The sequence below is a fragment of the Anopheles funestus genome, chromosome 2RL, assembly GCF_943734845.2.
Source record: "Anopheles funestus chromosome 2RL, idAnoFuneDA-416_04, whole genome shotgun sequence".
NCBI classification, from domain to species: Eukaryota; Metazoa; Arthropoda; class Insecta; order Diptera; family Culicidae; genus Anopheles; species Anopheles funestus.
The window spans coordinates 34,753,226-35,039,079 of NC_064598.1; the positions used below are offsets into that span (position 1 = coordinate 34,753,226).

General features: G+C 40.9%; 23 protein-coding genes, 2 long non-coding RNA genes and 1 other non-coding gene across 50 annotated transcripts in view; 17 read left to right on the forward strand and 9 right to left on the reverse strand.

The window, feature by feature from the left end:
* Window positions 1-1,993: 1,993 nt before the first annotated feature.
* On the forward strand, window positions 1,994-3,484 carry LOC125761015 (isopentenyl-diphosphate Delta-isomerase 1). Its single transcript, XM_049421748.1, has 3 exons — window positions 1,994-2,456; window positions 2,725-2,871; window positions 2,935-3,484. Exons 1-3 carry the CDS (start codon window positions 2,178-2,180, stop codon window positions 3,241-3,243), a joined length of 735 nt encoding a protein of 244 aa, XP_049277705.1. The 5' UTR covers window positions 1,994-2,177; the 3' UTR covers window positions 3,244-3,484.
* Window positions 3,485-3,599: 115 nt separating this feature from the next.
* On the forward strand, window positions 3,600-22,077 carry LOC125761009 (uncharacterized). Of its 2 annotated transcripts, none has more exons than XM_049421734.1 (4): window positions 3,600-4,698; window positions 19,872-20,291; window positions 20,365-20,540; window positions 20,612-22,077. In XM_049421734.1, the coding sequence occupies exons 2-4, from the start codon at window positions 19,927-19,929 to the stop codon at window positions 21,232-21,234; spliced, it is 1,164 nt and encodes a 387-aa protein (XP_049277691.1). In that variant the 5' UTR covers window positions 3,600-4,698; window positions 19,872-19,926; the 3' UTR covers window positions 21,235-22,077. The 2 variants fall into 2 exon arrangements, with proteins under 2 accessions (XP_049277691.1, XP_049277692.1); XM_049421735.1 differs by lacking the exon at window positions 3,600-4,698 and adding an exon at window positions 19,585-19,766.
* Window positions 22,078-23,146: 1,069 nt separating this feature from the next.
* Window positions 23,147-28,475, forward strand: LOC125761002 (toll-like receptor 3). Its single transcript, XM_049421722.1, has 2 exons — window positions 23,147-24,000; window positions 26,299-28,475. The coding sequence occupies exons 1-2, from the start codon at window positions 23,984-23,986 to the stop codon at window positions 28,025-28,027; spliced, it is 1,746 nt and encodes a 581-aa protein (XP_049277679.1). The 5' UTR covers window positions 23,147-23,983; the 3' UTR covers window positions 28,028-28,475.
* Window positions 28,476-29,885: 1,410 nt separating this feature from the next.
* On the forward strand, window positions 29,886-34,316 carry LOC125761006 (serine protease gd-like). The gene is made up of 3 exons (XM_049421729.1): window positions 29,886-31,051; window positions 32,611-33,002; window positions 33,171-34,316. The coding sequence occupies exons 1-3, from the start codon at window positions 30,776-30,778 to the stop codon at window positions 33,961-33,963; spliced, it is 1,461 nt and encodes a 486-aa protein (XP_049277686.1). The 5' UTR covers window positions 29,886-30,775; the 3' UTR covers window positions 33,964-34,316.
* Window positions 34,317-37,445: 3,129 nt separating this feature from the next.
* Window positions 37,446-38,769, reverse strand: LOC125761013 (uncharacterized). Its single transcript, XM_049421744.1, has 2 exons — window positions 38,275-38,769; window positions 37,446-38,197 (listed from the first exon to the last, which is right to left on the reverse strand). The coding sequence occupies exons 1-2, from the start codon at window positions 38,515-38,517 to the stop codon at window positions 37,622-37,624; spliced, it is 819 nt and encodes a 272-aa protein (XP_049277701.1). The 5' UTR covers window positions 38,518-38,769; the 3' UTR covers window positions 37,446-37,621.
* Window positions 38,770-40,700: 1,931 nt separating this feature from the next.
* On the reverse strand, window positions 40,701-48,572 carry LOC125760990 (PAX-interacting protein 1). Its single transcript, XM_049421696.1, has 4 exons — window positions 47,941-48,572; window positions 42,792-47,877; window positions 42,313-42,541; window positions 40,701-42,217 (listed from the first exon to the last, which is right to left on the reverse strand). Exons 1-4 carry the CDS (start codon window positions 48,046-48,048, stop codon window positions 41,644-41,646), a joined length of 5,997 nt encoding a protein of 1,998 aa, XP_049277653.1. The 5' UTR covers window positions 48,049-48,572; the 3' UTR covers window positions 40,701-41,643.
* A 288-nt stretch (window positions 48,573-48,860) lies between these two features.
* LOC125761018 (NADH-ubiquinone oxidoreductase subunit 8) lies at window positions 48,861-49,804 on the forward strand. Its single transcript, XM_049421750.1, has 2 exons — window positions 48,861-49,012; window positions 49,087-49,804. Exons 1-2 carry the CDS (start codon window positions 48,976-48,978, stop codon window positions 49,701-49,703), a joined length of 654 nt encoding a protein of 217 aa, XP_049277707.1. The 5' UTR covers window positions 48,861-48,975; the 3' UTR covers window positions 49,704-49,804.
* Window positions 49,805-49,835: 31 nt separating this feature from the next.
* On the reverse strand, window positions 49,836-53,048 carry LOC125761020 (actin-related protein 2/3 complex subunit 3). 2 transcript variants are annotated; one of them, XM_049421753.1, is made up of 2 exons: window positions 52,658-53,048; window positions 49,836-50,476 (listed from the first exon to the last, which is right to left on the reverse strand). In XM_049421753.1, the coding sequence occupies exon 2, from the start codon at window positions 50,429-50,431 to the stop codon at window positions 49,946-49,948; it is 486 nt and encodes a 161-aa protein (XP_049277710.1). In that variant the 5' UTR covers window positions 50,432-50,476; window positions 52,658-53,048; the 3' UTR covers window positions 49,836-49,945. The 2 variants fall into 2 exon arrangements, with proteins under 2 accessions (XP_049277710.1, XP_049277709.1); XM_049421752.1 differs by lacking the exon at window positions 52,658-53,048 and adding an exon at window positions 50,659-50,835.
* Window positions 53,049-53,237: 189 nt separating this feature from the next.
* Window positions 53,238-65,408, forward strand: LOC125761010 (acyl-CoA Delta-9 desaturase-like). Of its 6 annotated transcripts, none has more exons than XM_049421738.1 (5): window positions 53,238-53,384; window positions 62,241-62,523; window positions 62,615-62,951; window positions 63,109-63,294; window positions 63,544-65,408. In XM_049421738.1, exons 2-5 carry the CDS (start codon window positions 62,298-62,300, stop codon window positions 63,860-63,862), a joined length of 1,068 nt encoding a protein of 355 aa, XP_049277695.1. In that variant the 5' UTR covers window positions 53,238-53,384; window positions 62,241-62,297; the 3' UTR covers window positions 63,863-65,408. The 6 variants fall into 6 exon arrangements, with proteins under 6 accessions (XP_049277695.1, XP_049277693.1, XP_049277694.1 ...); XM_049421736.1 differs by lacking the exon at window positions 53,238-53,384 and adding an exon at window positions 53,992-54,450; XM_049421737.1 differs by lacking the exon at window positions 53,238-53,384 and adding an exon at window positions 53,992-54,252.
* A 2,111-nt stretch (window positions 65,409-67,519) lies between these two features.
* Window positions 67,520-67,591, forward strand: Trnad-guc (transfer RNA aspartic acid (anticodon GUC)). The gene has a single exon. It is a non-coding gene; the product is annotated as a tRNA-Asp (tRNA).
* Window positions 67,592-67,618: 27 nt separating this feature from the next.
* On the reverse strand, window positions 67,619-69,172 carry LOC125761012 (short-chain-enoyl-CoA hydratase-like). The gene is made up of 2 exons (XM_049421743.1): window positions 68,787-69,172; window positions 67,619-68,709 (listed from the first exon to the last, which is right to left on the reverse strand). Exons 1-2 carry the CDS (start codon window positions 68,893-68,895, stop codon window positions 67,850-67,852), a joined length of 969 nt encoding a protein of 322 aa, XP_049277700.1. The 5' UTR covers window positions 68,896-69,172; the 3' UTR covers window positions 67,619-67,849.
* A 204-nt stretch (window positions 69,173-69,376) lies between these two features.
* Window positions 69,377-112,367, reverse strand: LOC125760991 (serine-rich adhesin for platelets). Of its 5 annotated transcripts, none has more exons than XM_049421699.1 (10): window positions 112,281-112,367; window positions 105,092-105,373; window positions 78,541-78,705; window positions 77,731-78,474; window positions 77,437-77,661; window positions 77,141-77,369; window positions 76,733-77,073; window positions 73,737-76,661; window positions 73,469-73,663; window positions 69,377-73,043 (listed from the first exon to the last, which is right to left on the reverse strand). In XM_049421699.1, exons 2-10 carry the CDS (start codon window positions 105,185-105,187, stop codon window positions 72,927-72,929), a joined length of 5,037 nt encoding a protein of 1,678 aa, XP_049277656.1. In that variant the 5' UTR covers window positions 105,188-105,373; window positions 112,281-112,367; the 3' UTR covers window positions 69,377-72,926. The 5 variants fall into 5 exon arrangements, with proteins under 5 accessions (XP_049277656.1, XP_049277657.1, XP_049277660.1 ...); XM_049421700.1 differs by having other exon boundaries at window positions 105,092-105,397; XM_049421703.1 differs by lacking the exon at window positions 112,281-112,367 and having other exon boundaries at window positions 76,733-76,869; window positions 76,933-77,070; window positions 105,092-106,449.
* Window positions 112,368-113,420: 1,053 nt separating this feature from the next.
* LOC125761019 (uncharacterized) lies at window positions 113,421-115,032 on the reverse strand. The gene is made up of 3 exons (XM_049421751.1): window positions 114,526-115,032; window positions 114,361-114,457; window positions 113,421-114,228 (listed from the first exon to the last, which is right to left on the reverse strand). The coding sequence occupies exons 1-3, from the start codon at window positions 114,706-114,708 to the stop codon at window positions 113,924-113,926; spliced, it is 585 nt and encodes a 194-aa protein (XP_049277708.1). The 5' UTR covers window positions 114,709-115,032; the 3' UTR covers window positions 113,421-113,923.
* An 867-nt stretch (window positions 115,033-115,899) lies between these two features.
* LOC125765622 (uncharacterized) lies at window positions 115,900-117,206 on the forward strand. Its single transcript, XM_049430956.1, has 3 exons — window positions 115,900-116,107; window positions 116,684-116,780; window positions 116,860-117,206. Exons 1-3 carry the CDS (start codon window positions 115,961-115,963, stop codon window positions 117,204-117,206), a joined length of 591 nt encoding a protein of 196 aa, XP_049286913.1. The 5' UTR covers window positions 115,900-115,960.
* Window positions 117,207-118,113: 907 nt separating this feature from the next.
* LOC125761026 (uncharacterized) lies at window positions 118,114-118,989 on the forward strand. The gene is made up of 3 exons (XR_007418077.1): window positions 118,114-118,139; window positions 118,222-118,529; window positions 118,590-118,989. It is a non-coding gene; the product is annotated as an uncharacterized LOC125761026 (long non-coding RNA).
* A 2,587-nt stretch (window positions 118,990-121,576) lies between these two features.
* Window positions 121,577-123,636, reverse strand: LOC125766176 (dimethyladenosine transferase 2, mitochondrial). The gene is made up of 3 exons (XM_049431895.1): window positions 122,623-123,636; window positions 122,212-122,531; window positions 121,577-122,144 (listed from the first exon to the last, which is right to left on the reverse strand). Exons 1-3 carry the CDS (start codon window positions 123,379-123,381, stop codon window positions 121,763-121,765), a joined length of 1,461 nt encoding a protein of 486 aa, XP_049287852.1. The 5' UTR covers window positions 123,382-123,636; the 3' UTR covers window positions 121,577-121,762.
* A 235-nt stretch (window positions 123,637-123,871) lies between these two features.
* On the forward strand, window positions 123,872-125,872 carry LOC125766177 (translocon-associated protein subunit alpha). Its single transcript, XM_049431896.1, has 3 exons — window positions 123,872-124,143; window positions 124,270-124,986; window positions 125,061-125,872. Exons 1-3 carry the CDS (start codon window positions 124,080-124,082, stop codon window positions 125,138-125,140), a joined length of 861 nt encoding a protein of 286 aa, XP_049287853.1. The 5' UTR covers window positions 123,872-124,079; the 3' UTR covers window positions 125,141-125,872.
* Window positions 125,873-129,235: 3,363 nt separating this feature from the next.
* On the forward strand, window positions 129,236-152,676 carry LOC125766569 (uncharacterized). Of its 3 annotated transcripts, none has more exons than XM_049432636.1 (3): window positions 129,236-129,488; window positions 131,478-131,666; window positions 152,554-152,676. In XM_049432636.1, the coding sequence occupies exons 1-3, from the start codon at window positions 129,249-129,251 to the stop codon at window positions 152,614-152,616; spliced, it is 492 nt and encodes a 163-aa protein (XP_049288593.1). In that variant the 5' UTR covers window positions 129,236-129,248; the 3' UTR covers window positions 152,617-152,676. The 3 variants fall into 3 exon arrangements, with proteins under 3 accessions (XP_049288593.1, XP_049288594.1, XP_049288592.1); XM_049432637.1 differs by lacking the exon at window positions 152,554-152,676 and adding an exon at window positions 136,829-136,965; XM_049432635.1 differs by lacking the exon at window positions 152,554-152,676 and adding an exon at window positions 135,646-135,896.
* Window positions 152,677-156,762: 4,086 nt separating this feature from the next.
* Window positions 156,763-169,672, forward strand: LOC125766570 (uncharacterized). 2 transcript variants are annotated; one of them, XR_007418672.1, is made up of 3 exons: window positions 156,763-156,830; window positions 166,552-166,592; window positions 169,462-169,672. It is a non-coding gene; the product is annotated as an uncharacterized LOC125766570 (long non-coding RNA). The 2 variants fall into 2 exon arrangements; XR_007418673.1 differs by lacking the exon at window positions 156,763-156,830 and adding an exon at window positions 161,926-161,993.
* A 2,141-nt stretch (window positions 169,673-171,813) lies between these two features.
* LOC125774694 (juvenile hormone esterase-like) lies at window positions 171,814-174,549 on the forward strand. 2 transcript variants are annotated; one of them, XM_049444861.1, is made up of 3 exons: window positions 171,814-171,921; window positions 171,997-172,711; window positions 172,795-174,549. In XM_049444861.1, the coding sequence occupies exons 2-3, from the start codon at window positions 172,652-172,654 to the stop codon at window positions 174,421-174,423; spliced, it is 1,689 nt and encodes a 562-aa protein (XP_049300818.1). In that variant the 5' UTR covers window positions 171,814-171,921; window positions 171,997-172,651; the 3' UTR covers window positions 174,424-174,549. The 2 variants fall into 2 exon arrangements, with proteins under 2 accessions (XP_049300818.1, XP_049300817.1); XM_049444860.1 differs by having other exon boundaries at window positions 171,874-172,711.
* An 891-nt stretch (window positions 174,550-175,440) lies between these two features.
* On the forward strand, window positions 175,441-177,259 carry LOC125774691 (bile salt-activated lipase-like). The gene is made up of 2 exons (XM_049444858.1): window positions 175,441-177,004; window positions 177,071-177,259. Exons 1-2 carry the CDS (start codon window positions 175,476-175,478, stop codon window positions 177,255-177,257), a joined length of 1,716 nt encoding a protein of 571 aa, XP_049300815.1. The 5' UTR covers window positions 175,441-175,475; the 3' UTR covers window positions 177,258-177,259.
* A 653-nt stretch (window positions 177,260-177,912) lies between these two features.
* LOC125774698 (sphingosine-1-phosphate lyase) lies at window positions 177,913-180,448 on the reverse strand. The gene is made up of 4 exons (XM_049444866.1): window positions 180,229-180,448; window positions 178,603-180,086; window positions 178,379-178,525; window positions 177,913-178,305 (listed from the first exon to the last, which is right to left on the reverse strand). The coding sequence occupies exons 2-4, from the start codon at window positions 179,841-179,843 to the stop codon at window positions 178,065-178,067; spliced, it is 1,629 nt and encodes a 542-aa protein (XP_049300823.1). The 5' UTR covers window positions 179,844-180,086; window positions 180,229-180,448; the 3' UTR covers window positions 177,913-178,064.
* Window positions 180,449-180,566: 118 nt separating this feature from the next.
* Window positions 180,567-182,146, forward strand: LOC125774710 (uncharacterized). Its single transcript, XM_049444882.1, has 2 exons — window positions 180,567-180,823; window positions 180,892-182,146. The coding sequence occupies exons 1-2, from the start codon at window positions 180,807-180,809 to the stop codon at window positions 182,060-182,062; spliced, it is 1,188 nt and encodes a 395-aa protein (XP_049300839.1). The 5' UTR covers window positions 180,567-180,806; the 3' UTR covers window positions 182,063-182,146.
* A 212-nt stretch (window positions 182,147-182,358) lies between these two features.
* LOC125774671 (uncharacterized) overlaps window positions 182,359-285,854 on the reverse strand; it is a 113,445-nt gene continuing 9,949 nt past the window's right edge. For 2 of the 10 annotated variants that reach the window (XM_049444821.1, XM_049444818.1), the window contains exons 2-15: window positions 267,958-268,934; window positions 244,282-244,463; window positions 243,919-244,141; window positions 243,054-243,425; window positions 242,766-242,986; window positions 196,014-196,199; window positions 195,206-195,376; window positions 190,290-190,514; window positions 189,975-190,181; window positions 188,937-189,147; window positions 188,718-188,850; window positions 187,884-188,090; window positions 187,507-187,793; window positions 182,359-187,433 (exon numbers count right to left, since the gene is read on the reverse strand). In XM_049444821.1, the coding sequence (XP_049300778.1) occupies window positions 185,423-187,433; window positions 187,507-187,793; window positions 187,884-188,090; window positions 188,718-188,850; window positions 188,937-189,147; window positions 189,975-190,181; window positions 190,290-190,514; window positions 195,206-195,376; window positions 196,014-196,199; window positions 242,766-242,986; window positions 243,054-243,425; window positions 243,919-244,141; window positions 244,282-244,463; window positions 267,958-268,070 (4,749 nt within the window). In that variant the 5' untranslated portion in view covers window positions 268,071-268,934 and the 3' untranslated portion in view covers window positions 182,359-185,422. Of the gene's footprint in view, window positions 187,434-187,506; window positions 187,794-187,883; window positions 188,091-188,717; window positions 188,851-188,936; window positions 189,148-189,974; window positions 190,182-190,289; window positions 190,515-195,205; window positions 195,377-196,013; window positions 196,200-197,783; window positions 198,738-202,752; window positions 203,981-222,926; window positions 223,502-224,460; window positions 225,712-239,591; window positions 242,734-242,765; window positions 242,987-243,053; window positions 243,426-243,918; window positions 244,142-244,281; window positions 244,464-267,957; window positions 268,935-278,513; window positions 279,491-285,854 lie in introns of those variants that run through there. The other 8 variants (XM_049444819.1, XM_049444817.1, XM_049444820.1 and 5 more) reach the window with 7 other exon arrangements.
* LOC125774709 (dynein axonemal assembly factor 4-like) lies at window positions 190,674-194,758 on the forward strand. Its single transcript, XM_049444881.1, has 2 exons — window positions 190,674-194,188; window positions 194,335-194,758. The coding sequence occupies exons 1-2, from the start codon at window positions 193,220-193,222 to the stop codon at window positions 194,569-194,571; spliced, it is 1,206 nt and encodes a 401-aa protein (XP_049300838.1). The 5' UTR covers window positions 190,674-193,219; the 3' UTR covers window positions 194,572-194,758.
* Window positions 254,552-255,955, forward strand: LOC125774717 (uncharacterized). Its single transcript, XM_049444889.1, has 2 exons — window positions 254,552-255,719; window positions 255,793-255,955. The coding sequence occupies exon 1, from the start codon at window positions 254,784-254,786 to the stop codon at window positions 255,714-255,716; it is 933 nt and encodes a 310-aa protein (XP_049300846.1). The 5' UTR covers window positions 254,552-254,783; the 3' UTR covers window positions 255,717-255,719; window positions 255,793-255,955.

Sequence of the window (285,854 nt, forward strand, 5' to 3'; positions counted from 1 at the left end):
CAAAGTACTAGTTCGTTATATGCTCACACTGCAGAATTATCCCAACATTTGTATCATGTGTATACGTCGTATCATATGAATGGAAGCATATGCATGGTGATCCCAATGATTCAAACGATATTTTTATCTTAAGGAATGTATGCATGGCATGTCGTTCAGACCCATCGTCAAATGATCAACCGATGAAATAATGCGCAAACTATTTGTGACAAGGCGTTCTGACGAACGTACCACAGCTTCACACGGTTGTGGAATAATAGTCATAATATACTGAACAATAATATTAAAACAACATTGGAAGTCAATGTGAATTGAAATATCTACACACAGCTATGTTGTGTTAATGTAGCTCTTTTTAAATTTCATAACATATTTTGGAACACGTTACAGCTTTCTTCGTGTTGTGAAAGATAAACAGTTCTATCAATTTAATATGAATAACAATTCTGTTTGCAGTTCTCTTAATACAAATCGATTGCGTGGCCTCGAAGCATTCTTCTAATGCTTGTCTTTGCCGGCCAGAGTTGCTAATCACAACATTTCATTTGCCATCGATCCTTTCATTCAATTGCTCATTGCATTGCATTGCATTGCATTGCACCAGCTAAGCCCGTGGCCAAACTGTTTCTGTAGGATGCGACCGTAGCGACACTTCCTGGAAAACTAATATTAAGTGCAAAACATATCACAACACAGCTGAACGTAACACACGGAACATTCTCTAGCGTTCTCTTCTTACCAGCGCAATCGATGCCGTGCGAAAGATGCTCAGGCACTTTAAATAAAAGGCGCATGTAGAAATTCAAACGCAATGAAACATTTAAGTGAAAAAAAACGCAATGAAACATTACAGTGCACTGTACATGAACGTACTTCGCGACATCTGTAATGATCCTATTCAGTATCAAGCAATAGCCAAGAATATGTACGATTGATAATGTTCTGGTATGGCTTTGCATATTAGATGTCACGAAAGCCTACGAAAAAAGGAATGTTTATTTTAACAACAAACCCATACATAATTCAACAAATATCATTGTAACATTGTCAAACTAAAGCTACGTAAAAACGGTCCGTGTGCGAGGATCGCCATTCTATGTTGAAAAATAAAAACACTCGTACAAAAAACACCAACCTAAAAATCATTATCGCTCAGATCAGCGCACAACATTTTGATGCATCGCGCACGAACCATCACCAACAATAGAACCATAACAGAACAACTGATGGTACTTCGTTCGAGGCACTGCACGTAGAACAAAACCTGGTCCGTATCAATCCTTTTGGCGCCAAATTGTTGGTACCATCGGTTCGCGGACGCTTGAAACACCACGGTAAATTGCCTCCAACTGTAAGTCTGGGATCGATTCCCGATATTTCCTACCATTACTATCTTTACAGAAAACACACATGGGCGAGCTGGCAATATCACTCCAGTATATGACTATCATACTTACCCTTGCGCACATCGCGCGAGGATACCCTAACCTTAAAATAATAGTACGGTCTAAATCCTATACCACTAGTCAAAACGAAACAAACCGACAAGCCATAGGCAGAACGAGCGAACGAACGCGATGCAAGACACACCAGCGCAGAACAGAACTCGCGAATCGAACAAATACTAGAATAAGCAGGAGCAAGCAAGAGAAAAAAAAGACGATCGATCGCCACACATAGAAAAAATAATGTGGCAACGGCTGTGACAAGCTTTTTTGCTTTAATTTTGAAATTGAGCTTTTTGCTAGACATCCGCACGATGACAGCAAAAATCCTGCAGTCCTCCTGCTGTTTGGACGAGACTGACTGATTGTCGGAACAAATAGCGGAAAACGTTTCGGTATACGAAAAATAGGACGCAACTTTTGCCGAAACTCATACAAAACGTCCGATTGGGTATGTTGTTAATTAACATTATTATTAACTCCCTATTCGTAATTATCTTGCATAAAACATCTGTGTACGGTTGAAAGCCACTGACGTTTGAATTCAATCAGGAGAAATGTCATAACAATCTGTAGCGCAACGTAAATAACACCGTGATTTCACAGCAGTGCAGAGGAATTTGTGATTTTAGAGAAATCTGTGATTTTTTCGTCGTATCCTACCCAAATAAGCGTTGGGTGCGCGTGTAGTAGCTAGTGGTTCTGCCGTAAGGAAGAAAATTGAAATCAAATATGCTTTCTTCGTGGTTATTACGCTCAGCTAGCAAGCTGAAAATTCCCTCCCATGCCTATTCAAACGTGGCCACGGCTAGCTCAGCCAAATTGCAGGAGCTGGCATTGGAGGAAAAGTGCATTCTGGTGAATGATCGCGATCTGTACACGGGGAGTGCGTCGAAGCGAGACTGCCATCGGGTAGATCCCGAGGGTAATATTCGTCTACATCGAGCATTCAGTGTGTTTCTGTTCAACAGTGCTGGAGACATGCTATTACAACGCAGATCCGTCCACAAGGTATGCTAGGATATGAAACACACAAACATACTCTCCAACACGTTTGAGTGCGCCACTTTCTCCTGCCAATTTCACACCGTGTCCGTTAGTCTCGGGTGTCTCGGACCTATAGCACACCGTCGTTTCCTTTTTTCCTTACGTCACGGACGGCGGTTGCAAGGCACGCATGAATAATTCAAACGCTTCCGAAATGGTCATTCCTAGGCAGTTGTGATAATAGCTTGTTTTGTCGATGCTTCTTACATTTCCATGACAACGCTACGAACAGATAACATTTCCCGATTGTTATACCAACGCTTGCTGCAGCCATCCGTTGTACGACATCGAAGGAGAGCGCGAAGAGCTGAACGCCCTCGGTATACGACGTGCCGCCCAACGGAGATTAAATTATGAGCTCGGCATCCCGATGGCACAGGTAAGGGTTTCTAAAACTGTCGACAGTATTTACACATCTGCTAAACGGGGGTTGGTACACTAGGCACGGCCAGAAAACTTCCACTACGTCACCCGCATACACTACGCCGATCGGGGCGATGGAACGTGGGGAGAACACGAGATCGACTACATTCTGTTCCTGCAGAAGGACGTCGACCTGAAGCCAAATGATAGCGAAGTTAGCGAGGTGCGGTACATCTCGCGAAAAGGACTGACAGATACGATCGCTAATCTCGATGCACCGCTAACGCCCTGGTTCCGGCTTATCTTGCAGCACCGTCTTCAACTATGGTGGGATAATTTGCATCAGTTGGATAGCTACGAAAATCACAAACAGATCGAACGTTTCTAACGAAGGGAACCATGTACCAAAATGGGCATTATTGCAACGTGTACGTAAGTACGTCACAATGTACTTTAATAAGGAAAAAGCAGGGTCAATAATCAATTGATTTCACTAAAGTAATATTTTATTGGTTGAAGGGAATATTTATGGTGATAAGGAGAATATTCGAATGGGAATATTGTGCAATGATTGGTTGTTGCAATGGAATTGAATATGATATGAAGCTATTTTTCTACTGTATAACATAGCGTACGATAAATGTGTTAATTTATCATATCCGAATCCGTATTCACTTAGATTGATTTTTTTACACAAAAATTGCAATCTCATCGCAATGGAATGCTGCCAATTTCCCAAAATATTTACAACCAACTGGTGTTGATTAAAATGGAGTACATTAAAGTTACATTGATTTGCGGTAATTAAAAAAAAGCTCTAAACAGCATACAAAATACAGAAGCATAGCATAAGCGTGAGTATTAACTTTTGCAGAAAATAAAATGAATCACTTGTTTATCACAGTCTAGGAACAAGCAACACAAAAGCATCTCAGTAGCCCATTAATTGAACCGTTCCGCTGTTTACGACAGCAGCAAGCCTAATAACAGCCCGATCGGTCCCCACCACTGAAAATGGAATGGAAAAACGACTCCGGACCGACAGCATACGACGACCGCATGGAGCGGACGGTAAACTTCGTCTTGGGGTCTTAGCTCTTTCGGCTCTTGCGTTTTTTTTTGTTCCTTCCTTTCATCCCGTTGTACGACCCTACGTACGCACACGCACGGCAACAGAAACCGTAGAACCGCGTCAGTTGCCCGCAAACATTTGCTCGAAACGGACGTACGACGCGTAGCAGACGGTTTTGCGGTTCCGTGCGGTTCGTTCACTTCTCCAACGACGCGGTTTGCGTGCAGTTTAAACGCACGGGCTGGCGTGAAATTAAACGTGCTCGACGCCCAGGTCACGCATGTGAGTTTCGTGCTGCCCACAAGGAAAATCACACCATACATGTATTACTCCTAACGTCGCTTCGTGGCTCGTGTGGCTCGGTTTCGCTCGGTAAAGTGCCGCAACAGTGAAGCTGCATGCAGCAGCGTATGATTGCTCGATGTAAATTTGGTTATGCAAACCAAGTGTGCTTGTGATAATAGGAAAAGTAAAACGGTAAACATAGCCCACCTAGTTTTGACAATAGGAACGAGAGAAAACTAGAACCGATCAGCAACCGAGAAGCACCGCAAAAACCGGTTCAAGGTAGTGAACCACAATTTTTCCAAAACCCACAGCAGAAACTGTGCATCGCCAGCGCAAAAGGGGCAAAGTGAAGTGACCGGAGCAAAAGCAACATCGACAGCGTGTGCCGCAAAACGTTCGTGAAAAGGAAAGTTTTGTCAACGGTGCACAACAGCCACCAAGTGCCGTCGCCGGGAACGTTCCCGTATGCATCGCTTTAGTGTGGTAAGTAGAACACGCACGTACAAGTACAATGCGCGTCCAGAATACGCGAGCAAAAGGGTGGCATAAGAAAAGCGTTCAAACTGCCTCTGCTTTACGGTGGTTCGGTTCTTAAGCCAATCGAATATTCGTGTTCGCAAACTGTATCGTAGCAACCGGTTCACAAGCAGAAGCAGTGGTGGGAGAACGCGAAAGAAGCGAACGATTTTTGCAACATGATCGATCGATCTTGCAGTTTGAATGTATTTTTTTTTTCGTTGCATTTCTCCCACATTTATACCAAACCCCCCGACGGGGGTGAATGAAGTGAAGTGGGAAAAGTGGGTGCTGTGGCCGTTGATAGCAACGGACATCGTTCAGTTCAATACGATAGAAAGTGAGCGCGCATGTTGTTCAGTCCGGATGATTTGTATGTTGTTCGCTACTTTTACTTTTGTTATTTCCATTCAGGCCGCGTGAGACACCACCGTGAACCTTGCGTACGGTGGAGATATTACAGTTGTTATTTGTTTTTAACACCTCTCGAATAGTGCATTTGGTAGGATGGGTGGCAAAGAAGTCGGTCAAAACGTTTCGAAGCTTTCCACCAATCATCAATCGATCCAGGAGAAAGGCAATTTTCGCGCAATTTAATGCATCTCACAAAATTAGATCATGGGAATTTGTTGCAAAAGGATTTAACTGAAAGTAATGTATTATTGTTATTTTTTAAACTATATTTTATTTGTAAACTTACAGATAAGCTTGCACGTCTAAATTTACCCTCATTTTAGGGCCGGCCATGGTCGTCTTCCGTGCATTTTCCCTACTACTTGGTATTCATGTTTCATGCTATAACCGCGCTGCACCAGTGTTCGTGAGCTGAAATCGATATCATCTTTTGCAATCAAACTCGGTACACATTTTACGTGGTGTAAAGGAAACAAATCTTTTTTTTTTAAGAAATGTTCAGCTATGCCTACAGTTAGGTGCATTGTGCACGCATTCGCCCTTTTCGCTTTACTTTATTCATCGTCTGTAGTTCCAAGGAGGAGCAAAAAAAAGCGATGGCGACATCATTGAACACCTCTCTAAACATTTGAAGCTGATTGTTTCATGGACAACTGTACAGTAAAAGGGCTTCTTTTTTTTGGAAGGTTCAATTCGACCATCCCTTGTATGCAATGCTCCCAACCCAGCACTAGAGTGGAGCACAAGCTGTCGCAAAGCTAAAGCTTGCTGGCATTTAAGCATCACAATTGCACGTTGTGTATTATTCCACTTTAGCTACTGCACCGCACAGCCGCGTTGGCCAAATTGGTGGCAAGCACAGGAAAACCACCCCCCATCTTGGCTCTCCAGCACACAAACGGATAGCTTTATGCAGCTGTTCTTAGCTCGCACAAATGAGCACCTTCCTGTACACGAACGGGTATTGAAAGCGGAGCATGCTGATATCGTAAAAGCCGTCACCAGCAGCCTGATGTCTGGTTGACTGGTTGGTTAGCTTGAGAAGAAATAGGAAAGGCAGTTGAAGTTGCTACAGAAGAAGGAAAAAAACCGTGAAACCACTTGGCAGGCCAGAATACATAAAGGTTGGGATTGTCAGAAACTTGTTTACGCGCCGGTACAGAACAAGTTCAGCGAGCCGTCTGAATCGGGTGTTGAAAAAATGAAATACTTTTTTTCTTTAAGACAAACACAATCACTAGTTAGTGAGCACTTTTTTGTATGCTTGTTATGAAATTCATTTGCCTCTTGTGTTGCTAGTATCGATTGATAATAATCTAGAATAGTGATCTAACCTTTGCATGAAATTTGAAACACATGCAATTTCTTTAATCGAAGGTCAATATTTAACCTTTTCTATCCTGTAACATTAAGAATTCTAGTGCGTGCGAGACGCAATTAAAATATAAGATTGCATCGTGGTGATAATGTTCTGCTACGTGTTATGCGGTTCGAGGCAATAGAACAGGGCTTCGTAACATCATTTCTTTCAATAAACCCATCAAATAGGTCAAGTACAGTACGTTTTTGTCTGTTTGTGTGTTTTTTCTTAATGTTTGAAGCATTTTTTTAGATTTAGTTTTCATTTTACTTTTTAGGATCTAAATCGTCCAAATAGTTCTATGCTTGAGTTGGTGCTCAGAAAAATCTCGAACCCTTGAGATGGTCATGTAACAAGAATGACACCAAACAACACCGTTAACACAATATTTCTTATTTAAAATTAATATTTAAAAAAACCTCTACATTGTGGAGATATATTAATTCAAGAGTTTAACAGGATAACACCGACCACTGTGAGACACCTTTCTTTTTCGGCAAACTTCAAGACAAAACCAAAAATATCAGCAAAAAAACGGAATAAACATTTTTCTCCCGGTCAATGTTACGGTCATTGAACGTTTCGTTGCCGCTTTCTGGTCTTGCCTTACATGGCGTATCTGCTCAAGACGTACCACCGCTCAATGTGGCCAACGTGTCACTACTAATGCGTAGGTATCGAATCTTCATTCACGCTAAAGAGAAGTGACCACAAACGAAATAGAGGAGAAGATCACCATTATTCGTTAACGTTCATTATGTTCATTTTATTTTTTTCAAAAGCTAAACAAAACAAACAAATCTCACAATTGGACAACCCGTTTTGTACAATTAGGATTAGGTGGGTGTAACAATTTTACATTCCCTGGATGGGTTTTCTTCTTTTAAAAAAGAAAACAAACAAATCATCCAAACATCTCGCCAGTTTCTCCGAGAGTTTTGCTCCACTTCCGAAAAGGAAAGCCAGTTTTGGTGAAATGCCACAATATTTATTTGCAAATAACCGGATAGACGAAACGTCGTGGGGCACATGATATCCTCCAACGAGTGTGTGCGAGATGTTGACCGGTATGGTTGTACTCGTTTGTAGCTCAGTGGGCCACAAACAGTCACGCCACCGTTTCATACTTTCCATAACTGCAGGTCTGGGGAGTGTTTTTCTGTTTCCTACAAAGATAATAAGTCGTCCCCAGACGTACTTCCTGCTGGTTGCAGTCACTGTGCTGTGGGCCCTTCTGGTAAGAGAAAGGCAACCGGTCAAAAAGGAGGTCATTTCTGGATGCACAACAGACTGCATCCATCGGTTGTGAGGCAATATTTTCCTGGACGAGAATTTTCCTATTTCCCTTACATTATCCACCATTCTGTCCACTTGAAGGGGGTGCCTTTTTTATTGCCAGAAAGTGGCACAGTGGTGCATTTCATACCGGTTAAAGTTTGTGTAGTAAAATGAGGTTCATTACCTTGCTGAACAGGTTAGATATTTTTTTCTTCCGATCGCCAATAGTTTAATAAAGAAAGTATACTAATAGTAGCATTGGAAAGAAAACTAAAACCCCAATCGACGATGGTTTAATTTGCATCTCATGTTGCTAAACCTGTCCGATCTCTTCCCTATTAAGCTGGATTGTTTGTGCAGCATAGAAGATGTGACCGTTCACTAATTATCTTCCATTAAATCACGAACTTACCATCACGCCCCGGTGAATCCGGCACACTCGAATTCGAGACAAATGGCGATAGATCATCATTTCTTTCTGCCGGCTTCGTTCCATTATTGCTCCAATTCTTTCCCAATGCGAATGAATATTCATCAACTCTCGGGCACGAGTTGCGCGCCTACACTGGATATACAGGGGGTCGTCTTTAAGCACTAGCTACACCGTCCATTTCGCATAACGTGATAATTAGGTGTCATGGATCAATCGTGATCTTTCTATATTTCTTGCTACTACTGTCCGTCCGTCACGCAATTTGCAACCATGCCGGCGATTGTTACGGGTTTTTTCTTTTCTTCTTTATATTCGAATTGTCAAGATGGATGACTGGTGCGAATGTCCCCATCTTTGGTGAAGAAACTTTTGAGTAGTCTACGACGTAGACGGTCGATGTCCTCAACTTGGGTGAATTAGAAGTTCACGCAAGCTAATGGAAATGTTTTCGGTTTATGCAAGAATGGGATGCTCTTACTTTAAAATACTAATTTGAAACGCTTGCAAACTTGTCAGAAATGTCGATTAGATGTCAAATTTTATGACACTCGTCTGACAGTTAGTAGATCCTTTTCTTCTGTTCTTTTCGAAATTTGGCAAACTTGTCAGAAATGTCGTTTATAGATGTCAAATTTTATGACACTGCCGTTAGTAGATGCTCTTCTTCTTACTTTTCCAAAATCATTCCTATTTAGAAGTAGTATTTTTAACCTCATCTGTTGTGTTATTATCATACAAAATGAAGCTCTATCAAACGCAAACCAAACTGCGTCTAAAGTGTACGCTTTTATGGTCGAAGAGTTTTCGTCATTATCATCTTAAAAATTCACATAACGCATGCTATATCTGAAGATCTTGCCACTTCACACATTGAGAACGAGCATGATTGAAAGTGAACACAATCGGCAAGATTCTTCTTTTCTCTTGCGTAATGGCGAACGTGTTATAAGTGTTGAACCTTTTTTCTTTGTAGGGAAAAGAATAGGATGATTAAGAAACATTCAGACGAATAAGATGGTTTTTGGGAGATGGGAAACTTTGTTTGCCTTTTTAAGTAGATACGCGAACAAATCTTCTGCATAATAGAAAAATCTACAAATTAAATTTAAAAAGATAAGTGTATTCCATACTATTTGAAGTGTTTTTTTTACAATAACCTCCAAATTTCTTTATATGCTGGTATTTTATAATTCTTTGCTATATGCCACACCGTAGCGAATGCAGGAAATAGAAACTTCTTTTATCAAACAGACTTTAATAGAATGGTTTTAAATTCGAACCACGATCATCAACGCTATCAGCATCAATTTATGCGTGGAGTCTGCTGGTACCCAAAAAGTAAACCGTTTCATTGACTTCTCAATGTGATCCCGGCCGCCTTCAAGCGTATACAAGATCACTCAATGGCGAATGGCTAGTTAATGTTAAAATTTGACTTCCCCTCACGCTGTGCGGAACCGATCGATCCGTTCCTATTCTCGTGTACCGAGGGTTGAATGTTAATTAGCAAATTAGATGTACCGTTTTTGGTAGGTAGTATGGTGTACCTAGTATACAGACAGACAGAATCACTTCAAACGGAGCGACCTTTGTGGTTGGTAAAACCAAAATTGAACACAAGAGCATGTTTCCTCCCGCATACACATTAAGTTGGGGGTTTTGGTGGCTGTGGAAATCTTTGGACCACCCAAAACGTGTAGGCAAAAACCAAAACATAGCATTTCAAGTTTGGATGCTGGTAGCTTATCTTCTGTACTATTAAAGCTGAAACGCAATTTTGCTGTGACTGCACGCAACATCGTCAGTAGTGCCGTGCGAGTTCCGTTGAAAGCTACCAAAAACGATGAGAAAGTACTCAGTACTTAGAGTCATCGTAGACATAGTCTAGTCACCGTCAACAACTGGAAGACGTACGCGTCTCATCATCTTCATGGGAACAGATGGGAACTACGCTAAGTGCCGCAGCCCGTATTGTCTGATCGTTTGGGCTCTTTGTCGTCGGTTTGAGGGTTTATGCTTTGAGGCTTTTATTTTGTGGGATGTAAGATAATTTTAAAATCTTTCCACCTTCCCGTGTTTGTGGATACACGGATACATCTGTATGCTCTTACGGTGTTTTGCAAACCCCCGGTGCGAACCCTTACCTTCGGTACCTTCGCCAAGTGTCGCTTTAACCCCGTGTGGAAAGTGTTTCACTTAGCTGTTTACCTTTAATAAAGCGGATGGGAGTTTCCGAGCTAAAATACACACAAGCTAAAACGAAGCTGTTGCGTAAATGTTTTTCCCGTATACTGGCTGAAGTGATCTTCCTTCTTTCGGTGTCTTTTTGGCGAAATTTACTTAATTTGTCTTTTGAGGTGTAACATGCCGCTCTTGGCCGTACGAATGACAACCTTTCGCTGCTTCAGAAAGGTGCTGTTGAAAAGGGAAAGCCTTTCTCGCTCTCATGATCCACTCATCCTCGAGCGGTCAGGTGGGTGTGGACGGGGATCGAGGTAAAGCTATAAAGCGAAAGGTGAAAAATCGATCCCACAACGGCCCCGATCGGTTTGGCGACGTGACTTTGATCGTCAGCTTTGTATGCTTGAGTAAGGTAAAGCAACACTGACAGCTGAAGAACAGCGAAGATAGAGTGGCATGTGATAAAAAATTCAAATTTCACTCACCTTATGCCGCAGTTTATGGTGGCTAAACGACTTTAGGTGGACTTTAGGGATAAATCTTCAGCAGCACAACTGCTAAAAATGATGTTGATTTGGATTCGACCTAACAAACGTTATTTTTGTCACATCGCGTTATATCAAAATAACAAACGAAACATTCAAAAACAAAATGGTTCTGTTTATGTAATATTTAATTACTCGATTTCTGATCTTTTTTTTTAAATAAAAAATATCATCACGTAAGACATTTATTTTTATTAAAACAATTATTTTACAGCTGTCAATTGTATGGTTGTATGGCTTATTAATAATGCAACTCAAGACATGATAAACTACTGCAAACAGGTTTTTTAATGCAAATCTCACCATTCACCTGTCATAGTGGAGCGCTGTAACCGAAAAGATTGTACTTTTAATTTATGGTTCCGATGAACAATTTTCTACAATACATCTCTTTGCCTTTTGCTGCCAAAACATAAGTAACATGAAGTTTTGCAAAAATATTCACAAAATAAAACCAAGCGAATAAAACATATTTTTTCCATGTTAAACTATAATTTTCATTCATTTCACGTCCTCTATCTCCCTCTCTGATCTTTTAATCAGCGGTGTAGGTGAATGGTGATATTTCCGGTTGGTTGAACTGATAGTTCCTTCCAGTTTTTTTGTCCGACTATCAATTCGAAAGGCAAAAGACATACAAGGTCGTGACAAGAAAGGCTTTCAAAAACAAAACAAAAATTAACAACTTCAACAACGTCAAAACGGAAAAAAGGTCAAAACAAAACCACAAAAAGAAAGCGCTGGAAGTGAGCTGGTGGCATAAATGTGTGATTAAATCTTACGACATGAAGGTGAAACTGAACCACCAAAAAGGACTTTTGGGTAACGGAAACACAAAATCAAAGACTTTGGACCAAAACGATCCCGAAGCGTTGTGTAAGAGGTCACGAGGAATTGTTTTGGAAAAAAAAATGTTGCAAAACTTGTTTTTGCTTATCGTGTATGGTGCATTTGAGATGGTTTTTATCGTACCGGATACGTTTGGTGGGCTGATAAATTTAATCTACGTGTTGAATACTTATAAAACACATGTTTTTGCGTTGTAATGCGATACAACTGTCATGTGAAAATGTTTCCGGGAAAGTGAATAATATTTGAAATTCGAGTATATCATAGTTTTCTGCTTGAAATAATTTATTATATGCTTCATTCTCGTAAGTGATGATCGTGTTCGATACACGTGCAAAACATTTTAAAATAAATATTAATAAAGCTACTACTGAGTGAAACTATCCGCTTCCCACATTCACAAGCTCATCTGCTTAAGGAAAAAGTGCATTATACCAGTATTGACTCATCAATGTCTGATCTGATCATTACCAGCCATTCCCATTCTATACTACCTTGCACATAAAAATTATAAACTTACAACGTAAAACGCGCTACGACACATAACACCTTGAACGAATAAAAGGGCGAATTTTCTCCCTTGCACAATAAATTAGCTTAATTTCTGACACTTTGTTTCGATTTCATCCTTCGGCGAACCGGTGAACCGCTGAACCAAACCAGAAATGCACCACAAAACCACTTCCGATTGGCAGCAGGAATCATTTGCGGACTGTTGTGTCGTACAAAAAAAAAACAGAAAACCACAGCATCCGGGAATGGAGCTTTTACCAAGGGAAGAATGGAAATACAACCACCACAGAGTTTCACACCGACAATGCTTTCCAATCAATGCACCCGGAGTCCGAAGCCTTCCTCGCAGCAAACATTTTTCCTCCGCCGCATTTAAGGTTTTATGTGTTAAAAGAATGTCCATAGAAGAGCATATTACGAGAGTGGAACTTTTTTTTATCTACCTACTTACACTCTTCTAGTATAATCCATCGCTATTGTTCCCCTACAATAGCGCAACAGATGCAGCAACAGCGATGCAATTGATGCACCCCATCTGGGTGCGATTGTAAATCATTTGCTACACAACAACAATGCACGTCGGAATTGTTTTTAAATAACTTGATGCGTCTTTTCCGCTCTCAAGTGGTGAGCCCTTACACGTTCGTTTCCTCTTTGTTGCCTACCCGCACCCAAAGGTGCAAATGAGCCCGATGACACCTGGTGAAGAAAGTTGTCTAATTGCTTACCACAACCTGCTCGCCTCCGATCGTTCCCTCTTTTGCTGACGATATGCGGCAGAGTTCAATGTGACCATTAGCCGGTTTCGGTTGCAAGTAAAGATGCAACCTCTTGGGTATGAGTTGGTATGTATCGTCGCCCTGGCGTAAGCATTTTCAAGCCGTAATCATCGGTGACGATAATGATCCGGAGCTCACTTTCAGGTGGTTCAGCTCATTGTCTCCATTGGCCCTGTGTCGCACGGTAGCTGAGCGCAGTGAAAGGTTCCACCATTGCGTGTGTCGATCTACACTGCATCTGGTGACTTATGCAGTGAAACTTGCACCGCTAATAATAGCGGAAGACGGTGTTGATGTAATTGCCCACCCCATATAATCTAGTGCAAAAGTGTACGCGGCTGGGCATTAGGTTGACATTATCCATCTTACGGCCATGAATGCTCTATTTAGTGGGATATTTTTTTTGCAGAAGTTTTTATATAATTTGTTAAAGTGTTATTATTATTAATTGAAATACCATAATGCTGCTTTTATCCCATCAAAGCCCCAATGGATAGAAATGTTACAAATACGAAAGACTTAACAAGCGACGAACCCATCCATCTCATGGCCATGAATACTTTATTTAGTGGAATGTTTTGTTTTTTTTTTTTACGAAAGCTTTTATATAATTTGTTAAAGTGTTCTTATTATTAATTGAAATGCCATAATGCTAGTTTTATCCCATCAAAACCCCAATGGCTAGAAACGTTACAAATACGAAAGACTCAACAAGCGACGAACCCATCCATCTCATGGCCATGAATACTTTATTTAGTGGAATGTTTTGTTTTTTTAAACGAAAGCTTTTATATAATTTGTTAAAGTGTTCTTATTATTAATTGAAATACCATAATGCTGGTTTTATCCCATCAAAACCCCAATGGCTAGAAACGTTACAAATACGAAAGATTCAACAAGCGACGAACCCTAGAACGAAATTTTGACTTCCTTGTTTTATGGTTCAAACGAATTATTTTTTGTTTCATGCTGCTTGAACAATGACGTTGTTTTGAAGTGATTGTTGTTAAACATGAACATGAACAGCTTTATTTAAAAAAATACCTGTAGGAGTATCATCGTTGATGTAAAAACGACCATTGATTCCAAAAGCTCTGCCATGATTCATTGCTCGGTACAGTAAGAACTCTCGATCGAGCGGAAACAGAACGCTATTCTTATGCCGTTCACTACAGTTTATACTCGTTCGTTTTAGTCATCGTGCTATCCTTTTTGGCTGGTATCGGTTCGTGATGTGTTGTCCCACCGACATGGTTGTCGTTCCGGAAAGTGTTTTTCAATGACAAGGCTCAACTGAATTTCAGGCGACTGTTCGATTCGATGACGAAGCATTTAAATGGTTTCGCTCTTACAAAGGTGCAACCATTATCCAGTTCTCCTGCTGGGTGGTTAAGGTCATACGAAAAAAAAGAAGGCAACAACAGCGACACGAAACAATTCCACAGGCTGGTGGTGGACCACACCTTTTATAGCGTGCAGCGTTTGAACTGTAGCTGGATTAAATTCACAGTAAGCTTAAGATTGATTCACTTACACCACTGAGTGCGTAAACGGAGTCACTTGTGTTGATAGTTAATTGTACTCAGGTAATATTAAATTGCAGGAAATGCGTTTGCTCTCTAGACAGCAGGTGTTTTCTATTAGCTAAAAAGGTATAACCCACACTCAAACACTGGTCAAAAGGTGAAGAAAATAATTCATCAACATAAAACAAACAGCATGGACAGACGAGCGCAGACATATGAATTGAATGTTTTACGCAATCTCCTGCTAATGTGCGGGTGTTTCGGGTGTACGCCCCGTTACCAATGTAGTGCACCATTGCAATGTTGCCATCAATCAATCAACAATGGCTGGTCAGCTTTCAGGGTTTGCGTTCCACAGACCTGCTCATCCACAAAACAAAAGAAAAAAAAACACACATCGTGTAGATGGTTTTGGTATTACACATTCCACACAACGCACCGGGTGTCCTCGTTATTTCGTTTCACGTCCACCGGTGTTAGGTTTTGAAGTTTTTAATCGCTAAAAGTACGCCCATTGCATAATGGGGCACTTGCAGTGCCGCGATCACTACCGAAACACGTGCTAAGTGAAAAGTGTGATTAATATTTGAAACTTATGTAGTTTATATTTATTTATAAGGATTATCTAAAATCACCTAAAGAAAAAAAGCAATAAGATTCCTTAATATTCCGGTTTTTTTTATTGCATTCATAATTTCAATCGTCTTACGCACCCAATGAATTGCTAATTGAACAATTTTAAGCCAATTTTAGACACACAAAGATCATGATTTCATTTTCATTTTTCTATCTCCCCATCTCTCATCTGCTGCTTGTAAGATTCATGCCAACTTACGCTAAATGATTCCGTACCTCTTCAATCCGTATCTAAGTTAATGGTGCTTATCGGCATCAAGAGGTCGCTTCACTCTTCGGCTTCCAACGCTATCGGACTGGTTGATCGACTTTCGTACTGGAGAGTTTTGCGAGCTACGAAGCCTCCGGTATTAGCTTTCCATTGGAATTTTTCTTGAAGCACCCCTGGCTTTTAACTGTGATGGAAGCATCTCACACCAACCCGCACGATGATGTATCGCATCGAATTATCATTTAAATCGCACTTGAAAAGCGCACTACAGGTGGGTAGTTAAAACTTTAAAAAACGCTTCTTATACACTCTCCTGTCAAGTGATCATGAAGCTAATTTTAACAATAGCTTCATTGACACGAAGTTAAAAGTGAAATGATCCCATTCCACCGACACTCGCTAAGCAAATGAGGGTTAACGTTTGGTTTACAAATATCCCAAAAATTGGCTCAAGCATCCATGAAAAAGGCGTACCCAAACAAATAAAATGCATTTTATTGTGGGCCGTTTTGATGTGGTCCGATGCCGAAAAAAACCCATGCCTTTATGGTTAATCGCCCATGCATGATCAACGATCGCCGCGGGGGGGGAGCTTCGGATTTTTCTTTCCCAAAACAATCCGTTTGAACGGTCGTCGATTAAATTAGCTTCACTTGGGAGCAAAAGAAAATTGACGAAAATTGCACCTAACTGAAACATTTACCTTTAGTGTTGTTTCGCTTCGTTCGCTTATGCTTCGTTGTAAGTGATTTACATCAATTGTCTGTGATAGATTTGTAACCATAGTCTTCAATTTATCATTTCGTGGTGGAGATTTTTTTTGTTGTAAATGTAGTGATTTATTCTACAATGGATATGTTTCAGTATGGGTTATATATTTTCTTTATCCAATTATCTAAAAATCGGACTAAAACATAAAAACGAATCACGAATTGTGGCTGGAAAGATGTCAAAACTAAGTCTAATCCCGTCGTCTTATTGAAAAACATTGCATCAACTTCCATCACGATTCACGATGCATTATTACCTGAAGATGCATCTCTTTCTCACTAGATCCGTTCTACTTCGTTCCTATAATTTAAATGCTTTTGTCCTCCATTTTCTGCCCTCTAATTTTAATCCGTTGCAAACTCACGAATTCGTTGACTCTAATCATCATCATTCGCACTGGTAAAAAGCTTTACCCGATTTCCCACTGTCAAACATGTCACACTGATCATATACTTAGGTGATCGATTTGACAGCTACGATCACGCACTAGAGGTCGCTTTTTGTTATTGCTCGATTGCTTTACTACCAGCTACGCATATTCTAAGCACATTCGTTCATGCTTATAGTTCCCGCTATCCATGCACGACTCACACATGTACAACCTTTTTTTGTTTTGTTGGCTCTCCAGAAGTAGACGTATGTGAGAACAATGCCCGATAAATATATGCCGATCGGAAACAGCTATTTGTCAACGGGTAGTGGCGATCTGTCTTTGCATGCTGCTCAGTGCAGTCCCTTCTCCTGCTCGCCAGTTTGATGCCATTTTCAATGCCAGAGTTTGTGGTTCTGTGGTAAAGTGTTGTTGCGTGTCAGTAACCAGCTAGCGACTCTCCACCAGTTCTCCAGTTCGTTGCAATTTATAGTTTGTCTGCTGCTGGCTGATGTCCAAGCGTTGGTGGTCAGTGCTCATGGTTGCCATCAAGTGGTTGCATTCGTGTGAAAGGGGTCAAAGCTACCGAGGGAGAAGACGGTAAAGAAGTCGATAAATGCAAACCCCTCGAACACATACAAATGCAAATGGTGAGACTTTTTAGTATGGCCGGCCGGTGATGGTAATGGTCCATATTTTGGATTGGCGCTGTGCTGTTGTGGAGACGGGTATAATTACTTTTATTTTCGGTTAGTCACGATGGGAACGAACGAGGGCTTAAGTTTGATATTTGCTGAAGAATATGACAATCAACGGTGGTGGCCCTTAGTGAATCGAAACATTCTATAGTGTGGCGCTATCTGGTGGATAATTGGTGGAACTCTTTAAAACATAAAGCTAAATTACTAGAAGTTGCTTATAAGTTGTAATTGAATTTTGTTATTATTTTTTTATTATTAATTGATTTTACAACCACGTGACGAATCGTCATGATTTGTTTTTTGTTCGGCTTAGTAGATTTTTGACCATGAACTATTAAAAACCTGAATAACGTGAGAATCCCATATTTGCCTTACAATGCCGGATAAGCCGGAAGGACAATGCCGGATATCACGGATAATAGGCACAAATCTTTTTATTGATAAATATTAGTGTTCAGTGTGTAATGGCTGGACTTTTTTCTAAAGCTAGAAGTTAACTAGATGCTAGATGGTGCACTTTGTAAAATAAATCTGTTCTATTTGGTCGCGCTTGGGCCAATTATATAATTCCTTATTGAGGCTTTTATTTCTTGCCATCACCGGTTTGCTCTTAATATGTCAAATCGCCTTTGGAACGGTAATTTCCGAGCTGCACGGATAATGGGACAGCCGGATAAAAAGTACCCGGATAATCGGCACTCCACTGTATAGAACGTTAAATAAATATTTTCAATTGACAGGCAACGACACATACAATGTTCCTCAATTCGCAGGAAATGGCGATTTAGATTTGACCTCAGCTAACGTGTTCTTGTGGGAATATCAGAATGGAAATGGTTTATGTACAACAAATAGAAAAGGTTTAACTCAAGTACTTTTCAATAATTCACGGCCATCATATGCCGATAAATCAATGCCATTTAAGCCGAAACACTCAAAAAAGTGATAAAAAATGTCGAAATAACGTCTAAAGCAAATCGAGGGTTTCGCCAATTTCAGTTTCAAAAAGATACCAAAAAATTGGGAAGGATACACAATTTAAAATAAAACAACATGGTTAATGAAATCTTGGTTATTGGTTTCCAAGGTATTCAAAACACATTTAATATCACTATGCGGTACACCCTGTATAAAACTCATTTGATTTAAAATGAAGAAAATAACATTACAAAAAAATATACCCAAAAATGATTTCCCACACACATGTGTTCGGGTGAAAATTTACTTTCGCATTCCCACACTAAGGCGATAGTTTATTATCACATCACAATTATAAAAGCGCATCGGGTGACAAAAGTAAATTGCGATTTATATAAAACCCCACGGCACATAACATGCAAGCCGCAGAGAGCTGTTCGTCATAACCCAATAATCGTTCCGTACCATTGTTGTCGCACAATTTGTCGCACGAGTATCCGCGACCGATCAAATGCGTACGAGAACGGTGTTCGGCCCACTAACGTAACCGTGTAATCTGTAAGTCGAACGTACACCGAATGCATCTTGCCGATGTAATGCGCAAGGATATCGTACGTGCAATCTTGCGCTATCGCATTGTAACGTAACGATGCAAACAATGTAACCGACGAGAGGAATCGTTTGTGTAGATCATATCGGATTATTTCTAATCTCAATTACACCGTAAAAGCCGATTGTGTTAAGCACCTTTTAAGCTGTCATATCGTTACAAGATTAACTGCAGCATATTTGAAATTTTCTAAGGAAAAATGCATCCAAACTGACCGGACGTTAAATTCCAAACCCAAAAACATCGCTACAAAATACCGGTAGCAAAACCCATTATCAGGAAGGAAGTGGTCGAAAGGAGTAGTTCGGTATTTGCACATCGTAAAAAGACAACCCACTTCCTCCCCCATTTTTACGTATCGGTTTGCCCTCGGGTCGGTATTGCATCGGTATTTTAACGCTACACATACCTATTGTTCTGTGGTGCACTTGATTTTCGACCAAACAACACCGAAACACTCCTATGGGTTGGGAAGCACATCCGCCACATACGGTGCGGAAGGTACCAAAAGGGTTTGAGCATGTTTATGCTTAACGCACCACGCACTCCTTCACCTCCCAACAACAAACCGAGCATTGAGTTTATGCTTATGCGCCATGCCCCAAGTGCCGCAAGGCACGCGGAAGATGCACTTTTTGCCGCTGCCTTTTTTCCCTTTCCCACCCGTTACCCACCTGCTACGAGGAATCGTATCGGAACGGAACGCTGGTGGACGGATTTGTTTAGCGAGCTATTATCAAATTGTGCACAGGGCTCGAACGATGGCTCACTCCCTGTTTTTTCCTCCCCCGATCCGCGGAGTAGGGGTTGAACAGCACGGGCACCTTAATGTTGGACCACTTTTTGGTACTTCATTTACGCTCGACGGTTCATCGGTGTTGGATCGTGTGGTACAATAGTGACGCGAACTTCATAGAAAACGGCCGAACCTGAACCACCTGTACGTTTTACAAAAAAGTGTGATATAAAGTATTCTAGCGAAAACAGTTCCGTGTATCGTGAAGTGTAATCTTATGTGTTTTTCATTTTCATTTTCTGTATGCAGGGTTCGGACATTTTCCAACACTAACGAGATATCAACCGCAACACACAACAACACCATGATCAATCGACGAAAATCGTCCCTAAGTGCAGTGACAAGTGCGCTGTTCCTTCTGCTAGCAGTTAACTTCCAGCCCTGTTCCGGACATGGACGGTTGATAGAACCACCGAGCCGTGCATCTGCTTGGCGTTATGGGTTTTCCACACCTCCAAACTACAACGATCACGAACTGTACTGTGGCGGGTTTAATCGGCAGTGGGAAAAGAACGAAGGCAAATGCGGCGAGTGTGGTGATCCGTTCGATGCTCCAGCGCCGAGACCACACGAGTTTGGTGGTAAATGGGGCCAGGGTGTGATAGTGCGAAGATACAAACCCGGCACGACGATCACGCTGCGAGTCGAGCTGACGGCAAGCCATATGGGGTAAGTGTCATGGATGGTGCAAAGCATTGAACTTTGTTCTAAAATCGAATCAATTTTGTTTTTTTTTTTGCAGTTACTTCGAGTTCCGCATCTGTGACAATGTGCAAGCGAAGCAAGACTGTCTCGATAAGCATCTGATGAAGATCGTCAGCGGTACACCGAGCATTCCACATCCAAACGATCTGAAGACAAGATTCTATCCTCGCAATGGTAGCCGAATCTATGATATGAAGGCGGAACTTCCAGCAGGTTTGGGACACATCCACAATACTTCTCCATGCCGTACTCGCTTCTAATGATGCGCTTTTTGTTTGACACAGATCTAAACTGCAACAATTGTGTGGTACAGTGGAAGTACGTCGCCGGTAACAACTGGGGCATCTGTCCCGATGGGAACGGTGCTGTTGGCTGTGGTCCACAGGAGGAATTTCGTGCCTGTGCGGACGTGACGGTCAGCGAGAAGGATGGCCAGGACAATCGTACACCGCTCCGGCCGGGACAGAAACCAGCGCCAACCCGTACACCGAACTCCAGCACGGAACCGTCCGAGGGCGAGGAACCGATCGAGGAACCACCGAAGGGTGTCAAGTATATGGGCCCGCTGGTGGCGATTATGTCGCTTTTTCTGGTCCTATGTGGATTTGCTGCACTTTATATTTATCACTATCATGGGGGGCGGATAAAGGCACTGATGCGCTGGAATCGTGAAAAGACGCAAAAGGGTGGCCACGCACCGGCGGACCCGAATGCCGGACATCTTGCCCCAGCAATGCACCACGCAGATGTGGAAGCGAATGCACCGGTACCGCCACCGAGGATGAAGCGAATTTCCAGCCAGATACGCGACATCGATGCGCAGGAATCGAGCGTACTGTCCGGCAGCGCCAAGCGACAATCACCGCTCGATATTAACGTTAGCCGGAAACCGAGTGGGATGGACTGAGGCCAAGTGCAACCCCATGCAGGGGGGGGTTTTTTGGATGAGCATGTTATAAGTTTTATTTATTTGTACCACAATGCGTACCAGTTTTACAGCGTCGGACAGCCGGTTGTCACGTTGAATGAATGCGAACACAAAGTAGAATAATTTGAGTAGTGTTTTCTATTTTCTACAAACAGACAGACACACACACACATTTTTTATTGCATTAGTTGAGTTGGTACAAGAGAAAGAAGGTACCTCCGAAATGTGTTGTTTAAACTTTTCTTACACCCTACTCCTTACCTACGTTTAGCAGCGAATTAATGTTGTAATTAGCAAATGACTAATCGTGGAAGATAACAGTTTTGTTGTTATTTCCATCGGATGCGTTCATTAAATGCACAACACTAAAAGAAAGGTTATTAGAAACAAGCATTAAAAAGTAGTAGTGAAACGTCGAAAATAAAATGATAAATTTCAAACAATTAAATGAAACGGTTTCTTCCTGCGCGCCTAAAGGTATGCAATGTGCAGTTCGCGTTGTGAAATTGAATTTCAACGGGTGTTTAAGCGACAAACAAATGAGCAACGAAAACTAGGGATGAAAACGAATTGTTCGCAACAATTCGTGCGTGATTTGTGTGTGTGTGTGTGTTGAAAGAACGCTCTGAATGTGAAAGGCTATAGTAGTAAATTGCTAAAAATCTATTAAAAACAATACAACAAAAAAGCAGGTATTACAAACACGTGTTGATGGAAATCGCTTTCAGTTATCAACCGGGGTGCTACAATTACATAGCCCAGAACGCTAAAAGAGACATCATCTACATCCACATGCAGGTGAGTCTAGCGACAAACATTTTATCTGATGCGAAAAAACATTATAAATCGCTTAATAAGTTTTAACCACATTAGTTCATCGGACGTACGGATGCTCACGTTCGAGGCAAGATAACAGAAACACGAAATTTACTCGAAGTGACTTATTAGTATTGTAATAATATTTACAATTTTTATACCTATACAATTTTTATACCTTTTTGTTTTAAAGAATGTAGTATAATGTGTCATCATTACACCAACATGTTGCTGAAATGCACTTTGTATTGTGTGCAAAATGTATTTTATTCATATTTAAAAATAACCACAAATAGGCGCTTAAATTTGAAGAAAACATTTCATTAAAAAACACATACAATACTACCACACATTACCACACGGGTACGATTGCCCTTAATATGAAGTCGTACTATCACTGACGGTTTATCAATTTCGCGTGACCCAGCGCGACATCGGGAAAAAATGCCCATCGCATCACGTACTACTCCCGCTGAGGTGGGGTTCGATGTTCCAACGTTCCTAACGTGTGTGGTTCACAGCTCCTGATAAATGATACCCCACCCGTTTGGTCCACCTGTAGTAAAGATATTGTGGGATCAGTTTCCTTTTTTCCAACCTGTTCTACATGAAACAATCTGCACGCGTAGCCGGATGAGGATAAGTTGGCGGCAATTTGCAAAACCCCTATTCAGTCATCAGCGCCGGTGCAGACTGATTCCATATGAAGTTTTTAAAAACTGATTCCCTTAAAATTGTGAAACTATTGTCTCCAGGTTAACTTACTTACACTAGCGCTGGACGCTGGCGTCTCCACACCGCTGGCACATAATTCAAATTCGACTGATGCACCCTTAAATTCCGCCAGTCGGTTGTACTACAAAACGCACTAATGTATACGTGATTCTTAGTAGCTTGAACTAACACCATCAACAGCCCACCAGTGTGTTACACGATACCGTGTATCATCAACAAACCCCGACAACTGTCCCGAACAACGCCACTGCACATCGGACCGGGGAGGTTTGTACCGCAAGTGTCGTGGCCCGTGGTTTCAATGTTCTATTATAACATCCCCACTGCGATCGATCCGTTACGATCAGTACGCGTTCAACCGTTGCCCGCTGCACAGCACACAAGCGGCACATACACCGGACAATATAGTGGACGATAGTTTTTTAAGCAACTTGTGCACATTTTATCGACAGATTATTACATCCATACGCCCGTGCGGTGCATGTGTTTTTTGTTTTTGGTACGACTGTCTTATCACGGACGGGTGTAACACAGTGCCGTACATGTGATTTGAAACATCGCTGATGTTTATCGATTTTTTCCGTGCTAGATAGATGCATCCGACACAACCGGGCACGTACGGTGTGTTGTTCTCACAGCAAAAAAAAAAACTGAAAACAGTCGAACATCACGATCATCACTCGGTGCAAGTGATCCGCAAGCAAAAATGAACAAGCCAGCAACGTTAGCACCAAAGCAATTTTAACCGTCTAGTCACAACGCAACGATCGATTCTAAGGTGCTCATAATAATTAGTGATCAGCAGTAGTAGAACTTATACAGGGACGTACCAGGGTTGCTTCCATATTGTGCTGTGCGTTAAATAGTTTTATTGGTGAGTTGAGAGACGACTAATAAAAAAAAGCAAGGTGACGGTGAAATGATCGGTTCATAATCGTCTGACTATTTGGTGAATACTTTGCGCGGTCCATCATTAAGCGTGGATACACACGACAATCGCATTAAGTTATTAAAGCTACAGACAAAACAGGAAAACGGTGCTTTTCGGTGCTGATAGTTCCATCCATACAGCACGGTGTGCGGATAAGGCAGCAAAGAGAAAGCAGCACAATCGTTCCCTTACGGTGTGACAGTCACATTTCGTCTCTGCCGCTAGACGAGACACAGTGAAGAAAGAATGAAGTCAACAGGAAGGTATGATCGTTTAAAGATAACATTTCAAAATATTTCAAATCGTTAATAAAAAGGTGACTAGTGAAGGGTAACAACTTGTAGATACAGTTACAAACTATCAGCTTATATCAATCCTGAATATCTGCTGCTATCGCATCATAGCACCTAACAGTTCTACTTAGAGCGACTGCATGATCTTGTCGATCTGTCATTGACATTCATCTTCAAGGGGGCGAAGCAAACAAGCGCGATGCAAACAAACACAAACAGTGAGCTTTAACAGCACAAAAAGCGCAACTGGTCTTCCGTTTAGCCCAATGTGACGAACTGTTACTGCTGTTTACACAACATTATACTTTAATAAATTCTTTCTCGTATGTGGCAGAGTATATAAACATAGGCCATAATAGAGGGTATTTTCAATTGGATGTACACGGTTGAGTGGTTGTGATTTATTACGGCAAAATATAATTACGACAAATCACTGTAGATTTGGTATAAAATTAAATGGTGCTTTACAACCACTTTCCCCAAAAATTGAATGGAGTAATTAAAATGGTCGTCTGTTTCGTTCCATATGGGACACATGCACACGCAATGCTAGAACAAAGCAATCAACCTATTGCAAGATTGTCTTTATTTACAAACAGTCAGGTTTATCCTGACCAGCTAAACCATTGTCGAAACCTTCAGCGATCAGCTTTATCATTCGGACGTACAGCTTCAGTAAACATCAGCATCACGTACGAGCGATATACCTATAAACACAGGCCCTGGCCAGGTAAACCTGCGGCAACCACAATGTGTCCAATTTTGTTCTTCCAACCCTAGCGTACGCAAAGAAGGAATGCTTTGCCTTTTTGTCGGTCAGGGTTACTTTATCACTTACCCAATGCCCAACAGCTTTGACCACGGACCAGGGCCCAACTACGAGATGCCTTTTTGATACACCTTTCGCTTTCCGCACCGTATTTCCGATTGATATCGGCTGCACCGGAAACAGCTCAAACGCGGGAAATAAAAACAAACAGTCGCATCATTAGAATTTTTATTCTAGCCACTATGTGTATATATAGGAATCAAGGCCAATACGGCCGGAGCAGGGAGGGAAAACCGTTCTATGGGTATCGCGACCCTTTTTGCTGGTGCGTATTACGGCAGACGTTACAACCGTGTTATAATACCATTAGTATGCGCCACTTGTCCAGTGGATTTAATTGGTGGTAATTTTATTCCTCCGTTGTGCTGATAAAAATAAAATGAATGGGCAGATTCACAGTGGCACAATCTTGCGATCACAGAAATCACTGCAATAGACTTGTACGGAAAAAATGAAACATTGTTTCCATTTTAAGCGCAAAACAAAAGCTACCGAAATGTGTATTTACAAGTGTCCTTCGAATTAAAAAGGACCTAAAAAAGAACAATCAAAAAGGAATTGGTAGAAAGTGAAAGCTTTAAAATTGTATTTCATCTTTGAAAGGTTCGTCGCTTATTGCGAGTCTTTCGTTTTACTGTCGTTCCCTACAGTGAACTGCTCTAGCCGTGCGATAGGTATTAAAGTGTTGCTTGAAAGCTTCTAATGGATGTTTTGATAAATTGATGTAATGATTAATCGATAGAATCAATTCCATAAGCAACGTGATACATTCTATCGAGCGTCGTTTTATTCTGACGTTAGTACACGAATGGCAGCATTAGGCAGATCTCATCTCTATGCATCCCTCATGCAAATGGGGATCACCGTTTGTTTTCTGCTAAATGTAACCTTTGCTGTTGTTTTGTAATGGAGGTAATGGATGTTACAGAAAGTCCTAGACAAACCGACAAGGCGACGATGATGCATTGAGCTGTTGGAATCAAATAAATGTATAATTATTACGTGACGATCGATTGTTGTTAATGCGACGTCATGGAGCGGCGCTTTCAGTGGATTGAAGCGAGAGGAAAAAAATATGTACACAGAACCGTACAAAAACGATAGGGACAAACAGGGCAAAAAACAAACGGTATGTGCATTTGCTATCACAAAAGGGAGTACTGATTCTGTACAAAAGAATAAACAACACACCCGGTAGTTGGCGAGTACGCTTACCGTCACGTTCTGTGCCTGCAGTTGATATCAGCCAGCTACGTTTACCCACTTCATAATGCATAAAAATGCACATCATTCCGACAGTTTTGCTCGCATTGTCGTGTTGTGATAGATTCGCGGTTTCGCTAGGCATACACATTCGTGCAGTGTTCATTACTTAACTGGCTTTTTCCTGTTTTTCTTTCCTGTAAATAAAACCTGTCCTACTCTCTTTTCGTTTGCAGATTCACAATAGCGAGCCTGTGCGTGACTACAATCTGGCTGCTGTCCGTTGTTGATCCATCACACGGCGATGAGTGTGTCAGCATGAAGCGTGATCGACACCGAACGCTCATGGAGGAGTACCGTCACTCACCGAACTGGGACGGTTATCTTACGGAGGATACGCTGAACCTGCGCAACAACGAAACAGAGGTGGATCTCTCGAGGCAAGGCTTCAAAGAGGTCCACTGGCATCTGAGCAGCTTCGTCGGGGAAGGGTACGAGATATTTGAGCTAAATCTAGCATTCAACAACTTCGAGGAGCTGAACGAGCTGACGTTTCTCAAGTTCTACTCGCTGGAAACGCTCAACCTTTCCAACAACCGGTTACAGATGGTCAGCAACCTTACGTTCGGTTCGCTGATACGACTGGTCGAGCTGGATCTGTCCTTTAACCTGATCCACACCCTCGAACGGCAAGCGTTCGATCGATTGTACGCACTGGAGTCATTGAGCTTGCGGGAGAACTGCTTAATTACCCTAGCACCTAACCAGTTCCACTTCAACGATCATCTGTCATCGGTGCTGCTGGATCACAATCAGCTGGCATTCCTACCACCGGTACTGTTCGATCCCATCACGATGGTTGACGAAGTTTACGAGCTCGATCTGTCGGACAACAATTTTCGCCGCATGCCGTACATTGAGACGAAGGAGATCGCGCTGCTAAAGATCGACAACAATCACATCGAGACGCTCACGGTTAACAAATCGTTCAATGTGCGTGCACTGCAGATTCAGCACAACAATATATATGACGCAGATTTGTTCAAGTTTAGCCGGGCGGAACATATCGATCTGTCGCACAACAATCTGGACAATATAGTCGGTCTGCACGAGATGAACCAGCTCGAGTATCTCGACCTCTCGTCGAACAATGTGTCCAAGTTCGATTACAACCTCAAGTACTCGATCCGGAACATACCGAGCCTGGTGACACTGCGGCTGCAGAACTGTAGTCTGAGCGAGCACAACATCCAGGGCCTGCTGGCGTCGGACTCGATCCTTAATCTTGATCTGTCGCAAAACAATTTTGTGCGATTGAATGTTAGCGATCTGTCGCGGATGCGCTCGCTGCAGTATCTTAGCCTGAACTTTAACTATCTCCGTGAGCTGATCAATTACGAACGGTTGGGTCAAGAGTTCCCATACCTAGAGCTGGTCTCACTCTCCTTTAATCGCTGGAACTGCACGTACTACGATCAGCTGAATGCGTACCTTAACCGCACACACATCCGTTCGACGAGTGATTCGCGTGATTGCTACATCAACGGTACGCACGTGACCGATTCCTACGTTACGGATACGTTCGAGCCACAATACACGATGAACCACATCAAGCGGGACATGACCGTACTGCGTAATCTTGGCCGCAATACGATCTACTTTATGTACGCACTATTCTCGACGATCCGGGGACAGGGCAATCAGACCGTTCTGCACCAGCAGCAGCAGGATGAGGAGCTGCGTAGCCTAGAGCGGGACGTGGACCGATTGCTTGGCATGCTAGCGTTTCTGGTAGCGATCTTTGCTAGCGTACTGTGCGTTGCCGTAGCTTATGGTGGCTGGCGGTTGTTCCGAAAGTGGCAACATGACCGTGCGGTGAAAGTGGTGACGTACAATAAGCGTGCGAACGAGTTCAGCAATGGAGTGACGGTCGGCGATGTAATACGGGACAACTCAGCAGCTTAAGGGATATTCCGAAATCGCGATCTACATGAGTTGCGATTGTTTATCGTTCCGTTTCTGCAGGGTCTTTGTACGTAACTAAAAACATCTATATACATAAACACACACAAACACACACTTAATACGAATTGTGATCAAGAACATGAGATCCACTAAGGGAGAACATGAGATCGGTGCGGGATATCTTCATTTAAGATCGTCCACCGATGTATTTTTTGAAACATCTTTCCCTAAGATGATCGCGAGATCTTCCGTGGTTAATATCTATACCAACTGTATTAGGCGACAAAAAGCCAAACACCCACAAAAACATACTATTTCTCATCTCTTACGCTGTGTGGTGCGATGAGATCAACATAAAAAACTTCCCTTTTGTGGATTCAACGAGTTCTAGTTACCAAATAAAAAGATATTGCTAACAGCTCCAATAAACTTAAGAATATAATTTGAACCACTTTTTCGAACTTCATTCTTGCCTTACGGCGGTTCCGAAACCCGAACGATTAATAAAACCGGATCCGTATGTGAGGTTGATCGTTATGTTCAAAAATAAGACAAACGACGAAAAAATTACAAATTAAATTAAATGTTAGGAGTTTTTGTTTTGCTTGTTTAATAGGAACAGGTAGCGTGAGGTTTACTTTAAAGTATGTTCTACCATTATGACACAACCACATGCTCGCTCGTAAGCAGCGTTACTGTACTCAAAAGTGTAAGTAGAGGTTTAGCGCATCATGAACTCATCACATGCGCCATTTGCTGAGGACATGCGCCATTTCCAAAAGCTGCATACAAACACGAAGTGCATCCCATAAATTGCCCGCACCTAACAACAACAAGCAATCCCGCACCCGAGGATTTGGTATGTGAGAATTCAAACGCACCAGAAATTCTCAGGCTCTCGCAGTGATTTCAAACGACGGAGGCGATACTATCGGTATCTCGTGGCTGCTATTAATTGCCCAACTGCACTTGCACTGCTTTGAATTATTAGAGTTTCTTCTGATTTGTCGTTGTTGTGTTCGTTAGATGCATTCGAATACTGTGTAGTTTCACGAATAATTCTAGCACGCTGCTCGGCTCGGTTCGCTTAGGTAATCGATGATCCCAGCCCCTAGGCGATGCTGCATACGGTATTGGTATTGCGGAATCTGGACGATGCTAAAAATTGTTTTCCGTTTTCCATGATCGTTTACTGCACACATGTAAAACACATGTAACAGGTGCACAGATTCTTTTCTGAGGTTTTTACCTTTGATTTCTTTTTGCCACTGTCGGGTACACTTGTTTTTGGCAACTTAAACTCCTCACCTTGAGCACTCTCGAAGGGATACTGGTTTCGAGGGCGGTCTCACACCCTTCGCTTACAACGGAAGCCAATCAAAACAAAAAAGGCAGGTGCTGGAATTCCCCAAAAAAACCCAAGGTAGTTCATTAATGAAAAATGTTATCCTGCTCGTTTTAAAAGGGGCTGTCCAAGCAATATATGTTCCCTTACCCGGAGAGTTCACGTACGACGCGAAGAAATGACGGCGACACTATAGTGGACAGGCCAATTGTGCGGGTAATTCCCCGTACGAGCCGCTTGATCCAAGATAGTTTGGCGGCTTGGCAAGAGTGAAATGCACACAAGAGTGAAAGAAAGAGATCTACCTTGAAGGTAGGGGGCGACACGTACAGATCGTGAAAAGTGCCAGAGAGGAAACCACACAAACGATCGTCCCGCATCCCGAGATGTAATGTGCGTGACAAAAACGCACCCACACACACACACACATACGACGGGATTGATGAAAAGTTCGACCTCGGCTAACCGGTAGTAGCTGCGATGGTATTAGTAACCGAACAATAAAACCGGTGGCGCTCGATGGCACTTGAAAACCCATCCCACACCATTAACCGTGTGCCCTGTACCGCCACTAGCTAGCCGATCATCACCACCAGCGGCACGAGGCCGTCATACCGTCCAATCAGTGTGTATCAACATCTGCAACCGAACGGATCGTCGAATCGTGACGCGCATCTGACTGTGTGCTGTAGTGTTATCAAACGCGGGTGTGTGTACGCGGAGCGTTAGAAGATCTGCTAGTTCCCTGATCTTTCGCTCTCTCTCTCTCTCTCTCGCACACGCATACACGCATTTGTTGGTGTCAGCTTTCAGCATTATCTCCTCGCCACGCAGGAGAGCAGCTTTCGGTAGTCGTGGTTTGGTGAGAGAATCGTCAAACACATCGCAGCATCCGATAAGGAGACGTGCTGGGAAGTACTAAACCAGGGTAGTGCCAAAAACCGGAGCTTGTCGTTTAGCATTTAGCGTACGATCGGACTTTCCTCCTCCCCCCCCCCCCCCGCCCATCCCCTACTTCGGTATATACGCATCAAAATATTACTAGAACGATCGCATTCTATCGCAGCATGGTGTAAAACCTGTTAGGCTGCCAAAGTGATGCTCCTACCCAGCGGTGGCTTCTGGTTCCGTGTGCGATAAAGTGTGCGATCAGACATCGCGCACAGTTGGGTGATAGTGGACGATTGTTTCAAAATCGAAATCGTGCGATCGACCCTTGCAGTGTGCTGTACAGTGAATGGCAGAAATTATAAGTATCCAAGTGTAAGATTGAAGAAAAAAAAAAACAAATCAAATCATACGTGTATTGTGATCATCGCCACCCAAACATCACAGTGCTCTCCCTTCGTAAAGTATACAGTTCCGTTTCCCCGGGGAGACCCTACGAGCACGGTAAACATACCATGTTGACGGTACGAATAAACGCCAACCGATCGGCGCGATCACCCCCGTTCAGTTTGCTGCTCCGAACGTGCGTGTGTTTGCTGGTACTGATCGGTCCGCTAGCACACAGCCCGGTAGAGGGCCAGTATCTGCAGTCACCGTGTCCGGACGTGTTTTCGTACCGGCTCGATCCGGGCACCAACCAGGTGTTTGGCTACGTCGAGCTGGATGGTCTACGAATCGGTCAGTTGGTCAAGCTGAACGTTGATCTTTCAATTGGCGTCGCCGTACCGCAGGTAAGCTTATACGCGACCAAACGAAACACAAAACCAGAAACCTTTACACCACCCCAAACCCCCCGTAACCTGCCACAGGGTGGGGTTGGCAAAATTTTAAGCGAAGACTGACCATCGGAAACAGCATTCAGGGTCGTTTTTGAAGTGAAATTTTTGTATAGTGATAGTTAATTCATTTATTCAACGGGCAAACGTTATCAGTTGCACTGTTTTGGAAGAGTAAAAGCAAGTTGCGCCATTTGACATTTTTTGTGTTTTTTTTTTTTTTGCTCGGTTAGAACGGCCTGGCTGTATCAAAAAGTATTTTTACCACCTAGCAGGATAGTCAGTCCATGCTACGGGGGAGACGGTCCAGATGCGATTTGATGCCCAGTCCTGTCGTGTGGGGCTGGCGCCGTTTATCACATACACTACCGGGCCACCCAGAATCTTTTGACCTTTTATGTCCAACTCTTTTAAACGATGGATCTGGAATAGTCGAATGATCTGCAGTATGAGTATTTCTAAGTTTTTATCAAAATGACATATACATTATCACACTTTAGTTAACACCAAATTCGCTAATAGCAAATAGATAAAGTTCTGCTATAAAAAAAAGTTAAAAAAACCATGGAACTTTACTCATTTCATATTCAAACTATTTTTCGCTCAATGTAAACCGGTTCCACAATCGAGATAAAATTAAAATTTTAAATTTTTCGAATCTCCACTTTAAGCGGTTGCTATCAATCCAATCTTCTGTTTTATTCCCTTCTCCTGCAGCCCAACCGGTCAACCAGGGAAAATTAAATATAGATTTTCGCACACACGACTTTTAACATTTGAAGAATCCACCAAATAGTGATCTCAACACAGATTGTGAGCAGATCGAATTTCAACATTTCTGTGGCCAGAAAAGTCCAGAAAAGATTAGTCACCGGCATAGTTGAATCCCCTGGACAATATATTTTCCAAGCTTTTCAGAAATTTACCTCAGAAGGGAAAGCAATGTAAAAACTTCACGATGAGTACGCAAGCTTGCTGTAATGGTGGCAACCAGCTATTAAAATTCCATCGCTTGTCAGCCACAATCTGGCCCGCTGTTGTATACTCTATCAATCATGAGCTAAATGAACGGAACGCGTTTGTAGATAAGACGGTATTCCCTCCAGGCCATACATTCGAACCAATCGTGGCTTTTGCAGGAACATTGTTTACTGCTACGAAAGACATCGCTTGTCTCAACGCCCGGTAAATCCGTGATCCATGGTTTTACACAGTTTTTGCTCTTGGTTTTATGACACCAGAAGAGAGGGAGAAACCAGTTTTGGAAGGTTTGGTTAGCAAAAGGTTGTCTTTTTTTTTTAATAGGACACGATATTCTTCACCGTTGTGTCTTCATCTGCGTACTAATGACTTTAATGTCAGGGGATTGATGTACCACATGTTTGATTTTTGACGCACCGTTAGCGCTTTAACGTTTTCGATCTGCAAAAAAGAAAAGGAACTGAATCCGATTAATAACTTTGCAGCTCAATAGACACAGTTTCATAAAATATCATTCTTTCGTTCATTTACAGAACAACGTCGGATCGATCACGTTAGTGAAATCGAGAGAACAAACGTTCCGCGACATTTACAACAACGAACCGGCGCAGTATCGCGTTAATTTCCCGTTCAACAATGTCATCCCGAGTGTGCTGGCAATTAGCGTGAACGGTCAAACCATCTGTACCGGTCAGAAAGCGTCCGGCCGGGTAGTGACCACCATCAACTTGGAGCATTCACTCTTCACGCAGATGCAACCGCTGGCCAACGGGAATGGTGGTAACAACGTCAACCAGATACCGTACCAGCCGCCACAAAATGTGGCACCACAAGCACCCATATATCGACCGGTGCAGCGACCACAGGTGATACCAGCGCCACAAAGCCCAACAGTGGACTCCGTGGAGGAGGAGGAGGAGGAAATGTAAGTGAAAGTAGTTTATGTTGTTTGTTTTACTAATTTTTGGACGGTAGAGACAAAACAAATCCTCGTGTGTCCTTGCGACTAGACGTTACGGACATTCAAGGTATCGCTTAATAATCCAAGTTCATGTTTTTTTAATCAACATTTTACACGTCCCTTTCTTTTTAGTGGCTGTGGGCAACCGGCGCAAGTGTTTAACCGGCTCTCGATCAACGGTATCCGTTCGCCCAAGGGACAGTTCCCGTGGGCGGCACCCATCTTCGATACCGGCGTCCCATCGAAACCAAGGTACATCTGCGGCAGTACAATTATTACAGAACGGCACGTGTTGACCGCTGCTCACTGCCTGTACAATCCGGCGGGTGAAGAGCGAACGCCGTCCGATATAACGATCATACCGGGCATGTACAACATCGACGACTTCTTCGATGGCGATCTGCAGGAGCGCATCGTCACGCGCATCGTTATCCACGAAGATTACTATTTTGAGGATTCCGGACTATCAGATTCCGACATTGCCCTGATGAAGGTCGACCAACCGATTGTCTATAACAATCTCGTACGGCCAATCTGTCTGTGGCAGGGAAGTGACAACCTGGAGCAGATTGTCGGCACCAAGGGTTTCGTGTCGGGGTGGGGTGTTACCGAGGATGGAAATGCGAAGTATCCTAGCTATGTTTTGGCTACCGTTGTCGATCGACGAACATGCTCTCGTAACCTGGACAAGTTTATTGCCGGCACGTCACGTTTGTTCTGTGGGGACGGACACGGATCGGTACCGTGCACCGGCGATTCTGGCAGTGGGCTCGTTATCAAACGTGGTACAAAATACTACATACGCGGTATCGTATCTGTCGGACAGCGTGACCCTAATACACTAACATGCGCACGTGACAAATATGTAGTCTACACGGATGTTGCACCATTCCGTTACTGGTTGTCGAAAAGCATAAGGCTCTAGAGGATTAAACACCTTGTCCTGTAGCCTGCACCTTGCCTCAAGCTAGCAAGTAATTCTGTGAATGACACACGTACACACACACACACACACACATAGACGGCCAAATATTGCGTACAACTGAATACTGAAAAATACGCTCCTTAGAGCTATTACTTTATTGCTAGATCTTGGTAAAGGTAAAACAAAAACCAAGAAGACTCATGCCCACCCGGGATCGGTGTGCTGCTCGAAGGGATACCCGGCCAGTGGACAACCGATAAATAGTGTAATGATAAGAACGCGAAAGATGTGCGTTTTTTGTTCGGAGGTAATCCAAGTCAACAAAACTAAGAAAATAAAGGATACATTGCGTAGATGTGTAGATTGTATTTATTTAGCGATCTAAGTGCAAACTGATTAATGTGTCTAATGTGGTTCTGGAACCGATATTGGAACCGTAACAAAACAGAGAAATAGGTGGATAAAATAAATTGAGAATCATCTACCGTAACTGGACGGTCGCGGTAAATATGGGTGTGGACAATCGGGGTAAACGTAAGGACAGCCGCATACACGTAAGTCAAGCTCAGTTTACTCAGATCTTCTTCTTCTTCTTTTCTGGCCTGCTCATGGTCGAGCACTTCGCGTAGACATGGCCTGATCGCCAATCCGTTTCCAGAAGACTCGGTCCAGTGCTGCAGTCCTCCATCCACGGCTGCATCCGATCTCCGACAGGTTTGACTCCACCTGATCCAGCCAACGAGCTCGCTGTGCATCCTCAGCACGTGCCCCAGCCATCGTATCCTTCCGGCTTTGACCACCGTCAGGATATCTGCACCGCCAAACAGCTCAGCTAGCTCGTGGTTCATTCTCCTTCTCCACACGCCCTGCTCGCACACACCGCCAAAGATAGTCCTTAGCACCCGCCGTTCGAAAATAGCGAGTGCATTGGCATCCTCCGTTAGCAGGGTCCAGGACTCGTACCCGTAGAGGACTATCGGACGTATCAGTGTGCGATATATCGTGCATTTCGTGTGTTGCTGGAGCCTTCTGGATCGCAGGAGTTTGTGGAGCCCGTAGTAGGCACGATTTCCCTGAACAATGCACCTTCGGATTTCGCTGCTCATGTTGTTGTCCGAAGTTACGATCGTACCAAGGTAGCAGAACTCCTCTACCACCTCAAGATCGTCGCCGTCAACTGATACTCTGCTCCCGAGTCGGGCTCTATCACGGTCAGAGCCTCCGGCAAGCAGGTACTTTGTCTTCGTCGCATTGATCCTCAATCCAATTCTGTCGGCCTCGCGTTTCAGTCGGGTGTACGCGTCGCACACCGCCGCAGATGTCCGTCCAATGATGTCGATGTCATCCGCGAAGCCGAGAAATTGGAGAGAACGGGTGAAAATCGTGCCCCGGATGTCGAAGCCCGCGCTTCGCATAACACCTTCCAGAGCGATGTTAAACAGCAAGCAGGAGAGTCCGTCCCCTTGCCTCAAACTCCGGTGAGATTCGAACGATTCCGACAGCATGTTCGATACTCTCACCTTGCACTGCACCCCATCCATCGTGGCCTTCAACAGCCGTACCAGCTTCCCAGGGAATCCGTACTGCTGCATGGTGTTCTATAGTTCGGTCCGATCTATGGTATCGTAGGCCGCATTAAAGTCAATGAACAGGTGGTGCGTGGGGATCTGATGCTCTCGGCACTTCTGGAGTATCTGCCGTAGAGTAAAGATTTGGTCGGGGGTCGATTTGCCTCCAACAAATCCAGCTTGGTAGCTTCCGACGAAATCTGTGGCAAGGGGCGCAAGTCTGCAGAAGAGTATTCGGGACAGGATCTTGTAGGCAGCATTCAGGACTGTGATGGCTCGGAAGTTAGCACAGTCCAGTCTGTCGCCCTTTTTGTACACTGGGTGTATGACACCCAGCTTCCACTCGTCCGGTAGTTCTTCCTGGTCCCAAATCCTTACGATCAGCCGATGCATAAGCGCGGCAAGCCTCTCCGGGCCCATCTTGAACAACTCTGCCACCAGCCCATCGCTGCCAGCTGACTTGTTACGTTTCAGCTGTTTGATGGCACTGATGACTTCGTCCAAGGATGGCGGGGGCACTTCGTCATCCTGCTGGCTGTCGCAATACTGCTCCCCTCTGCTTCCTGCAGAGGTCTCTCCTGCATCTGCTCCGTTCTGGAGCCTGTCGAAGTAGCACTTCCACCTGTTGATCACCTCTCGCTCGTCCGACAGGATATCTCCCTCCTCGTTGCGGCACATAGCGGTTATGGGAGTAAAACCCATTTTACTCAGATATTGCTTCTTATTTTTCTTATGATACTAAAACCTCAAAGGAAATCTTGCCATTCCTGGCTTTCCTTGACTTGATTAACCCGTAAGCAGGATAATCAATCCAGCGTACGGTTCGGTTGAAATTTGATAGCCTGGTCCTGTAATTGTGACCCGCATGACCTAATAGATCATTACACGAAGAAGAGCAGCAGAAAGTTAATCAAATAAAATAATTTGGCTACAAATCGTTATGCTATTAGTTGCACAACGTAAATTTTGAGCCAGAGTTGGAAGTTAAGCAAGTACTCTCTTTAGCCCAGTTCTACGTTTCTTTGTCTGTTTTTGTCTGTTTAGCCTTAGAGAGCGGTTCTTTATATCACCCTCTCTCTACCTTTCCATTTTACTTTTCTCTTCTTGTTGTTGTGGGTAGTACATTTCCTTAACGCTTTTTACTTTTACGCTTTCTTGAGCTTTTTCATACTATTTTACTCTATGTCTTTATTTTTCTTCATTTCTTACTTCGGTTATTTATTTTTGTGTTTTTTTTTCTTTCACATCGTCGTTCCTTCCTTCCTATCTCTCTCTCTCTCTCTCTCTTTCTCTTTCTCTCTCTCTCTCTTTGTCTCTGTCTCTTTGTCTCTCTCTTATTCTTTTTTTTACTTTCGTTTTCTGTTCTTTCTTTCTACTCTCATCTATCTTTTCACTCTCACTTAATCTTTTTGTAGTTCTCGATTGTACGGAATCAACATCAACATCAAAAGTCTTCGCGTCCTATAATCTTGCGTTTTTATTGAACCAACTTTATAAGCAAAAAATCTTCATATGGTCGAATCCCAGCACGCAGCAGTAGTGGTTTGCCAAACAGGTGTTTCGTCTAAACCGTCGAATCCTTGACTACCCACCTGAAGCCCGAAATGAAGGCAAAAAAAACGTTCTAACGTCCAAATCGAGTGATGTAGCACCCGCGGTTGTGGGAAACAGGAAGTTCAAAGCGATCAGAAACAAAGCGTGAACACGTATGTCACTGCATGGTTCTTCCCATTCACCGCCGTGACTCATGGATAGGAGCTCGGCTAAGACAAAACTTGTTCTCTGATGCTTCTCAGTTGGAAACAGGTTGATCGGACATACTAATTATGCAAGCCACACACACAACCACACAGCTGCTGACGATAGGATTAAGGCAGGAAGCTCCATATAAGTACATTATCACAGAACGCGGTGCCGTTTTTACTGTGATTACGAAAAAAAAGCTTTATTCAAACCGAATTAAGTGGTAGGCCGCGAATGGCCTTGGTCATAAGTTGTGTATTTTCCCCTGGCACGGTGATGTACTATGATCTATCTAACGTCGTTCGGCGACTTCCGCTGCAGTGGCTTCCCATTCGCCGCGAAGGTGGTTACGTTAGTTTGCCACTCACGAACGAGGGTAGCTGCAGTTCATCGTCTTGCAGGGACGTTGCACCACCCGGTGTGATGACCTGCTTGCGATAGGTGATCTCCTCCCGGATATACTTCACCGATGTACTGTTGTCCAGCGGATTGTTCGTTTCCTCCTTACGCTCGATCGTGCGCTGATACTCGTGCTGAACTCCCGGCGTTTCTCCGGTGAGCTTCTGGGTGGAATCGGGTCCTTCCTTTAGCTTCGGAACCGAAACTGGCGGTGCGATTACTGCAGTCGTAGGCACCGGGGGCTTCAGCTGAAGGTTGAGATTCGTTGGTATCAGCTTGGTTTGGTCACAGTTATCCTTGCACGAGTCGGATCGCAGAAAGTGCCGAAGCGTGACGGCACTGACGAAGGAACCGCGTTCTGCCGGTCCATTGCAAAGTTCCCGCTCGTTAAAGATAATCTTCGTTATTTTTGGAAGTGGCTCCTGAAGCGGGAAGTTCACACGATAGGTCACGCCGCGACCTTTACCGAACTGTTCCAATATCTGGGCACTGTCTTCGATGGCTTCAATCGAGCCGACGTACTTCTGTGATTTCATGCGAGAAAACAGATCGGTAAGATGAGCGAAGTGCGGCCAATAAAACATCACCAGTCGCTACTTACCGAATGCAGCTCGCCTGCAATTGAGAGATGCAGCTCCAGCTTGCCGATCTTGTCCACCTGCTGCTCACGTGTATCCACGAAACCATAAATTTGTTGCTTTACACTGTCGGTGGCGTACCGGAAGATGGCGGGACAGGGAGACACTGCGTTGCCACTGTTTAACGATGCACCGAAAGAACCTTTGAACTGTGCCAGCAGCACTGCAGCCATTATCAGCACTAGAACGGTCACAACTCGTGCCATTATTGATTACAGCTGTGTGTACTCGCCGAGTTGATGTAAAATTTGTACGCTGTGACTTTATCGTCGAAGGAACCACACTAAACAAGCTTCCCTAGCTAGGAAATCAGGGTGTCCGTACGCACTACGTACACGGCGGCGAGTTGGAACGCGAATAATGAACCCGGCCGCACTAGCGCATGCTTAAATGTGAGGCGTTCGATCGCGGGTGTTCGTTCGTAGACGATCGAACCCGTTCGGCGACACCGCGCGTCTTCTGCCGATCGTGCATATCTCGCCGGTGGTAGACGGCAATGTAGGCAGCGGTTGCGTCTGCAGATGGAGCCGCAGCTTTGGGGGTGGTTATTCGCGGTGCCCCGTAGCATCTAAACCTGCCCACATTTCATCGCAGCATCGCGGACGGATTCTACTATACAACGCCTTTTTTTTTTGTTTGTTTGCGTTCGATTTGCATTGATAATGATCCTGAGGGGCTTATGGGGATGTTGGATCGATTTATTTCCCGGGTCATTTTGATGGGCCTTGATTTTGGTTTTTCGTTTTTCTGCGTACGTTCGAATGTGGTGCCAAACCACAAACGATAAGCGTAGTATTGTTTGATCGCGGTTTGCCCATTCTAAAACGCCCCGTTCCACGACACGAAACTGAACGATTGGTTTAAAACTGATCGCGCGTTCGTACGCAAGGTGTGTCCGATACGTTTCGTGCGAATTAGGCGCGTGTACACTATGGTACAATTCCAGACGTCCGGTGCGTTAGGAAACCGAAGATGATCAATACCCCCCCCACGATATCGTGACAGAATATCACCGTTTTTTATTGTGATCCATTTGATCCGATACTATACTTGTTGTATATGTTGGGAAGAAAAGAACTTTGATTTGTATGAATTTATTTTTCACTGCAGGGTTTGGTTTAGTAGAATTATAATCTTACTTTTTGTCTGAGGTGTCTGAGGTGAGGAGGTCGAGCACCTAAAGATATGTTGATATGCCGAAAATAATACCAAAAAGGTAACAAAAAATGTCTTAATATTTAAAATTAATTTGGCTTTCATGACTGCATGCGTTGTCCTGAACGTTTAAAACTTTACAAAAGTATTAAAATTTGATAGAGAATAAAACAAAAGTTGAAGTTGCCTTCCATCCGTACAAATATCCACAGACAAAAGAACTTGGTGCGTTATCTTTAACACGTTGTTTTGAGAAGAAAAAGAATCTCCCCTACATCCTCTAGGGGACGCAGAACGGAAAAAGAAATTCGATCGCTGGCGCCAACGTTAATGCAAAACGTTTTAGCATTATAGTTTTAAATGGCGTCGGAGATCAAATTGACTACATCATAAAACTGTGGATGGAATTGTGGTTTTTACGACTTATTAATGTTTTAACCCTTCACCACGAGGGGTGGTGTGGCCGAACGCTCCAGACAACAGTCTGCAGGTGTGACAACTTCACCTCGCTTCAGAGAGTTGATCCGTAGCATCCCGTTCCCGAGCACTGGTCGCGAGCAAAAGAATACCACCCATAGTGTGGGACTTTTTTTTGTTGTTGTTCCCCTTGTTTCGGGGCAACACATGTGTGAAGCGTGTTACGAGCGATTTATTCAACGATTCTCCATATATCATACTATCTGCCGGCTTAGCGTTCGCCGGTAGCTTCTGTTTTGTGGCGGAATCTGCTTGCGAAACCTTTTGTGGATTTTTGCGGGGGGCAGTCTTCGCTTTGGAAAGCAGGAAACGCGCAGAAAACTAGCATAAAAAATAAGGCGCAAGTAGCCGAGGAACGCAACACTGGAAGCCGCTTACGTTGCACATTAGCGGGTGTTTTTTGGTGTGTCCACCGGGAGGGGGGCAATAATCCTGTCAAATTTGGCGCATCCGACGAGGTACATCCGCATCCGAGCCGCGACAGATCGTTGGCGGCGCCAGTTCTGGACCGCCGGGATCTTAGCCTTCGTTAGCACGCTGACGGTCATTAATTTGTCAAAACCCGAGTGCCAATCCGGGCTACCGGCTGCTTCAGCTATTTGTCCGTCTGGTGGCCCGTTTGCAACATGACACCCGGCGGAACACCCGCCTAGCGTCCTAGCGAATCTGGATGCTCGTTGATCACCGTGGATCGTTTGAATAATTTTGTGCTTTTATCGATTTGCTAATAACATATAAAATTTCTAACGACCTGCCCTGCTGCTCTTTATAAATGTGTTTTTTTTTTGTTTGGTTTTGTTGTTGCTCTTGTCACACTATCCAGTTTCAGTCTTGCTGCTAAGATTGTTTCATCTTGTTAGGTAACTTCAAGGCGCCACCATTTAGTGTCTGGTCAACATGATACATTTCCCACCTCGGACTACTGAGGAGGGAGCTTTGGGTTCGATAGAATTCAACGATTCGTTCTATCGCTCATTTCGACAAGCTGATTAGCATTGGTTAATTTATAAATCAGCATTCGTTCTTGTTTAGTAATTTTGACTCTCGTTTAAACTTCTTATCAATACTAACTACAACCTGCAGCAAAAAAAAACTACGTCTTCATCCCGACTCGGAGGACGCGTGGAGAAGCAGTATAAACATCAAACTTTTAGTGAAGCAGAAATTCTAACAATCAACAGTAAGTAAGCATGGTTGATGTATATAAACTTTCCAGAAGAATCGCTCGAAAACGAGAATCGGTAGAACAAAGAAAGGACACAATCAACATTGATAAGTTAATTTCATTCGCAATCAAATCTATAGTATTTTATTCATCTTCGACCAAATGCTAGAACTCTTTACACGTGTTTACATATACAATATATTATTAACCTTCCATGATTCCATCTGTGGTGAGATTTGATGGTTTTAACTTAAAATATTTACTTTTACACACAAATTTTCTCTCTCTCTCTCTCTCTCTCTCTCTCAGTTGATAGTCACATTGCGCTCATTGCTTTCCCGTTCTGATTTTGTAGCCCTATTGCTCACTTAACACATGGTTACAATAGTGACGCCCGTTCAGCAAAGCATTTATATGTCCTGCTTCCCACATAGATACTCTGTATAGTGTTTCCATTTTTCGCTGATTTACTGCCCTCACGCCATTCACGATTACCGAGCGCGATCGTTCACGATCGTACGCAAATGGGCAGCATCTAAGACCCGAGCTCCCATTTAATAATGTGCGGTTCTATACCCAAACGTTGCTGCATGATGGATTGCATCACGTACTCGGTGGTACAAATTTGACATACCGCGTGTTTGGTCTTCTGTATGAATGGCTGAATGATGACGCGATCCTCCGGGCAGCTAATAATAACATAACTGCCCGGTTTTTCCGCGTTCGCCTCCCGTATCCGTTTGATTGTGCGGGGATTTTTTTCCACCACCCCACCGCCCAACTCAATCATCTGCCGCACATCCTTGCACGCCGGTTTTACCTGCGGCGTCACGAAGAACACTTTGCCCTCGAACAGTTTGTTACGGCCGGTAGCTTCCAGCACTTGGTGAAGATCGCACTTGAACTGCTCGTTTAGTTCGCTTACATCCAACCGGTAATTATCGAGCGGTAGAAATTGGCCCGCTACTGCACTGTCCGATACCCATTTGCTGCTCACTAGATGCCGCGTAGTCGCCAGGGCTAGGATCAGTTTCACCGTGCGAGCGACTCGTGTCATCACCAGATGGGTTGCTTCTGCCGGGCTGTTTGTCACCTTTCCACCGAGTGTTCTGCTTTAGCGGGTGGGGAAGAACAGCCAAGTAAGGAAACGGATTAACATCCAAAATCAATATAATTCAAACAATAACAAAAAAAAAACACTTACGTTACAGCGCGCGTGAGACCCTCACTGTTATCAACCTGCGAAAACAGTACGTGCGGTATGGCATCGGCAGCCGGTTGCCGCTGGCAAACGATCTCCGCCGGAATAGACTCCATCGGTGGTAGAGTGCGTTGCTTCTTCGTCCCAGTGATGGGTGGCTGCAGTTCGCTGAGGGTTCGTTTTACACGTTCATGCGATTCCTGAGTAAGATTTATCGGTGATTTCCACGCAGCTGTTTGTGGTGAAGTTTGGAAAATAATATCGTAAGATTGGAATGCTTTTTTTCCTCAACTCCATGATCACCAAACACCAATTTTAATGAACAAAAATTCACATCAAACAATAATTCTAATTGAGAAACATTAATATAATATCAAAGCAACTATACTATGCATTAACTTAAATAATAATTTCCATATCTTTATAACGAGCGTAACGAATGCTAAGGCCACCCAAACACCAAGTGGTATCCGAGTACTTACTCATTAAATGCATCACCAGATTGTAGTCGACGCGGAAGTGGCAGCTAAGGGTAAACTGTTGATACTTGGGCGCTTCGCACTGCTGCATCGCATTTAAATTCCCCAGCAGTATATCGCTCAACCACACTGTGTTGACCGCTGGTATGTTCCACTCTTTAGCGAACTTATACTTCTGATTTTCGATCTGCCTGCAGATCAGCACGGTGTTCGACTTGGAGAAGTACGGCGTCATGCGTGCCCCGGACTCTTCGATCATTTGCTTAATGCGCATCCGTTCCTCACCCTCGAAGCCGGTGATGGACATGTTGTGCTTGGTAGCAGGTTTTTGATTGCCGAAAATGGCCGGCGTTGGCAGATGCAGTGCCTGCCACGGTGGCAACAACTGTCGTTTCAACACGATATCATTCAACCAGTACGAGGTAATGCAACGCTTAGCATCGCGAATGGCCTGCATCACTACGCCGTGCCGTTGCGTACGGCACAGTACATGCGTTACCTTCGGCCCATAGTACGACTCGATCTCACCACCATGATTCTTGATGATCATCTTCCATTCGTCGATCTCGTCCGCGCTGTGCAGCTCATCGTACTCAATGATATGGAAAGTGCACCCGAGCAAAAACAGTTCCGGATGTAGCTTTAGGTTAGGATTGTGACCGTAGTATTGTGGCCGAGGTAATGGTGTGGGCCGTCCTGGACTGAATTGGGCTGGGCCACCTTTCTGCATCATCACGCCCGGGACACCGGCTCCGGGCGGTATCGGGATGATGCCGGGACCACCTCCAGCCGTTTGAACGACTACAGGACCACCGGATGGACCGACCACCATCGGACCGCCGGCAACCGGCATTCCGCTATTGGTTATGTTACCCAATGTACGGCGAACGATTTGCTGCTGATGAACTTGCTGTTGATGCACCTGTTGCTGAACGTGCTGCTGCTGGACTTGTTGTTGCTGTTGTTGTTGTTGTTGTTGTTGCTGGACTTGCTGTTGTTGTTGCTGCTGCTGCTGTTGCTGCTGAAGTGCAAGCAACTCCTGGGGTGAGCGTCCCATCGTCTGTTGCTGTAATGCGGCATTATGTTGCGCTGTCATCAACCGTAACGTACCGGCCGCGGAAGGTTCTCCACTCGCTCCGCTCTGACCACTCTGACTACCATCAACCAATGTGGTAGTGCTACCTGGCGGTGCCGTTCCACCATTGCCCAACCGGCTAGACAACATATTTGCAAGTGCAGTTTTCGTCTTGTTTTGCATCTGTTGCTGTGCCTGTATCGATCCCACAGAATTGCCCGTACCATCGATCGGTGTTTGCGAAGGAACTGCTGGCTGTGTTCCTGTTTGCGGCCCAACAAGGGGCTGCTGTTGTACCACCATCGTACTTCCATCCGCTCCTACTACCACTTCCGGCGCGAATCCTCCGGCCGTGCGAGGCGACATCATTTGGCCTTGTAGAGGCGATGATCCAGCTTGTGCCTGTGCTGCAACAGCAGCTGCTGCCTGTTGCTGATTTTTCTGCACCTGTTCGCGCTGTAGCTGCATCTGGAGTAGACGATGCTGCTGCAAACGCTGCTGTTGCTGCTGGGCGGGTGTCGCATTCGGATCGATCGGATAGGATGTTCCCATAGCCGGTCCGGGCCCAACAGTTTGCTGCGTGATTGGGCTCAGTCCCGGTGCACCGGGTTGCCGCACAACAACTTGACGAGCGTTTTGTAGTTGCTGTTGCTGCTGCTGCTGCTGTTGTAATTGCTGTTGCTGCTGATGATGCAACCATCGAACTTGTTGCTGCTGGTTCAAGCCGGGTGGCATTGGACTGCGTATGACAATCTGCTGCCGTGCACCGGGATGTGCACCCGGATGTCCCGGCCGTCCCTGGAATGCAGCTTGCTGACGCTGCATCAAACTGTGCTTGGCTTGCAGTCGGCTGATGTACTCCTGCTGCCCGGCAGGATCTAGTTTCATCAGCTCTTCTCTTGCCTGCGGATCAAGCTGGATGAGTTGGCGCTGCATTTGCGGTCTAACGGTGGTGCGAATGAATTGTGGCTGACCGGGTGCTAACCCTTGGGGGGATTGTACTATCGTTTGCTGTACAATTGTCGCTCCAGCAGGTATCATGGATGTTCCTTGCTGCTGTTGCTGCTGCTGCTGCTGGACTGGAGATTGCTGCATTTGTGCCTGTGGTGATTGTGTGTGAAAAGACGTTCCGGGGGGAGTCTGCTGTTGCAAGGGGCTTTGTGGAGTCCACTGAGGTTGGGGTGTACCTGCTGGTTGGGTTGGCGTCTGTGGTTGCTGTACCTGTTGCTGCATCATTTCGTTCCCTCCAAGACCAGCTTGAAGCATCTGTTGCTCACCAGCGTTACCAACAACCATCATCTGTTGTTGTTGCTGCTGCTGCTGCTGCTGTTGTTGGCCTCCATTAGAAGCCAGAATTTGTTGCTGCATAATTGGTTGCTGTATACCTCCTGTTTGAAGTTGCTGTTGCTGCTGCTGCTGCTGTTGCACCATCTGTGGTGTGCCGTTAGGTCCAATAGTTTGTTGTATTATCTGTTGCTGTTGCTGTGGTGGCTGCTGCTGAAGCTGCTGATTAGGCACTACCGTTTGTTGTATGATTTGCTGCTGATTTATAATTAACTGTTGCTGTTGTGGCTGCTGTACCATGGCACCTTGTTGTACGATCGTATTCTGTGACGGTTGTTGTTGCTGCTGCTGCACCACTATTGTCTGCGGTTGTCCACCGGCATTAGTTTGAATGATTTGCTGCTGCATCGGTGCCTGTTGCCCCTGTATCGATACCTGCTGCTGTTGTTGCGGTTGCTGCCCTTGTATCATGGGAGAACTTTGCTGATGTTGTTGCAGTTGTGGCCTTTGTTGCAACATCACGGATTGACCCCCGTTCCCACCATCCTGCGATGTGACAATACTTCGCTGTTGCATTATCTGTTGCTGCTGCTGCTGCTGCTGCTGAGTATTCGAGGTCATAGGACCAGCAGTGCTGACTATTATCTGCTGCTGTTTTTGTTGCTGCTGAATCTGTTGCATGTACTGCAAACGTTGCTGCGGATTCATCTGTTGCATTCCAGCGCCAGATATAATTTGCTGCTGATTAGTCGATTGGTTAATGATAACAATATTTTGTCCACCGGATTGTGAAGATCCTGGCGACCCTTGAAAGACTTGCTGTTGTACGATTCTTTGAACAACCTGCGGTTGTCCCGTTTTCATTTGTTGCTGCTGCATCTGTTGCAACTGATGCTGCTGCTGTTGCTGTTGCTGCTGCTGCTGCTGTTGTGGCTGTTGTTGCATCGATTGTATTTGCACCTGCTGTTGTAACGCAGACTGTCCTTGATGCTGATCCTGCGACTGTTGCTCCAAAACCACCTGTTTCGTTACGGTTTGATAATTCGCTCCCATCGGCTGGTGAATTATCGTCTGCTGTATAAACTTCGGTTGACCAACTGGTTGTCCGCTTGAAGCTTGCGCACCGCTATTTCCCATCATCGTTATCTGTCCTGGCCCTGCAGACGAAGACGAGGTGGCCACTAGATTGCTCTGCTGGAATTGCATTTGCTGTTGCGTTCCCTGTGCATTCAAGCCAGTACGCTGGACCTGTATAATTTGCTGCTGGAGCGGTTGCGCCTGGGACACCTGCATCGTTTGCTGTCCCTGTTGTTGCAGTTGTTGCTGTTGAAGCTGAGATTGATTTATCGTAATTTGCCGTACGATCTGCTTCTGCTGTCCGTCCGGACCAGTCTGCGTAGTGGTAACAGTAGCCTGACTGTATTGTGGTTGCTGCATTTGAGTTTGACCACCTTGCTGTTGCTGCTGCTGCTGCTGCTGATTCAACCCGCTCTTATACAAAACTTGTATGTTTTGCTTTCCTGCTTGGGTTTGCTGTTGCTGACCTTGTTGCAAAGTGTTCTGAACGGGAGTTTGTATTATTTGCTGTATAATTGTTCCGCCAGGCGTCGTTGTTGTTTGAAAATTCATATTCGTTTGCTGCATCGTTTGCGAGTTCTGCTGCGGTTGTTGTAAGGATTGCTGTAATATATTGGTATTTGGAGTATTCATTGTAACCTGTTGTTGCTGTAACTGCTGCTGTTGCTGCATTTGTTGTTGCTGCTGTAGTTGTTGTTGTTGCTGTTGCTGCAATTGCTGTTGCTGTTGTAGCTGTTGCAACTGCTGCTGCTGTTGTTGTTGTTGCTGCTGTTGTTGTAAAGCTTTTTGCAACTGTTGCTGCTGCTGCTGCTGTTGTTGTTGCACGTTCGAACTTTGTGGCCCAGGTCCACGGACGCGAGGAGATTGTTGCTGTTGCAACTGTTGCTGCTGACCCTGTGCCCTAACAAACCGAGGAGGAGTCGATTGGAGATGGCTTATGTTTGCCCCACTGGTCGACTGTTTCTGCACTGGTGACGCCTGTTTCGCAACACTCTCTGTCCCCGAGATCGGCCGGGCTTTGGGATCATCTTTTTTACCATTCGTAGGAACTTCTGTTTTAGCGATTCCTTCCTCAAAATCGAATCCTAAAATGTTGTTTATAGTTTGCTTTTCCGTTGTCCCTTTCGCACCACCCATTGATGCTGTCTGTTTGAAGTACACCTGTTCTCGTAACAGTCTCGGGTGATACACAGCCACCGGTTTTAGACTACTTGTTTTTAAACAGTCCGCCACCCAGTCCGGTGTTACTATTTGCACACTCGTGCCACAGGAAAGTGCTTTAGTGTAGGCCGGACCTCGAGCGCTACCACAGACTAGATGCGTAGCGGTACGATCTAGTCGAGTGCTGAACGTGCCGCCATGAAAGGTTAACACCGAGTATAGTTTACGCAGATCGCGTAAATCTACCTGTGTTACGGCAAACCGAAGACCGCAAAATATTCCCGACTTTAATGGAAAATAAGCCTTCGTCGAGGCCAGCCGACCCAATCGAGCAGATGCCACTACCCAGGCCTCGGTTACTGACGGTATGTCGTACAGCTCCCCGGCTTCAGTTATGTCATTTTCGTCGTAGTTTTCCCCACACACGACATGTGTGCTGAAGTCCATGAATTTCGAAAGAGACACACCACCATCTTCGAGTAGTTTGGTTATCTGAAAGGGAGTTAATATAATTACTACAGATTAAGCTCATCCATTGCCAGTCTAATATCTTACCTTCGGATCAAGCGTTCCCGTAATGAAGCACTTCACGCTTTTAAACAAATCATCCTTTATCTGGAGACTCTCCAAATTAATCGCAACAGACCCCGAGTCGGGATTCATTTTTCATGCAAATTTTTTATCGAATATTTTAGTTTCACACGCGCACAAAAGTGCATAAACTAGTTTTCTGCTGCTTTGAGGCATACAATTTCGCTGACATGTAATATTGCAAGGCGCAAGGAAACAGACCGTTCCGAATTAAGAACTGCACACTATACCATTAGGGTTTTTGTTTGTATATGCTGTGTGGCAGGTATCGAACAGAACAAGAACGGGGAGCGAAATGCTTTCAACCACCCTCAAACCCTCACAGCATCTTATCCATCTTGATGGCATGCAAAACAACACCATAAAACTCACTCGCGACCAGCAAACGTATCATAATTTTGGCCCATTGTAATCCAATGGAAATGGTTTGTTGGGTTTAATATAACTTATGGCGGTATAAAGGAACCTTTCTGCAAGTGATTCTACGGTGAAACGAACACCAAAACTTATCACTTTTCGACGCGCTTGATCTTTTTCTTTTCGGCTTTGAAAATTTCATGACATTTTGGACAGCGGAACATTTGACATGGCGGAACACTCTCTCAAGATATCTACAGTAGAGCTGTTAGAAATCGATCAACAATTTTATTCTGTTTGGTTTTATCGATACTTCATATTGAATTGGATTTGTCTCGAAATTGTCATTGAAATGCGTAAAAAAGTATGAAGTCTACTAGAATCATAATTTTAAAATATCATAAATATAGTTTTCGAAGGATTCGGTGTATTTTTTAGAAACATAATTTCGAGACGATGACTGTACGAACCTTACAAACATTTGTAAACAATCGATGATGGAAATCCTGTTCCAAATTTACGTAACTTCATACCATGTTGTCAAAATTCTGTCGATAGCAAAAGCGAACTGTGAAAAGTTTTGCAATAGTTTGCAACTAGCAAAACTGTTCAATTTCAATCACGAAAGCGACGAAAGCAAAAATGTCGGCCGTAAAAATCTTTTCCTTGGCAAAACAGAGTAAGTACCGGTAGGAAGCTGGCTGGTGAAGCTTGTGTAATATTGTTTTCTTTCCATTGACGCGTATTTTGTAGGCAGCCGATTGGTGCGCCCGTCTTCATTTTCGGCTGCCGCAAGGTGCTACAGTTCTCAACCAAAGCCTGCTGCAATTAAGCCGGAAGAATACTACTACGTGAACAACAAGGAAAAGAGCATGGAGATGAGCGACATTACCGATCGGGCGGCACAAACGATCTTCTGGACGGAACTGTTCCGTGGAGCCGCGGTTACTCTTGCGCACATCTTCAAGGAACCGGCAACCATCAATTATCCGTTCGAGAAGGGTCCGCTCAGCCCGCGATTCCGTGGTGAGCATGCCCTACGTCGCTACCCGAGTGGAGAGGAGCGTTGCATTGCGTGCAAACTGTGCGAAGCCATCTGTCCGGCTCAGGCGATCACTATCGAGGCGGAGGAACGTGCCGATGGTAGCCGACGTACGACTCGTTACGATATTGATATGACCAAGTGCATATATTGCGGCTTCTGCCAGGAAGCTTGTCCGGTCGATGCTATCGTTGAAGGACCCAACTTTGAATTCTCGACCGAAACCCACGAAGAGCTGCTGTACAACAAGGAAAAGCTGTTGAGCAATGGCGATAAATGGGAATCGGAAATCGCCACCAACATCAACGCGGATTACTTGTATCGCTAAACCGAGGCGCAATACCTTTGGGCAGTCCAGTCCCGTGGATAGCAAATATGTATGATAACAATTAATTAACACTGAAAAATAAAGCTATGAAAGCTTCATAACCGTACGCATACTCATTCAAAAGCCAATCCGTAGAGAACTTATGCAGAATTTATTCTATTTTTAAAAGGAAATTGATAGGGACAAAAATGCAAATACGTAATAAAAAGTCCGTCCCTTTTAGCGGATGACGCCGTATCGCCTTACTGACCCGGTCCGGATAGGGATTTGTCCATGAACTTCTTCTTGGCGAAACACAGCCACCATTTGTTCGGCTTACCGTCCTCCCCGGAAAATACACGTTCGCAAACACGGATGCCCACCTCCTGGCGCAACTGCTGCAAATACTGTCTCATCAATTCGCCCTCAGCCGATGAATTCGGTCGTGCGTAAACGGCATTTAGCGGAAAGCCCGCCTCGCCCGGAATGTCAAATCGGGAAATGGCCAGCGTGTACATTTCCTGCAGACCTTGATTTTTGTTCGAACATCGCTGCAGTTTCTTCAAACACTCCGTCACATAGAGGGTAATGTAGATGAGGACCCGATCCACCTCGGACTTGATCTCGTACGTGCGAAAGAATACATTGGCTTTGAAGTAGTACAGCGTTTCATCGATAATGTCTTGCTCCAGGCCAGGGTTCACAGGTGCAGGTCCACGGGCCTGCGTCCGGATGGGGAGAATGGCCATATTTCCCACGGATTGAGAGTAATCCTTTATTTGCGAATGGTATGCCTGCAATGTGGAAGTGAAAACATACCGACATTGTTATCTATTAAAATTATCGCAATATCAACGACACACCCCAACACACATTCTATACACATGATGACTAATGCTATCCAGAAAACACTGTCGAAAAATATCGCACATTGGTCTCATTTATTAGACTGTGTGCAATAGATTGCCAAACTTACCGGCATTGTACTAGCAGTATTTTACACAGCCTTTGCCACTGTTCACTGATTATTATTGACTTGAATTGAACCTACAGCGCAAACTTTTGGGAACGTTGATTGCGTTTTTCTTCAATTGTTTTGCCAGTTCAACACAAACCTACGTCAAAAAGATGAATAAACCAGGTCCGGCCGTTCATTGTATTTTGACATTTTGAAATTTGACATGACAGTTCCCGCCAGTGCTGCCAACAAATCATACTTAGCATAAAACATAACTCTACACAAAACGAAATTTAAAATCTTGATGTAACGTGATGGAAAATATGTTTTATCAACTGAATTGTGATAAATTCGGCACATATGCATTTGCCATTCTGCTTTAAGGGTTTCTGAACACTTCTCATTAACCATTCAGATAGAACAATCTAATTGCACCTAAACATTTATCAGCATTGCTTCAAACAGCACGCCCTGAGCATATGCTTCCGAATGTGGCAACGTAATTGTAGTCAGCCAAAGTGCAGATGACAAATCTATGCGTTCTAACCCTACAGGGGACACGTATTCCAGCGTTAGGGTTATTATGCAATGACCACGCAACTTGCACTCTTTCTTAGCCAACGGCAAAGCTGTATCGCATCATCCTTTACGAAACAAACCGAACGAGGTGGGTCAGACGATAGCGTGAGGCATACAGAAATCAAGGGTTCAAGGAGCATCGGAAATGGCGCGAGCTGTTATGAAGGTCAATAGCAACGCATCGTACCACGTCATACAACACGTGCACGCTTTAACATATGCACCCGGGACGCATCGCCCGTTAGGGCACATACCATCTGCGTGTATTTGTGCGATGATGTCGCGGTTTTATGACTCAACGGCAGCGGCATGAAATCGCGTCCAGCGAAGAATTTAATGGCAATGAATGGCGTGATGTTGTGTTCTTGCCGTCTGTTGGTTTCGCTCTTTCGGTGCGTACCGGTTTCCTTCGCTCGCACGCTTTTCATTCGATCAACAAACAACAGCCGATTTCGATGTACACCACTAGTCGACTCGTTTGCGCACACATCGTTGATGGCAACCGGCAAATCTTCCTACCCTGTCTGCATGCTAATTTGCTGTGTGCAAAAAATATAACAACATCTAAATATCCAACTGCTCTAGCTTTAGCATGACTGTCTCAAAACTTTGCTGGCGCTTTGCTGCAAGGAAACAATGGAAATCGCTCCTGTAAACAATTCGAAAACCCACCACCTTTGGCTCACGTTTTTTACATTAATCATACGCGCAAACTTGGCACCACCAATTGCGCATAATTCGTTCAGTATATTTCCAATGACGACGATTGATAGTAATGTTTAGAGATTGAAATGACGCGATGTAAACAGTGAGGAAAAAGTGTGCGTTATGAATCCGGATCGTGAAACAATTCTACACGCTACACGTGACCCAGCCCTTTCTATGCCGCCAAACGTGCAAACTGTGACGTCCACTTAGTTTGACTTTGAGCTCACGAATAATTCACTACGCGCATTTCTAGCGTCTTATTTTGCGTTATCATGAAATTCTTTCACTTGCCAAGCGCGTGATACACATTGCATGCACATTCAACAATAAATCATAGCACCAATCATCGGGCGTATCGAGCGAAAAGATAAAGCACACCTGCGATGGACAATCGCGTAATAAGCCAGATTGCAGATAGCAAAAGGCGAAAACAAACCCTTATCTCGAGATCCTTTGCCTTTAGCTTCCGGACGGAACGAGCGCACAAAACCAAGTCTCCTTCCATCGGTTTTTCTCTTAAAATTACGCGTGAGAACGTTTTGTTTTGGTTTACGCAGCCATTGGGGCTTACCCTTACTAAATGTTTTTTTAAACACGTGTTTGGTGGATGTTTTGCGGTGATATCATACCCATAATAACAAGCGAACTGATAAAAACGCACCAAGATTTAACGTTAAGCTTGAGCCTAACAAAAGAAGAAAACAAGAAAATTGGCACCAACAAGATTTACCGGATTACAATCTTCAATCGCTATCGGGTTGAGGTATCCGCTTCAGGTCGCTTCGAACGGATTAAAATAGGTTCGACTATCTAGCGCTCAATTGAAGTATTTGTTATTGTCCTCCGCCAAAGCTAATGTAAATGTTTGCTACGTGACAAACTCGATTGAGAACAGCGTTTAATTGCAGATGTTGTATCACTCGATAATCTATCCTACTTCAATGCAGCTAACAGATCAATAGTGCTAAAGTCCATCTCCATGGAAATAGGAAAAGACATTCGGAATTTGGTAGAAAACCCACTTCACATCGTACGCTGCAAGTTACAGTTGGGTCGTACAATTCGCGAATAAAATAAGCTAGTTTATCGTCGGGTGGACAACGATACCAATACTCTCCCATGCACGCGGTTCGGTGTGCGCGTGTGTGCGTGTACAATCGTAGCAACCAAACGGCGGCCGATGTATCGTACGATTTCGCACATTTTCCCCCCGTCGAAACCGGTACATTTTCGTTTAACTCTTTACAGTGCACGGTTGTGAAAAGTACTTGCAGTGCTGGGCAGTGCGAGCGTTTCGGATTTTTCTGGTGCTGCATTCTACTGCGGTGCTTTAGGAAAGTGGGAACAATAGTTTGCTTTTCGCATTCAACGCTGTGGGAGTGAACCTGGATCATCATCGACCGATTTGGCATTTGTTTTGGACCGGTGGTTGCCAAATATTGATAAGCACGATCAAGGTAAGCATGAGGGGGTGATTCTAAAAAAAAAAAGAAAGAAAAATGAGTACGTGCGCACCGTCGTGATTGTCCCGGGGTGAAAGCACAATTGTGGGGTTACCGCTGTGAAAATCCTCCCTTTTTGCTGATAAGAACATGGTCGTGGTCAAGAGGATCTGGCTAATCCTCGGGAAGGAAAGCGCGCAGTATTGGTGCGGAATGGTAGACCAGAGATGGCTGGACCGGTGCCGGTTGGAAAGCCAGTTTTTCGCCTTCACTTTCTTACCGTACGGTTGTTGCTAACGTTTCGCGTCTCGTTCCCGCACACACGGCGGCTGACGTGTGTATGCGCGCGGCGTGGTTTCCTGATTGAAGGAGACTCAGGACTTCGTGCTGATAGCGTAGGATCGTTTGCGCTGACACCCTCCCACCTGTGTGCGCCCCTTCGGTACAATTCGTAGAACAATTCGCAAACGAAACGCAAATGCTGCCGGATGACGTGATGGGGATGATCAGACAGGGCACAGTCACACACAAACACACATAAGCCCTCTTTTGTGGGGCGATGTAGAGGGCTTGTACTCCAACACAACCATGATGCGAATCTAACGCGTGCTTTCATCATATATAACGTTCCGCGCTCCATTCTAACCAGTTCAGTTCGACGAAGTGTCAACCGTCAATAGCAGCAGCATACAGCGCTTCATCCGCAACATCTGTTTTTGGTGCGGCCTGTGCTTTGCAGCCGGTAAACGGAAGCAGTAGAAAAAAAAGACTTCCGAAGGTGTGGAAGTTTTTTGCGGCTGGATCGTCCTTTCGGAAAATCAGTTTTCAGTCCTTAGCAGGCAGTGAAGGAGAAACACTTTCCTTCCAATCTCTACACATTCTGGTAATAACCTAGTCTATTTTTAAAGTGTGTTAGTGGTTTTTCCGTGCTTGTTGTGTTGCTACTTCCATTGTGTGCGGATGGGAAAATAGTGTGATTTGGCGAGAAAAGCGTAGACGCGTCCAGGTGCCAGATTTCGGATAGTGCCAAACAGTAACCGCCATCGGAAAGTGGTTCCTAATCCCGAACGAAGCAGAAGTGGTGAGCTGGTTTTACATCGTTGTTTGTAGCTTTACGACACAAAACATTGCGATTGCCACGAAAATGCGACATCCCTGCTCCGCCACCCCTTGTTCCGGTTGGTCGATTCACGCTCTGTCAATGTGCGTGCGGGACTGAGAGTTGGCCGATTTTGCTGGTTCGCCCAAAACATCGGAGAGAAATCGATTGTTATAACCTTTTTTCCTACAAAGGAGCCACCTTTCCCTGGTACACGGTAATGACGTGGAAGATGTTCTCGATCTTTTCTTTTTTTTGAATACAAAGATGTATTTCCCTGACAAAACTTTACACGTCGTGTTTTCCTGTGTGTTCCGCTTTAGTGTCCGGAGCGTGTTTCCACCTTGATCATCCGAGAGAGGTGAGTTGTAGGTCATATTTCACCGCTAGCCTGAGACAGTGTGAAAAATGATGCGATATTACGTAAAAAAAGAAGCGCTGTTGGCCATGGAAAACAGTGTCCCTCGAAGAGAACACAATGCGGGGAGAGAGCATGAGTTGCAGCACGAACGCACCTTGGCAATGCGCGGGGTGGTGCATGGATTGTCTGTGCAAAAGATAGCATTCTGCCACCTGCTTCTACCGTTTTCGACTGTACGAAGGTGCGAAACAGCTTCCATTATCTCCTCTGGAATGAGAAATCGATAGCGAAAAGCCGGGGTACCACGAGTGTGTCACACTTGACAATAAATGCATTCTGCCATAGATTGGATCACCATTTGGCACAATAAATAAGTATCTGCATCATCAACCCCTGGGGGGGGGGGGAGGGGGGGGAACGGATTAACAGGTATGGAAAAAAACGTATCTCATACTCCAGTTGCCAAGGTTACTTAACCAGAACCAACTCAACGAGAACGCAAGCGTTTCGGTAGGCTTAGTATTTGCAGCATATTGTATGTACGTGATATCAAACACTAAATGTATGTTCCATCGTATCTGAACTCTTTGTAGATAACGGAAGTGTGTATATGTGCTGGCGCGATGGACGGTTGTTTAAATATCTTGCCATTCATTCTCTGTTTGGCAACGGAAGCAACATTCCCCACGTCCGCCCCCGAACGTTGTTTGTATCACGCCTGTGTCCCATGTGCCGACTGGCCACACGGAAAGATCGATCCGTACGGGTTTGCAAAAATAGAGCACCCATTACCGAGCGTTAAAAAAATGCAGATTGCGCTCCTGCTGTTGTATTGGACGGATGTGTGTTGCTTCGGAGAAGCTAAATTGGTTTTATTTTTACACACTGTTTGGCTGATGTATGTCGTTCGCACATCTAACTAAGGCACGGTTATGTGGATTTTTTTTAATGGGATGCTGAACCTACCTACCTTACCTACTTGCTAATGTTGATCGCATCTCGCAGAACGCGTATACTATACGCGAAAGAGATGAGTGATTGGATTGGATTTTGTTTGCAAATTCCATTTCAGCAGCTGGACAGCTGGTTTACTTTGTACGCGTTATAAAATAAAACCCCTTTTTTATACTAAACAAATACGAGTTCCTCTCGATAGAATACTGGAAGCGATCCGGATTACCATCTTTTTGTTCTTTCGCCATCTCTGGCGAATTTTTGATGTATTAAATGGGAAATTGTTGAATTCAACAGTTTTTTTAAACTACACAAGGCAGGAAATGGTACAGCGCACCGGTGTTGTTCCCAAAGTGAAAAACCAGATAAAATAATATGTAAAATGCAGTGCAGCGCGTTGCATAAGCAACAGGTGAGCACTTGCAGCCTCGTTCACAAGCGGAATGTGTGTATGTGTGTTTGTGGCTGTGTAATGTAATGCAGTGTGTGTAGTCTAGCATATTGCATCGCTCCTTCCCTATCCTCGGCAATCGAGGATTGTTAGTTTTGATAGCATTTCTTAGTTTACCTAATCGTGTGAAAGGTAACCTGATGTACCCACTCTCCCATCGAACAAACCCAGTGATGGCGAACGAACACGCTTTCCGTTTCGTTGGCTCGCACTGGAAATGTTTGCACATGTGTGGTTATGTAGGAAGAGCATTAAATTATTGGACTTATTTTAGCGAGGGTTAACTGTGCAGCATAAAAATGTGTTTCCCCTTATTTGGTGTTCTTTGGGCGCTTTCGTAGCTTTTGATCAAAGCATCCAGAGCGAATTGGTGTTGGTTGTGTGCCCTTTTTTTTTGTAGGCCACCATTTGGAACGAAAATGGAAATAGAGGAAGCACCCTGATCCGCTGTGTGTGTTGCCATGGTGAAATGGAAATTGTGCTAATTTTTCGCTTTCGGAGGAGTGCCTGTGCTCCGTGACACGATTGAGCCTGGAGCAAGAAAATCGTGTAGTAATTTCATCAAACCCGTCAATAGTTTGGCACAGTCTGTCGTTATATTTCGTTTACGCTTTGTTCATCGTTTTAGGCAGACGGTGTGTACCGCAGTACAAGCTGAATAACGCTTGCTAACCGAAAACTGACTTTGCTATTTACTGTTGTACCAGTTGGCTTTGGAAGAAAACCTATCGATTGTGAACGTGTGCGAGAAGAAAACCCCAACAAAACAGGGGAGTTAAAAAAGCACACCGGTCACAGACAGACCGGCCATGTCAAAATATTTTGAAGTGCGAAGGGCTTTCAGGTAAGGGGCAAAAGAAAAATGCAACTAGAGCAACTTCCATTTCATTCTGAGTGTGCGATGTAACGTTACACGCGTTATAAATGCCGGCAAAAGTGCAACAAGCTTACGTTTGCTTACGAAGAAACAAGCCGGTCGGCAGATGAAGTATGGTCAGCACGCATATTTGCGTGAGTTGCGCCAACAATCAGCCGCAAGCTGTGTGGAAAGAGGCACGTTTCTGCATGCTACACTGCCCTGCAGACTTTGCAATCGAAGGGTTTCGTTAGATGTGTACGATTGTCCCGCTGTGTAGTTCACCTGTCTTTGTCTGGTGTTTTCTAAGAAGATAAAATTTAACTGATCTTGTTTTGTTTTGTACATCAAAACCATGTACAAAAAACGTCCATAATGTTATGTCCAATGGGACAGTGTACTTTTTTATGTAAAGCACACAACCAACCATCATTTCCAGATCTCTTTTAAAGCCGTCCAGCGAAAAAAGGGAAAAAAGTAGACACATGTTTATTTCGCCTAACAAGCCCATTCTGGTTTGCCATTTGCATTAAACACGAGATAAGCCAAATCTGGCATATACAGTTTGCTGTCTGTATATTGTAAGCCTTTATATTTTTTGTTCGCTAATATAGTGTTTTTTTAAGCTAATATGGTCTCTCTATTTCGTTTTAATGTATTCTCTTTGACAAAAAAATGTATGTTTGAATGTTCTTATCTCTTATTGCGTTTCTATTTAGCTTCATTCTAATTGGTTGCTTCTTTTTGTAGAATCTTGTGTCGAAGTTTTCGTAGCATTTTTATTAGCAAAACAGGCGTCCAATATTCTCGACGATTTGATAAACTGGATAGTTATAAATCTGTCGCGAATTTAATTTATTTATAAAATCCTACCGAGCGAAAGATCATCTTCACTCTTTTTTCAACACCTCCTTCCCCAAAGTTCCCATTGTCTGCTGATTTATATGCCGTTCTGTTGTAGGAATCTGGAAACATGAGGTTAAGCCTAATTTGATTTCGCGTTGATCGTGCATTGAGTTCGCTGGTGATATGTATGCATTGTGCTGGCAACATGAATGCAAACAAAGCTATAGCATATGAAACATTGCTCAGCCGCTCGCAAAAAGCTTTAAGCGCAATCACTGCAGCCGAGCGCGGTAAGAGAACGTTCCGGGAGGAAACTGAAACACGTGACAGTGAGCTGATGCTGACGATCGTTTTGTTCCGCATAATGTTCGAAAGATTGTGTTTCTCTTTCGCATTGTGGCTAGCGAAAAAGTGATTGCGGATTGAATGGGACGTGCGACAAATAGGACGGAATGGATCTGAATTTTCCCAAATTGCTTAACAATCTGCCTCTGAAGATGAACGTGGTCAAGTGCACTATAAAGGGCACTGTAACGATACCCGTCATTCCACTATCAGACACTGATAACCGTTTTTGCTTGCGAAGATGATCAGCTGACGGCAGCTCCTAATTGACCTCACAGGGCGGTGGTGTGCCAGGGAGCGGTGGGTAATTGAGCTGCTTCGATTCGTCAACAGAGGAGCGCATGAACCACACAGTAACAGACACCACTCGACCCGGGGGTAGCGTCACGTTGTTGTGGCAGAAATATCGCGCCAGATCCCCGACAGTGATCACACACCGATCAATGAGGCCGATTTGACGTGATCAGTCGGGATCACTAAGCACTAGAGCCGCGTGCCACGCCAGTGCCTCGCAACGTGCACCTGCAAACGGCACTACACACGAATAACAACAAGAATTTTCGCAACATTATTCTCGTTGTGTGACCCCTCCGGAATGGTGAGGGTCGTCAAAGTTATAGTCCCTGACGTAGACATCATCGGGTCTTATCAGCGTTGGGGATGACTTTCACCTCACGAATAGTGCGAGAATTAGTGCTGACGAGGTTGATTGTGACACAAGAGCCCTGGTTTGCTTAGGACATGGTTTGCTGATGGGCGTTTTAGTATCTGCTTGACTTTGCTAGAGTTTGGAACGGTTAAAGTGGTAGTGAACTGAACGTGTACTTCTGGTTTTCACAGGTTAGGAGTTTAACACATCACACAACGTGGTTTAACACTGTATGGTAGTGGCGCATTCAAGAGGTGTACGACCGTCATTGCCAACAAGTATATATTTTTGGTACTTTGGCAGAGTCAAATTGGCAACGGTACTTTTTTAAAAATAAAAATAGTGATGGTATAGGACCTGATCGTGGTGATAGTGTAGGATTAACTCTTCCAAACATAACACCCAGGAATCGGCAAACCTTCTTCAAATTCACATTTTTTAAATGTAAGTTATTAGAATCTTTCAAGCATTATATATAATTGTTCTTCACGATTTGCGCCAGAACTTTAACTATGGTTGTTGTGTTCCAACAAAACGTAGTTTCAGTTTTTGGACATCTGCAGCCATGAAAGGAAATGTTCTCATTCATATTCAAACGCTGTAAGCGATGATATGGTTTGATGACGTTCGATGTGCCGTAAATGATTAATCATGACTGTTTGTTTAATTGATCATTTGCCCAACGCCAAAGAGGGTTTGTGGGAAATACATTGCAGTTGGTGATTATCGCAATGGTGCGCAAAAGGCGAAGCGTTCGCACGTGGCCATCATACACTGCGACAGTTTCAAAACCGTTTGCGCAGAATGTTAATAAGCTAATCGCTATCAGGAAGAACGCTTAGGTTTTTGACGATGATGGGTGATACTTAAGGAGCAGTGACGTATATCAGTAAACCAATGTGAAACTTCCTGGAACACTTCGGTACTGGTGTCGGTTCTCTCAAATGCGTTAATGAGATAGTTGGACGCTTTAATTAATATTTAAACTTTTAAAATCAGAAAAAAACCACCTGGCTGTAAAGTTTAAAAGTGAAGTGCGTCATAGCATGGAAAGCACTGTTTCCTCGTTGGTTCTTCAGCTGAATTAACGAAGTTGAAAAGAGAAAAAGGAACACTACAGGTGGTCTTTTATGGTCATTAACAGTAGTTAATTAAGAATATGGTTGTAGTTTTTTTTCTATTCTTTTTTATGGACTAACATGAAACGTGCCTAGCTTTATTCGGAGATAGAAAAAATGTCCCATAGAAGTGGGTCTGCAAACTAAAGATAAAGAGATCATCAACAGAAATCTTGCATCTAGCTCACTTTCACGGGAAAATGGAATCAGCTGTGTTTACTATCCTTAGGAACAAACATCGTGTCCCATTCCATCCTAACCAACCCACCCAATTCTTGGACGTGATATCGATTTTCGCACCGTCGCATCGTCCGGCCGAGACGGAGGAGCGTGTGGGTGTAAATGGGACTGGGAAGAGATAGGCGCGACGACATCATGTCGGTCTCCCTTTCCATTTTATCGATCCCTGGCAACGCGCAGCACAGACACACCGAATGGATGACCGATGGGAAGGGTGAGATTTTCTCTGCTGGTTTTCCGCGCGTTCTCTGCTGAATGCTGCTTAGTTTCCAATTTTTCCATATGATGTATCGGGAGAAGTTTTACGCTAGATAGGAGAGTAAGAGAACCTTGTGCAAAATTTCGGAGAGCTAAAAGTATAGCCAGAAAGGTATCTAATTATAATCGCCAATGTATGGACCGGTTCGATCGGAAAACTTTGTTTACATAATTTGTATCATAAAACATTTAACCGATTTTTCTATTTGCTGAACGCATTCCCTACATCGCGCTGCCTCTTAACGTTAACAGTCCGAATTGTCGGTCTGGTCCTCCCATAACCTTGCACGGTAGAGAGTCATCCCTTCTGGCGGTGGTGATTGTGTGTTTTCCCAACGGGTGAGAGCAGAGCGAAACTTCTTGTTTGCACAATTTTGCCATCGTTTTCAGCTTTTCCATCAGTGTGCTGCAGCAGACCAATGCCAGTACCCGGGTTCTACTAAAACTGCTCAGGAACCGAAACAACGAAGTCGTGCTATTTTGGGGTAGTTTTGCCATTAAAGTTTAGTGCAAAGCTGGCGAAACAAAAAAAAGCCTGTGTGGAAAAGTTTATAGTTACCAACATTGTTGTTTTGCGTTTAGTGTAAGTGTTTTACTATAATTCTGCTAATGGTAGCATTTGGAATTGCGTCTCTAATTTCGCTCTTAACGCGATGGGGCGTACAAAATCCACCTTCATTCATTCCGTTTGCGTTTGCGTCTCAACTAGCCTCGCGCGAGTACGTTGCGTGCGTTGTTGGTTGCGTTTGGTTGATAGGTTCTTTGTCTTTTCGAATTGATTGGTGTAAATGGTTTGATTGTTTTTTTTTAAACAAATCACTACTGATTTTATGGACAAACGATAGGATTAACATATGGTGTTTCTATGTGTCGGTATTTATTTAATAATAGATTAAATGATAAAGAATCGCTACATGCGCTACAAGGCAGTGGATCATGTCCTGTAAATTCCCACAGGAAATTGACCACCATTCCGTTTAAATATTGGCTGTGCGTGTAGACTCCCATTCTCCAAACCATCTGTTGCTCCTTAATAATGCACGCGCCGTAAAACCCTGGAGCTGTAGTGCAATGGGTTAGGGTGTGTCTAGAAGAGCGAGGGTGGTTGTGATATGCTTCTAAGTGATTTTTCCTTACCCGTAGCGAGGCTATCGACAGCCAACTCTAAGTGGTAATAGGTGTGTAGTTATGTAGCCTAGGGTGTGATAATAAAATTCACACCCTTTAGGCCGTGGAAAATTAGCGCACGTATCAAAGTAGTTGATCATCTTCATTAGAACGAACCAATCGCAATAATAAGTATGATTGAATATGTATAAACATTTAAAACAAGTTTTTCGTCTATAAAAGGGCTTCTCCACAGCGGTTTTAAATGAAAATCAATATGCAACACGCAGCGAAAATGCGATTTTCAAGTGATGATATTTTTGTCCGTCATATTGCTGTGAATATTATCGATTAGCACGGGTTCTCCGCTGGTTCTATTGCTGCGACTCATCGATGGCCCTGACCTTTTTTTTGCATTGTATGCAGAAAGCAGAAAGCGAAGAAAACTCCTGAATTCACACTATTATACCCCGTGTCAGGGAAAAATATATCCGCAGTGGCAACACAGATAATAACCGGATCAGCGTTGGTAGTGCGTTTAACAAGGTTATCATTAAATTCGATTTCTGATTTTCTCTTCGTTTTAGCTCGCGGCTTGAAGGTCGGTAGAAACTTAAAGGGAGAAAAAAGGTCAAGGGACAAAGATGGCCCCGAACGCAACTGTTGAGGCAACCGGCGTACTGAACGAGCTTGACGCCGAAACGATCGACGGAGGTTTGGCGAAGGATGTGACCCCTCTGAAGCGTGCAGAAAAGCGCAAGATAAAGCTGGTTTGGAGGAACGTAATTGCATTTGGTTACCTTCATCTGGCCGCTATTTACGGTGCCTTTCTTATGTTGACTTCGGCCCGTCTCTATACTATCGCATTCGGTAAGTGTGCTTGATGTCCTCTTTTATCATACGGGCGGGATGTTAAATGTTTCATACTGATGAGCTTCGTTTCGGTTTTGCTTTTCTCCAGCATTTGTACTGTACGTCGTATCCGGGCTGGGAATTACGGCGGGAGCTCACCGATTGTGGGCCCACCGATCATACAAGGCGAAGCTGCCCCTGCGTATCATATTGGCCGTGTTTAACACGATCGCGTTCCAGGACTGTGCGCTGCATTGGGCCCGTGATCATCGGGTGCACCACAAGTACTCGGAAACCGATGCCGATCCGCATAACGCCACCCGTGGATTCTTCTTCTCGCACATCGGTTGGCTGCTGTGTCGTAAGCACCCGGAAGTCATCGCCAAGGGCAAGCAGCTGGACATTGCTGACCTAGAAAGCGACCCTGTGCTGCGCTTCCAACGCAAGTAAGTATTTGAAGAAGATGCAGCAGTGTTGCACTGTATGATGAAATTCATTTGAAATTTGGGTGGGCAAGTTTTTTTTTGTTTGGATTGTGTCCTAAATGGGAAAATCGTTTATGCATTGGATTGGTAACTAATGCTTACTGGCTTTTCTTTACAGACACTATATGATTCTGATGCCGCTGGCCTGCTTTGTTCTGCCTACAATTACTCCGGTGTACTTCTGGAACGAAACCTGGACCAATGCGTGGTTCGTTGCCACGCTGTTCCGTTGGACATTCATTCTGAACGTGACCTGGCTGGTGAACAGTGCTGCCCACAAGTGGGGCGATAAGCCGTACGATAAGTGAGTAATCATTACCAAACGGGCCGACCGGCTAGACACAGCAGCAGACACACTTTCCCATGGGCTGTCAAACATAATACCATAACACATTCAAGTCAACATTCAACAAATCAGTGATCCCACACCCTCCTTCACCGTCCTTCTCCTTTCTCTTTATCCATCACTGCTTGGTGTTTTGTTTGTTTGTTGTTTGGTTATCAGGAGCAATTATAAATTGAGCTTTGTTTTTGTTTTCCTTCTTTACTTTAGGTCTATCTCTCCCTCGGAGAATCGCACAGTGGCTTCGTTCGCTTTTGGCGAAGGATGGCATAACTATCATCACGTGTTCCCGTGGGATTACAAGACGGCCGAGCTGGGCAACTACCGAATGAACCTGACGACGGCATTCATCGATTTCTTTGCCAAGATTGGTTGGGCGTACGATCTGAAGACGGTCTCGCAGGAAATCGTGGAGAAGCGCGTCAAGCGTACCGGGGACGGTACCCACGCGACCTGGGGCTGGGGCGACAAGGATCAGGATCAGTACGAGGTGAAACACGCAACCATAATCAACCAGAAGGAGGATTAAAGTAAACGCAAGCAGGAGGGTAGTGTTACACCGTCCGAGAACAATATGGTGGAGAGTGATGGTACTGAAACATCTTGGGAAGAATTCAGAGAGCTCAAAACTCATTTTCGATGCGAAGCTGAAGGAGAAGAAACCGCAGACGAGAGACTAAAATTGTAATGCTGTGTGATAGAAAAGAGAAATCGAATGAGGAACAACAAATAGTGGGGATGGGAACTCGCAATTCTATTGAGAAGAAGCGAGTGATAAACAAAGGGGAGGGGGGGGGAGGGTAAGGGGAGAAGATGATTTACAAAATAATGCTCGAAGCAATGGTTTAACATCTAAAAGGCTGGTTCACATAAGTTACATACGTTTAAAAACACATCCCCACTCCAAACGCACTACCGATTAGGAAAACATTAACGGAAACTAAAAGCCGTACATTTTGGTCAGATTGTCACTGCACCGGTCGTTACGCACCACTAGGCGTACCACGCAGATAATCGATGCGATATTGAAAAGGAAACAGGGTAATGTTAGTAGGAAGGAGAAACAAAGGTTTGAAGCCTCCATCGTAATGCACGGCATCTATCCATCCATTAATCTAACCCAGTTTGTGACAGAAAGATTAACTGAAGCGATCAACAGTAACTCACCTCCCAACAGCAAGGTTTTGTGAAAGTAACTGCAGATGGCGCAGAAGTCAAAATTTACATCTTTGTCGAGTGGTGGGCATACAGCGAGCGACAACTACTTTGTGATAGAAGGAAATGTTTAGTGTTTTTTCTTATTTTGTTCTTCAAGATGAGCGCGCTGAGAGGAGATAAGCTTCCCATTTTCTGCCACATCCTTCTTTTGGATTAGTAATATGCCCCCACACAAATACGAATGTACACACACACGGTTTAAAACGGAAACTAGTGAATTTTCCAGTATAGTTAGGCGCGTGGGGTGGGCAAGTTTTTTTTTGGTTAAATAGTTTGTAGTCAGAGAGAGAGAGAGAGGAGATTGGGGGCGCAAATTCTGAAACCGAAGCAGGTTGATCGTTGTTTCGGTGGTTCAATATGCGTAGATATAAGTTAGTAATTTATTGTTTAACTCCTCCCTCTGCGAGGGGTCACACATTATGCGGTGTACTACCGCGGCCATGCGAGGACGTTTTCTCTTCGGGATCAGAATTGTTCGTTATGTTCTTTTATCTTGGCGTGTGGCGAGTGGGGAAGACTCCACTATAGCTTTCGAGAATGTGTTTGATTGCAAAAGTTCGTTGTTCCATTGAAGAAGCCAGCATCAGCAGAAATTGTTGCACTGGTGACAAAGCGGGCAAATTACAGTAGTAGATGCAGAGTTGGAGATATAGGCATACAGTTCAATTGATTGAAGAGACGGCTGAATTATCCAAGCATGTTTGTGTGTAGGGTTTGAAATAAAATTGAATCAAAAGCGAATATATAGAATACAGACGTAAGCATTGATTACTGTACCTGAAGTCCGGTTCCCTGGACCAAGGTCATGATAACTCAGGAAGCGTGACTGCAGTACATAGTTACTGTAAACAATTTAATGTTTGCTAGCTTTCGTTTTTTTTCGCATTTTGCCCTTCCGTGATATGCGATTTTCCGAAATTTTGAACTTTGGGCGAATGATATATTATCGAAGGATGTCGCTAGCGTAAATCTTTACCGATCGCAATCTGGGTTAGAGTCCGTGTGATATGATTTGGTGAACGGACATGGTTTGAAAATGCAAGCATTATATACCGAGCAGTAGTATAAAGCTGTTCTTCGCTTTTGTAAAGTGAAATGAACAACGAGGTGAAGATGGCTGAATGACACAGACGCACTTTTATGTACGCGTAAGGACATAACTGATGAATTATCTTGTGGGGCAGAGGGATAAGACCGAGCGCGGTATCGTAAGAACGAGTTGGCTGTATTTTTGTACGAGCTCTTGCACCATTTCCTTAACTTGAACTTCTTTTCGAATATTAAATATGCTAACCATATGATGGTGAAGGTCATCAGGATATAAAGGATTTATATTCTTTATCAGTGTTGAAGGAAATAAAAACATAACACAACGCAACTCCCCGCAACGGCTCATTCTAAAACGCACTCCCCCATCGTCCGTGTGAACCGACCTACATCAAAATAGAGAGATCGTCAACGAAAAGGAGAGAGAGAGAAAGAACGATTGGATGAGAGGGAGAAGAATATTTTATTAAAACAAATGAAAAACAAATGTAAAAAAAAAACACAAACTACACAAAAATATAAATGTTATACATAATTTCACGTTAGCAGTGACAACGTGGATACAATAACGCAAAACAAATAATCCCTTTTTTAAAACTAATTGAATAGTAAAAGAAAAAAACTACTTCGTAATATATACAAACACAGAAACACACACACACACATAATAAACTTAAAACACAGCACAAAACACAAGAAACATACGAAAACTTTTCACAAACAGAGATAATGTGGAAAAAAATGAACAAACTAACCGGTATTCGGGAGTACAGTTTTAATCGATAAATACATGCGAAATCGAACTAAAAAAAAGCATACGCTTAAAGCAGCTGTAAACGAAAAGGAAAGATAGAAAGAGAGAGTGCGTGTGTGTGGAGGGGGAAATTTGCTGGAAAATAAAATCTAGTACCGATTTCCAACGAATTAGCAAGGCCCCCCCGGCCGGCGTCAGATCCATCAGGTTCCTTTTCGATCTTCCTCTCGGCTCGCAAGAATCAATCACTAATCGTACAACCTTTGAAAATCAAGAATCGTGTCCTTACGCTCCGGGACTACACGGGGACTTAGTGGCCTGTGGGAGAAATTTGGTAGTCTTACCGTAACACTTAAATATATTTAGAATAGCTGGAGGAAACACCCCGGACGATGGAATTGTTTTTTTTCTGTTTTTTTTTCTAACCGATAGAAACTTAACCTTAAACCTTCTTATCTATTACTTGTAAGTCGTGGTAAAAAGACATTCGTTTATGCCAATGTTAAGCGCACAAATAGATGTGTAGAGCCATACCTAATGCACTGCGAAGGCAAAGTGATGAATTAAACAATATTTTGATAGTGTTTCACGATTGATTGTACGGAACTGTGGCAAAAGCAAATGGGCGTGAAAGGTTTCGAAAATATGTAGTACTATATGTTTTTATGTTTCCTTCCAATTCTGCACTAACCATCGTGAGCCTCAAACGTGAGCTAATCAATGGACTTAATAATGAATGTTTTCTTATTATAATCAAAGAACTCACGCTAGGCACTTAGTAGCTGTGTCCCTTCTTTGTGTAATGTAAGTTCTATCGACCACCCCAAAACCTTTGTCCTCGCCAGTGAGCAAAGATATGAATGTCAATGTTTCTTCCATTACTTGCAACAAATGCTTGTGGTACGGAAAATGATTTCCGGTCATAATACTGGACAGAAATACAGAAGTTTTAGTAAACCACTTGTTAGATAAAATAGTTGTTTGGTGGCATTTTTGTTTTCTTTTGATGACATATCTCAGTATGTAAACCTATATGAAGAACATGTTTGATTCGTTTCGCTTTTTGGTAAAAACACACATTAACCGATAGAGAAATTAAAAGTATTAGTATCTAAGTAATCGCTAAGTATTACGCATGTCTCAAAATAGTGCGCTCATCTCAACATGTCCTCGATAGTATAGTGGTCAGTATCCCCGCCTGTCACGCGGGAGACCGGGGTTCGATTCCCCGTCGGGGAGAAACTTTTTTCCCATCAATACTTCGTTTTTAAAGGGATTCACTTCTCCTCTCTTAATCAGTGTTTGTTATATAGAACGAACATTATCACCAATTTTTTTTTCTTTCGTTTATCCTTTAATTGTTATTGAAAAAATAACAATATGATTGTATACATATGATTGAAAATGAAGCTTTTTCATAAGTTTAAAAAGTTAAAAATGTGTACTGAAAGTTATACGATTTGAAAACAATTTTATACATACAACATTCTTATTGCGCTATAGTTTAGATTCGTGTGTCATTTCTGCTTTTTCCCAATCTGCCAGTTTGCGCTCCTTGACCCCACTGAAACTTCCACCGCGACCGATGCCCTGCCGGAATTTATCGGCCCCTTCCTTCGCTTCCTGCAGCAACTCGGAAGTAGTGCTCGATGCCTCTCGTTCTAGCGCTTCTTCCAACGATTGGGCTGAGAAGGTACCGTAATACGCTGCATCCCGATCATGGCGGATGCATAGCTGAGGATACTTTGCAATGCTCATCGCTAGATTGTAAGCCTGCCCAAGTCCTGCCCCGACAGCTACTACTCGATTTACGAGTCCAATTTCGAGAGCTTCCTTTGCAGTAACCGTCCGGCCGGTAAGGATTAGATCTAATGCTCGCGAAAGGCCAATCAATGCTGGCAATCGGACCGTTCCACCATCAACCAGTGGCACTCCGAACCGTCGATTATAGAATCCAAGCACGGAATTTTCTTCCATTACGCGCAAATCGCACATTAGTGCCAGTTCCAGCCCTCCGGCCACACAGTACCCGGTGATGGCACAAACAAGCGGTTTACGTATCATTCGTCTCGTGGGACCCATTACTCCTTCCGGGTTGTGGACAATGGATTGTGTCTGCTGTGGGTTTTGTGAAAGCTCACTAAGGTCGTACCCGGAGCAAAAGCTACCACCGATTCCGTGCAGTACTCCTACATCCGCCTTGGGATCGTTTTCGAAGTCAGCAATGGCAGCTGATAATTTTATGCCCGTCATCGAATCGATAGCATTTCGCACCTTCGGACGGTTGATACCAATCAAAGTGATATTGTTTTCCTTCTCTACGACGATAGCTTCTTCACTAGATTGTGCCATTGGTTCTAAAAAAAACAGATGTTCGAGAAGAAAGTTCAGCAGATTAGCATCAGCAGGAAAACAACACATCTTCCGGTTTTACCTTTTGCTGGATCATTTACTTTGGTTGTACACCCGCGGGATAGAAGTTTTAGTGCGTTCCTACTTAAAATTTGTCCACAACGATGGCTGTTCAACACATTCATGACCATTTGTGGGCTGCAACACGTAAATATAATCGCTTAAAGATAAGCCGAACTGCCTTTACACAAATGAGATAAAATCGAACACTGCCGGTGTTTTTGTATGTTTTGACATTTCTCCGCGTAAACAAACAGCAACACAAAGGTGAACCCCACGGTCACCTAGATATTTTTTGTGCAGCAAACTTTTCTCCAAAATATTTCTTTATATACACAGAAAGGCATAATAACACGCTTAAAAACTCGTATTTACTATTTTCGCAAACAATAAAGTTTAAAAATAAGCAGAAAAATACAAAAAAAACTCTGCATTGCTAACGTCTTTTTGGTGGAAAAAGTGCAACATAAAGCGTTACAGTGCGTTACACTATTGCATGACCAGCGTGTCGGAGTTTCAAAATGACAGTTAGACCAGTGTGTTTTGCAAAATAGTAGATAAAGTTGTTAAGGCTTTGATTTAGATAAAGTTTCAAAATGATTCCAGTAAAAGTTTCTAGACACTTTCGCTCTTTCGAACATTGAACGGCATTTCTTTATTATCGCATTTATACATCGTCTCGTAACGGTAGCAATAGAAATGTTGTTGTTACGTTTATTGCCACGGTCCTTTCAGTTCGTATCACTTGCACATCAACGGCCGCCGTACAATTCTGTGTACAATTTTTTCCTAGACATTTAGCTCCTAGCCAATTCCAATGCCTACCCAAAACGTGCGTTCTGCCAGTGCTACAAGCTTTACAGCTTTTATTTTTGTATTCTCCTACCAGCAGCCAAAAACCTTTCCCTATCGTATGTTTTGTATTTTGGGGCGGGGTTTTGTTTTTTTTTTTGTAACATTTTACGCAAAATTTGATGTACATTTGTGTGTGTGTGTTTTATCTAAAAGCGTAATTGAAACGCATTCTATTGCCATCGGGTAGCGCTATAAATGGTTTTGCTTTTCGAAGCCCTTTCTGGAAGCAGCACACTTCCTCCGGTAGCTAAAGCAAAAAAGGTGTTCCACTACGGTACGTACTTAATCTGTCCAGCTGATGCTGGTATTTGATTTTGTGGACATTTTAAAAACATTGTCCAACACTAATCCAAAGACGTCTCCTCAAACTGGATGGATACGTTGCGAAGGAAACATAACTTTTGTTTTTATTTATTTTCAATTCCGCATTTAGTTCTGTTTAGTGTAAAAGTATAATTAAAAAAAAACCATCTATTTGCGATGCGTAACTGTTTGGCAAGAAAATTACTTCTGGCAATCAGGCATCAGAAATTACAAAAGACATGTTAAATTGCACACCCGTTCATAGCGTTAAATGAAAACGGTTTAAGCATCATCATCATCTACGACGGTTGTTTTTAAATTATTCTTTACTGTACGCAAAATCTACACCATTTGCACAACGAGAAGGATGTAAGTATGTACAAAGGGTAAGTAAATGATTATACTGTTTTTCATTATGGTTTTGTTTGTTTCTCCCTTGTGGCAGCTTCCATTTTTGGATTTACTACTTCACTACAACAATATTTTACGGTGAGTTTTGAATGGTGTTAAAACTTTGCCTTTCTGCTTTGCTTACGTTACTGTTTCTATTGGTTTACGGTTTCATTCGGAAGCTGTTCCTTCTTTCCTGGGAAGTACTGGCAGCCATAGGGCGGACGTATGCGGTGTAAAATATTTCTTATGCTGAGTCGTTTTATAGTTTGTTTTCCTGTTTTCACTAATTTTCCAATACGTGTATATATATATATACGGGGCCATTTAGTACAGTTTGTCTGTGTAGAAAAAGAAAGCTAACAAAAAAATGTAAACCAACATACGTAAACGAGCGATATGCAAACGATACCGTTTGGATGGAATTTTATATTTGGCTTTTGTGTCTTTTTTTGTTGTTGTTCATCCTGTCGTAAGCGATAGTTTTACATTCGTGTCTATTGTTACAACTAAAATCGAACGCGTTTTTTGTGTGTTTTTGTAATGGCCTTTTCATTAGCTTGGCGTACTAAAATATGGTTAACGCGTTCACAATATTTGTAAGCAGTGTGAATATGGCGGGCGTTACATTTTTGCCCTTTTTTTTTACTTCCATCTCATCGATTATGTCGCTGTCCTACAATTTTTTTTTGTACCACACTGGTTCGTTTGTTCGGTTTGGTAAAGCTTTGGGACGAATTCCAACTAAACGGCATACACGTACTCTAATTACTTACGTAGCTACAGCGTTTTGACTAGTGACATTTCAACAAAGAGCAAAAAGCGAATAGCTAGAAAATGTACAGCTTGCAGCAAAAAGGGAGTGTAAAATAGTGTAAAACAATTTGCTTAAAACTAAACCACAGCATCGTAACGTAACAGTTGTACAGAAAACAGCAACAGAAATCAACAGACGGAAAGTTTGGGAGGGGGGGAAAACAACGATCGCGATTTACCATAATGGCGGCACCAATAATGAGATCAATTGAGATGATCCTAGCGACCAGGGACATGGAAACTCTCGCGTGGAGCTCTACAAACAGCAAACAATGGTGTCTTAAAAATATACAGAATATATCAGACGCGTTCTTATTAATTATATGTACGGTAATTGGATGATTTCGGTAATGAATTGAACTACGCACAATATTGTTAAGTACACGCTCCGTTGATAACTAGACGAAAGGGGTGACAAACTGCTTTGCTTGCGTGGTAACGTAGGTTTGAGTGTAGTTTTCGTCTTGCTGTCCGTCCCCTGTCGTACGCTTAAGACGGTTTACAAAGGTACAAAAATCGCTAATGCTTCTGCTCATTTCCTCCAATGTACCCCATATTTACATTTGCTACAAAAAAGCCCCTGCTGCTGATTTGTCTCAAAACGTTTCTCATTTTCATACAAAATACTCCTTTTGCGGTTCGAGAGCATACGCATACGGCTCTGGCTGACTAGAAGACACGCGTGGATTATTAGTAGAAAAGAAATGGCTAATCCACAAGCTTTGCAGAGTGATGTAACAAAGGTAATAAAGTGGTTTAGAAATTGCTTCATTATTGAACCATTAGCTAAAGCGATTACAGCGCGCACTGGACGTTTTCCGATCGGTGGTGCGATCGGTGACTTGGTTAAATCGGACGCACGCAAGATTAGAAAAATTAATACCGGCTTCCCCTGTCTTTCTCTCTCTCTCGCACTGGACAGTCGCCGTATAAAACTAGCCCAATACGGAATACGCGTTTTGATACTTGAATTTTAGCTAATTTCATGTTATCTAACAATTTGTTGCCACTTTACAAACTTGGCATATATCGGGCTGTATCAGGTTCGTATTGTTGATTCTATATTTAAAAAAAAATAAATAATGGAATATTACACTTTCCCAATTTCGCTGCACGGCAGCTTCGTCGCTATTTTCTTCCAAACCCCCCGCTTTTTCACAACTTACAAAAGAACTATTCTCAATTTCGTTCATTTAAAATGCGTCCATCCCCTTCCGATTGATAGCGTTAGAAAAGAGCACATTATTTGCATCGCCTTATCCACGTATTACGTACATTTTACGAACATGTGGCTTTCTTACGCCACACTCGGCCGCGTCTTACGATGATTACTAGCTTTACTAATGTTAATGATATGTGTGATACGATGAAAACGATCGACATGGAAATAACAATTTCGGCGATGAGTTGTGCAGATGGTGCATGCAGATGAGAAGAGTTAGCTAGCAGATGATGATAAATGTACGGTTCCACAACAGCAAACGACAACGATAGCATAATTTTTTTTCGGGGCGACGATGGTTAAAGCTCACACCGGAAAGATGACTAAAGCAATAGCGAAACTACCGGATGTATAAAGCGCAATTATTAACAACACGCGAATGCAACAACGCAACGGCCACTTCTTCGCTTCTTCTGCACAGCGACAATCATTGTGATATGTAGAGCCACAGTCTCTGGTGTCGATCGTTTGGCGATCACTGCGCCCATCGGTCACCAGTGATGGTGAGTGAGTCAATGTTTTAAGGCGATTAGTACCGTCGTGAGTCGGCGCGAGTGGAAACGAAGCAAAAGCACACTATTTTAGCCGCTGTGTAACGTTCGCCAGTGCGACAGCAAATGCTTGCAGGGCCGAAAATGGGTACTGGAAGTCGAGCGTGTACGCGTTACCATCGATGCGCCCAAATTGCATAACCTGCAAAGGTAAACAAATAGAAGTTGCGTTAGTTGTGGATGTTGCTGGGTAGTAGGTACGTGTGATGTGTAAAATATGAATTTTTGCCGGAGTTGTATCGGTCCGACTCCGTCGCCAGCTGAAGACTCCGGCAGAAGTTAGCGGTGGTGGATTGATTCCTGTTGAATCTGGTCGAATCCGATCAACTCCGATCGAGTCGATCGTACTCATCTGGACCCATCCGGACACATCCGGAATCGATCGGACCCATTCGGACTCATCCGGACTCGATCGAACCCGAAGTCGACCGAACTTGACCGAACTCGGCCGGACTCAATTGGGATTTTTAGTCGGAGTCGGAACCAATTTTTCAAACGCGGGTTCGCACTGGATCCGCGATTTCACTCCGGATTACACATCACTAGTAGACACATTGACCAGCGTACCTGTTTGCCACGAAATTCGATTTGAAAGTTTTTCGCCGATTCCTGTGTAACGCGCCCACCAAAATCTAGCTGATAAACTTGACTGTTTTCATTCCACATCGGGGCCTTATTGTGCATCACAAACTCGCGACGTACCGGGGCAGGTGATTGCGAAGAGCTGGCCACACCATTCGGTTCGATTTTTCCACGTTTCAGCTACAAAAAGGGGAAGATCATATTTTTTGGATTACATTGTAGTGCAAGAAACTACATACGATATAGTACTAACCTTCTGTCGTAGCTGTGCCTTCTGGAACGTTTCAAGATCACGGTACTGTTTCGCGCTCGTACTACCACTGCTGTCATCCGTATGGTTACTGGGACTGCTGTGGTTGTGGCTACCACCGCCACCATTCTCATCGTCGGAGCTTTCGGTGTGTTGCTTTTTTCGCTGGCGCCGATTTAGCAGGGGAGAGTTCAAAATGTGCCTTATAGGCGAAGCACTTTGGTGCCGTTTGCTTTTCTTGCTTGGTGTGGGCGATGCCGGAGAACTTCGCGCTAGTCGTGCTGGTGAGGCCGGTGGTGTAGACTGACGGCCACCATCTTCCATATCGCGCCATCTACTAATAAGCCCCCCCGGCCCATTATGTCCCGATCCGCTCGGTCGTGGATCTTCCGTTTGCGATGATGCCGAAGCCATTCCAATGGACGATTCTCCACCATCGATGGACGACTCGTTACTCGGTCCCGGGCAGCTACCGTTGCGACGATGCTTCTTCGGTGAATCGACAGAATCCGCTTTACTTTGCTTGTTGTGTCGGTTTGCGTTCCAGCGCAGTAGAATCGGTGTGTTCGATTCGCTCGGCGGTTTAGTGGAGTCTGCTCCACTTTCCATCGCTTTGGCTTGTCGGTTGCGTCGTGAAAATAGAGGACTATCGGTGAAGCTCGTTACGATCCTGGCCACCGAACGGGATGGTGTGCTGTTGGACGGAGCTGGTGCTGCTGGCGGGTCTGAACTTCCTGCCGTACATTCACTACTCGCTACCTGTGACTGTTGTAAGTTCTGCTGCTGATGGGTGGACGAAGACTTGCGATCGAAAAATCCGCCACCTTTCCCAGACGACGTAACGGCACCGTTCGAGTCTTTCCCATTCGAGTGATCGCCGTAGTGATTGCTGCACGCTGACCGGATATACTGTCCAAGAGTGGTACGTTTAGCTTTAGGTGGTGCCTGAGGTGGCTTGCCAGCACTCACCGTATCATGACCGTTGGTAATTACCTGCGAATCATTTGTCGTCGTTGTTCCCGCTGCACCCACCGAGCTTTCTTTTCTACCGTCATCCACCGGCACGTCCTGAACGATGCTAGTTTTGCGACACTTCACACATATTGGTTCGGTGGAGTTAACCGTCGGAGAGATCTGTTTACAAATGGAACAACTTTTTGGCTTTTCTTTACGATTCAGTACTGGAGTTTTTGATCCACCCTGACCGGATACTCCTGGGCCAAACTTCATCGGTGCACCCTTTCGTGCGACCACTCCATTTATCTCCTTTAAGCAACTTTTCCCACCGACAATCAGTTGATCGGACGAAGAATATTCTGTCTCATTTTCGGACAGTTCGTTCACTTTCGGCATCTGGCGGAACAGGTTGATCAGATCACGGTTTAGATTGGGCACGTCTTGTAAAATATCCGAGCAGGAGTCAAGGCTTTTTGATTTCGCGTCCACTCGCAATCTTGTCGCTTGGCGCAATTCGTCTAGGTTGCGTTTGTATTTCTTCTGTCGTTTCTTATCGACCAGTACGAGTCGCTTGTAAGGTGCATCACGCCGCATCATTGAGAGAGCTTCCTCACCCGGCACAATCGTCATGTTATCCAAATATCCCACACTGCAGCTACGCGTAATTGAATCTGGAATGCGGGTACTTGTAGTTCCGGAAGCGCTCGAAGGGATGAAAGGCATCATCGAAGCAACGGTAGGAGTTCGGTGCATACCACATCCCGTTTCCGACATGGGTGTCTCAAGTCCATTCGAATCGGCAGCGGTTGTCGGTGCAGCGGTAGTGGTAGAATTACTAGGCGTAGGAGTTTGTATCGAGGCAGAAACTACAGCAGTAGCCGATGTACTGGGCGTCGATTCTTCGTCGATAAATTTGAGGTTTTGCTTTTTCGGTGTGCACCGGGCATTGGCTAGTTGCGTGTCTTTCCCACTACTACCGTTCGTGCACATCGATCGATTCGCTTCCGTACGATCAAGATTGAGATTTAAGTTTAATGGCATGGTCGTATTCATTGTGCTGCGTCCATGATGGTGATCGGATGATACAAGAGCATTCTTTACCTGGACCAAGCTACCAATATAGTCGTTATTGCTAGAATAGCTCATAAGTGTCGTCTGTCCTGCTGGTGGGCGATCGAAGATAATATCACTCGGCGCTACAGCATTCTTCGGCGATTGAAGCGTTGGCACCGAACCCTCGCAGTAAAGCGGGCTAATGGCAACGCGTGATTGATTGCTAGAGGCGGATGATGGTCGACTAACGAGACTGTACCCAATGCTTTGACGTGGTGGAGTTCGTGCGGCGGCACTATGAAGATCGCTCACGACTACAACGGAAGATTCTGCCCCATCTGTATCGTCCTCGTACGATTCGGCACGTGCTAGTGGACCCAATCCCGGCAAACCATTGCGTGAGAGTCCACCGGTTGCTGATGAACATCCGGCCAATGCCGATGGTTGGTGCTGTTGCCGGCGAGGTCGCGAAGGAAAACGATTCGGACGTGGAGACATCGGTGCGATTGGTGGGGCACTTTCGTTTAGCAACTTTCGACTAATAGCACCCGAACCGGAACTGTCTCTGGAGGACGTTCCTAGCGATTGACTGTGTGTACCGTTGGAATGGTGCTGTGAGTGATGCTGCATTTGATGCGTGTGCTGTTGATGATGCTGATGTTGCTGCTGCAGCTGTTGCTGATGCTGCTGATCTTCTTCGTCCTCGGAAAAAATGTTCGGATTAAAGTTAGGATCCGGGCCGGTGGGGAAATCGTCGCGCAGCTCCGTAATGACTAGTTTCATCTGGCGTGGCTGTAGATGGAGTAGCGACGTTTTATACGTCACTTGTCCGAGATTAGCCGGGAGAGTTTTGGCTAGCCCATGTATCTTAAACTTTGTTCCCCAGATGTTGGACGTTACTTCAACAAGCTTCACGTGCTGAAAGGATATGGTACGAGGAAAACTGTACATTGAAATATGCTGTACAAAGTTAAGTACGGAACGCATACCTCTGGTAATGTGTCGAGATAAGCTAAATCTTCATTATTTTCTGTGGAGTCGGAATTCTGGTTCGGAGATCGATCGTTGCTGCTAGGGTTGCGTTTTTTCGTCCCAGTCTTTCGTTTTCGATCTAGCCGTGGAGACCCTGCAATAAGACAAATATTATCACATTTCGTTCGATTCTTACGATTGGAGCACGTTGGCTTACGGCATTCATCATCGATGTCGCTCTCCGAGCTATCTGAGCGACCGTTTGTGCCAGTTGTGGAGTGACTAGATGTCGAAGAACTTTTCGTCGTGGTTGTGGTGGTGGTCGAATCAGATGAATATGTACAATATGTAGAAACTTCTGTGGAAAAGATATCAAATATAATCAAAACCACACAAAACAAATCAGCGGGATGCATTTTACTCACCATCAACCTGAGGATCGAATATCACAAATTCTGGCCGTATTTTGGAGGTTCGTTTGCCTTTGAGCAGTGGCACCAGACCACCGAGAAACTCCAAATAGAGCGTGTAGCATGTCCCTGAGCTCTGGTTGGAATCGTCATCGTGTCGTATCATCGTACAGTGCAATCGCGTCGAACAGGCTGGCGGACGCGACACAAACTCTCGTAGTGACTTCAAATCGGGAACACAGCACTGGAAGTATGTTTAAAAGTCATTACGCCTATTGCAAGCGTTACAGTCATATAGCATAGGATCATACCCGTATGGTTTGAGCAAACAGATTCCCGATCAGTGCCTTTATCCGACCGGGCAGGGGCAGTCTTGGCAGCAATGCTTCCGAAGCCAACGAAGTTTGCACTTTCAGACGACAGAACAGCTGCAGCGATGCGACGCGTCTTGAAACCCAAGCAATATGTACCTGTGTTCCCGTCGCTATGAAAATTCGCTTATCATTATGACCCCATGTAAGGGCAGAAACTGGATACTGCAAAGTGAAAAGCAAACTTGTTCCGTTAATTTTACATCATTAAAACTTAACCCGACAAACACTTACCGCACTATTTGGAATTTTGGCGGTGTAGAGAAGATTACCGGATTCGGTGTAGAACTTGAGTAGATTGTTGTACACCGTAGCACCATGGATATCAGTCACGTGCGGGTTGCCCAGCTCTGTCCCGGCGACGGCCAACAGTTCCCGCGAGTTACTCCACTCCATCACAATTCCTAGCTCACCGTTCATGCCCGTATGGATTTGGCTTGGGGTAATATCGTCGTACGACTTTAGCAGATAAATGTACCCGTTCTGGAAGCTCACGGCCAACACGAAGCTACGCTTCGATGCGTTGGTAACGCCCGGTTCCGTATCTTCACCTTCCTCCATCTTGAACTTCTCGCACGACCATGCCATCGCCGTAATGCCTACATCCGAGCTGAGCGGTACCTGTGACACCATCGCACCGTGTACATCCATCACAATGATTTGTCCCTGGGTAGTGCCAAAGTACACCTGCTGATCGTCTGGCGTCCAGATACCGCACGTGATGGTTGCGTCCAGATTCAGCATCGACGACCAATATCGCTGCCCAGCGACGGAACCGACCAGCACAAAACCATCCTGGTAGCAGATCAACGCCATCCGCCCATCGTGTGACCAGGAAAAGTGTGTCACCGGTGTGTTACGATCATTGATGAGCTCCACGCTCCATCGACCTTCGTACTTTATCCATACGAAGATAATGCCGGAACTATCACAGCTTGCCAGCTTCTGGTAGGGTTCGTTCCACTTAACCAGGATCACCTAGGCGAGGAAAAGATGTTAGACCATAGCGAACAGGGCTTAAGGAATTTGCTTAGTAATACTTACATCGGACCGATGTCCACGAAGATTGTAGTTTGTCCTTAGCGGGTAATCGACATTTTTCTTGCAGTGTGAGGTCGTGAACGTGACTCCAACAATTCCCCGCACGTTCCCCGTTGCTAACCAACCTTCCTGATAGTAGTTGGTACGGTTTAACTTCCATCCCTCTTCCTGTGAAATAGTTCCAAATGGACAAACAAACAAAACATTCACAATAAGAAGCTATTTCTGTACGCCGTTGGTGCATAAGAAAGAAAAGCGATAAAAGACAAAGGTGAACAAAACGATAGGTTCCGTGCTTTTGCACGAACTTGTCCTTCCATGTCACAAAATGACGATTACAACGAATCATTGAACGAAACCAGGAATCAGGAACACATACCACCCAAGCAAAAATTATCCTTCCTCACAGCAGCGGATCTAACGGTGGGCGGAGTAGGCGGCCGCCTAGGGCCCCGTCGTTTGGAGGGGCCCCGAAAGACAACAGAACATTTCATACATAAACGAACCCGAACAGAAGCACCCTCCCCCCCCCCCCCCCGCTCGATCGAACTCGAACACCAGAGGCCCCTTTAAAATCACGAACGAACGTTTTCCAAAGAATCATATGGATAACAGGTTCGGCGGTGAGGAGGTTGTGAATTTGTGAATTCACAAATGACGAGGGCCCCTGGCAGGGGCCCCTTTAAACCCAGAACGAACGATTTCCAAAGAATCATATGCACAGCCGAGGCCCCAGCGCTATGAATGGGTTGTTCTTCCTTGAAAACCATATGCACAGGTTTGCGAGTGTGTTTTGGCTAACGGTCACTGAGCACCCCCCCCCCCCGGCCATCATCGTTTGCGGAGTTGTAGGGGCCCCGAGCAGGTACAGTAGGGGCCTCCAAAAATGACTCCCCCCCCCGGTCAGCACTTTTAAAAACAGTTAAAATCTCGGTTTTTTTTCTAAATTCAGTTCCACGACTTTTTTGGGCCCCAATTACCATTCCGCCTAGGGCCTCCGACAAGCTTGATCCGCCACTGCTTCCTCAACCCCCGATAAAGGAAAGAAGCAATTTAGAACCAGAAATATGCTGGACAAATAGCAAAAATTTCAGCAGCGCGCATTGCGCTTCACACGCGTACGATAAGCGAATGGATAAACAGTTGCGTGCCATAAACATATTTTGCAACTTTGGCACGATGGCATGTTATTTCTTATGCAGCTGAATGTACTCAGCTCAGGTGTAGTCAGAGGCAGAGCCTCGTACATCAGATTGATCGACGGCGTTCAGAATTACGTGAAACATTCGCAAAGTTGCCACGAAATAGCAACCCCGTTCTTACGGCCAATATTATTGGCCTTTCGCTTCATCAACATGGTTTTATTGTTTTGACACACGACAGTATTGTACTAGAAAGTTAAAAAAAAAATACAACGTTAAAAACGGTTTACAACGCAAGAATAATTTGAAATGAAAAGCACTTTCCACTAAATATAGCCCCAGCACGTTGGGTGTTGCACGAAGGATAAGCGAATTGTTTATATTTCAAAATTAAAGATACTCCCATGTCCCACTGACTCTAGACTCTCCAAGCAAGGACGATTAATTTAGTAACATTCATTAATCATTTAACGACCACCGGACACGCTACGTCTACGTCGCATTGGTACGATGGGCGAACCAATGTTTGTTTAGCTTTTTGGTAGTAGCAGAGATTGCGGAGTTTCCCAGAGGAAACTCACTCTGGGCTTGAGTGTAATCGAAGACTAATAGTAACATGGAATAACATCGGTTTTCACCCCCAAGACGACTAGTTACACTTGAATTGCTTCAGTTGTATCACTAATAAAATTCCCACCCGCAAAAACGCGCGTTGTTTCTGCTGTTCCCAAATCGTCCCCCTATTGTGTTATTATCATTACAGCCATGTTCTACTTCTAACACACTGACCAGTATAAACATTCTCTTGAAGCTGTTGTATTTGCTTTGGGATAATAGTTTACATTGTTGGGTCGCTTTAGCGGCCTAGTTCTTGTATCCTTTTGCTTCAGCTAGTAGGAAGTGTCACCCTACGCTGAAGACTATCTTCGGCACAACTGGCGGCAACTGGTCTGGTGACCTACAAAACCTTATGGTATGGTGTGTAACCCTTACATCTAACCGAACGGGAAGCGCACTAGAATTCCAATCGTCACTAATATTCCGTACTACCCGCGAATGGTTCAGCACGGAATTCAGGGCGCGACACCAGTTTCCCTACCGTGGAAGGGGTTGGAAAATCGATTAAAACAGCCAACATTGGTCGTGGAGGATACTTTTCCGCCAGCGAACGGTTTTGTCGCTAATGCCGTTACAATTCCCCGGGTCCCGGGTGGTAGAAAGTTTTATCACTCGCGAACGTTGCAGGGAACCCAAGCAAAAAGTTTCGACTTGTCAAGAGCAAATGACAGAACGTCTCCCTCTAAAAAATATCCCGTGCCTGCTCGCACTGACACTGAGCGAAAGACGGTCAGAAAGCTCGAGTCGAGTCTGATGAGTTTTCTCATGCTGTTCGCTTCTCTTGGGTTATGCCCTCCTGCTCGTACTCACGCTCGTTCTACCGTCGATACAAAAGTGTACAATCCGCGCGGTTGTCAGACTGCTCCAAACACCAACAACACCAACAAATGCATTGGTTTACAACAACAAATCGAAGCTATCCGAGTTGTTCGCGGGATCGTATACAGAATCGCTGATGAATCGCTGTACGTTTGCTTTCCTAATTTTTATCATTATTATTAACATAATTATTATTTCATATTAAGAGAGGCGAATGCACCAAGACATCATACAAAAATAAAGCAACAGCTCATGCTCATGTGTCGAAGCTGTTGCTGTTTTCTACCACGATTTTGTTATGAGCTAATAGACGTTTTGGGCGTTGGAATCCGATTTGATTATATGACCGTGAAATAAAGAGCCCCCAAAGTACTAGTTCGTCATATGCTCACACTGCAGAATTATCCCAACATTTGTATCATGCGTATACGTCGTATCATATGAATGGAAGCATATGCATGGTGATCCCAATGATTCAAACGATATTTTTATCTTAAGGAATGTATGCATGGCTTGTCGTCAAATGATCAACTGATGAAATAATGCGCAAACTATTTGTGACAAGGCGTTCTGAAGAACGTACCACAGCTTCACACGGTTGTGGAATAATAGTCATAACAGATTGAACAAAACAATTAAAACAACATTGGAATTGATTGTGAATTGGAATATATACACACAGCTATGTTATGTTAATGTAGCTCTGTTTATGTTTTATAACATATTTTTGAACACGTTACAGCTTTCTTTGTGTTGTGAAAGATAAACAGCTGTATCAGTTTAATATGTCTAATAATTCTATTTGCATTTCTCTTAATACAAATCGATTGCGTGGCCAGTGTTCCTCGAAGCATTCTTCTAATGCTTGTCTTTGCCGGCCAGAGTTGCTGATCACAACATTTCATTTGCCATCGATCCTTTCATTCAATTGCTCATTGCATTGCACCAGCTAAGCCCGTGAGCCAAACTGTTTCTGTAGGATGCGACCGTAGCGACACTTCCTGGAAAAATAATATTAAGTACAAAACATATCACAACACAGCTGAACGTAACACACGGAACATTCTCTAGCGTTCTCTTCTTACCAGCGCAATCGATGCCGTGCAAAAGATGCTCAGGCACTTTAAATAAAAGGCGCATGTAGAAATTCAAACGCAATGAAACATTTAACAGTGCACTGTACATGAACGTACTTCGCGACATCTGTAATGATCCTATTCAGTATCAAGCAATAGCCAAGAATATGTACGATTGATAATGTTCTGGTATGGCTTTGCATATTAGATGTCACGAAAGCCTACAAAAAAGGTATGTTTATTTTAACAACAAACCCATACATAATTCAACAAATATCATTGTAAAATCCTCAAAATAAAGCTACGTAAAAACGGTCCGTGTGCGAGGATCGCCATTCTATGTTCAAAAATAAAAACACTCGTACAAAAAACACCAACCTAAAAATCATTATCGTTCAGATCAGTGCTCAACATAACAGAACAGCTGATGGTTTATGACGTCATCGATCGGAACTTCGTTCGAGGCACTGCACGTAGAACAAAACCTGGTCCGTATCAATCCTTTTGGCGCCAAATTGTTGGTACCATCGGTTCGCGGACGCTTGAAACACCACGGTAAATTGCCTCCAAATGTAAGTCTGGGATCGATTCCCGATATTTCCTACCATTACTATCTTTACAGAAAACACACATGGGCGAGCTGGCAATATCACTCCAGTATATGACTATCATACTTACCCTTGCGCACATCGCGCGAGGATACCCTAACCTTAAAATAATAGTACGGTCTAAATCCTATACCACTAGTCAAAACGAAACAAACCGACAAGCCATAGGCAGAACGAACGAACGAACGCGATGCAAGACACACCAGCGCAGAACAGAACTCGCGAATCGAACAAATTGTAGAATAAGCAGGAGCAAGCAAGAGAAAAAAAAGACGATCGACCGCCACACATAGAAAAAAAGTAATATGGCAACGGCTGTGACAAGCTTTTTTGCTTTAATTTTGAAATTGAGCTTTTTGCTAGACATCCGCACGATGACAGCAAAAATCCTGCAGTCCTCCTGCTGTTTGGACGAGACTGACTGATTGTCGGAACAAATAGCGGAAAACGTTTCGGTATACGAAAAATAGGACGCAACTTTTGCCGAAACTCATACAAAACGTCAGATTGGGTTAGTTCGTGTTCGAGGGGCCCAATCTGACGTTTTGTATGAGTTTCGGCAAAAGTTGCGTCCTATTTTTCGTATACCGAAACGTTTTCCGCTATTTGTTCCGACAATCAGTCAGTCTCGTCCAAACAGCAGGAGGACTGCAGGATTTTTGCTGTCATCGTGCGGATGTCTAGCAAAAAGCTCAATTTCAAAATTAAAGCAAAAAAGCTTGTCACAGCCGTTGCCATATTACTTTTTTTCTATGTGTGGCGGTCGATCGTCTTTTTTTTCTCTTGCTTGCTCCTGCTTATTCTACAATTTGTTCGATTCGCGAGTTCTGTTCTGCGCTGGTGTGTCTTGCATCGCGTTCGTTCGTTCGTTCTGCCTATGGCTTGTCGGTTTGTTTCGTTTTGACTAGTGGTATAGGATTTAGACCGTACTATTATTTTAAGGTTAGGGTATCCTCGCGCGATGTGCGCAAGGGTAAGTATGATAGTCATATACTGGAGTGATATTGCCAGCTCGCCCATGTGTGTTTTCTGTAAAGATAGTAATGGTAGGAAATATCGGGAATCGATCCCAGACTTACATTTGGAGGCAATTTACCGTGGTGTTTCAAGCGTCCGCGAACCGATGGTACCAACAATTTGGCGCCAAAAGGATTGATACGGACCAGGTTTTGTTCTACGTGCAGTGCCTCGAACGAAGTTCCGATCGATGACGTCATAAACCATCAGCTGTTCTGTTATGTTGAGCACTGATCTGAACGATAATGATTTTTAGGTTGGTGTTTTTTGTACGAGTGTTTTTATTTTTGAACATAGAATGGCGATCCTCGCACACGGACCGTTTTTACGTAGCTTTATTTTGAGGATTTTACAATGATATTTGTTGAATTATGTATGGGTTTGTTGTTAAAATAAACATACCTTTTTTGTAGGCTTTCGTGACATCTAATATGCAAAGCCATACCAGAACATTATCAATCGTACATATTCTTGGCTATTGCTTGATACTGAATAGGATCATTACAGATGTCGCGAAGTACGTTCATGTACAGTGCACTGTTAAATGTTTCATTGCGTTTGAATTTCTACATGCGCCTTTTATTTAAAGTGCCTGAGCATCTTTTGCACGGCATCGATTGCGCTGGTAAGAAGAGAACGCTAGAGAATGTTCCGTGTGTTACGTTCAGCTGTGTTGTGATATGTTTTGTACTTAATATTATTTTTCCAGGAAGTGTCGCTACGGTCGCATCCTACAGAAACAGTTTGGCTCACGGGCTTAGCTGGTGCAATGCAATGAGCAATTGAATGAAAGGATCGATGGCAAATGAAATGTTGTGATCAGCAACTCTGGCCGGCAAAGACAAGCATTAGAAGAATGCTTCGAGGAACACTGGCCACGCAATCGATTTGTATTAAGAGAAATGCAAATAGAATTATTAGACATATTAAACTGATACAGCTGTTTATCTTTCACAACACAAAGAAAGCTGTAACGTGTTCAAAAATATGTTATAAAACATAAACAGAGCTACATTAACATAACATAGCTGTGTGTATATATTCCAATTCACAATCAATTCCAATGTTGTTTTAATTGTTTTGTTCAATCTGTTATGACTATTATTCCACAACCGTGTGAAGCTGTGGTACGTTCTTCAGAACGCCTTGTCACAAATAGTTTGCGCATTATTTCATCAGTTGATCATTTGACGACAAGCCATGCATACATTCCTTAAGATAAAAATATCGTTTGAATCATTGGGATCACCATGCATATGCTTCCATTCATATGATACGACGTATACGCATGATACAAATGTTGGGATAATTCTGCAGTGTGAGCATATGACGAACTAGTACTTTGGGGGCTCTTTATTTCACGGTCATATAATCAAATCGGATTCCAACGCCCAAAACGTCTATTAGCTCATAACAAAATCGTGGTAGAAAACAGCAACAGCTTCGACACATGAGCATGAGCTGTTGCTTTATTTTTGTATGATGTCTTGGTGCATTCGCCTCTCTTAATATGAAATAATAATTATGTTAATAATAATGATAAAAATTAGGAAAGCAAACGTACAGCGATTCATCAGCGATTCTGTATACGATCCCGCGAACAACTCGGATAGCTTCGATTTGTTGTTGTAAACCAATGCATTTGTTGGTGTTGTTGGTGTTTGGAGCAGTCTGACAACCGCGCGGATTGTACACTTTTGTATCGACGGTAGAACGAGCGTGAGTACGAGCAGGAGGGCATAACCCAAGAGAAGCGAACAGCATGAGAAAACTCATCAGACTCGACTCGAGCTTTCTGACCGTCTTTCGCTCAGTGTCAGTGCGAGCAGGCACGGGATATTTTTTAGAGGGAGACGTTCTGTCATTTGCTCTTGACAAGTCGAAACTTTTTGCTTGGGGGGGTTTCGAGATGGTTTGAGCTAGTGTGGGGAAAGTGTTGTCAGCGCGTTGGGTGAACCGATAACACTTTGAAAGCAATGGAGGAAACTGAACGAGTTTAATGAGATGGTGTAGTTGTGATGATAAAACTTCCCTTTATAGCATGAACATAAAAGTGGGAAGTAACGAACACACATTGCACAAAAACCTTTGGCAGAAAATTGTACTGTAAAAGTGTATTAATCGAACAGGATACGGCGGACACTAGCATTATTTAGAAGACTGGAGTTGGTAATACGTGTTGAGAATTACCTATGATCGATATCCACCTTTCGTGGAAAAGCATGTAAATACAATCCTTTCACTAATAGCGTACAGATAAGTGACCGCACTTTGAAAGTCGTAAAGAAATTCACTTATTTTGTATCAAAGGTACAACACTTACAACATTGACATTAAGATATACGCTAGGGTGCTGGCTGTCAACCAGGTTTTCTATAATTTCTACATTCCGAGGAAACTTCCGCAATCAAAATCTATATGGTTCCAGTACTCGCATATGCCTCTGAGACATGGATTTTACACAAAACTGATGAAATCTTCTTAGTCGCATTTGAGAGGAAGCTGCTCAGCAGAATTTTTGGCCTCGTATGTATGAAAGGACAGAGATTTTTCACGACAGAACTTTGTATCAAATCTCAACAGGGCCGTCCCTTTTGCTAAGAAGAATAAATATCTGGCTCCGTAGTAAAAAATAAGTCTCTACTAAGCCAGAAATGGCCGCCCATGATCTTGCTCACATGATGAGCTCACTATCGTACAGTGAGTCAGACTCGTCAGGCTCTGGTGGGCTGGTCATGTCATTCGAATGACACCGGACGGCCCAACCCACAAAGTCCTTTTAGGTCTTCCACATGGACAGAGGAAGGCGTAGTAAGCCAAAACTGAATTCATGCGTCATTGGCGCTAGACTGTGAACAGTTCAGAGAAACTATTTTCTAATACCTGCTGTAAAGCTTTAGGTTTTCGTAAAACTATCGGAAACAAAATTCAAACATCCCTACACTCATGCCCTAGTTGATGCACTAATAGCTACACACACTATACATATATACTAACCAATTACTTGGAGCTTTCAAAACATATCACATTCGAAGCTTTATTTTTTACGAAGTACGATGTCATTCTAAAAAACCATTATTTCTGCATCAGGTACACATCATGTATCATGAGTCACCAACTCCCTCGTGTGTTGGCTTCACCCTTCCCAGCAGAGATGCCGTCGAACATAGCGTTGCTCTCTGCTACTATTCCGATTTTTCCCCCTCAAGTTGCATTAGCTTCGCCGATTGCTTGACGCTGATTAAATTGAAATTTATTGGCCGCTGTTTGTTTGCCGGGAGAAAATTTATTATCTCCTTTTTCCTACTCCCTATTATGTTGACCCGGGGCAAGGGTATGTGTCTATTGTTGAATCACTCCAGGCCGGTGATGGAGGGGGGGGGGGGGCGTGGAGGTGGATGGTAAACCACCGGCAAACAAGGATCACGTGGCGCCGCTTTCCAACGGAATCATGATGATGCTCGTTCCCGGTCATTCGAGGCTCACGTACCCCGTGTTAGCTCATGTACGGAGAAACGACCGCTCACACTCCGCTCAGGGTACGAGTGTTGTCAAGTGATAACACGCCTTTTTCTCGTTGACAGCATTCGGTTGACCAGCGGCAACCGTCGTAGACCGGCACACCGGAACCAACAGCTACGGGCCGAGAGTGCCGATTAGTGTTGGGTAAAGTAGCACATTTTGGTGTGCTGTGCGCACACGAAAGCACACTGAGGTGTGCTGTGCACACACCTAGCACAGTGCACACCTAGAACACTGCTAGCACAGTGCTAGCACACTACAAGCACAGTGCTAGCACACTCCTAGCACAGTGCTAGCACACTCCTAGCACAGTGCTAGCACACTCCTAGCACAGTGCTAGCACACTCCTAGCAGAGTGCTAGCACACTCCTAGCACAGTGCTAGCACAGTGCTAGCACACTACAAGCACAGTGCTAGCACACCTTTTTTACCAGGAATTTAACCTAGCACGGCGTTAGCTGATAGCTGAACGAAGGAACACTCGTTCTAAGAAATGTTTTGATGAAAGAAACCGAAAGAGGGCGTGGGGGAAGTCGATCAAAATAAAAGGACAAAATTTCAATCGGATAGCGAGAGTGTGATGTGTGTGTATGTGTATGTGTGCACACATTCCCACGAAACAGTATAACCGATCGGAGGAAGTCTAATGATGAAATTGCTGACCGGGGGTGAAGTGATTTCAAAAGTGCTGACCGGGGGGGAGTCATTTTTGGAGGCCCTAACTAAGACACATCAAGGCTGCTCAATTTCTGATTGTGATGCGCTGGCGGCGGGGGGGGGGGTGAACACACAACCGTGTGTTAGCAGAGTATTTGCAGTGTGCTACCAACGTGCTCTGCACTAGGTGTGCACTGTGTTAGCAGTGTGCTAGCACAGTAATAGGTGTGCTGTGCTGTGCGCACACCAAGCTGTGCTGTGCGCACTGTGTGCACAGCAGCACATTACCCAACACTAGTGCCGATCCCCTAATGGGTTAGGGAAGTTTACCGACCGTTTGCTGGATTATATTCCATTATAAAATTTTCCAACTGACCCACTTCCGGACCCGAATGGAGGTAGGGGAAAATTTAACGAAACGCATACTGTGGCGATGTTAAAAAAAGGATAAAAATTTGAAGGAGAACATTGTGGAGGAAAACTTTTCCTTCAGCGAATAGCGATGGAACGATGCAATTTATGTTTCGAAAGCGTTACCAAATTCTGCTAGTCTCGGAGAAGTTATCAATGAAAAATGATCTCACAATTTTTTTTTGTTGCAATTCCTGCAAACAATTACATTTATTAAGCCTCAGATAACTAGTTCCTGCTAGTGTGCGCAGAAAGAATGCTTCCATTGCAATTACTCTTAGATATACAAGAGTTAAATTTAGGTTCCTACAGGATCTACTGTGTAATTTGCATAAATTCCTACCTCAAAAATGATGTTTTCTATATGTCCATTTATGGTACGAATATGTAGTAGGGAAAATCAAAATTCCCTGTGTTTGACTCTCGAGTGCCACTCCATCCTTTAACCGAGCATCACCCAATATCATCAGCAACAGCTCAATCTAGGTTCAATCCTTCCCAGAGGTCAGAATTGGCTGATGAACAATCCACTGAGTAAACCAACACAATCACGTTTCGGACCGAAAGAACCGCGGGCAAAACGTACATCAACCATCAAACAGCAACAACAGTTCACCCTACGGCGTACGAAGTCATGCATCCCTCACGATTCGGTCCTATGGATTCGGGTGTTTGGTCAGCTCTTATATCTTCTGGTATTCTACAAACTATCGTACTATACGAATCGACATAGACGTGGCAATGTGAGTGCTGTTAGCTTGAAGCATGGTAGAATTTTGCATAGCTCCTCACATCATCCACATCGACGGTGTTCGAATTTCTCTGCGCACAGAGACTGGCCGCGCGTAATTGGATTTTCATGTCGATGAGTATCCATTTATTTTTTGCACCTTTTTTATCCCTGACATAGCCACAAGGGTCTTGTGCCAAAGCCAGTGACCGGTTAAATCGGATGACCAGACGGCGACTGCCATCCACATTGGCAGTATGAAGCTTCGGGATATTTTGATGATTCAAGGATGTGGTCTCCACCCCAAACCGGCCAGTGTTGGATGGTTTATTTCGCTCCACCCCACCCAAAAAAAACCCAGATTGTGTTTTTATTTTTTCGTTCCCTTGATTTCGTATTTTTCACGCATCTCGTATCCCGGAAGCATTTCATTGCTTTCGTGTCGAGTGATGATGGAAAATTGTGAGTGGCAAACTGTATTTCCATTTTCCACCTAACACACGCTTCGGGGCAAAGAGGGCACAGGAAAGCTCATATTGAATGCATGAAATAAAAAGGTATATCGGTACCTTCGTTCGGTAACAAAAAAAAAACGGGCCACTAAAGCTAGACTACGTAACTGTCTATTTTTGCTCAACATTTCCTTCAGAAACACTTTCGGAATCTGTTCTTTTAAGAAATGTGAGTGCAAACAAGAAGAAGAAGAAATTTTGGATCAAAAAGGCAGTTACCGTCTTTGAAAAGCGGAACGCGGATACTTTTCTTTTGCAGGTAGGTTACATTTTTTATCGTTATCGATTTTTTGTTTATTTTGTCCCTGTCCCTGACATCTCCAAACATGGTGGTTGATTTTTAGAACGGTTCTATATTGGGCAGCACATTTTTGTCCTTCGTTGACTGTGGGGTGTTTACGTTTGCTGTGGAAAAACAGCAAAAGTTTAGAAATGGTAGACAGAATAGAAACGAAATTTATTTATCATGTTATAGCATTAGGAATAAAATTTCATTACTTGTGATATTATTAACAGCAACACAAATTTTTTAAGCACAAATTTTCATTGTTATCGTTTATCAGACATCAGAAAGTTTTAGCTCAAGTAGAATTTAATTGCACTTTTTAAAGTACCAACGTAAAACATCATTGTCCTTCTCAGGCAAACTGACATAAATTGCACGATACATATTCTACCTTCAACGTCAGTCGTAATCGAAAACGGAACCACATCAACACCCTCAATGAAAACAGATCCTTGCTATAGCCATGTAGAAGAAACCTTCAGCCGGAACGTTTGAAATGGTTGAATGAAAAAAGAAAAAAAACACGTTCCATCTTCTTACGTTCTGCGGTCGACATTTCTTACCGCATCCTTGAAAACGAATGCCAACAGCAGAAACATATCCGTCGCTGGTCCCCTGGAACAGTACATCGTTGGTATATTGTTTTCAATTTTTTTGCTGGTTTTAGTTTGGCATCGTGTCAACGAAAATATGTGCACCGTTGAGGCGAGAATGCCGAGGTCAGCGAAGCGTGTGAAAATTTCGTGATTTACTCCATGCTACACACCGCACCATTGTAAGATACTGCTAAAAACCCGACGGAATAGGTAAATGTGACACTAGAATGTGGCTTCCGAGTAGTAAAAGTGATTCCGAGTTAAGAAACTTTTGTGAAAAAAGACAACAGGCTGAAGTCTGCATGTCCAGCACGAAGGTTAAACAGTGACGTTTGTTTAACCCGCAGGTCATAAAGCGTACTTGTATAACTATCTCACATATCAGCAAAATGTCATATGCCGACAGAAGGACTTCGGGGCTAGTGAGGTACTTCTAGTAGGAGTTTCTTCAACAATCGAAACCACAGTCTGATTGGCCCTCCGTAGACCGTAGGGAACGAATGTTCTATCATAAACTATTGTCAAATAGGTCCCCCACATGAAACTCGGCAAAAAGGCAAAAGGCTGGTCGAAGGTTTCTACGTACAACAGTCTATTTGAACTGCACAAAGAGAGGCCACCTCAGAGCCGTGCAGTTGTTGCCAAGGTCGTGGTTTTTGTCTCGAATGAAGAAAGAATCATTACATCACGCTGAACTCTTTGGTTGTGAAGCACTTTTGAAATTGCTTTTTGAACCATTTTCTTTTACTCTCTGGTTCGTACGTACGTAGTACAACACAACTCGTTCAAGTTCATGCAGATCGCTACAGGAAGTCCTCGAACGCATTTTCCACTATAAAACTAAAATCGAAACTCTGCTCGACACTCGGTACTATTCGCGTGGAACTGACAGAAATTGCGAAAGCAATCATGGCGTTCCGTCGAGAAGAGTTTTGAAAGTCGATTTAAAATTAATGTTTAATCAGTAAAATTGGAACTTGTTCTAGGGAAGAAGTTATGACCATGATGAGGAATTCGAAGTACGATTATTCTACAAAGAACAAACTTTAAACTTTACCTCAACATAAAACCGAAGCGAAAGGGTAAAGTTTTAAAGGGAAAACGGAAATTGTTCTGCATTTCGTAGTGTACATACTGCATTAGAAGTGTTTCGATCTGTTATAGTAGAACCTATCAGTAATTGCAAAAGTTTTCGAAAGCTTTGCAAAGAACTTTGCTTAACATCTATGTGGAAATAAAGGGCGTACAAGATACCAAGATCGACAAGTTCTGTGATTTCTTGTGATTCTTCTACTGCTTTGGTGTACTAACACCTGTGAGGTTTTAGTCTACCATTTCTGACCTAAGTTTTGTGGATGACTTGTGTGACTTTGGCAATGTGGATGACCTAAAGGGACTTTACAGGCTTGGTCGTTCTAATTCTAATGACATGACCAGTGCATCGGAGTCTGGCAAGTGAATAGATCGTACAGCTCAGAGAGCTCGTCATTACATCGACTGCTCCATTGTCCTTCCATACATACGAGACCAAAACTCCTTCTGAGTAACTTCCTCCAACTCCAATCACATATATCCTACTATTAACCTAATTTTTACCTCCAAATTATGTAGTTTCTTCGAGGATTTTTCAAAACCAAGATCATCTATCTTTTAATGACATTCCACCATTGCTGCTATATTAGTTACGGAACATGAACTCTTCAAAAAAACCGTAATAAACGCTAACGCCAAAAAAACACTAAAGAGTGCCAACGAAAACAGGAACGAATTGATGAGGTTATACAGCCTTTACCCTCTGATAAGATAAAAAGATAAACTTCGATTTATGTTATCTCAATAATGTTCGTGTTGACTTACAATTTAGCAGAACTTAACTATTTAACAGCTTTCGGATAAAGTCGCTTGAGCGAGTTTTGTTGTTAATTGTAATTTACTTTATAATTTAATGTGTTTATTAAACACACAAAAAAAAACTTTAAACACTATTGTAAATTACATGTTACTGTAAAATATACGGAAAGCTTTATATTTTTTTAATAGTTTTGCTACATAGTACCTCCCTTACGAAGCCCAATTAATACCGTACACTGTCATTGTAATAACAAATTCTTCTATCGGAATATTGCTGGTCACAGTACTTTCAATACCTTTAGCAACATTAACAGGAATGGAAAACGAGCAGGAAGACGTCGAATCGGTCTGCACTTGGGCGAAGGTAATTTGCTGGTTTAGCAGTGGGTTAGGTTTATAGTCGAGATGTAACTGTAGATTTTCCGGTCCTTGATTGGCACGTTTTGTTACACGAATTGTGTGTAGCACATATTCACCTACGATTAAAATGATACACCAACGTATGATTCACTCGTTCCGATGATTCCGTTCCATAATCTTACCTCTAACACGGGTTCCAAAACCAAAATTACACGATGAACACACGGGTGTCAACCCGATAAGCAAAATGGCTGCCAAAGGCAACAACGATGAAAGTAATTTCATTGTGCGCACCGGTCTAATGATCAACACGTACTGAAAATGGCTTTAATTCTAGCCAAGTAATTATCTATGGATTTTACCCAAAATACTAATGCGAACATATCTTATCGTTTTGTACTATCGTTATCATCCTTTCTGATTATAACAATTGTGAATCGAGTGATTTGTGTTGTTCAAGTTTTGCAATCAAGATTGGCTGTTATCGGTTTTACGATAGAAACTTGTCACAGCATTTGTAGAGCATTAGTCACTTAGAAGAATAAGCTTATGGAAGATAGACAATACTGTCGAATCGACTCATTCTTTTACATTTGGGATAACAGCAGTGCAGTAATAGGATTCGTATTAAGTCTTTTGTTTTTACTTAAATAAGCATTTCGATTCTGAACAAGCTTAACACATTTTTTGTTCTTGTACTTATCCGTTTTAACGCATCACCAATCGTTAGCTTATTCAAGCAGGTTGAATGTATTCCGATTACTTACATAAATATGCTAAGCATATTATGTAGCCGGTAGCATTCGTTGCCAATCTGTGAGAAATATCGCTTCGTGAATAAAGCTCTCTGGTTGATGTTAATCCTTTTTGTGTGGGTTTGGTTCCACAATCGCATACACGGGTTCGGGGGCGGGTTCTCTCGGGATCCTAATTTGGGGTTCGAGAATGATGAACGATTGATGGAAATGAAAACTGGCCGTCCGGTCGTTCGGTACCATAACCATGGGTTCACATTTTTGTGAGGGAGATTTATTCAATTTCGGATTGAATGATAGGTTAGAGGGAAGTTGGCCGTATCGTTAGGAGCTATTTTCGAACTGTGCACTAGTGTTGGAGGGTTTGCATGTTTGCATCGTAATTTTCATGATGATAACTGAATTAGAATGATTTATAAGCAATTTATTTGTGAAGCATAGAGAGAAAAAAGAGAACATAATTTATACCTTTACTAAAGTTGAGCTATATTGTTGTGTTATAAGCTAAATTTTGCCTATGGCAGAAAAGGATAAAACGAGTGAAAATGCACTTACGAAGAACAATAGATATTTAAGTAAAGGAAAATCTTCTCTCAACACAAAAAAGAAAGAATCAACCGCTTTCCGGACAAGGAGACAAGAGGTACGGCACTATTGCAATGCTGTTTTCCGCTGACCGCTAGACATTTAATCTGTCATGCTGCTGGCACATTTTTATTGCAATTCTGTGCAACAAAAGTGCCTCATAAAATGAATCTCTACCGCAACAATCGGCAAGGGATTGTCCTCGGTTGCATCCGTAGCATATGTTTTTGGCGAGACATTGCAACAGACAATGTATCTACAGCAGTGGAATTGTGAAACACATGGAGCCACCACGAGCCACTTTTTGTAAGTGCTGAACAATGTATGCTCTTGGCAAACTTGCGAAGAAGAAATTTTATTATTCGAAGCAGAACATAAACACACACCCTCATGTTACTTCCTGTTTCAACTGATTGCGATTAGAAAAACAAAAGATTTCAGTGTTGCAGAGTGTCCACATTTTTATATTTCGGGTAGTGAAATAATTCATAAAAATCTGTAAATCGTAAAAAAAAGAACTGTAAAAAGCATCTTCACTTAACTATTAGTTCATACTTGCTTATTATTGAGGTTAAATATTATTTATAAAATAATATTAAATTATGAAATTATTGAGATTAAATAATTACATCATGAAAAAGAAATATACTGATTTACTCGTGATCGCAAGCCATTCTAATGTTCTCCAACCATATCCTGTTTCAATTTTAGCTATAAAATATCTCACTATAACGATACGCTATTTCATCACTTCCTCCAAGAAAAAGAGAAACGTTATGATAAATACGATACGGAAGCAGACAGAAAAAAATTATCATTTAACACTGAAGGAAAACGCACCGAAAGTATTTTGCGTATGGAGGAAAAAAGGATGAGCGAAAAAGTCTCAATAAAAAAGTGAAAGTTTCGTACGCGTTAGCTCCTGTTGGCTTTCCTTGCGCCACATCGCCGCTTGGGATAACGGCGATACAGCGTTCAAAAAATGTCCTGAATAATGTGCCCATAGCAGCACAAGTGAAAATAGTGAAAAGTTCATCAGGGCGAAACGATGTTTATGTTTTCATAAGTCAAAACCACTCTCGCCCCCTTTAGTGTAGGAAGTGCAAGGAAAAGCGCGAAAGCAACCGAACCACCGACAGTGAGACGACGCAAGAATCGACCCCCAATAGAAACGATGCCATTTATTTGGCGCACAAAAGTACGGGGCGTATGCAGGCGGACGAATAGTGCAAAAAAAAAAATCCAGCTAAGAACCGACATGCTGGTAGGAAGCATTTCCGAATCACAGAGAACGTCTTTAGATTGAGCACAACGACGATGATTCATCTCACGGCCAGATGGCACATCCAAGGGAAGGAACTAGTTTTCACTCAATGGGTTTTTGGAGCAGTTTGGCCGTATGGAGGGTTGAGAGTGAAATGGGGTAAGAAAAACATACTGCAAGATTGATGATGAATTGTGCTGTAAGGATATGGCAACAAAGGGCACTGTCGGAACCGGGCTTTTGTCAACATGAATTGACCTATTTTGTAGGAACGATGCAATATTAACGAGGGGTTACGAGGCGTCAAGGCGCTATAGCGCACTTCATCCATTTTGGAGCGTAATTTCTAATGCGAGAAAATGCGGCCACCTCGCACGGTGCTGGGAGGAATTCATCAGCTGTTTTTAGACGTCGTTTAACATTTATTCAATTTGTTTGGAATTGATTACAACATGAAACTAAAGAGAGTATAGGGATTCATATATTCGTTTTTGATGGAAATAGTACAATATTTAAAATTATCTAAATTTTGCAATTATAAAACTGTTACGAACTTGTCGATTTTTACCATTATTGGGCGAAGTAGTACAACTCCGTTGTAATGCCGTGGGTTATCAAACGCTCAGTTTCGTAACTAATTTTCAATCCAATCCGACAGGCAAACGGGGGAAACAGGTCCCGCCTCCAGAACGATGTACGGCGGAAGGAAGTGTTCCTCCATTTAATTGAACTCATTTCGCTCAATTTGTTGAATTTATTATCACCTCGTTAACAAGTGCTGCCGATGTGAAATGGAAATTTAATTACTTCTTTTGCTACTGATGGAACAGACAGTTTCAAAAGGAGTATGGAAATGAAAGGAAGTTTTTCCCCTTTCTTTATTTTCGTGCAAGTACCACGAGGACACACCTTTATTGTAAAAACCTTGAGTTGTTCTTAGTGGAATATTTAGGTATTCATGAAGAGCAGGTAGAAAAGGACTTTTTACAGGTAACTTATTGAAATTATTTTGTTTTTATAAATTCATGTAGAGTGAAACCTTATATATTTTAAGGGTTTTAATTTGTAGATGTTCTACGAATAAGCAGGAGTTTCCCGTTTTTGTTTGTGGTAGCCGGCCGGACCGTGCTCTCATAGCAAGGACTAACTATCCCGCTAAAAATAAGTCTTCAGTAGGACAGAAATGGTCTTCGGCATGATCTTAGAGATAGTTTCGCCAAGAAGAAGGAAATGAAGCAAACTTGAGCTTAGTGCAAACTAAGAGATGTTGCATGGATTACGTTAACCGATCAAACAGTATAATCGGAAGAAATCCGGGTTTAGTTCAAGTCACAGCTACAAAGGTTAAATTTCATAAGTAGAAGAAACATCCTACGAGTAAATCGAGTCCCAGAATAACAGACATTACGTAAGATTGACCAAAAAAAGACAAAATAAAAGCAAAGTTTGTGTCACATAAAAGACAAACGAATTATGAAGTCTCAAAAGAAAAATGTGATGAAAAAATTGAGCAACAAAAAGAATTGAACTTACTGTTTTCGTAACTTTAGATTTTAATCTACACATATTGAAAGATGTCATAAAAAATGAATGTAACACTTTATTTTTGTTTGCAGCACAGCACTCAAATCATACGTTACATACCAGCTTCAAAAAGATTTTCAACAAAAGGCCTACCCTTGTTGCACTAAGTGTCTTTCTGTCTCTCTTTCTCCTTCTCGGCACTAGGAGCAATACACCGTGTATCGTGAAAGTACAGTACTTCACATAACCATGTCGAATGCCTGGAGGCGTAAAAACGGCATGCTCAAGTTTCGGAAAGATTGTTTTAGACACAACCCGCGTTCATCCGAGTCACGTTCCGTACCGCCAAATGCCGATGCCGGAAAATTGCCCTACTCAACAAAGGGTGGAAGGCCCGTGTGTGTTCCACCTGTTCCACGGGAGAAACAGAAACCTGTGAGCAAATTTCATTTAAGTGGTGAAACTCCATTTGGTCTCTTTCTCTTATCTGGAATCCGATTGCTGCTACCTACATATAGAAGTTCGTGTTTCTTATCTGCAGCAAGGATGTGGCGGGTTCCTGGTGCGGGATAATATCAGTATGATATAACGGTGAGGTGGTGTTGTTATGTTTTCTGTGTGTGTGTGTATTTTTTTGTTGTTACTCCCACTTCGGGAACTTGATTTTTCAACGGTTCATCAGTGTTTCCGAGCTAAAAAAAAAGGTGGGAAAAAGATACTTTCGAGCAGCGAGTTGGACTGAAGCCAAACAAGCTCCAAATGGGGTGCCAGAGACATCATTTGGTGCTTAAAAATTGTTGCTTGCCTACTGCACGAGAAAATGGTAAATTAATTCATTTTTCATTAACCTACGCCAGAATTTCCCCCACTTGCGAAAGGATGGAGAGGAAGGTTGGAATAAAGGAACAACAAACATATCTGTTCAGTGAGTGCCAAATGTTAATAATGTTCCTGGTGCTTTGATCTTTTTTTTGTAACTAATTTCAGCACAGGATGAATAGCAATTACCAGATGAAACGTAAATGGGACACAAAAGATAGGATTATTCATGTTGTTTCAAAGTTTAATAAAACATGAGAAACGACAAAATATACTAAAAAGATCCAGGGAAACTTTTTTTTCCTAGCCTCATTTTCCAACAACTGACACGAAAGGAGGGCTTTTGAAATGTTTTTTTATGTTTGCAAATTGCATAATAAGCTTATTATACTTTTGTTCTAACTTTGTTTGACATTATTTGTGGAAGACGAAAACCCCGTAGGCCATTGTTTCACACTTGGATCTTGTACAATTCCTTATCGTTTGCATTGAATGATGCTGGCAAAATGGCGACGTTGAAGGTAATTGAATGAATCATGAGTTAATTCTGTTTGTGAATCACTTTTGCGCCGTGTGAAAATCAAATAACTTCTTATCGCATGAATATGTAGCACAACCGTATGGGATTATTTTCTGCGATTCCTCTGTTCTTGCCTTACGTAGCAGCTAGCGTACCATGTCACATGCCGGAACATTTATAGACAAGGACATTTTCGAACAGATGGTTTGGGGCAAAGCGATGATCTCACCTTTCTGCGAAAGAATTGTTCACAATCTCCGTTCGGATACAACTGAATCCCACCTACATGCGGTTTGATTCTTTTCCAAACAGAACGCGAAAAAAAACCTTCGCACCATAAGTGTGGACAAGGAATCGATAAAGGTACAACATCCCGATGCCGGTGCACAGTGGTAAGGCAACCCGTGCGGATAACGATGGAAAGCACAAGTGCTCGATTCGAAGTCATTTGCAGTCGGCACACTCGCTCTGTTCAAGACACAGCCTTCAAGGACTCGAGAACCAAAGCCCCAAGTAGTGGTGATGATGTAATGGATTCTTTTCCTACTGTTCAGCATTTCAGTCCGGAGTTCGATTGCAAACAGCGAAGGCTTCTCGCAACTACGGCAAGGCTATGTCAAGGCGTGACTAGTGACTGGCGACTGGTAACGACTGGTGGACTGTGCATAACTTTCAGCTTCAGCATGACAGCACGTGGCCCGTCGGTAAGGAGCTGCTGAATAACTTATTCCCTCTATCCCCACCCAAAAGAAACACCATACGTGAGTAAAGCGTCCATAAAGTCCAGGGATTACGTAGCGCACAGAGGACAATCAACAGTCGAGCACTTCCTTCGGCAACGATTGTAACGATTCTTTCAGTGACGTTACCGCAAACCTACCACCATTCGGCCATGGTCACACCGAATCCCAAGCAGCTTTGTCTGCCTCATGGCATACACAAATGCCTACCAAAAGCGGGGGGGAGGATTGCTGCCTTCTACACAAGTAATGTTTCTCTTCGTGATGGTGCACGTCTAGGGTAATCCTCTGTGTCACACGTCCGGACGGCTAGACAGGACGCAAGTAAAACCAAGACCCGAGACCTGTCAATGCAGGAATCGGTAATGACTTCGTACCGGGCCGGACGTTTGGTTCTCTGGTTCAGCCAGCGCACACTTTCCGGTGGTAATTCTGAAGGCAAATCGTGTGGAAAATGCTCGCATGTCTTGTTGTTCAGCTAAAGGAAAACGTTGCAACGGAACCAAGCGAAAACTAACCAACCAAGAGGTTGGAAAAAAGCAAATGTTGCGCGGTGGTTTGGTAAATTGAATTGAAATCGGCAAGGCTAGGTAGGACCCAAGGCGCCATTACTGCTGTGGCCACGTGAAAGTGCATGTGGAATGAAATGTTATAGTTGCCTTCCTGGCACCGAGAGAAGGAGAGTACCATTTTAATAATTTATGGCAAGTAATTTACAGCACAGCAGCGGTGTGTACAGCTGGAGGGTTTAAGGCCGTTCGGTTGAGTAGCGAGCAATAGGACGCCTTGAACGACGGATGATCAGTCAAGGGTGTGATGGATAACTTAGTAACACCGGATGCATCCACCATGGGATGTTGGTCAAACGGTGAAGCCTTTCCCTCGTAAAAGCTGCTCATCAGCAGCACTTGGGCACATTATCGTTCAAGGAAGTAACGAGCAGGAAACCATCGGTGGTAGCACTAATGTCAGTCTATGCTGGATAATGCATGAATGCTTAGTTTACTACCGGCAAATGACATCGTGTACTTGGAGGTGGAAAAGGATCTCATTGAAATACTATTGGAACGATTTGAAAAGTCAGCAGTTGCGAATGTTTGTGGTTGGGGGTGGCAAATTTAGTATGTCAATTGTTGCTTTCACTTGTTTTACGATACATTTTTGTTCGTAAATGTTTCATATTCAAAATTCTCCAAATATAGCGGACATTGCATCATTCAAACCTTGCATGAAAACTATCAGAACTGAAATAGCAAATTTACCAAAGGAATTAATAGAGAATCCTAGCTTAAAAAAATACACAAAACAATCATAAATTTGTTAGCCAAACCAAAAATAATGGAAAAGTGTTCATCCATTCAATGGAATAACATTTGAAGGAATCTAAACGAAAAAAAAAACAACAACAACAAAATCAGAAAAGCTATTTGTATAAGAAAGTTAATGAAAGGATTTATACTCAGTAAATTAAAATCATTTTAATATTAAAAACAGGAACTAAATATAAATATGTTATATGAAAATATATGAATAGCACACCATCTTAAATGTGAAATATGTAAAAGAGTAGAAACCATTGAACATAAAATAAAAGATTGCAATGCTAGGAGGGAAACAACGGAAACAGTTTTGTGAAATAGTAGAAGAGCTCCAAATCAAAATGCCATCCCTTTACAACCTAATATTGCCAGAACTTAGATTTATTTGCAGAAGAACAAACGAATAATTCTATTACTGATATTTAGTGATTACTTCCAAAGTATCTACAAGAACGAAATAGATTCGCATTTATGGCAAGCACGCTCTAAAATGAATATTAATTTTAAAAATTCAAGGTAAACTAAAATGGAATTGTAGGCATTCTGACATTAGTATGTAAGAAGAGAAAATAAATAAATAAGCATTGTTGTAATTTAAAAAAAATGATGCTCACGAGATTAACAATTTGAAACAAATTGTAATGGGTGTCACCTGATAAAGCAACATATTCACCATTTATCATAAATACAGCAGAAAACACAACTAAAGAATCAGATAACAAATATACGAAATGATATCACAAACTTAACTTTGCGAATTTACGAGAAGAAGAATTTCATGAATAATATTTGTTTTATATTTGTAAAACTTGTGTCTCTGTACGTAGAAAGAGAACGTAAAATTAGTAACTAAAATATTAAAATAGTTTTAATTAACGTAAAACAGAACTAACATACATTTTATGTTGGCCAAAGACCACATAACATACTTTGAACACACGAATGACTTACCCAGAACCAACAGAACATAATGTCCGCAAAGTCGATTAATGACTCTGATTTTAGCTTGCTCATACCTCATACAACGTGTGGTCTTTTATGTAATGTAAGTTCTTTCAACAAACATCTTACGCAAGTAATTATTCCACTTTGCACATTACTGTGACCATGATGCATTATGCAATCAGGTGTGCAATCCTTCGTAAATTCACAATCATTAAAGCATTTCCAAAAACCACTACACACACATGCTCGTAGCTGGTATAAAGGAATCGCATTCATTACATGTCTAGCCGGTGTCATTGTTTACCGCAACATACCATACGGGTCGCTGTCTGCTGTAGAGCGCCGGGTGGATATGCTCTTAACGCAGGTTGATGAAATGCAAATTTTCCCCCTCAAGCGAAAAGCGGTGCCGTTTCGTAGTACACGTTCGGCACTTCATAACATACCCAATTTAATCAACGTCATCATTCCCGTTATCGTACCCGACCCGAGAAGACGAACGACGTATGACAAACGACATATCTGTTTGCTTAGTAACCGCACCGCCGCTCCGTTAGCCGCACATTCCGGAACACGATTCACTCACGGTTCATTTCCGGATGGTTGGATGTTGGTTGGAACGTTGCCGAATAATTTTCCTAATTTGCACGCCCACGTTTCATTCCCATCTGACCCTGGCAATCTCTGCCATTATCCACGCCCTGGGTGATCAGTTGACGTGGGAGTACATTTGGTGCAAAACTGTCTGAGTGTAAACACAAGTGGTGGCATGACCGTGGGTTGTTGAGGTTTCTGGTTCTTTCAAGTGCATTCGCGCGTATCCGGTGCATGCTCGCGTTAAGAATTACTTCGTTTAAAGCGAGGCAAGAGGTTTGAAGGTACAGGTTTGAACAAAAAATCCCTTCAATCCTGTTCATAACGAGCCGGGGAAGGGGAGTCATTTTTCAAACCTGTCATTAGGCTCGATGGTAAAACGGGTATAAGGGGGCACGGTCATATGGGAAGCGACACACCTGAGAATATACTTTACACTTTATGCAACCCTTTTCAGATTCCACCAAAGAGGAAATTATGATGTACTTCAGCATATCCGCAAATCCCTAATCCTTCCTTCTCTTCCAAAACACCCATTCCGTCTGTTATAAAGCAGACACACTTGAATCCAGAATACTTCAATCACAGGTTGTGGGCAATTGTTTACCTTTCTGATCGCTTGGAAGAGTCAAATTTTTCTCATTACCACCGGATCTGCCGGATCTGTGTTCAAAGAACCACATTTCCTGTCAATGAATGAAAAGTGCAACTCGACGAACTGAAGGGCGTCTCCATTCTCCAAGCCCAGGGAGTTGTTAACTTTACGTGTGTAGTTGTTGCCGTCGCAGGAATAGACGTTGCTCCTGCTGGTGACGAATGTACCATAGGACCAAACGAAAACCAGTGTGTAATAATCCCTCCGAAACATACAAAACATGTGTATGCTGTCGCTCGCTGACGATCCGATTCTCATTTACCACATGATCGTTTAATCCGATTAGTAGCCAGACCGATAGACACTTTTACGACATGTGCTTTGTTACCTTTCCCGTCGGTTTGGCATTACCGAAATAAGGAGCCAATGAGAACATTGCGATTTTTTTTATATGTTAACATTTCTTAACTTTTCCTAAATAAGAATTCAATCGAATTCGAATCAAATTACATTCATATAACTTCTTTTTCTCGTTCTTTTTTTTCTCAGCTACCAATCCTATCAAACATTCAATTGAACAAGCATTTGCGATTTGTTCATTTTTGGGAAACTTTCATAATATAAAAGAAATTTATTACAAAAAGGACACATAAAACGATACAGCTGCAGCACAACTCAATAAACTTTCTTCGTCCCAAAGGCTGTAAGCTTAGCCACAATCCAAATTAATTTCGTCGAATTAAATTCGACATTTCAAGTATAAAAAAGCATCGTATTAGAACGTCATTCATAGAGAGATAGCAAAAACATATTGTTTGTGATGAAAAGAAAAACAAACCCTGTTATGAGCAGATTAAAGTTTAACTTGTCAATAACTGAACTGAAATATTTACGAATCCATCCAACATTATTCCAAAAAAATGCAGAACGAAAGACAGAATAAAGTCTACAACTGTGTTATGCATGATATAAAAGTTATATTAATGTTTTTGTTGCAAACATTAAATTATTGTTTCACACTCGTTTCAATTCAACCAGCAACAGGTCTCGAAAGTTTTCGTTCTTAATTAACTTTCACTGCTTTTCCCTGTCGAAATCCGTAAACCTTCAACGTTGCCGACAGCTCAGTAACATTGCCTATGCTCTGCATTGTCAGAAACACACGACTCCTGTCTTTCGTGTTAGGTATTTCAATCCTACATCGAACCGAGCCTTCGGTTTTGGTGTACGTTATTTGTTCGTTTAGAGACGCATTTGCCTGATAGCGGATTGCAAGCGATAACCGTTTCGGTTTATTTGCTGATGAGTTTGTAAAGCGTAACTCCTCCAGCAAGACGTCACCTAGAGGTTTGAAATAATAGCAAATAAGTAAAATAGTTCACAAAACCGTTTACATTATGCTTTACCAAAACTGCGATCCCCCAAACCGACATTGCAAAACCCGGCGACCAATGAAATGGCAAAAAATCCGATGCAAATTACAAACACTGATCTTTCCATAGCTTCGGTTTGATAGTGACTAAATGATCACTGCTGTCGCTTTCGTCGAGGAAGTGTACAAATCTACAATGTTCTTATCAGCTGGGGTCAACCGTCAAAATACCCTTTCTGGCTGTAATCGTCTTTTTTGTGATTCTTATTTGGAAGAGTGCGTATGCCATTTTTGAACAGCTTTGTCTTCAACCCTGTGGCTAATAACTGAACTGATCGGTGTAGAATGTCTTGTCGTCACACTTGTAGAGTGACTTGTCCAATTAGTGCTCTGCATTCATTGGTGGCTCCATTCAGCTCAACTTTGTGTAGGAAACGGTGGGACTTAGGTATCACACTTTGTCCAGCACTTGAGCACGTTTTGTATCGCTCTAAGACAGCCAAAAGATAGATCGTTTCATGACCGGATGGTGGCACATTATAAAATCCCCGTTTAAATTCTTGTCTACGACTGTTTCACCAAGACACCAATACGAAATGTGAATAAATTTAAAAACATCTATCTGAGCCGTTATAAATATCAAATCGAATATTATTAATAATACAGTAGAACGTCGATTATCCGGGGTGTTCGTCGGGGTGGTCGTCGATTATTCCACGAATAATTATCCCTTAAATATCAGATTCATTTATATATGTAGATAAGGCGTATATAGTATCAATATACTATACTATGGTAGTCCTTTTGATGCAAATTATTATCACATAAAAGTTAAAATTTAGAACGTGAAATAAAATCATTTCAAATATATTCGTTTGGTGCCGTTTTAAGTAATTTTAACAAACCTGACACCGGTACAAATGTTCACCACGGTTGAACAGCTGTCAATTTTTGGCGCACGGTTAATCCGCCCCGGATAATCGATTTTCTACTGTACTGTCATGTGGATTAGCTCGGTAATTTTAGTATTTAGTGAGTATATAAAAAGCACTTCGATTAACTAAATATAATTGGACTGCTTGGGTGGCCGGGTGGTGCATGTGATAAACAGTGCCGGTCCACACGGCAGGACCAGGTTCAAATCCCATCCGGACCGTCTCCCCGTAGCATGGACTGACTATCCCGCTACGTGGTAAAATAAGTCTAGTAATTCAGAAATAATAGTACATAGTAAAACTATCATAATACCCCATTAGACAAACCAAAATGCAATCTTTGTACGTATTAAACATAAATTAATGTTAAACATACACTTACCTCCGGTATGTCATCCGGCACCTTGCCCATCCAGGACAGTGACAGTATTGGGCAGTCGCATCTTGTGTTGGAGTTTTTCTCAAAATGCAAATGCATGATGTCGGCCTAGGGCAGAAGGGTCACGTGCACGCTACTGCACCCTCCCACATGCAACACACTTTGTCACTGGTAGGTGTGTCACGCAATCGATTCACGACATTCACGATTCCTTCACGGCACACAACCAGGATAACACCGTTTTCTGTTACTTCAGCTGCCTTAAACCACGGTACGACCGAAGTTCTGGAGTTAGGAGAGCAAAATTAACTGTTTGAAATGTATTACCGAATGTGTGAAGAGAAAAAACGAAAAAAGGAAAGCACTTGTCACAAGTGGATGAATGTCGATATAATGTTGCCAGATTGTACCGGTATGGTCCTTACGATGCTAGGGAAAGCTGTAACGTCTTTGAGAGCTCGTTTGCACGGATCATTTCAGCACCATCTGTCACCGTTGTCACCGATGGGTTCGATGCTGCGTTAAAATGGTGATGTTCTCTCTCTCTCTCTCTCTCAATAGCCTATAATAAACCGATGCCAACAGTTCCGACAACCGCACGAAGGACATGTGTCTCATCTGTTGATCACCGTACCGTCATTATGTCACGTTTTGTTTATACCCGTCGGTGATCACTTATCCACTTTCACCTGTCACAAATCGGGCACCAAAAACCCCGCCGCGAAGAAAATGCAAATGAACAATCGCAAAGAAAGGAAAAGAAGGGGGGACTCGTGGGGGTATAAGTTAACGAAAACGTTTGTGAACCGTGATTGGCAACATATGTCCTCCTGGCATCCCACGAAACACTTACCCACACACCTTCGAAACCATGCTGTCCGCTATTTTTGGCTAAGCATCATCAAAAGCGTCAATGTCAAGGCATCGCATGATCGTTTCTCTTCCGACTACTTTTGCTCCCCTGCTGGTTGTGTACCATTTGGGCGGAAAATGGATTTTCCACCTTGCCTTGGCTAATGTTTTACATCTCAGCAACGTCGAAACGCATGGTCAAAAAATAAGAAACACGATGTAGATGTTTTGCTTATTTTCGGTATCATTATGGATGATAGGTAATTCATAATTAATCGTCACTGTTCCATAAATTGTGGTGTGCAAATTAGCTATAAAAGGCACCACAAGAACCACGAATGGATGAATGTGGGTGGAAAAATCCGTTTGATTAAACACAGCCAGACCACAAATGACATTTCGTTGGCATCGTAATTAGTATCATGTATTACTAATTGCATACATTCAGGCAAAACCAGACACTATGTGACGATACTAAACATTTATCTTTGTTACCGCTACAATGCGTGCCTAATCGCGATTCAAAACCTTTGCTAGTTTTTCAAACAGTTTTTATTTATCGCTATATTTATCGCTATATAAATTCTACTCGTGCAGTAACGCAGCGTTACTGCAGTGTTGGCATAGCTGCTTTTCCAAGTCATTGTAGTAAAACTTTAATTTGCCCTATATGAAAGCTCAATCAACAAACCCTGTATGTTCACTAGATCGGTATCGTTTTTTGGTTGTTGCACAGGTTCTAAGCCTACTTCAACATATCGAAATTTAAATGTATTATACAAAAGGATATTTTACGGTAGGACGATGTTAAATATTTCATAGTAGGCTGGCTCAATAAATGGTACAAGTGGTACGATTTTCAGAGAGTGTTGGCCAAGTGAAAATAAGCAAAAATTCAAGAAAGCAAAATTAACTACATTTTAACAGCAGAATATTAGTTTGAAGCAATTCAACGAAGATTTGTCATTTTTAATTGCTGAGCGGGAATTGCTGAATGGTAGCAGCGCGGGTTTGTACACCACAAAACGGGCGATCAAATCCCATCCGGGCTAAACTTACGTACGCAGGACAGACTGTCTCGCTACGGGTTAATAAAGCCAAGGAAAGTTAGCAATGACTGGCCAAGACCTCTTCAAGTTGTAGTGAATTTAAAAAAAGAAGGAGAGTAAATGGTGATACCCATCCAGGAGAAAAGGAATAGCTAGTGAAGATGGTGATAATATTGCCCGGGCCACCGTACCGTATATTGACCACTGTAAATTTTGAAAAACAGTGAAAACATCCATTAATATACTGCGCTAAACTAATCTTATTTGCTGTCGGTAAGATTTTTCAATTTACTTAATATAAAAATATTTCTATTCGAAAATATTTCTTTTCCGTGGTCGATCTTACAATGGCACATCATGAAACCAAGACGAAAAAAACCCGAAGTGCGTCTTAAACGGAATTTTCTAAGCCCTCCATCAACATCTTCAATGTTTGGATTTTCCCTATTTTGGCGATTGTAACAGAACTATTGTAAAGAAATTCTGACGGAGCCAAGACAGTAAATTGGAAATTTTAGATGGTTGAAAAGAAGCAATTAAAAGCCACGATGGCCGGGCTGACATTGGCCTTGACCAACTTTGAAATCCTCAAAACGAACGAATTATTCTCATATCGGATATTAGGAGTTCGCGGTGAAGGGTAACGAATCATTCGATTTGATGAAAAATTGTTTTACAGGATATTTTTCCTTTTGGTTGTAACAGATGAAATTCACCTGATGTTCGAAGCAAATTGGCATATTCAGTCTGTTAGGCTGGATTTCACTGTAAGTACCGTAGTATCGCCAACGTAATTGAGAATTGAGAAAATATTGCTTCCCTATGTTGTCCCCGGGAATGTTATTGAAATGGAATTATTTAAAAATATAACAAAAAAACTTGCTGTTTTATGAAAGTTAGTTGAGTTGTATAACTTATTCCTACTGCCTGGTGTGCTATTTCTCAAGTATGTCCAGTTGGGTGACTGGTTGCTTAATTAAATCGGTATGCAAATTGGCAAGAGGACAGAATGGCAACGCTACTATACACTGTCACTGTCAGCTCTACTTATTATTCTGTCCCATTGACAAACACAACAGTTATCGCTCGCTTGTACCAAGTACCATGCGGCTCCATCACTTTAAAGGGTGGAATAAAATTTAAAGAATTTTATTAAATTTTTGAAGTAAAAATTCAAAACCAGGTTAAAAGAATATTCCAATAAATTAAGAAAAAAATACCAACACACTATAAAAAAATCAATCATGTCAAGACTACAGATCGAGTGAAAAAGCTTAATTTTCTAGCCCGTATGTTGGTTGATTTTTTTCCACCGGCATGCAACACGCCCACACTGTAGTAGGAAAAAGCTGGCAGCCTGGCAACGCAAAAACCGAACCGTCTAGGGTTCATCAGCCGTTGAAGAAGCCAACATGGTGTCGTGTGCTTGACTGGTAAAATGGATAGAAACCGGACAGCACGGTTGGGAGCAGGGCAGGAAAATCGACCATCCGGCACAGACGATGGTGTCATCGAATGAATAGCGCACCGGATCTGGTATCATTTTCCGACGCCCACATGTGCAGTCTGTGCGGGTGTAGATAAGAATGGTTGAAAAAAGAAGCAAGAAACATGAAATTCTTTGTAGGATTCCATTCAACCTTAAATAAAGCTGTATTAGATGGGCTTTATACTTGGAATTATGGATATCACTTTTTTGAACTGCAATCAAATTAAATACACAAAAGATACTTTTAATGTTTTTTTTCGTCTGGAAATTTATCCTTTCATGTGTTTCATTTCATTTTTTTTTCTATTTCATATAAACCCGTTTCATTAACCGATCAATCATCGTAACGTCAATTGGAAAGTCGATCCGTTTTGTGAACCGAATCACGGTGTCTTTTTCAAGTCATTCTCTCCATTCCATGTAGGTGTACAAACGACATCGTATCGCATCGCTTATGTTACAGGGTTAAAAGCTGTTACCTATTGTCGTTATCGGAAAATTACATTACTTCGTTTTTTTTTTGGTGGATGAAAAAGCTTTACAAAACTTAATTTGAAACGAGACGCAATGTTACGCTTCGTTTCGATACTGCTTTGCGAAAGAAGATAACACCAAGGTCGCACAACTACAAGCGACGTTCGTTTAGTTAACTTCTTTCATAGATGTTTCATGCACAGATAATATTACTAAAAGCCTTTTTTCTCTTCTTAATATCAACCAACTCATGTGAGTTAACTCAGACTTATTTTTGTTCTATTCGCAAATGTATTTTAACAGTATTTTGAACAATATTTTGAAAATGTCTACACCTAAATTAATTGATGTTTTCCCAATGCTTGTTGATAGCTCCAAGCTTTTGGTGCAATATTGATCCGTTTTAATCGGAATGATTGATCTTTATTTGCCACACATAATAAGGCCATCGATGTTGGCTGGCACAGTTCATAAACGGATTGATATCATGGCTAAACTAGTTGTGAATGACTAGTGAATTTTTAACCATGCAGCGTTTGCCGCATAGATCATTAATGATGAGCTGAATGTGGCTCCCTTTACTTTTGTCGTAAAAAACGTAAGTTTGAAAAACTAATCCAATTTGATTGATCGCTTAATATAATTACATAGATAGATATCTAAGATGTCCGATACGTCTATGATAGAGGGTGGGTATTCTGCTTAGTTCTTACTGGCGTAACGACAGTTAAGTTATAAAAATTATCACTACAAACACCCAAACTATCGGGCCTCTATATTCTATATTTTGCTTACACGAAATGTAAGTTTCAAGAGCAAAAAGCTAGTGGCATAATTTGCTAAAAAAAACATTCATCAACAAAACCCCTTTTAAAGTTGCGCAAACAATCGAAAACACTGCATAACACCCGCCGTTTGTTTTACTTTTCGATTTTTACCACAAACGATCATTTCGCTGATGACACCATATTTTGCCACCCGAATTTGCAAAAGCAATCATCTCTGCTGCTGGGGATCCGTTTTCTCCCTCCGATGTGTTTGATCATGTCAAACAAGCGTTGCTATTGGTTTTGTGTTTACACATGCTTTGCTATAGACACTTATACTTTGCACACCAAAAGGAGGATTACAAATCCACCGCGAGAAGAGCGATGTTGTTGCGCTATTTGGTCGTGTTGACAACCTGTGCACGGTGGGGTCAGCATGATAGCCGAACACGACACACCCGAATGTCCCCAAATGATGAAAAATTCCACCTCCCCCCCTTTCCGTTGCTTCTACACGAGCAAGAAAGTATATTTGGATGAAAGTACAAGCGTGGAATGACACGCTTCTGTGTGGTCGTGTGGCGGTAGAGTAACCTTCAGAAGAAAAAAAATATCTCCCACGACAGAGTGATCGGACGTCATCGAAATGGGACGAACGTATCGGTTGGAGCGTATTTTCATTTGGGAGTGGTGTAGTGTAGACACAAGATCAGATATTTTTAGCATCAAATTTATGGTAATGAACTTACTTGTTCGATCGAATTCTAGGGCGACAATGAAAAACGCGCTTACGAGTTGTTTGCCCTCGAAAAATGATTTTTTTCGCAAATCAATCACATTTTTCTTCTTTCTATTTTTTTAAGGCAGCATTATCACAGAAAACTAGATCTACTCTTATGATCGATTATACTCCGACTCCGAGAGTCCGGCTTTGATTTGACAACTAGAGATAAATTTAGTTTCAATTGCTATCGTTCTTCGCCGGGGTTCTATACGAACGTTATGCAATAGCCATTTTACCATCTACCGGCTGGACAAAATCAAATGCCATACCTCATAACATCTGCCCCCGGAGGAAAACGATGAGTCTTCATTGGATTAGTCTCTATGGAGCGCTCTATCAAAACATAGTGCTGATGGGTCAAAATCAAGAACCGACGACTAGTTTTTGGCACGGTTCCGGAACTCTACTCTCATTATTCATTGCTTGGTGCGACTCCATCGACGGTTCGTCGATGATTTGTGAATCAATCGTTGATGGAAATGAAAATGAGCAATAATGATTTTTGCTGTTGTAAATTTCAACGTTTCCCAGAGATAGCAAAACGTTCAACGCTTTGTCTTTGTCGCAGGCTGTTTTTTTATGTAGATCGTCTTTTTCGATACTACACATCACTTGCTGGCCATAACGAGGCAATAAACATCCTTTCTCATCTTCGAGCTTCACACAACCGTGTGAAGGTTTGTGCCATGCGAAAACAGTATTAAAATGAACGATAAGCAGTGTACAGAATACCGCACAACAATCACCTTACGACCGGCACACAAACGTAACAGCACGCAACGGAACGCAAGCCCCCCCAAACCAGCCGTAAGGTATTTATCGATTTAATAACAATCCTGTAGCTAAAAATAAATTATGCATAAACTTCACTTGCATACATTTTCGGTCGCTTTTGCTCCCTCCCCAAGGGGCTTTCCACCGCCGGCTGGCAAACCTCTGTGTGTGCGTGGTGCTGTCGGTATCCTTCCCGTTCGAAATAAAAGGAGTCACGTTAAGGAGGTCGGCGCCGATTTCCTTTGGGGCGTTTGGTTTCCCCATTTGCTCGCACACTACCAACACACACACACACACACACACACACACACACACACACACACACAATCCGGGGGACTAAACACTTATACACGCGCACACAAACACGTACATACAATCACGTCCGCTGTAATATCGTTGAGTTGTTTTAAACGGGAAAAAGGAAAGGCAGGAGCGCCAAAAAGGAAAATCACACAGCCGCAAATATTATCGGAGAGAGAAAGAGAGATAGTAAGAGCGGAAAGAAAAACATTTCCTCACACTGACAGTTAGTTTGTTACTGGACGAGATTGTCAACGAAGGAAGATTTTTTTTATTTTATTATTTGCTGCTCCTCAGCTTCCTTTGCCGTGTGCGATTCATTCATTTTATGGTCGAGAAAAAAGCTCACAACACACACACACGCGCACCCGTACGCATTGATGATTGGGAGGCATGAAGAGTTGAATAGTTGGGAACATCCTGCAATTCACCTCACCGTGAAAGCTTTTAATTTGTTCTTCTACATATTTGCAATACGGAGGAACACATGTTTAACGGCAAACCCTGGCCGGAATGAAGTGCTGTCCTCATCGAGCCTGTTTTCCACTTAATTCAACTGCCGCGCCAAATGTGGTCACAGTAATGAAAGTAATATAAAGCAACACTGAAAAACACATAGCTGCTCCATTTTACTCCCGAGGGGGAAATAAAGAGCCTTCGCTTTCGAATGGGGAAATAAGTGAAACAGTGAAAAGACACTTACACACACTAAAAATTGCACAATTGCTGATTTTTCTTAAAATTCCACGAGGAAAAACCACTGTTCTACGAACTGCGCGTCACTCCCGGGACGCGGTTTATTGCTACTCCTAGCTTGGCAACGTTAAATCTGCAACTGCGAGCTGTGCAAGATTTTCCACAAGCTCACCTTACCGCGATAGAGAGAGAGAGCGAGCAACTATGGGAGAGAAACGAGAAAATTGTGTGCGGAAAATCTATTTGTGCGAGCATAACCAACACCCATACATATGTACGCTTGGCTTGGGAATTGCTCTTATCTGTGAAAGTGTGTGTGTTTTGAGCGCGATATTGATTTTCCAACCCAACCAATACAATATAGGAGGCGGTGAGAGTGAGAGTGAGAGAGAAAACAAAGACAGAGCGGAAGGAAGATGTTTAGGGAAATTGGTTTTCATGTGACGGAATGATGCTGCTGTTGCTGCTGTAGTGAATGGTGTGTGGGAAACCGTGGGTGCGGCTCTGGGAGAAACAAGTTCCCGCACGTGGAGAGCTATACAACCGCGGCGAGGGCAATCTCTCTCACTGTTGCTCGTCTGCTGCTCCCGGAAGCCGGGAAAACTGGTTATGCGCTTACGGAAGCGAATACCTGTGCCTGCTGGAAGGGTTTCATTATCAGCCGAACGCACACGTGCAGTGGAGACGAGAGCTGTTACTACTTTACGCCTGATGCCACCTGTTTTCTTTGGTACGCTTCTGGTTGTGTTCCGTATATTAATTTGATTTGAAAAATGTCACCATGTGTAAGTTAGGAGTTTGGAAAATCAACCGGGAAGGAAAGAAAGGCGGATTCGCACACGTTAACGTTGCATTGTTTACATAAAGCTATCTATAGAAGGTTTAAAGAATAATAGAAAATATACGAAATAGGCAGTGTATCATCGTGTTTCTTTTTTTAATGAACGTTTATTAATAATTATTTCCTTTATGATTCAATTGCAGTTGAAGAACGACACGCTTCCATCGCATGCTTTGGCAAACGGTATCGGGCAATTTAAGCAAACATTTTAATGTTTATGTTTTTAAGTTTAATTCATGTAGTACTAGGATGCTACATTTAAATTTACTTCAAAGTGCCATAATTTTTGAGCAATTTTTTCAGCAAAAAAAAAATTGATTTGTCTGTTTGAAAATTTCACCCTAACTGTCAAACCGATGGTCCATACAGTATCCCATCGTGCCTTTCTCACTGTACATAGTGAGATGCTAGGTACTATAAGTTGAGGCATGTTTTTGTTATTTACTTTATTCGATCCAATACGAAAAATAACAGTTTAATAGGGTGTTTTTGAACGCATGATTCATTCTACTTAGTTTACCACGGTTATATATTTGCTTATTAAGGCAATTAGTATTAAGGGAACACTCTATTGTAGATATTTTTTTTTGTTTATATATTTTGATTATATTCTTTGACCGAAACATTCACTTTTAAAGCCATAACATTAAATTAAAATGCACTGAACCCTTTTCAGACAACTTTTTTTCGGCTACACATTTAAAATTATGAGCTTATCAAATTCTAAAAACCGTTACAGCACGTCAAGCCACAATATGTACCTATCCGTTACGTACCCTCACTGGAAAAGGTGCATACTTTAGTATCCCCTAGTTCCGTGAGTCGTTGATCCAGGATTGATTAAACTTTACATCGGAAATGTTCACACACTCCAGCTTGTGCGTTGTTTCGTTAATGCCCACCACCATTCTAATGTTGGCATGTTCGCATCGCTTGTGCTCTTCGTTGAGTTTCGCACAAACATCAATGAAAAACACCTCACCGTCCGAACATTCGTTCTGAACGCAGACCGGAGTTTTACCATTCGGTTCGATATAAATTATGTGCCCGGATGGACAGTATCCTTTAGTGTACATCTGGTAGCATTTTTGCTGATGCGGATGATACACGTAAGCTGTGGGAAGTACCAGAAAAAAGGGGAAGTAGAGGGGGATTTTTGAGCTAAGCTTCTATCTGCAATCTTCAACGTTCTCTACGGCAACGTTGAAATGTGCTGATAACGAAATCCCTGCACATGTCTACTTACTTGGCTTACAGTCACAGACCCAATCGTTCTCATGGTCTCCCGGGTAGAGGATCTCATTTTCGGCGCACTGTTTCGGAATGTAGAGGGGTGTACGATTCTGCAAAGTGGATGAAAATTGCTTTAGAAAGTGATCTTGAGCTAATGCATGTACGGTATTTAATTTACCCGAGCGTTTTGCTTCGATTCTATGGCTGACTGTTCGGCCGGGTATGCGAACAGTTCGGTCTTGTTGCTGTTTTCCACTTTCGGTGCAGTATCAGTAGCGGGCAGAGCGTAGCCCTTTGCGATAAGGAACACAAAGCAGATCACCGTGGTGATGGTGTCGAAAATTCGATCCGAACGTGTCATTGTTTGGTCTTACTGGCAACAACTGGTACGAAAACTGTAGATCGCTGCTCGTTTTTACCACACTCCGCTTAAGGTCAAAACGAGTAATCCTTGCCTGGCCGGCTTCACGTAAAAAACTAAGTCGCACAACCGTCCGCGTTCTGCAGCTTCCGAGGTGAGCTTGCACACAGCGGAGCAAGATCGAGATCGTACGCCGACACGAGCACGCGGACCGACACACTAACACACGAGAGACAAAGAGCAGAGAGCGAATGTTGATAGTGCCAAAACAGGCCCCAGGCCGGGAGTTCCTGTTTGAGCCAGTAGCGCACATCTCGGGTGGGAAACCCCTACTGCAATCTAACCTGTCTTCGTTCGCCGAACCGACGGGAGGTGGGAGGGGGGGGGGAAGGATAGAGACAACGCAACTCGTGAGGCTTTATACACAAGGGCGCAAAACCCGCGAACGCGCTCGACGACCTTCGTCGAGACCCGAGATCTTCCATCCGATGGAGTGCGTGGTAGTGGTGGACTCGTTGAACAACTTACGTCACCGATGCCGAAGCCATTTGTGATTCTAAGTCAATGTACGGGATCGATAGCGAACTGACCGAGAAGCGAAACTGGTTTTTATTTCTGCAATGTTTTTAGTTTAGTTAACTTATATCGTGTTTTTGTTTTTTACTTACTATGGTGTTTCAAACATCATGTAATATGTCATATGAATCCCAGTTCCATCTCAACTGGAATTATTCATTGGTCAAGGATAGGATAACGACAAGAAGTTACCTACTATGATCTGCTCAAACCCGATTAGTCTTACCTCAATAAAAGTAGGTAATGGGTTTCCTAGATGAAAAAAGAGCCAAACTTCAAAATGCAAAGAAAAGGGGAAGTTCTAATTGTAAATTATCAGCTACTCTGATCCACAACCCTGAGGGAAGCTTGCATGGAATGGGACAAGTTTACAAACAAGTACCTATAAGCACGAATTGTATAACGCAGTACAATTTGCAGTACATTTTTTATGTTTTCATTTTATGAGTAAACGAAAAAAACCCGACTTTGATGCCAGACAACATTCTTACTCAGAGCGGTGAAGAAATCAAACAAAACATGTTTTTTTTTGCTTGATGCCATGCTTATCATCACGGAGAGCCTGACTGAGTGGAACGCACCCCCTGGTACGATGATGATCCGTGCTTTCGTGCGATGGTTTCATCGCACATTTGCCAGTCGTAAGTTGACCGGCGTCTTTAACGGATCGATTACAATGGCATTATCATACTTCCTGGGTGTTTGTTCGGCTTTGTCGATAGCGATACTGCTGCAACCTTACGGTGGAGGTCAAATTTGGGCCCAGGAACTGTTTGCCTTTCCGGCGGATGAAGTGGTTAACCCGTACTTGGAAAATGCCAATGTAAGTAACGTTTGTTGTGAGTGGAATCGTCACGAAGTTATCAGCACTGCGGTAAAGGTCAAGGGAGAAAATTAAACCATTGCCGCTGCTAGAATGATTAGAAGAAAAAAGATGTTTAGAAAACGTTTGCGTATTCTTCATTTGGCTTAGCGTAAGGTGATGATTTTTAAATTATGACCATTTAACACAGTACGAATGGGGTTAAGAATGAAACTAAACCGGTATTAAAGCGCAGTGCAAAGGCGTTTTACGACACAGTGGAACGAATTAATTCAAATGGCAGGATAGCCTTGAAAAAGTGATCCAATCATTTGTTAGTCTAAAGAGCTAATCAATCGCAGCACGTCGATCAGTTCCTGGAGTTAATTTGCAACAAAGGCACAAAGAGTTTTTTTTAGTTCATCCAACATTCGAAATGGAAGTGAAAGTTATAGATCTGTCGCGTATAAGCGAAAGTTGAAATGTCCAAAATGATCAGCGATAGTCTGCAAGGAATTGACAAAAAAAAAAAAGATCACCATTACTCAAAAGGAGTTTCCTTTCGTACTCATTTTATTTTGATGTCTCTTTTAAAAGAATCGCACACCGGTATACATACCAGGCAAATGTAGCGCAAACGAAATCCTCTATCCTGGTGATCACGCAAACGATTGGGTGTGTGACTGCCGACCGGGTATGTACAATTTCTCCAACATTTTTCTTCTTTTTTAAAAAGTGCTAACAGTTCGTATCATGCTGGATTTCCATTTCAGGATATGTTTATTCCCCGCTGCAGGACAGCTGTTTTCATCTCTACGAGCAAGGTTTCTGTCAGCCGGGAGAGTACGTCGATCTAGAGAGACCGTCGATGATTGTTAAATGTACACGCAACATTTGTACCGGCAAAAAACAAGTACCGTACATGAATCAATGTGTGGAGCTTTACCGTAACAATAGGATATGTAAGAGAGAGAAACACATCAGCTGGGTGATCGCTATAAATGCTACCACGTTGGAGTTGGATTGCGTACAGGGTACCACGGAAATGCTCGAATTGACAGTTCGCACGGACGATAGTGAAGAGAAGCCAGCAAAGGAAATGAAAATGACACCCAAATAACAATTGACAGCTATCTTGTAGGCACGAGGGGTACAAAAATACAGGAGCATGCTGCGGGGGGTTGTGGTGATTTCAAGGCATGCGGTTGATGTGTCGAGAGAAAGAGATGGAAGATGAATAGACAGAGTGAGAATGATGATTATCAAAGTTGACACAGAAAAATTACAGACACCATCAAAAACGCGCCAAAAAATTCAAACGTGCTGCACGCAAATTTTGCTAGAGTCGAAAAATTAAATATCAATTGTCTTCTGAGTTTATCCTACGCGTTTTCAAAACACAACAGTGCTGTGATTCGTAGTTTTTTCGGTGTAAATCATGGAAAACGTGAAAAGAGTGAAGAAATCCGGTATGGTCAACAAGTTGGGCAAAGCATTGTGGGCACATTATGAACGGCAATGTGGTGATGAGCATCAAGGTGAACCAAGCATACAGCAAAATACTCCAGGTATTTGTTATTATGTAACTAATGTAACTAATGATGAAAGTAATTAATGAATATTGTTTCATAGCTTCAGTAACACAGCCCCCTTCTTATGTTGAAGAGTACCTCGAAGATATGCCGGATGAAGGTGAAATGTTTTTAGAGGAAGAACTCTTAAGCAACGTCGATGATGTAGACGAGGATGTGGATTTCCTAGATCTACCACAAATGAATGACGATGAGCAGCATGAGGATGAAAATGAGTTTATCGAAGATGAGTCAAATCTGTTTGTTAGAAAACTGCGAATTTGGGCTCTATCACATAGAGTAACCCATGTGGCTTTAAAGGAATTATTGTTAATATTGTCGGATATTGATGGTCTGCATATCCCACAAGATCCAAGGACATTATTAAAGACGCCAAAGGCGGTAGGAAAAGAGATTACGACAGTTTCGGGAGGAGAGATGTGGTACCAGGGAATTGAAAAATCTTTAAAGCATCATTTTCGGTAAGTATCCCATGTTGTTGGGGGTATTCTTTGCTATTTTTTCCATTATCTACAAATATATAAACGATATGTTTCATTTTAGATCTATTACCCCTTCCGTTGATGTGTTCGTTATTAATCTCTTCGTGGACGGCCTTCCTTTACATAACAGTTCTCCCACCGAATTTTGGCCAATTATGATGCAGCTTTACGAACAGCCGGAAGTTCCTATCTTAACGTTAGGAATATATTGCGGATCGTCGAAACCACACAATGTGGAGGACTACCTACGGCCTCTAATAGTTGATTTGAACCACGCAATAGAAGAAGGAATTGTGATCAACCGAAAGAAGATCAACATATGTTTAAGAGCATTTATTGCTGATACCCCGGCACGAACATTCATAAAAGGTATTTATAAAAGTATATATTTTTTGTGAAATGCTTACAACCGTTTTGTTGATATTTCAGGAGTAGCAGCTCACAACGGTTATCAAGGCTGTACAAAATGCAAAATTGCGGGAAGATATTGCAAAGCAGGACGAAAGATTATTTTCGAAGGAGTAGCTGCCGAGCGGACGGATGCTGAATTTAGAGGTGGAAATTACATCATAGGGCATCAAAAAAAATTGACACCACTTTTAGACGTAAAAGGATTAGATGTAGTTAAACAAATTTTAGTGGCAGACGAATTGCATATAATCCATTTAGGAATAATACGAAAATTATTGAAAGGCTACACAGTAGGAGCTTTATCTCCGTTTGAAAAATGGAATCATGAAGAAATTTCAGAATTTTCAAAAACTTTGGTTAGTATAGAGTTACCAGCTGAAATTCATCGAGTTGTTAGACCGCTGCAACATGTAGCATATTGGAAAGGTACCGAGTACCGCACTTTTTTAAACCATATTGGAATACCGTTTCTTAAAGGACGAATTAATGATGCAGCTTACCATCATTTCAAACTTTTTTATGTAGCTATTACTTTATTTTCAAGTCAACATTTTGCTAGCTACTGGAAACACGCGGGTAAATTATTAGAAAAATTTGTAGTTGATTATAGCGATGTTTACGATAGAAAGTACTTGACTAGCAATGTTCATAATTTATTGCACATTGAAGCAGATGTAACAATGTTCGGGGCCCTTCCAACGATTTCGTCTTATCCTTTTGAAAACAGGTTGCAATTCATAAAAAAATTGATTAGAACGGGGCACAGGACTTTGAGTCAGGTTATTTGCAGGTTAACTGAGCTGAACCAAGTCGAAAATGAAATGAGTAAAGACAGATCAGAATATCCACACTTAAAATACAAAAAAAATGAAGTAATTTTGCAAGTAAAACCAAATTTCGTATTAAGGACAGGAAATAGGAATGGTTTTTTTTTAACAATCGAAAATTATGTCTTTAAATATAGCACAGCATTCATTGAAAACGGTACAATTATTATAGAAGGATACAAATTGCTAATTAAGCAATCGTCATTTTCCTATCCTTTAAGCGCCGATGTTATTTATAATTTTGATTTCAAAATAACAGATGTAGCAGTTGAGACGGAAAAGGTAGCGTTAAACGATGTTAAGTGTAAGTTGGTAGCAGTTTCTTTGGATAGAGGAAAAACGTATCATTTAAGCCCACTCTTACACACACTGATAGTATAGGTGATAGTAAGAGGGAAGGATGTGAATTTATACTAATGTGATCAAATCAAATCGACTAATGTAATAAATCAAATCGAAACGATGGCATTATGGTTAGTTCAATTCTTTATTTAAGTTCATTTAATACAAGTAATCCAAAAATACGGCTTGGCCGTTCCTTATGAAAAAAATAAAGGTAATCAACAATTAGTCTTCATATTCTATGTCTAAATTTTCGCTGTCGCTATCTCTTGATGACACTACCGTGCATTGTACTCCTTTATCTTCGTGTTTTGGCCCACAGTTATACAACTTATTTACAAAAAAATTCTTAACATGTTCGTCCGTTAAATCGAGGAACTTCGTTCCTCCTACAAACTTGAACAAATGTAGCACATATGTGTATTGTGAAAGTTGTACTTTCTTCTGACGAATACCGCGTCCTGTCCAACTACATTTTCTCAAAAAATAGTTGTCAAATAACAAATCTAACACAATTTTTAATCTTTTGTCCACATCAGTTATGCAGCCTACTATTTTCCCTAGTTGTGTTATTGTGTGGCCCATAAACAACGTATCTTTTTCTAATCGACTGTTAAATTCAATAAGAGAAGATTCGTTCCATATTTTTTCAATGTCAAAGTTATGTGGCACAGTATGCTCTTTGGCACCAACGCTATTCATTATTATGCGGATTTCGGGAGTTATTTCTCGTAATGCTTCGCATATTACATCCAGCTTTCGCTCTATTCGATTAGCTTGGAGCGAAGAAATGGTCGCAGTATTGTTTAAGGAATTACTAGTAGGAGAACAAGGATTGGTCACGCATGCAACTTTTTTTTGTGGAGGATCAAAACTAAGCGATGTTGAAGATCTTTTTTGTGACTTCTTTGATGCTATGGATTTTTGGATAAGACGTGGAGAATTAAGTAAAGAGTTTTGATCAAATATAGGAGTAGGGGAGCATGATGATGGTACTGTATGTTTTCCTGATTGCAATTTTGTTGGCGTTACCGTCACTGGCGTGACCGGCAGTGTTCGAGTTGGAAGGGAGTGTGAGGATGATGATGGTCCTGTATGCTTTCCTAACTGCAATTTTGATAGAATCTCTGGCTTTACCGGCAGTGTTCGGGTTGGAAGGGAGTGTGAGGATGATGATGGTCCTGTATGCTTTCCTAACTGCAATTTTGATGGAATCCCTGGCATCACCGGTAATTTTTGAATTGGTCTGGAATCTATCAAGGAAGCTTTTTCACTATTGAACAGCGGAGGAGGAGATGTTGATGCAATAGGTAACCGGTCCGTCGATTTATTTTGCGACTCCCTTATTGTATCTATAATGAAATGAACGAAGATTGTCATCTCTAAATAAAGCGACTTTTACACACGGCAGAGCGTATACCTAGAATAGCCGTGAGCCATGAGCGCTGCTCAAACACAACGAGGTACGTACCCATAAATCTAATAATAATCTTCCACTTTACTCCAGAAATCAGCGTGAAAAAAGAATCACCGAACGCCGAACGAAACCGGATAAGGAACAACGAGAGGCTGAACCCGAACGAACGATAGAAAAAGAAAGACAAAAGAAACAGCGCAAGCAAGAAAAGCACACACATGTTTTTTTTGCGCGCAACAAATCTATAACAAAAAAGGTAGCATCACGAAGGTACCCATGACACTTCTAATTCGTGACGTCACAACATTGTTATGCGACCTGACCAAAACGATATTCTAACCATAGCTGTCCAATTCCCTCCACCAGCTGAAATGGAGGAATGGTGAATTTGATTTTGTGGTGAAAATGTCACTTGGGCACCGGCCGTGTATTTCCAAGGTGCCAAACGCTGCACCATTGGCACAAAAGCTATGCACAATGGTTTGTGCCCTAACGTTCCGTAACTCTATTGGTCACTTTTGCACATTACTGTGTGGTTCTCATGTTTCGGTGTATTATCTCCAATAAAATAGGGTCAGTTCAAAACGAACAAGGGTGACTTAGCGTCATGCATCCGATCGTTTCTTCATTTTAATGTTTTTCTCAGCAATTGTGTGTGGTTCGCTGGACTCTTCTACCGTTTCCTCATCGTCCAGATTTCGGATGAGGCGCTGCTTATGTTTCTGACTCTCCACTGCCTGCATAAATGGTGACTGGTGGAATTCAGACCAGTTGATAAATTCATTGAACAGCGTTAGCACCTGCGTTGGCGTCAGTTCACCGAACTCGGTGTAAATGTTCATATTATTGGCATAATCGTTCGACGACAGAGGCATTGATTTCTGCAGCTGACTGGGTAAAACATGTTCAGCTGGAACCGCATTAGCGGATCTTCGTGTATAGTTGGAGTTTAATATTAATCTTGCTCCACAGTGCGGTATCCAGTGTCTGCAAAATGTACGATACAAAGAAACATTATTTCTACAGCTGCGCGACAAATTTGACTTCTACTCACTCTAACGACGGGATAATCCGATTTCGTCTGCTTACGTAATGTTGCGTTACGAACGAAGCAAACAGCCCCAAATTGTCGGGCAGCAGATGTTCGTGGAGATTTTTTCGCGGCATAATCTTCACCAGATACCACTCGTCGGCTCCATCCTCAATTAGCTTCTGGTGTAGCGTTCGGACCTTCTTTGCACCGCCACCAGTACACCATGGTAGGAAGTGTCTGCGAGGCAACTTGCACAACAATTCGTGCTCGAAGTACACTTGGAAAACAATCGTACTGCCACGGTACAATTTGTATCCGGCGGCTTTGGTTGATGAGATTTGCTGAAAGTATTACATAACATTATTATTCGATGTTAGTAGAAAATTAGCACATGCACCTTTTAAAAAGGTTGCTCAAAATATGCCATCTTACCGCGTAAAGCAAAGGGGACATAACTAGAAACATTTCATAGCGTCCAAGTGAATAGAGCTCGGATTGATGCGTGATCGAGTTCATGAGGTAGCGTAAAAACTTCACTGTACCTATGACAGAGAACAAACGAAAGCTGACTTCATCATTCCACTTTCTCTGTGGTATACCATCCAGCAGCTTTAACACGCGCCGGCCATTGTCGAACCCATCTAGATACGATAATCGCCACAGTGCGTTAAAATCTCCTATACGGAGCATATCTTTGGGCATGTTGAATGATGCACGTAGCTTAATTTCGAAGGCTGTTTCCGTCTCGTAAAGACGCATGTTGGTAACATTATGCTTCATAATTTGCTCGGTTAGTAGTCCGGGACCGGGATTTACTTCCACCAATAAGCGATCGGGCGGTAGATCGTTTGTCACGACGTTTGCAATTTGTTCTGCGGTTGCCCGATTTGCAACGTAGAATCGTTCCGTGTTTATGGAGCTTTTACGCAGTATTGACGGAGGAAAGCGTTTCATTACATCCATTCCTTCGGCGGTTTGAAAGTGTTCGAGTAAATCCTTTGGTACAGCGATGTCGGCACTGGTTGTTGATGTGCTTGTTACTTTTGGTTTTCGGGCACGGGATGCTTTGGGTTTGAGCGAAGCTGCATCTTTTACTATCGTGCGATACAGAGACGTTTGAATGTTTCTCCATCGGGCTAGCATATTTCGAGTAATGTGTAAACTGTTGCCGGTCATATTTAGGCTTAACATATAGATTTCTTGCTAGCACCACGAGGTAATGATGTTCATCTGTGCATCAAGAGTTATTTTTATAACGCCTTTCTTAAACAGATAATGCGCTAGGACCACATTAATCACGATATAAACACTGTAGAAAGCCGAAACCACGAGTTTTGCTCCGTTTATTTACAAACTGTTGCAATAGAACGGCGGTAATGTTTTGTTTCAACAGTCATCTTAATTTTGACAGCGTGATGCTGTCGTGGTTACAACAGCTGGTTAGGCACTTCAAATCCACGGTTCTTATTTATATTTGAATAGTGACCTGGAACAATTTCTGTTTGCTCTTACTCAAATTGGTTACAGAATACTACCTTTTTGCTTTAATAATACAAAAACTTTAAATAAATTCTTCGTTCGTTCCTTATTTTTTCAAATTTTATCGTGCTAGATAATTTTTGACATCGCTAGCAACCTTGATTTCGAGCACCTTAAGTGCCCGAATAAAAACAGTCACAACAACTGCTCGAATTGTTCGTTAGGACGTGGCCGAATTAATACCGATGCAATTCCACGCGTCAACATAACTTCAAAATAACTTCATTAAATGTAACATCGTCCAGCGTACATCGGTTGCTGCGTTTATTCTGCTGCCGCGTCTGGTTGTAAATACTGTTACCGAGTGTAGAGCTACCGGAGGAATCGACGGACCCTGAGAAATCGTAACAATGCAAAAGTTTTTCGTACTGCTGCTGCTGGCATTGCCAGCCGTCCTGCTGACGGTGAATACCGGTAAGTTTACGTGAAAGGCATGTGCGAAAGAACGATTGCGGGATTTTCAACGTGGCACACGCTGCGTGTCCCGTTGTTGTGGAGAAAGTGATACCGTGCACTAACCCATTGGCTCATTACACACAGGATCGAGTCCGTTCGCCTTTGCCGCGGAAGATGAGCTGGACGAAGAGCTGGTCGATGTGGAAACGGAGGATGCCGCTGTCGTGGCAGATGAAACGGAACCAGAGGACGAACCTGAAACGACAAAGTCACCGGATGCGGACACGTACTTGCTCTTCACACGACCCCTACATGCAACCGGTTCGCAGCTTGAACTGCCCGCTGGCTACCCAGTGGAGTTCTTGGTTGGTTTCACGAACAAAGGCGAGTTTGAGGATTTCGTCGTCGAATCGGTCGAAGCGTCGTTCCGGTATGCCATGGATTTCAGTTACTTCATCCAGAACTTCTCGGCCGTCCCGTACAATCGTGAGGTAAAACCGGGCCATGAAGCAACCGTTTCGTACTCGTTCCTACCAACCGAATCGTTTGCCGGTCGTCCGTTTGGACTGAACATTGCTCTCAACTATCGTGACGGACGTGGTAATCAGTTCAGTGAGGCGGTATTCAACGAAACCGTCCAAATTACTGAGGTTGACGAAGGACTGGATGGTGAAACGTTCTTCCTGTACGTGTTCTTGGCCGCCATCGTCATTCTGCTGCTGGTGCTCGGTCAACAGTTCCTGGGATCGTACGGCAAGCGGAAACGTCCGACAGCAGCCCGCAAGGTCGTTGAAACCGGTACCGCCAGCACGAAAGACGTAGACTACGAATGGATCCCGTCGGAAACGTTGAAACAGCTGCGTAAGTACACCACACAGCCAAGAAATGCGATGCAGTTTGTTAAGAAAATCCTTTTCTTTGCTTTCTTCCAACAGAAAACTCCCCCAAGGGTGCTCCCAAGTCTTCGCCAAAACAGAGTCCCCGACAGCGAAAGGCCAAGGCAAGCGTGCAGTAATTGCACCCATGCCGCGTGTAACAGTGAAAGACTCACCAGTACACTCCATTCCGTGCTGGATCTGGATTGTGTGCACTTTATCACCACAACTCATCCCTTCCCGTTTCCTTTCCACCACCGTGTCGTTTCGCAAGCATCGTATCATTTCCTTTAGTGATTTATAACGCAGTGTCGCTATCATCTCCTTTGACACCTGCGCTCAGTAACTTAGAATAATCCCGCTGTACACTCGTGAGACTGCAACCGAATGAGAATGGATGGTTAAAAGCGCAACTAGAAACACGTGCAAGAAAGAGGCAGAGATAGCAACACCTTCGAAAAGAACGTTGCATTAGGCAGCAAGCAAATGATTTGGAGCTTCCATCAGAGATCGTGAGCAGTAGAGCACGTTCACGAAAGCACAAGCACAACAAACGCTAATGAAAAACTCCTAGTTCTGACATTAGGGAACGCATTTAGCGCTTCCAGCGTGGGCTTGTTCGGTTGAAATTACATTACGTTTCTTCATAATTTTGTTTGTCGTTAGACTATCACTTCGATAGCGCAAACGCGCAACATCATCACCTCAGAGAACGCTGCTGCAAAGCATAATGATGGAGGAAACTTTACTCAGCGGAGAGTCCGTTAGAAAATGTGTTTTTCTTTCTTTATCCGTGGTTGAACTGTTTATACTACTAATTTAATGAGAAAGCGTGAATACAGAGAAATAAAAGAGAAGAAAAATATACTTAACTTTGTGAGTTGCATCTACCATGTAGCCATTAAAAGAAAGAAATGGGGTTTATTAAACTAAATCAAGGCATTAAAACAAATCAATTTATAAATTTTGCAAAATTACTCAAAAAAATGTTAGGCTATAGCCTAACGAAATTTTCAAATTTTTATATATCTTTTATTTTTTTCTAATTTTCTATTCTTTTTTTTATTTAAAGCATTACTTGAGTGAAAAGAAACTTATTTCAACCGATTGGCATTAAAATAAATCAATTTAATTTTTTTTGCAAAATTTCTCAAAAAAAACGTAAGGGGTAAGCCTTATGAAATTTTTGAGTTGAAATTTTTTTTTAAATTTTTTTCCGATTTTTTATTCTTTTTTGTGTTTAAAGCATTATTTGAGTGAAAAGAAACTTATTGCAACTAATTCGCATTAAAATACAAATTTTTTTTTAATTTTGGTATATTGCTCAAAAAATGGTATGGAATTTGGTTCCTCGAATAACTTCTGACACAGACATTTGAGGGCATGGCCGTCCAAGAAGAAATTGTAGCCATTGATGCCATCTATCGATCACAGGTTAAAGATTGGCGATCCGTTGGATACCGACCGAGTTATAGACAAAATTTGGTGTAAACATGAGGAAAATTTTACATTTTCTCAAACAGGGTATGGAACTTGGTTCCTCGAATAACTTCTGGCACAGACATATGAGGGCATGGCCGTCCAAGAAGAAAATGTAGCCATTGATGCCATCTATCGACCACAGGTTAAAGATTGGCGTTCCGTTGGATACCGACCGAGTTATAGCTAAAATATGGTGCAAAAATGAGCCCTAGTCAATTTTCATTTTTTTGAAATTTTCGAATTTTTTATTATTTTTCACTCTTTTATTAATTTAAAGCATTACTTGAGTGAAAAGAAACTTATTTCAACCGATTGGCATTAAAATAAATCAATTTAATTTTTTTTGCAAAATTTCTCAAAAAAAACGTAAGGGGTAAGCCTAATGAAATTTTTGAGTTGAAATTTTGTTTTAAATTTTTTCCGATTTTTTATTCTTTTTTGTGTTTAAAGCATTATTTGAGTGAAAAGAAACTTATTGCAACTAATTCGCATTAAAATATATGAATTTTTTTAATTTTGCTATATTGCTCAAAAAATGGTATGGAATTTGGTTCCTCGAATATCTTCTGGCACAGACATATGAGGGCATGGTCGTCCAAGAAGAAAATGTAGCCATTGATGCCATCTATCGACTACAGGTTAAAGATTGGCGATCCGTTGGATACCGACAGAGTTATAGGCAAAACTTGGTGCAAAAATGAGCCCTAGTCAATTTTCATTTTTTTGAAATTTTTGAATTGTTTATAATTTTTCACTCTTTTATTAATTTAAAGCATTACTTGAGTGAAAAGAAACTTATTTCAACCGATTGGCATTAAAATAAATCAATTTAATTTTTTTTGCAAAATTTCTCAAAAAAAAACGTAAGGGGTAAGCCTTATGAAATTTTTGAATTAAATTTTTTTTTTAAATTTTTTTCCGATTTTTTATTCTTTTTTGTGTTTAAAGCATTATTTGAGTGAAAAGAAACTTATTGCAACTAATTCGCATTAAAATATATCAATTTTTTTAATTTTGCTATATTGCTCAAAAAATGGTATGGAATTTGGTTCCTCGAATATATTCTGGCACAGACATCTGAGGGCATGGCCGACCAAGAAGAAAATGTAGCCATTGAAGCCATCTATCGACCACAGGTTAAAGATTGGCGATCCGTTGGATACCGACAGAGTTATAGGCAAAACTTGGTGCAAAAATGAGGAAAATTTTACATTTTCTCAAACAGGGTATGGAACTTGGTTCCTCGAATATCTTCTGGCACAGACATATGAGGGCATGGCCGTCCAAGAAGAAAATGTAGTCATTGATGCCATCTATCGACCACAGGTTAAAGATTGGCGATCCGTTGGATACCGACCGAGTTATAGGTAAAATTTGGTGCAAAAATGAGCCCTAGTCAATTTTCATTTTTTTGAAATTTTCGAATTTTTTATTATTTTTCACTCTTTTATTAATTTAAAGCATTACTTGAGTGAAAAGAAACTTATTTCAACCGATTGGCATTAAAATAAATCAATTTATTTTTTTTGCAAAATTTCTCAAAAAAAAACGTAAGGGGTAAGCCTTATGAAATTTTTGAGTTGAAATTTTTTTTTAAATTTTTTTCCGATTTTGTATTCTTTTTTGTGCTTAAAGCATTATTTGAGTGAAAAGAAACTTATTGCAACTAATTCGCATTAAAATATATCAATTTTTTTAATTTTGCTATATTGCTCAAAAAATGGTATGGAATTTGGTTCCTCGAATATCTTCTGGCACAGACATCTGAGGGCATGGCCGTCCAAGAAGAAAATGTAGCCATTGGTGCCATCTATCGACCACAGGTTAAAGATTGGCGATCCGTTGGATACCGACCGAGTTATAGGCAAAACTTGGTGCAAAAATGAACCCTAGTCAATTTTCAATTTTTTGAAATTTTCGAATTTTTTATTATTTTTCACTCTTTTATTAATTTAAAGCATTACTTGAGTGAAAAGAAACTTATTTCAACCGATTGGCATTAAAATAAATCAATTTAATTTTTTTTGCAAAATTTCTCAAAAAAAACGTAAGGGGTAAGCCTTATGAAATTTTTGAGTTGAAATTTTTTTTAAATTTTTTTCCGATTTTTTATTCTTTTTTGTGTTTAAAGCATTATTTGAGTGAAAAGAAACTTATTGCAACTAATTCCCATTAAAATATATCAATTTTTTTAATTTTGCTATATTGCTCAAAAAATGGTATGGAATTTGGTTCCTCGAATATCTTCTGGCACAGACATCTGAGGGCATGGCCGTCCAAGAAGAAAATGTAGCCATTGATGCCATCTATCGACCACAGGTTAAAGATTGGCGATCCGTTGGATACCGACCGAGTTATAGGTAAAATTTGGTGCAAAAATGAGCAATAGTCAATTTTCATTTTTTTGAAATTTTCGAATTTTTTTATTATTTTTCACTCTTTTATTAATTTAAAGCATTACTTGAGTGAAAAGAAACTTATTTCAACCGATTGGCATTAAAATAAATCAATTTAATTTTTTTTGCAAAATTTCTCAAAAAAAACGTAAGGGGTAAGCCTTATGAAATTTTTGAAGTGAAATTTTTTTTTCAATTTTTTTTCGATTTTGTATTCTTTTTTGTGCTTAAAGCATTATTTGAGTGAAAAGAAACTTATTGCAACTAATTCGCATTAAAATATATCAATTTTTTTAATTTTGCTATATTGCTCAAAAAATGGTATGGAATTTGGTTCCTCGAATATCTTCTGGCTCAGACATCTGAGGGCATGGCCGTCCAAGAAGAAAATGTAGCCATTGATGCCATCTATCGACCACAGGTTAAAGATTGGCGATCCGTTGGATACCGACAGAGTTATAGGAAAACTTGGTGCAAAAATGAGGAAAATTTTACATTTTCTCAAACAGGGTATGGAACTTGGTTCCTCGAATATCTTCTGGCACAGACATCTGAGGGCATGGCCGTCCAAGAAGAAAATGTAGCCATTGATGCCATCTATCGACCACAGGTTAAAGATTGGCGATCCGTTGGATACCGACCGAGTTATAGCTAAAATATGGTGCAAAAATGAGCCCTAGTCAATTTTCATTTTTTTGAAATTTTCGAATTTTTTATTATTTTTCACTCTTTTATTAATTTAAAGCATTACTTGAGTGAAAAGAAACTTATTTCAACCGATTGGCATTAAAATAAATCAATTTAATTTTTTTTGCAAAATTTCTCAAAAAAAAACGTAAGGGGTAAGCCTTATGAAATTTTTGAGTTGAAATTTTTTTTTTAAATTTTTTTTCGATTTTGTATTCTTTTTTGTGCTTAAAGCATTATTTGAGTGAAAAGAAACTTATTGCAACTAATTCGCATTAAAATATATCAATTTTTTTAATTTTGCTATATTGCTCAAAAAATGGTATGGAATTTGGTTCCTCGAATATCTTCTGGCACAGACATCTGAGGGCATGGCCGACCAAGAAGAAAATGTAGCCATTGATGCCATCTATCGACCACAGGTTAAAGATTGGCGATCCGTTGGGTACCGACCGAGTTATAGGTAAAATTTGGTGCAAAAATGAGCCCTAGTCAATTTTCATTTTTTTGAAATTTTCGAATTTTTTATTATTTTTCACTCTTTTATTAATTTAAAGCATTACTTGAGTGAAAAGAAACTTATTTCAACCGATTGGCATTAAAATAAATCAATTTAATTGTTTTTGCAAAATTTCTCAAAAAAAACGTAAGGGGTAAGCCTTATGAAATTTTTGAGTTGAAATTTTTTTTTAAATTTTTTTCCGATTTTGTATTCTTTTTTGTGTTTAAAGCATTATTTGAGTGAAAAGAAACTTATTGCAACTAATTCGCATTAAAATATATCAATTTTTTAAATTTTGCTATATTGCTCAAAAAATGGTATGGAATTTGGTTCCTCGAATATCTTCTGGCACAGACATCTGAGGGCATGGCCGTCCAAGAAGAAAATGTAGCCATTGATGCCATCTACCGACCACAGGTTAAAGATTGGCGATCCGTTGGATACCGACCGAGTTATAGGTAAAATTTGGTGCAAAAGTGAGCCCTAGTCAATTTTCATTTTTTTGAAATTTTTGAATTGTTTATAATTTTTCACTCTTTTATTAATTTAAAGCATTACTTGAGTGAAAAGAAACTTATTTCAACCGATTGGCATTAAAATAAATCAATTTAATTTTTTTTGCAAAATTTCTCAAAAAAAACGTAAGGGGTAAGCCTTATGAAATTTTTGAGTTGAAATTTTTTTTTAAATTTTTTTCCGATTTTGTATTCTTTTTTGTGTTTAAAGCATTATTTGAGTGAAAAGAAACTTATTGCAACTAATTCGCATTAAAATATATCAATTTTTTAAATTTTGCTATATTGCTCAAAAAATGGTATGGAATTTGGTTCCTCGAATATCTTCTGGCACAGACATCTGAGGGCATGGCCGTCCAAGAAGAAAATGTAGCCATTGGTGCCATCTATCGACCACAGGTTAAAGATTGGCGATCCGTTGGATACCGACCGAGTTATAGGCAAAACTTGGTGCAAAAATGAGCCCTAGTCAATTTTCAATTTTTTGAAATTTTCGAATTTTTTATTATTTTTCACTCTTTTATTAATTTAAAGCATTACTTGAGTGAAAAGAAACTTATTTCAACCGATTGGCATTAAAATAAATCAATTTAATTTTTTTTGCAAAATTTCTCAAAAAAAACGTAAGGGGTAAGCCTTATGAAATTTTTGAGTTGAAATTTTTTTTAAATTTTTTTCCGATTTTTTATTCTTTTTTGTGTTTAAAGCATTATTTGAGTGAAAAGAAACTTATTGCAACTAATCCGCATAAAAATATATCAATTTTTTTAATTTTGCTATATTGCTCAAAAAATGGTATGGAATTTGGTTCCTCGAATATCTTCTGGCACAGACATCTGAGGGCATGGCCGTCCAAGAAGAAAATGTAGCCATTGATGCCATCTATCGACCACAGGTTAAAGATTGGCGATCCGTTGGATACCGACAGAGTTATAGGAAAACTTGGTGCAAAAATGAGGAAAATTTTACATTTTCTCAAACAGGGTATGGAACTTGGTTCCTCGAATATCTTCTGGCACAGACATCTGAGGGCATGGCCGTCCAAGAAGAAAATGTAGCCATTGATGCCATCTATCGACCACAGGTTAAAGATTGGCGATCCGTTGGATACCGACCGAGTTATAGGTAAAATTTGGTGCAAAAATGAGCCCTAGTCAATTTTCATTTTTTTGAAATTTTCGAATTTTTTATTATTTTTCACTCTTTTATTAATTTAAAGCATTACTTGAGTGAAAAGAAACTTATTTCAACCGATTGGCATTAAAATAAATCAATTTAATTTTTTTTGCAAAATTTCTCAAAAAAAAACGTAAGGGGTAAGCCTTATGAAATTTTTGAGTTGAAATTTTTTTTTTAAATTTTTTTTCGATTTTGTATTCTTTTTTGTGCTTAAAGCATTATTTGAGTGAAAAGAAACTTATTGCAACTAATTCGCATTAAAATATATCAATTTTTTTAATTTTGCTATATTGCTCAAAAAATGGTATGGAATTTGGTTCCTCGAATATCTTCTGGCTCAGACATCTGAGGGCATGGCCGACCAAGAAGAAAATGTAGCCATTGATGCCATCTATCGACCACAGGTTAAAGATTGGCGATCCGTTGGGTACCGACCGAGTTATAGCTAAAATATGGTGCAAAAATGAGCCCTAGTCAATTTTCATTTTTTTGAAATTTTCGAATTTTTTATTATTTTTCACTCTTTTATTAATTTAAAGCATTACTTGAGTGAAAAGAAACTTATTTCAACCGATTGGCATTAAAATAAATCAATTTAATTTTTTTTGCAAAATTTCTCAAAAAAAAACGTAAGGGGTAAGCCTTATGAAATTTTTGAGTTGAAATTTTTTTTTTAAATTTTTTTTCGATTTTGTATTCTTTTTTGTGCTTAAAGCATTATTTGAGTGAAAAGAAACTTATTGCAACTAATTCGCATTAAAATATATCAATTTTTTTAATTTTGCTATATTGCTCAAAAAATGGTATGGAATTTGGTTCCTCGAATATCTTCTGGCACAGACATCTGAGGGCATGGCCGACCAAGAAGAAAATGTAGCCATTGATGCCATCTATCGACCACAGGTTAAAGATTGGCGATCCGTTGGGTACCGACCGAGTTATAGGAAAAATTTGGTGCAAAAATGAGCCCTAGTCAATTTTCATTTTTTTGAAATTTTCGAATTTTTTATTATTTTTCTCTCTTTTATTAATTTAAAGCATTACTTGAGTGAAAAGAAACTTATTTCAACCGATTGGCATTAAAATAAATCAATTTAATTTTTTTTGCAAAATTTCTCAAAAAAAAACGTAAGGGGTAAGCCTTATGAAATTTTTGAGTTGAAATTTTTTTTTAATTTTTTTTCGATTTTGTATTCTTTTTTGTGCTTAAAGCATTATTTGAGTGAAAAGAAACTTATTGCAACTAATTCGCATTAAAATATATCAATTTTTTTAATTTTGCTATATTGCTCAAAAAATGGTATGGAATTTGGTTCCTCGAATATCTTCTGGCACAGACATCTGAGGGCATGGCCGTCCAAGAAGAAAATGTAGCCATTGATGCCATCTATCGACCACAGGTTAAAGATTGGCGATCCGTTGGGTACCGACCGAGTTATAGGTAAAATTTGGTGCAAAAATGAGCCCTAGTCAATTTTCATTTTTTTGAAATTTTCGAATTGTTTATTATTTTTCACTCTTTTATTAATTTAAAGCATTACTTGAGTGAAAAGAAACTTATTTCAACCGATTGGCATTAAAATAAATCAATTTAATTGTTTTTGCAAAATTTCTCAAAAAAAACGTAAGGGGTAAGCCTTATGAAATTTTTGAGTTGAAATTTTTTTTTAAATTTTTTTCCGATTTTTTATTCTTTTTTGTGTTTAAAGCATTATTTGAGTGAAAAGAAACTTATTGCAACTGATCCGCATTAAAATATATCAATTTTTTTAATTTTGCTATATTGCTCAAAAAATGGTATGGAATTTGGTTCCTCGAATATCTTCTGGCACAGACATCTGAGGGCATGGCCGTCCAAGAAGAAAATGTAGCCATTGATGCCATCTATCGACCACAGGTTAAAGATTGGCGATCCGTTGGATACCGACCGAGTTATAGGTAAAATTTGGTGCAAAAATGAGCCCTAGTCAATTTTTAATTTTTTTGAAATTTTCGAATTTTTTATTATTTTTCACTCTTTTATTAATTTAAAGCATTACTTGAGTGAAAAGAAACTTATTTCAACCGATTGGCATTAAAATAAATCAATTTATTTTTTTTTGCAAAATTTCTCAAAAAAACGTAAGGGGTAAGCCTTATGAAATTTTTGAGTTGAAATTTTTTTTTAAATTTTTTTCCGATTTTTTATTCCTTTTTGTGTTTAAAGCATTATTTGAGTGAAAAGAAACTTATTGCAACTAATTCGCATTAAAATATATCAATTTTTTAAATTTTTCTATATTGCTCAAAAAATGGTATGGAATTTGGTTCCTCGAATATCTTCTGGCACAGACATGTGAGGGCATGGCCGTCCAAGAAGAAAATGTAGCCATTGATGCCATCTATCGACCACAGGTTAAAGATTGGCGATCCGTTGGATACCGACCGAGTTATAGGTAAAATTTGGTGCAAAAGTGAGCCCTAGTCAATTTTCATTTTTTTGAAATTTTCGAATTGTTTATTATTTTTCACTCTTTTATTAATTTAAAGCATTACTTGAGTGAAAAGAAACTTAATTCAACCGATTGGCATTAAAATAAATCAATTTAATTTTTTTTGCAAAATTTCGCAAAAAAAAACGTAAGGGGTATGCCTTATGAAATTTTTGAGTTGAAATTTTTTTAAATTTTTTTCCGATTTTTTATTCTTTTTTGTGCTTAAAGCATTATTTGAGTGAATAGAAACTTATTGCAACTAATTCGCATTAAAATATATCAATTTTTTTATTTTTGCTATATTGCTCAAAAAATAGTATGGAATTTGGTTCCTCGAATATCTTCTGGCACAGACATCTGAGGGCATGGCCGTCCAAGAAGAAAATGTAGCCATTGATGCCATCTATCGACCACAGGTTAACGATTGGCGATCCGTTGGATACCGACCGAGTTATAGGTAAAATTTGGTGCAAAAATGAACCCTAGTCAATTTTCATTTTTTGAAATTTTCGATTTTTTTATTATTTTTCACTCTTTTATTAATTTAAAGCATTACTTGAGTGAAAAGAAACTTATTTCAACCGATTGGCATTAAAATAAATCAATTTAATTTTTTTTGCTAAATTTCTCAAAAACAAACGTAAGGGGTATGCCTTATGAAATTTTTGAGTTGAAATTTTGTTTTAAATTTTTTTCCGATTTTTTATTCTTTTTGTGTTTAAAGCATTATTTGAGTGAAAAGAAACTTATTGCAACTAATTCGCATTAAAATATATCAATTTTTTAAATTTTGCTATATTGCTCAAAAAATGGTATGGAATTTGGTTCCTCGAATATCTTCTGGCACAGACATCTGAGGGCATGGCCGTCCAAGAAGAAAATGTAGCCATTGATGCCATCTATCGACCACAGGTTAAAGATTGGCGATCCGTTGGATACCGACCGAGTTATAGGTAAAATTTGGTGCAAAAATGAGCCCTAGTCAATTTTTAATTTTTTTGAAATTTTCGAATTTTTTATTATTTTTCACTCTTTTATTAATTTAAAGCATTACTTGAGTGAAAAGAAACTTATTTCAACCGATTGGCATTAAAATAAATCAATTTAATTTTTTTTGCAAAATTTCTCAAAAAAAACGTAAGGGGTAAGCCTTATGAAATTTTTGAGTTAAAATTTTTTTTTAAATTTTTTTCCGATTTTTTATTCTTTTTTGTGTTTAAAGCAATATTTGAGTGAAAAGAAACTTATTGCAACAAATTCGCATTAAAATATATCAATTTATTTAATTTTGCTATATTGCTCAAAAAATGGTATGGAATTTGGTTCCTCGAATATCTTCTGGCACAGACATCTAAGGGCATGGCCGTCCAAGAAGAAAATGTAGCCATTGATGCCATCTATCGACCACAGGTTAAAGATTGGCGATCCGTTGGATACCGACAGAGTTATAGGCAAAACTTGGTGCAAAAATGAGGAAAATTTTACATTTTCTCAAACAGGGTAGGGAACTTGGTTCGTCGAATAACTTCTGGCACAGACATCTGAGAGCATGGCCGTCCAAGAAGAAAATGTAGCCATTGGTGCCATCTATCGACCACAGGTTAAAGATTGGCGATCCGTTGGATACCGACCGAGTTATAGGCAAAACTTGGTGCAAAAATGAGCCCTAGTCAATTGTCATTTTTTTGAAATTATCGATTTTTTTATTATTTTTCACTCTTTTATTAATTTAAAGCATTACTTGAGTGAAAAGAAACTTATTTCAACCGATTGGCATTAAAATAAATCAATTTATTTTTTTTTGCAAAATTTCTCAAAAAAACGTAAGGGGTAAGCCTTATGAAATTTTTGAGTTGAAATTTCGTTTTAAATTATTTTCCGATTTTTTATTCTTTTTTATGTTTAAAGCATTATTTGAGTGAAAAGAAACTTATTGCAACTAATTCGCATTAAAATATATCAATTTTTTTAATTTTGCTATATTGCTCAAAAAATGGTATGGAATTTGGTTATTCGAATATCTTCTGGCACAGACATCTGAGGGCATGGCCGTCCAAGAAGAAAATGTAGCCATTGGTGCCATCTATCGACCACAGGTTAAAGATTGGCGATCCGTTGGATACCGACCGAGTTATAGGCAAAACTTGGTGCAAAAATGAGCCCTAGTCAATTTTCATTTTTTTGAAATTTTCGAATTTTTTATTATTTTTCACTCTTTTATTGATTTAAAGCATTACTTGAGTGAAAAGAAACTTATTTCAACCGATTGGCATTAAAATAAATCAATTTAATTTTTTTTTGCAAAATTTCTCAAAAAAAACGTAAGGGGTAAGCCTTATGAAATTTTTGAGTTGAATTTTTTTTTAAATTTTTTCCGACTTTTTATTTATTTTTGTGTTTAAAGCATTATTTGAGTGAAAAGAAACTTATTGCAACTAATTCGCATTAAAATATATCAATTTTTTTAATTTTGCTATATTGCTCAAAAAAATGGTATGGAATTTGGTTCCTCGAATATCTTCTGGCACAGACATATGAGGGCATGGCCGTCCAAGAAGAAAATGTAGCCATTGATGCCATCTATCGACCACAGGTTAAAGATTGGCGATCCGTTGGATACCGACAGAGTTATAGGCAAAACTTGGTGCAAAAATGAGGAAAATTTGACATTTTCTCAAACAGGGTAGGGAACTTGGTTCGTCGAATAACTTCTGGCACAGACATCTGAGAGCATGGCCGACCAAGAAGAAAATGTAGCCATTGGTGCCATCTATCGACCACAGGTTAAAGATTGGCGATCCGTTGGATACCGACAGAGTTATAGGCAAAACTTGGTGCAATAATGAGGAAAATTTGACATTTTCTCAAACAGGGTAGGGAACTTGGTTCGTCGAATAACTTCTGGCACAGACATCTGAGAGCATGGCCGTCCAAGAAGAAAATGTAGCCATTGGTGCCATCTATCGACCACAGATTAAAGATTGGCGATCCGTTGGATACCGAAAGAGTTATAGGTAAAATTTGGTGCAAAAATGAGGATTATTTTACATTTTCTCAAACAGGGTATGGAACTTGGTTCCTCGAATATCTTCTGGCACAGACATCTGAGGGCAAGGCCGTCCAAGAAGAAAATGTAGCCATTGATGCCATCTATCGACCACAGGTTAGACGGAAGATTGGCGATCCGTTGGATACCGACAGAGTTATAGGTAAAATTTGGTGCAAAAATGAGCCCTAGTCAATTTTCATTTTTTTGAAATTTTCGAATTTTTTATTATTTTTCACTCTTTTATTAATTTAAAGCATTACTTGAGTGAAAAGAAACTTATTTCAACCGATTGGCATTAAAATAAATCAATTTAATTTTTTTTGCAAAATTTCTCAAAAAAACGTAAGGGGTAAGTAAGCCTTATGAAATTTTTGAGTTGAAATTTTGTTTTAAATTTTTTTCCGATTTTTTATTCATTTTGGTGTTAAAAGCAATATTTGAGTGAAAAGAAACTTATTACAACTAATTCGCATTAAAATATATCAATTTATTTAATTTTGCTATATTGCTCAAAAAATGGTATGGAATTTGGTTCCTCGAATATCTTCTGGCATAGACATCTGAGGGCATGGCCGTCCAAGAAGAAAATGTAGCCATTGATGCCATCTATCGACCACAGGTTAAAGATTGGCGATCCGTTGGATACCGACAGAGTTATAGGCAAAAATTGGTGCAAAAATGAGGAAAAATTTTACATTTTCTCAAACAGGGTATGGAACTTGGTTTGTCGAATAACTTCTGGCACAGACTTCTGAGGGCAAGGCCGTCCAAGAAGAAAATGTAGCCATTGGTGCCATCTATCGACCACAGGTTAAAGATTGGCGATCCGTTGGATACCGACCGAGTTATAGGCAAAACTTGGTGCAAAAATGAGCCCTAGTCAATTGTCATTTTTTTGAAATTTTCGAATTTTTTATTATTTTTCACTCTTTTATTAATTTAAAGCATTACTTGAGTGAAAAGAAACTTATTTCAACCGATTGGCATTAAAATAAATCAATTTAATTTTTTTTGCAAAATTTCTCAAAAAAAACGTAAGGGGTAAGCCTTATGAAATTTTTGAGTTGAAATTTCGTTTTAAATTTTTTTCCGATTTTTTATTCTTTTTTGTGTTTAAAGCATTATTTGAGTGAAAAGAAACTTATTGCAACTAATTCGCATTAAAATATATCAATTTTTTTAATTTTGCTATATTGCTCAAAAAATGGTATGGAATTTGGTTATTCGAATATCTTCTGGCACAGACATCTGAGGGCATGACCGTCCAAGAAGAAAATGTAGCCATTGATGCCATCTATCGACCACAGGTTAAAGATTGGCGATCCGTTGGATACCGACCGAGTTATAGGCAAAACTTGGTGCAAAAATGAGCCCTAGTAAATTTTCATATTTTTGAAATTTTCGAATTTTTTATTATTTTTCACTCTTTTATTAATTTAAAGCATTACTTGAGTGAAAAGAAACTTATTTCAACCGATTGGCATTAAAATAAATCAATTTAATTTTTTTTTTTTGCAAAATTTCTCAAAAAAACGTAAGGGGTAAGCCTTATGAAATTTTTGAGTTGAAATTTCGTTTTAAATTATTTTCCGATTTTTTATTCTTTTTTGTGTTTAAAGCATTATTTGAGTGAAAAGAAACTTATTGCAACTAATTCGCATTAAAATATATCAATTTTTTTAATTTTGCTATATTGCTCAAAAAATGGTATGGAATTTGGTTATTCGAATATCTTCTGGCACAGACATCTGAGGGCATGGCCGTCCAAGAAGAAAATGTAGCCATTGGTGCCATCTATCGACCACAGGTTAAAGATTGGCGATCCGTTGGATACCGACCGAGTTATAGGCAAAACTTGGTGCAAAAATGAGCCCTAGTCAATTTTCATTTTTTTGAAATTTTCGAATTTTTTATTATTTTTCACTCTTTTATTGATTTAAAGCATTACTTGAGTGAAAAGAAACTTATTTCAACCGATTGGCATTAAAATAAATCAATTTAATTTTTTTTTGCAAAATTTCTCTAAAAAAACGTAAGGGGTAAGCCTTATGAAATTTTTGAGTTGAATTTTTTTTTAAATTTTTTCCGACTTTTTATTTATTTTTGTGTTTAAAGCATTATTTGAGTGAAAAGAAACTTATTGCAACTAATTCGCATTAAAATATATCAATTTTTTTAATTTTGCTATATTGCTCAAAAAATGGTATGGAATTTGGTTCCTCGAATATCTTCTGGTACAGACATCTGAGGGCATGGCCGTCCAAGAAGAAAATGTAGCCATTGATGCCATCTATCGACCACAGGTTAAAGATTGGCGATCCGTTGGATACCGAAAGAGTTATAGGCAAAACTTGGTGCAAAAATGAGGAAAATTTGACATTTTCTCAAACAGGGTAGGGAACTTGGTTCGTCGAATAACTTCTGGCACAGACTTCTGAGAGCATGGCCGTCCAAGAAGAAAATGTAGCCATTGGTGCCATCTATCGACCACAGGTTAAAGATTGGCGATCCGTTGGATACCGACCGAGTTATAGGCAAAACTTGGTGCAAAAATGAGCCCTAGTCAATTTTCATTTTTTTGAAATTTTCGAATTATTTATTATTTTTCACTCTTTTATTAATTTAAAGCATTACTTGAGTGAAAAGAAACTTATTTCAACCGTTTGGCATTAAAATAAATCAATTTAATTTTTTTTTGCAAAATTTCTCTAAAAAAACGTAAGGGGTAAGCCTTATGAAATTTTTGAGTTGAATTTTTTTTTAAATTTTTTCCGATTTTTTATTTATTTTTGTGTTTAAAGCATTATTTGAGTGAAAAGAAACTTATTGCAACTAATTCGCATTAAAATATATCAATTTTTTTAATTTTGCTATATTGCTCAAAAAATGGTATGGAATTTGGTTCCTCGAATATCTTCTGGCACAGACATCTGAGGGCATGGCCGTCCAAGAAGAAAATGTAGCCATTGGTGCCATCTATCGACCACAGGTTAAAGATTGGCGATCCGTTGGATACCGACCGAGTTATAGGCAAAACTTGGTGCAAAAATGAGCCCTAGTCAATTTTCATTTTTTTGAAATTTTCGAATTATTTATTATTTTTCACTCTTTTATTAATTTAAAGCATTACTTGAGTGAAAAGAAACTTATTTCAACCGATTGGCATTAAAATAAATCAATTTAATTTTTTTTTGCAAAATTACTCTAAAAAAACGTAAGGGGTAAGTAAGCCTTATGAAATTTTTGAGTTGAAATTTTTTTTTTAAATTTTTTCCGATTTTTTATTCTTTTTTGTGTTTAAAGCATTATTTGAGTGAAAAGAAACTTATTGCAACAAATTTTCATTAAAATATACCACATTTTTCAATTTTGCTACAATGCTGAAAAATGAGGAAAATTTTACATTTTCTCAAACAGGGTAGGGAGCTTGGTTCCTCGAATAACTTCTGGCACAGACATCTGAGGGCATGGCCGTCCAAGAAGAAAATGTAGCCATTGGTGCCATCTATCGACCACAGGTTAAAGATTGGCGATCCGTTGGATACCGACCGAGTTATAGGCAAAACTTGGTGCAAAAATGAGCCCTAGTCAATTTTCATTTTTTTGAAATTTTCGAATTTTTTATTATTTTTCACTCTTTTATTAATTTAAAGCATTACTTGAGTGAAAAGAAACTTATTTCAACCGATTGGCATTAAAATAAATCAATTTAATTTTTTTTTGCAAAATTTCTCTAAAAAAACGTAAGGGGTAAGCCTTATGAAATTCTTGAGTTGAAATTTTGTTTTAAATTTTTTTCCGATTTTTTATTCTTTTTTGTGTTTAAAGCAATATTTGAGTGAAAAGAAACTTATTGCAACTAATTCGCATTAAAATATATCAATTTTTTTAATTTTGCTATATTGCTCAAAAAATGGTATGGAATTTGGTTCCTCGAATATCTTCTGGCACAGACATCTGAGGGCAAGGCCGTCCAAGAAGAAAATGTAGCCATTGATGCCATCTATCGACCACAGGTTAGACGGAAGATTGGCGATCCGTTGGATACCGACAGAGTTATAGGTAAAATTTGGTGCAAAAATGAGCCCTAGTCAATTTTCATTTTTTTGAAATTTTCGAATTTTTTATTATTTTTCACTCTTTTATTAATTTAAAGCATTACTTGAGTGAAAAGAAACTTATTTCAACCGATTGGCATTAAAATAAATCAATTTAATTTTTTTTTTTTGCAAAATTTCTCAAAAAAACGTAAGGGGTAAGCCTTATGAAATTTTTGAGTTGAAATTTCGTTTTAAATTATTTTCCGATTTTTTATTCTTTTTTGTGTTTAAAGCATTATTTGAGTGAAAAGAAACTTATTGCAACTAATTCGCATTAAAATATATCAATTTTTTTAATTTTGCTATATTGCTCAAAAAATGGTATGGAATTTGGTTATTCGAATATCTTCTGGCACAGACATCTGAGGGCATGGCCGTCCAAGAAGAAAATGTAGCCATTGGTGCCATCTATCGACCACAGGTTAAAGATTGGCGATCCGTTGGATACCGACCGAGTTATAGGCAAAACTTGGTGCAAAAATGAGCCCTAGTCAATTTTCATTTTTTTGAAATTTTCGAATTTTTTATTATTTTTCACTCTTTTATTAATTTAAAGCATTACTTGAGTGAAAAGAAACTTATTTCAACCGATTGGCATTAAAATAAATCAATTTAATTTTTTTTTGCAAAATTTCTCTAAAAAAACGTAAGGGGTAAGCCTTATGAAATTCTTGAGTTGAAATTTTGTTTTAAATTTTTTTCCGATTTTTTATTCTTTTTTGTGTTTAAAGCAATATTTGAGTGAAAAGAAACTTATTGCAACTAATTCGCATTAAAATATATCAATTTTTTTAATTTTGCTATATTGCTCAAAAAATGGTATGGAATTTGGTTCCTCGAATATCTTCTGGCACAGACATCTGAGGGCAAGGCCGTCCAAGAAGAAAATGTAGCCATTGATGCCATCTATCGACCACAGGTTAGACGGAAGATTGGCGATCCGTTGGATACCGACAGAGTTATAGGTAAAATTTGGTGCAAAAATGAGCCCTAGTCAATTTTCATTTTTTTGAAATTTTCGAATTTTTTATTATTTTTCACTCTTTTATTAATTTAAAGCATTACTTGAGTGAAAAGAAACTTATTTCAACCGATTGGCATTAAAATAAATCAATTTAATTTTTTTTTTTTGCAAAATTTCTCAAAAAAACGTAAGGGGTAAGCCTTATGAAATTTTTGAGTTGAAATTTCGTTTTAAATTATTTTCCGATTTTTTATTCTTTTTTGTGTTTAAAGCATTATTTGAGTGAAAAGAAACTTATTGCAACTAATTCGCATTAAAATATATCAATTTTTTTAATTTTGCTATATTGCTCAAAAAATGGTATGGAATTTGGTTATTCGAATATCTTCTGGCACAGACATCTGAGGGCATGGCCGTCCAAGAAGAAAATGTAGCCATTGGTGCCATCTATCGACCACAGGTTAAAGATTGGCGATCCGTTGGATACCGACCGAGTTATAGGCAAAACTTGGTGCAAAAATGAGCCCTAGTCAATTTTCATTTTTTTGAAATTTTCGAATTTTTTATTATTTTTCACTCTTTTATTGATTTAAAGCATTACTTGAGTGAAAAGAAACTTATTTCAACCGATTGGCATTAAAATAAATCAATTTAATTTTTTTTTGCAAAATTTCTCTAAAAAAACGTAAGGGGTAAGCCTTATGAAATTTTTGAGTTGAATTTTTTTTTAAATTTTTTCCGACTTTTTATTTATTTTTGTGTTTAAAGCATTATTTGAGTGAAAAGAAACTTATTGCAACTAATTCGCATTAAAATATATCAATTTTTTTTAATTTTGCTATATTGCTCAAAAAATGGTATGGAATTTGGTTCCTCGAATATCTTCTGGTACAGACATCTGAGGGCATGGCCGTCCAAGAAGAAAATGTAGCCATTGATGCCATCTATCGACCACAGGTTAAAGATTGGCGATCCGTTGGATACCGAAAGAGTTATAGGCAAAACTTGGTGCAAAAATGAGGAAAATTTGACATTTTCTCAAACAGGGTAGGGAACTTGGTTCGTCGAATAACTTCTGGCACAGACTTCTGAGAGCATGGCCGTCCAAGAAGAAAATGTAGCCATTGGTGCCATCTATCGACCACAGGTTAAAGATTGGCGATCCGTTGGATACCGACCGAGTTATAGGCAAAACTTGGTGCAAAAATGAGCCCTAGTCAATTTTCATTTTTTTGAAATTTTCGAATTATTTATTATTTTTCACTCTTTTATTAATTTAAAGCATTACTTGAGTGAAAAGAAACTTATTTCAACCGATTGGCATTAAAATAAATCAATTTAATTTTTTTTTGCAAAATTTCTCTAAAAAAACGTAAGGGGTAAGCCTTATGAAATTCTTGAGTTGAAATTTTGTTTTAAATTTTTTTCCGATTTTTTATTCTTTTTTGTGTTTAAAGCAATATTTGAGTGAAAAGAAACTTATTGCAACTAATTCGCATTAAAATATATCAATTTTTTTAATTTTGCTATATTGCTCAAAAAATGGTATGGAATTTGGTTCCTCGAATATCTTCTGGCACAGACATCTGAGGGCAAGGCCGTCCAAGAAGAAAATGTAGCCATTGATGCCATCTATCGACCACAGGTTAGACGGAAGATTGGCGATCCGTTGGATACCGACAGAGTTATAGGTAAAATTTGGTGCAAAAATGAGCCCTAGTCAATTTTCATTTTTTTGAAATTTTCGAATTTTTTATTATTTTTCACTCTTTTATTAATTTAAAGCATTACTTGAGTGAAAAGAAACTTATTTCAACCGATTGGCATTAAAATAAATCAATTTAATTTTTTTTTGCAAAATTTCTCAAAAAAACGTAAGGGGTAAGTAAGCCTTATGAAATTTTTGAGTTGAAATTTTGTTTTAAATTTTTTTCCGATTTTTTATTCTTTTTTGTGTTTAAAGCATTATTTGAGTGAAAAGAAACTAATTACAACTAATTCGCATTAAAATATATCAATTTATTTAATTTTGCTATATTGCTCAAAAAATGGTATGGAATTTGGTTCCTCGAATATCTTCTGGCATAGACATCTGAGGGCATGGCCGTCCAAGAAGAAAATGTAGCCATTGATGCCATCTATCGACCACAGGTTAAAGATTGGCGATCCGTTGGATACCGACAGAGTTATAGGCAAAAATTGGTGCAAAAATGAGGAAAATTTTTACATTTTCTCAAACAGGGTATGGAACTTGGTTTGTCGAATAACTTCTGGCACAGACTTCTGAGGGCAAGGCCGTCCAAGAAGAAAATGTAGCCATTGGTGCCATCTATCGACCACAGGTTAAAGATTGGCGATCCGTTGGATACCGACCGAGTTATAGGCAAAACTTGGTGCAAAAATGAGCCCTAGTCAATTGTCATTTTTTTGAAATTTTCGAATTTTTTATTATTTTTCACTCTTTTATTAATTTAAAGCATTACTTGAGTGAAAAGAAACTTATTTCAACCGATTGGCATTAAAATAAATCAATTTAATTTTTTTTTTTTGCAAAATTTCTCAAAAAAAACGTAAGGGGTAAGCCTTATGAAATTTTTGAGTTGAAATTTTGTTTTAAATTTTTTCCGATTTTTTATTCTTTTTTGTGTTTAAAGCATTATTTGAGTGAAAAGAAACTTATTGCAACTAATTCGCATTAAAATATATCAATTTTTTTAATTTTGCTATATTGCTCAAAAAATGGTATGGAATTTGGTTCCTCGAATATCTTCTGGTACAGACATCTGAGGGCATGGCCGTCCAAGAAGAAAATGTAGCCATTGATGCCATCTATCGACCACAGGTTAAAGATTGGCGATCCGTTGGATACCGAAAGAGTTATAGGCAAAACTTGGTGCAAAAATGAGGAAAATTTGACATTTTCTCAAACAGGGTAGGGAACTTGGTTCGTCGAATGACTTCTGGCACAGACTTCTGAGGGCAAGGCCGTCCAAGAAGAAAATGTAGCCATTGGTGCCATCTATCGACCACAGGTTAAAGATTGGCGATCCGTTGGATACCGACCGAGTTATAGGCAAAACTTGGTGCAAAAATGAGCCCTAGTCAATTTTCATTTTTTTGAAATTTTCGAATTATTTATTATTTTTCACTCTTTTATTAATTTAAAGCATTACTTGAGTGAAAAGAAACTTATTTCAACCGATTGGCATTAAAATAAATCAATTTAATTTTTTTTTGCAAAATTTCTCTAAAAAAACGTAAGGGGTAAGCCTTATGAAATTTTTGAGTTGAATTTTTTTTTAAATTTTTTCCGATTTTTTATTCTTTTTTGTGTTTAAAGCATTATTTGAGTGAAAAGAAACTTATTGCAACTAATTCGCATTAAAATATATCAATTTTTTTAATTTTGCTATATTGCTCAAAAAATGGTATGGAATTTGGTTCCTCGAATATCTTCTGGCTCAGACATCTGAGGGCATGGCCGTCCAAGAAGAAAATGTAGCCATTGGTGCCATCTATCGACCACAGGTTAAAGATTGGCGATCCGTTGGATACCGACCGAGTTATAGGCAAAACTTGGTGCAAAAATGAGCCCTAGTCAATTTTCATTTTTTTGAAATTTTCGAATTATTTATTATTTTTCACTCTTTTATTAATTTAAAGCATTACTTGAGTGAAAAGAAACTTATTTCAACCGATTGGCATTAAAATAAATCAATTTAATTTTTTTTTGCAAAATTTCTCTAAAAAAACGTAAGGGGTAAGTAAGCCTTATGAAATTTTTGAGTTGAAATTTTTTTTTTAAATTTTTTCCGATTTTTTATTCTTTTTTGTGTTTAAAGCATTATTTCAATTTCAATTTCAATTTCAATTTCAATTTATTATTATGTCTGCCGTAAGGCTACACATAGAATACTTAAAATAATTTGACTTAAACCATAATATATACCTAAAACTAAACTAAAACTAAAACTCAGACACAGGAAATTCATGAAAATAATAGTAGCTTATTGAGTAAGATGAGGAGGTCAAAAGGGAAATCTAAGACGGTTACGAAAGGAGGATAAAGGGACGTGGAAATCAAACAAGTGGGAAGAGGAGTTAAACGATCGCAGAGCAAGCAACAATGGGTCAGAACGACCTGCTGCAGTGCGACGTCTGGGGATAATTAAGGGAGGACGAATACGGAGGGAACGGTTCGGAACATAGAGGGGGATCGAGGAAAGCAACATTGGAGAATCAATGCAATCGAGCAAGAGGGAAGCAACAAATAAGGTTTGGGCCTGATAGCGGCGGTTCTCGAGGGAGTCGATGCCGAGCAGCCGACATCTGGACTCATAATTGGGCAGGGCAGCAGAGGAACTACCCAGAAATTTGCGAACTGCAAACCTGGTGAAGGATCTCTGCACCCGTTCAATGCGCTCAATATGAGTCCGAGCAGTCGGGGCCCATACTACAGAGCAGTACTCCAGCAACGACCTAACCAGCGAGCAGTACAGTGCCTTCAGACACAACGGATCAGAAAAATCACGAGCAATGCGCTTTATGATGCCGAGCGTTCTCCAAGCCCTGCACACCACGGAATCGATATGAGGTCTCATGGTGAGACTAGAGTCAAGCCAAACACCCAAGTCCTTGATTACACCGACACGGGAGACCTGGACCTGATCGAGGACATACGAGTATATTAAAGGAGAGCGGGAACGGGAGAAAGAGATAATTTTACACTTATCAGGACAAAGGGACAGAGAATTACGTGTACACCAAGAGGAAAAACGGTCCAGCATGGTTTGAAGGGAAGCACAATCTACTGCCGACGAGATCGGGAAAAAAATTTTCAAATCGTCGGCATAACATAGAAACGAATCATGGGGAAGAACGGAGATCACGTCGTTCATGAACAGGACAAACAGTAATGGGCTCAACACACTACCTTGGGGTACCCCAGCCCCAGAACAAAAAGACACAGATAAGGTAGATTTTAATTTGACACGGTATACACGATCACAGAGAAAGGACTGTACCCATGAAACAATTGTATCATTGATTCCAAGACTGTACAGTTTCTTAATCAGTGACGCATGCGGAACACGGTCAAATGCGGATTTAAAATCCGTGTAAATAGTGTCCACTTGAGGGGCCAGTTCAAGGTGGGACGTGACAAACGACAGAAAGCACATGAGGTTGGAAGAGGTAGAACGATGAGGGACAAAACCATGCTGCTGAGGGATAATAAATCTACGGGAAAAGCTAAGGATACATTGATGTATGACAGATTCAAACACTTTAGCAATTGCACATAACAATGCAACACCGCGGTAATTTGAAACAACAGACGCATTTCCCTTTTTTAAGATAGGGACAAGCCATGCTTGTTTCCATATCGAGGGAAATGTAGACGAACGAAGGGAAAGACGGAATAATTTTACAAGTAAAGGGACAAACACAGAACTACATTTTTTTAACACTACAGCAGGGATACCATCAGGTCCAGGGGAAAAGGATAATTTTAGCTTGACAATCGCATTGAGAACCGCGACGTCATCAATAAGCGCAGACACAACAAGATCAGACTGATGCGCGATGGGGAAGCTAGGTGTGTAGCGTGAAGGCTGGCCATTCGCTGGAGTAGAGAAATTGCTGGAGAAATGCTCTGCAAATAGGGCACAAACGTCGGTACTGTTATCAGCAGAGACATCCCCGAGAGACATGACAGGAAGAAGGGATGGGGAATTGCGACGATGTTTTATAAACGTCCAAAAGGATTTGGGATCTGAATGGAAGCGGATTTGGAGTCTATTAAGGTAGAGGGAATATCTTGCTCGATTGTAAATGCGATAGGCCGATGCTGCATATTTGAAGACACAGCGGTGGAAGTGGGAGGGCGAACGCCGCAGGCGGCGAAGTGCGCGTCCCCTATCCCTTCGAAGAGCTCGAAGGGTGGAATCGGCCCAAGGTGGAGACGGGGGGGTGAAGGAGGGTGGACAACATAAAGGGAGAGCAGTATTGACAATCCTACCGAATTGCGCAGTGATGGACTCAACAGAATCATTAGAGTCTAAAAAAGACCAGTCAAAGGCAATCAATAGGGTTGTCAATTTTGCAGAGTCCAGTCTGCGGAAATTTAAACCGCGACATCTGTTGGGTGTACGGGAGATGGAATGGAAACAGGAAGGGATGGAGACCATTAACTCAAGAGCAGGGTGGTAGCTATCTAACTTACGGAGATGAAAGGGAGCGCAAGTGACGGGCGATACCGAAGAAAGAGCTGTGTTGTTACAGAAAACTAAATCTAGCTGCCTATCAAGGGAGTTCTTTACTCCTGACAATTGCTTAAGACTAAATTCATGCATTCCGTCAATAAAATAGGACGATGAGGAAGAGAAGGAGGGAACGTAGAATGCATCAGACGCAGACCAGGATATGGTTGGTTGATTGAAGTCACCAAAAAGCAGCAGGATATCGTTAGTTTTTAATCGGCGATGAACCGCATCGATGGAGCTGAACAGCGAGTCGAGTAATATTGTGTTATCCTGTTTTCCTCCCTTATTGCTCATTCCCGGGGGGATGTATACAACACCGATGAAGAGGCGAAGGTCCTTTAGCTGGATACAAATCCAGACAAGTTCCAGCGAAGAGTTACGTACGGGTATGTGTGTTGTGATGAACTTCGACTTGCACGCAATTAGGACGCCACCCCCACGGGTAGCAGCGCTGGTGTCGGTTGAACGATCACATCGAAACACATAAAAATTATCATCCACCAACTCGGAAGCCGCAATGGATTCATCCAACCACGTTTCAGTAATAATGATGACGTCATAGCAGGAATCGATGAGAGCAAGACGAAGATCGGTGAGCTTAGATCTAATGCTGCGCATGTTTTGGTAATAAAATGACATCGATGAGGTAGCGGATGGAGCAGCGGATGAACTGGAGCCGGTTACAGTTGTTGTTATTGCAATAACTGGGGTGGTGTTGGAGACGATGAACTCGAGGTGTCATCACTGGATGGTGCGGTGTGTAATTGGTTAACGCAGCTGACTGTTGTGTTGGTGTTGATATTATGGGTTAATCTGGAACTGAATGTAGTCGTGCTAGGATCGTTAGGCTGAGCCATGCCTTCCAGTTGATCTGCGACCGCGTGTGGTGCACCGGCAATTTTAACGAGGCGATCCTCGGACGGAGAAAGTGTAGTAAAATTATTTGTGCGTCGCTCCGAAAACTCCTTGAACACTATTTGAGTGAAAAGAAACTTATTGCAACAAATTTTCATTAAAATATACCACATTTTTCAATTTTGCTACAATGCTGAAAAATGAGGAAAATTTTACATTTTCTCAAACAGGGTAGGGAGCTTGGTTCCTCGAATAACTTCTGGCACAGACATCTGAGGGCATGGCCGTCCAAGAAGAAAATGTAGCCATTGGTGCCATCTATCGACCACAGGTTAAAGATTGGCGATCCGTTGGATACCGACCGAGTTATAGGCAAAACTTGGTGCAAAAATGAGCCCTAGTCAATTTTCATTTTTTTGAAATTTTCGAATTATTTATTATTTTTCACTCTTTTATTAATTTAAAGCATTACTTGAGGGAAAAGAAACTTATTTCAACCGATTGGCATTAAAATAAATCAATTTAATTTTTTTTTGCAAAATTTCTCTAAAAAAACGTAAGGGGTAAGCCTTATGAAATTCTTGAGTTGAAATTTTGTTTTAAATTTTTTTCCGATTTTTTATTCTTTTTTGTGTTTAAAGCAATATTTGAGTGAAAAGAAACTTATTGCAACTAATTCGCATTAAAATATATCAATTTTTTTAATTTTGCTATATTGCTCAAAAAATGGTATGGAATTTGGTTCCTCGAATATCTTCTGGTACAGACATCTGAGGGCATGGCCGTCCAAGAAGAAAATGTAGCCATTGGTGCCATCTATCGACCACAGGTTAAAGATTGGCGATCCGTTGGATACCGAAAGAGTTATAGGCAAAACTTGGTGCAAAAATGAGGAAAATTTGACATTTTCTCAAACAGGGTAGGGAACTTGGTTCGTCGAATAACTTCTGGCACAGACTTCTGAGAGCATGGCCGTCCAAGAAGAAAATGTAGCCATTGGTGCCATCTATCGACCACAGGTTAAAGATTGGCGATCCGTTGGATACCGACAGAGTTATAGGCAAAACTTGGTGCAATAATGAGGAAAATTTGACATTTTCTCAAACAGGGTAGGAAACTTGGTTCGTCGAATAACTTCTGGCACAGACATCTGAGAGCATGGCCGTCCAAGAAGAAAATGTAGCCATTGGTGCCATCTATCGACCACAGGTTAAAGATTGGCGATCCGTTGGATACCGACCGAGTTATAGGTAAAATTTGGTGCAAAAATGAGGAATATTTTACATTTTCTCAAACAGGGTATGGAATTTGGTTCCTCGAATATCTTCTGGCACAGACATCTGAGGGCAAGGCCGTCCAAGAAGAAAATGTAGCCATTGATGCCATCTATCGACCACAGGTTAGACGGAAGATTGGCGATCCGTTGGATACCGACAGAGTTATAGGTAAAATTTGGTGCAAAAATGAGCCCTAGTCAATTTTCATTTTTTTGAAATTTTCGAATTTTTTATTAATTTTCACTCTTTTATTAATTTAAAGCATTACTTGAGTGAAAAGAAACTTATTTCAACCGATTGGCATTAAAATAAATCAATTTAATTTTTTTTGCAAAATTTCTCAAAAAAACGTAAGGGGTAAGTAAGCCTTATGAAATTTTTGAGTTGAAATTTTGTTTTAAATTTTTTTCCGATTTTTTATTCTTTTTTGTGTTTAAAGCATTATTTGAGTGAAAAGAAACTAATTACAACTAATTCGCATTAAAATATATCAATTTATTTAATTTTGCTATATTGCTCAAAAAATGGTATGGAATTTGGTTCCTCGAATATCTTCTGGCATAGACATCTGAGGGCATGGCCGTCCAAGAAGAAAATGTAGCCATTGATGCCATCTATCGACCACAGGTTAAAGATTGGCGATCCGTTGGATACCGACAGAGTTATAGGCAAAAATTGGTGCAAAAATGAGGAAAATTTTTACATTTTCTCAAACAGGGTATGGAACTTGGTTTGTCGAATAACTTCTGGCACAGACTTCTGAGGGCAAGGCCGTCCAAGAAGAAAATGTAGCCATTGGTGCCATCTATCGACCACAGGTTAAAGATTGGCGATCCGTTGGATACCGACCGAGTTATAGGCAAAACTTGGTGCAAAAATGAGCCCTAGTCAATTTTCATTTTTTTGAAATTTTCGAATTATTTATTATTTTTCACTCTTTTATTAATTTAAAGCATTACTTGAGTGAAAAGAAACTTATTTCAACCGATTGGCATTAAAATAAATCAATTTAATTTTTTTTTGCAAAATTTCTCTAAAAAAACGTAAGGGGTAAGCCTTATGAAATTTTTGAGTTGAATTTTTTTTTAAATTTTTTCCGATTTTTTATTCTTTTTTGTGTTTAAAGCATTATTTGAGTGAAAAGAAACTTATTGCAGCTAATTCGCATTAAAATATATCAATTTTTTTAATTTTGCTATATTGCTCAAAAAATGGTATGGAATTTGGTTCCTCGAATATCTTCTGGCACAGACATCTGAGGGCATGGCCGTCCAAGAAGAAAATGTAGCCATTGGTGCCATCTATCGACCACAGGTTAAAGATTGGCGATCCGTTGGATACCGACCGAGTTATAGGCAAAACTTGGTGCAAAAATGAGCCCTAGTCAATTTTCATTTTTTTGAAATTTTCGAATTATTTATTATTTTTCACTCTTTTATTAATTTAAAGCATTACTTGAGGGAAAAGAAACTTATTTCAACCGATTGGCATTAAAATAAATCAATTTAATTTTTTTTTGCAAAATTTCTCTAAAAAAACGTAAGGGGTAAGCCTTATGAAATTTTTGAGTTGAATTTTTTTTTAAATTTTTTCCGATTTTTTATTTATTTTTGTGTTTAAAGCATTATTTGAGTGAAAAGAAACTTATTGCAACTAATTCGCATTAAAATATATCAATTTTTTTAATTTTGCTATATTGCTCAAAAAATGGTATGGAATTTGGTTCCTCGAATATCTTCTGGCACAGACATCTGAGGGCATGGCCGTCCAAGAAGAAAATGTAGCCATTGATGCCATCTATCGACCACAGGTTAAAGATTGGCGATCCGTTGGATACCGACAGAGTTATAGGCAAAACTTGGTGCAAAAATGAGGAAAATTTGACATTTTCTCAAACAGGGTAGGGAACTTGGTTCGTCGAATAACTTCTGGCACAGACTTCTGAGAGCATGGCCGTCCAAGAAGAAAATGTAGCCATTGGTGTCATCTATCGACCACAGGTTAAAGATTGGCGATCCGTTGGATACCGACAGAGTTATAGGCAAAACTTGGTGCAAAAATGAGCCCTAGTCAATTGTCATTTTTTTGAAATTTTCGAATTTTTTATTATTTTTCACTCTTTTATTAATTTAAAGCATTACTTGAGTGAAAAGAAACTTATTTCAACCGATTGGCATTAAAATAAATCAATTTAATTTTTTTTTGCAAAATTTCTCTAAAAAAACGTAAGGGGTAAGCCTTATGAAATTTTTGAGTTGAATTTTTTTTTAAATTTTTTCCGATTTTTTATTCTTTTTTGTGTTTAAAGCATTATTTGAGTGAAAAGAAACTTATTGCAGCTAATTCGCATTAAAATATATCAATTTTTTTAATTTTGCTATATTGCTCAAAAAATGGTATGGAATTTGGTTCCTCGAATATCTTCTGGCACAGACATCTGAGGGCATGGCCGTCCAAGAAGAAAATGTAGCCATTGGTGCCATCTATCGACCACAGGTTAAAGATTGGCGATCCGTTGGATACCGACCGAGTTATAGGCAAAACTTGGTGCAAAAATGAGCCCTAGTCAATTTTCATTTTTTTGAAATTTTCGAATTATTTATTATTTTTCACTCTTTTATTAATTTAAAGCATTACTTGAGGGAAAAGAAACTTATTTCAACCGATTGGCATTAAAATAAATCAATTTAATTTTTTTTTGCAAAATTTCTCAAAAAAACGTAAGGGGTAAGTAAGCCTTATGAAATTTTTGAGTTGAAATTTTGTTTTAAATTTTTTTCCGATTTTTTATTCTTTTTTGTGTTTAAAGCATTATTTGAGTGAAAAGAAACTAATTACAACTAATTCGCATTAAAATATATCAATTTATTTAATTTTGCTATATTGCTCAAAAAATGGTATGGAATTTGGTTCCTCGAATATCTTCTGGCATAGACATCTGAGGGCATGGCCGTCCAAGAAGAAAATGTAGCCATTGATGCCATCTATCGACCACAGGTTAAAGATTGGCGATCCGTTGGATACCGACAGAGTTATAGGCAAAAATTGGTGCAAAAATGAGGAAAATTTTTACATTTTCTCAAACAGGGTATGGAACTTGGTTTGTCGAATAACTTCTGGCACAGACTTCTGAGGGCAAGGCCGTCCAAGAAGAAAATGTAGCCATTGGTGCCATCTATCGACCACAGGTTAAAGATTGGCGATCCGTTGGATACCGACCGAGTTATAGGCAAAACTTGGTGCAAAAATGAGCCCTAGTCAATTGTCATTTTTTTGAAATTTTCGAATTTTTTATTATTTTTCACTCTTTTATTAATTTAAAGCATTACTTGAGTGAAAAGAAACTTATTTCAACCGATTGGCATTAAAATAAATCAATTTAATTTTTTTTTTTTGCAAAATTTCTCAAAAAAAACGTAAGGGGTAAGCCTTATGAAATTTTTGAGTTGAAATTTTGTTTTAAATTTTTTCCGATTTTTTATTCTTTTTTGTGTTTAAAGCATTATTTGAGTGAAAAGAAACTTATTGCAACTAATTCGCATTAAAATATATCAATTTTTTTAATTTTGCTATATTGCTCAAAAAATGGTATGGAATTTGGTTCCTCGAATATCTTCTGGCACAGACATCTGAGGGCATGGCCGTCCAAGAAGAAAATGTAGCCATTGGTGCCATCTATCGACCACAGGTTAAAGATTGGCGATCCGTTGGATACCGACCGAGTTATAGGCAAAACTTGGTGCAAAAATGAGCCCTAGTCAATTTTCATTTTTTTGAAATTTTCGAATTATTTATTATTTTTCACTCTTTTATTAATTTAAAGCATTACTTGAGGGAAAAGAAACTTATTTCAACCGATTGGCATTAAAATAAATCAATTTAATTTTTTTTTGCAAAATTTCTCTAAAAAAACGTAAGGGGTAAGCCTTATGAAATTTTTGAGTTGAATTTTTTTTTAAATTTTTTCCGATTTTTTATTTATTTTTGTGTTTAAAGCATTATTTGAGTGAAAAGAAACTTATTGCAACTAATTCGCATTAAAATATATCAATTTTTTTAATTTTGCTATATTGCTCAAAAAATGGTATGGAATTTGGTTCCTCGAATATCTTCTGGTACAGACATCTGAGGGCATGGCCGTCCAAGAAGAAAATGTAGCCATTGATGCCATCTATCGACCACAGGTTAAAGATTGGCGATCCGTTGGATACCGAAAGAGTTATAGGCAAAACTTGGTGCAAAAATGAGGAAAATTTGACATTTTCTCAAACAGGGTAGGGAACTTGGTTCGTCGAATGACTTCTGGCACAGACTTCTGAGGGCAAGGCCGTCCAAGAAGAAAATGTAGCCATTGGTGCCATCTATCGACCACAGGTTAAAGATTGGCGATCCGTTGGATACCGACCGAGTTATAGGCAAAACTTGGTGCAAAAATGAGCCCTAGTCAATTTTCATTTTTTTGAAATTTTCGAATTATTTATTATTTTTCACTCTTTTATTAATTTAAAGCATTACTTGAGTGAAAAGAAACTTATTTCAACCGATTGGCATTAAAATAAATCAATTTAATTTTTTTTTGCAAAATTTCTCTAAAAAAACGTAAGGGGTAAGCCTTATGAAATTTTTGAGTTGAATTTTTTTTTAAATTTTTTCCGATTTTTTATTCTTTTTTGTGTTTAAAGCATTATTTGAGTGAAAAGAAACTTATTGCAACTAATTCGCATTAAAATATATCAATTTTTTTAATTTTGCTATATTGCTCAAAAAATGGTATGGAATTTGGTTCCTCGAATATCTTCTGGCACAGACATCTGAGGGCATGGCCGTCCAAGAAGAAAATGTAGCCATTGGTGCCATCTATCGACCACAGGTTAAAGATTGGCGATCCGTTGGATACCGACCGAGTTATAGGCAAAACTTGGTGCAAAAATGAGCCCTAGTCAATTTTCATTTTTTTGAAATTTTCGAATTATTTATTATTTTTCACTCTTTTATTAATTTAAAGCATTACTTGAGGGAAAAGAAACTTATTTCAACCGATTGGCATTAAAATAAATCAATTTAATTTTTTTTTGCAAAATTTCTCTAAAAAAACGTAAGGGGTAAGTAAGCCTTATGAAATTTTTGAGTTGAAATTTTTTTTTTAAATTTTTTCCGATTTTTTATTCTTTTTTGTGTTTAAAGCATTATTTGAGTGAAAAGAAACTTATTGCAACAAATTTTCATTAAAATATACCACATTTTTCAATTTTGCTACAATGCTGAAAAATGAGGAAAATTTTACATTTTCTCAAACAGGGTAGGGAGCTTGGTTCCTCGAATAACTTCTGGCACAGACATCTGAGGGCATGGCCGTCCAAGAAGAAAATGTAGCCATTGGTGCCATCTATCGACCACAGGTTAAAGATTGGCGATCCGTTGGATACCGACCGAGTTATAGGCAAAACTTGGTGCAAAAATGAGCCCTAGTCAATTTTCATTTTTTTGAAATTTTCGAATTTTTTATTATTTTTCACTCTTTTATTAATTTAAAGCATTACTTGAGGGAAAAGAAACTTATTTCAACCGATTGGCATTAAAATAAATCAATTTAATTTTTTTTTGCAAAATTTCTCTAAAAAAACGTAAGGGGTAAGCCTTATGAAATTCTTGAGTTGAAATTTTGTTTTAAATTTTTTTCCGATTTTTTATTCTTTTTTGTGTTTAAAGCAATATTTGAGTGAAAAGAAACTTATTGCAACTAATTCGCATTAAAATATATCAATTTTTTTAATTTTGCTATATTGCTCAAAAAATGGTATGGAATTTGGTTCCTCGAATATCTTCTGGTACAGACATCTGAGGGCATGGCCGTCCAAGAAGAAAATGTAGCCATTGGTGCCATCTATCGACCACAGGTTAAAGATTGGCGATCCGTTGGATACCGAAAAAGTTATAGGCAAAACTTGGTGCAAAAATGAGGAAAATTTGACATTTTCTCAAACAGGGTAGGGAACTTGGTTCGTCGAATAACTTCTGGCACAGACTTCTGAGAGCATGGCCGTCCAAGAAGAAAATGTAGCCATTGGTGCCATCTATCGACCACAGGTTAAAGATTGGCGATCCGTTGGATACCGACAGAGTTATAGGCAAAACTTGGTGCAATAATGAGGAAAATTTGACATTTTCTCAAACAGGGTAGGGAACTTGGTTCGTCGAATAACTTCTGGCACAGACATCTGAGAGCATGGCCGTCCAAGAAGAAAATGTAGCCATTGGTGCCATCTATCGACCACAGATTAAAGATTGGCGATCCGTTGGATACCGACCGAGTTATAGGTAAAATTTGGTGCAAAAATGAGGAATATTTTACATTTTCTCAAACAGGGTATGGAATTTGGTTCCTCGAATATCTTCTGGCACAGACATCTGAGGGCAAGGCCGTCCAAGAAGAAAATGTAGCCATTGATGCCATCTATCGACCACAGGTTAGACGGAAGATTGGCGATCCGTTGGATACCGACAGAGTTATAGGTAAAATTTGGTGCAAAAATGAGCCCTAGTCAATTTTCTTTTTTTTGAAATTTTCGAATTTTTTATTATTTTTCACTCTTTTATTAATTTAAAGCATTACTTGAGTGAAAAGAAACTTATTTCAACCGATTGGCATTAAAATAAATCAATTTAATTTTTTTTGCAAAATTTCTCAAAAAAAACGTAAGGGGTAAGTAAGCCTTATGAAATTTTTGAGTTGAAATTTTGTTTTAAATTTTTTTCCGATTTTTTATTCTTTTTTGTGTTTAAAGCATTATTTGAGTGAAAAGAAACTAATTACAACTAATTCGCATTAAAATATATCAATTTATTTAATTTTGCTATATTGCTCAAAAAATGGTATGGAATTTGGTTCCTCGAATATCTTCTGGCATAGACATCTGAGGGCATGGCCGTCCAAGAAGAAAATGTAGCCATTGATGCCATCTATCGACCACAGGTTAAAGATTGGCGATCCGTTGGATACCGACAGAGTTATAGGCAAAACTTGGTGCAAAAATGAGGAAAATTTGACATTTTCTCAAACAGGGTAGGGAACTTGGTTCGTCGAATAACTTCTGGCACAGACTTCTGAGAGCATGGCCGTCCAAGAAGAAAATGTAGCCATTGGTGTCATCTATCGACCACAGGTTAAAGATTGGCGATCCGTTGGATACCGACAGAGTTATAGGCAAAACTTGGTGCAAAAATGAGCCCTAGTCAATTGTCATTTTTTTGAAATTTTCGAATTTTTTATTATTTTTCACTCTTTTATTAATTTAAAGCATTACTTGAGTGAAAAGAAACTTATTTCAACCGATTGGCATTAAAATAAATCAATTTAATTTTTTTTTGCAAAATTTCTCTAAAAAAACGTAAGGGGTAAGCCTTATGAAATTTTTGAGTTGAATTTTTTTTTAAATTTTTTCCGATTTTTTATTCTTTTTTGTGTTTAAAGCATTATTTGAGTGAAAAGAAACTTATTGCAGCTAATTCGCATTAAAATATATCAATTTTTTTAATTTTGCTATATTGCTCAAAAAATGGTATGGAATTTGGTTCCTCGAATATCTTCTGGCACAGACATCTGAGGGCATGGCCGTCCAAGAAGAAAATGTAGCCATTGGTGCCATCTATCGACCACAGGTTAAAGATTGGCGATCCGTTGGATACCGACCGAGTTATAGGCAAAACTTGGTGCAAAAATGAGCCCTAGTCAATTTTCATTTTTTTGAAATTTTCGAATTATTTATTATTTTTCACTCTTTTATTAATTTAAAGCATTACTTGAGGGAAAAGAAACTTATTTCAACCGATTGGCATTAAAATAAATCAATTTAATTTTTTTTTGCAAAATTTCTCAAAAAAACGTAAGGGGTAAGTAAGCCTTATGAAATTTTTGAGTTGAAATTTTGTTTTAAATTTTTTTCCGATTTTTTATTCTTTTTTGTGTTTAAAGCATTATTTGAGTGAAAAGAAACTAATTACAACTAATTCGCATTAAAATATATCAATTTATTTAATTTTGCTATATTGCTCAAAAAATGGTATGGAATTTGGTTCCTCGAATATCTTCTGGCATAGACATCTGAGGGCATGGCCGTCCAAGAAGAAAATGTAGCCATTGATGCCATCTATCGACCACAGGTTAAAGATTGGCGATCCGTTGGATACCGACAGAGTTATAGGCAAAAATTGGTGCAAAAATGAGGAAAATTTTTACATTTTCTCAAACAGGGTATGGAACTTGGTTTGTCGAATAACTTCTGGCACAGACTTCTGAGGGCAAGGCCGTCCAAGAAGAAAATGTAGCCATTGGTGCCATCTATCGACCACAGGTTAAAGATTGGCGATCCGTTGGATACCGACCGAGTTATAGGCAAAACTTGGTGCAAAAATGAGCCCTAGTCAATTGTCATTTTTTTGAAATTTTCGAATTTTTTATTATTTTTCACTCTTTTATTAATTTAAAGCATTACTTGAGTGAAAAGAAACTTATTTCAACCGATTGGCATTAAAATAAATCAATTTAATTTTTTTTTTTTGCAAAATTTCTCAAAAAAAACGTAAGGGGTAAGCCTTATGAAATTTTTGAGTTGAAATTTTGTTTTAAATTTTTTCCGATTTTTTATTCTTTTTTGTGTTTAAAGCATTATTTGAGTGAAAAGAAACTTATTGCAACTAATTCGCATTAAAATATATCAATTTTTTTAATTTTGCTATATTGCTCAAAAAATGGTATGGAATTTGGTTCCTCGAATATCTTCTGGCACAGACATCTGAGGGCATGGCCGTCCAAGAAGAAAATGTAGCCATTGGTGCCATCTATCGACCACAGGTTAAAGATTGGCGATCCGTTGGATACCGACCGAGTTATAGGCAAAACTTGGTGCAAAAATGAGCCCTAGTCAATTTTCATTTTTTTGAAATTTTCGAATTATTTATTATTTTTCACTCTTTTATTAATTTAAAGCATTACTTGAGGGAAAAGAAACTTATTTCAACCGATTGGCATTAAAATAAATCAATTTAATTTTTTTTTGCAAAATTTCTCTAAAAAAACGTAAGGGGTAAGCCTTATGAAATTTTTGAGTTGAATTTTTTTTTAAATTTTTTCCGATTTTTTATTTATTTTTGTGTTTAAAGCATTATTTGAGTGAAAAGAAACTTATTGCAACTAATTCGCATTAAAATATATCAATTTTTTTAATTTTGCTATATTGCTCAAAAAATGGTATGGAATTTGGTTCCTCGAATATCTTCTGGTACAGACATCTGAGGGCATGGCCGTCCAAGAAGAAAATGTAGCCATTGATGCCATCTATCGACCACAGGTTAAAGATTGGCGATCCGTTGGATACCGAAAGAGTTATAGGCAAAACTTGGTGCAAAAATGAGGAAAATTTGACATTTTCTCAAACAGGGTAGGGAACTTGGTTCGTCGAATGACTTCTGGCACAGACTTCTGAGGGCAAGGCCGTCCAAGAAGAAAATGTAGCCATTGGTGCCATCTATCGACCACAGGTTAAAGATTGGCGATCCGTTGGATACCGACCGAGTTATAGGCAAAACTTGGTGCAAAAATGAGCCCTAGTCAATTTTCATTTTTTTGAAATTTTCGAATTATTTATTATTTTTCACTCTTTTATTAATTTAAAGCATTACTTGAGTGAAAAGAAACTTATTTCAACCGATTGGCATTAAAATAAATCAATTTAATTTTTTTTTGCAAAATTTCTCTAAAAAAACGTAAGGGGTAAGCCTTATGAAATTTTTGAGTTGAATTTTTTTTTAAATTTTTTCCGATTTTTTATTCTTTTTTGTGTTTAAAGCATTATTTGAGTGAAAAGAAACTTATTGCAACTAATTCGCATTAAAATATATCAATTTTTTTAATTTTGCTATATTGCTCAAAAAATGGTATGGAATTTGGTTCCTCGAATATCTTCTGGCACAGACATCTGAGGGCATGGCCGTCCAAGAAGAAAATGTAGCCATTGGTGCCATCTATCGACCACAGGTTAAAGATTGGCGATCCGTTGGATACCGACCGAGTTATAGGCAAAACTTGGTGCAAAAATGAGCCCTAGTCAATTTTCATTTTTTTGAAATTTTCGAATTATTTATTATTTTTCACTCTTTTATTAATTTAAAGCATTACTTGAGGGAAAAGAAACTTATTTCAACCGATTGGCATTAAAATAAATCAATTTAATTTTTTTTTGCAAAATTTCTCTAAAAAAACGTAAGGGGTAAGTAAGCCTTATGAAATTTTTGAGTTGAAATTTTTTTTTTAAATTTTTTCCGATTTTTTATTCTTTTTTGTGTTTAAAGCATTATTTGAGTGAAAAGAAACTTATTGCAACAAATTTTCATTAAAATATACCACATTTTTCAATTTTGCTACAATGCTGAAAAATGAGGAAAATTTTACATTTTCTCAAACAGGGTAGGGAGCTTGGTTCCTCGAATAACTTCTGGCACAGACATCTGAGGGCATGGCCGTCCAAGAAGAAAATGTAGCCATTGGTGCCATCTATCGACCACAGGTTAAAGATTGGCGATCCGTTGGATACCGACCGAGTTATAGGCAAAACTTGGTGCAAAAATGAGCCCTAGTCAATTTTCATTTTTTTGAAATTTTCGAATTTTTTATTATTTTTCACTCTTTTATTAATTTAAAGCATTACTTGAGGGAAAAGAAACTTATTTCAACCGATTGGCATTAAAATAAATCAATTTAATTTTTTTTTGCAAAATTTCTCTAAAAAAACGTAAGGGGTAAGCCTTATGAAATTCTTGAGTTGAAATTTTGTTTTAAATTTTTTTCCGATTTTTTATTCTTTTTTGTGTTTAAAGCAATATTTGAGTGAAAAGAAACTTATTGCAACTAATTCGCATTAAAATATATCAATTTTTTTAATTTTGCTATATTGCTCAAAAAATGGTATGGAATTTGGTTCCTCGAATATCTTCTGGTACAGACATCTGAGGGCATGGCCGTCCAAGAAGAAAATGTAGCCATTGGTGCCATCTATCGACCACAGGTTAAAGATTGGCGATCCGTTGGATACCGAAAAAGTTATAGGCAAAACTTGGTGCAAAAATGAGGAAAATTTGACATTTTCTCAAACAGGGTAGGGAACTTGGTTCGTCGAATAACTTCTGGCACAGACTTCTGAGAGCATGGCCGTCCAAGAAGAAAATGTAGCCATTGGTGCCATCTATCGACCACAGGTTAAAGATTGGCGATCCGTTGGATACCGACAGAGTTATAGGCAAAACTTGGTGCAATAATGAGGAAAATTTGACATTTTCTCAAACAGGGTAGGGAACTTGGTTCGTCGAATAACTTCTGGCACAGACATCTGAGAGCATGGCCGTCCAAGAAGAAAATGTAGCCATTGGTGCCATCTATCGACCACAGATTAAAGATTGGCGATCCGTTGGATACCGACCGAGTTATAGGTAAAATTTGGTGCAAAAATGAGGAATATTTTACATTTTCTCAAACAGGGTATGGAATTTGGTTCCTCGAATATCTTCTGGCACAGACATCTGAGGGCAAGGCCGTCCAAGAAGAAAATGTAGCCATTGATGCCATCTATCGACCACAGGTTAGACGGAAGATTGGCGATCCGTTGGATACCGACAGAGTTATAGGTAAAATTTGGTGCAAAAATGAGCCCTAGTCAATTTTCTTTTTTTTGAAATTTTCGAATTTTTTATTATTTTTCACTCTTTTATTAATTTAAAGCATTACTTGAGTGAAAAGAAACTTATTTCAACCGATTGGCATTAAAATAAATCAATTTAATTTTTTTTGCAAAATTTCTCAAAAAAAACGTAAGGGGTAAGTAAGCCTTATGAAATTTTTGAGTTGAAATTTTGTTTTAAATTTTTTTCCGATTTTTTATTCTTTTTTGTGTTTAAAGCATTATTTGAGTGAAAAGAAACTAATTACAACTAATTCGCATTAAAATATATCAATTTATTTAATTTTGCTATATTGCTCAAAAAATGGTATGGAATTTGGTTCCTCGAATATCTTCTGGCATAGACATCTGAGGGCATGGCCGTCCAAGAAGAAAATGTAGCCATTGATGCCATCTATCGACCACAGGTTAAAGATTGGCGATCCGTTGGATACCGACAGAGTTATAGGCAAAAATTGGTGCAAAAATGAGGAAAATTTTTACATTTTCTCAAACAGGGTATGGAACTTGGTTTGTCGAATAACTTCTGGCACAGACTTCTGAGGGCAAGGCCGTCCAAGAAGAAAATGTAGCCATTGGTGTCATCTATCGACCACAGGTTAAAGATTGGCGATCCGTTGGATACCGACCGAGTTATAGGCAAAACTTGGTGCAAAAATGAGCCCTAGTCAATTTTCATTTTTTTGAAATTTTCGAATTATTTATTATTTTTCACTCTTTTATTAATTTAAAGCATTACTTGAGTGAAAAGAAACTTATTTCAACCGATTGGCATTAAAATAAATCAATTTAATTTTTTTTTGCAAAATTTCTCTAAAAAAACGTAAGGGGTAAGCCTTATGAAATTTTTGAGTTGAATTTTTTTTTAAATTTTTTCCGATTTTTTATTCTTTTTTGTGTTTAAAGCATTATTTGAGTGAAAAGAAACTTATTGCAGCTAATTCGCATTAAAATATATCAATTTTTTTAATTTTGCTATATTGCTCAAAAAATGGTATGGAATTTGGTTCCTCGAATATCTTCTGGCACAGACATCTGAGGGCATGGCCGTCCAAGAAGAAAATGTAGCCATTGGTGCCATCTATCGACCACAGGTTAAAGATTGGCGATCCGTTGGATACCGACCGAGTTATAGGCAAAACTTGGTGCAAAAATGAGCCCTAGTCAATTTTCATTTTTTTGAAATTTTCGAATTATTTATTATTTTTCACTCTTTTATTAATTTAAAGCATTACTTGAGGGAAAAGAAACTTATTTCAACCGATTGGCATTAAAATAAATCAATTTAATTTTTTTTTGCAAAATTTCTCTAAAAAAACGTAAGGGGTAAGCCTTATGAAATTTTTGAGTTGAATTTTTTTTTAAATTTTTTCCGATTTTTTATTTATTTTTGTGTTTAAAGCATTATTTGAGTGAAAAGAAACTTATTGCAACTAATTCGCATTAAAATATATCAATTTTTTTAATTTTGCTATATTGCTCAAAAAATGGTATGGAATTTGGTTCCTCGAATATCTTCTGGCACAGACATCTGAGGGCATGGCCGTCCAAGAAGAAAATGTAGCCATTGATGCCATCTATCGACCACAGGTTAGACGGAAGATTGGCGATCCGTTGGATACCGACAGAGTTATAGGTAAAATTTGGTGCAAAAATGTGCCCTAGTCAATTTTCAATTTTTTTGAAATTTTCGAATTTTTTATTATTTTTCACTCTTTTATTAATTTAAAGCATTACTTGAGTGAAAAGAAACTTATTTCAACCGATTGGCATTAAAATAAATCAATTTAATTTTTTTTGCAAAATTTCTCAAAAAAAACGTAAGGGGTAAGCCTTATGAAATTTTTGAGTTGAAATTTCGTTTTAAATTTTTTTCCGATTTTTTATTCTTTTTTGTGTTTAAAGCATTATTTGAGTGAAAAGAAACTTATTGCAACTAATTCGCATTAAAATATATCAATTTTTTTAATTTTGCTATATTGCTCAAAAAATGGTATGGAATTTGGTTATTCGAATATCTTCTGGCACAGACATCTGAGGGCATGGCCGTCCAAGAAGAAAATGTAGCCATTGATGCCATCTATCGACCACAGGTTAAAGATTGGCGATCCGTTGGATACCGACCGAGTTATAGGCAAAACTTGGTGCAAAAATGAGCCCTAGTCAATTTTCATTTTTTTGAAATTTTCGAATTATTTATTATTTTTCACTCTTTTATTAATTTAAAGCATTACTTGAGTGAAAAGAAACTTATTTCAACCGATTGGCATTAAAATAAATCAATTTAATTTTTTTTTTGCAAAATTTCTCAAAAAAACGTAAGGGGTAAGCCTTATGAAATTCTTGAGTTGAAATTTTGTTTTAAAATTTTTTCCGATTTTTCATTCTTTTTTGTGTTTAAAGCAATATTTGAGTGAAAAGAAACTTATTGCAACTAATTCGCATTAAAATATATCATTTTTTTAATTTTGCTATATTGCTCAAAAAATGGTATGGAATTTGGTTCCTCGAATATCTTCTGGTACAGCCATCTGAGGGCATGGCCGTCCAAGAAGAAAATGTAGCCATTGGTGCCATCTATCGACCACAGGTTAAAGATTGGCGATCCGTTGGATACCGACCGAGTTATAGGCAAAACTTGGTGCAAAAATGAGCCCTAGTTAATTTTCATTTTTTTGAAATTTTCGAATTTTTTATTATTTTTCACTCTTTTATTAATTTAAAGCATTACTTGAGTGAAAAGAAACTTATTTCAACCGATTGGCATTAAAATAAATCAATTTAATTTTTTTTGCAAAATTTCTCAAAAAAAACGTAAGGGGTAAGCCTTATGAAATTTTTGAGTTGAAATTTTTTTTTTAAATTTTTTTTCGATTTTGTATTCTTTTTTGTGCTTAAAGCATTATTTGAGTGAAAAGAAACTTATTGCAACTAATTCGCATTAAAATATATCAATTTTTTTAATTTTGCTATATTGCTCAAAAAATGGTATGGAATTTGGTTCCTCGAATATCTTCTGGCACAGACATCTGAGGGCATGGCCGACCAAGAAGAAAATGTAGCCATTGATGCCATCTATCGACCACAGGTTAAAGATTGGCGATCCGTTGGGTACCGACCGAGTTATAGGAAAAATTTGGTGCAAAAATGAGCCCTAGTCAATTTTCATTTTTTTGAAATTTTTGAATTGTTTATTATTTTTCACTCTTTTATTAATTTAAAGCATTACTTGAGTGAAAAGAAACTTATTTCAACCGATTGGCATTAAAATAAATCAATTTAATTTTTTTTGCAAAATTTCTCAAAAAAAACGTAAGGGGTAAGCCTTATGAAATTTTTGAGTTGAAATTTTTTTTAAATTTTTTTCCGATTTTTTATTCTTTTTTGTGTTTAAAGCATTATTTGAGTGAAAAGAAACTTATTGCAACTAATTCGCATTAAAATATATCAATTTTTTTAATTTTGCTATATTGCTCAAAAAATAGTATGGAATTTGGTTCCTCGAATATCTTCTGGCACAGACATCTGAGGGCATGGCCGTCCAACAAGAAAATGTAGCCATTGATGCCATCTATCGACCACAGGTTAAAGATTGGCGATCCGTTGGATACCGACAGAGTTATAGGTAAAATTTGGTGCAAAAATGAGCCCTAGTCAATTTTCATTTTTTTGAAATTTTCGAATTTTTTATTATTTTTCACTCTTTTATTAATTTAAAGCATTACTTGAGTGAAAAGAAACTTATTTCAACCGATTGACATTAAAATAAATCAATTTAATTTTTTTTGCAAAATTTCTCAAAAACAAACGTAAGGGGTATGCCTTATGAAATTTTTGAGTTGAAATTTTTTTTAAATTTTTTTCCGATTTTTTATTCTTTTTGTGTTTAAAGCATTATTTGAGTGAAAAGAAACTTATTGCAACTAATTCGCATTAAAATATATCAATTTTTTAATTTTGCTATATTGCTCAAAAAATGGTATGGAATTTGGTTCCTCGAATATCTTCTGGCACAGACATCTGAGGGCATGGCCGTCCAAGAAGAAAATGTAGCCATTGATGCCATCTATCGACCACAGGTTAAAGATTGGCGATCCGTTGGGTACCGACCGAGTTATAGGTAAAATTTGGTGCAAAAATGAGCCCTAGTCAATTTTCATTTTTTTGAAATTTTCGAATTGTTTATTATTTTTCACTCTTTTATTAATTTAAAGCATTACTTGAGTGAAAAGAAACTTATTTCAACCGATTGGCATTAAAATAAATCAATTTAATTTTTTTTGCAAAATTTCTCAAAAAAAACGTAAGGGGTAAGCCTTATGAAATTTTTGAGTTAAAATTTTTTTTTAAATTTTTTTCCGATTTTTTATTCCTTTTTGTGTTTAAAGCATTATTTGAGTGAAAAGAAACTTATTGCAACTAATTCGCATTAAAATATATCAATTTTTTAAATTTTGCTATATTGCTCAAAAAATGGTATGGAATTTGGTTCCTCGAATATCTTCTGGCACAGACATGTGAGGGCATGGCCGTCCAAGAAGAAAATGTAGCCATTGATGCCATCTATCGACCACAGGTTAAAGATTGGCGATCCGTTGGATACCGACCGAGTTATAGGTAAAATTTGGTGCAAAAATGAGCCCTAGTCAATTTTCATTTTTTTGAAATTTTCGAATTTTTTAATATTTTTCCCTAATTTATTAATTTAAAGCATTACTTGAGTGAAAAGAAACTTATTTCAACCGATTGGCATTAAAATAAATCAATTTAATTTTTTTTGCAAAATTTCTCAAAAAAAACGTAAGGGGTATGCCTTATGAAATTTTTGAGTTGAAATTTTTTTTAAATTTTTTTTCCGATTTTTTATTCTTTTTTGTGTTTAAAGCATTATTTGAGTGAAAAGAAACTTATTGCAACTAATTCGCATTAAAATATATCAATTTTTTTAATTTTGCTATATTGCTCAAAAAATGGTATGGAATTTGGTTCCTCGAATATCTTCTGGCACAGACATCTGAGGGCATGGCCGTCCAAGAAGAAAATGTAGCCATTGATGCCATCTATCGACCACAGGTTAAAGATTGGCGATCCGTTGGATACCTACAGAGTTATAGGCAAAACTTGGTGCAAAGATGAGCCCTAGTCAATTTTCATTTTTTTGAAATTTTCGAATTGTTTATTATTTTTCACTCTTTTATTAATTTAAAGCATTACTTGAGTGAAAAGAAACTTATTTCAACCGATTGGCATTAAAATAAATCAATTTAATTTTTTTTGCAAAATTTCTCAAAAACAAACGTAAGGGGTATGCCTTATGAAATTTTTGAGTTGAAATTTTTTTTAAATTTTTTTCCGATTTTTTATTCTTTTTTGTGTTTAAAGCATTATTTGAGTTAAAAGAAACTTATTGCAACTAATTCGCATTAAAATATATCAATTTTTTAAATTTTGCTATATTGCTCAAAAAATGGTATGGAATTTGGTTCCTCGAATATCTTCTGGCACAGACATCTGAGGGCATGGCCGTCCAAGAAGAAAATGTAGCCATTGATGCCATCTATCGACCACAGGTTAAAGATTGGCGATCCGTTGGATACCGACCGAGTTATAGGTAAAATTTGGTGCAAAAATGAGCCCTAGTCAATTTTCATTTTTTTGAAATTTTCGAATTTTTTATTATTTTTCACTCTTTTATTAATTTAAAGCATTACTTGAGTGAAAAGAAACTTGTTTCAACCGATTGGCATTAAAATAAATCAATTTAATTTTTTTTGCAAAATTTCTCAAAAAAAACGTAAGGGGTAAGCCTTATGAAATTTTTGAGTTAAAATTTTTTTTTAAATTTTTTTCCGATTTTTTATTCTTTTTTGTGTTTAAAGCATTATTTGAGTGAAAAGAAACTTATTGCAACTAATTCGCATTAAAATATATCAATTTTTTTAATTTTGCTATATTGCTCAAAAAATGGTATGGAATTTGGTTCCTCGAATATCTTCTGGCACAGACATCTGAGGACATGGCCGTCCAAGAAGAAAATGTAGCCATTGATGCCATCTATCGACCACAGGTTAAAGATTGGCGATCCGTTGGATACCGACCGAGTTATAGGTAAAATTTGGTGCAAAAATGAGCCCTAGTCAATTTTCATTTTTTTGAAATTTTCGAATTTTTTTTATTATTTTTCACTCTTATATTAATTTAAAGCATTACTTGAATGAAAAGAAACTTGTTTCAACCGATTGGCATTAAAATAAATCAATTTAATTTTTTTTGCAAAATTTCTCAAAAAAAAACGTAAGGGTTAAGCCTAATGAAATTTTTGAGTTGAAATTTTTTTTTAAATTTTTTTCCGATTTTGTATTCTTTTTTGTGCTTAAAGCATTATTTGAGTGAAAAGAAACTTATTGCAACTAATTCGCATTAAAATATATCAATTTTTTTAATTTTGCTATATTGCTCAAAAAATGGTATGGAACTTGGTTCCTCGAATATCTTCTGGCACAGACATCTGAGGGCATGGCCGTCCAAGAAGAAAATGTAGCCATTGATGCCATCTATCGACCACAGGTTAAAGATTGGCGATCCGTTGGATACCGAAAGAGTTATAGTCAAAACTTGGTGCAAAAATGAGGAAAATTTTACATTTTCTCAAACAGGGTAGGGAACTTGGTTCGTCGAATAACTTCTGGCACAGACATCTGAGAGCATGGCCGTCCAAGAAGAAAATGTAGCCATTGGTGCCATCTATCGACTACAGGTTAAAGATTGGCGATCCGTTGGATACCGACCGAGTTATAGGTAAAATTTGGTGCAAAAATGAGGAAAAATTTTATATTTTCTCAAACGGGGTATGGAACTTGGTTTGTCGAATAACTTCTGGCACAGACATCTGAGGGCATGGCCGTCCAAGAAGAAAATGTAGCCATTGGTGCCATCTATCGACCACAGGTTAAAGATTGGCGATCCGTTGGATACCGACAGAGTTATAGGCAAAACTTGGTGCAAAAATGAGGAAAATTTTACATTTTCTCAAACAGGGTATGGAATTTGGTTCCTCGAATATCTTCTGGCACAGACATCTGAGGGCATGGCCGTCCAAGAAGAAAATGTAGCCATTGGTGCCATCTATCGACCACAGGTTAAAGATTGGCGATCCGTTGGATACCGACCGAGTTATAGGCAAAACTTGGTGCAAAAATGAGCCCTAGTCAATTTTCATTTTTTTGAAATTTTCGATTTTTTTTTTATTTTTCACTCTTTTATTAATTTAAAGCATTACTTGAGTGAAAAGAAACTTATTTCAACCGATTGGCATTAAAATAAATCAATTTAATTTTTTTGCAAAATTTCTCAAAAAAAAACGTAAGCCTTATGAAATTTTTGAGTTGAAATTTTGTTTTAAATTTTTTTCCGATTTTTTATTCTTTTTTGTGTTTAAAGCACTATTTGAGTGAAAAGAAACTTATTGCAACTAATTCGCATTAAAATATATCATTTTTTTTAATTTTGCTATATTGCTCAAAAAATGGTATGGAATTTGGTTCCTCGAATATCTTCTGGCACAGACATCTGAGGGCATGGCCGTCCAAGAAGAAAATGTAGCCATTGATGCCATCTATCGACCACAGGTTAAAGATTGGCGATCCGTTGGATACCGACAGAGTTATAGGTAAAATTTGGTGCAAAAATGAGGAAAATTTGACATTTTCTCAAACAGGGTAGGGAACTTGGTTCCTCGAATAACTTCAGGCACAGACATCTGAGGGCATGTCCGTCCAAGAAGAAAATGTAGCCATTGGTGCCATCTACCGACCACAGGTTAAAGATTGGCGATATGTTGGATACCGACAGAGTTAGAGGCAAAACTTGATGCAAAAATGAACCTTTTGAAATTTTCAAATTTTTATATTTTATTTATTTTTTTCTGATTTTTTATTTTTTTTTTAATTTAACACATTATTCGAGTGAAAATAAACTTATTTGAACCAATTGGCATTAACATAAATCAATTTAATTTTTTTTGCAAAATTTATCAAAAAAAAAGTAAAGCTATAGCCTTATGAAATTTTGTAGTGGAAATTTTGATTGAATTTTTTTCTGATTTTTTGTTCTTTTTTTAATTTAAAGCATTATTTGAGTGAAAAGAAACTTATTTCAACCAATTGGCATAAAAATAAATCAATTTTTAAATTTTGCAAAATTACTTAAAAAAAGAGAAGTCTATAGCCGTATGAAATTTTCAAGTTTTTATATTTTTTTTTTAATGTTTTTCTAATTTTCTATTCTTTTTTTATTTAAAGCATTATTTGAGCGAAAAGAAACTTATTTCAACCAACCATTAACAGCAATCCTTCTGTTTTAAAAACAGCATTAATAATAATTATATACAACACGTACGTATATTCTTTTAAAATTAAAAGAGGCACTCGATTTTTTAAACTTTACAATATTTAATGAAACTCAACCGATCTAATTTTTTAATTTGTAATTTTTTACTTTGTTATTGCCAGCAAAATCGTGCTATTCTAGCCCGGTACCCCCGGCAGAGGTCGCGGTTCGAATAGCGATTTTTTGCTGAAAATACACGTAAGGCGACTATTCGCAATTTTTTGTTGTATATGGAGTTTCGCAAAAAATTTCTGGAGTTGGCAAACGCGACAATTGCTAAGCATTTAGTGACGGGGTTATGGCAAACAAATGAAAGTCGCAAATAAATATGATAATAGTAAAAACCGCTCACCAACCACATCAGCTTGAAATCAGTCGGTATTCCTGTGAACGCAATATGAGCGACATCTGATGGTGGATAGCGAAAGTGATAGAGCTTGCATGCAGGAATACAATACGAAATAACCGTTTCGTAAATAATTTCGTAACAATTTGTACTTAGGAATGCATATAGTTACAATCCAGATGAACGCGACACCAATAGACGCTTCACGGGCGCAGCGAAGACGAATCCTCCGCTGCACCTCTTGCAATGCACGCCACGCGAAGATGAATCGTTGCATCAGCGAATACGACACTTCTGCTATCCGTGGGATGCAACCTGATCGGTTAGGCGCGTTTAGCGATAGATTAGGTTATTCATTCTCTTACTGGAATCCAACACGAGAAGTTGGAAATTAATAAACATTAAAATCCTAACTCCCGTCTTGTAATTATGTATTTTGGTTTTGTGGATCCTTCATTGCCGAAAAAAACTCATGGTAGTAATAAATTTAAAAAGCGTAATAAATATTAACCATGAATCACGATACCATAGGTCGGTCCGAGCTATGGAACATCATACGGATTCCCTAGGAAGTTAGTGAGGCTGTTGAAGACCACAATGAATAAAGTGCATTGCAAGGTGAGAGTCTCGAACATGCTTTCGGAATCATTCGTATCGCACCGATTTCTGAGTCAAAGGGACGAACGCTGCTGCTTGTTCAATTTAGCTCTAGAACGTACCATTCAAAGTGCGGGCTTCAACATCCAAGGACCGATATTCACCCTTTTTTTCTAATTCTTTCGTTTGGCAGATAGTATCGACATCATCAGACGACGGTGTGTGAAGCGTATAGTGTTAGCTTCAGCTGCAACTAACCCTGATATCTACAATAACTGATTGTGGTTTCAGAAACTCCAACATACATTCCAAACCTCAACTGTTTTACACAGAAATCAGGGGGCGAGATTAAGTCTCCCTTCCACCATTATTATCTCGTTACGTTGAACCAATTTTAATCGATTTGTTTTAACATTATCATTCTGCTGATTGCTGCAAGAATGACGAAGGAAGACCACCCAGGGATCTCTGTTATGCGGTGGCCGGCTCCCGAAAGCAACTAGTTTGAAGTTTGTTTTCGCACGTTCGCCAGATAACCTGCTGTTATGTTAAAGGAAAATCCCGGTCACTAAACGGGAACATACGCACGGGCCTGATAAAGGATAAGCGGGATAAGAGTAGAAACGTATGTCCAGTGATTGGAAACCAAACCAATCGTACGCGCCCTTTTCTAATGGACATGTTTATGTACCCCCCCGTCGAGGTTCGATAAAGCTTATCTGGTCGGGTGGATAAGCGAAATATCATCGAATGGGTTAAGTCCCGGCAGCGTATATAAGACGATTGCCATCTGCGGCAGCCACAGCTGATATACCTGGACACGGTGTAGTTTGTTCTGTGTCGGAAGGATGTTTAAGTTTGTGGTAATTTTATCGCTAGTGGCCCTTGCGGTACACGCGCAAGATGCGGTAGGTTTCCGATTCCGTTGTACGTTACGGCGCTTCGCGTTGTTACTAACCGAACGTATCTCTTTCGTTTCATTTGCCCATAGTCTCGGCCAATTATCAATACCAGCGGTGGACAGATCCAAGGTATCACATCTAGCTGTGGGTTGTTCTGCAGCTACTTCGCCTTCAATGGAATCCCGTACGCAGCGCCGCCGGTAGGTGATCTACGGTTCCGCAACCCTCGACCGCACGGTGGCTGGCAGGGTGTGAAGGATGGTAGTGAGCATCGTAATACCTGTCCATCGGGAGGCTTCCTTGGTGGTGTGTCCGGAAGTGAGGACTGTCTGTACCTGAACGTGTACACCCAGAACTTGATCGGACAGCGACCGGTAATGGTTTGGATTCATGGTGGATCGTTTACTGGTGGATCCGGTAACTCGTGGATCTACGGCCCAGACAACCTGATGCCGGAGGATGTGGTAGTCGTAACGATTAACTATCGATTGGGCATTCTTGGATTCTTCAGCACGGACGATGTCCATGCGGCCGGTAACTGGGGCATGAAGGATTGCGTGATGGCCCTCCAATGGGTGCGCCAGAATATTGCCGCCTTCGGTGGTGATCCGAACAATGTCACCATCTTCGGCGAGAGTGCTGGCGGTACTGCCGTGCACTATCTCGTCCTGTCGGACAAGGCTAGTGGTTTGTTCCACAAGGCCATCGCACAGTCCGGTACCGCGCTCGTCCCATGGGGCTTCCAGTATCGTCCGCGAGAGTTAGCCTACCGATTGGCCGATAGACTCGGTTACTCACACGACAGTGCTCAGCTGGTACAGAGTCTGCGTAACACTCCGATCGAGACGCTCATAGACATTCAGGAAGGTTGGCTGGACATTGAGATCCCGCGTGGTTTCAAACCGTTTGACTTTGTGCCAAATGCGGAACCGGTCAACTCGCCCGAGGAAACCTTCCTCACGCAGTTGCCGATCGACATCATGAACGCGGGTACGTTCAACCACGTGCCATTCATTGCCGGGTACATGAGCATGGAGAGTCTGTTCATGGTGTACGAGCACACGATCGACAGCACTGTGTGGGATTCGTTCACGCGCAATCCGGACTACTTCGTGCCACACTTCTGGAACATCCCGCACGGTACGGCGGCTTCGGCTGCGGTCAGCCAGGGCATCCGGAATGCTTACTGGCAGGATCGTACGCTCAACGACAATATCATGGTCGAGTGGTTAACGTTCCATACCGACCAGCAGTTCATCTACGCCATCGACAAGACGATTCGACTCCACGCTCAGCGCTCCAGTGCCCCAACGTACTACTATCAGTTTAGCTTCGATGGTGATCTGAATCTGGTTAAGCGCGTTCTGCTACTCGGTAGCTGGCCTGGTGCGATGCACGCCGACGATATCCCATACCTGTGGTCAGTCACGGACCTTACCATCTCGCCCATCCTGCCGACGAACCACGCACGTACGGTCAGCAATCGGTTCGTCCGTATGTTTACCAACTTTGCCCGGTTCGGCAATCCCACCCCGAATGCGGTCGACACACTGCTCCAGAACCGCCAGTGGCTGCCGGTAACTGCCGCAAGCGTGCCGTACATGGACATTGGACACGATCTTGTGACGGGCGTTAACCCGAACGGACAGCGTACCGCTGTGTGGCGCGATCTTGAAGCTCGCTATGCTAACGAACCTTTCCGCTTCCCACGAAACTAACGCTTGTTCAAGGGGAACATTTTGTATCCGTTTTGGGCAAACCTTCAACTCAACTAATCTGATAGCTGTATAAGCGATAGAGAGCATTAAATGCATTATTAAAAGACTTGATTTTTCATTACACGTGTCTTGTATGGTTTTTTTTTCTTTGAACTGTTTGAAAATATTTAAACCAAGTGATCTATTTGAAACAATTTAAAGCAAAGATCGACGATTAACGACGCGTTTGGTTTTTAAATAACATTACTAGATTTTAATACGCAAAAAATTCAAATCAAATCGACCAGCACCCCCTGGAAACACCATCAGAGGGGTCTAATTTTATCATATTTTTGGCGAGTTTGACGTCAACAGCAATAAATGATATACCTATTGCAGGATTATCTGTAACGAGCGATGCGAATTAACGGGAGATTTGTTCGTACAGGCTTAATTATCCTACTGTTTGGTGGTACTAAAACGCATTTTTTTGGTGGATTTGATAAGAATCGTTCGAAGGTTTCGATAACGGGTTCAATTAGGTGACCAAAATGACGTCTTAGGCGCATCGCAATCTGTAACGAAGGAGAACTCATATACGAAAGCTTCTAACATTGTCTTTAGGCCATCTTACGTCGATCATCTTGAAATGGTTTTTTAAAATTACATTTACAACCTTAAGAACCACAAAAATTGCAAGTCTTTTTTATAGACTTTTTAGACAAAGGAGAAAGCGTTTCCTGTGGTGGTTTTAAAATTAAAATTTTTGTTGTCATTAAAGATCCTCAAATAATGTTTTTATTGCATATCATCAAGAATCAGTTACATCCAAAAGTTGCAAAAATAAACACCCTCTATAATAGAACCATGTTTAAAAACATATTTGCGGAGTTTTGCAAATCACTTAATCACATTCGCCGTCTTATCTTTACACATACACCTTAATCCACAGAGCCATAAGCCCTTCTAGTTATGAACCATTGAAATGATAATCTTATCGATGAAAGGTTTTTGTTCACATCCACATTAATCTTCAAACCCACGGGGAGTTTAGTGCACGAATTTGTCGCAAAATGTCTAGACAAAAAGTTAACTTTGCTCCCCACTTTGTCAGTTTTTTGCTGCTTACATCCGTAGCATCGGTTATACCGCAGAGTGATCCGAACCGACCGATCATCGACTGTCCGGCAGGACAGGTGCAGGGTACTACCGAGTCTTGTGGATTGTTCTGCACGTACTACTCCTTCAAGGGTTTGCCGTATGCGGAACCCCCGGTAGGGTCGCTACGTTTTCGTAATCCGGTCGCACGTACGCGATGGGCTGGCGTTCGAGATGGTACCAACCATGGTCCGGAGTGTCTACAGGTCGCCCTTATCCCGGGACAGGTTCGTGGTAGCGAGGACTGTCTGTATCTGAACATCTACACGCAGCAACTGATCGGAATGCGTCCGGTAATGGTTTGGATTCATGGTGGCGGTTACGCTGTCAATTCGGGCAATAGTGTGGACTTCGGACCCGAAAAATTTGTGCAGGACAATGTACTGCTCGTGACGATTAACTATCGGTTGGGTGTGTTAGGTTTTCTCAGCACCGGTGATCGATATGCCGCTGGTAACTGGGGACTCAAAGATTGCTTGCAGGCACTCCGGTGGATACGCAACAATATCGCTGCTTTTGGTGGCGATCCGGATAATGTAACGATCTTTGGCAATTCTGCCGGTGCTGCATTGGTACATCTGCTGGTGCTGACTGATGCTGGGCAGGGTCTGTTCCATAAAGCGATTGCCCAGAGCAGTACCGCGCTGGTACCGTACGCTTTCCAGACACGGCCACGAATGTACGCAGATCGGATTGCGTTGGCGTTTGGGTTTGGCACTGACAGTACCAGCACGTACGTCGAGCAGTTACGAACCATTCCGGCGGAACAGTTTATTCCCTTGCAGGAGGGTGGATTCACCATTCCAGTGCCCAGATTTCTTCGTCCACTTGATTTTGGACTCGTAGCCGAACCGGCTGATGCACCGGAAGAAACCATCATACGTCAGCGCCCGATAGACCTTATCCGTAACGGACCCGCCCATCGTGTTCCGTTTATCGTTGGGTACACCGATCTGGAGGGTGCTTTTTTCACCGCAGTGGAGAACGCAGTCGATCCGACGGCGAAGGGACAGTTTAATGCCAATCCTCATCTGTTTGTACCATTCTTTTGGAATGTGGGCGAAGGAACCACATCATCAAACCAGATAAGCAGTGCATTTCGTCAGCATTACTGGCAGAGTCAACCGTTGGATGCTAGTTTAGATTACGAGTGGACGGTTTATCAGACCGACCATCAGTTCTTGTTTGCCATCGATCAAACGGTCAGACTTCACGCACAAGCATCTGCTGCACCGCTGTACTACTATCAGTTCGCGTACGACGGTGATTTGAACCTGTACAAAAAGCTGTTTGGTGTGCAACATCCTGGAGCAATACACACGGATGAGCTTCCGTACATGTTCCACATACCGGCGGCCATGCTGGAACCGGTTTCACCCGACAGTCATGCAAACACCGTCAGCAGCCGAGTCGTTCGGATGTGGACAAACTTTGCCAGAACTGGGTAAATAATAGGCGGCATTTAAGAAACCTTTCTTTAGTTGTTAACAAAATGCTTTTCTGTCCACAGTAATCCTACTCCAACGCAGGAACCATTGTTGCAAAACGTTCTATGGCCTACGGTAGGTGCAGCAAGTACAGGGTATCTTTCGATTGGACACGATTTGGTGGCGGTCTCGCAAACTCCTAATCCAACCCGTATGAACCTATGGTACAACCTGCAGCAAACGTATGCAAATGCACCTTTTGAAATATGATATTAACAACTACAGTTTAAACTTCAGGGGAGATATACAGCATGTTCGCAAAAATTGGCTATTTTTTATATATTTCCTCAAAGGTCAGAGTAAATAAATGTACCGAAAATTAACGCAGCAAAAGCTCAACCCCTTGCAAATACGCATGTGTACGAAACTCGAAGGTTTTTATGTGATATCAACAAAATGTTTTTGGATTGACTTGAAATCTTCGTCGGATATTGAAGTGCGTTTTTATAAATTAGTTTTTAAAATTAAATTTTCTTTGTTATACAGTCAAAAAAGTATTTACGTTTTCAACTTCCAACGTCCGGCATTTTGGCATTAATTGAATGTTTCAAAATCCACTAGGACAAATAATAAACTTTAGTATCTGCAATCGAATTTTTTTTTTACTAATTTTGGAAATAAGAATTGGATGCCGATGGTTTTTGGCAAAATGTGGCATGACCAGTAAACTCTAGTTTTTTTACAGGGCTTACGCGCTCTTCTCACGTGCTCACGTGAGCAGTTCTTGAATGCACTTCGTTAGAAATGAAAATACTTCTCATCCAATATGAGGTAGATGTTTTTAACAATCCCAAAAAGGTTGAGGTTCTGAGTGTATAATCTCCCCAGTACAAAAACGTGAAAATAAATTACACCAGTAAGAGCATTCAAATGGAACAATGTTTTTGTTTATACTTTGCTTTACAAAAGACTTAAAGTCATCTTTTAAAAAATTACTCTGAAATCTCTTTTCCCGTCTTTCCTGTATGTGATGCTTGTAGTGCCACGGTTAACGTACTTTTTCGCGTAGGCAGTGTTTTACTTACCGCCGGTCGTCATGTCGACTGGCGTGTAGTACATGGAATCGATAAAGCACTTGGTGAAATCTCCGATCAGTTCACGATCCGGTACGGACTGTGCGACACCGTAAATTGCCATCTTGCCCTCGACGGGTTTGGTGGGATTCTTCATAATCAGTGCCACCTTCGTGCGGATGTCCTGGACGAATTTGTCCGCTACACCAGGCTCCGTATGCATGTACGTCACGCAGATATGTATTCTAAGATAGTCAGACAGATTTACATTGTAAGTAAAGACATAGGAGCGGGGGAAAGGTTTACGTACCCACTTACCCTGAAGGAAACTGAAGCGAGTTCAAATTCCAGCCCAGATTGCTCAATTCGCCACCCAGCAGGAAAATATCAAAATCGCGCGAACCAATGCCAATGACACTTGTAGCAGGCGTACCGAAAATGAAAATATTTTTGATGGCACGAAGTCTGCAATAGAAAAAATGAAATTAGTCGTTTATGAGCGACTTACCACATTTGCTTCTTTCGCTTGTTTGTACACTTACTCCTTCTCGATGTAACGAGTGGTATCGATGATACGCTTCGTCGCCTCAACGTAACCATCCAGTCCAAAGTTCATCATAGTAGCCCATGTGGCTGCAATAATACCGCCCGCACGCGAACCGTTCACAGTGGGTGAACCGTACACTCCACCCGGCCAATCGGTCGTAACGGTGTACTGATAGTGTCGGTAAACTTTTTCCGAGTAAAGTACCACGGATGACCCTTTCGGTGTAAATCCATACTTGTGCGTATCGGCCGATATGCTCGTAACACCAGGAATGCTAAAATCGAACGGACGCACCGGATAACCGGCACGCTTCATAAACACAATCAAAAATCCACCGAGACAAGCGTCTACATGGACCGGGATGTTGTACTTGCGCCCGAGTGCCGCAATCGCTTGGATATCGTCCATCGTGCCGTACGGGAAATTCGGTGCCGATCCGACCAACATTACCGTGTTACGATTGATGGCACGTTCCATCGCTGCGATGTCCACCTCAGTCGTGGCGGCATTTACCGGTACAACCTTTGTAAAGATTCCCAGGTATTTGGCCGCCTTGTCGAACCCTGTATGGGCTGTAACGGGAAGTACCATGTTGGGTTTGGTAATGCCACGGTGATCATTTGCATAATCGCGATACGCTTTGCAGGCCATCATGATCGATTCTGTTCCACCCGTTGTCATGGTACCGCACGCACTTGGACCACCGTGGAACAGGGTTGCCGTCATCCGAACCACCTCGGCTTCCATTTTACACACACCCGGGAATACATCTGGATGCAACGGGTTAGTATAGGACGCCTTCCCGTACACTTCCGTCACGAGCCTTATCAGTTCGGGATTATAATAGTACACGGCACCAGAAATGAATCCTTCCTTCCATCGATAGTGACCCAGGTCCAGGTATTCATCCACTTGCTTGAGTATTTTGTCCTGGCTCATGCCATCGTTCGGCAGTTCGGTATAGTAGTTACCAGCCTGACTGATATCCTTGATGAAACCGTCGTTTATTTTCTTAATTTCCGCATCGACCTTCCTCCGCACGGCCGGTATGAGACGGGCTAGTTTGAACACCTTCTTTTTCGCACGCCGGTAAAGGCTTTCATCCTGGAAAAGTACCTGACAGAGCCACACAGTACCGAGCACCGTAGTCGTGGTTATGGCAACGATCTGCCACGGCTGTCGACCGGTGAAAACTCGATCGATCGTACCGGTAACAAGTCGCAGGTGGGGTTCCATATCTTTACAACGGAACGGTGATGACTGGACTGTTATGCGAAGTGTTCCCTCCGACAAAACGCGTAACTATGGCTGTAAGGAGCGAACAGTGCAATCTCCGATAACGAGTCCGCTACTGATAAGAGCGATTCATGGATGATGATGATGACGATGGCGAGATTAACGCGTGTACACTACAAAGGTTATGCTAGTAAGCACGAAGGTTGTTTTGCTTTCGTCCCGAACACAAGAGTTAAATTCTTGCTGCAAAACAGAGAAAAATAAGGAAATGCACTTAGTCATGGAGGTTGTATGGGGTTGCAACTAGCCTTGATTCTGTTTCTCTATTCGACGCAGCGACCTGCCTTTTCGACATGCTAATTCCTTTACGTTGACCAATGTTTACCTTGTAGCTGTATAATCAGACGTTGTTAGGAAAGGTGTAGTCCAGAGCTGTTCTTAACCTTCGTTTTAATCATCTGTTGGGCCCTAACGTTAAGATGGACACTACTTATCCGCCTTTTTATGGTAATCACAACACAAACCTATTAAAATATCTCCTATTTTGAATGCACGACAGGAGATTTGACTCACTGCCTGGAAACGATTGAACAAATGCATCGATGCAGCGAAAACGCAATGACATTTGGCAAACGTCACATTCAAAACATAAACACGCACAGTATATGCCATATGTTACGCACAATTTTATAAAAAAAGTACAATAAGATGCACAACGATTTTACAAAAGATTTCCAAAAGTTTTGTGATAAATTACTAATGCACACTATATAATTTGTACAATGCTTATGTTGTATTTTGAAAAAGATCTTAAAGTCATGCACACGATGCTGACGTTGATGGTTTGTCAGCACTGTACTTTTGACAAACAGCTTGTAAACACAAACAACAACAAGCCACATAGTTTGAGCGGTGTTCCATTCATCATAAAACTAAGGAAATATTAAAGAAACAAATGTTGAAATGACTACCATAACGCTGTAAGTAAAAGCAACACGAAATTCTACAAGGAAACTGTGGAAAGTAATACCATTTTCCCCTATTCCAGTCCCCGTCAAGATATTACGAAGTTTTGTCGCTTCTGCTTGTCGGAAATCAACCTACTTAACGTAATCGATTCTAGTCCGGCAGATCAACAGGCCCATGGTGAACTGCTGAGGCTGGCGAATACTTATCTGAAGATAGAGTTCCAGCCAGAAAAGGACTTCCCATGCGCTGTCTGTGAGATGTGCATTGCGTTGCTGCATGATTTTGACACACTGTACAAAAACGCACAAGACTACCATTATGCGCTGAAGGTGCTCTCGGAAAGTTCGAGGATAGAGGACGTAGAAGCTGAAATTCCAGCAAGCACGATAAACCCGGGCCTCGGTAATATGTACGAATCTTCGCCATTGGTTTTCATCGATATGGATAACAATGGCTTCGAGGAAGAGCTACTCGTCTCAAACGCACTGGAAGGGCATATCGTTTTGGAGGACGTTCCTTTAAACGAGACTGATGAACAAGAGGCACAAATCGATGTTTATCATGTCGATGGTGAACTTCAGCATATCGTCATGGACGGCGGTACCTGCATCGAAGTTAAAGCTAAGGAAGTTCCGAAACCATCACCACCACAGCCACCACGAGGCAATCTGCTAAACGTTTCACTCGCCAAAGCCGGAACAAACTTGTCGGTCAGAAAGCGTATCGCTCCACCAAATGCAACACCCACACCTCAGTTACCTAAGAAACCTTTGCCAATGAAACCCTCATCGGTTCCGGTAAATAATGCTCCTACCAGAACACTGAATCCGGAAGCCAACACAAAAAGATCTTCTCAGCCGGCCGGACACAAGCAATATGTGGCTGCAGGTCCAAAGCAGCTTTACCGTTGCAACCATTGTTCGAGTCTGTTTGTGGAGCTTTCCAACTTATACAGCCACGTTTGCCAAAAGCGGCAAAGAGAACCCATTCATAACAGTTTGGCAAGACCGTCGGTGATATCTGTCGACGGGCAGCGCTTTAGCTGCAAGTTGTGTAGCATGTCCTACCGTTCAAAGCTACAGTATCAGAAGCACGAATATGAGGTACACGGTATTAGGAATGAAAACTTTGGCATCAAATGTACCATTTGCCAGAAACTGTTTTCACAGCGTCAGGACTATCAGCTCCACATGAGAGCGATACATCCAACGCAGGGCATGAGTTTCATGACGATTCACAATTCACAATGATCATTAGTGTAGGTATCAATGTAGAATGACGAATTCTATATCTCATATGACGATGAGTAATAAAGTAATTTTTAACAAACTTTATGTTTTAGACATATTTTTACTGCTCTCATCACAAGAGTCGGTCAAGTCTAGGATAAAATGTATCGTAGTATATTTTAATAGCTAGTAAGTGATAACTTGTATTGTAAGATCAATATATTATTGTATGTAAACTAGTCCTATATGGTCCGTAAAATTCTTTTATGTCATCATGCTTTCATCTTTAAATTAAAACATCCCAACAACACTTCAGGTATGATCAACATGGATAGAATCTTCTGGTGCATTTCTCTTAGCGTTTCTCCCCACAACGGGGTGTAGTATTGTTGCGCAAGTTTTTCTGTATGTTTTCTCGTCTTATGCTCCCCTTTTACCACACACATAATTACACACTAATAAACCATGCATGTCGCTATGCTTTTTTTTTGGGGCCGCTTGCTATCCAACTCACACACACAGCCACGCTTCAAGCTTATGGTTCAGGTGCAGAATGCATCTGAATCACGGTTGTGCGCTGGGTGGGTACTTCGTGATAAATCGTTTCATTCAACCTAACTCATCTGGACAGTTTCCAACATCTTTAGTTTCGTCAATTTGCATCATTTATACCTAGTTGCCTAATAATGTCTATTTTTTCCTGGTTCTTCGCTCACACTAAATAACACCACATATGATTAGTTAATGTACTCGCTAGCAATGATTTTGCACGCGCTAAGACGGCTTCCTCATTGCATTGTTTCCTTCTTTGTGGACTTTGCCCGGAACTCGCTTCGAAAACCGGATGTAGGCGAGCGATCTCTATCGGGAGGGATTGCTAGGTACAATTTGCATACTAAAATCCTACTCATCTACACCTCATCGCATTAAATCGATTGTTGTAATTGTTGTAACGTACGACCGGGGGGGGTAGTGGGGTGGGACGGGGAATGCCCAAAAGCACCTCTTACCGCGCGTTTCTGCGCCCGGAATCGGATCTATATCCTTATCACCACATATCAGGATCGAGTCTGGTTTTCGATATTAGCTCGGTTTTGTTTTGTTTTTGATCTTCTTGGAAGAAAACATAAAACGTGCCGAAATTCAACAACCAACATTAATATCAAATTTTCGTATAATATGTACTGTGACTACACTACGCTTCGCTTCATGCGATATTGGTGTATTGTAAAAGGGAGCTAGTGGATTGTGGCTCGCCCTTTTCCACTCCTGGCTGCTATTTTTTTTTCTTTTTTTGTTGTATCAATCCGTCCCGTGCACTTTGAGTCGAAAATTTGCTCTAAATATTACTAAAAGATCGTTTCTATTGTTGCTATAAACGATGGTTGATGAACTAGGATAAAAATTGTACGAAGTCGATGTAATTGGTGCTATTTCAGAAGGTCAAAGCTGGTCGTTGGATCATTCTGTTGTTGCTATTGCATTGTTGAATAGTGTACTCTATCGATCGTTGTTTCAATTTGGTCTATCTAGTGTAATGGTTTATGCGCCATCGATTGACAAACGGCATCCATTTCATAAAACCTTCTCAGTCGGGGCCCAAACGCGTCTCCTTTGTGTCACGCTTTAATCAAAGTGCAATTTTACAGCTTAAACGGCTGTCCTTTATCGAAAGGGAGATTATGTGAGTGTTCGGAGCCGCGAAGGTTATACACAGTCCTTAGGTTCGATCTACAAAATAGGATGATCGACGTGATCGGTGAAGATTTATCCATCTGCAAAGCGTTCATCTGTTTGTAGATCATTCGTAAGTAGGTTAGAATGTTTTAGTTAATACTCAAAGTTCATTTGCAAAAAAATAGACTTTCTTTTCCTGTCCACGAATGTATGATATCCAAGTTTTCTGTTTGTGTTGGTTGGTTAAATACACTAAGCTCGATACTATTGGTAAGGGGTAAATATGGGGTAAGGGGTTTGGTTCCTTCGTATTTCTCTGCTGTGCTGAAGTTCCTTACTTCCAATGGTCTATTGTGAATATTGATTTAGAATGTGTGAGATCGATAAACTCTTGATATTGAAAAAAAGTTTTTCCTTACTTTTTTTTTTGTTTGCTACTCCATATGCACGTTTTGCAATTTGCACTCCCATGCGCATGAAAATAGGATGATTACTTCCACTTAATTCACTGGCATTAGTTTACTCAAATGTATACTTATGACCCGCTAATTTCTTTCCGCTAATATACGCTACTCTAATTACATTCGTTCGCTAAGCTGATCACTCTCCATATAAAAGGATAAAATAAAAACATCTATCATCTGCCATTGAGAGTAATTGATTTGAGTTTGAGTGTTTCCGACGTCCTAACGGTTCCGACCGTAGCGTAAGAAAACGTACAAACCGATGTACCTGGTGAGCCTATAGCTTAATTCGTGGCAAGCATATGAAAGGCGTACCAAACAATTGTTTATTGTAACACAACCGAGTGTTGTGAACCTGTTGAATTTCTTTGAGTAAAACAAAAATCTTTCCCACGCAAAAAAAAGATCATTTCCCTGTGGAATCAAGTATGTGTTAATTTCATATTATAAATCCTAAAGAGTTTAATGAAGAGAGTAAAACGTATGAAAGAAAATATTCATCTTCAATGCGATGCCACGAATTAAAGTACAGACTTAATAATTCCTTTCAGTGATTAATGCCACAAAGTCTATCATTTAACTCCTTTATAGTTGAATTCTTTCTCCCTTACAAAGACGCATCTAAAGGTTTGGAGGCGCTTTTTTAAAATGTGCAATTATACATCGCTCATCCCCAGAGATCGACGATTATCGTTCATTAACGGTTTTTTTTGGTATGATTTCTTTAACAGTTTTCCTCCATTTTGTGTAGTCGTCTGCGGATGAAAATGATAGCTTTTACGCTAAAGATGAAACAGTTGTCTTGCCGAACGATTCCCTTTTCATATTTCTACATTCTTCTACAGGTCTGGGGTCAGACAATATTTTCTCTTGCTTCATGCTCGTCAAAGTTAGTAAAAGTACCATAACGATCGTCACTTTCGTTCGCTCGTTTGCTAGAGATTAGCTTCGCTCGTGGGCGTAAAATTACTCTTTCCCTACTTAAAACTCTCTCACGGTCGCTATTAGTAATAGGTAAGTTTTACAAAATGTACAGAACTGTGCAAATAATTTACAAACAAGTCGGCCCACGCGCTACTTGTGACTAAACTACCACGGATAGGGCATAACAAAATTTGAAACAACAACTACGAATCGGAAATTCGGAAAACTTTGTCAATCGTTTTGCTGACCGCTGACTATCACATCGTTCTTCGCATGACGTTCGTGTGCATCTGTTCTTCCGTGCCCGTCGTTTAATTTAAATGTCCGCCATATCCCGATTGGAATGCTCGATCGCGGCTAACAGATCGTGCTTTTGGCGCACGTAAAGACGACCTTTGCGCCACGGATTTTGAAGTTGCAATGGTCGGAAATCGTCGCGCAAGCATCGTTCCCGTGCGCCTATCACGGCCACTAGACAAAAGTTGTCCAACCGCTCCGGTGTGTAGATGGGTCCTTCGCGCCCTTTCAGCACTACTGCCATGTTGAGCTGTTTCACGACGAGATCGATCACTTCGCGTGCGCTCGTTTTGGGTGTTACGCGAAGCTTTAGTGAAGTTCCGCTCGGTAAACCCGTTTCGTACGCTGCATACACCTGTAGGATACTGGTGGCGTTTGTTACGGGGGTAGACGATCCACCTGCCGCCACTTCTGTCGTCGGTTCCGTAACGCTTGGTTCGGTTGTTTCGCTGGTAGTAGACGGCAAAGACGTTTGCTCTACGGTGATGGCAACGGAGTTTGGTGTGAGAGGTTCTTGTGCTGGCACCGCTATCGCTTCACGAGTTTCCGGCACTTCCTGCTGTTGATAGGATTTCGCTTCATTTTGTAGAGCAGCAAGCGTTGGCTTAAGGTACGTTGTTGTTAGGATGGGTTTTGTCTCTTCGAATATTTCCATTTCTTGCTGCTGTTCTCGTTCAATAAAATTGATCGCTTTTAGTGCCTGATCGCGGGATTTTTTTGCTAGCAATTTAAACGGCACACCACCTGACGCAGTGGTTAGTGAAGCCTGCTGGCCTGCACCGATAGTGGTTTGTTGTTTGTTAGCATTTTCAATATCTTCTACGGGAACCGATACTTTAGTTACGAGTGTTCCCGGACTGGTGGTCGGTACCATCGGTACTAGAAACGGCGAACGGACGTTTAGCAGCGGGCTGGATGTGGCTGAATAGCTGGAGTAGATAGTAGGTGGTCGTTTTTTACTACCCGCGCCTACCCCACTAGTTCCACCGGAACCAGCATGCTTTCCATCGCCGCCATGATGATGCGAACTGTTTAGCGTATCTTCCGATCGCGATGGAGGCAATCGTGGCATCACTACGAACTCCTTTTCCGGCTCTACACCCGTCACCGAGTAGTAGCTACTATGCGTAGCGACCGAGTTCGAGTCGGCACTGTTCTTGCGCGAACCAGCTTGACTAACGTTCAGAAACCGTGCACTGTTGTACTTTAGCAGTTGTTCGGATTTGGAGTGTTCCGCATCCAGCAGCCCATTGTGGCCGAGCGTATTCTCTACAGCCGGACCGGGCCATGATCCTCTGCCCGGGCTGCTCTTGTGAAAGCTGTTTGTACCCGGTGCTGTACCGGGTGGATGAAGGAGTTGACTTTCACTGCCACCTTTTTTCTTATCACCGTTACCATTTTTAGGTAACTTACCGAAGTAGGTAGTTTTGTAGTCCAGTATTTGTTTCATGTTTAGCTCGGGCATATTGGCACGATCGCGCGCATAACCGATCACATCCATCAGCCACCGGACACCCTTCCAGATAGTGTTCAACCCACCCGATAGTTCTTGCAGCTTTGCCAAACGATCTTTGGCCTTCTGTAGCTCTGAACTGCTGAATGCCTCTCGATGTAGATGGTTCGCCAGCATCGTGTCAAGCTCCAGGATGCAGGACAACCGGGAATACTTCTGTATAATGTTACTTTGATACGTCTTTAGATGTATCATCTCGAACGCTTGAATTGGCATGGAGAACAGATCGCCCCGTTGCAGTAAACTTTCCTTCTGCCCTGGAACGGCACAGCTACTCTCGGCCGGTGGGCAAATGATCAGGAAGCTAACGTCCGCATTCAGTTCGATCACTTCCACGTCGTACAGCCGATGGGCGACGGCCACATCCACCGGTATATCCATGTACTGGAACAGATTGTGGACGGCTTTCGTGAGCATTTCGAGAAAGTGTAGCTGAACCTCGGTAGGACCTTGATGTTTCGGTCGGAATTCCAAAATACTAGAAGGTTTGTGCTGTTTGATCAATTCCCATTCCTCACTGAAAGCAAAAAAACACGATTAGTATCATTCCGCAGCGCACCACAATAACCTTCAAGTGATGTTTTACTTACGCCGATATATGAGGATTGTCACGAATTTTACAGTGCGGAAGAACATTCGGTGCCTTTACCGGTACCACTACCTGGATGACATCGACCGAGCTTTGCATCTTAAGATAGCCGACGTACAAACCCCTCGAAAGCCGGATGTTCGAGACCTGATGATAGTTGATCTGTTCCTGGATGGAGTTCATTAGAATTTCGTTGATGCTGCTGTCCTCCGTCGAGAGGGCGAGCTTTTTGTGAATTTTGTTCAACGGTATCCATCGGGAGTTGAGTACCGATACCGCTTTAGGACTCTAAAGGTAGGAGAATTCAATCAACAAAAGAAACAGTGATGTTAGTTTGAAAAGATCAGTGATCATGATTTTAGCTGCTTTAATACTGACCTTAATACAGTTGACGCAGGATAGTACCACCGTACCATGGACATCTCGTAAAGGGCGGTAGAACAATTGTCCCAGATCGGTTATCGACAGGGCTGACTGCATCTGGCATGCGGCTGATAGCAACTTCGTGCGGAAGTGTATTGCCGACGATGCATTCCGTTCCATGTCCATTCGAAGCAACTTCACGTCGTCCCATGTACAGGCAACCTAGCGCGAAATGGAATAAGGGGATTACATTTCGTTAAAGGTCAATGCCATCGGTCGGTTCTTAAGCTAAGCTCTTAGCTTAGGTACTATAAGCTCTTAGCTTAGGTAAACCGCAAAAAATGTTAAAAGGAATAGAAAAAAACACGCTCTCATCAAGATGGATGGATTATCATTGCCATAAATTTGAACCACATCGCATGTCCAGTGCATTCACTTGTCAATAACAATTTTTCCTTGTCAGTAGCCTTTCTCAGTAGAAATGCAGCAAAAAAGAAGTTCCTTTTCCCTTACCAATGTTAAGCAGATGGGCCAAAAAGGTTTGATCAATTTGTCCAAACATACACGTGTTATGGGAAATGAAAACCCTCAGAAGAGAGAAAAATACCGCAACCGGACGTAAATTACGCTCGAGTGTTAGAAAAGCGCCAAGCGAAAATGGAATGAATAAATAAAATTGCACCACTCTCTGGGTACACTGTTGGCCATTCTCGGGAAATGTCAGCCGCTTGGGGAGTGCTCGAAAGTGTACCGTTTTGGACGGTTCGTAATTTTTACTGATTTAGCTCATTCCACCCATCTTTCAACCGGGGTGGAGAACACGTCAACACGGTCCTGCCAGTCGCTCACCTTCATCAGCCAGTAGAAATCCGTGTGCAGATTGCTGGTGAAGGTTTCATCAATCTCAATTACCGGAACGAAGTCTTCGTTGGTGAGCAATAGCTTATCCTCATGGTACAGGACGCAGGCTAAGTAGATGCCACTGGAGAAACAAAAAAAAAACGCAATAAAAAGGGTAAATTTGAACGCTCACTGGCAGTAAACGAAAGAACAGCGAAAAGGACTTACCGTTTGAGATTTTTCTGAAATTTAGACGCAGCCGAAAACAGTTGCTTGATGGTGGTTTTCTTTTTCGTCGCACGCTTCTGCTGCTGTCCACCGTCCAGCGCGATCTCAGATGCATCGTCCGGCCGTGCCAGCCGTACCGCATTAAACAGCTCGTCCAGATTGCGCTGCTTGCCAGCAAATCGATTGTCTCGACCCTCGACATCACGCCAGCCTGCGGAAAACGCGGCACAGAGAAACAATGGTAAACAGGCCCGGGTACGAATTATGGTCACAAGGGCTACACGTGCTACAGGCCATTTACAGTGCAGCACCTTTCCACGAGCGTGTAACGTTTGCGTGTCGCAACCGCAAAAAGGGGCAACGCATATCGCTCGTTACACTTTCCGCTTTTTCCCTTGGGTCTCCTATGGGGCCACACTTTTAGTACATCCTTTTTCTGGTAACGCAATGGTATACCACTTTCGTACATCTTCGCACGAAACCATCCTTGGGCAATGAGTGGTTTGGGGAATGGAGTTCGATAACCATCCTACGCAACGAGGATTCCCATCGAACTTAAAGGTGCACGAGTATGTACACGGGAAACATTGGCTAAAGGAATACTCCGCCTCGTACACGGACAATTCATTTGCCCCACGGGAAATGGACACCGGTAAAGCCATAAGCAGGGAAGGCTAGTGAAAAAAAATACATTACGCATTTGTGTGTTTGCAAATGGTACCAACATGAAGTTGTACGCTGTTGGTTTCGAAAACGATAAGTATTATTAACAACTAGTCACTCTCTAGTGTGGTTGGAAGATTAGTAAAAATGGGTACTGAGTATGCAGAAGCACATTTATATCTACCTATTCGACAAGGGCAATTATTCGTTACAGCGCTGTTGAAGCTACTTTCAATCAGAGTAGAAGCTTTAGAACCATCTATAGCACCACTAGTTCGGGTTCATTTCAGGCACTGGCAAGCACAGTAAAATGGTCAGTAGCTCGCGTGTTTTCTCCCCCCTTTCTATATAGCAAATACTTTTCTCTCATCTTACTCGATGGTACGACACAGTTCGGGACGGATAGTTTGTACGGTCCCCAGCCCTTCACGTTGCCGGCACACGCACGGAAAAAGTATCGCCGGCCCTGGATCAACTCGTTCAGATTGCAGACCGCACCCATGCATCCATGGAAGCTGCACCATTCGCTGATTTCACGTTCACCCACAACGTTGCTAAAATCCGAACGGGATGACCATTGCACTGAAATTGGCACCGGGCGTGAGATGAGAAAATAAGTGTGTTTTAGATTGTGATTATTGTGTATCAGTATGCAGTGTGCATCTTTTCTTCCCCCTCAATTTAACACACCTTTAAATTTGGTAGTTATGGCACCTTCCAGCGGTTCGTACAACCGCAAACTAACAGCACTGCAGCCGGTCACGTCGATGTCGATACGATTCGGTACATCGGGCGGTTTCGTTTGCTCCCAGCCAAGTATCATCCGCCGGAGTCCCTTTACCCGTCGTTCCCACAGTCCCACCTGCTTGTCGATTTCGCTACCCGTACAGCTTGTGACCGATGGACCGCTACTGCCTGAAATTACAACAGAGAGAGATTGGGAGGGAGATGAGTGAAAAATCCTGAGTGCATTGACTTACGGAAAAATGCAGATAAAAATCGGCAAAAAAATACTTATATATGTAATACGTGGGAGCTTTAGATCTTTGATACATAAAATGTAAATTAATTGGTAATAGTAAAAACGCATTGTAACGAAATTACTACTTCAATAAGCCGAACACTTGTCAAGGATAAAGTTTTGTAACACCGTGAAAATGTCTTTCTCCAATACAGTTGACATTGAAAAGCATTTGAAACGTATCGGGTTTCTCTTCCGACAATAACCCCATTAGGAATGCTTCTCCTGGGTGAAAACGGAACCAATTGCACCACGCTTTTGAAGATTTCATTTCCCATCGCTTTGGCCAACAAGCTTCTCCTTATCCATCCCACTAAGGCAGAGACTGCAAAAGAGATTTTTAATCACGGAACATGCTTCGGTTTCGAAACGGAACCGATCCAACAGTGCATACATCGGGGCGCATTGAATTACTCCGTTTACCGATGAATCCTTTGCTTCTTCTCGCTCGGGGAGGACGGATGGACCTATGCATACAATAGTTGCTGGCAAACACGGAACGGTTGTGGAATAGATTTACCCACTGTAATGTGATTATTCGCACATTTAAAAGGAACAACGCAAAATGGCATTTGCCAAAGTAGGTGAACGGGACAAGGGAGCCAGGCAAATCGAACCACAGACAGCAGCGCAGTGGAACTGATATACTTGATGCATATTTTATGCAATAAAATCTTTCGCGTGGGGCAGACAAGATTTTTGCGCGAAAGATTTCTTTGCAAAAGCGATGCAATCGTTTGTGGTAGATAAGAAGGAAAAACTATTTTCATTCGATACCTCAACAAAATAGATGTGTTGAATGATTGGTTTTATTTTTTTTTACTTTGAATCATTGAAAAGAGTGAGTGAAGGAGATTTTAGATAAAGGTAGGATAGATGAAAAATAATTTTATACTATCAAAGTGATCATTTGATTCATTGTTAGAGTTTGGCCATTTTTTACATCGATATGATGTGCATGAAAAGTATTGACGGATCTCGTGCTAGTCACGCTGGAGTGCATTCCGGAAACACTCTAATGCAATTGTGAAGCCACTTCTATATACGAACAATCCAATAACATAAAAACTTTGTCAAGGACGCTCTCTTTCTGCCGTACGTGAGCTCACGTGACAAGTGGAACATTATTAAAGTCGCTTCAGCGTGGAGGTCTGTATTGATTATGTCTTTTTTATTGCTGTTATGTGATCATACGACGCCCATTTTGGTTTGATATTCTATTAGGTGTCAAATTGCACATCACATGACCAGTTCGGAGTGATTGCTTACCGCTCCCATTGTCGGAATATTACTGCAACGTGACAAATAATATCAACCTATCTTATGTGCGCGCTCTGTATTGCAGGAAAAAAAAATTTAACATGATATGCAATGTAATACATCAACCAGAACCAGAAACACAACCACATCCACCAGGAACACATCACACTGGGCGGGTGGCACACTAGAGGGTGCCGAGACTGATGGTACAATTTATGAAACTTTCAACTCAATCTCAAAACAACAAAAGAGCATTATAACCGGCCAAATTAAAACAGCACTCGAAAAGTCAGTCCCCCAAACACAGGTCTGTTGTTTGGGGCCACACTTTTGCACCAAAACTTTTATCCTTCCCTCCTCCATCCAAAAGATGGTCCATTTTTAACTTTAAATGTAAACCCTCCGTTGAATTGCAATTGCAAAGTTCTTCCCAAACTATACTGCTCATCGTTCCAGGACGCTGAGCACCGGACGGCAAGTCCCTGTTGTGGGTGGCGGCACAACTTATTTAGTTCATTACATTTAACTTCAGGGCGAGAGGGAGTTTTTTTTTTGCTGCTACTATCCTCCCCCAAGTTCACAGTCAAAATTTGTGAAAGTTTGTAAATGCTTTAAAGGAGAAGAACGTAAAATTACACGTTTGTTGCGGTGTCCAGTTGGTGCGGTGAAAAATCTTTTAAACGAACGTACTGGCAAGCAACGAAAACCACTAAACAACGAGCAGGTGACGTGTGTAGCACAAGGGGCTCCGTGTTAATTTGGTGTGGTACTGCTACTACTACTACAGGCTGAAATTCCCCGGACAGTTTTTCGGTTGGCCCCAGTGTCAGGATGATTTGGTAAAACAAATCTGCACGCCGTGTTTAGGTTGCTTTTAACGTTGTAACTTCTAACGAAACATCCGTTCCAGCGAAGTAATTTCATTTTTGGAAAACGAAACTTCTTCCCTGCGCAGGACAGTTTAGGAATTTTAAATAACTTCTTCGTCAAAACAGCCCTATAGGACTTTTACTCTATTTCCCAACGTAGCGATTACATCACCATTATTGTACAGAAAAAAAGGAACAATTAATAACAATCTTCTTATATTCCTTGGTTAAAACTGGAAGAATTTCCAATGATTTCAAATGTGTTTTTCCCCTCACACCTAGAGGTCGCTAGTTGTTTTAACGTTGCGCAAGGGAACGTTTTTGATATGACGACAAAAAAGAAATAATCAACTCGTTCGTTGTGTTGCCCTAGCAACTAGCACTGCATTGTTGATGATGGCAGTGCCATCGTAAGTTCGACATTGTTAAGGCATCAGGTTCGGTTCGCCAGAAAGCTACCAGAAACCATCATGCCACTGATACCGAAAAATTACACCTGGGAGCAGAGATTCAGCAGCTCGGAAAACCCTCAGCACGGTGAATCGTACGACATTCTATTACGCGTGCCGTTTCCCGGAAATCGTTTTCAACCGGATGACATCTTCACAACGGAACAGTTCCTGAAAGTTTCGCGTGCCCCACACTACTGGGAATTGTTTCTGTGCCATCCAATCGATCCGGATGCGAGCCACTGTAGCATACTGGAGAATGAGGTAATATTTGAGCTGGTCAAACAGAACCCAACGGTACGTTGGGATGTGGTCGAGCTGGTTGTACCGCGGGCGGAAAGGACAGTTCTCAAGGAACATTATCTAGCGCAGCACCAAAAGCACTTGGAGGAACGGTCAAAGCAACGTGCAGCCGAGAAGGATCGGAAGAAGAAAGACGAAATACATCGCCAGATCGAACGGGAACGAAACGATCGGTCCGCTATCGATACGCTGCTGGAAGAGTCAAAGCAACGCGAACTGAAGCGTATGGAGCTGGCAATGGTAAAGGAGTACCGTCCAGATCCTGCAAAACAGCAACCGACCAGTCGGAAAAGTTCGTCCAGTAATCGAGCGGTCGCGTCCGGACTTTGTGTCCCCGATCCATCACAACCACCGCCGGCTGTGCGCCGTTCCGGCACGCTGGAGGTAACGTTCAGCGAGCGAACGTTCGTTACCCCGAAGCGGGAATCAATGGAACAAACCGAACAGGAATGGACGCTTAAGCAGGCCGCCGCCCGCCGTGCCGTAGGCTTCGCCGACGATGATCTGCGACCAGACGAACGAAATCCCGAGTGGCTCAAGCAGCGGGGCGATACGTTTTTCCAGCAGAAAAACTTTCTTGCCGCCATTTCAGCGTACAGTGCCGGTATACGGCTTACGAAGGATTACTATGCACTGTTCCTAAACCGGTCCGCTGCACACTTGGCGCTCGAGAATTATCAACGCTGTGTACGTGTCCGGATTTTCCCAATAACCCTACCCCGTTGGGGAAGAGGGGCGAATCAACGATAGGGCATAAACTTTCAAAAAGACGGATTTTTCTTTTGGCTAACGATTTTTCTTTTCTTTCCCGGGGTCGGTGCGCCCATACATAGGCAGAAGATTGTTCGGCAGCATTGGAACTTTTGCAACCAGCGGTCGAAGCGAATCGGAAGGCCCGGGTAGCATGCCTAGCGCGACGAGCAGCGGCACTCGTGAAGTTGGGATTTCTGCAGCAAGGATACGATGAAATGGTGGCCGCCAGCCGTCTCGATCCGGAGGAGGAAAGTCTGCGGGCCGAGGTGAACCGTTTGCGGCGATGCATGGACGAACAGTCAGAATCGGACGAATGAGCAGAATGGTAGAGTAAATAGAGAGCAGAGTTATACGGACAGTCCGTTTTGGGTGGACTTTTATAATGAGTAGATCTCATCTTCCACGGTAGAAAGAGTGTTTCGTTAAGGAGAAGTAAACACGCGAATAAAAACAGTATCAAATTTCAAAGCAACCATGCGCTACCCCAAAATGGTTGATCTTAAACCTTATCTTCAAAGAACTGTGTCTCTTCTGGTTCTGTTTTTAATTGTAACGTCCCGTTTAAATTACATAGTCTCTTAAAAATACCCAAGCGCCAGTCACGATTCTTAACTTTACGCTAGAGAGAAAGAAAGATCCAATTTTCGGTAGTGTGCCATAAATTCACTAAACGTTTCACTACGCACTTAATGCTTATCGTATTACTACAAAAAAGGACAACATGGCTGCCGCCATCATCATCTTATCAAACCGCAAAGGTTAAGTTCGGTTTGACATTGCGTTGAATCTGTAAGCGCAATGAACCACATAATGAACATCAAACGCTCCGGTCAGTCCCTGGCATCCGTCGCCGAATGTGTTTTTTCTTCCGAATGCTCTCTTCTCTCGGCTGTGCACTACCTAATACTAGTAGATTATCTTTCTTTCTGCATTCTCATTCCGGACACTTACCGATGATGTTTGAGAAGGAAGTTTTGCCGGCATTGGCGCCGGATCCGGTCCGTTCGTTGCTGGTCATGCCCGGCTGATTGCCGTCGAAGTTCCCCAGCTCGTGTATGGTCGCTTCGGCATCGCAAAGCAGATTGTTCAGATGCAGTCCCATGTTGCTGTTGGCCGCGTGCACTAATTGGAAGAGACAGGATGTTTTCGTTAGCAAATGGCCATCGCTTTGGGGGATGTGGTGGTGGTAGTTATCTTTTTTAACTGATGGTAGCGAGCGTGTGAGGACAATCGAAGGAAAAAAATATGTCTTTTCTCCCCCTTCGCCGTCCAAGCAACATGTGTCTTTGGTACACAAACGGCAAAAGATGGATTAGCTATTTTTAGTCCCTGTTATGTATGCGTGTCTAAGCTGTTGGATGGGAAACGGGAGTTGTCGTTGTGTGTTGGAAGGGTGTCGTACAATATTGTCCTGATGTTTTGCTAGCCAAACGCGTCTTGGGGACATAGGTTTTAATTACAAAGCATAATTAAAAGTCAAGTTTCCTCCCAAGTGTCAAACTGGCGCTTCTCTAAACATTAACGTCTCGATGGCCACAATAACGTTCCAGCATGCGTCATCGTACAGGGTGGAGGAACTACTTAAGTACTAAAAATAAATAAACTAAAAACACGATATAAAAAATCATTCTGTCTTGAAGGTCGTCCTCTTAGTGTGGTAAGTACCATCGCTGTATTGAGAGTTTACACTAACTCCAAAAGAAGGGGGTGAAAACAGAACTAAAGTAAAGATAGTCAGTTACTTTACGGAATTGCCTACCAGAATGTGCATTCTCGACGGCGCCCTGCTGTAGCAACATTTTAGTCATCGAACGATTATTGCTGAGCACGGCCACGTCCAGCGGTGTCAGACCGTCGCTGTTCAGGCTGTTAACGTCCACGTCCGTGCTTTCCAGGATGGTGCGTGCTTTTTCCAGGTGACCATGTTCGACGGCTGAGAACAGTGCTGCAAAGTGTGGGTAGAAAAAGTATACATTAAAACAGATGGTTTTTCACTTATCTTGCTGGTTAGAGTATTTGTTAGAATGTTTTATGTTACTGGTCCGTTTTAATCGTAATTTATAGAAATAAATTTAAATTCCTTACTTCCAAATGCATCACTTTTAAAAGGATTGTACAACACAATCCAGTTAATTTGTTTCTAAATTTAATTTACTCATGTATTATTCAACATCGGTATAATAAACCAGGAGATGAAAGGGTCCATTATGCATGTAACAGCTCTTTTGTGTGTACGCATTAAATTGCAATTTCAAAGCAAATTAGTTACATCATGTAAATTATCGAATAATAGGTAATTGTGCTTTTAATTGCGCAGCAATACAATCGCCCGCATATTGCCATAACACGTTTCATTATGTCGGACTACTTTCACCATCAAGTACAAACATTTCATTGTCCAGCACTTAGAACAATTAAAGTACAATGCATTAATTTAAATCCGCGAAGGTTAACCGCAACATTGCGTAAATCAATGATCGGTAAAGTGCTTAAACTACACACCATTATAGGGTTCCCCCGTGTAACATCCAATTTTGTGGCTAAAGGTATCCCTTTCGGCAAAGCAAAAACGGGATGTTTTGTACTTGGAAAACATATTTATATCCTAAAAACCTCGAGGGGAAACGCGGCAACGAATGACCGGGCCCTGCTGATGTCTAATACGTCGGCTGCTTCCCATTTGTTTTCCATCACCATCTGTCCGGCATTGCGAGATTTCACTAGACAGTGGAACAATGATTTATGCAAACTGAAACGCCACGCCATGTTGCCCCAGGCCCTTCTCCATTACCCGCAATCGCAATCGCGATAATTGCGCATGCATAAGTGATGAACCTTACGCATATTGATACACTCGATGGCACGTGCTGTTCGGTTTGGTTTAATGAATGAATGCGATTTAAACGCGTTTTATCACTTCTGGTTGGGTGGGCGTTGTTTAATTGAGCCGATTTATGATGGATTGACTGTGTATGGGAGGATCTTTCACTGTAATATTGGCGTATTAATGAGTGATTGAGCTTTCGATCATTTGTATTTATCTACTGAGATGATGCTTCTTTTTTTCTTTGTTTTGCTACAAATAGTTAGATTTGTTAGTTTAATTTATAAAAAAAATGGATCAAAATAAACTAGTTTCACTTTAGACAATTAATACGCTTTAAAAGAAGGGGAAAAACTCACAACGAATATGTTGCTTGATAGGAGTTTAATTGAATTTCCCGCAATGGTAACACGTGCCAAAGCTTTCAAAATATTGATACAATACCACCTAATTGTTACGACAAACAGTGGGGCTTCCGAATAGGGAAACACGAAACAACAGTTTGATAACATCATCATCATGTACCAATGGAACTGAATTATGAACGCAATATGCCGGCACGCAAACTATGCATTTCCTGTACGTCCGGGACACGTTTAATATTCTTCACAAAACGCAAACAAACAGAAGGAGGTATGCCTTTTCGTCCTTTTTTAGTTGTTGTTGCTTGTTTTAATCATACAAATGCCCACAAGTAGTTCCTACCGTGTAGATGAATGTTAATTTGGGTCAGCTTGTCTAGCTGTGCCTGGAGCTGCTTGTGCTGCTTCTTGGTCGGAAGTTTCTTTTGCTTCCAGTAAGACGGTGGTGCTGCCACTGATTGCTGCTGCTGATGCTGGTGCTGTTGCTGTTGCTGGTACGATGGCAATGGGGACACACTTTTAGCATTGTGCACTGCCAAAACATCGACCGAGTTGGTCGTGCTGTACGTGGTGATTGTGGTGCCATTGTTTCCACCACTGTTACTTAAATTATGATTATCGCTTACGGTAAGCCGATTCGACCGTAGCAGCAAGTGTTGCGCATTGCGTGCGTTACGTTCCGCTTCCGCATTGACGTTAGCCGAGTGACGGCTCTTGCCACTCTTCGGGTGATCACCCGTATCCGTCTCCTCAACGGAACTGGTCGAAAGGTGACGGGTTTTCTTTATAATTTTCGGCGAGTGTTGCCGGTGCTTTGGTAGGATTACCGATTGCTGTGAAGCGGCTGAACCAGCACCAGCACCGGGTGGATGCTGCTGGTGAGGAAGCAGATACTCCATACGGTTGCCGGATGCGGACGAGGAGCAGCTGGAAAGATTGGGCGAGCTGGCGCTCGAGATCCGATTCAGTACGGGCGAGGTGACTGCAGCCAGCAGCGAACCGAGCGGAGAGTTTTTGGGTTTCCTACGGCCCGGACTCCGGGATAGTTCATCTTCGTACGTCAACGAAACCGTGCTGGTAGTGGTTGCGATTGTGATGGGTAGAGATTGAACCGATGTGTTACCCGTTTGCGTTTCGATCGTGGACAGCGAACAGCTGGAACTGGCGGCCGATTTGTGTCCGGATGATGTTGATGGCTGGTCTGCCGGTCTTGGTATAATGCTGGGACACGGCACACGACAACTTGGCAGCTCAAGGTTTGACAGTGACCGGGTGACCAGCTCCGGAAGACTGATTTCTAAGTTCCAGAAAATAAAATGAAGAAAAACGAGAAAGAAAACAGAAAAAAAACAAAATATGTAATAAACGTAAAACCAAATCACAAAACAATAGAATATAAACAAAATAACGAAATTATTTAATTTGGGAAAAAGAAGATATAATTAACCGTGGAAATGAGAACAACAAAAATGAAATAAATAAAAACAGAGTAAAACTTTAACAAACCAAATTAGAGATACTTTTCCACTTCATAGACATATTAATTGCGTATGATAAAACTCAATTTTCGACCAGAAAATGTCCCAGATGAGACGTGCCCTGAGACACTGTACTCTTCACAGAAAAAAATAAATTACAATCAAATGTAGGTAGCTCCTGTGCTGTAAACATCAAAATGCTTCTGCCTAGGACACGTATTGCTAGCAAAACGTTGCAGTTGCAATAGTTGTAGATTGCTCGCAATTTATTTTTAAGGATGTCCCACGTAGCTGCTTCCCTTCCACCGTGATACCGGGAAGCGTATCAAAATAGGTGAATCGTTTAATGCGCACACAAGCAACGCAATGCTTTTCTCCAGTTTTACAAACATCTTGAACAACGCCTAATGAATGGACCAGTTGATCCGGTCCCGTCGCAAGACGTGATCTTTCCATTCCGTCCAAAGACACACAACCTTGGTCTGGGTTGCAAGGACTGTGCAAAGACTGCGGGGTCCTTGGTGCAAAGACAGAACGACACGCCCGGTTTGAATGGTGTTAATCTGAAGCATTTATTGTTCGGACAGGCTGTGCAGTTCTACCTTTCGTCACAGTGAAGATGCATCCAGATGGATGCACTTGATGCAGCTTACCATCATCACCTTCGCATGCTACGACTCGTTGATGTGTTGCGGAACGGCTTTCATCAAGCAAAAAGGAGCTTAATGTATCGTCATTCATTAGCGAACTGGATGCCGTAGGTTTCTTTAGCTCGATTCCTGCTAACCTGCACCAGACCGATCCTCCGTCGGTCGTGCGAACGTGCCGTGGTAATGGTGGTTGGTTGGTTTGTAACTCATTCCTTACGTACGAAGGAAATTTAATATTTTTAAAGCGTGCCCTCTATCTGTCTCTACATTTCGCCAGAAACCTTCATGTTGATAGAAGAAACAATCCTTTCGCCTGTAGGTTTGGAACCATTTCGCTTCCTTGGCTGGGGCTTGCTTTGCTGTGCTAATGGAATAACCACCATCCGTACCAGTCCATGTGACTCCCTTTCCTCCCTTTCTTTCGGTTTTTTTTTTTTTTTGATAAGGATACTGCTTGAACCTCGCGTCAGTCCTTTTGCAACGAGCTTGTGTCTCGAGTATGGATAGCAAAAAGAAAGGATGCTTTCGAGAAGTGCAGTGGGGAGTAAAAAAGGTGCAAAAAAGGAGATTGAAACAAAACACCTTAGAAAAGCGGTGTACCATGGTATGGCAGGGTGTCTTCTCTGGCGTTCGTTTTTCCCATCCCCAAAACTCTCCATTTTGCCGCACCGCTAACGCGTTTCAAAAGCCTGAAAGTGGCCAAGAGGTTTTTCACCGGCTTGTGTCTTCGTGGCACAAGGATGGCACATACAGAAAAAAAGTGAACCACCAACGGCAGAACCGGTTTGAATGTTACTATTTTTATCGCATCACGCTGTCCCACCATTTCGGCAAAGGGTGGATTTTCCCTTCGGTTGTTGCCTGAGAAAGCGCAAGGTTTCTACGGGGGTTTTTTGTTTTATTTTCCTTTGCACTTTGCCAACGAAAGCAAAGGAAAAAATAGTCAGCTTGATGAATCGAAGAGGTGGCAACATCTTTTCGAAGCATCGAGTCGAAAGCAGAAGAAGGATGCTGAATTTTTTCTCTCTCTCTCCTCACATTTCATTCACTATCTGGTCGGAAGGGTGGCGGAACGGAACGATCGTACCATAAATTGCATCCTTTTAACCGCGTTTTACCATTCGGCGAACCGCCTCCATGCTCCTTTTCACCATCGTCAGTGATAAGGAAAAGTTAGAAACAGCGACTGAAAGACAGCAGGGGGAGAAAAAATGTGCCACACGAAGAGACAAATCGACAGCTGACGATGGATGGGATTCCGTCTCTTTCATCAGCTGTTGATCCAATCCAAAAGCTCTGTGCACGAAAAAACACTCCAACAGTCCAGGGCCAGCAGTTGAACGTGGCCCGGAAAACTCAAAGCGGCTTAGTGGTGAAAAAATTGCAGAATATTACACGGTTTTGGATTAAAATGTACGCTTGCGAGGGGGGATGGTTATTCTCTTTCTTACGGTGTTAAGATATTAGTGTTTGAAAATTTATTGGAAATATTTATTATGTTTTGTTCAAAAGCGCAATTTAACGTTTGGCACCTTGTTTGAAAATTTAACTCCAGAAATCGAGATTTTGTTAAAAAGTTGCATACTTTCAGGCGCAATTAGTATACCTAAGTACTTAGGAAAAAAACCTTAAAATTCTTATGCCATTTTTATCACAGGAGAAATCGTTTTAAATTGCCTCGTAAATCGTTCACAAAATGTAAGTATTTCTTGCTTGAAAATTCTGGCAAAAGTGTACTTCAAACCGATTCATAACGAGTTCATTAGCATTCGCCACTCGTCGGCAATTCAATTAGGAACTGTCAATATTTCTATCGATAAGTTTTTTTTGCTCCCCCTCGGCGTAATTAAATCAACCACTTAAAGAAGGTTGAGAAGGCAAAAGAAAATGCAGCAAATAAAAGAATGGTATCACAACTGAACCAGCTGCCGCTAATAAGTAGGTAACGGTAGTTACCGTTACACTTTACTTAAGTTTTTTGCTTTTGATTAAATCAAATTTTTTGAAATAAAAAAAAATGGTATGAATGAAGGATCTTATTAAAGAGAACCTTCTGGTGTACAAAAAAAAAGCAACCAGCCATCACGATGACCCAATGACGCTGTGGTACCTCCACGGCCCAGCAGTACCGGAAGAGAAAACATTTTCCAACACTAAAAATAGAAACCCCCATTGACGTGCTTTATTTGTTTAAGACAACACCCACAGGCTCTGTCCGGTGGCAAGGGGGAAAAAGATATCAGACCGAGGCACAACTTCCCGAACGACTACCCGGGACCAGTTGCAATGTGGCACAGCATTTTACCACTCACGTTGCATCATCATTTTTCGTCGCATTCTTGAGCGTTGAAGTACGTTTTCTTCCTTCCTTTTCGGCTTGCAATTTCCGTCCCAAGCCGGGTATACTGGTGTACGGTGTCGAAAGGAAGCTGTAACACTAGACGGCGCCATGTGGAAACATTTCTCCAACATTGCAGCTGAACTGTGCGACACATTGCGACCTTGGGTCCGAACGTCCACAAGCGGACAAATAGTTATTGTACTACGAAGTTCGGTTATGCAGGCGCGTTATGGTGTTTTGTTATTATATCGATAACTCGTGTTAGTTTATAATCAGCTTCGACAGACAGAAGATTCGATTAGTGCTAACGAGTAGGTGGCAAATTGTTTTCATTCGATACATTCTACATCAGTTCTGGGGTGCTTTATGACTGGACAGGTTATTGGAGGGAAGAAATATAACGCAGTACAATCATGTAACGGCGTTACAATAAATCACACGGTGCAAAAGTTTACTTTGAAGTGGCAGTGGTTATGAAATGCAAATGACACGTTTAAAATTGAAAATAGTAGGAAGCACACAAGCCCTGTAACAAGTCCTTTTTTCCAACCAAGATCTTACACATACGAAAGAAGCCCTCTTTTGAAAACTCTTCTGCGTCAAAGGATGCCAAAGAATCGAATGGCAAGGATGCAATTTGGACTGCTGAGTGTGCAACTTTAGCCTTCTTCTTTTGTGCGCGGATAAAGTTTGAATAGTTGTTTGCACCCAAATCCCACGCCCGAAAACAATGCCACTGCTGAGCAGCAGGGAAAACTTTTCCAACCGATTCCCTAAAAACCCTTCTTCCACCCACCGGCAGGGGAGGCAATCTCTGTGATAACGCTCTTTTCGAAATCTTACTGGTTGTATTGTTCGCCCACACTGATCCTTTCCTTATGGTGGCTGTCCTCGTGACGGTAAGTGTCGGTTGCTGCTGATGATGCGAATGTCCAGGAGATGTAGCCGATTGCTGGTCAACCGGTCGGTTTGGCATTTCCACCCCGGACGTCACGCTTTCCTTCTTTGGCACCGACGATTCGGAAGCTTTCCCACCGATTACTGTCAAGTGGGACGAATGTTCTGGGTTTTGTTGCTTTCGAACCACTTTTAAGTTCGCACACTGTTCCGTCATAGTCGACGTTTCTTCCCGCTGGTCAGTATTTACCAAAGGGAAGGTTGTCTTCGTTTCTTTAACGCGTACCGAGCTGGAACGCTTCACGGGAAGGGAAGTACCAACAGCTTCTGGTGGCCGTCGGTGAACTTTCAATGAACTTTGAACACTGTTCGTTCGAGAAAATCCTTCCATAAGCAGAGCGGCAGCTTTGGGAGGGATGTTTTCCGGCAGTTCCGTACCATCGCACACTTCGTCCAGGGTCCGTTTATCCTGCAACACTTTGGTCTGTAGACGGCGCAACTCGTTGTAGGTAATTTTAAGCTTGTGCAGCTTGTGTCGTAAGCTGCGCCGCATATCATCGCCGGTAGATCGTGTAAAGTGTAAGCTCGAGCTGTTACGACTGCCGCCGGATCGCTTTGTAATGCATGCTGATGGAGATCTGGCCAGGTCACCGACGGTTGGTAGATGACAGTAGGCCGTACGGCCACTGGATCCACCAACCACGCCACTCCCGTTAGAGGATGTGTTGTGCTTTAGCTTCGTACGCAAACTACGCAACGAGTTAAAGGACGATCGCATCGAGTGGCTTCGACGGAAGGGTTGTGATCCATCCGTCGCGACCGACGGTGATGATGGCACTGTCAACCGTACCGCTGTTGATGGATTGTTGACGGCAACAGAATCGCGACCTGTTGTTACGCTGCGTGCTGCAACGGTATCCTGCTCATCCACAAACGTTTCACTGCTATCGTTAAACACGGCATTGAAGTAACATCCATCGGCTGTTAGTCCATTACGTGTGTTGCTCGTGTTCCGGTAGAACGATGTATTTTTGGTTTCACTGCTGTCAAAAGCTTCACAATCCAAAACGTGCCGAACGCTTGTTTCACTGTTTGCACTACGTATGTTATCCATCTTTCTTTCTTTTTGTTGGTTGCAAGTTCTCTCTGCGATTCAATTGCTGGATCGGAATGGCTGTAATATGATGAAGGATTACAAAACAGAAAAAAACGATTGCCATATCACGGGAAATCGTTTCTGACTGCATTGGACACCAGCAATCGTGAGCAATTTAAAACGGAATGGAGAGAACACGAGAAAGCGATGGAACTTTGGTGAAGTTGAATCGTTTGAAAGGTTGGATGAGATGAACAAAAAAAAATAAGCCAGCCGATTTTTTGTCTCATTTTTGTTTAAGTGCATCTTGTCTAGTTGAAATAAATTTTCATTTTTCCTGCAGTTTGTTTGCTGATTTCTTTTAGTAAAAATATTTTAATTATAACTATCACTCGCCCCATTCCATGGAAAATAAACTTCAATTCAATATCCCACTTTTCGATTACTGATGGTGTTTTGTGAATTTTTTCCTCCAATCGAATGTTTAATCGAAATCGATCTCCAATGCTGTGGGAACTTTATTGCAGCATGAAAAGCTGTTGCAAGCGAATGGGCCCCCCATACATTAAACGGGCGAAACTTTCTTATAAGCGCAAAAAGGATAATGGCTAATCGCTTCTGCGCGCTGCGGAACAACTTTTGCCGGTGTCGGGATACATTTCTCGCGTGACGTTTCGTAAGTAATTTTCATTGAAACTGCTCAAACCGTTCAGAACCAGAACCCGCGTGTCTGTTGCTGCGCTAATGGAGGCATCTCGGGCGGGGGAAAACCTGAACATTTCTCACACACACACGAGCGCCATCGAAGACATAACGAGCTTTCGTGTGATGGAGATCGGGCAGGATAACGGGATGAAGAAGGATCCTCCCAAAGCCTTAGGACGTAACGCTGTCTATTCAGCGCAAACGTAACGTACGCCACATGTAATCCTCTTAGTGTGAACTTGAGCATAAATGCAGATGAAAAGTTAACGGAAAAAAATGAATAATTTTCGCGTACGAAACATCAGCAAAACTTTTTGGGTTTTAAGATTGTTTTATGATCGGGAAATGCCGATGATTGTTTAGACAAAGTGTCACTAGAAGCATTTAGGACTTAAGGTTGTGTCCCTTAACCTTCACTTGGCACACCTGCTGTAATGCTGAAAAGCGAAAACGAAAAGTTCAATAAAATGATACTTTTGCAACAAATTTTATCACTTTGGCAGTAAACAACTTTGGCGTGTGCGCGTTCAATCACTTAACGGTGTCACGGAACACATAACCATACAAAATGGAAGGGAAAAACACATTTTTTAGCTGCATTTTCCCGAACTTCACCCCCCCCCCGTAACGGATTCCATTTTTTTCTTTAAAAAAAAGCAGAATTGTTCCTATTCTGCTCCCTGACGCATTCTGTGGGGAAGTGTAATCGTGCGTCGTCCTCTGGGAAGTTTCAGCGTGCTAAAGTTTGTCTCAACACTCTCCCACAAGCCAGCCGAGCAATCGAGCAGGTTAAAAGGCTCCCCCGGGGGGAGGGTTCAACCATCCATTCTGATCAAACGCACGCGTCACGCAACGGAAGGCAATGTTAAATGGAACTGGGATTTACTGAACGAGCGAACCAAAATAAGCGCACCAACATATTTCGTCACCTTTGCAGACGTGGTGACATTTTTAAAAGGCTGGAGCAGCGTGTCCGAGTCTGAGGACCTGCGACACACACGCCACATGTATATTGGGAGCACTTTGAAGACGCGGCTAAGGAAGAGCATAATCGCTTAACCACTAACACTCGCAAGATTTGGATCGTAAACACGGAACGAGTCCCCCGGAATCCATAAACTAACGCATCCGGTGAAGATTTCCTGCACGAGCAAAGCAACCCCAAGAGGATGATTGGTGATGGGGAATGGAATGATCTGACATTGTTAAAAAAAAACCTCCAACCGTACCTCCGTTGAAGTCTACTAACATGGCGGTGATGACGCAAAGCGACACATTATTGTTGTGGAAGATTTCTGTAGAAGCTTCTATTGGGACCATTCATGGCGGTGTTCCCTTTCCTGGGTGCCGTGGGTTTTTTTTAATGTTGTCCACAAGTTGTTTATTAAAAAAGGACGTTCTTTTCCTGTTTTAGTCCCTGTCCCACAATTCCCACCCCAGGGGGAGCGTAAAAATCATGTGCACAAGACGTGTCTCCAGACATGGGTTTCTCCTTTAGAGGGAAAACCTTTAGAGAGATGAGGCTATTTAATTAATCTATAAATTATAGTAACACACCATGGTACTTTAATGGAAGTTCTAGCCGATTACGCGTCCTTTCTTGCAGGTTTTGCCATTGGAAAAGAAGGGAAAAAGAAAAGGTCAAAAAATGGGACCCAAAAAAAAAGAAAAGAGAAGAGAAGACAAACATTGTGCGACAACATTTTAGCGCTGATAAAAATGTGATCCCTTGACGCAAGAAGTCTTCCCCCTAAGTACGCCGCGACCGCGAACCAAAACTTGTGCTGCTTAGCTTATTTATTTATGACGTTGACGTCAGCAACTACCGTGTTTGGGGGGGAGGGATTGGGACTTATTAAAAGCTCGCGTAACTTCCATACCGGATCGGGGTATTCACTTCACACGCCACACTTTGGTTTCCTTTTTTTTTTAGGCATGGGAGCTTCTCTCGATCCTGTCACGATGATAAAGCTAAAGGAAAGTAAATTTGCACTCGTTCTCTCTCGTTCTCTTTGTGTATCATTATTTCGCGTCCAAACATCGTCCTTTTTACCGCATCATCCACAAAAAAAAATATTAAAAACCTCTCGTTGTTGCAATGGTAGACATAATTTTAAATTTCGTACACATCGTGACCGCCAAGCGGAAAGTGATTTACGCCTGAATGTTATGCAATACCGCAAATACCATTTTTGGGGCACCTTCATTTCGGGTTTTTAAACGGGGAAAAGTGGAAAAGTAAATTTTGCTATCGGATTTTTCACGCTTTTCCGGCAGCTAAATTTGTGTGTGTGTGTGTGTGTCGGAGGTACGTTGGTACACTGGCTACCCACTTACCATGACCGAATGCGGGTTACTAATTGGAACTCGTAAATCGTTCATTTGTGGGTGGATTGGTTAAACAAATGGGTTAGTAATTTATTGCTTTGTATAGTCGATTTCTTTTTGAGTGGGAGTAGAGTAAGTCAAGAAACTTTGTGTTTTTCTTAACTCCCTTAAGCTTTCTTTTATCTACTTTTCACTTCAACTCTGATCACGTGGTCTATAATAATCCCGCGCTAAAACTCTCTTCCCGCGGTTAATCTTTACCGGTTAGTTTCGCTTGTTTAGATGGAATTTATCTAATTTAATCAATAAATCTCAAAACCGCGGAACTAAATCTTATCACTAGAGCAACCGAACATCCGATCGAGATTGATCATCTTTTTTCACTTTTATTTTACTGTGGTTTTCTGAACACAGGCAGCGTTTATTCTTTTCACCGGCTTCAAAGCCCCGAGATTCCGAGTACCTTGGAACCGCAAACATGGATTAAAGTTTGCAAAACTTCACCCACCACCCCCCGTTGCTGCTGTGTGTGATACGTGGGGAGTGCCCGGTCTCGTTACAATCCTTTCGCAATCAATTATCGGGAAACTTTGCGCATGAAATATTCGGCAGCAGCCCTGGCAACAACTGCACGTGGCAAGGTTAAGTTCGAAGTTCGAGCACATACGCGGATACAAAGCACACACACACACACACACACAGATTGGGCATGTTGCTGATGTAGCATCCGGTGCGTGTCATTGTGTCGCTTGTCTGTCCTCACTAGCCTTCTTTCTTCCTTCCTTTAGCCCTTCAGCTCACATGGACACATAAGCGGTTGTCTGATTTATTTAATTACGCCATCGAAGAGAACCGTTGAAGAGGAATGGTCTGGCATGCCGGCAGTGGTAATGATGGTACCATCATGCGAGCATCCATATTTTATCTTCCGTAACTACCGTATGCGTGATAATGTTTGCACCATTGAGCAACATCAAAATAAAAAAGGTTGTTAACATTTTCATGTTCAAGATTTTTTTTTAATTTAAAAGCAGAATGTTTCTTAGGGTCCCAAACTACGTTAATCATCGATCGAGTTTCCGTTTGCTACAATTACGGCCTCCACACGCTTCCGGAATGCACGGCAGGTTCTTATAATGTACTCTCCATCCATTTCTCTCCAGGTATGGGTCAATGTTTGTCTGAGGCTTGCTGTACTGGAGTGGCGTTTAGAACAGGCCTTGGCCTTCATAAAGCGCCATATAGAATAATCCAGCGGATTAAGATCTGGGCTGGATGGCGGCCACATATCCTTCGTCCAGAACGGAAGATGTTCCTGCAACCATCGGAATTTTTTTGCCATCGGAAGCCACCATTCCAAAGACCATAACGCTAGCAGGATGTTTGGTCAAATACACATTCTTATGCTTGTCGGCCACGTCTTTTACCGGAAGAGAACTAATATATCGGTCAGTTCTAGAATTTGATACCGGATCGACGGTAAACATGCTCTCGTCGGTGAACAAGATAACCGGATTTTTTCGCTTCAGAAAGTTCAAGATTTTCTTGCATCGTTCGACTCGCAGCTCCCGGATGCGGTTAGTAATTATGTGAGTCTTCTTCCGTGCCCTCGATTTCGCCCCGCAATCTTCCTTTACGATCTTCCGTGCCGTAAAGTCACTGATCCCATGTTCCTTCGCCATTTTTCTTATTGAGCGAACTGGATTTACCCGAATCTTCCTTTTTATAGCAGCAATAACCTTTGGAACCCGAGCAGACCTCGGACGACCTGTGGCCACCTTCGGGGATAGTTGTCCATTCTTTTCTCGATCCAAAATCCTTTTGACGGTCCACCGGGACACTCCCACGGTGGTCGAAATGTCTTTTTGCGACATTTGCGCGCGGGATAAATCACGAACACGCTGCCACTTCGTCATGGTACAACTGCCACACTTAGTATTTGTTTTTTTTTTGCATTTTGACACTTCGGTATGAACCAAAAAATATATGCTAGCAAATAAAACCAAGATATTTAGTGCACAGGTGAAACGGGGACCTTATTTGTACGATGGTGCAAACATTATCACGCATACGGTAATCGAGTGTAAAATTTGCCAACATACACACACATACACAAACCGTTGGTGGGTAGTTCGTGTGGAAAAATCGTCCTGCTGTTTCGGCAGCTAAATCGGCACCAGCTTGTAAAATTGATGGCGGTAAAGCACACGAACAGACTAGAAAGGGCAATTATTACACTGTCCCTTTTCCACAACACCATGTGGTTGGGTTGTTAAAATATGTTTCCAAACAAATCTGGATATAAGTTTATTACCATAATTAATTCCTTTGCTGATTTAAAGGCGAAATAACAAGCCTAAATATTGCTTTCTTTAAAAAATAACATTTTAGAATTATTTGAAAGCAAAAAAAATTCAATTGAACCATTTTTTACTGCTTTCCGTATTAGTCTCACACAAATAGTTTGCACTTCAATGTGAGTGCTTTACAAAAACCCATCTATTTTTGGACCACATCGCCATTCCGAACCGTCAAATACCGAACGTGACAAAAATGAAGTGTTTTTAACAATGACTTCCACTCATTCACAATTTTGCGAAAGACAATGGAGTTATTAATTTAATTTGCCAGCCATAAATTAAGTGTCGGTGCCACCCCGAGGGCAGCAATTCTTGCCCCCTTTATCCTCGAAATGCCCTTACACGGAGGCGACTTTTATTCGAACGTTGTAAGTGACCCATCACACGGGTACGCGCGATCGGTAATTAATTTTGTCATTCCGCTTGTAACAACCACCTCTGGCTAGGGGATGCATGCTACACCCTTATCAGAATGGCTATGGTGGTAAAAGGCCATGGTGAGTGGACGTTTGGCGGGCATCTACCATCACACACAAGCGAGACAGTTTGATGGTTTATCACTGATCTGCGAAACAACGGAACTGGACGACCACCGCGCGTTGTGGTTGAACTCTTTTGTGCGCTTACCTGCGCCTTAAGGGGGAAAAAATCAGCTAAAGGTGTGGGTGCAAAAAAAAATCATCCCTCCCGTGTGTGTGTGAGACGGGGATGTGTCTTTTTTCTTGGAATGCCTTACGGCCTTGGCCTTTCCTTTACGAATTAGCAGCTAACGAGTGGTCCGCAGCATTGCCGGAGCGTGTCGAGATGACGTATCACAATTAGCGATTAATTGGCATTGGAGGAAGAAAATCGAGCACCAATGTACTTCATGAAAGTCGTTTCGTTTTTTCTTTCAAGACAACGTTTCTGCGACAGCTCGGCGTAGGTGGTAGCGGAGAGAAGATTAAGATGCGTTAATGCACACGTTCAATAAAGTCGTTGGAAAAGCGCTCATTCGGTTTGTAAATGGAATGGAGTGTTTCATTCGTCTACTCTCTTTGATGATGATCACTCGAATGTCTTACGGGAGTTGTGCACACAAGAAACTAAAGCTTTATATTATGCACAAAAAAGTGGTCTGCCGTTTCAAGTTCTCCAACTGACTTATTTCTGGATGCAAAGATTCAAGATAGGTCGTGTCCCGCGGCTGCTCGAGATGCCATTTTCAAACATAGAAAGGACACTCAATTAGAAGAAAGCTTGTAGACGGTGCACAACCGTCTAATAAACTGCACGAACAATTCTATCAAGAGTTTATCTCAAGGGTGCTACTAACCAATAGTTCGGTCGGTCGAGCGTGGAAAGAAAGCACGAACGACTTGAATTGAACGAGTCGCACAAGCAGCAGCTTTGACCGTTGGCGTAATTAGTTGCCCTCAAACTGAAGCGATCGAGGATGCAAAAGCCACTAACGACTAAAAGGCGGAAAAGAGCTAACATTATTAATTATTATTCCAACCATTTAACCATACCGAAGGACGATTTGTGTCAAACTAATATCAAAGTACCAAGCAAAACTTATCACGGAAACTGGGACACACACTTTTGTGTCCCCGGCATTGGGTGAACATCCCGAAAACCAAGCATTTTTCTCTTTTTCTTCCTCATCCTGAAAGTTCTTCAGGTCAGTCAACCATTACCAAACCATGCACCAAGTGTACACGGAGAGGTTACAGAATTGGAAAAGTTTTGTCCCTCCTCCGGATCTGACAGATGAAGTAAAATATTTACGTTTCGATGTAATTTTGTTTTCCAACAATTAAACATCCTTAATCTTTTGACTTTTCGCTCGGTGGAATCTGTGGGCTTCTTCCTGCTGGTAAAGCTTAAGTAAATGTTTCCTCACTCACTTCATCCACTTGCACAGCAAGCTTTAAAGAGTAACGCTTGTGGAACGCAAAGACGGTTTCCACCATTCAAGCGTACCACACACACATTCATTTTAAAGCATTCATCGTACTTTAACCCGACGTGGAAGCCTGCCGCGAACTTAATCCTTGTGGCGGAACGGTATTTTTTAATCAGTGACACATTTTGTCCTTCCTCGGTGTCGGCTCAAATGAAGAGGGCTGACAGATTACATCCACCGGCAAAGGCATTACGGCCTTACACGGTGTGGCGCGACTGCTAATAGAAACCCAACAACGGAGTATTACATTCAAAAAATACACCTAATCTGTACACACTGTAAGATACAGATAGGATATTTTCATTTGGAAAAATCTCTCTTGAGCTTCACAGTTTACGCGGGAGGAAAAATAGAACAGAACAAGATGATCTGTACCAAGGCAACGTACAGACAAAGCACCGAAACTCCATCGTTATCATGATAATCATCGTTATCAGCGTGAACGCACCTTCTCCCTATTGTTAGTCAACATTGGCTACAAGCAGAACGGTCCTGTTCCGCCCCAAAATTAAGCCACAAAGACCAACTTTTCCTCAGCAATTTATCCCGCAATGAAGTACGGAAAATTACTTCAAATTGAAATATTTAATCCGAGAGTGTCGAAAGGAAGTAATCGGGCAGCAATCTGCATATTGAAGGAAAAACTTTTGGTCCGACCAAGCGCACCCAAATAGTAGCGGATACGGTGGTGATGCGGTGATAATGATTTCACAAGCGAAAGAAATTCACTCATCCAGTGAAGCCGATTCGAGCGAACAGTACACCGGAGGCGTCGAGCCTGCACTAATGTTACACCCTTTAACTACGTTGAAGCTATTGAGTGCAAAATTTACTACTGCAAATCAGTCCCCTTCGGAATCTTCAAACCCGAAACCCTTGATCAGAGATTGTTCGAGTAGCGAGTTTGTGGGATAATTTACGAGCCACTCGCTCGAAGCCCGGGCCAGTTGCAGCACCTTCTGTGAAGGATGGGTTAAACGAAAATAGGGGGAGAGAGAGAAACATCATTTTTATTAACCCAACTGGTTGGAGGACTTCCCGGTGCACGATTGTCTTGATTTACTTTGTTTCTTTGTCCGGTGGAAAATTTAATTATCGTCCCCTCCCCCTTCGTGTTCCACCGCTCCAATTTATCCTTTTGCTGTTTGCACCTTTCTTTTATCTGTTTATCTAGCTATCTTTGTTATTTTTTCTCTCTCCTCTTCCTCCCTCTTTCTCTCTCTCTCTCTAGGGTGGTCGCTACTTGGTGAAACGAAGCTTAAACAAGCTTATGCAAGAATTAAGCAGCTGACAGGCGCGCTTGGCACCTGGCAAAAATTGATTAGGCACCTTTACAACGGTGCTATGCGGTTAGTCTACCTTTCGGGCGCACCGAACAGCGAAGAAACCGTGCTCAGGAGACGTGAGCTTTCTTCGTTTCCGGTGGTCCGGTCGTCAACGACGGCAAAAGTAGAAACACAAACGGAAACGAGAAGGCCGGAAGTACTTCGGACTCTCCTTAATTATTCGTTACCATTTTTTCATGTTGCGAGAAAGAAAAGGTCTTACATTAACGTTTATGGGCGGCATATTACGCGTAGTGAAATATTGTGCCAAAAGGCTTCGATCGTTAGCTAGCGAAAGAAAATTCTTCTCCAAAAGCTCATCCAGGAGGACGGCGTCCTCGGTGCACGGTACACGCTGGATGTAATTATTTTGCATTCACCAGCTTTATTGCCACTAGCCTTTTTTTTGCTCTCTCTGGCTAACTTCTACCTGAAAGATTCGTGCTCGATGGTCATTGGAAACAGCGGAACCAATGATACTATTTCTAGAGGATCTTGGGTTAGTTGGAAGGTGGAGAGAGCTGAGATATGCTGGTCTCCGTAGGCTCCGTTCAAAAGCAAAGCAGCCAACAGCGAAATAACTTCCCTCCTGCTGTGGGCCCAGATTCGTGAGTCAAGATGAAATTTGCGCAAAAGTGATTTACGATTTACGTTCTGTTACGGCACTCTTCGTCAGGCACTGCGCTCAAGTGAGTAATTGAGAAAAGATCATCCCCATCGATTTTCGGCTGGTTTTTTTTTCTAGCCCAATGCTCTAGCTTGGCTCGTCTTTCGTTCTTTCGAAGCACGAAGCAAATTCAATCGTTACTGAACTTTTGTCGAGTTTCATTCTACGAACAGTAAGAGCGTACTGATGGGCTTACATAGGCATCATGGCAGACGATTGGGCAATTCCGGATGTACTACACCACCCCCACCCCAAAAACGTCCTCCAGCGGCACCTGACGTTACTTCAAGGGAATGAAATTTTGTTGGTTTCATTGTAAAAATCTGCATGCAATCAAATTTATTGATAAATCACCGTCTAGCTGAGTTCCGTAGAGCAACTTTTTACATTACTGTCGGCAGTTGAGCTGTAAGACAGCAGCAGTACAAGCTGGTTTTAATGGTATTCGCTACAGAATGACCGCGCTAAACATCTGTTATTGAGCATTTACAGTAGCTTCTGCTTGCTTACACATTTGCCAGTAAATTCTGCAAAGAAGTTATTACCATATGAAGCAAACAGTTGATCAAAACAAGTATTTTATAACATTCAAAATGTGTACAAACAATTGCAAAACATATTTTTCAACATCTTATCTCACGCTAAAAAGAAAAGCTGATACAAATTCACCCAATACGACACAGTGCGGATTGATTCAAACTCCGCAGAATAAGCTATAGAGATTAGATCACGAAATAGATGTACGCTTCCACTTCACATTCCTTGGAGAGCTTAAGTTGTGACGATACTGTACAATTTCTATGTCGGATTGGGCGCGCTCCGGATAGTCTACCTTTCGGGCGCTAGTTGCCGAGTGTGTGGGACCGAGTGTCGAAATGAGACGTGCACCACGTGCCTGGGAGATGGACTTTCACGGGAAAGATTGTGTATATCCTTAAGCCCCACGATTAGAGCACGATCGTATTAACGCAGACGTGTGTTATTACCGGTAGCGTATTGTGGGAAAAGTTGTTATTTTGCCTTCTGTTTTTTTCCGACAACACACCTTTTTTGCTCGTGCATTTCACCAGAAATGAATGATGGGAATGAATTTTCCGGCCACACTTTCGAGATGATTTGAGCTGATTGTTAAAGTTTTCGCGCGCACACACACTTGAGTAGTGGGGAAGAACTTTACCAGTCACGCATGCAGTCTAATATGTTTGTCTTTTCTCGGTTCTCGGTACGGTTTTCCACACGGCAAACAAACATGGTAGTAGATCGGGATTTTTCCATCACATTCAAATACCGTCTAAATCATTCGGTTTTGAGCCTACCGATACGTCATAAAACAAATCGCAAAGATACATCCGCACCCGACCCGAAGGATAGAGAAACCATAAACAAAGTACGGACGAAGGACGAAGAATCTAGACACCCATCGCTTCCCACTGACCACTTCCTTCCGCGCCTGCCTGTGAAGCAATTAATTGCGAAAAGTTTAATTTTATTGCCTTCCGCACCATACCAAGCGTTGATGCCAGAAGGTGTTTTGTGCGGGTCGGAAAAACACCTATCACACACAAACAAACACACACACACTAACCTATTTTCTTGGGGGTCATTTTCATGCCTGCCATCGGGCCCAATTGTGCGTTACGGCTTAGCTTTTCCAGTGCCGCAACCATGACGCCCGTGTGCCAAAGTTAGCCTCTGGAGCATCTATTAATTAATTCCGATTTTTTACTACCTTGCAACTTCTGTTCACACCTGCCAAAGTCATTTAGATGTACTTTTTTTCTTCTTCTGTGGAAGGTTTATGTTCTTTGGCTGCGCCTTCTTTCATGTTGCAAGAAGGGGAACAACAGGAACGGCGTCGTGCGCCGTTCCACAAAAAGCGTTGGAAACGAAATAAATCCAACTTGGTGTAGGCTTTATTATTAGAATAGCTTACGCAACCTTTCGTAAATATGGTAATCAACGCACAGCAAGGTGTGGGAATTCAAAAACCACAAAACCAACGCCCCTGCCAACGCACTAAAGTTTCAACGAAATGTCTTCGCCTATTTAAAAAAAACCTTCCAATGTGCTTTTACGACACGCTTCATTAACGATGGACGATGGAACTGTAGTGCTGCGAGAACGTGTGCATCAACAGTAGCCACAACCTGAGGGGTGCGAGAGGGTTCCGAAAAATGCTAAACTCCAACCTAAACAAACAAAATCTCCCGTTGTTTGTTTTCTTTTACACATCATCCATACAGTTGGGTTGATCAAGCGCATTGTTTGTGGTCAGTTCACTAAGAAAGTAAGTAATTTCAAGGGCATTTTCATTAATTTCTTAGTGTTCCCTTTTTTCTGTTACCGGTAGTTCAGAAACAAATTGAAGAAGTTTTAAAAATAGTCTTCCGAACGAAGGGAAACTTTTAACAGGATCTTCTTCTCAACGGACTACTCTACTCATTAACCGTACAAACCTCCTTAATTCTATTTAAAAAGAAAGGACTACGCGTTTTCGCTTTTGGCACTAGAAAAAAGCTTCATGCTGATAAAATATTCTAAAATAGCTCCCGGGCGAGTTGGGAGGACAGATTCTCCAAAGAACCAAAGCACAACGGGAACATTTCTTGCGGGCGATAAAAATCCATTATCTCAGCTAATCCGCGTGCTCTGAAGGAAAGTATCGGTCCCCATGAGCACCATGTTTCTGCGTGACAACACATTTACCTTTTCACTTTCACCTTTCGGGTTTATGCATAAGGAAAATAGCGTATAGCTAGGAAGCGCAATGGAAAATAATGTGCAGTGGAAAGTGAATGGAGCACAACGGGAAATGGAACTTTGTGCACCAATCCCCTTCAGGAGTGTAATGCTAAAACTAGACTACAAAATGTATAAAAAGATTCTCCAGGATAATGCAACAGAACCAAGCTTCATATCGCTTTCAGTGATGGGATGACTGTTTAATGGCCACGGATAACCTAATTGCTGTTTCCATTCGCTGAATGGAAATGATTTCTTTTTTCATTCAACAATAATAGTATAAAAGTAAATGGAAAATTGCATAAAACTGATGGTTACTTTCAGGAAATACAAATTTACCGCGATTCAATTTATAATGCGTAATAGAATTTGCTAAATAGAATTTGGAAATAAAAACCTTCTCAAAATGCTTGCATTACAGTTGATGCTATTTTGCAATAAAACTACATTTATTCAACGCTTATTCCAAACGCTTTTTTTTGCGAGATTTCCACTAAACCGAACAGATATTTGGACGAGTTTGTTCTCATGGTCCACGGGCTGAAAGCTTATCGCTGTACCACTTCTCATCCGACAGTTTGCAATATTTGATTACATAGCTTCAGAGCTATGATCTTTTACCCACGAGATGATCACTCCCGGGATCAGATTCACGACGATACTGGGATGGGATAATAAAATTTGGAAATTCTTCGCCGAGAAGCAGACATGCTAACGAACCTTTGGCAGAGTTCTCAACCGGTAACGTCATCGGCGTAGAGTGTGCCATACCGCTGGGAAGTGAAATTTCCCGAAAATCCCCCTACCCCCAAGTACAGGACGATCGGGAAGCAAAGAGACAAGTGTTTGAAAATCTTGAACACACATAAACTAGTCGCGAGCTTTCGAAGCAATGTGCATGCTGTCAACCAATGCCGGAACAATCTTTGAAGATGCTTCAGTGGGGAAGGATAAATTTTCTAGCTCTTCAAGTTTTCCGCCAGGAAAACGGTTAATGAAAATGTTTGATGATGTTCTGGGCAAAAGTTTTCGCAGCGAGTTTTCCACGACGGCAAGTCAAGATTCTTCGATGGCAAACTTTGGACTTTTGCGCTCGCTTTCATGTCTGCTCGTTAACCTTTGCTTCCGTTGTGGTTCATTTTTCTGGCAAGTTTTTCCGGTTTCGTACAGCGTCCTGAAGCGTGTGGTGTGTATCAATGTTATCTTCTTTCACGACTTTTCATCCACTGTCGACTGTTGGCCTTGATGGTCTGTTGATGAATTTCGAAACAGCGCGTACGCCATGTACAATGTTCCGGATGCTGTCACCCGCAAAGAAGAAATAACAATATCGACCAGCTTTAGGTACTGACACTTCTTCCAGGAACTTTCCGTTCGGTTATGGGGCCACACACAGACACATTTCTCTATTCTCTACCTACCAATGCAAACGCCATCTTCTGCTTGATTGAAATCTTTTTCCCATCAATGCCACTCAACGACAGTGAAATAAAATAAAATAACCCCAAAAATGGTACACAATTCCTCCCTTCCCAGCGTGCAAAAGCAAAGGAAGAACATAGAAGCACCCTCCAAAAATTCGATTTCAAGCTAGCAAAATGCGATGTTTCCCGGTTTTGCCAGCACCGGAAATGTCTGCCGGGAATGTTTACAACAGTAAGAGCGGCGTATCGAATTTGGCGTCGGAATTTGTGACATTCGCTGCCTGCGCGTTACGAGCTGATTTCCATTTATGGCGAGCTTCCTTGCGCTTCCCATACCGCGAAAGCACAAGTTTTTTTTTGGTACGAAATGTTTCCGTTTGAAGTTTTGCAGCAAACGAAACGTGTGCCCTCGCTCGTGGAGCACCGAAGGTCGGTGGTGAAGAGTTTTCGCAATGAAATTTGCTTCATTTTTTATTCGTCGCCGCTACATTTCGTTCCCTTTTTACCGAATGGGGGAGGGCCTCGGGGCATTTTTTTTTTGGTAGAGCTTAACCATTAGTCACAATCAGTGGCGGCTGGAAGTGGGGAAGGAAGGAAAAGCCCGTCGAAAAGGTCACCCACGGAAGATACTGAAAGACCCCGGGGGAGGAGAAGCAACACCCAAGAAAAGGAGCAGTTTGTTAGTTGTGTTGTGTGATCGTACTTTTATCTCGTCACGTCACATCATTACTTCTCCAGAAGACACCCATCAACCCCCTGAAGTCATCGTTTTGTGTGGGTCCATGAATGATGGTGACTTCGCCCACTCCACACTCCGCACGATTCTGATAACGAATTGCTTTTGGAATTAGCTGCAGTAGCGAATATCCCTCGGGTGTCAGTGTTGGCGGGATCTGCGTGGATATATGCAAGGGGAGCAGACCATCGGTGTATCGTGACTGGTGGAGGAAGGTTTATTAGTGGATACCGGAAACCATTGCAGGCGGTATCTGGTTTGGGGTTTGGGATCTGGACAAAAGGAAGTACACGTTATCGAATTACTACAATTTCGGTCTGCTGATTGAGTACAACGATTGATGTGAACCGAGACTAAGCTGTTAAGCTACACAACCGAACCTGTCCAATGTTCGATATTTCAACCAAAACGTGTGACGTTAAACATGCAATGTATTTCATTGAAAAAACAATTGATTGCGAAATTTACATCAACTCAATGTAAATCAATTTATTGATTGCAATTTAAACAAAACCCTGAATCAAACGTTATTTGTGTAGCTTCAAAATACATAATAGAAAGCTCACACATAGCATTGAATAGCACAGCATTTTTATAAAGCATTGAAAAATATGTGAGTTCCTTTAAAAAATTTAAAAAAAATTGTGTAAATTTTTTAAGGATTCAATTTTTTCCCTCAAAGTTATTCTTTGCTATTCTTATGCAAAAAAAAATGCTTGAAAGGCACGTGATCCTTCTTGAAAGTCCGCTGTCGTGATTTATGCATGACTTCCTACTCCACTTACGATTCTATTTTTTAATCGTGCTTTTTCTTTCTTTTTTCCCATTCCCTCATAGAAAGTTCCCTTTTTTTTTGTCCACAGGAAATAAAGTGCAAAAAAAAGTCAACTGAAACCGATCCGATCCTTCAAAATGTCACACCGATTAAACAGCCGATTTTCTCATGTTCGGCCTGTTACAACTCTATACTCTCTCTGTTGGTCCTCTGATGGTCCTCTTTCCTCTACGGCAGCACCGTAACTCCTGACACCTTCTGGCGCTCAAATTACAGCCAGGCACAACACGAGACGCGCGTGCCAGAAAGTATCAAAACGTCACTCGGTCAAAGGACCCAACAGACCCAACCGAACAACACCCGCGGGTGGCGGCACATTTTCCACAGTGTGGCACAAAAGCAGCTTTTCCTTTGCATCATTCTGCTATTTCACCATGACATGCGGGTGCTCGCGGTCAAGCCTCATGGGGAAATGGAAAATCATCCGTGAATATATATATTCGGTCTTTTTTTTCTTTCTTCCAACAGCCTGATGGGATGTTGATGGGTTGCAGGAAGAGCCAAATATTCCCTTTTTGGACGGACCAGCTGTTAATGGATCTCCCCTTTTTTTTCGTCCGTCCACCGCATCCAACATTATGGACCGACTACTGACGCGTAAAACCTTAGAGTGATGATTCCGGAGGGATTTTTCGTTCTTTCGGTTATGCCGAGAAGTAACAACGAAACGAAAAAAAAAGAACAAGGTCACAGTATTGACGACGGTCGACGGTATGGTAGGGTACGAAACGATCTTCAAGTAATAGCCATCGGGGTGCCAAATTGAGGTCGATTTGTTGGAGTTGCCGCTAGCGGTCCGGTATCCCGGCAGCTACGATTTGGGGATCACGGGATGGGGGGAAAACTGGGTTTTTGCAGAGGAAGGATACAAATTGGTTCCTTCGTTTTCGGCATGGAAACGGTCACAAATCGCCACCAGGCTTCGTTTGCCAAAAAATGATTATTATGTGTTTGTTTCGCTTGCGGCTGGTGAACTTCTTTCATGGTGCGTCTCACCCTTCTGGTGCTGGCAATTTAGAAGGATTTTTGCTATACCAGAATGATAAGTTGCTTTGAGACGTCTGTCACGTTCGGAGGACGATACATTTGTCCTGTAAAGCCGAGCGTATGGTTCACGTAGTTCACTTCAAGAGATCAAGAAGTTACACAACAGGGATCGTTGTTTTGTGATTATTATATCAATTAATTACAAACAATAAGCACATTTTAGTAACGATTTCGGAATTTAAATTCCGGAAATAATCGACAGTTTTGTACAATAGAATTTCACAACATTAAAATTAAAAAAAAAATCACACAACGATCAAGCTATAGTGCCCTTTCGTACACTGATTACAGCGTACTGATACTGTGTGACATAATGATGTGACTAACTAGAGAGACCAGAGAACTCCCACCAGCTGTTGAAGCACGCCTAAAAAGATGGTAAAGCGGCCAACCAGCTCTTATGGGAAAGAGCAAAGCATCGGTGAAAGATGTAATTAATCCGTTATATAAAAGGGGATGAATGACTGCGATGCAATCGACTACCGCTTCGAGTTCTCGCATTCGGTGCAACGAACAGAGGAAATGCAACATTTGAACGATTGAAAGAAAAGCACGTTTCATCGCGATCGCGATGAAAAATCATCCACCGCGCTTCGCTACAAATTAACTTTCTCTTTCGTCTAGCGAAGCTTTCCCAATACCTCTTCCCCCCTTCCCATCCCCCTATAACGCGTGGGAGAAATGCCCTCCCTGTTTGCATTTTATTTTCCTCCCAAAGCTTTCCTTTTCGGGTGGTTTGTCTTACTACCCCATCAAAACACACAGACACAATAGGAAAGGCGGGAAAATGTTGTATTCAAACAAGGCAGCAAAAAAACGACGAAGGTAATGTTTAATATTTTCCAAACGGTGAACCACAAGATGACAACATCCGGATGATTTAACCCTGTCGAGGTTGTCAAAGCTGACAAGCTTTTTCGGTTCCGCATTAAATTGCCCGGTTTCTTGCTTAAACTGACAGCACAAAAGATGGGGCGCACTGTTTCTTTTTTTTATGTTGTCGCTTTACGAGGCTTTTCAAGTAGCTGCGGGTGTGAATGTTTTTTTTTCTTGTGAATGAAGGAAATGCAAAGAAAGTATAAAGATAAAGTAAAGAACAGACCCACAAACAAAACAAAACGATACAGCGAAAGCGCGATGCAAATATGCTTCTCTTAACCCTTCGCTCCACGGGCGTAAACATGTATTTGACATTCTGCTTGCGCCTGAAGGTATGCTTACCGCCCGTCAAAACGTAACTAATGGCGGACAAACAGAACAGTTTTTGAACGAGCGTAAATCAGTAGCATTACACGCACAAAAAAGAAAGTGAATCTGCCACGCAAAATGATGTTGGTGCGCTATTGAAATGTGACAGTTTAAATTCAAATAACTGACGGATCCAAGATACCACGCAGCACATGTTTACAGTGCGTTCAACGATAGTAGGTATGAAAATGTGCCAATAAGCGTTTTGTTGTTTTCACATTTTTCCAGGGAAAGGGAAAACCCATTGTCGATGCTCGAGAGGCGGAGGGCCAAATGCTATCGTAGGCTATGTTTCCTTTTGTTTTCCACCATTACAAGATGAATATTTCCCATGACGTTCGCATTACAAGCAACGCATCGCCCCAAAAGCCGTTTGGCGTATTTTTCCTTGCGCATTTGTGTTTTGTTCGCGCACAGCTCGCAGCATGTTTTCCATTCCATGCTGCCTGTGGGGCTCTTACACGTGTACTACTATGTGAGGGACGGTGTGGGTGAGGGGGGGGGGGGGGAGGAGAAGGAGGGTTAGTATTTGCTTTTCTTCTTTTCATTTTATCACGCACAAACCGGCCTTTCTTTTCTTCTGCTTTCTTTCCAACCTCTGATGAAATGTGTTTGCCCATTTCACTCTTCATTTCATTCGAAAATGACAGTGAAGCAATTTTTCCGCGATTAATTTCACTTTTTTTGTTTCCGTTCCTCGCTTCTCTCGCTCTCTCATTCTCCTGGGAGATTTCCACACCGTTTGTCGATTGCTTTCCACGCTCAATTGCAAGCAGTTTTTGTTGTTGTGCGTTTCATTTCTTTTTTTTTGTTATCGGGAAACATCTTCCGTTTGAGGGAAACATGGTCGGTCGTGAAGACGGTTTTAACACAATTCAAAACCACCGCCGTTAGAAACGTTTCAGTTTTTTTTTCTCTCTCCTCCATTTGTTATCTTTGTACCGTGTGTATGTGGATGATTAAGCTGAAGAAAAACGAATGGAGTGAGGTTTTCTTGCACTTTTTGTTTTCCTTTCTTTACATTCTTCTTTAAATTTCACCATTTTCCATCCGTTACCGTTGCCAAGGAGATATGGAACGGCGTATAGAGATGATAGAGATGTTTTACGCTTCACTTTAGCCTTTTCTTCACTCACTCATTCACGGACACGACACGTAACTTGGGCACCACCACAAGACCGGGGCAGCGGGAAGTTTTCTTTTTTTCCGCTATTTTATTTTTAATTGAACTTGTGAAAACTTTACGCCACCCGCCCGCACACGGAACAAACGATACGTAACAAGGCAAGACAAGGATACGCCTTTTTTTTCGTGGCAATTTTTCACTATCTCACTCTCTTGTGCCAACTTTCTTTCCACATCGAACGCTTGTTTATCGTGCACTTTTATTTAAGCGGCGTCTGCAGGAAAACATCCCTTATTTCTTTTCACAAACAGACAACAAAACACAACGTACGGATCACATACATACGGCACGAAACTTTAGTTGCACTGTTCGAACGGAATGTCCCACACGCACGACTTTCTTCCATACAAATTCTGCGTCGGTGGTGCGTCAATATGTCTTGAGACCGAGTTTCACATATATCGCGCGTAAGGCGGCGTCTTTTTTCCCCCCTCGTAATGATCGTTTGCGGTGACAATTTAAATAGTAACTACCGAACACTTGGAATGGAATCAATTTTTTCCCCCACAGCCACAGCACCGATGTCGCTGCGCCCGAAATTTGTGTCAACAATCCGCTCGATCGGCAATATGTAATGGGCGCGTTCTTCGTAACTGACAAAAACAAATGCCTCTTTCGCTTTATGCTGTTCACGCATCCCCCAACACTCACACACATGTGACCACTATTCTATTCTTCTACACTAGGACACACCACTACTAGCGCACTTCCGTTTTTGTTATGTTTACGCACGCATCAATACAACTCTCTTTTACGATGCGCGGCAAGCTTACACACATTCACACATTCATCCGTGGTATCGCGAGATGATGCGTGTCGGTTGTGGTGGTGTTTGAAAACATAGCAGCACGATAGCATAACGGTCAGAAACAGCTGCAGCTGTTCAGCAGAGCTTCTTCTACGGTGCTTTTTACATTCCTTTTCGCGCAAAAGGGATTATGTTTGCGTTATGCTGGATTTGCTTGAAATGGTAAAGGTACGGGTGTACTTTCTTGCACGCGTTAAATGATGTTTGAATTTTCCAACAGGAATGTCAGTGTTTCTCAAAACGTGCAAGGATTCAATTGTAAAAATATTTTCAAATGAGTGTTTTTATAATTATCATTAAAAAAAATGTTCTTAATAATAAAAGAAATATAATAATAATCCAGCAGTTGCATAATCGATGTTTTACTATAAAATTTCCTTACCTGTACTCTCTTGATATTTCCAGATAAGTAAGAAAAGTACGTGCGGTGAAAACAAATAACAATTTATACAAAACAACTCGCCCAAAAGTACACAGCTGCGTTCGGCAGCAATCTCGTTAACAAATCGCTCCTTACTGAAATGCACGTACCTGCCAAATTTCGTACAGAAAAGGAGAAGCATTGGATCCAATCTGGGCTACAATCTTCTATTCCCTTCTCGAGGTTATATCATAATTTTGATACGATTTTTTTATTTACCATTTTCAGGTGAAATCAACATCCTCGTTCTTGGCAAAAAAATGAACGTTTGGCAATGACGGGAACGAGATGCCTTCCTATATTTATAAGTGTGGGTGTGTAGTTGTGTGCGAAAGTGGGTGCTAAACTTTCGAAGCCATTGGCATGGATTTTTGATTCGATTTCCCAACCACATTCCATGCCCGCTTCTCAACAAACCACCCCCACACTCCAGTGGGCCTGGGTGGGTGGACGCATCATAATAGATAGAAAGATGTGAAGCAGGTGCTGCACCAGTTCCTCGGAAATGAGTGTGCAAATTTTCCACATTGTTCCACTGTCTAAGCCTATTTTTCCTGTCCACAATATAACCGGCGTGTGTAGAGCGTATGGTGGTGGATGATGTTTGGTGAAACACAACAGTAACAATACCACCCAAACGGCAAAATGGATGGGTGATAAGTGGAGTAAGTGCGTTTTTGGTGGAAACTTTCCAGTGCAAAATAAAGGAACCACCCCTCTTGAGGCGAAAATCCCCCTCTCGTGTGTGAGTGTCTTTTGGATATAGTTTGAGCCTTACCAAAGAAGAAAAATGATCGTCGTATTTTGCACATTTTCTCGGACAGCGTTGTCAAGACAGGGATGCAGCAGACACTTTACTCGCTTGTGTTGTGATGTTTTGAAGGTATTGTACCATATCTCGTACCCGGCTGCCAGCTGTCAATGTCTTTAGGGTTATAAGGTAAATTTCATAAGCCTTTAAGAAATGCCGAAACAAATGCAAGCCACGGCGTACCGAAACGGCCTGTGAGAGGGCTGAACCGGTGAAGCTCTAGAACACGTGCAACGCTATTTTTACTTTACTCACATTTTACCTAACGAACCTAACCTGCTTTCCATCATGCCCCATCAACGACGTGTCTTCTTGTAAAAAGGTATTTTTATCCCAAAAAACAATCAACAAACAAAAAAAGTAAGATAAAAAAGAAAAATGATGCACACTGAAAAGCTTCTTTTTGTGATCGTAGTAGCACTGGGGCAAAAGCCATACCGGGTCTGCTGTTTTACGAACTTTGTCCAGGTGGGTAGGTAGTTTGAAAGTAGCTTAGCGATGCCATAGAAATTCAATTGGGAATATTTTTGGCACAACAAACTTCCAAATTTAAATCCAATCATTTCAGAGGTTCGCACATCATGGCAGTTTCGAACAGTATTCGAACATGTTGAAGCATTTAGAAGAAACAAGTGGATGCTGTTGCACTATACACCGGTGCCATGCATGTGCGTATATGTCAGGGAACACTAATAAACGAGACCGTTTATTTATTTGGCTGTTGCAAACGATACCTATCTAGACACGTGTTGCACTATGCACATATGCACAGTGTTAAAAGTGTGTGTAGGAGACGTGATGTGTATCGTCTACTTGAAAACAACGTTCTTACTTTCCCATTTTCCACCCCGTTTTTTTGCACCTGCAAACAACATATTCTCAACAAACATTCGATTTAGCCATGTTGACAACCAACATGGTACAGGATGCACACGCGAGTACGGCATGTTTGTGCTTCCACCTGGATAAAGTGACTTGCAAATACCCAAACATCGCCGTACCGTTTGGATCGGTGTTTTTGGTAGCATATTTCCCTTCCATCTTCAAATTCAATTACAGATATCATGTGGAAAAGCGCGCGTCTGCTGAAGAAGGATTTATTAGCAAATCCGTCCTAGCGTGTAGCTGACTTTGGGTTGCTGCTTTCCAGCCCGCCAGTATATGTGCATGCGTTATGAGAAGAAGCTTTACAGGTACATTCCTTTGAAACGTGAATAGGATGTTATGAGCCTTGGCTGCTGTTTACCCATTGCCCTTACTACGCTCACTTCGAACATGCTGCCGTGCAGGTAATTAATTTTCTGTATGCAAGAGGATTTCGATGCAGATTGCAATCTAACCGAGAACAGGTACTTGTGGTTTCAAGAGCAAAATGTATTAAAATTTATACTCAAATTAAAAACCTAGAATGTGTTTTAAGTGTTATCTGATAACATGCGATGTATAAAATTACAATGGAACGTCGATTATCCGGGGTGCTCGGGACTGATGCCGGTTAATCGATTTCCACGGATAATAGACGCTTAAATGTCAATGTATAAAAATTAAATCTTAAATGTCAATCTAGATAAAGTTTATATACTTCTTCTTCTTCTTCTTGGCTTAACGACCTTACAGGTCACGCCGGCCATTTCTGGCTTACTAGACTTATTTTTACCACGTAGCCGGATAGTCAGTCCTTACTACGGGGGAACGGTCCGGATGGGATTTGAACCCGGTCCGGCCGTGTGGACTGGCGCCGTTTATCACATGCACCACCGGACCGCCCCCTATCTATATACTATACTGGACTTTACTATACTATCACTGTATATAGCAACACTTATTTTTTCCAAAAATCCAACACTTGGTCGTCCTGTTTCAGAAATATAAATATTCAAGATAATGGATCAGTATAGTCGTTTCAGTGAACTTTTTACTTACTACCTGGTCCATTAGTTGGATTATGCTAGTTACATTTTGTGGGAAGAAATTTGGTAAAAAAACATGGCATCTGTGTTCAAAATGAATTCCGCTGGATGTGACGGAGCGTTATCCAATAATAAAATGGCACTCTTTGGTACTCCTTTTGGTACCAAAAACGATTCCGAAGCAAACAAATTATTACAATAACAGTTAAAACACAGTTAAAATTTTGTTTAGAGGGTAAAATAAAAATATTTTAAAATAAATTGGTACAAAGGTTCACCACGGTTGAACAGCTGTCAATTTTCGAAGCACGATTAATCCGCCCGCTGGTTAAACCAACAACGGATAATCGACGTTCTACGGTAGTTGCAAATGTAACTTAATTTTAATGAAAAATATTTCCGCATTACTACACCTTCGAATCGCTCGAATGGGCAAACACAAATGATAACACAGTGCCGAATGTTACTTTCTCGTCTATTTTACCCATTCAACCATTATCAATAGCCACGGCTAGAAGTACAGAAAACAGCCACAAAAAAGAACACATGTAATAGCTCTTGACCTAGCGTACTTTAATCCTTAACGAGCGAACATCGGGGCCCCTGGATGACAGGAACAGGGAAAATGATCCAACTGCCCTAAAGCTACTGGTCCATTTTTAGTATACAGTTGATGGTACAAGGACCACCATCAACAGCCGAGACCGAAATAATTAATTTCGCTCGTCTTATACTGATGGTATTCCTTACCATTTACTAGCCTCAAATTTCTACACCGCACAGCAATTACAAGCGATGAGTAAAACGAGAAGTAACGAAAATGGAAGGACATACAGTTGAGTAAATAAATAAAAAAAATGAAACCAGTAGGAACATAAAAAATCTCTGAGCAATTTTCTGATCAAATTGTAGACATAAAAACAATTTTATGGTACACCAGTAAATAAACTTTTGTTTTCCTTACTATTTCCTGTACTAAATGCAGACAATGAAAATCATTCTCATTCAGTGTATCTTAGCAAATAATTAATTTTACTTTCAATTAGCAATTTGCCACGTGAAACGAAGTGGAAGATAACAGCGAAATAAAACAAATGCGGTACAAAAATAGCCATCCTGGATGTTACAACGCTCCTAGTGTATGGAAGCTGAATCGGGAACCACGAATGGGTTCTCGATGGCATCGTTCGCATGTAATCGATTCCTCCGTTTCTAATTGAGATGCGGTTTTTCCTCTTCCCACGGCAAGAAATTTGTCAAACCCATAAGTTCCGCCGTACAATTCCGTGTATCTTTACAACCGGAAACCGGATCCATTGCCGAGCTGTGGCTCTCCTCACTTCTGGGCGCTCACGCAACAAACCGTCCGTCCACCCATGCACACAGACACTGAAATAGTGGGTGATAAAAGTGGAATAACTGCCAACACATAAGAGTTCCGCGGATAGTCCCCTATAGCCGCCGTCGTAGCTAGTTACCAATTGATGGCGTATAAATTGAATAATTATTGACATTAATAAGTAATGCCCCGGGGCAGATCTTCCATTGTCGATGGTGAATGGTATTGAATCGTGCGATCTGCTGATTGGTTTGTATGCTTCACCCTAAAACCAAAACCGCGTGGCACGTGAGAAGTGAGGATAACGATGGCTGGGATGCTGGGATTCCCGCAGGATTGGCACACGTTTGACGTCCAAATGGAAAACTCCACACCACGCTTGTTTGTCTTAATGTTCAATCGTCAATTTAACACACAATCACTGTGTGCGACAAATGTTTGCCCGGATCCGCAGCATTTGATTTGCTGAATGTTTAATGATAATGAGGTGCGGGTTGACAAGTTAAACAAAAGACTTCCCCTATTCACAAGTGTTTCTCGGTTGCACCAACATTCAATCAAGTACACTTGATTAGCATTGGATACGCTATTCGATATCTTTCCGAAGACGCTTTAGAATGTGAAGCTTTAAAGTGAAAATTTCTTCATCAACGCCGGTACGAAATTGTATGTGTGAAAGTGGTTTAATTAATCAATGCCTTTATTTCCGAAACTGTAACCCCACCGAAGAGCTCATTAAAGTAGATTAATTAATTTTATGTGTTATGTTTCGTAGACAGAAGGAGGCCCCCCTTTTCGCTCCGAAGCATGTGTGCTAAGATTCGGGCAGAGTCATATTTTAGGCTAAACTTTGCACCGAAAAGGTTAAACCAATGCACATCAATTTTGACTTTATTTGGTAACTTATAGCCATAGTATATAATGGCTTATAAATCGTTTTTCGTCTGGTTGGAAAGTTCCGTACTTTGGCTGTTATTTGCTGATGCCACAGTTAGTCGCTGGTGTGTTGTGCGCGAGGAGCTTAAAGCTTTTGTCTACATATAGCACAACGTCGCACTCATAATAAATAACCTCGCGCAGATCCCACCGGGCTCATAGTATAAGATTGATTAAACTAATAATTAAAGTCGAGGAGATGAAAAATATTTTCTTTAACACATTCAGAATCGAACTTTCGATGTGTTCAATTTTAATCTAATGTTTTTCAAAAACAGATCCAATGTTTTTTTAAGTAAGTAAATTAAAAAGTAATAAAGAAACAAATATGTTTCGCATATTGGAATTACTTAATTTGCGATTCGACACCAAATATGCAATAATGATAAAAAAACACTACTTTTAATAGGATATTTGAAACGAGGTTCCGACCTCGATCGGAACACCCATTCCATAGCGAACTCTCTGTATGAGGCCCATTTATCATAATTTCTTCCATGCACCCTAAGTCCCCTTCTGTGCCCTCACTGTAGACACCGGGTAGCATACGGGGCGAAGAACAAAAGAACTTTCCCCTTCGTGCTGGTATCATTTACAACTTTTCACCACCCCACCCTAACGGGGGAATAAAAGCTCCACTCATCAAACTTCCGGATCGTTCGAGCCATTACCATTTTAGCGAACAGTGCTAAAAGGGCAACCGATCGAAATATAGTTTAGAAGTGTCATCTATTGTACCGATCTATTTTAGTTTGGTCTAACATTCACATTTGCTGCTGCTTTTTAACATCCGAAGCGAAAAGGTCGTCTTCGCCACCATGGTGCGTTATCACCATTCTAGAGCTTCACCGGAAATACACGTTTCACCAAAACGGGGCGGCTAGTTTAAACATCGCTGAACATCATTTTTAGTATGAAGAACTTAATTAACTAATTAACAGGGTTTATACACACGCCATGGCCATTTGTGTGCGGGGAAAACCACACGAACTAAATTCCACCCCCGAGAATGGGAAATCGATTCGAAATATTATAATTAACACTTGTTGTGTTTGGTTTTGTGGTGAATTGGAATAGCAATAGAAAACTACTTCACTGAAGTAGTCTCAAGCGAACAGTCACGGCTTAATTTTGGCCATGTGCGGGCTAGGATGCGTTTCTTGATGCACTTTTCCTATTCCTAGTCCTTTCAAATTTGACTTGATAGTGAACTTTACACCGTTTTCTATCGAGACCGAACCACCAACGTTAACTGTTACGATATTACTTCATCGCCGTTTGACGGCACCGTCCAAAGGTACCCCTGGGTTCTAGGCTCGGGGCACACTACCTTCCGATAATGATGCGCACACAACCGCATACTCAATACCTAATCAACGTGGGAGCATCTCTTGTTCGATGTTTCGAGTGCCCAACCGCACTAGACACCCCGGCCATCGGGGGTCGATTAGTATGTTCGCTAGAGGCACGCTCGATTTCCTCCAGGGTTTTGCTCTACCCTCGGCCAACCATTTTTGTGAGGGGGGGGCTGCTTTTCCCAACTCGCACACACGTAGACACTTTGATTGATTGCATTGAAGGGAGGTTGTCCCGGGAACGGATGGTACCTCGACTTGGATGTGCATACAAACTGCTGCCCACACGCTTTTGGTGTCGACGAGCTTTTCTCGTGCCGTAGCCTCCAGGAAAAGGAGGGAGTGCACTGTGTCGTGTGCCCGTTGAAACTGGACTACACTTCGCGGGTATTAGTTATTGCGCATCACTTGTGGGCGCCTGTGTACGGCTAATTGGTTAACAATTTGTGCTATCGCTTTTCGCGAGTCGAGTAGTAAATTGTTTCCCGTTTTTTTTCATCGACTTTTCAGTGCGTTGAAGGCGTTTGATGTGCTCGGTAACATTGCCCGATTGTTGCCCCTCTAGTGAAGTTCCGTTTTAAAGGGGTTTTATGTCAAATCGGCATAAAAATAATCGACCGAAACGCGAATTAAACGAAAACAGTAAATAGGAGTGTCGATTTGTGATTTGTAGGACAAATGTTACGGATCGATTTTGAAGAAAGCACATTTGTCAACGGTCAGCGATCGCGATTCCAACCCCTTTGTGGTATTTTGTAAAATTTATCTACTATTCTAGTTTATTAGGGGAAAAATTTACAACCAAGTAATTTGACGACGCAGCAGGATAATCGGGAGAAAGATGGAAAGGCCATCGGTGACACAATTTTTTCGCTTACATCGAACATAAGCTCAATAGTCAACCTAGCCCTGAAGCTTCTTGGTGCACAAAAATATGGCGAATTTTTTTTCCTACAACCAAGCATTACCAAGCGAGAGGCCAAATTTATCGTCCTTTTGTGCTTTGTTGGCAGTTGGCTTTTGGGTGGTAAAGTTTTATGGTCGCATGGTTCGAATGTGTGATTGCTTGCATCACAACATATGCTCCGTTGCGGTGGTTAATTTTGTTTGAATTTATTTTTTGGTTTTTTGGTTCGAATATTTGTCTGCACGATTTGTTGAAATAATGAACAATAATGCATAAAAAGTATGGGAAAAGAAAATAAAAATTAAAATAAAATTTTAGCTATTTCGATATGTGTGACTTTAGACCTCAAATACATCGAGAGTTATCTGAGGTCTAAACATACCGAAGTACCTAAAATTTTAATTTTAAATTATTATTTTTATTTATTTTTTTGGCACAACCCGGTAGTGTATGTGATAAATAGCGCCGGTGCACACGAAAGTACTGGGTTTCAGTTCTCAACCGTAACATCTCCTCGTAGCAAGGACTGACTATCCTGCTACGTGGTAAAATAAGTCTTGATACGGTTTGGAGCGGAAAAAAAATATTAAAACTTTATAATGTTACACTATAATTTAATGTCTGTTTATGAAATTTATTTAATTGCTTAATCTATATATATAAAATTCTCGTGTCGCGGTGTTAGTGTGCAAACTCCTCCGAAACGGCTGAACCGATTGGTATGAAATTTTCGCTGACCGTTCGTTAGGTATGAGAATAAGTTTACCGCTATTTTTCGTTTCGTTAGGTGGCCTCTGGCCAATATTATGAGTTCTTTTCTGTTTTTCCTTCGGTGGTTTTGACAGTTATTAGCACATCAAGTAGACATAGCCATTTTTTCAACACGATTAATGTTGAACATTACTGAAACGAAAATATTCTAACGGACAAATCAATCAAAGTAGGTGCACATAACGATTTATTTGTGTAATTTCATTCAATAAAATGTAAATAAGTGAGTGATGTATGTACATATGTATGTAAAGTAAGTAAAATGCAAGATAAGAAATAATTTAAAAAATGTTGTGTAGTGATGGTCCTCAGCATCATGACATGGAACATATTATCAATAAGTCCTTCGTTTTGATACGTCCAAGCAGTCCAAGTGACTCAGGAGTTGCTCGCAGTTTTAATTACTGTTCACTATCTCATGTTATTTTTTTCCTCAAAGGTATATTCGGCAATCCATGAACTAGCCCAGAATGCTTTTGTTGATAGTTTAAAAATACTCCATACATCGGATCAACAATTGATGCTTGAAAGGGTCCTGAACATGGTGCAATAAGTCCTTCATTTTGCTGCCTACAAGAATCTCAAACGGCTCAGGAGTTGCTCGCAGTTTTAATTACGATACAGTTGCTCATGTCAACTTTTTTCTTTCAAAGGTATATTCGGTGACTAGCCGAAACTAGCCCAGAAAGGTTTTGGCGATTGTATAAAAATAGGTCACACGTCGGATCAATAATTGCTGCTTCTTTTCAGCGAATGCATGTGTCGGTGATCGTGGAAAGGGTCCTGAACATGGTGCAATAAGTCCTTCATTTTGATACGTACAAGAAGCCAATTGACTCAGGAGTTGCTCGCAGTTTTTATTACTTCTCACTATCTCATGTTAATTTTTTTTGTGATTTGCGGCTCGGTGGTAATTCTGGAATCGGCGCCTTACACGGAAGGACATGATATGAAATCTCAATCGTCAAAGAAAGCCTGAAATGCCTTCTGAAGTAGCATAAAAGAAGAAGAAAAGCCAAAAAAAAGAAGAAAAATTGCTTTGATTGGGAATATCATTTGGATTAAGACTGGCAATAATTTAAGAATTTTCAATAAATCAACGATATACTCTAATCGCCACTCTTAATAATACCACACGAATTAAGAATGAACACTCAAAATGTTTGCTTTAATTACAAAACGCATGTTTAATGGCAAAGCTAGGTTTGCTGGGTAAGCTAGTATAATATAAAAAAAAACCTCAAAGCGCATAGTCTAAAGGCAGCCATTTACTAAAAAACAGTCCTTTAAGTAATGCTAATTTGGGGCGGCCCGGTGGTGCATGTGAAAAACGGCGCCCGTCCGCACGGCAGGGACCGGGTTCAAATCCCATCCGGACCGTCTCCCCGTAGCATGGACTGACTATCCTGCTACGTGGTAAAATAAGTCTTGATACGGCCAGGCCGTTCTAACCGAGCAAAAAAAAAAAAAAAAAAAGTAATGCTAATTTGAATAGCAAATTTATTTAAATATTATTTAAATAAAATTTTGTTACTTGCAAATTATCATTCAAAACAACGATTTCTTTCTTCTCCAAAAACCTTTACTTCATGTACAAAAATTCACATTGACCACTCTACCTAATTAAATTAGATAAGTTTTGTGCCCGTGCCTTCGTGTGTGCTTTCGATTCTAATTATTTGTTATCCTGCTACACGTGCCCCCGCTGTTTCCACCAACACCAACACTAGAACACCGTCTAACACTACTATCAGTTTGCGTGATTGTTGATGCAATGCGAAGTGCATCTCGAAAGTTGCATCTGGCATGTTCGCGTTCTCATGATGTGGTGGTGGTGGTCGGAAATAAACTTTGCTCTCTAATTAAGCACAATCGATCCATTCGATTCGTCCATTCGAGCAAGGACAGAGTCCAGGAGGAGTTCGGTGCCACAGAACACCAAACCAAACGAGAGTCAAACTTTAGGCATGTTCGATTGTTTACGTCGGACAAACATTTTCCTACCACTAGAAACTGAGGTGGAGGAAACCGAACGTGATGTTGTGTTGTTGTTAGTCCGAAATTCCCCCGATGGCAAAAGTTTCGCCCGGTTTTGCAGTCTCGTGGAGAAGTAAAGCTTGAGATGGAGCTGAGGGCAAAGGAAAATGGCACCAGGCCCCCTACGGGTAGTGCTGAATGGTGTAAGTTTTGACGCGGGTGCACAAAATGTGAAAAAAAACAGACAAGTGTTTATCGTTAAGAAGCGCACTTTATTGACCACTAATGCTGCGGCAAAAGGTTCCGAGCGAAACGATGCAAAAGCTGGTAGGTTGAAGGTTTATGTATCTGACCAAATGGACAGTGGTCTAAATTGGGCCACTGGTTAAGGATAACACCAAACGGTGGTGTGGAAAAGATATTGTACTAAACTCTCCAACTTATGGTTGTATGACTGAATGTCTTAACAAGTCAATTTTATGTAGCTTGCGGGTTCTAGTCAATGCTCACCAACGGTTTGTTATTGATGATGTGTTTATTACAGCAGCAGAGCACAATTACGGTTTGATGGCAATGCGTCGTACTATCATTTCAAACTCAGTGTGTTAAGAGAAAGTATTTTAAGAAACCAAACCATTATATGGATTGATAGAAATTTGGAACGCAAATCACATCAATTACTTAATTTAATTAATCAGAAATTGCTTTTCCGAAATTTATCATAATTCAGTCGAAAAGTGTTACACATACATACAGATCAATCATTTCATTAAAATACCATCATTCATAATAACCATCGCACAATTCTATGCTGTTGCGAAGCTAGAACGTACGTGGCACTATTAATTAAAAATAATAACACACTTACACACGGAAAACCCCAAACCCACCAGCTGGCTAATGATCTGTGAAGCAATGCACCAGCACTCGTTGCATCGTTTTATCCGTGGAATGGAAATCAACAGGGCGTCTTACGCACGCTCGTTCAACAACATCATCATCGCCATCATCGTCCCCATGGGTACCAAACGGCACACACCATACATAACCGACGGCCAGACTTATAGCCAAGTCAACGGCAAGCAGAGACTTTTGTGCATGTGCTGCAGGTTCGTTCAATTGAGTCCAATAAAAGTCCAGATTCATAAAATCCCCATCAATCAGCACACGAGCATTTCCATCCCAGAAGTCTGTCCATGAAAAAAAAACACCCCCGAAGTCCTGCCCATGAGATACGAATGCTACACCGGCTTTGCCGTTTCGGCAAAACTTGGAACTAACGTTCAAGCTTTCTGAACCTTGGCAAATCTATGCAAACGCCCCCCGGGTCATAAATCAACATTTACCGGGAGTCTGCAATAGACTAGTACACATCTGGACATTGCGCTCTCACCGATAGCTCTCTCTCTCTCTCTCTCTCTCTCTCTCTCTCTCTCTCTTTCGACCTCCCTCGGTACTTTCAGAAGCGAAATAATCGAAATATGAAACTGTATCAATCACGATGATACCGATTCTTCTCTCCATTTTTTTGGGTGTTTTTGTTTTCGGTAGGTAATCAGCTTTCGACTATAGCACCACTGATTAGTCTCGTCATGCTTTCCTCCTTTTCGCTCCGAGGATAGCAACGGAAGTTTGGAAAATAGAAATGAAAAATCAACCTTCGCTAAATGACTTAGGAGTAGAGTCGAGGCGTACGAAAAGTAACAAATATTCTCGTTATTTATTTCGATCAATTTTGCACGATTTTTTCCCAGGTCTTTTGTGTATGTGTTTATGTGTGTGTTTGGTGCTGTTTACTGCGTACACTTACACACATTCGCTGATAACAATAGAGTCCTGCTACTGGTGGGTGATATACTACACCAGCAACGGAGTGCGGACAGAAACGGAAAAACAAACAAGTAACGAAGAAATATACAACTTTCTGACTCGATCGCCAGCATCCCTAGGGAAAGGATAACTTCTGAAAAAGGAAGGAACGTCTCATCCTCCTGCAGGAGGTCTTAACTACGTCGCTCCCCGATCAAATGGCTACGGTTCATTGTGCCCTCATCTCATCGTTCTTAATTCAATCTAATTTAGAAACCAAGAGTGAGAAGGCTAGCGCAAAAAGGAACGCCTCACATCACATCACTTCCCCCATTCTTATCCTGTCGGTATAGGTCATCCTTCCCGCTGGGTCTGAGTATAACCGCTTGTGCCGGAACAGTGCCGGAAGCAGTAAATTTTATAATTGCGTTATGGAATCCAGCGTGAACCCGATGATCTTATCCTATGGTTGTTCGGCGGAAACAGCATCAAACACAGTCCGTAGCGTTCTGGCTAAGGAAGCGGCGTAACTTCGACCACCCAACCCCATGTTGGAGTCATTCCATTTTCCCCTCTACACCACACCCTAGTGACTGGCAACCATTAGAGGATGAGTGGTGTACAGTGTACAGCTTCAAATTGTTTCAATTGGCAATTGGCCAGCAAGCAACGGAAGAGTCATAGCCTTTCTTCCTCGCCGTTCGGTACACGTCGGTGGAGTTTCCTTCGGTACCGAGAACAGGCCCCAAACACTAGTGAATTCAATTATTCTTCGCAGCATCTTGTAGCCACGGACGGATTGGCTTGCCGCAACAGCCACTTTTCGCACGAATGGAGCGAAGGAACATGATGTTAATTATGATCGTGAGTTATGTTTTGTGCTTCGTTGAGTATTTTGCATGCAAAAAACCGGGAATATAGTTCTTGGAAGGTGGTGCGGAAAAAGGGGTAGATACAGTTTCACTAGCTTACGAAACATTACTTACAATCATGAACATTTTCATAATGATAATAGTAAAGTCACAAATAAATGTGTATACTTTTTTATAAGAAATTAAAAAAACGGAACGTTTTAAAATTTTCTCTCGAGAACTAAAAGTCTAAAAGGCTGTATGCGCCTGGAAGGTATGCAATATACTTAACTTGTCAAGCATTCTAATCCTGTTGTATTGTGAGAGAAACAATCCCAAAATGAAACATGTTTGCATACTTTTAGGCGATGGCGTTTAAAATTTATTTGTAATTTTTATGTAAATAGACCATTCTTTCGCTAACTAAAATTTCAAAGGTATGTTAACAAAAAATGAAATTTAATAAAATATTGTTTAATGTTCATTTTTCCACAACAAAAAGGCTTTGAAGAATGAAGAATGAATTTTTCTTAGAAAATGTAAAAACTCATTCCAATGTTTGTCCAATATGTGGCTTTCCCCCTCCTAAACAACAAATATGTAATCTGTGTTGTTGAACCTTTTTTTTATTTTCTTTGGTGAATACATGGGAAACGTATTATTTCGAGTGAAAAAACAATAAAAAATCCGACTGACATCTGTTTCACGGAAAAATCTGTAAAATTCATGAATTTTCATTTCTCATGAACAACGAACAGACATTAACGTGCGTACCATTAGGTACCGCGATGATGCGTCAACTCTCAGCACAGCAAAAATAACAAAAAAAACCCTGGTACCGAGGGAAAGGTGACCTGCACAGTACATGCGATCATTCAAGCCACGAAATATGACACCCGTTTTGGATGGGACGGGTCAATATGGTGAGGAACGATGCATATCGAACGCCCGAAAGCCCGTGAGACGAAACGGAATGGGGGGGAAATTTTGCGGGTGTGTGGATAATTTCATGCTTATCGCACACCCCCGGACACACTGGTCAGAGCATATCAACCGCACATTGACTTCCGCGAAACGAAAAGATGGAAACCGACACCGAATACCGACACCAGCCGGAATGGTGGATATTGCGCGCACACGTGATGTTCGACAATAATAATGCCCACAAAGGCTTTCCATTCGGCGCATCCGGCTGGTAGCTGTTGAAAGTGACCATCTAATCATGATGGTACAATGAGGTAGCAGTGAAAATGAAGTTGGGAAATACTGATCCAGCACGGTGGATTAAAAATGTATCATTGTTGAACTTTATTTTTAACTGTCATAAACTGGCCATGTGAATAGGGAATTTATTATAATTTAAAAGACTTTAAACCAAAAACCTTAAAATAACTATAGCTTAAAGCTACCTTAAACTCAATTTAATTCATTCAAAAATATGTTGACCATCATTCAGCATTCGTCACGATCATTGTGCAGAGCTTCGCGCCAGCATCATCACTCTATTATGATTCAACGATACGAACAGCTGAGAGTAAGTAGCGGGCAATCGTTTCTTTTTTCCTTTACTTCCTGTGTATCTACGCAACACAAACGTGCGGCCGTTAACCAACTGGCTTCGCTATTCAAATGCGAATTTCTTACCGTTGATGATTATTCAGGAGTCGGCGTTTTTTGTCTTACTTCCTTTCCTTTCCTTTCTTGCCCAAGACGGCTAGTTTCATGGCGCAACTATTGGCCACCATTTCTTGCGTTTCGTGTGCACGTGTAGGAACCATCTCAAAAAGATATCCCGCGATCACGTGAGCTGCCGCTGTCACAACGTGAGCCTTCAAAAGACGGGCCAATGCCGTAATACACGCACGCCAGCAAAACGTTTAAAGACGGTAAAGCTTTATTGCTTCTCTTTTCGATAGGTGTTGGTTTACGATGGTGTGGCCATCGGTACAGTGTACCGTATCTCAATACCGGAAGTCGAGAACAAAGCTTGTACAACCTTAAAAAGGGTCACAAAACTGGCTTAGAAAGGTATAAAACTTGTATCGTGTAAGCAAAATGGGAAGGTTTTAAGCCAAAAAAAAAGGGCTAAGGTGTCGGTGATAGAAACTGAAATGAACAACCGGAAGTGTTGCCTGCCTCTTGCTAATGTCTTGCTCTTTTTTTGTCTGGCCTACAGTCTTGCAGGGCGGGAAATGATTAGCAAATTCACGGCTATAGTATCCGGTGCTGGGATGGGATGACATTGAATAAGGTGCAGGATATCAAAGATATCTTCATCTTGCGTAGTAGCATGAATTGTTAATGGTTCGAATGAATCTAACCAAACATATCTATTTTACTCTCGATTTAATACAACATCCGCAGGATATGCGTCATCACCGAGAACCGAACGTTCCCGCTTAAAACGATGTATATATTTGACACTAAGAAAAGCGCTATAAACATGTACATGGGTCCGTTCTACTGATAACGCACATCTGATACTATTAAAGGAACAAACAGCTGGCGGGACTAGCTATTATCATACACCACCCTCCCCCGTTCGCCATTTTGTGACACAAAACCCACCTTTGCGCCACGTGCGCTTATTGTGTTCGATTGCGTCCTTAATCGCGATATTGGGTTCGGAACGGGAATTTATCCACGAGATCTATTGTTATTGCTGTTGGACGGTGTAAACCCCCGGTTGACTGGCAGGATAGGACAATATTGTTATTGTTGTGTCGTGCGGGGACCATACATTATCCGGGTCGCGTCATTTCATGCGGTTTGTCCTTCGTAATAATCGTGGGAGTCACTCAACGGTAAATGATTATCCAATGATTGCAAGTGAGCTGGTCTAATTCAGCTAATCGACCGTGTTAGAAATGCTGATTTATAATCAGCAATCTATTAGATTAATTATTTAAAAAAAAATTAAGTTTATATTTTGACTTTTTTCTTATCGATGTTTAGATGAAATTGATTAGTTTTGGAAATTGAAATGAAATTGAGGAAATGATCCTTTTTTCTGGTTATAAAAATTGTAAACTTCTTTGCGAATTAAAAAAAATCACGAAACTGGGACAGTGTTGTAGAATTTCATTTGCATGATCGACTACCAAAAACAAAACTACCATTTTGAGTTGGATGATTTTGGTTGAATAAATTCTTATATATACTGTGATGTAACGGCCCCAACTTATTGTTGAATAAATCATGTTGTTTTTACCATTTGACTAAATAAAAATAATAAAAAAATACCTTTTTATCAACACACTGGATTCAGCAGCGGTTCTTATATCAACAGCCACACTAGACTCGTTCCTTTGGTTTTTTTGCCAGTTAATTACAAATCCGCTTCAGCCGGCTGCCGTTGGATCGGGATGTTGATGTTGTTCTGCGGCTATGGTTTTGGGGTTGTTCTTTATTCTCACAAACTTTTTTTTTTGTTTCCCTCGATTCCGTTCAGCGAACCATAATTTCTGCGCGAATGGTTCTCTTCACATGGGAAAATCGATCGCAACCGACGTTCAATCCACTGACCGCTTTACTGCAAACACACCACCCGTTTTTGGGAGGGATGAACTTCAGGCAAAAGAGGGGTTTTGTAGCTTTTGCATTCACTACACACTACCCCACGCACTCATATACGTTAAGGTTTCGAGGGGTGCCCAAACCCGCATGGGGTATATACCCTTCGGCCGGTTAGTTATGCACAGGGAAGCACAATGAATGTGTGCAGGGCGCGAAACACCTTACGATGAAACACCACAAAACCACAAAAAGCCAGCCAAACGTGACGCTACAAATCGCTGCACTTTTTACACTTTCATCACACAGCAATAAAAAAAAATTGCAGATCAGCACCTTGTTTGGGACCCGTAGTAGCTTTCGATGCTTGAACTTTGTTTTTTCCACCGTAAGGACAATACGCACAATGCTTTAAAAAGCAACCACAAAAGTGGACCAAATTTTAAACACCGCAAAAAACACAGAATCTGGTCGATCCTTGCGATGGAACGATCGAGCATGAAGATCACCATCAACACAAACACACAGACACACACGCGTGTAAAGCACACTGGACAGGGCGCGCATATGTACACACAAAGAGCACACACAGCGGCAAAACCCCCACGGACACCGTACAACAGAGCCCCACACGAGACACTATTTTGTGCAACTTTCACTTTGATGCTTTAGGGTAAAGCGAAAAAAACGGAACGAAATCACACACTGCCCAAAAGCTGCTTGCAAAAAGAAAAAACCCGAAACGTTCCACGATGGTCGGTTGTTTATGCTTATCATCACCCCGCACTCTGTTGTTGACTGCGTTGACTTGGAACGGTGAAGATGCTGTGTTGTTTTGTGGGGGTAGATGATGATTGAGAGAGCTTTGCCTTTGGGGTTGAAGCTTTTGCACACCAATAAACACCATCCGAAAGAAGCGCGCAAAACAACTTCCAATACAGCACAATAGTAACAACAACGAAATACAATGAAGCACAACGGTGCGCACGTACAAAACATATGCGCACAAATACACCAGCGATCGTGGTACGCACAAAATCACAAGATCACAGACGACTTGATTGAACTTTTCTGTGATGTGTTCTTGCTTGTTTCAACGCGCGTCTGCAGCTACCTCTTCAGGCACGACACAAGCGATCACCCATCAAAGCCAAGAAACCAGTTGATCTTAAGGTGCGCGTACACGGCTGCACGTTTTATTACACCGAGTAACAATTTGATTAAAAAATAATATATTTTTTCAGACACTTCAAACGTTTCCTATGTTTGTTTATTAAATTTACAATGCCTACGAGTTATATTTCGTATGGAAATAAAAATCGTATAATAAAAAAACTGCACACGTTCACCGGCCCCTTAATAACCGCCTTCTTTATTAGCAGCACTGAACACGAGGATGTAAACGACACATCTCATACAAAACCATTCCCGATATATCGTACAAATGGGACGTGAATCTCGAGTAGACTGTATAAACCAACTCAAACCAGTCGTACAATAAAACAGGGTGTCTCCGAAAACGAACGATCGGCTACGATTTGAAATGTTTAATTCTGATCTTCGTGTCTACCGCGTAATACAAATCTTTTGTTTTTGCGTTGAAAAAATTCCTAATAAAAAACTAATTTATTCTTAGTTTTAGCGTACTCTAACGGCAAAGCGACAGTTTGTTCATCAAACCTAAGTCAAATTTCGATCTCATACCGTAATTGATAAATAGAAAATCACCTACAGCATAAAGCTGACACAATTTCTCCAAAAAGCTAACAAGCAGCTAGATAAAACCCAAAGCCTTTCTTTCCGTTCCAGCTGTTTCAAACCAAGCAAACGTTCGTCTCATTTTACTATCATCAAAAGGAGCTTCACTCTGACGCACCCCTTTTGTGCTAATAGGTCCATCAAAGTAATTAAAGTTCATCCCACTCTTGTTAGGGAGTAGCTCGATTGCAGCCAGTACCCTTAAATAGATGCCAGGACTCGTACTGTTGTAGCACAACAATCCATTTCACAGTTCGAGAAGTCTCTCGGCACCCGGGCGTAATGATGCGATTAATGAATGCTGTTTCTAAACCATTCGTTCAAGCGACGCTTCAAGCACTCCTAGTTTGAATCGACCTTTTTCAGCAGAGATACTAAAGGCACGCATTTGGATGGATTCTTTTACTTTTGCTCAGCAGTAGAGTATGCAAATAAAATCACTCACCAGTCCGTTTCTATCTATAGGAAGTTTCAAAGTATCGGGTTGTACAATTGCATTTGCTTTTTAAATGTGTCCTTCGTTAGTGCAGACGCTTTGGACACCGCACTGTCCACGCAAGTGGCCAATTAAAATCGTTTTGTGACCACCCTCACCCTGGTATAAATTAAACACAACACTCTAATGATGCACAGCAAGGTGCATTGATGCACGAGGAACGGAAAGGCGATCCAATTTATTGTCAGTTTGTTGATCACGTTGGACATTCGCTGGAGGTTCGTTTTAATGTGCCGTGCTCATAGTCACGTACAAACCGCCAATCAATGCTGGGTGGTCGAATTTAAAAACCCAGCGATACGATTTCATTGCAATTCGCTCACCAGTTAGACTGTCTTTTTTTGTGGATCACAATCGTCGGTATGGTGTACACAACACTCCCCGAAAACAGTACAATCTAATATTAGACGAGCCATGCAATTGGTACATTTAGAGTATTCCTTCCTGGTCACGAAAGGTGGAAAAACAGCATGAAAGAAACCATCCCCAACTAAAAACCCCCGCACAGGCCATGCTAAAATTGATTGTGACCGATTTTGTGGTTTCGTTTCCATTTCGAACCATACCGGACACTTCGATTGAAACGGATCAGACCATAAATACGTTCCTGCCCGAAACGGCTTTTCGTCCTGAAACACCACTGTACTTACCGGATATGCCGCGCTGCTGCTTCGACCGACGGTTGGACGATGGACTGAGCATGCTTTCACGCCGGTTCGACCCGAGGAAGATGTTAAGGTTGGAGGGTATCTGCGTGGAGACGGAGTTCCTCGCACTGCCCGGTGCACTCGGTGGGAACTCACTCCAGACGGCATCCACCATCGAATCGATACTGGAGGACCGTGGTATTGGCTTGTTGGTTTTGTCCCGCCTGTCCGTTTAGAGGGTAAAGCGAAAAGCGTAAGCGAACGACCAGTACCGTTTACAGTGTTGCTTACCTTTCCCACGACAGCCGGCGCGCACTATCATCGTTGACCGTGTTCTGCAGGCAGTTACTGCTGGTTTTCGTTGTCTGGTTGATGATTCGAGCGAGCCGATAGATGGCACTGTTCGTACTATTGCTAATCAGCTGTGCCGAGCCACCGCTTCCGCTTCCACCGCTGCCGGTAACGGAAACGTCGCTGCCACGTTTGCCACCCTGTCCTGGACCACAGCCGGCAGCGGCCAGCGTACCGGCCAGACTGTTACCGTACAAGGGCGTAGTGCTACCGCCACTGTTGGCGGCATTGTTAAAATTGACAAAGTTGAACGACGATATGCCGAACGATTTTGACGTCGGTATGGGCGGATACATCCCAGGGGAGGTGATACTGTAACGGAACAGGATGTGACGGTACATAATGATAATGATATAGTCTACGAAAATTAACGGCGTAGGTAAACATTGAACCAGCAGTTGCAAATTCTTACTAACAACCTTTATTAAAGCTTACTATAAAACTCAAATTCCTGGCACTGACCCCTTATGATAAATTTCACAAATTTATGCAATACGCGTAACATGTACTAACTTCGTGCTTTAACATTGCATACTCTTCAGGCGCTTTTTTTTAATAAACTCCTACCAATATACTATAAAACTCAAATCAGTGGAACTGGCCCCTTATGATAAACTTCCCAAATTTATGCAATACACGTAACATGTAGTTACTTCGTGCTATAACAATGCATACTCTTCAGGCGCTTTTTTTAATAAACTCCTGCCATCTTTCATATTTGCTGTTCATTTCCTGTGTCACGCTTGGTCACTTCCCAACGACGTACAGGCCACTTGTACACGTCACGGTACCTGGTATCGCTTACCTGATAACGACCGAACCATCGCCACTCGACCGCTTCTCGTCAAACTCGTAGATGTGTGGTTCTGCCGGTCCGACCACGGAGCTTCCGGCCGCGAAGATGCTGCTACCACCGGACGATTTGCGCCGGTAGTCGAACGTGTTGTCATCGGCCGTCAACAGGATCTTTGGGCTGCTGCTTACCGGTGTGGTGCTGGTACCGAGCTTCGATTCGTACAGGAAATTGTCTACGATGGGAAACACAAAAGGAAGACACAGTGCCATTAGCTCACCTGTCGCGACCAGTGGGTCAACAATGCGCTGGGGGGTGGTCGGTGGTGTTGCGGGTTGATTTGGCTTCCGGTGCATGAACCGGGGCTGTACTTACTGGAGGATGCCTTGAAGCAGATCGGGTTATCGGGCGGTTGCACCTTATTGAATGCACCTGCACCGGGGAAGTTGAACAGGGGTAAGGTGAGGGAACGTGATAGCCGCACCTTCTTTTCGACCGTCCGACAGCCGGATATTGGACGTGGTCCACCGAGGGGTTCGCCGACATTTTGCAGGGTTCTGTAAGTGAAGTGTTGAAGATGAGAGAAAATGGGGAAAAATTCATTATTTTATAATTCAAGATGTATGAAGAAGCTATATTAATAATCGAACATTCACTGTTACACTCTGAAGTAATAACGGCACAAAAGAGTATTAGCACAAAGAGTCGTAAAGGATAGTTCTTATCCCTTGACCCAGATACTTGGCCTTACTTTTTATGATCACTGCATCAAAGTTCTCTTTAATTATCGATCATACATATTCAAGTAAGAGCGTTGCATTACCGTAAAAGAACCGCGTCTTGTTGTTTGTTTGTTTTTCCCTAGTGCATCATGGTTCGCTTCCCGCCGTACATGATGAACTTTCCCGCACAAACTTCGACGGAACCATGATCCATCCGCCGTCCAGGGCATCGCGTCATAAGTTGCAACCGTATCGCCCCGACACGGATCATTATTTTAGCCTCCAATTAGCCATAACTTCAACAAATGGCTTCTCTGGATGTGCGCGTACATCGGGTGTCCTACCGCAAAGCTTGGGACGTCACGACCGGAACGCAGCCTGTCAATGATTAGCTTAAGTGCTAATTAATTTCATCTAGCAACGGACGGGACTCACCATACCGTCAATGTACGACCATCCATCCATCTCCGGAATGGAACGGTTTCAGTTTTACGGCAGGCTCAATGGGCGCATTCAGTTGCGCCACCCTTCCCGGGGGTAACGAAACACGGCCCAATTAATCGTACAGATTAGAAGACCACGAACGATAAATTGAAACTTTATCGATTACAACTTTCTACGTCTACGTTGGCCCCGGCACGGTGCGAGATTTAAGATGAATAGAGTAAAACAATCATCAACAGCCGCAGGAACGCTACCGATTTACCCGGGAATGTCGGCATGGTCGGGGCCCATTTTTCATGTAGCTATTAAACTGTTCACATTGCCCGGGGCGATATCATGCAAGCATGAAATCTCGTACAAAGTGCTTCCGCAAAATCGATGTTACATCGTAATGATCATTACATTCGTCACCGATCGGGTGGGTTTGATGTTGATGCGACGATAAATACAGATTTTTTCTACCATTTGAACACGAACCAATTTGGTCACGCACCCACATGCACCGTGACCTAGCGCGGCAAAAAGAGATTGACATCGAAGTCGAGGCTCATTTGGTCCATTCGGCAAACCTATATGGGGATTATTTTCTTCCTTTGGTCTACATGTTCCCACCTTGGGGTTTTCTCTCTGCCTCTCTCTCTCTCTCTCTCTTTCTCTATTCCTGGTGAAGAAAAATTCGATTACCGATATTGAATTGATTGAATTTATTCATGGTGGGAACTCGAGGGTTGTAAACGTTATCCGGAAGCAATCGCTTTAAGTAGTTTCTTTAGTATTGTGAAAAGTTGGGAAAATAATTAATAAAACCCCATCAACCGTCCTTTTTTTTCTTTTAAAAACATCAAATCAAGATGTATAAGTTTTTTTTGTATAATATTGAGTAAGTAATTTTAGTATTATTGAATTTTTAAAATTACGTAGAGCACAACTAAAAAAGTAAAAAGAACTAAACAAATTATCCTTAAATAATTGGTGGTCTTATGCCTTTTTCAATCCCGAGCATGATGACCTCTGATAAACGACGCCGATTTTACACGACAGAACCGGGTATCGAATTCCATCTGAACCTTCCCCACGTAGTAAGGACTATTCAATTGTGGACCCATTCCGACTCCGCGAATGAAAAATTGATTCCGACTGCAATTAAAAATCAAACTTTACTCCTGTGAGTCCGATCGACTCCGAGTTCGATCGAGTCCGGATGAGTCCGGATGGGTCTGAATGAGTCCGATCGAGTCCGGATGAGTCTGGATGGGTCCAGATGTGTCCGATCGAGTCCGTCAAAGGCGTGACTCTGACTTCAGCTGGCGACGGAGCCGTACCGATCCGACTCCGGTGAAATTTATAGTTTACCCTGCACTACTACATGATTCAAATAATTCTTGATAAAACCCGGCCATTCTTAAGAAGCAAAAAAAACAACCAATTAATCTCCTGAAGAATAGCTCATATACATATTTTATTATAACAACTTGTTCACAGCTTGTAAAAGGAAACCGAAAGATGTGTCGGTGCCAGAAATTTTATGCCGACATTTATTAGTTTCTGTTTAAACAGGCACAGTGGGGGGCCAACACTTTGTATTCAGAAAGCTCCATTCCAACACTTGCTTTGTGCTTCTTTAATGCTTAGACTTTATGATTCTACGAACAGTACTGGCTGTGCAAAGGCCAACCACAGCCCAGATGAGAGAAATAAATGATCCGAAGATAATTCATCCGCCCTGCGTTGCACACATACATATCTGTTGTCCTTCCCGGAAGCGGGCAAATCTGTTCATGATCCGTGTAGTGAAATGCAAATTTTTCCGAGTTCCTAGTTGTGCTGGAATCGCATTCCTTACTTCCCGGAACCAAGCTAAATCCAACGAGCTGCAAAAAGCTCGCCTTAAGCAGGAATCATACACGACTCGTCTGTCTTTCTGTACTACATATTCCAATACTTCATCCTACACTCTACGGCCATTGTGTATGTGTCTGGAAGGAGGTGAGTTTTTTTTATACGTTTGAGTAGTGTCAGGCACTTTATACGTGGGTGAACCACGTTGGTTTAGCTATCTTAATTCTCTGTTTCTTATCACCCCCAAGTGTCATCGGATATCTGCCCATCTTATGGCTGTATTCGTTCGTTTGCGTGCTGGTATGAATTTGTGAACCATTGTTGGAACCGTTTGCGTACGTCAACGCCATCGGATGGGACAACGAGCACACCGGAAGCGGAACCTTCATTAGTCGGCTAATTGAGGTATAAACAACAGAAATATTTCTCCTATACACCTGTCTGGTGCTGCCTGCTCTATCCCGCAGACAGGTGGGTATGTGTGAAAATAAAGTTTTTCGACCAGCTTCACTGAGTTACAAGCGGGTTATACGGGGACAAGGAAGTATACTGTGGAAGATGGTTACATTGCGTCTATCTTCCAGTCGGTCAATGGCTTTGGGGAATCGAAACGACCATGCGTGTGACCTACACCGATAAAGGTCAACGTTAGGGTAATTTACAAAAGCGCTACCTCGCCCTTGCCATTCCTTCCGGACAGCGATTTCCTTCTTTCCCTTCTTTCCCCATTAAAGGGAAAATTGTTTTCGAGATATTTTGGATCCTTCTACAGTGAAAGGGAACTACACAAAAGGAGAGAACGAGAGAGAGAGAGAGAGAGAGAGAGAGAGAGAGGTTTGAGAAATTTCTCAATCCATAGTTTAAATATTTGATCTTACGACTTCTCTTTCTCTGCGTCAAGGGCACACAATGCATCACACAAAAGGGACCAAACTATGGCACGCGTGGAATGTGAAGTGCTGGAAAACTTTGTTTAAAAAGAAATTAAGTGTGATTGAACTGTGTAGTGTCGTGATTTATTTTTCTCTCTTCTCCCCTGTAATATTAATTCTTCTGTGTATCATAAAAAGAACGTCCTTGGAAGAGTATCACCCTCTTAAAATGAAATCTTACATCATATCACTAGAGAAAAATCCTATTTTTGATTGACCCACGACGGAATGGTAATAAATCTTTCACTTTTCATGCCACACTGCCACTGATCGAGCAAATGGCAGAAGTAAATGAAGCATATGAATGAATGAACGGGGGGGAAATGTCTTCGTTATGATGAAACAGTGAAACGAACTGGCTTTTGCAATCTACGAAAGGGTATTTGGATAGGATGAAAAATAGCCCACAAGCCCAAATGGATAGCGTTTTCTCATTTCGGTCCCTTGTGCGGTCTCGTGCACATCCCCCCGTTTACAGTAAGTCAGAGTAGCGAAACATATCGTTTCGTTTGCTGCTTTGTTTGCAGCTATCGATCGCTACCATTCCCCGGGTGGTACCATGTGTGTGGCCTCTCCATCTCACTCGGCGTAGTATATCATGCTGCTCTATATTTGAATGTGGTCGCTGCTATAAGGAAGAACCCAATTCCGACGTCACGCTTGGCCGGGTTTCCCTGATATACCACTCAAATCGGTTGACTTTGTGGAAGACTTCCCGGCAATCATTTAACTTCCTTGCTAACCGAGCCAAACTTTTTCCCAACAAGGCGCATCCGGAACCAAAACAAGAGAACGGGAGAGGGATAAGACTGCGATGCACATAGACTGAGGTTGAAGTGATCCGGGAAGTGGTTGCTTTCAATTTCAATTAATATTACCAACTTTGGTCTCTTTCCTTCTTCTTCAGCTCGTCTGGTGCGGGTCTTCGGGTGGTTCATTTGAGCGACTTCTGCTGCTTAAGATGCCTTGAGCAAAATTGTGCACCGATGCGTTGAACAAATTCAGGATGGGATGGATAGTAAGAAGCCACCATACTTGCACCACTTGGGGCGTATGGACGAGATACTTTGCTGGCATGGTAAGGCGAAGTTTACATTACTAAAGCTTTCGTGTTTCACACAAGGGACCGTTTCATTTATTTTTTGTTCCCCACCTCTCCTTAAAAACGCTAATGCTAATGAGCTTTGTGCTCGTTTACATTGGGTGGAAAATAATCTGTTAAATGCTAAGACATATAAAAAGAATGTTAAAAATGGATTTTTGCATACATTTTCAGGCGCTCGAAAACCAAAACATAATGGAGAAAATTATAGTTATTCCCAATATTACACTTATGCTAAACTATCACTAAATACAACCTATTCTTAAGGTAGTGGTGATCCTTTAAATGTTTTCTGCATATGAAGATAGTTTTCGAAACAATTGTTATTGTAGAATTTGAAAGCTCAGTTCATTTATAGCAAAACATTGAACCACAAAAAAAGAAAAATTATATCACGGCATTCAATCACCTGATCCTAACTCCTAAGGATTGCAATTCAGCTTAAAACCCCAACAAAACACACACATCGTGGAAAACAATCGTTCAATGACAAAGCTAAGATCATTGACGGTGGGGATTAAGTTTTATTTTAGATCAATTCAATTCGATTTCTCTTCATCTAAAGTAAATGTACATATTCGTTTACGGAACAGGTATGAAAACAAATCCGTAATCTGAAAAGGGAAAATACATTCTCCATGTCTATTACGATACCTTTATCCGTTGTCTGCTGTTTACCTAAAATATAATAAACATTTCACGCCACACCGAAAACACTCCACCTTTGGCATCCTTGTCGACTGTGGACAAGTTGGTAGCACCAACTTTTTTTTTCACCATTTTCCTTTGTTTGTCTGGTTGCAGGAAAAGCAAGACGGCACCGAACCTTCATGAAGATCGATCGTCTACTTTGCTTGCCGGAAGAGATACGTCCATCAATCAGACCACGGTGCTGCTTCCGATCCACAGAAGAAATCTACGGTTGCGATTTTGGCCCAAAGACTACGAAGGCCAAAAACCCCGCCAGTACGAAACAAAGCATTAAAAATACAACCCACCATTTTGGTGCCAACGAAAATGTTGATAAAAAGTGAACTTCGTCAATTACGGACAACAATTTTTGGGTAGGAAATGGGGCTTAAAACATGGCGTTCACCCACCCCCACCGTTCCGGGTAAGGGACCCCACGTCAGTTTCAATGTAGCAAAGTGACAACATTTTCGCACACGAGCAGCCAAAATTGTGTGCTTTTTTTGGTGTGAGAAAATCGAACCAAACCGTGTGAGAAGAAAAAGGCCGTCTTTGTTAAAGGACGCCCCAACCCAGTTTCGCTACCTATTTGGGGTTGACAAAGTGTGCATTAGGGTCTATTAGCTGGGAGCAACGACGCGTTCTTTTTCGACGAACGCCATCTTAAAGTTTACAGGCATTCGCGGCTATGAAAGTGGAAAAGAAATACGATAAAACGGCAGGACGGTCTCTTTAGTCATCTGCTAATGGTTGAAAATTTAGAATTCGTTTTTCCCCTCGAGAGTGTGTTTATTGAATGGAAATTGACGGGATCTTACCTTACCTTATCTTTTGTTATTCTTTTTAACAAACATGCGAGAGAAACACAGCTGATACAAATAAAATTGCTTTAAGATTGTGGCGTTACTAAGAATTCAGCTCAATATAGCAAAATCTACCTTAAAATTAGCTCAAAATGGCGCCTTACAGTATGCAATTCGCACGACAAAACGTCTAAAGTTTAAAAACTTCTTGTGGTGGTATTACTATTATGCCTGAAAGGTGTAACCCGCGACCAGAGCCGTAGCGTGGTAACTTGGCGCCCTTAGCAGAAAATCAATTCAGCGCCCTCCTCCCCTTACCACTTTGAGACAAAAATCCAAAATAATTCTGCCTGTGCCCATGTGAATGCATTTTTTATTTTGTATTATAATGAATGCATTTATTATTTTGTATTATAATGGTTTCTATTGCTAAATACCGTAATAATTAATTATAAATAAATAATGGTTGCTGTAGTCTTGTTCTTATTTATCATAAGAGTTTATTAAATTTAAAGTTTAATTTTCAATTAAACTAACAATTTCAGTAACAATTTCACCTACATCAATGTTCGACAGTATTTTGTTTTCAATTGAAATTAGAGGTTGGCGTTCCTGTCCCATTGCTGATCGCAAGTAATTTTTAATAATTCTTAAGTTTCGCAAGACCTACTGAAACTGGAAGTGTTAAAAAAATACGCAAGCTTGTCGTAATATTTGCATATAGTCATTCTAATGAATACTTCTGAATACATTTCAGAAGATCGCTAGGTGTTGCATTTTCGATATTATTCATCAGCTATGGCATTGCGATCTAAATACTTCCAGTTCAGAGATGAGTTCTGCCGCTTCAACATCCCTAGAATACTTCAGAGCGAACTCAGTAGCATGTTTCTTCAATTCACTCCAATGAATCGTTTTAAGTCCTTTGAATCTAGATAATAATTCATCATTCATTTTGCAGAAGACGTTTTTAATTTCTCCAGAAAATTATTCCTCACAAGTTAAATTAAGCTTGGACGTATCGGTTGATTCATTTGTCAAACGTGTTTTCCTACGCTGATTTCTTTGCGGTAATAAGTCATCAATACCCATTTTGCCGCATGTATGTTTAGGCGCTGCTCTGGGATTTATCGCATACGACGAACGACAAGTATGCACTGTATGAATATGTTCTGTTAATTCCTGTAAAACATGAACATACAACTGTCGTCATACAAATCATTTTGTTCTTTCTGTAATTGCTCCCCCACAAATTGTTGCAGCAGAAATTAACTGGACGTAAGTTCTCCAATGTGCATCATTTTTGACTTATTTTAATTAAAGCGAACAGTCTAACAAGTTTAGGCAATGTTCAACAAGTTTATTAAAAAAAAACAAATTCATTTGTATGACGACAGATGTTTTACATGATCATGTTTTACAGGATTTTACAGAGCACCTTCACACAGCTCTATACATTTGTTCTTGTCGTTCGTCGTATACGACAAATCCCAAAGCAGCGCCTAAGGATTTTTTCAATACAAATTTACCTGGTGACAGTATTAAGAAATTTTATTATTTTGGCGCCCTCTAGACCTGGCGCCCTTGGCGGTGGCCAACCCCGCCAACCCCACGCTACGGAGCTGCCCGCGACATTGAATACAACCTTGTATAATGAATTCTTCATTAAGACCACACTTTCCAGTAACTGTCAAATGTTTATCAACCTCTTTATCAATTGACGCACGAAATGATGCCATAAACCCGACCGATAATTCCGAAATATGTCTGACGGCATATTTAAGTAATCGCCAACCAGAAACAAATGTATGACAACAGTCTGTTCATTCCGTAATATCCCCTTTTCGTACCTCGTTTATTAAGCACTGCATAGCATCACAATCTGGCCGTCGGCGAACCGTAAAGATGTCGTTCTCGCACAGTTCAGCACGAAACCTCGACAGTGGCTCACACTGTCATGGAATAGCGCTGGGTTCAAATTAATGCTGCGCGCTGGTAAAGTGCCAGGTGAAACGCGGGCTTTTGAAGCGTGAATCAAACAGATCTCTCCTTTCCATTTCGTTTGATCGTTCGTTGGCTGAGGAGAGTACGAGTCTGTACCTACCGTTTCGGAAAGCAGACAGCCCTCGTACGGTTCAGTTTAATCTTCTGCTTCGTGACTAATTGATTGCTTTTTAATATTGCTCTGGTGAATAAATAAAAGGTTTAACGCGCGCAAAAGCAGCAGTTTGTCGCTCGTGAAGAGCGATTCTATGGCCATCGTGCAAAGGTAGATACGTTCTGGGAAGCATTTATAAGGTCTTTCTCTTTTTTTGCATGACTTAAGCTTCAAGCTTTTGAATTTGGCAAAACATTCAAAAATAGTTTTACTTCTTGGGTTTTAAACATATAAACGTTATTGAATATGATCTTCACGAAACAAAGAATTCTTTAGAAAGCCTCATTAATAGTGACGTAATTTGTTCTCCAATTTGCATACATTTAGGAGAATGTTATCAATATTTACAATCGATAAAACCCTTAGTAAATAAGGGAGAGAAAAACGCCTTAAGTCATGCACACCGCAACACATTATACCCTTTCAACGAGGAGTTCAATGTCAGTAAAGGTAGCAAAACTGTTTCAAACTAATTTGTTTGAGTGATAAAAACAATTGTAAATGTAAATCATCTTGCAAGAGCATACACAGCACAAGTAATTGATTTTGTGGAACGAAACAATTGTTGATAAATTTACTATTTACCATCCAAAAACCACCATCCATCGCTGTCCTGGTTCGGTTCTCAATATCAATACCGTGTGCATCGGCTTTACATTACCATTCCACCAATGTCTACCGATTGTCGTACTTTCAAACACTCTCCAGCTCCGGAGTATAATGAAGACGACAGTTTGACGCCACCAAGGACCACGAACGGCCCACGTTGTGTTTTAGCAGTGCGGTGTACCCTCGGACCCCTTATCATCTCCATGCAACAAACCTGAAGCAAATGGTATGCGGCCACATTATGGTAACCGTACATGAACGAGCGCGATCTGCACAAGCATCATCATAAGTTCAGATGGGAACGCGTATACGACCGGGGAGCGGGGGAACATCGTTGTAGTCTCCCGGGCAACCTAGTGGGTTGCATTTACCCGGCCCGAAGCCACGTGCGGTCGATAGTCGCGACAGTCGCTGTCATTTTGACAGCACGGTTGCTTCAATTCTCTCCCTCTCCCTCTCCTCTTCCCCTTCCACTTATCAGCCCGTCAGCAACCATCGACCGTCGACTATCGTCAAGCTTCCATAACAACCGACGCCGTGTAGCAACGAACAATGTTTACTTAGTCCCTCAGCTTCATATGTGCGCAACACACGGGGGCGCCTAAGGACGTCCAGAGCATTTCTTTCTATTTCGTTTCTCGCGTTGTCGTCTGCCTGCTCCCCAGTCTTCGCTTCACCAAAGCGAACGTATGATGAGGCACTTGTGCTATCGCCAGGAGGGATGTCGTTTTTCTTTCCCTGCCTGCAATTTTCCACGCTAGCCATGGATGCCATGCCCGAAGGAAGAAGTAACCGGAAATTTTATCAACACACAGTGCTCCTAGCCACATGGGGGTTTTTCGCTAGAACAGTGAGAGAGAGGACATAAACGAATGCTTCTGTAGAATGGATGGGATGGGATGATGTTCGGTGGTTGGCTTTCTTTTTTACCCTTACCTTCCAGCCATCCAACGCCCGCATCCCACCCTTCCCGCTCTCCAGACAAGGGAGCGATTTCGATGTAATTGCAGGCGGACGACGAGGTCTTGGTAGCGTTTTCGAAGGTTCCCCCTCATGGTGATTTGATTTCGACGAATCGCTACGGGTCGCATATCGTTTCGTGGGGGGAACGTACGTGTACGATGTCTTGATTCTGGCTGATGACAAATAATGAGCGGTTTGATCGAGCAGCAGTTTTGCGTTGGCTTATGGTAGCGTAGATGTACCTACTGTATGTTCTTCTTACTACTTACGTGGACTATTTTATGTAATTTAAATTATAAAATAATAAACACAAAAAAAACTTCATCCGTATGGAGGAAAGTTTTACAAAAAATGAGATAATTTTTTAATTTAATTGTGTGTTGTTGATTAATTTTTTGTGATTTCTTTCCTTCGATTCCCGTCAATCTTAGCATGCGTTTGACATAATAATTAAAATTTCATCAACGCAAAGCATCAAATAGGTTGATTTCCTGTGTCGTCTAGTAACCACCGACCGGTGATCGAAAACGATAGCAGCAGTACAGTTTCGGTGTGTCAAGTTTGAAGTGTGCCACAGTCGAAGGCAAACCCGATCACATCCACAAATTTCCCGCAATGAGCAATATACCCCTATCGAACGATGAGCGTCACGTTCGAAATCATCCCTGGTATGAGAGAATGCAACAGCAGCAGCAACATCCACCCTTCAATCGTCCACGAGTGGTGCTAGAAGAAACTCTACACGACGACACCTCGCGTATCATTCAACGCCCAACGACGTCCTTTCCGCCAGAACATCGCAGACGCGGTCAAGGTCGTGGCCGGCCACACCAGGAACATGCCCAGTTGCCCCAACCCATCGGAGATTACATTGAAACTGACGCCGACGTGGATGATACACTGTCAGAGTTTGCAGGCGGCTGGTACAGTCCACGCCGCCAACGCAACCGATCATCAACGATGCGTCCGACAACGTGGAAAAAATTGAACCAATGGCTTGACGCACACCAGCAGGTCGGAAACGAGAACATGGAGAAGGTACAAAGCATGGCCGAATTACGTTTCGCTGAGTATATGACTAGCGAGGAGGAGGAAAACAATGAACAGCATACGGCGGATGCGCCGGAAAAGGAGCAACAAAAGGATATGAAACCAGACTCAGATGAAACTAACAAAGAACGCACGGACACACAGCCAGAGGTTGCTCCAGCGGAGGCAGAAGTTCCACCTCCGAAACGCAAATCCATCGTAGTTGTGTATCACCTTCTTAAAAATCTTATGCTGTTATTGCTGTATATTATCGAAACACTGTCACCGGTAACCTTTCCGCTGCTAATATTTCTGAAGAATCATATGAAAACGGGCATAATGTACCTTTGGGCGCGTTTCTTTCAACCGATTATGATGCAAGGTGCTCAAGCGAGGGAAGATCCCCTGTCGATGGTCATTATGCTGTTGGTGCTCCCTGTGGTTGCTCTACTGGGAGTTGCCTACTGTTTTGTTTGCTTATTCTATTGGTTGCATCGTTTGTTTCTAGTTGAACCCTAAATTGTAAGCGTTTTACAAGCTTTATAGAAGCTTTCCTTAAAATTATATTTTTCATTATGTACTCTTTTTATTCTAGTGGACGAATTTGATGTCTAAAAGGAACATAAAAAGCCCATACATATTTTAAATTGAAGCAGCAACAGCATTACGTGATTTTAAAAAGGAAAGGAAAAATGTTACCACTTCACAGTATTGGACGAAATAAATTATTCCTTTTGCATTTATGGGCGATAACCTAACAGTAATGTTGTTAGGAAAATTGTTGCCGTTTGCTTTTCAACAAAAAACTGCTTCGTCGATTGCAAACAGTTCAATCGACACCTTGCAATACCACAACTACGAGGCGTAGTTTTTTTTTGCATTTTCTTTATCAATGTCTCCACTCTGCCAAGCACACGAACTCACAGTGCGTTTTTTTGTTGTTCTATCCAATATGCGCAAGTACTTTCCCATCGTACGGTGGTAGGCTTACCAGATCTGTCGCTCTTGTTGGTTGAAGGCAAACATGGCTTCTAGCATCGTTTGGAACATTTTGCTGAAGCAAAGCTGCTACTGAAGTTATGTATTTGCCAAGGCACCATGACACGTTCTCGCCGGGCCTATTCAAACTCACCTCCGAGCTACGAGCGTATATGGAGTGCAAATCCACTCTGTCATCTTGTGCAAAAATCCCTCCACACACACACACACACGACGTGGACGTCTATCGAGAACCACTCGCCACTGTTTGTTTACCCACAGAAAGCGATACAAGGGGCGTTTGATAGTGGCCACCCGAGTGGTAGCAAACATAGAGTTGAAGTTTAAGAAGCTCATATAATCCTAGGTAAACCGTTTCGATCTTCTTTTCTTTCGTTGTGCATAGGATCCGCTTGTGTCTCCCCCCAACCCATCTCCACGACAGAAGCACAAGCTCAAAGCATTTAGACTGTTGCTTTGCATTTACTTCGCATTTAACCTTCAAACCCCGAGTACGGTACGGTTTTTATTGATTTGGGAACTGAAACGAAGCGGGCTATGTTTTTGACGATTCATTGCTAAACCATTTTTGACCTTTCATAATGTGTTTATTTCTGTATCAATGGGGGAGCCTTTTTCTGGTTGTTTGTTTGGTGAAAAATACTCGTTCACGTTTTATCCTTTGATGGATTTTTCGGAGCTTTTGATGGGAGGGATCTAACAGATGATATATGAAGCACACAATTTAAGGTGCTTTTAAACAAACGCATCAAGGAGTGATATTATATCCACATAAGCAATTATTTAATATTAGTTATTTCGAAAACTTTATAAACAGTTAGCAAGAAATACAATAAAGGAACTTTTTTTCCTTTAATTAATTAAATCATCCTTTAACTATGACTGTATTACAATTTTTCAATTCATTATCTTTTGTTTATGTATTGTGTATGTTTCCTTCACATCTCTCTACACATCTCTTACGAAATTTAACGAATTCAGCTCCAAAATCTGTCAAATTTTTGCATTTTTCAATGTCAAACAAGAAATCAAAACCAGACGCGATCATCCTAAAAAGTAACGCTTGCATACCTTCAGGCGTTATGAGCGCGTTACGCAACTCAATAAATTAACGAGTAGAATGATATAATCATAAAAAATCAATTTTAATTTACTTTCTAAACAACAATTTTCCACCACAGCAAGTAAGTTTTCTTCATGCCCTGTCAACTATTAACACCTAATTTACACTTTCGTTTACTACTTCAAGGAAGTTTTCTTTAATTTACTACCCAACCGCAAGTTTTAGCTGCTTGAAACGAACACCAACGACAGCAGGATCCAGGTAGCAGTGTACTAAACCAGAAACCAGAAACACAAGTGTCAACAACAGAATCATAAACTGGGCCAACCAATCATGCCATTTCCATAATCGTTTTGTAAAAATAAATAAAAAAAACCCAATCAAAACTTCAATCCTTTCGCGTACGTAAAACTGCAGCTCCGGCAGAATGGCTTATAATCCTGCCTGGCGATCGCTCATCGTGCACCATCATCCTCAACGGCTGTTTCCAATCGGTGGGGAAAAAAACACCCCAGCACCATTCCATTACTGAATGGCAATACTGGGTAAATATTTCTCGCCAATCATGCTACGACGATGATGGCGCTGCAGAAAAACTTTTCTGCTCCGAATCGAAATCGGCAGCAAGTTTTCCCACAGCGTGGCAAACAGAATAAAACGGCTAGTTTGTTATTCGCTTCATTTCTGTACCAGGTTCTTATGAGTATTTTTTCTCGCACAGTGTTTTTTGTTTGTTTGAAGAAACTAGTTCGCACCACAAAACGACCAGTTTGTACGGAGGGTGGTGAGAGAGAGAGAAAGAGAAAGTGAGTGGATGTGTTGTTATGTTGGGTAAATGCATACATAAAAGCTCCCACGCCTTCGACTGGTGCAACAAAAAAAAGGCCACCCCACCCATGAGTGTTGGCATGTTTTACTGCCATCGATTTCGGTTGGTTTGTGTACGCAGTAAAACATTCGGTTGGGTTAGTGGTTCTCCAACCGCTTACGCACCGCATACGCCGAAAAACTATCGCGTCAACTACCAGGCGCCTCCATCGAAGTTTCAGTGCGATGGCGGTAGAAAAAGTTGTCGGGCTGTGTGTGTGTGTGTGTGTGTGGAAAAGTTTTTGCATCCCCTTTTTCTGCTGTTCGGCCCTAGCCGAACATTGTATTATTCGATGTTTATGACTAGTTAAGATGCACGCAGAAGTGTGGGTAGTGGGCATAATGTTGCTTTATTTCGCCAATCAATACAGCTCATTAATAGCCTGGAGCGTCTTTCATCGGAAATAAAACTTTTTCCTTTTTGCACTGAATGTCGTACCGAAATGCTAGGCATAATTTGTTTTTTTTTCTCACAAACATGTTTGTTAACAATGAAGAAACATTAAAAATATGATTAAAATACATTTACATTCCATAAGTTAACGTCATTTCCACCACCGTCTAAATGAATCGAGCAGCAAATAGTTTTATGTTTCCCGATTGACAAAACGCGTTCCGTCGGTTGTTTGTTTAATGATTGGCTAATTAATTGAGGTGTTGCAATTATTTACATTACATCCGCCAATTTTCTCCCTCATGAAAATTCCAATTTTCCATCAGGCGATAATTACCCATGTGCTGAAGGACGGGAAGCAAACGCTTGCGTACGTTTTAACGTGCAGGATAAGGATGATATAGAAGAAAAAAAAATCGCACACACACACACACACACACACACACACACACGCAAGACTAATAAACCTTTCCCACGCCATACGCACGCGATTTTATCACGATCGCACTGAATGAAGAGCACGGGACAGCTAATTAGTTTTCATCCTCTGGGCGATTGATGGTGCGCCGAAATTCTGCTGTTGAATATTCTGCTTACTGCAAAATTGAAAATCTAATGCTAAAGATGGATGGAAGATGGATTTTCCATGAAACCTCGGAACCCCGATCTGGATCAAATATTTATAAGCAAGCAGTTGCTGCGGCACACAGCAAGGTTGTAGCCGATAGCTGTGGAACATTGGATCGTTTGAAGATGCCTCACCGGATGACGTACAAATGTTTGTCCGGATCATTTCAACTTTAATGCCGGGTTAGTGGTGCAAGTGCTTAGGAGATATTCATTTTAAATTTGATTTTTATACTAGCATTAAAAGGAAAATGTCGTTAAATCCCTTTGGAATTGTACAATTCAGTAATTATTTCTCACTAAAGTGATAAAGCATTAATTGATTATCCAATGTAGCGATAGAATATACTAAAAACTTAAATGAAAGCTTGTTATATTATCATTAAAAAATCCAAAAGAAAATCAAATTAATTATTCTATGATTTGCTCTTCAGATAAGAAACATGTAAATAAAACCCTTAAGAAAGAGAATTTTCCTCATTTTCTTCCAAAAAACACAAACTTTCTATTAATTGTTTCCGATTTTTGATTATAAAAATTGTTACAAACTTCAAATAATATACTCGTATAATGAAACCTATTCAAAAGTGTTAATTCTTTTGAAACGAAATTAAATTAAATTAGTTGCTTAAGTACCTTGAAACAAAAGCGAAATGGCTCAATATACAATCTCAGCTACGGTTCAATTATTTCAACATTCAAATTCAATTGCGGTCAACATTTATAGGGGATGGTTGAATAAATTTTACTTCCATCGCTAACAATGCATTAAACGCAAATTGGCAAGGCAAAGCAACGAGTTTATTTTCAATATCCGGAAATAACCTTCCCAAAAACCCGATTCTTCAAGAACCCGTGAATCCGGAGTTTCATCGCCGAAACCCTTTTCTTTATCCCCAAAAAGCTCGATCCTTTCAAGGTTTTTTTTTTGCTGGTCGAATTCTGCTCCAACCCCAAGATATTTTACATCCAATTGAACAATCGATTTTTTCTTTGCCACGAACTGAAACCGATTTCATCTTTAAGCATTCGGAAGCAATATTCCATCCATCATGCGTTAGTGAATCGTGTCTGATACCGGTTTACCCCGCCTATTACGCTACTCTCGGTCTCCTTTTGTTGCGTTTGTTCTTGCGTACAACCGAAACAGCGGGGCGGAAGGAAAGACATTTTCAATGTCCATAAGGTAAGCTGTTTGATTTGAGTGCGATTTACCATTTATTGCGGTTGCGAGTGCGAACGGATAGGGCAATACCGATTTTTTCCCCCAATGATGAAACGTTTTCGAACCACAGAACCGCGTAACAACTAACCCCCGAAACGGTTCGATTGAATTAATGTCTTCCGGAGGTGCAAAACCTTCCGAACGGTAGTAAGAAAATCCATAAAAAGGATAGGTCAATTTGAAGTTAAATCAAAACGGCTTTTCATCTTGGCTGTCGTAACTGTGACGGACGGGGCTTTTGGGGATGAAAATTTCCCGTGATGGAAAAGCTCCGAGAAAAGCTACGAATTTTGTGGTAAAGAGAAAGAAAATCCACGTAGAAAAAAAAACCAAAAACTTCCATTTTGAATGCCCCACCCGAAACATTAATTCAACACCGTTGCTGATGGTGTCCCAACGTCACTGTTCGGGTCACGTCCACATCTGCAGCGTGTTAATTTTGACTAAAGCAACCATTCAATTATAAACGACCAACACTTTCATCCTCGGTCTAATAGGACCGGACCAAGGTTTTACATTGGTTTGACACATGAATGGGACGCAACGTTCGTATCGGTGTAATTATTTCCGATTATCTTCCGACCTTTCTCCGGCCTTGTGGAACTGTTTTTCATGCCAACATTGGTACCGAGCGTCGTCCGTGCTGCTGGAGCAGCAAACACCATTCTACTCCTTAGTTTCATACGGAGTGGTGTCCTTTTGATTGGGTAAACGGCTATAATCCGTTGGATGAGTAGAAGGTTGGAACTATAACAACGCCATCGTGGACGGGAGGGCGTTCGGAGGAAGGAACATTTCACAGGGAAATTGCAAATGTATGTTCAACAAATACAGCACACTCCTGTTCCGTTGTGGCTTTGACCCATTGGTTGATTCCCAGCGTGACACTTTACCTTGATGTCATACGCACACGCACCTCCACAACCAGACCCGAGGAAAGTGTGAAATCGTGTCGTGATGTGGCACGGGGGGTTTTGGGCACACGGGCAGGATGTGTGTTGTACGGTGGAATTTTTGCTAACACTCCGTTGCACTTTGAACGTTCCGGACCAAGTCGTTGGACGTTCCATAGCGAACGCCACCATTGTTTTACCATCCGAGCCGATAAATGCAGACGGTGCAGTGAACTTCTTCCCCAGGCGCATCCGGTGGCTTTGGCGCCGAGATTTATTGCATCGTGGTATAAAGTTTCTTTTCCGACGGGTAAACCTCTTGTCAAGGAATATTTCCAATGCAATTTTCCTCGACACTTCCTTTTCCATTCGCAGTACCGCTTCCATAAAGGCGGAAAGGAATATGTTATCAGAGCGACGAACAAGGGTGTCCCGTTTTCCACGTGGAAAGGAAAGTTCCGATCAATTCCGTTTGATTTATTGAAAATGTAACCCACAAACAGTGTACCCATTCCATCGGTTGTTGAAAAGCTTGTGAGAACGAGTGGAAATATTAGACGATTGTTACGTGGCTACGGAGGGCTACGGAACTAAGCGGTTTGAAAGTCGTTTTGCGAAAGTTGGTGTGGTGGTGGTGGAATTGATTTTACTTCAACTAAACCGTTTTATTGGTCGGCAATAAAATGAAACGAATTGTCAGTAAAGGCCGTAGCCTATGAATGACGGTCATAATGGTGCGTGTGTTTGTGTCTCGGTGACATGGTTCAATTATATACCAAGTTCAACGAACGATGATGTGAAGGTGTTGCCTTTGGGTTTTGTGCTGTTTCATATGTACACAAAACAAACATATCAAGAGAATTTTCTTTTGCAATTCGTATTATGAGCAGAAAGTGAATTATATAAAGCTTCCATAGACGAATTACTGGAAGTCTGTGACATATAAAATAAAAACAGAACCATAAAAAAACTATTTCATGATAATAATTGCATACTTAAAGGCGTATAAAAACAATGGCAGTAGTTATTACTAATACGGTAAAGATCATCGATCACGATCATGATCAGTTACGTTAACATTGTTTCTACAATTTTACAATCCTCTATTTGGAGGACAAACTTCTTCATTAGGACAGAATCGATCGTTCAGGTGATAATAGAAATTTGGAAGAGATTTTTCTTACTGGACTGATGGAGACATCGAGACCTTACCTTGGGTAGAGGGACACTCGAGGCTCTTGAAAGAACTACTGGGTAAGAACTGTGAGGTTTAGGTTGATTATACTTCAAGCCTGACGGTCCGACTCGTTCTTTTTCGTCCTGGTTAAACTAGCTTTATTTATAACCATTTTCCATGCGTTTTGTTTGATTATTTATCTATAGTTGTTATACAAGAAGCAAAATTTGCCTAAAGCTAAAGCTAAAACTAAAGTAGCTCATATTTTAATGTTGTATTGCTAATGTTTATCTGCAAAGCTATAACAAAAATAATACAATATTTTTGAAGATATACCACATGGATAGACAAATGCCTATGCTGCTAAGTAAACATGTAAAGAACATGTAATAATTTTCAAAAATGATTATTTCTTTACATTTAAATTTCTATTCCATCCCAACGAAAGGAAAATCCCTCCGATTGGTAGTTCTAAGAAACAATACACCCATGAAATCGATCCAAAATATACAAATGAATCGATTTCTCAAGAAGGGAGAAAGAGAAAGGGATGAATTCCTCACAAACGCACGCTACCGACAAGTAACTTTAATGTAAACTAATCGGACATGAAGAAATAAAAAAGATCTCAAACCCATCCGCAGCAGCTGATGCTCCAAAATCAGCTCTAACATTGTGTGCCGATGGGCAATTTATTGCACATTGAGTGAAAAATCTTGCTACCGCGACTCACTTTACGCGCTCGGCTGCCAACCATCATTCAACGTCTCACATGTCTCGCCAGAAGGAACTGGAAGTACTGGTTTGGAGGAAGATGGAGAAAAAAAACAAGCAAACAAACAAGACGTAATCCATGATCGTAAAAATAGAGAGCAACGCACATGGTAATTTGTGCAATGTTCTTTTTTTTTGTTTCTTTTTTTCTCTATTCGTCTATTGAGAATTTGCCAGTTACGGGCGAGTGCTTTGTGAGTGTTCCGTTGTCGCCAGTTGTCCTTGAAATAGTAGAACAGACGCGACAGATTAGTTGAATGGTGAGCAGGGGACGACGGAGAGATGTAAATTAATCAAAGGCTCATTAGTATTTAAAACATCCCGAGGGTGGAATTTATCAGTTTCAACACCAGATGGGTACAGATGGCTTGTGGGAGTGTTTGTGTTCAACTTCACTTTTTCTTGTTTTACCTTCATTAGTAAGCATTGAGTGAAGAATTTTTTTCATTTTAATAACATTATTTTTTCAAGGAATTAAAGTACAACTGACAGTTAACTCACTTACAGCTAAAGAAACATGATCGTATTATTGATCTACTTTAGCATTCTCTAATCGCTTTCCTCAAAGAATAATTAATTCGTGTAAGGAACATCAATAGAATTCTGCATTATTGTACTGTTTTTATTCTGTGACCAAAGCATCAAAACCTGAACTAATTATTTTGTGCTTGAAATTTCATTTTTTCCCTTCCAAAAATACATCAAAAAGCGACACATAATCGGCACCGTTACAATACCCACTTTCCCCCCTACACCATACCGTAGAACGATGATAAATGGCCACCTAACCTAGCAAATTACGTGAGCAAATTTACAATGGGCAAAAATAGAGGCCAAAAAAAACAACTCAGGAAGTAAGCTCCCATCAACATCGAAAGCAGTCCAACGAAAGCACAACATTTCGTACCTTTTTTCCATTTCTTTTCCAAGGAAAAGAAAATTAAATCGAACAAACTGCCCCGTCAGCTAGCTTCATATAGTCAATCGGGAAAAAAGTGGGAAGCAAAAAAAAACACACGAAATGTCCACAAATGGGCATGTGCCAGAAGGTGGCCTCGGTGTAAGGATTACCTTTATCTTCAATATCCTGTCCGCTTTCAGTGTGTTTTCGGTGCCATACTTCCATACGCTTACCCCGTTCAGCACATCAATCTCTTCTCGTGGCTCGAGTGGTCGTGAATCTACGTGGCTTTCTCCTTCCCATCCCCCTTACCATGGCCAGCTTACAAAACCAGAGCGCAAAAGGTTAATTCTATTCCGACAATACCTGGATCATACGGTGACGTGCCTGGAAATATGATTGGACCCACAAACAGTGGGTGACAAACCGTGGAAAACAACGAACTCAGGTAAGTTCTTATACATTCGTGCACACACGCTTTCGGTTGCTCGTCCATTTTCAACCAGGCGAACGCGCCCCTAAAAAGGCATATACGGTGTGCATTACACAATGTTACCAATGGGCATTAAGACCAACGACACCGATCACACCTAAACCCGTGCACTTGCGATAAGAAGCTGCAATAAATTATGCGAGTTAACATATGGCAGATGGAAACGCTGGTACTTGGTACTCGTGCGACCTTCCCCATCGGTGGGTTCTCCAAACATTTCAAATCCGTCCACCGTGTGAAAGGTGTGTTGAATTGTAATCGAACCTTGTTCACCATATGCTATATGCTAATGTGATGTAAATAATGGCCTGACAAGAAAGCTGGGGGTGTGGTAAAGATATACAAATTCGCCAGCTTCGGTTTTGTGTTAGTCTTTAGTATATACTCGAATGTTGTGCTTAAAGTTTGAAATGGGTTTCGTTTGACCCTTAGCTTCATGGTTTTTAGCGTTTCTTCACTACTTAAAAACCTTTAGACGTGTTTCCTATTTGTTCTCCTTCGTAAATTATGAACCGTGTGTTTAGTGACTAGGTTCAAGGTTCTTGGAGGGCGAAAAGCGAAATAGTTTGGGAATGGGATATCAATCTTCGAGGTTTCCCAGGAACACGAGAGGGAGCTTTTTAATTTATTCTTTCTTCCTAAATGGGGCATTAAATCCTCCACTTAGTGTACGGGGTCTCATGATATCGGGCTACCATAGTTCCAACTTTTAGTGAATAAGTAACTACATAGAAAGAACAACAAGAAACTTAAATAGTAAAATTACAATATGATTTGGCTACTCGTTCGTAACCTCGGAGCTTGGAACTCTTTTCCTCGTATCCAGAATTGGCTACGGGTCAATAAAGTCAGGATAAATTACCAACCATCGGTGCAGCACGGTGAATCGGTGGTAGCGGTGTTGACAAAACCCGAAACCGAACTTTACACAACAAAACACGGCAGTTATTCACAGCCAAACTGTTCCTTTTGAAAAGCGTCATTCATATGAATCTTCGGTGAAGAAGCAACCACATAAATGATCGGGCTGTCCCGAAACTCTAAGGAGTTATTATTCAATAAGTATTCATGAAGCTTCAGAATAGAGATTCAGCGTCATTCATAGTTTAAAGATTCGTTCAGATTCATAAATCAGAATCAGATTCACCCAACACTAATTCAGTTTACTTTTAAATTTGTGGAGTCAATCCAGGTTACGCAAGGGATTTTAAGGCAATAGTAAATTTGCTAGCATAAAACCAATTGGTCTTGTGGTGAAAATCTCTCCCGACTATTTTCACTGGTTCAAGTGGCATACATTGCAGTATTAGCATCTCTAGTTTTAAGACGGACCCATGGCCTTGTTGGAAAATTGGTTCGATTCATACACTGGTCTTGGGATTGAACCTCATCGAAACTGCAGCTTCCGGTAGTCTTAATACGTAAATCTGTCAGTACGTAAATACGGAAGTTTTCAATGGAAAACTGTATTTTTTAATGCGTACAATGAATCGTAGAAATAAAAACAAAGTGTAATACAGCTTGTGACGTTAAGGTCTCCTTACCTCACATGGTTTTGTATATAGAAAAGATAGAAGAAAAATATGCTCACACATTCGTTCATCCCCGTTTGATGTGGCATAAACCAGAAAAGCTTTTTACGGCCCTGTTTCAACCGTTACATGGTTTCTTTCTTTAGAACACTTTTAGTCGTCATTCTCCACCACCGTGCCTAGGTCACTAAGAGCCTAAGAATATCTTTCAAGCCAGATTCGTTACTTTAGCTAACCTTTTCAATCGATCGATCGTTACTGTGCCGAAAATGAAAGTGTATTTTCTCCTGCATCAACCGGTACCGTCGGTAGGTAAAACCCCTAAAATCTTACCATGGCGAACGCTCAATTTGAAAAGTAACATCGATTTTTTTCTTCAGTTTACCTTGTCTTGAAACCCTTTCAGCAAACGGACGGTGTTAACGGCGTTTCCCATCGGTTGGACCTGTACGGGCGCCGTAATTTCCGATAAAGCTTTTCCCGGAAGGATCGTCCAGCGATGTTACCTTCTCGGTGGATAATGATAACTTGATTATATACAGCCAGCGAGAGTATCGAAAGCATTCGCAAAGGGATGATTCATATATTGCGTAACGCAAAAATTGTTGATTTTTTACCCTCTCCCTCCGTATCGTAACAAAACGTAACGTGTGATCACCCCTCATTAATGGTATTTCACACAAATCATCTGTAAAATTGCTGTTTTGTTCATCTCTTCAGGATTTCAAGTAAATTGCAAAAATCCGTTGTTCTTACAGTTGTGTTACGGGCTGTATTAACTATCGTTATGCTAGCTTAGTTCTTCTCTTTTCCACATGTTTGATTCGAGATCATTTACTATTGATCATTTACAATGGATTTAAAAGGATGAAGGATTCATTCCCACACACCGATAATAGTAAAGCATCTCGAATCATGATCAATGACAACATGCGATAATTGTAATACTTCAGCTTCAGAGGCTGACAATACGGTCGAAGCCGTAATCATTAATTATAAATAAATAAAAATGTCCTCCTTTATTACAAGGGATAAGTTACCTCCCGTGTGGATGTTTTCTTGGTGTCAAAGGACCGTTTATGGAAATTTGTACCGGATAATCATAAGGAAGTTTACGAAAAGAAAGAGTCGAACAATACTTTTCATTTCATCCTATTTACTAACACTATCAGGGGTGATCCCGTGGTGTATGCGATAAACGGCGCCGGTTCCACACGACAGGACCGGTTATCAAATACCATCGGGACCGTCCTATAAATCTATACTTTAAGTAGAATTTTAGAAGTAGAAGTAACACAAATTTAAACTCCCCCGTTCTCTATGTGTAACAAATCGTAACGCTGTTCAGTAACCCTCCTCCCCGCTTCCAGTGTTACGTAATTATTGAATGATCCCTAATGTACACTAGGTAGTATTACAGGTACTCATTTGCCCTTAACTCCCTCCTCTTTTTTGCTCTTTGGCAAATTGAGAAGCTAACAATGTCTACAGCCAAGCATACGATGCAAATGATTACAAACGCTTCGATGTTATCTTGAGCTACACATTATCGATTTGCCCTGGTTTTGGTTCAACGGTTAACGAGCTTAATTGAAATCTTCGAGTTCACGGGACGAAAACTACGCCACGTATATTTGATTGGCGAGAGTAAAATTTCCGAACCTTCTGCGAATTGTTTGACCCTTTGTTAGACGTGCTGTAAGCGCACGAGTACAGACGGATTGAAATTCGAAACCTATAACAGTGGGTATAAACAGCGAAAAACCCATCCAAAAAAAAAGGCTCCCCAGTTAGTCCGACAGGACCGCTACTTACAGTTTATCTTTCCGCTGCTGTCGTTTCTTCTTGAACGCCTTCTTGACGCGCAGCAGCAGAAAGGCGGCCCGGTCAATGCTCAGCGAACTCTTCCGCGGTGGAACATCGTCCATGGTGGCGTCTAGCGGGCCACCGGGTGGGTCCCCACGCACGCAGGCACCCAACGAATTCACGATTTCTGCCCGTCCGTTAACCGTTTGCGTGGAGAATCCTTCCAGCCCTGCCAACTAAGGATGGGCGCACACCAGCACACGCACACATGTAATCTCGTCTGCCCGCTTTGCTGCACTATCCACACTGCGATGTCATCATCTTCGATTCATTCATCAGCATTCATTGATTGTGGGAAATTTTTCACCTTTTTCCTCAATACAACCCCGCAACACTTCGATCGATCGATTTCGATCAAATGCGGCCCACTTCACGCAACATCATTTTTCGACGTGCACACACACACACGCGACCAAGCCCGAATGGCTTTCAGAACAGCCCTACATCACATTACATCGCAACACCCAACGCATCGTTTGGTAGCGCTTTCACTGATCGTTCTTTAATTGTAAACCTACCACACGGCAGCCAAACCTTCCTGGAAAAAGAAAATCAACACACATTAGACGGCCGAACGGCCTGGATGCTGCTAAATTTGCTAGGGCAGCCGATTATTCTGACATTTTCAAACGCTGGAATGAGACTTTAATTGTGGTGCGCTTCTGTAGGTGCTTCTGATTTTCCCCATCGTTTGAATATAGTCACACATGGGACTATTATTTTTTTTTTTTTGCGATTTTCCCTACCATCCATTACATAGTCCAAGGACACAGAGACACACAGTACACTATTCTCAGTTCCGCCCTATTTCTTGCACAACGTTCTTTCGAATCATTTACTTTCTTCAAGAACTACTGTTCGTGTAGTTTATCTTCCAGGCGTCGTAATCCTTCAAATCGCACCCAGCGGCCCGGTTGAACTATGTTCTGTGAATGAAAAAAGAGGGTGAAAAATTATTTACTCACATGTAGTAGTGGCATGCATGAAAAACGACGAAACGATTATACGAATATCATTAATTTTGCTTCCCTCTATTTCCAGTGAAGCCCGCAACCAACTCAGGTGTGTAATAGAATACGAATTTCCCTTTTGCACACGTTTATCCACATTGAGCGTTCTTGCTTACCCCCCTTTTACCAATGGGAAAGAAATTTGAATAAATTGATGAAAATTAATACCACTTCGAAGTCTGGAAAGTACCTTTGCTAAATTTAGCCTACACCACGATTAATTGAAAACACGGCGTACCCGGCATCGAACATCCGGCAACGAAGGTAAGCGACGAGCAACAAGCGATCAGTAGATATGCACACAAAATCCGATTGCTCTCAAAAGGTTTGCATTTAAAGCCTTTCTTCCGTGCGGTACTTAAAGACGAAGAAACAAGTCCTTTCACCGTAATGGTTTTATAAATTTCCTTCTGTTTTTTTACTTTCTTTCAGAAAACTTTCCGAATACTAAGAACCTACTTAAGCACAGGATTGCATACGAATCAGGCGCATAACGAATAGACTAAGTGGAGGAGAAACTTACAGTAATGTGGTAATTAAGAGTCAATATCGTAGGTTAAAACTACACGTCCCGGTTGAATGTTTAATGACGAATAAATTATCTCATCGACATTCACAGCCGGCAGTTATTGATTTTTGATAGTTTACACCAGAATGTATGTAAATTTCTTGTTCACTGATTGTTTCTATTGAATGCGAATGAAGGATTGCAGTGTGTTACAAATATTTTATGAATGTTTTAATAACTGTTCCCTGTTTTGGAAAAGATTGCTTTGAAAAGAAATGAAATGAAACTTAAACGTAAAACAAAAATGACGTACAGATGACGTACAAATGTTTGTCCGGATCATTTCAACTTTAATGCCGGGTTAGTGGTGCAAGTGCTTAGGAGATATTCATTTTAAATTTGATTTTTATACTAGCATTAAAAGGAAAATGTCGTTAAATCCCTTTGGAATTGTACAATTCAGTAATTATTTCTCACTAAAGTGATAAAGCATTAATTGATTATCCAATGTAGCGATAGAATATACTAAAAACTTAAATGAAAGCTTGTTATATTATCATTAAAAAATCCAAAAGAAAATCAAATTAATTATTCTATGATTTGCTCTTCAGATAAGAAACATGTAAATAAAACCCTTAAGAAAGAGAATTTTCCTCATTTTCTTCCAAAAAACACAAACTTTCTATTAATTGTTTCCGATTTTTGATTATAAAAATTGTTACAAACTTCAAATAATATACTCGTATAATGAAACCTATTCAAAAGTGTTAATTCTTTTGAAACGAAATTAAATTAAATTAGTTGCTTAAGTACCTTGAAACAAAAGCGAAATGGCTCAATATACAATCTCAGCTACGGTTCAATTATTTCAACATTCAAATTCAATTGCGGTCAACATTTATAGGGGATGGTTGAATAAATTTTACTTCCATCGCTAACAATGCATTAAACGCAAATTGGCAAGGCAAAGCAACGAGTTTATTTTCAATATCCGGAAATAACCTTCCCAAAAACCCGATTCTTCAAGAACCCGTGAATCCGGAGTTTCATCGCCGAAACCCTTTTCTTTATCCCCAAAAAGCTCGATCCTTTCAAGGTTTTTTTTTTGCTGGTCGAATTCTGCTCCAACCCCAAGATATTTTACATCCAATTGAACAATCGATTTTTTCTTTGCCACGAACTGAAACCGATTTCATCTTTAAGCATTCGGAAGCAATATTCCATCCATCATGCGTTAGTGAATCGTGTCTGATACCGGTTTACCCCGCCTATTACGCTACTCTCGGTCTCCTTTTGTTGCGTTTGTTCTTGCGTACAACCGAAACAGCGGGGCGGAAGGAAAGACATTTTCAATGTCCATAAGGTAAGCTGTTTGATTTGAGTGCGATTTACCATTTATTGCGGTTGCGAGTGCGAACGGATAGGGCAATACCGATTTTTTCCCCCAATGATGAAACGTTTTCGAACCACAGAACCGCGTAACAACTAACCCCCGAAACGGTTCGATTGAATTAATGTCTTCCGGAGGTGCAAAACCTTCCGAACGGTAGTAAGAAAATCCATAAAAAGGATAGGTCAATTTGAAGTTAAATCAAAACGGCTTTTCATCTTGGCTGTCGTAACTGTGACGGACGGGGCTTTTGGGGATGAAAATTTCCCGTGATGGAAAAGCTCCGAGAAAAGCTACGAATTTTGTGGTAAAGAGAAAGAAAATCCACGTAGAAAAAAAAACCAAAAACTTCCATTTTGAATGCCCCACCCGAAACATTAATTCAACACCGTTGCTGATGGTGTCCCAACGTCACTGTTCGGGTCACGTCCACATCTGCAGCGTGTTAATTTTGACTAAAGCAACCATTCAATTATAAACGACCAACACTTTCATCCTCGGTCTAATAGGACCGGACCAAGGTTTTACATTGGTTTGACACATGAATGGGACGCAACGTTCGTATCGGTGTAATTATTTCCGATTATCTTCCGACCTTTCTCCGGCCTTGTGGAACTGTTTTTCATGCCAACATTGGTACCGAGCGTCGTCCGTGCTGCTGGAGCAGCAAACACCATTCTACTCCTTAGTTTCATACGGAGTGGTGTCCTTTTGATTGGGTAAACGGCTATAATCCGTTGGATGAGTAGAAGGTTGGAACTATAACAACGCCATCGTGGACGGGAGGGCGTTCGGAGGAAGGAACATTTCACAGGGAAATTGCAAATGTATGTTCAACAAATACAGCACACTCCTGTTCCGTTGTGGCTTTGACCCATTGGTTGATTCCCAGCGTGACACTTTACCTTGATGTCATACGCACACGCACCTCCACAACCAGACCCGAGGAAAGTGTGAAATCGTGTCGTGATGTGGCACGGGGGGTTTTGGGCACACGGGCAGGATGTGTGTTGTACGGTGGAATTTTTGCTAACACTCCGTTGCACTTTGAACGTTCCGGACCAAGTCGTTGGACGTTCCATAGCGAACGCCACCATTGTTTTACCATCCGAGCCGATAAATGCAGACGGTGCAGTGAACTTCTTCCCCAGGCGCATCCGGTGGCTTTGGCGCCGAGATTTATTGCATCGTGGTATAAAGTTTCTTTTCCGACGGGTAAACCTCTTGTCAAGGAATATTTCCAATGCAATTTTCCTCGACACTTCCTTTTCCATTCGCAGTACCGCTTCCATAAAGGCGGAAAGGAATATGTTATCAGAGCGACGAACAAGGGTGTCCCGTTTTCCACGTGGAAAGGAAAGTTCCGATCAATTCCGTTTGATTTATTGAAAATGTAACCCACAAACAGTGTACCCATTCCATCGGTTGTTGAAAAGCTTGTGAGAACGAGTGGAAATATTAGACGATTGTTACGTGGCTACGGAGGGCTACGGAACTAAGCGGTTTGAAAGTCGTTTTGCGAAAGTTGGTGTGGTGGTGGTGGAATTGATTTTACTTCAACTAAACCGTTTTATTGGTCGGCAATAAAATGAAACGAATTGTCAGTAAAGGCCGTAGCCTATGAATGACGGTCATAATGGTGCGTGTGTTTGTGTCTCGGTGACATGGTTCAATTATATACCAAGTTCAACGAACGATGATGTGAAGGTGTTGCCTTTGGGTTTTGTGCTGTTTCATATGTACACAAAACAAACATATCAAGAGAATTTTCTTTTGCAATTCGTATTATGAGCAGAAAGTGAATTATATAAAGCTTCCATAGACGAATTACTGGAAGTCTGTGACATATAAAATAAAAACAGAACCATAAAAAAACTATTTCATGATAATAATTGCATACTTAAAGGCGTATAAAAACAATGGCAGTAGTTATTACTAATACGGTAAAGATCATCGATCACGATCATGATCAGTTACGTTAACATTGTTTCTACAATTTTACAATCCTCTATTTGGAGGACAAACTTCTTCATTAGGACAGAATCGATCGTTCAGGTGATAATAGAAATTTGGAAGAGATTTTTCTTACTGGACTGATGGAGACATCGAGACCTTACCTTGGGTAGAGGGACACTCGAGGCTCTTGAAAGAACTACTGGGTAAGAACTGTGAGGTTTAGGTTGATTATACTTCAAGCCTGACGGTCCGACTCGTTCTTTTTCGTCCTGGTTAAACTAGCTTTATTTATAACCATTTTCCATGCGTTTTGTTTGATTATTTATCTATAGTTGTTATACAAGAAGCAAAATTTGCCTAAAGCTAAAGCTAAAACTAAAGTAGCTCATATTTTAATGTTGTATTGCTAATGTTTATCTGCAAAGCTATAACAAAAATAATACAATATTTTTGAAGATATACCACATGGATAGACAAATGCCTATGCTGCTAAGTAAACATGTAAAGAACATGTAATAATTTTCAAAAATGATTATTTCTTTACATTTAAATTTCTATTCCATCCCAACGAAAGGAAAATCCCTCCGATTGGTAGTTCTAAGAAACAATACACCCATGAAATCGATCCAAAATATACAAATGAATCGATTTCTCAAGAAGGGAGAAAGAGAAAGGGATGAATTCCTCACAAACGCACGCTACCGACAAGTAACTTTAATGTAAACTAATCGGACATGAAGAAATAAAAAAGATCTCAAACCCATCCGCAGCAGCTGATGCTCCAAAATCAGCTCTAACATTGTGTGCCGATGGGCAATTTATTGCACATTGAGTGAAAAATCTTGCTACCGCGACTCACTTTACGCGCTCGGCTGCCAACCATCATTCAACGTCTCACATGTCTCGCCAGAAGGAACTGGAAGTACTGGTTTGGAGGAAGATGGAGAAAAAAAACAAGCAAACAAACAAGACGTAATCCATGATCGTAAAAATAGAGAGCAACGCACATGGTAATTTGTGCAATGTTCTTTTTTTTTGTTTCTTTTTTTCTCTATTCGTCTATTGAGAATTTGCCAGTTACGGGCGAGTGCTTTGTGAGTGTTCCGTTGTCGCCAGTTGTCCTTGAAATAGTAGAACAGACGCGACAGATTAGTTGAATGGTGAGCAGGGGACGACGGAGAGATGTAAATTAATCAAAGGCTCATTAGTATTTAAAACATCCCGAGGGTGGAATTTATCAGTTTCAACACCAGATGGGTACAGATGGCTTGTGGGAGTGTTTGTGTTCAACTTCACTTTTTCTTGTTTTACCTTCATTAGTAAGCATTGAGTGAAGAATTTTTTTCATTTTAATAACATTATTTTTTCAAGGAATTAAAGTACAACTGACAGTTAACTCACTTACAGCTAAAGAAACATGATCGTATTATTGATCTACTTTAGCATTCTCTAATCGCTTTCCTCAAAGAATAATTAATTCGTGTAAGGAACATCAATAGAATTCTGCATTATTGTACTGTTTTTATTCTGTGACCAAAGCATCAAAACCTGAACTAATTATTTTGTGCTTGAAATTTCATTTTTTCCCTTCCAAAAATACATCAAAAAGCGACACATAATCGGCACCGTTACAATACCCACTTTCCCCCCTACACCATACCGTAGAACGATGATAAATGGCCACCTAACCTAGCAAATTACGTGAGCAAATTTACAATGGGCAAAAATAGAGGCCAAAAAAAACAACTCAGGAAGTAAGCTCCCATCAACATCGAAAGCAGTCCAACGAAAGCACAACATTTCGTACCTTTTTTCCATTTCTTTTCCAAGGAAAAGAAAATTAAATCGAACAAACTGCCCCGTCAGCTAGCTTCATATAGTCAATCGGGAAAAAAGTGGGAAGCAAAAAAAAACACACGAAATGTCCACAAATGGGCATGTGCCAGAAGGTGGCCTCGGTGTAAGGATTACCTTTATCTTCAATATCCTGTCCGCTTTCAGTGTGTTTTCGGTGCCATACTTCCATACGCTTACCCCGTTCAGCACATCAATCTCTTCTCGTGGCTCGAGTGGTCGTGAATCTACGTGGCTTTCTCCTTCCCATCCCCCTTACCATGGCCAGCTTACAAAACCAGAGCGCAAAAGGTTAATTCTATTCCGACAATACCTGGATCATACGGTGACGTGCCTGGAAATATGATTGGACCCACAAACAGTGGGTGACAAACCGTGGAAAACAACGAACTCAGGTAAGTTCTTATACATTCGTGCACACACGCTTTCGGTTGCTCGTCCATTTTCAACCAGGCGAACGCGCCCCTAAAAAGGCATATACGGTGTGCATTACACAATGTTACCAATGGGCATTAAGACCAACGACACCGATCACACCTAAACCCGTGCACTTGCGATAAGAAGCTGCAATAAATTATGCGAGTTAACATATGGCAGATGGAAACGCTGGTACTTGGTACTCGTGCGACCTTCCCCATCGGTGGGTTCTCCAAACATTTCAAATCCGTCCACCGTGTGAAAGGTGTGTTGAATTGTAATCGAACCTTGTTCACCATATGCTATATGCTAATGTGATGTAAATAATGGCCTGACAAGAAAGCTGGGGGTGTGGTAAAGATATACAAATTCGCCAGCTTCGGTTTTGTGTTAGTCTTTAGTATATACTCGAATGTTGTGCTTAAAGTTTGAAATGGGTTTCGTTTGACCCTTAGCTTCATGGTTTTTAGCGTTTCTTCACTACTTAAAAACCTTTAGACGTGTTTCCTATTTGTTCTCCTTCGTAAATTATGAACCGTGTGTTTAGTGACTAGGTTCAAGGTTCTTGGAGGGCGAAAAGCGAAATAGTTTGGGAATGGGATATCAATCTTCGAGGTTTCCCAGGAACACGAGAGGGAGCTTTTTAATTTATTCTTTCTTCCTAAATGGGGCATTAAATCCTCCACTTAGTGTACGGGGTCTCATGATATCGGGCTACCATAGTTCCAACTTTTAGTGAATAAGTAACTACATAGAAAGAACAACAAGAAACTTAAATAGTAAAATTACAATATGATTTGGCTACTCGTTCGTAACCTCGGAGCTTGGAACTCTTTTCCTCGTATCCAGAATTGGCTACGGGTCAATAAAGTCAGGATAAATTACCAACCATCGGTGCAGCACGGTGAATCGGTGGTAGCGGTGTTGACAAAACCCGAAACCGAACTTTACACAACAAAACACGGCAGTTATTCACAGCCAAACTGTTCCTTTTGAAAAGCGTCATTCATATGAATCTTCGGTGAAGAAGCAACCACATAAATGATCGGGCTGTCCCGAAACTCTAAGGAGTTATTATTCAATAAGTATTCATGAAGCTTCAGAATAGAGATTCAGCGTCATTCATAGTTTAAAGATTCGTTCAGATTCATAAATCAGAATCAGATTCACCCAACACTAATTCAGTTTACTTTTAAATTTGTGGAGTCAATCCAGGTTACGCAAGGGATTTTAAGGCAATAGTAAATTTGCTAGCATAAAACCAATTGGTCTTGTGGTGAAAATCTCTCCCGACTATTTTCACTGGTTCAAGTGGCATACATTGCAGTATTAGCATCTCTAGTTTTAAGACGGACCCATGGCCTTGTTGGAAAATTGGTTCGATTCATACACTGGTCTTGGGATTGAACCTCATCGAAACTGCAGCTTCCGGTAGTCTTAATACGTAAATCTGTCAGTACGTAAATACGGAAGTTTTCAATGGAAAACTGTATTTTTTAATGCGTACAATGAATCGTAGAAATAAAAACAAAGTGTAATACAGCTTGTGACGTTAAGGTCTCCTTACCTCACATGGTTTTGTATATAGAAAAGATAGAAGAAAAATATGCTCACACATTCGTTCATCCCCGTTTGATGTGGCATAAACCAGAAAAGCTTTTTACGGCCCTGTTTCAACCGTTACATGGTTTCTTTCTTTAGAACACTTTTAGTCGTCATTCTCCACCACCGTGCCTAGGTCACTAAGAGCCTAAGAATATCTTTCAAGCCAGATTCGTTACTTTAGCTAACCTTTTCAATCGATCGATCGTTACTGTGCCGAAAATGAAAGTGTATTTTCTCCTGCATCAACCGGTACCGTCGGTAGGTAAAACCCCTAAAATCTTACCATGGCGAACGCTCAATTTGAAAAGTAACATCGATTTTTTTCTTCAGTTTACCTTGTCTTGAAACCCTTTCAGCAAACGGACGGTGTTAACGGCGTTTCCCATCGGTTGGACCTGTACGGGCGCCGTAATTTCCGATAAAGCTTTTCCCGGAAGGATCGTCCAGCGATGTTACCTTCTCGGTGGATAATGATAACTTGATTATATACAGCCAGCGAGAGTATCGAAAGCATTCGCAAAGGGATGATTCATATATTGCGTAACGCAAAAATTGTTGATTTTTTACCCTCTCCCTCCGTATCGTAACAAAACGTAACGTGTGATCACCCCTCATTAATGGTATTTCACACAAATCATCTGTAAAATTGCTGTTTTGTTCATCTCTTCAGGATTTCAAGTAAATTGCAAAAATCCGTTGTTCTTACAGTTGTGTTACGGGCTGTATTAACTATCGTTATGCTAGCTTAGTTCTTCTCTTTTCCACATGTTTGATTCGAGATCATTTACTATTGATCATTTACAATGGATTTAAAAGGATGAAGGATTCATTCCCACACACCGATAATAGTAAAGCATCTCGAATCATGATCAATGACAACATGCGATAATTGTAATACTTCAGCTTCAGAGGCTGACAATACGGTCGAAGCCGTAATCATTAATTATAAATAAATAAAAATGTCCTCCTTTATTACAAGGGATAAGTTACCTCCCGTGTGGATGTTTTCTTGGTGTCAAAGGACCGTTTATGGAAATTTGTACCGGATAATCATAAGGAAGTTTACGAAAAGAAAGAGTCGAACAATACTTTTCATTTCATCCTATTTACTAACACTATCAGGGGTGATCCCGTGGTGTATGCGATAAACGGCGCCGGTTCCACACGACAGGACCGGTTATCAAATACCATCGGGACCGTCCTATAAATCTATACTTTAAGTAGAATTTTAGAAGTAGAAGTAACACAAATTTAAACTCCCCCGTTCTCTATGTGTAACAAATCGTAACGCTGTTCAGTAACCCTCCTCCCCGCTTCCAGTGTTACGTAATTATTGAATGATCCCTAATGTACACTAGGTAGTATTACAGGTACTCATTTGCCCTTAACTCCCTCCTCTTTTTTGCTCTTTGGCAAATTGAGAAGCTAACAATGTCTACAGCCAAGCATACGATGCAAATGATTACAAACGCTTCGATGTTATCTTGAGCTACACATTATCGATTTGCCCTGGTTTTGGTTCAACGGTTAACGAGCTTAATTGAAATCTTCGAGTTCACGGGACGAAAACTACGCCACGTATATTTGATTGGCGAGAGTAAAATTTCCGAACCTTCTGCGAATTGTTTGACCCTTTGTTAGACGTGCTGTAAGCGCACGAGTACAGACGGATTGAAATTCGAAACCTATAACAGTGGGTATAAACAGCGAAAAACCCATCCAAAAAAAAAGGCTCCCCAGTTAGTCCGACAGGACCGCTACTTACAGTTTATCTTTCCGCTGCTGTCGTTTCTTCTTGAACGCCTTCTTGACGCGCAGCAGCAGAAAGGCGGCCCGGTCAATGCTCAGCGAACTCTTCCGCGGTGGAACATCGTCCATGGTGGCGTCTAGCGGGCCACCGGGTGGGTCCCCACGCACGCAGGCACCCAACGAATTCACGATTTCTGCCCGTCCGTTAACCGTTTGCGTGGAGAATCCTTCCAGCCCTGCCAACTAAGGATGGGCGCACACCAGCACACGCACACATGTAATCTCGTCTGCCCGCTTTGCTGCACTATCCACACTGCGATGTCATCATCTTCGATTCATTCATCAGCATTCATTGATTGTGGGAAATTTTTCACCTTTTTCCTCAATACAACCCCGCAACACTTCGATCGATCGATTTCGATCAAATGCGGCCCACTTCACGCAACATCATTTTTCGACGTGCACACACACACACGCGACCAAGCCCGAATGGCTTTCAGAACAGCCCTACATCACATTACATCGCAACACCCAACGCATCGTTTGGTAGCGCTTTCACTGATCGTTCTTTAATTGTAAACCTACCACACGGCAGCCAAACCTTCCTGGAAAAAGAAAATCAACACACATTAGACGGCCGAACGGCCTGGATGCTGCTAAATTTGCTAGGGCAGCCGATTATTCTGACATTTTCAAACGCTGGAATGAGACTTTAATTGTGGTGCGCTTCTGTAGGTGCTTCTGATTTTCCCCATCGTTTGAATATAGTCACACATGGGACTATTATTTTTTTTTTTTTGCGATTTTCCCTACCATCCATTACATAGTCCAAGGACACAGAGACACACAGTACACTATTCTCAGTTCCGCCCTATTTCTTGCACAACGTTCTTTCGAATCATTTACTTTCTTCAAGAACTACTGTTCGTGTAGTTTATCTTCCAGGCGTCGTAATCCTTCAAATCGCACCCAGCGGCCCGGTTGAACTATGTTCTGTGAATGAAAAAAGAGGGTGAAAAATTATTTACTCACATGTAGTAGTGGCATGCATGAAAAACGACGAAACGATTATACGAATATCATTAATTTTGCTTCCCTCTATTTCCAGTGAAGCCCGCAACCAACTCAGGTGTGTAATAGAATACGAATTTCCCTTTTGCACACGTTTATCCACATTGAGCGTTCTTGCTTACCCCCCTTTTACCAATGGGAAAGAAATTTGAATAAATTGATGAAAATTAATACCACTTCGAAGTCTGGAAAGTACCTTTGCTAAATTTAGCCTACACCACGATTAATTGAAAACACGGCGTACCCGGCATCGAACATCCGGCAACGAAGGTAAGCGACGAGCAACAAGCGATCAGTAGATATGCACACAAAATCCGATTGCTCTCAAAAGGTTTGCATTTAAAGCCTTTCTTCCGTGCGGTACTTAAAGACGAAGAAACAAGTCCTTTCACCGTAATGGTTTTATAAATTTCCTTCTGTTTTTTTACTTTCTTTCAGAAAACTTTCCGAATACTAAGAACCTACTTAAGCACAGGATTGCATACGAATCAGGCGCATAACGAATAGACTAAGTGGAGGAGAAACTTACAGTAATGTGGTAATTAAGAGTCAATATCGTAGGTTAAAACTACACGTCCCGGTTGAATGTTTAATGACGAATAAATTATCTCATCGACATTCACAGCCGGCAGTTATTGATTTTTGATAGTTTACACCAGAATGTATGTAAATTTCTTGTTCACTGATTGTTTCTATTGAATGCGAATGAAGGATTGCAGTGTGTTACAAATATTTTATGAATGTTTTAATAACTGTTCCCTGTTTTGGAAAAGATTGCTTTGAAAAGAAATGAAATGAAACTTAAACGTAAAACAAAAATATTCCAAACATCGTTTATAGAATAAGAAAGAGATTAAAAATGTACATAAATAATGTTTTAATTCCAAATTAAATAAAAGTTATTTGTTTAGAAACGAAAACTTTTTGAAGTAACCTAAAAACATACACTAAATCGCACATCGAACATGTTTCGATTTTCCAATCAAAAAATCTTAGTGAAACTATTGATGTTCAATCCAAAATCTAAAATTTCTTCCTTTCCTCTATCACCTCCCTGTCTGATCCCTGTGTCTCTCGATTCTTTGGTATATTGCTTGTGACAAGCGTAAATTAAATTTTGCCTTCGTTCTCGAAATCTTCAAATGGAAGGTTACAGGGGCAAAATCGATCCCGACAGTGGACAACATCGCACGGAACATTATACAAGATGTCCAATTTTGACCACTCGATGGTAAGAAAACTTTTGGGAACTCCTCAACGGACGTCTAAACGTAGGTGACGTAGGTTTAGAGTTGCGGTGGATTATCATTTCTATGCTAAACACCTTTGACAACATATCTCGCCTGCCGTAGGATGATGGAGAGAGTTGCCCCAAAAAAAAACCCCTCGCCGGAAACGGACCAGTATCGTGCTCGTTGTCGATGGCTTATCCGGACCGGCCGACGGCGGTCACATTCATGTCGTTACGATGCCAAACCGATCCATCCGGCGAAGGAACGAGTGTGTGTATGCCCACGTACATGAATATGGAAAACCAAAGAACAGACGGGGAGATGGAGCATAAAATTCAATTTCAAAACTTTTCAACAACCATATTTTAGTGTACCTGAAGTGTACTACACGTTCGAATTCACACCGTAGTGAGGAATCAAACCCGGAACTGTAAACTCATTCCATACCAATTACAAATGGATAAGAGGAGCGGACGGTCGCAGGATGTATCTCACTTCACTCAGTTAGCAGTAAAGAGAAGATCCGTTTTTTCCGGTCGCTTTCACATGCGACCTTTCTCTCTTTCTCTTTCTCTCTCTCACACACAGTGCCTTACCTTACCTTCCGGTTTCATTTTTAATCCAGCCCCTCTTTTCACACAAAATCCACCGGATGATGATGTTCGGCTGATGGCAGAAGAACTTACATTCGGAGGCTATCATCAACGTTGTTAATAATTCCATTATGCAAAGTACGAACACCCCCCTCCCTTTTGTGACGGGTTTGTAAACTGGTTTTAGCATGTGTGCGTGCGTGCAGCAGTGTTTGCTCATCGCGTGCCTATGTTTTTGCAAGTGCGTTATAATTTTGCGTCGGAAAGCTCGTTTCGAATCTCATTTCCTTCCTCGAAGAGCTTTCTTGCATGAGAAAGAAAGACAGCTGGAGATATATATACAGAGAGAGAGAGAGAGAGAGAGAGAGAGAGAGAGAGAGAGAGAGAGAGAGAGAGAGAAAGATAGGAGGAGAGGTTCGGTATGTGGCAGGATGTGCATCTACTTGCCCCAGAACGAGGCAGATCCTTTCTACCTAGTGATGGGCACATGTTGGCACCATTCTGAAAAGCACTACCGCTAAATGGATTTTCGTCAATCAAGTCACTTTCGGTGTTTGTAAACGAAGATCCCCAAAAGCACGGCCAAGCGGACATGGGTTTCAAATTTGATTTGGCTTCATAGCGACAAACACGATGGTTTTTGTTTCTCATGTTTGCCAAGGTGCGGATGATTAATTAGTGACGAAAGCGTTGCGTTCGTGTGAACGAGTGGTTTTCGATTGATATGCAAAAGAATGTTAGGCCGAAGCTGATATTGTTAAGTAATTGGAGAAAAACTTATCAAACATTAATGAAACGAAAACAAAATACTCAAAACTACAGGAACTAACAACTTTCAAAATGTTGAATAACAGTAAAATAGAGGTAAGAAGATTTAAAATAACCATCAAAATTTAATAATGAAAAAGGCTTTTAAATAATCATACATAACACGAGTTTATTGCAGCATTATTACTAAATGTGTTTTTTTTTTATAAGTTTGTAATTTGTGAAAAACAATCATAACGTTCGTTTAACTCCAATCTCGACTAAATCGATTTATTATGTATAATCTTTTCCTATCTTGTTGTGGAATATAGGTTTAATTTTTAAATAAACGCTCAGGATGTATATTAACAATATTTCCAATTTGCTCTTATTTTAGACTCCTTCTTACCGGTTCACACTGTTCACCCCGTCACTACCTGCTTAGCAATAGTCGCGTTTAGGAAATTTTCAAATTTATATAATTTTGTTTTTTTATTATTTTGTAATCTTTTTTTAATTTAAATCATTATTTGAGTGAAACTTATTTTAACAAATTCGCATTAAAATACATCAATTTATAAATTTGGCTTAATATCCCAAAAAAGCTATAGCTATGGCCTTAGAAAAATTTACAAATTTTTACAATTTTTTTTATTTTTTTATAATTTTTTATTCTTTTCTTTATGTAAAGCATTATTTGAGTTAAAAGAAACTTATTTTAAAGAAGTTTAAAGAAGAACAATTTATAAAATTTTGCAAAATTACTCAAAAAAAAGGTAAGTCTTTGGGAAATTTTCAAATTTATAGATTTTTTTATATTTTTTATTCTTTTTTTATTTAAATCATTGTTTGAGTGAAAAGAAATTTATTTCAACAACCTACTCGCATTTGCTAAGTTTTGCTAAAATTTTGCAAAGTTTCCCAAAAAAAAAGACTAAGGCTATAGCCTTAGGAGATTGTCAATTGTATTTGGTTTTATTGATTATTTTGTTTTTTTTGGAAATGTCCACGAGATGAGATTTTTTTCGAATTACAGTCATTCTTCTGTTTTGAAAATAGTATTTACATTCACAAGTATTATATACAACACGTACGTACTTTAAACAATAGAAAAACACTCCATTTTTTAAATTTTACTATATTTAGTGACACTCAACCGATCTAATTTTTGAATTTGTATTTGTTTACCCTGTAATTGCCCGCAAAATCGAGCTATCCTGGCCACCATTACAGAAAACTGTCATGGCGTCAAGCCGCGCTTCGAATTGCGATTTTTCACTGAAAATATACGTACAGCGACTTTTCGCAATTTATTACATGGGTTTTTGCAAAAAAAAATCTGAATCGCATTCGCAAACGCGACAATTGCTAAGCGTCTAAGTGATGGGTGGGTCATATGAGAAAAGAACCAGGCGTCTCCATTGAAATAGTGTCAGCAGCCATGCGTCTCCATTAATATTTGTATATTTATTTTGAAATTCTTTGAAAATATTCGAAAGTTGTTTCAACGCATCTTAAATCATGTAATTTTTTTTTGAAATGTATGTAATGTTCTGCTCCTGCCATGCATTTATATGGGTCTCGAAACAAAATAATGTTTATTTTGATTTTTTATATTTTTTAATTGCACTCGTAGGTTCAACATCAATTTTATAATCATTACAAATAGGTTGTCTATTTGGTACAACAACAGTTAAAACCTCTTATTGAACGCTAAATTTAACATCGATCTCAAATCTTACATGACATATACTTTATTTTTGTAACAAAGCAATACAAATTAGCCTCTGTTTTACAGCTAGTTCCATGTTGTTTTGTTGCTTCATTAAGAGGAACCAGGGGAAAATGGTTCAATTGTAGTTTGTTTGTTTTTGTTTCGTTTTGTTCATCTGCTTCATTCAACGAAAACAAACCATATGCGTCAGTTTGCTGCACGAGTCGGAATTGTTCAATGAACAGGAAAAAAGGGGGGCTATTCATTGTATAAGAAAAAACATAACACCGTCATAAAACCCACAACCCTGTATGCACTTTATCCGTGCGGTGGAAAAACCACAAAACACAAAACAATACCACAGCCACACGCATATGTAGAAATGCATGCGACGTGAGAGAAAAATCCATAAACCTGGTCACACGATGCACCGTGGGTTGTAAAGTGACACAAAGTGCAACCATGCAACCCGTCTGCGCTTCCATTTTTTTCCTCTCGCCACACAACAGCCCCAGACGATCAGGTGCGGGGCGGTGATGCGCGGATTTTGTTGTCGCATCATAAATCATTATGCTTCAACCGGGTGTTGCCGCTCAGATGGGGTAGGACGCCATGATACACGGTGACAGTCACATTAAAGCACCTTTTTCCTGTGACATAGGCTTTGGCGGATCGGATTTTTTTTGTTTTGTGTTATGACCTACCGGTTTTATGGAACCGGTCATATTCAACATTGTGTTCAGTGCGTCGTGTCTAATTTGGCTCACCCGGAAGGCGCTGTTTGTTTTACCTCTAGCACCGTTGGGTTGGTTGTGTTTCACCATCTGTATTGTTTATAATGCTTTCTCCATTTGTGTCGTATCGCAAGAGAAAACTTAAACAGAACAAAAAAAAACACACATTGTCAGCAATGATATATCTTTTCCCTTTACCACTAGTTCTGGTTCGAATGGCAAGGAGCTAATGTGTTTTACACCCGTCGGTGAATGTATGGGATCCGTACTAACGTTGCAAAAACGTAGGATGAACGTAACACCAAAACATGGAACATGGAAAACATAACCGGTGCCATCTGTTGATTGGCAATGACACAATGGTGTTCTGAGCCCTTCATGCAGATAGTTGGGTGGTAGCTACGTCTTGTGTTTCTTATGGAAACTGTTTGTTTCGGTGAATAGTTTTGGTTATCCATGTTTTTCAATTTTTTACAAGCAAACAACCTTTCGAATCGGTTGGATAACCATTCAAACAAGGGTAGTGAGATCGTTTTGTTATTTTTGTACGTTGTTGCACTACAATTTGATTTGGAGTTAAATTTTTTCCACTTGTTTTTTCTTTAAACAAAAAAGCTGCATTACGAGTGATTGTACCGTGTCATATTATATATCTTAGAAAACGTTGAGACAAAACAAAATATCATCTAACGAAAAACTTATTATTGAGATGACAAGTTTTCCAAGTTGCTCCGACTGGGCAAAGAAGAAACAAAAGAAATTGATGAAACTGAAACTTTCAACGAAGTGAAGGACTCTTCCCAAGCTTTGTCTGAACATTGTAACAGGGATAAAGACATGCTCTTGCTTTTTCCTCAAATGTCCATCAAAATAAACACAAAGGATTGCATCAAAGTTGAAAAAATCGTTTCATGAGCCGAAACTCTGTCGTTGTTTGAAGGATACCAGAGTGTTGTTTTAGGAAAAAAATGAAACTGCTGAAAGATTTCGGAAAAAAATTAACTGCTTGCTTTTTACACGATGCATTTTGCCTTTTTTTCTACGTTTTCTCAATGAACTGATGCATCGAAAGCTTGTCAGTTTCCTGTCAAATGTAACGTTTGATCCTGTGTCCGATCGTTTTGAAGACCGTTTGTACACAGCCAGCCGTGACATGAACGTAGTGCAGAATAAAGTCATTTTGAAAGGTCCCTATGTACGGCTTCCTATCCGGCTACCGGTGCATGATTAGGTACATGACAAGACTTCAAAAGCATCCGCGTTGAA

Coding starts and splice junctions, on each gene's coding strand:
- LOC125760991 (XM_049421699.1), bottom strand. CDS start 105,187: ATGCATTTGCATTTTGAGAAAAACTCCAACACAAGATGCGACTGCCCA. Junction 77,662..77,730: donor CCAAAATTCCAAATAGTGCG/GTAAGTGTTTGT, acceptor TTCACTTTGCAG/TATCCAGTTTCTGCCCTTAC. Junction 73,664..73,736: donor AGGCACAGCTACGACAGAAG/GTTAGTACTATA, acceptor CCCTTTTTGTAG/CTGAAACGTGGAAAAATCGA.
- LOC125761015 (XM_049421748.1), top strand. CDS start 2,178: ATGCTTTCTTCGTGGTTATTACGCTCAGCTAGCAAGCTGAAAATTCCC. Junction 2,457..2,724: donor AACGCAGATCCGTCCACAAG/GTATGCTAGGAT, acceptor CGCTACGAACAG/ATAACATTTCCCGATTGTTA. Junction 2,872..2,934: donor TCGGCATCCCGATGGCACAG/GTAAGGGTTTCT, acceptor TTGGTACACTAG/GCACGGCCAGAAAACTTCCA.
- LOC125774717 (XM_049444889.1), top strand. CDS start 254,784: ATGAGCAATATACCCCTATCGAACGATGAGCGTCACGTTCGAAATCAT.
- LOC125761019 (XM_049421751.1), bottom strand. CDS start 114,708: ATGACACGTTCGGATCGAATTTTCGACACCATCACCACGGTGATCTGC. Junction 114,458..114,525: donor AATCGAAGCAAAACGCTCGG/GTAAATTAAATA, acceptor TCCACTTTGCAG/AATCGTACACCCCTCTACAT. Junction 114,229..114,360: donor GGTCTGTGACTGTAAGCCAA/GTAAGTAGACAT, acceptor TACTTCCCACAG/CTTACGTGTATCATCCGCAT.
- LOC125761012 (XM_049421743.1), bottom strand. CDS start 68,895: ATGGTCATGAATGTGTTGAACAGCCATCGTTGTGGACAAATTTTAAGT. Junction 68,710..68,786: donor AGTAAATGATCCAGCAAAAG/GTAAAACCGGAA, acceptor TGTTTTTTTTAG/AACCAATGGCACAATCTAGT.
- LOC125761010 (XM_049421738.1), top strand. CDS start 62,298: ATGGCCCCGAACGCAACTGTTGAGGCAACCGGCGTACTGAACGAGCTT. Junction 62,524..62,614: donor TCTCTATACTATCGCATTCG/GTAAGTGTGCTT, acceptor GCTTTTCTCCAG/CATTTGTACTGTACGTCGTA. Junction 63,295..63,543: donor GGCGATAAGCCGTACGATAA/GTGAGTAATCAT, acceptor TCTTTACTTTAG/GTCTATCTCTCCCTCGGAGA.
- LOC125761009 (XM_049421734.1), top strand. CDS start 19,927: ATGATCAATCGACGAAAATCGTCCCTAAGTGCAGTGACAAGTGCGCTG. Junction 20,292..20,364: donor CTGACGGCAAGCCATATGGG/GTAAGTGTCATG, acceptor TTTTTTTTGCAG/TTACTTCGAGTTCCGCATCT. Junction 20,541..20,611: donor GAAGGCGGAACTTCCAGCAG/GTTTGGGACACA, acceptor TGTTTGACACAG/ATCTAAACTGCAACAATTGT.
- LOC125760990 (XM_049421696.1), bottom strand. CDS start 48,048: ATGAATCCCGACTCGGGGTCTGTTGCGATTAATTTGGAGAGTCTCCAG. Junction 47,878..47,940: donor CGGGAACGCTTGATCCGAAG/GTAAGATATTAG, acceptor ACTCCCTTTCAG/ATAACCAAACTACTCGAAGA. Junction 42,218..42,312: donor GGTCTCACGCGCGCTGTAAC/GTAAGTGTTTTT, acceptor CCGCTAAAGCAG/AACACTCGGTGGAAAGGTGA.
- LOC125774691 (XM_049444858.1), top strand. CDS start 175,476: ATGTCTAGACAAAAAGTTAACTTTGCTCCCCACTTTGTCAGTTTTTTG. Junction 177,005..177,070: donor ACAAACTTTGCCAGAACTGG/GTAAATAATAGG, acceptor TTCTGTCCACAG/TAATCCTACTCCAACGCAGG.
- LOC125765622 (XM_049430956.1), top strand. CDS start 115,961: ATGGCATTATCATACTTCCTGGGTGTTTGTTCGGCTTTGTCGATAGCG. Junction 116,108..116,683: donor CGTACTTGGAAAATGCCAAT/GTAAGTAACGTT, acceptor CTCTTTTAAAAG/AATCGCACACCGGTATACAT. Junction 116,781..116,859: donor GGTGTGTGACTGCCGACCGG/GTATGTACAATT, acceptor TTTCCATTTCAG/GATATGTTTATTCCCCGCTG.
- LOC125774709 (XM_049444881.1), top strand. CDS start 193,220: ATGCCACTGATACCGAAAAATTACACCTGGGAGCAGAGATTCAGCAGC. Junction 194,189..194,334: donor TCGAGAATTATCAACGCTGT/GTACGTGTCCGG, acceptor GCCCATACATAG/GCAGAAGATTGTTCGGCAGC.
- LOC125766176 (XM_049431895.1), bottom strand. CDS start 123,381: ATGTTAAGCCTAAATATGACCGGCAACAGTTTACACATTACTCGAAAT. Junction 122,532..122,622: donor TGTCCCCTTTGCTTTACGCG/GTAAGATGGCAT, acceptor TAATACTTTCAG/CAAATCTCATCAACCAAAGC. Junction 122,145..122,211: donor CGGATTATCCCGTCGTTAGA/GTGAGTAGAAGT, acceptor TACATTTTGCAG/ACACTGGATACCGCACTGTG.
- LOC125766177 (XM_049431896.1), top strand. CDS start 124,080: ATGCAAAAGTTTTTCGTACTGCTGCTGCTGGCATTGCCAGCCGTCCTG. Junction 124,144..124,269: donor CCTGCTGACGGTGAATACCG/GTAAGTTTACGT, acceptor CATTACACACAG/GATCGAGTCCGTTCGCCTTT. Junction 124,987..125,060: donor GGAAACGTTGAAACAGCTGC/GTAAGTACACCA, acceptor TTCTTCCAACAG/AAAACTCCCCCAAGGGTGCT.
- LOC125766569 (XM_049432636.1), top strand. CDS start 129,249: ATGGCCGTCCAAGAAGAAAATGTAGCCATTGATGCCATCTATCGACCA. Junction 129,489..131,477: donor ATGCCATCTATCGACCACAG/GTTAAAGATTGG, acceptor TATCGACCACAG/GTTAAAGATTGGCGATCCGT. Junction 131,667..152,553: donor ATGCCATCTATCGACCACAG/GTTAAAGATTGG, acceptor TATCGACCACAG/GTTAAAGATTGGCGATCCGT.
- LOC125761013 (XM_049421744.1), bottom strand. CDS start 38,517: ATGGCACGAGTTGTGACCGTTCTAGTGCTGATAATGGCTGCAGTGCTG. Junction 38,198..38,274: donor TTGCAGGCGAGCTGCATTCG/GTAAGTAGCGAC, acceptor ATGAAATCACAG/AAGTACGTCGGCTCGATTGA.
- LOC125761018 (XM_049421750.1), top strand. CDS start 48,976: ATGTCGGCCGTAAAAATCTTTTCCTTGGCAAAACAGA. Junction 49,013..49,086: donor CTTTTCCTTGGCAAAACAGA/GTAAGTACCGGT, acceptor CGTATTTTGTAG/GCAGCCGATTGGTGCGCCCG.
- LOC125774698 (XM_049444866.1), bottom strand. CDS start 179,843: ATGGAACCCCACCTGCGACTTGTTACCGGTACGATCGATCGAGTTTTC. Junction 178,526..178,602: donor ACTCGTTACATCGAGAAGGA/GTAAGTGTACAA, acceptor TTTCTATTGCAG/ACTTCGTGCCATCAAAAATA. Junction 178,306..178,378: donor TCGCTTCAGTTTCCTTCAGG/GTAAGTGGGTAC, acceptor TGACTATCTTAG/AATACATATCTGCGTGACGT.
- LOC125761006 (XM_049421729.1), top strand. CDS start 30,776: ATGTTGACGGTACGAATAAACGCCAACCGATCGGCGCGATCACCCCCG. Junction 31,052..32,610: donor TTGGCGTCGCCGTACCGCAG/GTAAGCTTATAC, acceptor GTTCATTTACAG/AACAACGTCGGATCGATCAC. Junction 33,003..33,170: donor GAGGAGGAGGAGGAGGAAAT/GTAAGTGAAAGT, acceptor CTTTCTTTTTAG/TGGCTGTGGGCAACCGGCGC.
- LOC125774694 (XM_049444861.1), top strand. CDS start 172,652: ATGTTTAAGTTTGTGGTAATTTTATCGCTAGTGGCCCTTGCGGTACAC. Junction 172,712..172,794: donor CGGTACACGCGCAAGATGCG/GTAGGTTTCCGA, acceptor ATTTGCCCATAG/TCTCGGCCAATTATCAATAC.